Source organism: Myodes glareolus, chromosome 5 (genome assembly GCF_982192425.1).
Source record: "Myodes glareolus chromosome 5, mMyoGla1.1, whole genome shotgun sequence".
NCBI lineage: Eukaryota > Metazoa > Chordata > Mammalia > Rodentia > Cricetidae > Myodes > Myodes glareolus.
The window spans coordinates 80,240,362-80,528,719 of NC_142030.1; the positions used below are offsets into that span (position 1 = coordinate 80,240,362).

The window sequence follows — 288,358 nt, forward strand, 5'->3', positions numbered from 1 at the left end:
AGGTTCATATTACCCTTTTTAGGGCCATGTGGTATGGAGAACAGAGTGTGAGAGTCAGTGTTATAGACATCAAAAGCCTGAATGGTGTATACACCTGTAATCTCACACGCTTAAGGTCAGCCTGGGCAACAGAGCAAGACCCTCAAAATAAAAAGCAACGTTTGTAGCCTGGAGTCTTCCCCATTCCACTACTGTCTTGGCTGGGCAAGTAAGGAACTTAGAAAACCCTGAGGGGTCCAGAAGAAACCCACACATATTATTAAGAGTAGCCTTTGCATATTGTCTCAATACTGAACTCCATTCCAGGTGACTTACATTTATTTATCAGTACCTTGTAAAGACCCAAGGTTCCAGTCAGTTGTCCCCTACCTGCTAAGTCATGGGGACTTGAACATTTCTTTCCCTTGTTCTAATAAAGTACCAGTTAAGAAATTCACTTCAGTTTTACCATGGTAAACTTGTGGTCCTGTCCTGGTCTTCCCCCAAGCAGGCAGCACCAAGAGTTCAAATTAAAGTTCTCTGTTGGCGTAGGTTGTCATCTTTAGGGCAGCTGCTGACTTCAGCGCTTGCTTACATCTCTGGAAATCTACCCTGCTCCAAGATTTTTATATATTCCCCTTCAGTAGCCACAACTTTAAAAATTAGCTTTTTAAAAGCCATGCATTAAAAAGAATCTGTACACGTGTTAGTATTGGAGATCTAACCAGGAACCTTGTACATGCTGGGTACTATTTTCCACTAAGCACCATACCCCCCAAAAGAAAAATAAAATTAAATATTGTATCCTTTAGGCCGAGCAGTATGTCAGTGGGTAGAGATCACCTGTTGCACAGGCCGGATAACTGGAGGTCTGGCCCCGGATCCCTACTGAGGTGGAAGGAGACAACTAGCTCCAGAGCTGTTCTGACCTCCACATGACATGCATGCTTACCACGTGGCGTCCTCCTCCCAACACACAAGTTATATCTTGTGTGTGTGTATGTGTGTGTGTGTTTCTACATTGTACCCAGCATTTCCTTACATCTCTGTTTGTACCCTCAAGCATATGCCTGCACATGATCTACGTGAGAGCAAGCCCACGTATATGCAAGTCAAGAACAAGTTTCAGGAGCCATCTCTCTCCTTTCACTGTGGGTCCCAGAGACTGAACTCAGATCATCAGGCTTGCTAAGCGAGCACTTTTACCCATGGAGTCATCTCACATTCATCATTTCAAATACTCAGAGAGGCGGAGCCTTTATCCTTACAGTCTACGCAAAGACACTTACTCTGCTACGCAAAGACACTTACTCTGCTACGAGGCAGGGCACATCACTTCTTTCACCTCTAGCATCTGTTGATGAGTGGAGTCCTAGTTTGCAAATCAGTTCCTTTTGAAGCAACGCTATACCCCAAGAAGTAATCTTTCAGTCATTGAAAATAAAATTCAAAACACTTATTAGGTAAATACTGGAAGCACTTATTTCTTTTTAAAATAAAATCATAAATGATAATAAGACATCCTGTTACCTTCTACTGATAAGGCTTATCTTAGAGCAAGTCCCATTCATGTTCTGTTTTCCACAAGCCAAGGAAGAACTTGAGGATTAGTTGTATAATTCAGTGGTAAGGTACCTGCCTTCTATTCAGGCCCTGGGCTAGAGTCAGATTACCACAAAAAGTTCTTCAAAGCCAAGTATCACATTCTCACCTGGTCAATATAGCTATGCATTGAAGTAACCTGTCTCTAACCTATCTAAATCTGATTAACAGAAGTAATAATGACAATTTTTACTTTTCTCATGCATAACAGAATTCCTCTACAACAGCAAAAATATAAAACTTCTCATGATATAATGCAAAACAAAGGAATAAAAATATGCTATTTTCTTTTCCTACCAACATCACATGAACTATCAGGGAAGAACAGTCTAACTTCTCCCTGTGTCAAGGTATCCAAAATGCTTGCAGTCCATGTAGGAAAGCAAGCCACTGTCTTCCTCAAAACTCTCCTTGATTTCATAGTCCATCTCCACCAGAAAGCTAAGCACTTGCTCTGGAAGTCCTCTGAGAAAAGCTCAGCATTTGATAATCTTGTCCACTGTGACTCTGGGAATCTACTAGGAAATGCATTGTTTCATATTCCTGACCAGAGGCTGGAAATATGACTAGCTTAGTAAAATATTGAAAATATTTTCAAGTCGTTTAAAATAATACTTATTAAAGGGTAATTCTTGCTTGCTACGTTTATCTGAAATAAATTCAGTTCGAACACCATATTCCTAGTTCGAAAACATTAAGATAGCATTAAAGTGATTTTATCTTCCAACTGTACTGCTGAGAGGGACTACCAGAGACTAAGTAATTTAGAGAGGAGATTTACTTGTTATAGCTCATAGGTTGGGAAGCTTGAGATTAAAGCATCGGCATCTAGGAGGATTTTCTTGCTGCATCATGACACTGCAGGGGGGAGAAGGGCAAGAGCAGAGGTGTGGGGAGGTAGGGGACAAACTTAAGAACCACCCTCTGTGCTAACTAAATCTACAATATAGCACCGACCCATCTGCCCTCCTGATTCATCACCTTTTAAAGGCCTCACCTCTTACCATATCAAGACATACGTGTTTGTAACATACGAAGTCTGTGATGGATGAGGGACATTCGAGCCATAGCAAGGACCTTTAGTCTAAACAACATCTAATACCTGGTTCCCTTAAACATTCCCAGACTGGGCGTGGTGGATCAGTATTTGATCCAAGCCTGGGAAACAGGCATGAGAACTGATCAGAGTTTGAGGGCAGCCTGGGCTACAGACTGGCCCTGTCTCCCCACCACTCACACACATTCCAATAGCTGTTACACATTCTGAAAGGTACAACATCCCAGCTGACAGCATGATGAAGGAACATTTCTGAACTGTTGGAAAAGTTCATTCGCACTATATTGAAACCTTTTGTCTTCTACCAATAGACAAGTTTTCTTTTTTTAAAATACTTATTTATTTATTATGTATACAATAATCTGTCTGTGTCTATGCCTGAAGGCCAGAAAAGGGCACCAGACCTCATTACAGATGGTTGTGAGCCACCATGTGGTTGCTGGGAATTGAACTCAGGACCTTTGGAAGAGCAGGCAATGCTCTTAACCACTGAGCCATCTCTCCAGCCCTAGACAAGTTTTCTTATCCCTGTAACTATGAAGTCATGAGCAGTTTGGTTTCCCAAGTATAAACTTCATTCTGTCCTACATATTTAAGGTCTCCGATGATCGTGAAGGGTTGTCAAGACATGGTATCCCAACCTAGTGCACGTCTACATCACATTAAATTGTAGAGAACTCGCACATCAGTCCTGAAAGCTAGTGAATGTAAATTAATCCCTGAATACCAAAGAGAGTAAGAATTTCAAGTGCTTACTTCCTCTTCATTATAAATTCATGAATAAATCCTTTTTAAACATCTTAACTTTCAATGGAACTCCATCCTTTCAGTTTTACAAACCATCTCATGCTCAAAAACTGGCCAGAAGGAAAATGGGGGGTCCATGGCAATTTATTCATTATTTTAAATCATCCTTATGAAGGCAATTCTCAATTAAAACATCCTCAAACAATTAAAGTGTGGGATTGCATTAACTAACACTTTACTGGCTACAGCGACCGAGTCATTCAACTTCTTTCTTCTTGCTTTTTTTTTAAATTACATTGATGAACCAGTGGCAGCAATTTCCCTTCTTTGTGAAGCCTGTGAGTGTCCATTGCACCTCCGATAAATGTTCCGTTGACAAATATTCTTGGAACCTGTTGAATAAGCAAAAATTAAATGAGGCCTAATCATAAGGGTCAGAACCAGTTCAAGTTTGGAGAGAAATAAGGAAAAGTAATTTGCCCAAAGTCACAATAGTAAAAGAGGTCAGGTTTAAATCCACAACAATCTAATTCTAAAGCCCTTCCTTCTACACACCACATTAATTTTAAAACACAAAATAAGACAGGCACTATGAACCACCATGAGGTTCAGCGGGGTCTGCCTGACTTCGGGGGACTGAGAAAGGCTCAACTTTTCTTTTTTCTGTCTCTTTCTTTAGGCCTGATCCTAAGTACACTTTCTTCTGACACTTTGGGCTTCCCTCCTTTCCCACCTATGGCTGCTTGTCTCCCATGTGTCTGACCTCTGTGCTGGCTTAAACAACGTGGCTTTGTTTCCTTTCCTCCTCTGTTCTTCTCCTTCAGGCAACTACTGAGGTTTTCAGCATGTCTGACCCAGGAGTTTGTCTTTTAAACTCTAATAAAACTGTCCTTGAGCAGAAAGGGAGGAGGGAGCGATGGAGGCAAAGCTAGTTAAGTATTAATAATGTTCGAATGGTTCCTTTCTACATGTTTACCAATGTCTTCTACAAGCCTTTAAACAAGGATAGTAGCAACAATGAATATTTTTCTGACTATTCATATCATGAAAAGATAAAAACTCCCAGAGGCTAGAACAATGAGTACTAAGCACAGATAAGCACAGGAGGTCGGAAACTGATAGCAGTCTGTTCTGTCCAAGAGGGGAAGGATGATTTTACCTTGCAAAGACCTCCAGAAGGACCTTAATATTCCACAGACATGCACTCATGACACCATTAGGTACCTCATCCATCCATCCCCCATCCTCCCTCTCTCTCTCTCTCTCTCTCTCTCTCTCTCTCTCTCTCTCTCTCTCACACACACACACACACACACACACACACACACACACACACACACACGGTAAACATAAAAGTTAAAATGAACTATGCCATTTCCTATTCTATGAGCCTGGTTTCTTTGTACATCTACCATTTCTTTATCAACGTGAGATCCACAGAAATGCCAGGTTTGCTTTTTCTAGCAGGAAAGTCTAGTGTCCAGGGACTGGCATGCCACCAGCTCACTGCAAGGAGCAGCAGGGCTGAGGGTACACTCACACTTCTTTCTCCAGTCATCTTATGGAGGGCATCTTGAAACTGGTGACCATATTCCAGCATATCCAATTCTACAGCTTTATAGTGGACATTCATGTCGTGGAAAATCTTTTTGGCCATTGAACAGTAGGAACAGGATGTTTTTGAGAAAATCACCACACAATTGTTAGAGATTGTTTCCTGAAAGGAAAAAGAAGTAAAACATTCTCATCTTAGATATTGCCTTTTGTAATGAAATCATAAGTAGTGGAAGGAATTTGATTTTGGAGTGCAGAGCACAACTCTGTGCTCCAACTAAGTTCCTATCATCTCTCTATGGTATCTATTATAATATTACTAGATATTATAATAATACCTGCGGATATGATTTATTCCAAAAGCTGGCCGTTAGAAACAAAAATGTATCCAAACCGTGCCTGAGAGTAGTATCCAGAACAAATACCAGTGAGAACCAATTCTTATGCAGCAAACACTCCTGCATATTCCCGATGTCATACGGTCATTTCAACTTCACTGTAATCTTAATGTAGGTCCATGCTGTGTTATTTAAACTGCACAGGGGAAGAAACTGAGGCATAGGGGAAGACAGGTAAGTAACAGCTGTCCTCGATCAATAAACAAATGAGTCCAGGTAAATCCAGCCCTAGAGTCCAGGTACTTAATCTATGTCATACTTCTCAAATGTTTAAGAGGTGTTTGCTGCTTACTGCTGATGACTTTCAGAATGTGTCCGTTCTCCTTAAAACGCACAGCATCCCCAGGTGTGAACAACATGTTGCTCACTTCCCCGTTTCTGTCCAGTAAAAGACGTAAACTATGAACACTATGCCTTCCAGCTGATCCTGGAAAAGGTACTTCCAGAAGAGCTTGTTCGCTGGTTTGAAGCTGAAATCATAAGCAATTTTCAAAGTGACTGCGATAACAGCCTGGGTTGCAGTGTTCTCCAGGCCTTCAGTGCCTGGGCTTTGGGATGTGTCTGCAGAGCCTATGAAGTTTTCTGATGTTCTTTATCTGGATGTCCAAGTCCTTTCGACAAGTTCAGCAGACAGCACTGGTATCCACACAGGTTTTCAATGGACAAGTCTGGCTCCTGAGCACCTGTCTGGGTGGTTCTTACATGGCAAAGCATAATCAGGGACTTCAAGATGAAGACAAAGACACAAAGTGCAATGCCCAGACAAAGTGCTTCAGAACTTATAGGCACCCTGAGGGGTCAAGGGCTCCTGTATCATCTCCTAGATGTGGGCAGGTTGGTCCACTTTATGTTCTTTCTCCTGCTTACTAAGTATTTAAAATTCTGTCACAGGAAAATGAACCACACCAGACAGTATTCTGCCCTGATGAATCAGTTTTACAGATAACAAAACTGAGGCTGAGAGGGTCCTTGTACTTTCCTCAAACTCCACATCACACCCAAAGCCAGTAATCTTCCTTCTACCATGCTATTTAGGCTAGAGGCACACTGAGCCTCTCATTTAGACTTGAAGCAATGAGCACACTGAGTGCTCCCGTGGCACAGAAGCCCTAAGAAAGAGATTCCAAAGTGAGTGGACCTCAAGATGATAGTGCCAGGGGTCTCGCAAACACTCCGCATTTTCGTTCAAGCTCATCCTTACTGAATGTTTCAGGGTGCTGTCTTTGTATTTTAAAATAGAGAATATCTCGCACAAGAAGTTTCTCACATTGCTGCTGTATTCAAAAGACAGTGAGGTTAACTAAGACAAACTCAGATTCATTCTGTGCACTGCTGGGGCACAAAGCCCAGGACCTCATATATGCATGCTAGGCTCTTGCCCAACCACTGAGCTACACACTCAGTCGAAAGCAGTAACAAAATACATGTAGAAGATAATGAGGAAGACAAAAAAAGATATGCCTCATGGGCTTGAAGAAAAGAAAAAAAGATATATAGGAGGAATTCTGTGGGCTTTGTTTTTGTTTTCATTTTGCTTAGAAAGAGGGATCTCAGATGTATTGTCTAAAGGTGCCTGGAATTTTCTCTCCTCTTGCTTCAGCTTCCCAAGTCCTAGGATGACAGGCAAGTGGTGGCACCACATCCAGCTTAACACAGATTTCCTGAGGCAGAATTAATTAAGACTGGCAGCAAAAGAAAGAAACAAGAGACTATAATCATGTATAGTATCCCTTAGAGAATAATTTTATGGGTAATTATTGCTCAGTAGGTTCTGTGTTAGGGCAGAAAGCCGTTAAACAGCTGCCCATGCCAAAACCACACAACAACCCTGGCTCTGAACCGCTGACTCTTAGGTATCAACAGTCTTAGAGCGGGCATGATGAAAAATAAATAAAAATTTCAACCTCAGAGATGGATTTCATTAAGAATAAATGAATTTCAGAAAGAGGAAGAAGGCGCAAGCACATTTTTGAAAGGTTGCTTACTGCAGTGTGAAGTCTTTTCTGGAATAAGATGATCTGACCATTACCATGGGTGTAGTTCAAAATACAAAATGGGACTTGGAAACTTTATGGAGATGAACTTATATATGATGTATGTGGTCATCTACTCCCCTTCCTCCCTAATAGAAGGAACACCTTTGAAAGGGTGATAGAGCCTTTCAGAGATACATTTAAACACAAGGTCTTAGGCTACATGGGGAAGGTGGGCAACTGTTGCCAATAGTGTTTCCTTACTTACTAGGAGCCGGAGCACATACCTCCAGTTAGCAAGGCTCTGATGAGACACAGCACAAACCTCCTAACCACACAGCACACTGCCTTGCACCAGGCTGGACTAAGTTGCCAAAAATGACAATCAGGGATTCAGTAAGAAATCTTGGTCGCTTAAGTAAATTTTATATTGCCTTTACTATCTTAGAGAAGTACTTGTTGTAAAGGTATAGAAACAGGTCATTCCCTACCATTGTTGTTGCTTTTGACTTAACAGTTCTTCATAATTAGCACCGAACACTTGATTAAGATAAATTTATGGAACCTCCAGCGGTAAATCTAAAATGATATACGTTTCATAGCTTTTCAGCTGTGCTTGCAAGTGTTGCGAATATGAACGGACTTTAGTTTTCCTACATATAAGCACTCCATTAGAAGTGATTTTGTCTTACTGATAACATTTTATGTTTCATTTTATATGACAAGCTATTAAATATATTTTTGCGTAAAATAAAATGGAAACTTAAAAAAAAAGAAGAAGAAGAAATTTCATCCAGGCCGGACATGACAGACCTGTAATACCAGCTAGCTATGCGGAAGTCGAGGCAACACTGCAAGTTCAAAAGTAGTCTGAGTTAGAACAGTTGACACAGCTAGCCGAGGCAACTCAGGAAGACGCTCATCAACAGAAGTGACATGATGAAGAGAGAGGAAGCTTGATCGTAGAAATTTGTCTGAGAGTTCAGGACAGCCTAGATTCACTCTCCAGAACTGTTGGTACGAAAATGTCAGGGGCGAAGGTTTAGAAAGACGGCTCTGTAGGTAAGAGTGCTCCCTGCACAGTCATGAGGACCTGAGTTCAGATCCCAGCATGCATGAGAAGAGCCATCAGTGGCCGCATACAGCCCTGGAGTCCCAGCATGGGAGGTGGGGGGTGAGAGGGAAGACAGAGACAGAATTGCTGGGTGGGGCTCTTGACCCCTAACTAGTTAGGCTAATGACCACCAGCCTAACTCCACATTCGGTGAGAGAGGCGATCTCAAAGGAATAAGGCAGCGGCAGATAACGCTAGAACAGGATATTAGACATCCCTGCTCTGGCCTCCACACATGCATACAGGCATGTGCATAGCACACACACATAAACCACATTCTCACACAAGAGGAAAGAAGAAACCAGAAATTTTAAGAAAAAAAAATGACCTAGGACTTGTCATAAGGATAATTTTGATTGCAATTTTTAAAATAAATATGAATTTAGTAATTATTTCCCAAACTAGATCAAGCCTTGACACAGAGTTAGTGTGTTAAGTGTGTGAGACAGTTCTTCTCCCTCCATCGCCCCCATCACTCACTTGGATCTGGTTCACAGGCGTAGATGCTGACTTCCCTACAGATGAGGACGTGCCGTTTCCCATCCTAAAACAAAGGAAAAGACCAGCTCAGCGAGTGAGGTGCCCCCTTGGTTCCAATGGAAGACAACCTTCAATACAAGGATATCCAAATACACACAGCAGGAAAAAGCTGCATCCGCACCAAATAAAGTATTTGTCTGCTAACACCAACAGGAACCGTTGCTTATCTAAGCAGCCTTTCAATAAATTTTACCTGATAAAACCAATCTCTACGTCAAAAGTTGAATACAGTCTTATTCATAAGTAAATTCATAATCACTAAAAACCAGATACTCTGCCCTAATGAAGACCTGATGGCTGGCAATAAAATGTGTTTTGAATTTCTTCTGAAAACATACAAAATGGTGTGGGGTTGGGCAGGACCTGGAGAGATGACTCAGCAATTAAGAGCATTCGTTGCTCTTGCAGAAGACCCAACTTCAGTTCCCAGAAACCATATCCACCTTGCTCATAACCAACAAGCTGGAAATCTAGCTTTAAGAGATCTGACGCCCGCTTCTGGTCTCTTCAAGCATGCACAGCTGCATCATACACTCATATAAACACACATACGTAAAAATAAAACAATAACTTTTAAATATACAAAACCTTCGTGGACACTGTGAAGCAAATAGCCTACAAAGACTAAGGGAATAAAGGTTTTCAATGCATTAATCCTATAGTTCCCAGTTTTTCCATCCACCAAGTAGGAAAAATGATGACTCCCACTTAAAGGGGGTTGTGGAGATTAAATGAGCTGATATATATATACAGAGAGCAGAACCATATCTTACACACAGTAAATGTCAATAATATTTGACATGATTATTTATTCCTGAATATGGGGACCCACATTACCTCAGCATTTGTTATCCAAAACCTAGAGCTGAAAAAAAGAAGTACTTGAGTCAGGTGTGGTGGCGTACACCTTTGATCCCAGCACTTGGAACGCAGAAGCAGTGGAGCTCTGTGAGTGGAGGCCTGCCTGGACACGGTGAGTTCCAGAACAGCCAGGATCATGGAAAGAGACCCAGTCTCAAACAGATAGACAGGTGGATGGGTAGATAGGTAGGTAGACAGAGATGGAAGATGGATGGATGGATGGATGGATGGATGGATGGATGGATGGATGGATGGATGGATGGATGGATGGATGGATGGGCGGGCGGACGGGTGGATGGATGGATGGATGGATGGATGGACAATCATCATCAAGTCTTTCCACGGAGTCTAGAATCTCCCCCATTCACTCATTTTTCTTGATCAGTTAGCAAGATCTGACCACACTCCTGGAGCAAATTAGACATAATGTAAACTACTAACCTCTCAAAAACATTCATTAGGCAGGTGCTGCAAAGGAGAACTGCTCAAATATCTAAGGAGTTAGGGTGAGATACAGAATTTAAAGATTTCTAATATCTTTTTGTTTGTTTTTTGAGATAAGGTTTCTCTGGGTACCCCCTAGCTGTCCTGGAACTTGCTTTGTAGACCAGGCTGGCTTTGAACACAGAGATCCACTGACCTCTGCCTTCCAAGTGCTAGGGTTAAAGATGTGTGTCACCACACATGGCTACAAATGGTTTTTAAAAATATTTTTTTGTTGTAAGATTTTTGTTTGTTGTTTGTTTTGGGAGTTTTTGTTTTTTGTTTTGAGATAGGGTCTCTCCATGTAGACCATGCTGACTTGGAACTCAGAGATCCTCGTGCCTCTGCCTCCCAATTAAAGGTCTGCATCACCATGCCCAGCTTTAAAATATACTTAGGATTAAAGAAAAATGTCTCCTTTCACAAAAGCAATTCATTCCTTGTGGATATATTTATAGAAACTTTAATCATGTTTAAGTATAAAAGTAGGTATTTTAAATTTAAAAATTAAAGGCCCCAGTCAACTAAAGCATTTCTTTTTTTTACGATTTTATTTTATTTTATATTTATTTATTATGTATACAATATTCTGTCTGTATGTATGTCTGCAGGCCAGAAGAGGGCACCAGACCCCATTACAGGTGGTTGTGAGTCACCATGTGGTTGCTGGGAATTGAACTCAGGACCTTTGGAAGAGCAGGCAATGCTCTTAACCTCTAAGCCATCTCTCCAGCCAACCAAAGCATTTCTTAAATCATAGTTCTGTGTTTGAGTGAACTCCATTAAATGCTCTTTTCCCATGCATGGGGCCCCTGGACGATGAATTTCTGCTCTGCACAGTCATTCTGGATAACTTCAAATAAGTTGCAACAAGCATCATTATAACAAAGATGAGTTAGAGACAAAAATCACTGCAACTAAACGCGCGTTTCTCATTGATCCCCAACAGGTTGACAAGGAAACCTCGAAAACAAAAGCATGCGTGTGCCTACACCAGATAGAGAGAAGGTAGGAGCAAGCGAGGGGCTCAGAAAGACTGTCCTATTTGGAGGAGGCACCATTGAGAAAAAGAAAAGAAAAAGAAAAAGCTGGCTGAGTTTCTTAAGTCCAAAGCAGTAGGGAAAATAGATGGCCTTGGCCCGGAAGAGCGCTGGATGGCATCAAATCCAGTCTATTTGGGGTTTTCAACCTTGAAAAACAGTTTTTGTTTTGTTTTGTTTTCATCTCTAATCTAGCATTTGCCTCCTCCTCAAACCTAGGCAGCGTTTACAGCAAATGAACTTTTCTAAGAAAATGACAGGGCCAAGCAAGCATATTCTGAAGTATTACTCCCTTCCCTGCCAGAGAAAAAGTTCCAAAAAGGTACCCCTATCTTTCTTGAGGCAGTCCTATCAGTTTCTAGTTGCCCTATTAAAGAATGGGGCAGGCACCGAGTAAATGCAAAATAAACACTTTGCCTCAATACTGGTCCAGCACCAACTAACTCGTCATGCTCCGTTTACGGAACACCTACTAAGAGGTGGTAGATGGGTAAAGCAGGATATACCCCGATATATCCAATAGGAAATAGTTCTAAGGACCTGTCAACAACTTAACGTCACGCGATTGGCGCTTTCAGAGGGAAGTCTCTGGAAGACAGTGGAGGAATGGAAGCGCATTAGCCGGTACTGAGATGTCTTGACATCGGCCTAGGCCAAACCTGACACAGCTGGTGTGTCAGGCCAGGGTATGCCAAGGGGGAAAGCCCAGGAAAGTAACACTGCCATCAAGTCAGAAACCACATCTACAGGATCCAGAGTTACTAGCTGCAAAACCTTGGCCATTAAGAAGCAACAGTCATGTTCACTTCCTGCGACAGGACAGCCAAGAGGTAGCATCAAAACAAGAGCGACTGGGTAAATAAATTCCCACAGCAGGGAAGACCTGTTCATGATCGCCCGGGTGTACACTGAGCTAAAGCTGGGTATGTGAAGCTCCAACTAGGGCGTCTGGTATTTGTCCCCCAAATCCGGCTCGGGCTCCCGGGGAAGGTCCACACTAACACTACCGCAGGGTCCCACGGGCCACGCAAGCCCACCCCTCCGCGTACCCCGAGCCCGCAGCTCCAGCCGCGCTGCGCCGCCAAGCCAAGCTGCTCCCGCTCGCCACCAGTCGCCTCCCCACCGAACTCGCGCTGCGCCAGGACATGGCCAAGCGTCCCGGCTGCTGCGGGGAGAGCAGCCGATGAGCCCCACCACGATGCCGGGAGTCCGCCCCTCCCGCAGTCTCGCCCCGCCCCGCCGGGCTGCCCGCGTCACCGCCGGGCTCGGGGAGCCGCCGTCCTTCCCGCCTCCCCGCCTCCCCGCGCGCCCCCGAGCCCGCGCGCCCCCGAGCCTGCCGGTCCGCAGCCTCGGCCGAAGAGCGAGGCGCTCACCTGCTCGCCGAGTTCTTCCGATCTCTGCCGAGTTCTCCCGAGCCCCACACGCCGGCATTCAGGGTTGAGAAAGGCTGCGTGGAAATGAGTCCAGGCAAGGTGGAGTTGTTCACCTGTGGGTGGTAGTTCAGTCACCGCCTCCTGTCGGACAGGTTTGTGATGTGAAAGAAGGGCTGGAATGTCATCTTAAAGTTAAGTTATTGATAAGAACTCAAAGGGAGGTAGGATTTTACACTTAGAAAGTAAAAGACAAAGGCAATCCAATGTTGAACTTTCTTTCAGAAGATGTTTTTAAGATTAACTGAAATTGGGAAACGAACCAGCCCAGAGATACTTCATCATGGCTTTGACAGTCATGACTGCCACAGCTCCTGATGACTGCCCAAGCCACCCAGAGATGGTAATAATAGCCCTTTGTGCGTCTCTTCACAAATGTAGGGTCACTCAGCCTTTTACTTACAGAGGACGCTGAAACTGTTAAAGCCACAGGTCAAATGGTAACAATTATAAATTGTTCTAAGCTGTTGCAACTATCCATACCTTTACTGAACCCTCATGCTGATCCCATGATCAAAGTACAAAATTAGAACTTCTGTTTATGATAGTTCTTTCTTTTAACCTCCCTTGGTCTATATTTCATTAATTCATAAAAAAATGAAAGTTAGCTGCAAAAACAAATACCTCTCATGGATGGACAAAACATTTTTTTCATAAGTCTTTAAAGTTTGAGATCTATAATTTTAGAGTTTTTATTTTACCAAGCGATAATTACTTAGTAAGGCTGTAGTGTTTTTTTGTTTTGGAGTAGAACTTTTGTAGTACAATTTTACCTTTTGTCTCAATTAAGTGAAACAATGTAATACAACATAATTGCCTTCCCTTTTCTCTCCAGAGATACACTGTTTAGTCCCAGGCTGCCCTCAAATTTGTCTTCCTGCTGTCCCAATCTCTAAGACACTGAGATAACATGTGCAGCCGTGCCTCTTGCACAAGTTAACATTGTATAGATGGGATTTTTAGTGGGCATTTGCTCTTTTAATGATTCTCAGAAGCAGCCAGGCGGTGGTGGCTCATGACTTTAATTCCAGCACTCAGGAGGCAGAGACAAGCAGATCTCTGTGAGTTCAAAGTCAGCCTGGTCTACAGAGAGAGTTCCAGGACAGTGAGGGCTTCACAGAGAAACCATCTCCAGGACCAAATCTCAGAAGTCAAGTACTAACCCCATTATGGCCAATTTTAGCAAATGTTGAAACCAGACCAATATTTTTCAACTTCCTGTGTTTCATGAGAGAGCTATAAAAATGATACTTTTTGTCTACACTTGCCACTGTCAGGGTGGGTGTAGTGAGACCACCAACTGAATCACTCCATTGCTGGAAAGAAAGGTCTATCGGGAATCAAACAGCTAAGGCTACTGGGTAAAATCAGGCGAATTTAATGACAGCCAGGTGGGGCCTTTGAGCTGATACAGGCTGTTCAGATTGACAGGGAGCTAGATTACCTTGCCCACAGGAGGCAAGATTTAGCAAGTTTCCTGGTAAAGACAAGCTGAATTTGGATTTTTGTTTACCCACCTGTTTTGAGTCCTTCTGTTAGGGCATTGGGTGTCCTTCTGTTAGCACTGCCATTTGGGTGGTTAATTTGGACCAACAGTGATGACTTCAACAATATAAGAAGGATTTTAGGGCCAGGCAGTGCTGGCTTTTGGGGAGCAGGCAGATGTCTGGGTTTGAGGCCAGCCTGGTCTGCAGAGGCAATGCCAGGGCTTCACAGAGAAACCCTGCCTCGAAAAACAAACAGAAAGGAGAAGTGGGATGTGGGCAGGGAAGAGAACGATAGTTACCGCCAGCTCGGGAGAGTGGTGGTATATGGAGATTTTACTGAAAGGAGCAGGGTGCTACTTATACAATTCAAGTAAATTCTAGCTATGTGACATACAGCACAATTATAGGTCACAATACCGCACTGTATTCTTGAAATTTGCTAAAGATATCACTCTCAAATTTTCTCACCAACAGAAAACAAATGTAGCTCTTAAGAAGGATGGCTATGTTAATTAGCTTGGTTGCTATAGTTACTGTAAAATATCTGTGTATATTAAAACAACAAGCTGTGGTGGGCATGCCCGGATTGGGCAAAACAGAAACTTCTGTCAGCACATGCCTTTAATCCCAGCACTTGGGAGGCGGAGGCAGTCAGATCTCTATGAGTTCCAGGCCAACTTGGTCTAGAGAGTGCGTTCCAGGACAGCCAAGGCTACACAGAGCAACCCTGTCTCAATCAAACAGAACATTAACGTCTGGACCGGAGAGATGACTCATCAGCCAAGCTCTTCGTGATGTACTCTAACTTGCACACATGTATAGGTTGAATTTCAATCCTGGGACAAATGGCTGAGGTGCCTATTTAACATAACAAAGAATACCTGGATGCCAAGTTCTGCCTGCCTCCCTCAGCACTTACCTGTTAACAGGGCCCTCCTGGTTGGCATACCCCACCCTCAACCCTGAACTTCTCCAGCCCAGGGGGTTAGACTGCTCATGCCTATATAATCTAACCATTTTGATTACCTCCCCCACCCGCTTTGACTCTTTCTACCTTTATGCCTCCCTTGTGCCTACATCTGGTCCCCTTTCTCCCCTCTTCCTTCCCTCCTCCTTTCCACAGGGCCCAGTCGGTCTGAACAAACCAAACCCACTCTGGGCTCTCTCAGATATCCATATCCCTGACTACACTCCCCTTTCAATCTACATATAACCTCCATCATACCTAGGAGCAGTCATGTTCCCTTTTCTTTTCCGTTTTTATATTCAATAGACATATATACATACACAAACACACATACATACATGTAAAAATGTTTTAAAAATCCATCAAGTTGTACTTAGATAACGAACTTTTTGTCAGCCAGGAGGTGGTGGCGCACACCTTTGATCACTTCACTTGGGAAGCAGGGACTGGAGTATCCCTGTGAGTCTGAGACTGTCCTGGGTCTGCAGAGTTCCAGGACAGTCAGAGCTACATAGAGAGACTCTGTCTGGAAAGAAAAAGAAAAGCTTTTTTTTTTTTGTCATTTTTAGCTTAATAAAACTGAAGGTAGATGATAGACAGACAGACAGATGGTAGATTGATAGATTGCTGGTTTTTTGACTACATAAATAGTGTATATATAAAATGGAGATGTATAGTCAAAATCTAGAGTATTGATACAGTCATAAATTTGAAGTCAATGTGGGCAATAGCAAGATTGGAAAATATAGGTACTGGGGTTTTTTTGTTGTTGTTGTTTTGTTGAGACAGGGCTTCTCTGTGTATCCCTGACTGTCCAGGAGCTTGCTCTGTAGACCAGGCTGGTCTCAAACTCACAGAGATACGACTCAAGCTTTGGGTTTTAGATGCCATTTTAAATAACCTTTACAAGACAGTCTGAAATTTAAATGTAAACTTAAAAGTAGTTGCAGCAGAAGTCAAAGCAAGTAGAAGTCTGTACACTTGAAAGTTAACAGCTATTACTGTAGTCAACATAAATTTGTTCTCAAATTTAAAAATATAATGAAATTTAGGCAGCAAAGAAGTTCAGATTATACTAGGTTACTTATATTTTAGTGATTTTGCCCTACAAAGATGGAGGCAAGACAGCAGCACAATAGGAAGAAAACCGATTATACTTTTATCCATAGCTATTGTCTCTAAGGTGGACAACTTTGTTTCTCTGTTTTACAGCACTCAGAATGATCCCCTTGACCTCCTTGCCCCACGGCCTCCTGAGAGACTGTTAGTCACTGTTACAAAGTTCTACACCCGCAGGGCTAGCAAGATGACTCTGTGGGTAAAGGTACTGTCACCAAGCCTGATGATCTGAGTTCCAGCCCCAAGATCCAAACGGTGGAAGGAACTGGCAAGTTGTCCTCTGATCTCCTCATGCGTGGTACACTAAATAGATACACGTAATAATAATATAAAGACAAAAATCAAAAACCTTCCCCCCAGTTCAAGCAGTTCAGATGCTGACTACTTCCTGCTTATCATCCCTTCCAGCACTAGTTGGTTAGGTTCCTGTCTTCATGCTGAGTCATGGATTTTCCCTTCCTCCACATTAAAGGTCAGATCTCAATGCTGTCTTCTGTCACATCTGCCTCATTCTTTCCCTCTTTGCTGTTCGATTCTTCCCGTTGGTCCAGTTTTTGGATTCCAAGAAGGATCATTACCTCAATCTAACTTGTACTGTATTCCCTTGCTTCATACTGAAGAAGGAAATAAACGCAGGCGTGCGTGCACACACACAAACACATATACACACACATCTGTACAGATGCACCTAACAAAATCAAATTAGCTCTCTGATTGTGAAAGCCTAACGGTAATCCTTGCCTAGAAACCATAGGATTAAGTAAAAAGTAGACTGTTCAAACTTCACTCTGGGATGCGGACTGCTTGTTTAAAACCCCTGCCTCTTATCTTAGGAAAGCAAACACTTGCAGGACGCTGCCTCAAAAAAAATGATTACCAGGACTGCCTGGTTGAAGGTCACACTACAGATCCTATTTGCTAAGAAAGGAATTTTTTTATTACTACCTGAAAATATTTGTCCAGTGGTGTCTGTTCCTGTAAACATGTCTGACTGTGTTGGAAAGTCCCCTCAATGGGCATGGGACACAGAGAGTATCCTCAGGTGGTCACACTGTTACCTAGCCTACAAGACCTGTGGGGAAAATTATGTCCAGAGCTACTCAACAAGCATAAGCGTTGGTTCATGCCTGCAAATAATAAAGCTGAGTTTCTGCCCCTGTCTAATTGCCTGCTTGATTCATCGATGGTCAGACTCCCCAAGACAAGTATTCAGTTCCCAGCACAGATGTAGGATATCTTCAGCACCAGTAGATCTCATACTGTCTTAGGGTTTCTATTGCTGTTAAGAGACACCATGACCACCGCAACTCTGTTTATCTATCTGCCTGCCTATCTATCTATCTATCTATCTATCTATCTATCTATCTATCTATCTATCATCTATCTATCTATCATCTATCTATCTATCTATCTATCTATCTATCTATCTATCTATCTATCTATCTATCTATCTATCTATCATGTATACAATGTTCTGCTAGCATACACATGCCAGAAGAGGGCACCAGATCTTTGTGAGTCACCATGTGGCTGTAGGGACTTGAACTCAGGACCTCTGGAAGAGCAGCTGGTGCTCTTAACCTCTGAGTCATTTCTCCAGCCCCACTGCAACTTTTATACGGAAAACATTTAATTGGGGCTGGCTTGTGGTTTCAGACATTTAGTCCATTATCATCATGGTGGGAAGTATGTAGGGGTGCAGGCTCCAGATTAGTGCAAACCTCTGTTTAGGTGCAAAATGCATCCTCTCACATTTTCTTTGGGAGATATTCACCCCAGAATGGTGTACTGATGACAGACAAAAGAAATTATCCCTGCCAAGTATGTCTTAATTTACTTTATTGCAGTCACTTACAAGAGCATAAATGAGGGGTAACTCACAGAAGCATGAGTGAAGAAAGGCCAGGTAACAGCTCAGAAAAGCTGCATGCCTACATCTCCCGGCACAATCCACAGACAGCTTGGCCTTCAGGAACACTTCATCTCAGCAGAGGGTGTTCACTGCTTTTCTAACCTTGGGGGAGGGAATAGCAAGGGCTTATGAATCTTATACATTTCTGGAGCTTCCTGAGCAATTTTGCTGCTGCTTTGGATTTTTTGTTTGTTTTCTTGTTTTGTTTTCTAGATAGGATTTCACTATGGAGCCTTGGCTGGTCCAGAACAACGTAGACCAGGCTGACTTTGAACTCATGGAAACCCACCTGTCTCTGCCACCCTGGATACTGCCGGGAGTAAATGTTCACACTACTACCAAGCCTGGTCCTTAAGTTTTATTTACTTCTTGAGTCTTCTGACTCTCCTTCCTCCCTCCAGGAGGAGATGTTTCATCCAATTGCATAACACTTCATCATCCTCATTTGATGTCAGGTTATACATGTGGTGTTGGTAGAACATCATGTTCCGCATTTGTGAAATGAGTCTTGAAATGAGAAGGTTGTGTGATCAGCTGGGAAGGCAGCTCAGTGAGTAAATGTGCTTTCTCTGCGAACGTGGTGACGTGAATTCAGAACCCCAGCACCCGTGCAAACGCTGAGCATGGTGGCGTGCTTCTGTCACGCTAGTGCTAGAGAGGCAGACAGGCAGGTCTCCGGTGCTTACTGGCCAGCCTTTCTAGCCAAAAGGGTGAGCTCCATATGCAGTGAGAGACTCACTCTCAAAAACAAGCTGGGGAGCAGTTGAGGAAGACATTCAACACTGAGATCTGACCTCTCTGTGCGAATGCACACACTGGAAAGTTCATCCGAAAACATGTGTATACACCCATCACACACACACACACACACACACACACACACACACACACACACACTTGCAAGAACAGGGAAAGGGAAGGAGGGGAGAAGAGGAGGGGGAGAGAGGGAGAGAGATAAATTTGTGTAATCCCCGAACTAAAACTTTATTACTGTGAGTAAAACTTCAAAATATGTATTTTTTTCTTTAGTGGCAAGGACAAAACATTCATAGTTTTTCCATTTTATAATTCTTTTAAAAACATTCTTTTTGGATCTATTTATGTATTATTTCATAGGTATGAGTGTTTTGCTTGCATGTACATTTCAGCATCATGTGTGTACCTGGTGCCTTCAGAGGTCAGAAGAGCACATCAGCCCCCCCTGGTTGTAAACTGCTGTGTGAGTACCAGGAATCAAACCTGCAGCCTCTGCCAAGAATAACAAGTACCCTTAACCACTGACCCAACTCCTTCAGGCCAGACATTTTATAATTCTTATGGTTATATATGTTTTCACTCTGTGCTGATATACCTTACTATAAAGTGAATTCATTCCATAGGAACCCCTCATTTATTTATATGTATATAGTCTATGCTTTTCTAAATATTATTGTATTTTTCAAAGTAAACAATGTCCAAAACAATACTTTTTTGTGGAGTTAAAGCTTCACGGCAAAGCATTTGCCTGGCAGCACCAAACCTGGGTCCAATTTCCAGCTCTGCAAAATGAATAAACAAAACAATTTTAGTTTATACCAATGTACTTCACAGGAAACCAAAACCAGATAGCATTAGCTAGCTGTGCGCCCTACCTTCTACCATATCCGTCTGACAAACAGGGTGTGCCATTGGAACAATAAGGGTTTGGCAACTGCTTATGGAGTGGATTTGAGGCTTGCTCCACTGGGAGGATTTCATCCCTGGTACTGTAAATCTGATGAAAATCCCAAGACTTGGTGGTGTGGGAGAATTGTCTGTATTCTGTCAATCATATTTTAATAAAGCGCTGATTGGCCAGGCAGGCAGTATAGGCGGGAAAACCAGACAGGAAGTAGAGGTGGAGCAAAGAGACTGGGAGTATTCTGGGAAGCAGGAAGCTCCCTCGGCAGTTCTGCCCAGACCACCGAAGAGGCAACATGTAAGCTGACAGCTGAAAAATGTACCAAGCCACGTGGCTAACATAGATCAGAATAATGGGTTAATATAAGCTGTAAGAGTTAACAAGAAGCCTGAGCTAATGGGTCAATCAGCTTTATAACTGATAGAGATCTCTGTGTGGTTGATTTTCCTTGGGAGTTGCCGGCTGTAGGGTACCGGGCAGGAACAGAAACTCCAACAAGCCGGCCCTCATGTTACAACTTGGGAGGTCTCATGCCTTAGGAAGGAACCTAATACTCTGCTAAATAGACATGCCGTCGAAATGCCCTCTAGATAATTATGCTTATAGACATAGATTAGTATACCCTCAGTCTTGGCCAGAAAAACTTTATTCATCAGTTAATGCAGAGACTCATAATCAGCCAAAGTGTTGAAACTAGTGACTTATTGAGTATTCAGCCCTAAATGGGGCATCCTTATCAACCCATGTCCCACAGCCCAGAAGACGGGATGGAAAAAGGAGGATGGGGAGGAGCGCTGTGCTGTCGTCTTTATACATCAGGACCACTGCACTCATAAACTCACTACAGTTACGGTTACCTGCACTGCAGGAATAGCTATACCTGTACTGAAGCCATGCTTACCTACACTGAAGCAACAGTTACCTATACTGAAACTCTGGTTACCTATGCTGTAGTAACAGTTACCTATGCTAAAGCTATGGTTACTTATACTATAGTAACAGTTACCTATGTTAAAGCTATGGTTACCTATACTGTAGTCACAGTTACCTATACTGAAGCTATGGTTACCTATACTGTAGTCACAGTTATCTATACTGAAGCTATGGTTACCTATACAGTAGCAACAGATACCTATACTAAAGCTATGGTTACCTATACTGTAGTAACAGTTACCTATACTGAAGCTGTTGCACAACATCAAGCCATCAAAATTAGTCAGCATTCCAAAAGAGCACTAATTGGACTCAGTGGGCTATGAACAAAAAGAGAGGTCATGGAAGGTGGAGGGGATATGTTGGCAGTGCCCAGGGAGACTGTGAGGAGGGACTCTGGAGAAGATATGAGCAAGATACATTGCTCACAAGTACAAGCTTGTCAAAGAATAAAATATGTTTGAATTTCAAATGCAATATATATGGTCTCTATAAACATAGTGTAACTGTACAAAAAAGATGCTGTGCTCAGAAAATAATTTTCCACTGATGGAGGAACTTTGTCTCTGTATGAAGTATAAGGGGAATGGGCCCATGGTGAAACCCAAAAGTTGCTCATCTGTTGTGGTGAGACTGGGGTTCAAAAGGAGGTTGCGAGAAGTGGGGCATGGTGGACCACACCCTTGAACTCAGCACTTGGAGGGTAGAGGCAGTTAGATCTCTGAGTTTAAGATCAGCCTGGTCTATAAAGTGAGTTCCAGGACAGCAAGAGATGCTAGAAAAACACTGTCCCAGAAAAACAAAAACAGAGTCAATGCAACAAAGTCTGGAGCAGGGATACAGATAAATAGGGACTTACAGTTGAGCGCAAGATAACCAAGACAGATAAGAGGGAGGCCCGGACTCTGAGTCAGTGACCGCAGTTGCCTGTTCCCTCACAACCCCTCCAAAGCCCTTGAGGAACATATGTAAGTCACTGTTGTCCCTTTATATTGATTCTCCTGCAGTGATAAGACACTCTGATCAAACAGAACACGGAGGTGGAAAGGGTTTATTCACCTAGACTTCAAGATCACAGCCCTTGAGAGAAGCTGAAACAGAAACTGGAGAAATTCTGCCTGGGGCTCGCTCACTGGCACATGCTTTTGCTTTTGCTTTTGCTTTGTTTTACACAACTCAGGGCCACCTGCCCTAGGGATGTTGCTACCCGGAATAGACAGAACCCTTCTATATCAGAAAGGCACTCACAGAAATGCCAAAAAACAACTTGTCTTAGGCAATCTTCAATTGTGCCTTCTCATCTCAGATGATTCTAGTCTGTATTAAGTTTACAACTAAGGCTAACCAGGATATGGGTGTTTTTGCTTCTAATGCAGTTCATTGTAATAAAATAAAAAGTAAATTGAAAAAAGAAATAAAAATAAAAAGGAAAGGAAAGGACATGACCGCTCCTAGGTGTGGTAGAGGAGAAAGTTTATTGTAGATATTTGGGAGAGCACAGCCAGAGGCAGGGACATCTGGAAGAGTCCAGAGCAGACATGATCAGACTGAGCTGGGCCATAAGGGGAGAGGGGGAGAGAAAGAGGGGAAGAGAAGAGAGAGGAAAACTCATTGTGTACACCAGGCTGCACTGGAACTCACAGAGATTCGCCTGCCTCTATCTCGCAAGCGCTGGGATTAAAGTGAGTTCCAAGATAGCCAGGACAGTTACACAGAGAAACCCTGTCTCAAAACAACAAACAAGTTTGTCTCACGAGAATGGTGCTGGTCAACATCTGGGCAGTTGGGACCCAAGGAAGACCACAAAGTCCCCATAAGTGTAGCAGCTCACAGCTCTGCTCCAGGAAAAAGTTTCTCCAGAACGGGAGGGTTTCTCCCAGTGAGGTCTTAGAGCTCTGCCTGGCTCACTCTGGAGACGTGTTACAGCTCTGCTATGCTGAAAGCTGTTCCAGCTGCCTCCACTCTGGGGAAAGAGTCACAGCACACAACAAACCTCACTCAAGAGAATTACCGGGAAGAAAGAATCCAGGAGAGTGGCTGCTTCTGCTAGGGTGGGAAGCAGCAACAAACTGAACAGAATACAGAGCTTATATAGAGTTGAGAGGGGGGGGGTGTTTTCCAGGGTGGCTTGGGATTGGAATGGTTGTTTTGGTTTGATTCTGGCGCAAGCTTATGGATTGGTTGATTCTACAGCCTGCCTTTGGGGCAAGTTCAGGGATTGGTGGGCTTTCAAGTCTTTGGTCTTAGAGTCAAGTCAAGGGCAAGGTGTTTTTTCCTTGGTCCTTTTTATTCTAAAGTTGGGGAGTACAACAAGATTCACCCTGAAGACCTTAAGAATACCAAAACTTTACCTCCAAATACTACAAATACACAAATTTGAGGATTGAGTTTAAAATGCATGAAATTTGGGATATGTATTCAAACTATAGCATTTTAAACATTGCTTTGTTCCAAAATATTTCCATACTAAGTCCATAATCACTTTTCACTACAATTTTTTCCTAACATTCCCAACCAGTAATTATGGAAGACACAAACAGAATCAGAATCTAGTCTGCAAGGGATTTAATATTTAATACTGTTTTTCTAAGAAATGAGATTTGCGAATGTAACCCAGAGATGTTGGTCCACAAAAGACTACACAACGGGCTAGAGAGAGAACTCATTTGGTAAAGTGCTTGCCATGCAGTAAGCACTGTATTAGGGTTCCCAGCACCAGTGTAAAAAGCTAAACATGGAGGACCATGCCTGGAACTCTATCTAGCATTGAGGAACCAGAGATAGCAAGCTACCCCGAGTTTACTGCTTGATAGTCTTCCTGAATCAGTGAACTCCAGGTTGAGTAAGACATTCAACTAAGTGAAAGGTAAGAAAACGAGGAAGAAACCCAACATTTACCTCTGGCTTACACACACGCACGCACGCACACACAAAGCATAAGATCATACATTATACAGTGACAGAATATACCTTTAGATATTTCATTTTTATTTGGAGCACAATCTCTCCCTGTCCCCTGCCCTTTCCTCTTTTCTTTCCTGCTCTTTTCTCACCCCCTGCCCTCTTTGAGTTTTGACATTGACCCAAGGGAATTTTTAACTAGGGTAAAAACATTTCTTGAGCAAGTGAGATGATTCAGCACGTAAAGGAACTTGCTATGGAAACCTCACAACCTGAGTTCAGTCCCTAGAATCTGTCATGGAAGGAAAGAACCAACTCCTAAAAGTTAACTTCTGACCTCCACATGACTTCCATGGCACACACGTACACACCATGTACATGTATGTATATACACACATTAATAATAAATAAGAACTTAAAAATACTCTTTTTCTTTAAATTGTGCCTCTTGCCCTGTTTTGGGAATCCCCACAGGAGAATATAGGACAGACTATGGAAAGAAAAATACTTTCTGAAGAGGATGACACTCACTGGTAACCAAAGAGGATATTTATGCTAATCAGTGTATTAGATGCTACATTTGAATTGTATACATATAAAAACTTGTTTAATGGGCAATAGTGTTTTAGTCTATTTTGTGTTACAGTCGTCTGTTTTTATATGGATCAGTTATGAAGAAAATAGGCCAAACTGCCAGGACTATAGAGAGAAACCTTGTCTCGAAAAAAAACCAAAGCAACAACAACAACAGAAGAATTTTAAAAGATCAGACAAGAAGACGTGAATGAGACTATGCAGTCCACAAATCTTAAATATTCTACTACCTTTTAACATCACTCCATTGGGACCATACCACTAACAAGTGAATCTTTAGGGAACACATTCTGACCATATTTGAAATATAATGTTACCGCAAATCATGTAACACAAACCACAAATTGTATGGATGGATGGATGGATGGATGGATGGATGGATGGATCAATAATGACAGGGTCCCAAGCTGGCCTCAAGGATACCCTTGAATTTGTGTGTTTTTTTAAAATGCTTATTCTTATATGCATTGGTGTTTTGCCTGCATGTATGTCTGTGCAAGGGTGCCAGATCCTCTGGAACTGGAGTTACAGACAATTGTTTACTGCCATGTGGGTGCTGGGAATTGAACCCGGGCCCTCTGGAAGAGCAACCAGTGCTGTTAACTGCTGAGCCATCTCTCTAGCCTGAACTTCTGATCTTTCCACCTGTTTCCTGAATGGTGAAATTACAAGTGTGTGCTACAAGTCCTGTCTTGGTTGTACCGAGGATGCAACCCAGAAATTTGTGCACACTAGGAGAGTATTCCACAACTGAGTTATATTTCTAGCCCATAGGCCTAAACTGAGCAAGTCCAATTCAACATTCTCTTACAGAAATGTGCATAGGTGTATATAATGTATGGCTTTCCTTAAGCACATAGTCAGTGAGTCCAAGCTACTTTGTTTAATCAGTGTACATAAAAAAAAACAAGACTTAAATATTCGTATTGGCCAGTACCATTTGTGACATGTTTTTGTATGGACTGAAAGCTAAGAATGATTTTTTTTCACATTTTAAGGGGTTGCTTCAAAGCAAAGAAAGGAAAAGAAAGAAGAAAGAAAGAATACAGAAAGTCAAGACAGAAAAAGAAAAGGACAGAAACCATCTGTAGATCATGAATCTTCGAACGCTTATTAGTGAACTTTTTACAAAAAAAAATAATGCCACCTCTTAGTTTGGAACTATGAAAGGTCTGAGATTTTTGTGGTGTTTGCAAGCTGACAAGTTAGTCTGCCAGTTTCCTGGGTGATAACAAAAACAGGATTCCAGGAGAAGAGATAAAGCACTTCCCCACTGAAATCACTTTCCAGCGTGTCAGCACTAACCCCTTTTAATGAACAAACCTCCTTCTAAAGGTCTTACCACTGCTTACCAGTGTTACACCATGGGCCAAACTTCAGCATGATTTCAGAGGGTACAAAGTGTGTTTGTCACGTCCAGCTCGGCTCCAGAGCAGCTCAAGGGATGGATCTGACTGGGGCAGCAAGGCAATGAAGAAAAGACAAACACACAGACACATAGAACAGTTAGAATAGGCCCTCTGATAAGAAAGACAGCACCCAAGAAGTGCAGCATAGCTATTCTATAAAGTCGAACAGGGAGGCTGGTTATTGCACACAGCTGATCAAGAAGGGGGTGTTATTACAAACATGGAGGCAGGGTAATTACATACAGTTGAACAAGGAGGCTGACTCCATAGAGGAGCAGCCTTCAGGCCATAAACATAGGGTAGGGGTAAGGAGACAGCTATGGTGGGCAATTTCTGCATACACTATTAACATCTTATTAACATCTGCTCCTGGGCCAAGTAAGGCTTTGCCATTACTTTGCGTCTCACCAGGGAATGGTGGTGGTAGTTTGGTTGTGGGGGGTGTTATCATTTTCCCATGAGTCTGGGGCACGGGAATCCTTGACATGGCGGTGCCTGTGCCAACAGTACACATTCACTCAGGGCTTCCTCCCTGCCACACGTATTTAAACCCCAGAGGTAGGTGACTGGTTAAAACAGCTATTCGGATCATGAGCCGAGCAACCTTGCAGCCTGGCCCCCTCGTCGCAGTGGATGCATTCAGGAAGAGAAAGACTCAGTCTGCAGTCATCACCCAGATGCAAAGGATGCAAGATGAGAAAACCTCACTGATAAAAGGTACTAAGCCACATAGCTAACACAGAAAAGAATCATGGGTTAAGATGTAAGTGTTAATAAGAGCGCTTGAGCTAATAGGTCAACCAGTTTATAATTAATATAAGCCTCTGTGTGTTTCTTTGGAGCTGAATGGCTGCAGGACTGGGCAGGACAGAAATCTCTGCCAACATGAACCCAATGATGAATAATAAGATACAATGAGACTTGGTACAAACCCCCATACCAGGGCTGGATGAGGAAAAGAATCCCATGAGCAGGCAAAATAGTCAGAGACACCCCCACTCCCACTGTCTGAGATCCCACAAGAACACTAAGATAACAATCATAATATATATGCAGATAATTTATACACAACCCCTTGAGGCTGTGTGACTGCCACTTCATTCTTTATGAGCATGAGGCTAGCTTAATTGATTCTATGGGCTATGTTCTGATGTTCTTGATCCCTCTGACTCCTACAATTCTTACTCCCCCTCTTCTGCAGGGTTTCTCAAGCTCCAAGGGGAGTGACCTGATTGAGATCTCCAATTTGGACTTTCTCTGCCTTATGTTTGGCCCTGAGCCTCTGTATCTGCTCTTATCAGTTGTGAGGAGAAGTCTCTCTGATGATGGTTGGGTTATGTGTGCATTTAATTGTGGGTATTTTTTTCATCAAACTTTCTTTCCCTTTGCAGAGAAAGCATAATTAATCTTGTATATTAGTCATTTTATATTTCCTTGAAGCTCTTTTTTTGTTTCTATGTTTTATCTGTCATGTAAATTATAAAGATTGATTGATGAGCAAACAAACATCCAGTTGTGTCCTCATTTTATGAATATTCAGTTCAATAAGACAGACTAGCTAAGTGATAAAAACGTTGGTAAACTTTTTGTGTTTATTTTGTGAACCTTGAAAAGTGTATTCTTTGAATAACCTTTTTTTTTTTAACCACAGTTACAAGATAAGAAAATAAGGCCTTAATTTCAAGGTAAAAAGGAAACTTCTGGTATTATTCACTCTTTAGTTTTTTTCTTTTTCTCTTTCTTTCTTCTTTTCTTTTCGGTTTTTGAGACAAGGTTTCTCTGTGTAACAGCTCTGGCTGTCCCAGAACTCACTCTGTAGATCAGGCTGTCCTTGAACTCAAAGATCCACCTAACTTTGCCTCCTAAGTGCCGGCATTAATGGTGTGTGTCATCACCATCCAGCTCTCAGACGTTAAATTTTATATCATGTAAAAATAATGTCAAAATGGGCTGGAGAAATGGCTCAGAGGTTAAGAGCACTGGTTGGTTTTCCAGAGGTCCTTAGTTGGATTCCCAGCAACCACATAGTTGGCTCATAACCATCTATAATGAGATCTGGTACCATCTTCCAGCGTGAAGGCATACAGGCAGGCAGAACATGGCACACATAATAAATAAATAAATAAATAAATAAATAAATAAATAAAATAATGTCAACACAAAGTAGTGTTTTAAATAGGATCAAGGTTAAATTTATTTCCATTTAAACTTTCTGAATCTTTTGTGTCAATTTTTTGAGGCATTACCATATATTTCTGTATTGTTTTTAATTTCAAGATGGGCATAGTGGCATATGCCTTTAATACAAGCACCTGGGAGGCAAAGGAAGGCAGATCTCTGAGTTGAACACCAGCCAGGCCTACACAGTGAGTTCTAGTACAGCCAGGGATACACAGAGAAACCCTGTCTTAAAACACCAATGTCTCTCTGATGTAGTAATGGTGTACAGCAGGCTACGTTTCCACCCAGATCCCGGCTAGCTTACCCCTGAAATAAGCACAGAAACTATATTCAATTAAATACTGCCTGGCCCATTAGTTCTAGCCTCTTATTGGCTAACTCGTACATATTCATTTAACCCATATTTAGTAATTTGTATAGCACCACGTGACTGTGGCATACCAGAATGAGTCTAACCTACATTCGTCTCAGAGAGCAGAGCTATGGCGTCTGCCTGACTCTGCTAATTTCTCCCAGCATTCTGTTCTGCCTACTCCACCCACCTAAAGGCTGGCCTATCAAAAGGCCAAGGCAGCTTCTTCATTTAACCAATGAAAGTAACACATCGACAGGAGACCCTCCTACATCATTTCCCCCTTTTCTGTTTAAACAAAAAAGAAAGGCTTTAACATTAACATAGTAAAATTACATATAACAAAATAGTTATCATGCAAGAATTACAGTTACAATATTTATATCTATTTTATCTTTTATCATAACTAAGAAAAAATATAACTATATCTATCTATTCTTCAACTCCATCAAAGACTCCAGAAGGATATAATATTACCTAAGTAAATAAGAAGTAAGCAATTTCCAAAAGTCTAGAAATGACAGAGACATCTCACTGTCTGGACAGTCACCCAAAGTTCTTTTTTACTGTTGGGGCATGCATCTTCAGCCTTCAGGCTCATAGTATCCAGCAGATATTTCCATGCAGATATTTCAAAGACAGTTCAGTCACTTTTTTCTGTGTCCTGCAGAATATCTCACAGACTCTTTCATGAATCAGGAACCCCGAAGGAACATCTCACCTTTAGGCAAGTTCAGCAGTCCTCTTCTCTCTGTGGGTTATTCGTGTCCAGTTTATGCAACAGTCCAGGCAAGAGCAGTTTCTTGCCCAAATGGCTAACCAACTCCATAAGGAGCCTCTTCGATGCCCATCTTCCTCTTGAAGTAGCTTGGTGCTGCCAGGAGCAGACATGCCTCATTGTCATGAAACGTCCTAAATTATTAAAACATTAAATGTCATATTCTGTAGTCTTTGAAAGATATGAAGAATGCCTATCTGAAATATATCTATGCACATATAGAAAATATAACTAACACGACTACAAGCTTGACTATTACCGATGATTATCCATTAACAACCTATATTTCCCTTTTATACATTACATTTTTAAATGAATTACACAATCACAATACCTTAATAAGATCAGAAATACATATACATATAATAAAATTGACCTTAAACTTGTATCAATAAATCAAGATTTAAATCAATGTAAATTATTTATCTCTATATCATATCCCCCCTTGAAATGTAAAAGAACATTTATAAACAATATTTGGGAATATGGGTGCAATTTTTTTCCTCCAAACTACTTTCTGTCGTATGGGGGCGCTGTTACTCAGGTCTTTCATGGTATAACCTGTGTGCTAGGTTCCCCTCAGTCAGAAGTTGAGCAGAGTAAGTTTTTGATGATGTTCACAGCAATCTTCCAGGAGGGCATGGTCTATCATACCGTATTAGTCTAGAAGAAATCCACAGGTTCTTATCTTCTGTAAAAACAAAAGAACATCTTTTCCAAAGCATCATATTCTTAGACCCAAATTTTGAAGTCATAATACCCTTATGATATCCATTTATAATGAAATGTCTTTCTGTACTTATCTCCTTTACAGCCAAAAAATTCAAAGGAAACACAATAATACAAAGAATCCAGACTCTCTGTGAATTTTCCATTTTTACATGGCTTATTTTTTTATTTTTTTAATCTACAACTGTCTGTACTCTGTCTTTTTAAAGACTTTACCCCCCCCTTTTTAATCATTAACTTCATTCTCTATATTCTTCTCTCTCCCAAGCCTATGTATGTCGAACACTATGACCCATTTAGAGGTCTTTTATGTCTGAATCTGTCCTATTGCATTGTCTGTAATTTTTTACTGTCCAAGAGTCCTTCTTAAAATACTAAGCACTTTTTAAAAACTTAAATTGTGCCATATAGAGGTAATACAGTATTGACTGTTTACTGCCCATTCTAAACCTAACTGTGAAGTTATTATGATAATTATGATAGTTCCTGCCTGAGATCAGCACAGTTCAGCATGGCGGAGCCATTCCTGCCCCAGAGCCATTTGGTGCTCCTGAGCCTCATGCAGTTCCAGGCACACAGCAGCGAGTCCACATTGCCATCAAGCAAGCTGTAGCACTTTACTCACAACACCCCATCCAAATTCTCTGTCTCCGGGAAGATTTTAACCTATGTCCAGTTTGGGCCGGAGCTTCATGGCATCTTTCTGTAACATGATGTGGCCTGCTTGTTGGGGTTTCTGTTCTGCCCAATACCCCACAGCCGACAAGCCACAAAGAAAATCACACAGAGATCTTCATAAGTTATAAAATTGATTGGTCCATTGGCTCAGTCTTCTTATTAGCTCTTGTAGCTTATATCAACCCATTGTTCTTATCTACATTAACCACATGGCTCGGTACCTTTCTCAGATGGGCAGATTACACTTTGTTTCTTCCGTGATCTGGGCAGGACTGGGAGGAATGAGCTTCCTCCTTCCTAGCATTCTCCTGTTCTCATCGCCGCACCTCTACTTCCTGTCTATTTTACCTGCCCATACTTCCTGCCTGGCCAATCAGCATTTATTCAAAATAAACAGATTGACAGAATACAGACAATTCTCCTACACCACTTCCCCCTCTTTTTTTTAACAAAGGAAAATATCCATAGTCCATTTTTTTGGGAATGTGGGTGTAGTATTTCAGGCTACTTCTGGCTGGTTGAGGGATGCTGATAATCTTATGGGGACATAAAGAAAATTTAGAGTTATAATCAAGTCCTGACAGGAGTATTCTGTGAGTCTTGATCATGTCAGGCAGCAGTCTTGAATCTGTTCTGAATGTAGAACTCAGACATCTGGCCCATCTGTTCCTACCGGAGATTTCTCTGGTGGTCTTCCTTGATCAAACTAGATTTTTCTTATCTCAGAATGAATCCACAGCCTCTCATTTTCTGTGGAAACAAAAGTAAAATTTCTTCTCCAAAGTAACATACCTTTTGACTCCAATTTTGAAGTCAAGGTATTTTCAAAATTTCTATCTTGGATTAATTCAGCAGGATTTATAAGCAAATATCTTTTAGCAGCTATTGCTCCTTCGTCAACATTCAAACAATTCAAAGAGAGCATAATAACATACAGTATCGAGATTCTCTGTGTATTTTCCATCTTTATGTGGCTTTACTTTAACCTCTATTTTTTTATTTTTACTTTTAGTTTTAGAGACAGGTTCTCTGTATATCTTTGTCCTGGAATAATTCTGTAGACCAGACTGTCCTTGAACTCACAGAGATCCCTCTGTCTCTGCCTCCCCAGTGCTGGAATTAAAGGTTTCTGCCACCACACCATGAATTTACAGAGGTCTGTCTGCCTCTGCCTCCCAAAATTTGGGATTAAAGGTGTGTGCTACCACACCTTGATGTCACAGAGGTCAATTCTACCTCTGCCTCCCAAGTGTTGGGATAAAGGTGTGTACCAACACACCCAAACTACTCTCTTTCTTTTTTATTTTTAAGGACTTTAATCATTTTTTAAAGCCTGCATATATCTTTAACAAACTGTGAACCATTTAGAGGTTTTTTTTTTTTGAATCTCTCTTTAGTCTGACTACAGGGCAAGGCCAGTTTGGGCACCCTCCCCTCTGTTGCTTAGGGTCTTAGCTAGGGTCATCCTTGTGGATTCCTGGGAATTTCTCTAGTGCTAGGTTTCTTGCTATAAATGGCTTCCTCATCATAATGGCTTCCTCAATCAAAATATCTCATTCTTTGCTCTCATTTCTGTCCTTCCTCCATCTCGACTATCCTGTTCACTCAAGCTCTCTTCCCCCTCCTCTTCTCCCCTTGTTCAACACAGAACCTTCATCCAGCAACTTATGGAAACAGAGGTGGAGACCTGAATCAGAGTACTGGACTGAGCTCCCAAAGTCCAGTTGAAGAGTGGGCAGAGTGAGAATATGAGCAAAAAGGTCAAGACCATGATGGGTACACTGACTGAAATAGTTTACCTGAGCTAATGGAAGCTCACCAACTCCAGCTGGGCAGGAAAGGAACCAGCATAGGTCAAAAGTAGTCACTCTGAATGTGGGTGAAAGTTGTATGGCTGAGGCAGGCTCCATGGCCACTGAGAGCCCCAGGATTTATTCCCACTGCTTGTACTGGCTTTTTGGAACCTATTCTCTTTGGATGGATACCTTGCTCAGACTAGATATAGTAGGGAGGGCCTTGGACCTTCCCCAAAGCAATGTGTCTTGCCTTCTCTGAGCAGTGGATGGAGGTTGGGGTGGGATGTTAGGTAGAGGGAAGGAGAGGATGGGAGGAAGTGGGACTTGGAATTGGCATGTAAAATGAGAAAAGATAGTTTGTTTTGTTTTTTAAAAAAATAAATAAAAAAGAAAAACAACAACAACAACTTCTCCCAAAAAACAAAAACTTCTCAGATATGTATATATGTGTCCATAATATTTTTAATATATATAAGTAAAATATATAGCTATAGTTAGCTAATAAAATGGTATTAAAAATATCACTTTAAAGTTTTAATTTTATTAACTTTTAATGCACCAAAAATAATTTAAATTATAATTCTCAGATCCTTGACAACTTTTAAGGCAGCAGGGATGTGATTATTTAATCAGTAAGCCAGTATTGATGCATAAATAATATTTAGGTAAAATCCAGATATGTTGGTTATATATGCAGGGAGCTCAAAGACAATTGATTTTAATGCCAAATAAGAAGATAAACATTAACAGCTTTTCTCATATTTGTAGGAGATATGAGGATCTGGGGCTAACCATTGTCCCCAAACTTGGATAGACACAGTTCACCTGAGGACAGGTCTCTGCATAGAAACAGACCCAAGGACCAGAGCTAGAGCTGGAAAATGTCATCACAGTTGATTTCTATAGCTGTAGCAAAACATCACGACCAAGTCAACTTCTAAAAGCAAGCATGTAATTTGGGCTCACAGTTGCAGAGGGTTCAAATCCATGACCGTCATGCTAGGGAGGCTTTCAGCAGTCAGGCCGAGGCACTGGTGCAGTATCTGAGAACTCAAATACTGAGATACAACCACCAGGCAGAGAGAGCTAGCTGAGAATGGCATCGGATTTTGGACCCTCAAAGCTTGACTCCAGTGACACACCTCCTCCAACCAGGCCACACTTCCCACTCCTTCCCAAACAGTTTCATAACTTAAGGACCAAGCACCAAACACATGAACCTAAGGGGCCATTCTCCCTTGAACCACCACACTGATGAGTTGCTCGAGGCTCACAGTGGGTGTTTCTGCAGGGGTACCTAGTTCAAGGAACACTTCCTCATTCTGCTTTTATCCTTCTAGGATTTGGACCTGTGTTGTCAGTAAATATTGAAGAGAAATCACCTGATTTATCAAGCAAAGGGCAGAGAAAAGATAATTTTGAAATATAACAGAGAACTCTGTTCTTAGCAAGGTTTCTTTTAAAAACAAACAGAAAGTCTAACCAGGTAACTCAAGTTTAAGCTGCTGGAATTTTCTCAGATCCTACCTGACCTGTGAAATAGAATATCTATAGCATGAGGGGCCAGCTTGTTGGGGTTTCTGTCCCGCTTGGTACCCCACAGCTGGCATATCCCAAAGAAAATCACACACAGGACTCCATAAGGTTATAAACTGATAGGCCCATTAGGTCAGGCTTCTTATTAGTCCTTGTAACTTATATTAATCCATTATCATTATCTATGATAGCCACACGGCTCAGTACCTTTCTCAGTGTGGCAGCTCATGTTGCCTCTTTGGTGGTCTGGGCAGGAATGGCAGAGGGAGCTTACTGTTTCCCAGAATATTCCTGTTCTCATCGCCCTGCCTCTACTTCCTGTCTGGTTGACCCACCTATACTTCCTGCCTGGCCAATCAGTGTTTTATTAAAATATTGATTGACAGAATACAGATAATTCTCCCACACCAAATATCAAGTTCCAGTCATCTGTGTCCTTCTATGTGGGAGACAGGAGATAAATACACAGCCAGAGCACGCTCACTGTCCCGCCTCTCTGAGACTGAGGAGAGCTGGTAAAATCCTCAGTAAAGCACCACAGTCCCATTTTAAAGCCTGAATGCCAGTTACCTGACTGTAGAATATGCCCCCTTCCCTGTAACTTAATGCCACATTTCAAGGCCTTACAGCAATTCCCTTTAACTGTTACCTTATGTTCAGCTATTAAGAAAAAAAAGTATAAGGTTTTATAAAACAATAAAAACATGGTTTGAAGAGTCAGAACAAAGTATCAGGACATGGCAGGGGTGTTGGAATTGTCAGGATAGGAATGAAAACATTAACTTAAGTGTAGGGTGCTCTAACGAACAAAAAAGGCAGCAGGCAAGGACAGATGGGCAATGCCAGCAAGGAAAGGAAATCTTATCAAAGATACACTAGTGACTAAAACACGGTAACAGGGCTCGGCATGGCGGGGAGGGCTCGGCATGGCGGGGCACTACAGCAATCCCAGGACTCAGGGGACAGACGCAAGAACATCTTGAGTTTCAGACCAGGCAATGCTACACAGAAAAACCTGCTTGTAAAAATGAAGTAGGAAAGTAAAACAAAAATACTGTGACAGAAACAAGGACTGATTTGGATGGGTCTATCTGAAGCATAGACATGACCGAGAAAAGAATTAATGAGTTTGAGATTTCAGATGAAATCTTTTGGAGCTGAAAAACAAAGACAATAAAGATCAAAAGAAATAGAAATAAAGATCTAAGGACATATTAGACACAGACAGAAGAATAAATAAAAAATAATTAATAAGCTGCTGTCAGATAGCAAGTCACAGATCCAGGAAGTTCAGAGAACACTCCACGGAGAAACACCGCTTCCCCCAATACAGCAATCAAGCAACAACAACTCTTCACTCTGGAGTATTATATGTAAACTACAGGAAATACAAGCTAAAGACAGAATTCTGTAATTTCTACCATATACAATAGCTAAGAAGTGTTAGTTCTTAGGTTCTATAGCACGGTAACTATTGTCCACACGATCGAATATGTATTTCAAAAAGAATTAGAAGAAAAGACACTGAATGTTCATAATCCATAGGTATGATAATTGTTTGACATGGAAAGATAAATAGGTCATGGGAACAGGAAAAGAGTTTAGATATAGATCTATTTAAATATAATCAACTGATTTTTGACTAAGAAGCAAAGACAACAATGGGGAAATGCTAGTATTATCAATAAACTGTGTTTGAACAACTGTTTTTCTGTGTTGGTTTGAAATAGAATGGCCCTCGTAGGCTCATATTTCCTTAGTTCCTAGTTGGTTGAATTCCCTCTCTCAGAATTCCTTACTGCCTGTGGTTTTTTTTTTTTTTTTTGTCTAGGGTGAGCATTCTCTCTTGTATGTTGGCATATCTCTTGGTGTCATATCTTGTTTATGTTTAGTTTGCCACATTAGTGTGTAGCTTCTCTGACTTTCTTTTTTGTTTTCAGAATTTATTTTTCATTGGTGTTTTATCTGTATGTACGTCTATGTGAGGGTGTTGGATCCTAGAGACAGTTGTGAGCTGCCCTGTGGGTGCTAGGAATTGAGTGAACCTGGGTCTTCTGGAAAAACAGTCAGCGCTCTTAACCAGGGGCCATCCCTCCAGCCCCTCCTCTGACATGTCTAGGAGAAACAATCTCACAGCAAAATTCCTGCTCCTCTGACCGTTTCAGTCTTTCCTTCCCTGCTTGGGAAACGATCCCTGAACCTTGGGTGCAGGAATTGTAGGTGTGTTAGTTGGGACTGGGCTCTGCCACTCTGTATTTGATCAGTTGTGGGTCTCTGTAACGGTCTTTATCTGTCACAAGAAGTTTTCTTGAAGTGGAGTGAAAATTACACTTATTTTGGGCATAAGGATAAATATCTAGAATGTAGTTAGGGATTATGCAGATTTAGTAAAGCGGTGGTTGTAGGTTCTCCTTCAAGATCTATGACTTGACTAGGCCTGGGTAGAGAGCCAGGTCTCCAGTTCCAGGCACGGTTTCCCTCTGGTTGAGTGGGTACGAAGCCAAACTAGAGAGCTGTTGGTCACCACCAGCATATGTGTGTTACTATGGGGTGCACAGTTTTGGCCCAAGATAAAACTATTTTGAGTATCTTTTCTAGTTAATTCCCCGAGCTTTTGGTTCGACTGCTACTATTACCTTTTATTACAGTTTGACATTCTTGATTTAACCTACATTAGAAGGCCAACTTAAGGGTACTTCTATAACAAAAACGCTGTCAACATTTCAGTGCATTAACTGTTACAAACAAATTCCTAACTGCGTATCTTACAACTTTGAATTTAGGGATCATTAACCTTCAAAACATAATTAAAAAGAGGAATTGCTTGGAAATTACTTGCATATGAAATACAATTCATAATTATTTGGGGGCACTATTGTTGACTTTCTTAATTCCTCATGAAATCTTAGATTCCTTAAAATTATCCATGGATTTACTTCTTCAAAATTTACAGCCAAAGGCAGTGATGGCATACGCCTTTAATACCAACCCTTGGGAGGAAAAGGCAGGCAGGTCTCTTAGTTCGAGGACAACCTGGTCTACAAAGTGATTTCAAGAGAGCCAGGGTTGCTGGGCGGTGGTGGTGGTGCATGTCTTTAATCCCAGCACTCAGGAGGCAGAGGCAGGTGGATCTCCTGAGTTCGAGGCCAGCCTAGTTTACGAGAGCTAGTTTCAGGATAGGTTCTAAAACGAAAGAGAAACCCTGTCTCGAAAAACAAAAAAACCCACAACCACCACCACCACCAAAAAACCCCCAAACAAACAAACAACAACAACAACAAAAAACACCCCCTCCAAACAAAAACAACAACAAAAGACAGACAGGGTTACATGGTGAAATCCTGTCTTGAAAAAGCATAAAAAGGTGTGGGGGGACTTTATCTTTTCATTTATTAATTCAATATTTTTTAGGAGCTGTTATTGTACCAATTAATGTTTTACATATTCATATGCTGTCAAAGATCTATAGTCATTTTATTTCCTAGGAGGTAGGTAAGTCCACAAATAAAGGGAACTGTTTGGTCCTGTAGTTATGCAAATAATGGAGATCAGACCACCAAAGCCTCTTAACCAGAAGCAAACTTTATTCCAAACACCGCGGGGTACTGTGATATAGGCATAAATACAGAGATGTCCATGGGCATCCAAGTGCAGGCAGTTCTTTACTTTCTGCATTTGCAGTGAGGTTCAGAGACACATTGAAGGGAGGACATTTGTGAGATAGGCTTTTTTTTTAAACCCCGTACTTCCAAATTCGATGTCCTCTTTGCCACACATAACAAAAGTTCATTTTTTTTCAAAACAAGTAAAGAAATTTTGGTTATGTCAATAACAAAGTTGTGCCTCCTTATCATAGAGTAAGGAAGTGAGAAAGAAATACTTAGCTTTAAGTATATATGTTTGCTTAAGGTACACAGGCCACGCAAGGTATGCAGAGTTGACTTCTAGGTTCCCATAACCGTAAGGGCACCAATAAACCTGAGTGCATTTAAAAATCCGATTGTCTGGCTGGGAGTGATGACACAGGTTTGTAATCCCAGCACTGATTCAGAGGCAGGTGGATCTCTATGAGGTCAAGGCCAGCCTGGTCAACAGAGTAAGTCCCAGGACAGTCAGGGCTACAGAAAGAAACCCTGTCTCACAAACACAAAACAAAAACCAAGAAACCCCCAGTAGTCTGAAAGTATTCTGTTTCAGAGTTTGAGGTCTCTTAAGGATTATATTCCCCCCCCCCCCCCTCCGGCTCCGTTCACAACCTGGAACCGTTTGAGGCTTTTTGTGATTACCCGGGAGAAGTCGCCGGGATGGAAAAAAATTATTTCCAAGGAAAGGAAGGGGGAAGAAATAAACAATTGATTGTATATCGTTGACGCGTTAGGATGCTTTCAGCGTATTTTCATATTAATTTTATTCTGCCATCAACCAAGCGATGTTAGGAGACCAGCGACTAACAAATGATACCCGAATTCTTTTCCCAGCCAACTCTTATCTTAATCTTTGTAAATCCACCCTTAACCAGAACTCATCCTAAACTACAAAACGTCCGTATTCCAAACTCCCCGTTGTCTGTAGCAGTTTATCCTGACCCCAGGGCCCTAAAGCCCTTTCTCTAAGTGTGGGTCCCGCAAATCGCCTTAAGAGAGTTTGCTCTTAAGGAATCCTCGCTCCGGGAAAATCAATTAACTCAGTGCGCGCTCCAGAACGGAAAGCACAGACGCGCCAGGCAGGTGCGCGCGCACCTGTCGCTCGCACGCTCGCTCGCTCGCTCGCCCAGGAGCAGGCTATGCGCTCGTCTAGGGCGAGCCGAGGAGCCCGCGCCGGGCCCAGCTCCGCTAATGCTCTGCACCGGGGAGCAGCGTGGCCGCTCTCCCCGGTTCCCGGGAGTCGGCCGCGCGCCCCGCGGGAGTCTGGGAGGCTCGTCCGCTCGGGCGCTCGCAGCACCCCCTGGCGGCGGCCGTCGGCGCCGGCGGAGCGTGGGTCAGTCAGTCAGGCGTTCTCCGCGGGCAGCCCGCGGCGGGGCCTTGCCTTATATAGCGCGGGGTCCTCGGCGGCCTGGGTGGCTTCTGCCCGTGCTGCTGTCGTAGACACGGGCGGCTGTTAGTGCGGCGGCTGTTGGTTCGCGGCAGCGGCGGAGGCAGAGGCCGAGGCGACAGGGAGAGGCGGAGGCGGGCGCGGCGGCGACGGCGGTGCTCGGGGCCCGCGGCGGCGGCGGCGGCGGCAGCGAAGGGGGCGAAGATGGCGGACGTGCTCAGCGTCCTGCGACAGTACAACATCCAGAAGAAGGAGATCGTGGTCAAGGGAGACGAAGTCATCTTCGGGGAGTTCTCCTGGCCCAAGAACGTGAAGACCAACTATGTAGTTTGGGGGTGAGTGCGGCATGGCTTCGGCCTAGGGCTGCTGGTGGGGGCAGCCTCGGGCGCCCCCGGGCGACCTCGTCCCCCGACCCCTCCTCCTCCCCGAGTCCCTCGGGGATGGGAGGGAAACGTGTGCCCTGGGGAAAAGTTCTTCTCTGGAGCAGAAGTTGCACTTGAAGGGTGAGGAGGGGAGAGGTGGAGCGGATTCTCGAGCGGTCAAGTCTTTTCTGTGTTGGAGAAGCCACAGGGAAAGGTACCATGGGAGTTTCCGACTTCACCAGTTGGTGTTCACCAGTTTGTCTAGGTTGTCCGCGCAGTGTAGGGCTCCCGCACGGCTACCTGAACCTAGGTGTGAAGCACAAAGCACAGCATCTGGTGGCCACTCTGTCCCTTTTTGACCTTAGTTTTTTTTTTTTTTCGCCCAGAGGCTGCCATGTGTTGCAACTGTCTCCTCTGGCTCTTGGAGCGCTTGAGTAATTTTCTTTCTTCTTTTTTTGCTTTCTTTCTCCCTTCCCCGCTTCATAATGGAGAGGGGGGGGGGGATGATGTTATTCCTCAAGAAAAAAAAAATGGAAGGGAATGCTTGAAGTTTGGGAATGAAAGATTGAGAAAGTTTGGAAGTCTGCAAAATCAGTGTTCGAGATGAAGCAGGACTTTGTTGGGAAGAAAGTTATTGGTGAAATGGAGTGAACTACACTATACATACGGGTGTGAGAAATTGATCCTATGTGCTATTCGGAAAGCGCCTTAAGAAAAGTGTTTGGGAATATTGATCCATGCATGCCATGAATTTAAGTTATTCAGGAAATCAAGTTTAGTAATCCTTTGGGGCTTCTTTAACGATGTTATTGGCAGTGATGCTTCACTTTGATAATTAGAATGATGGAGTCAGAATTTTGGTACCAGTTTTTTCTGATTGAATGACTTGATGAATGGTCAGTTAAAAACTAGTTGTTTAAGTGACATTCTAAGTTTGCCGTATTTTACTCTTTCAAATGAATTACGCAGAATTAATGATTATATTTTATTGGGTTTTCATAAATGCTTTTCCTAAAAAAACCTCGAGGTATAGCCGGGCATGGGGCGCACGCCGTTAATCCCAGCCCTTGGCAGGCAGGGTTGAGGGGGTGGGGGTCTCTGAATTCAAGGGCAAACTGGTCTACAAAGGATTCCAGGATAACCAGGGCTGTTAAACAGGTAAATGCTGTCTCCAAAAATCAAACCAAACACCACCCAGCCACCCCCAGAAAACCTCTCTCAAGGTATAAAGAAGTTTAATTTGAAAAATAGAAGAAAAAAAAAGCTGAAAACTCCGGATCCTGCCTTAGGAGAAGTTGCCCTAGTTTATCTAGAACAGATTTTGTTTCATCTGTTGAAACAAATTGATGTGAAGTGTTTCTAGCTTATAGAAAGAGAACAGTTGTTTACATTTACTTCTAACTCGGGCAGGGTATGTCTTTATTCCCAGCGCTCTGGAGGCTATAGCAGGCGGATCTCTGCGATTTCGAGGCTAGTTGTGTACACAGAGCGAGTTCCAGTACAGCAGAGGCTACACAGAGAAACCTTGTCTCAATCCGCCCCCCCCCAAGTTGTTTGTGTGGGTCGGTATTTAGAGAGGGTTTCATGAAAATGCGCTTGACATGTGTCCATTCTGCAAAGTCCCTTCCTTGAATAAATGAACAGATGACAAGCTTTAAAGAATGGGTAAGAATTCTGCGTGAAACGGTGGAATAGCCTTTCAGGGTGAGGAAACTGTATACTTGAGATATGAAATCTGGAAAGGACATGTTTGAACAAGCGCTTATAAACGAGTGAAAAAATAAAGCTTAGAAAAAAAATTGAAACTTTCAGCATCAAGTCTTTATTTTATTTTATTTTGCTTTTCAAGACAGAGTTTCCCTGTATTTTTGGAGCCTGTCCTGGAACTAGTTCTTGTAGACCAGGCTGGCTTTGAACTCAAAGAGATCCTCCTGCCTCTGCCTCTCGAGTGCTGGGATTAAAGACTTGAACTACCACTGCCCGGCTCACCATCAAATCTTTAATAGTTATGTTCCACATGTATACACATCTGAATATGTACATATATAAAAGATTAATCATTACCCTTAATGCATTCAGTGCTTTCTGCTCTTTTTATAATTAGTTTGTATAATAATTAACAAGTAATGGCTGATTTGATGTATCACTTTAGAAGAAAAGTGATAATAGAGGCTAGTAAAGTAGGCTTAGGAGCTGTATTCAAATGGATTCATATAGTTTAACCATCATAACTGTAGATGGAGGGGGAAGGGAAAGTTGGAAAACTGTGTATCCCCTAAGACTACACTGTTTAATCACTGATAGAATTATGTTTTAGTTTTGTGTCACTGGTCTGTCTTAGATTGAGAGACATTATAAGAATCATACCCTTGAAGTTCACCCTGTTTACTTTTGGGAATATTGTTGAGGATACTGTAGGGCAGTATCTTTTTTAAAAGAACTATAACATGTTTATTTTTTAAGTGCAGCCAGCCCTAGTGATACCTTCCCCTAAGTAGTTTTCTCTGAGTGATCCTTCCCATTGTGCAACTAGTTGGGTTTCTTCCTCTGTTGACAGCTCAGAACCCAATTGTTGGGTTAAATTATTTCTTTACTAGACCCCAACATAAACTATCTCTCTCTGGACTGGCGTGGAGGAGACGGGAATAAAGACGCGACTCACATGGTTTCATTTGGAGGGAGATTTTTTAGTGGTCCCTCATGATGTTCTGAGTTCACATCCTGAAGAATTTCTCCGTTTATTTCCCAAACAGTCTTTATACTAACTTAGGGGAAATACATTAGCATTCTGTCTCCTAGGTAACTAGGTGAATGGCTTTTTGTCATTGTCCACAATTACTATCTGCTCTGTGTGCTAGCTGTCATGTAGGCTTGAATCAGCATCTCTATCAGGCATCCTCCAAATTACAAAGAAAGGAGCAACAACATCCTGACCCTTTGGGCAATGACAAGCCTGTGTCTGCAGGGCTACCTGACCACCTCAGGTGAGGCCTATGGCTTCAGAGCCTGGCTGCCACACCATATAGAAATATGGGCCTACACCAATTCAGGTCTTATTTGTGTGTAAAGTGAGGCTGAGGATGTAGCCCAGTTGGTAGAAAGAATGCTTGCCTAATAGGAGTAAGTTCCTGCATTTGATCTCTAACACCACACACAACATGCCACCCTCAGCTGTGGCGCAGATTTGAGGCCAGCTGGGATACATGAGACCTTGCCTGTTTTAAAAATAGAAAAGAAAAAGTATACATAGTATTTTAGGGTGTGAATTTATATGTCCTCCCTGTTCCTTTCATTTTTTATTTTGTCTTTTTGCCCCAACAACTCACTTATTGAGAGTTTATATTGCATGCATATTTTTGCTATGTTAAATACATTGTTAGATAATCTACTAGATATAGATAACAAATACATGTAACTAAGGTCAAATAATTGATTTGAAAAATTAATAAAACTCATGCTTTAATCATTTTAGGACTGGAAAGGAAGGCCAACCCAGAGAATACTACACATTGGATTCTATCTTATTTCTACTTAATAATGTGCACCTTTCTCACCCTGTTTATGTCCGACGTGCAGCTGTAAGTAGAATTCAGTTTATAATTTTATTGACTAAGCAGTTGTTTGGTGTATATAACTCCCCTCATGGTTTCCAAATGTCTGAGATTATTTTGGAGAATCAAAATTAAGCTGCTATGTGATTTATTCAGTTGTTTTAGTTGGCAATTCATTATTTCTGTAAAATCTAGGTAATGTTTATAACAGTAGACATTTTTTACATCCTCATGTAGTTGAGGATGACCTTAAATTTCTGATTCTCTTGCCACTAAGTCAAGTGCTGGGATGAGATGTGTGTGCAATCAATCCTTGTTTATCTGGTGTTAGGCACTGAACCCAGGGCTTCATGCATAGCAGACAAGTACTGTAGAGATACTGCCAGTCCTTTAGCATTTGTTAAAAATGAGATCCTTATCAGATACCTTGGTGGAGTATGATATAGAATTATTTTGGAGATATTGATATAATCAGATATCCACTCTAAATGTTGTCTTAACTTTTGAGTACATACTTTACTGTGTTGTATTAATTTAAAATAGTACTTTTATGTCTTAAAAGTCTTAAACAGACTCCTCCTAAGGACCATCATTGTGCCTTCCATCACTAGAGCTACTACTTTTTCATATCTGACGTTACTGCTGGATCACATGTTGTGGGAAATTTACTTTTATAACTTTTTCTCCAAAGCAGTGATAGGTGAGGTTTTTGAATAGTAACTTGTTATTTGGACCAACGGTGAGAAAGGACTCACCGTTGAATGGGCTTCAGTATTCTGTAGAACCGCTTTTCTGAGCAAGAAGCATATTCAGTGTTAAATATATTTTAAAAAAACCTTAAAATTAGTAAGTAGTAGAGAAATATTAGCAATCGACCATTACATTGTTCTTTATTAGATCTTTAAATAAAAACTGAGTCAAGCAGTGGACAGTGGTGGTGCATCCCTTTAATCCCAGCACTTGGGAAGCAAAGGCAGGTGGATCTCTGAGTTTGAGGCCAGCCTGGTTTCAGGACAGTCAAGGCTGGAACTTTGAGAGAAACCATCTCTCAAAGAAAAGAAAAGAACCCCCCAAAACAAACAAACGAAAAACAAAACCAGCAAACAAAAAACCAAAACTGAATCAAGCAATAATTAGAATTGTTTGTTAAATAATTTAAGTACTTCGAGTTATAAAGATTCTATTCTTGTAGAGTGGTTATAGTTTATAACTTATAGAGTTGTTACTGTGGACCCTAGTATTTTAAAGTCATATAAGATATAACACTTGTTTTTCTTATCTAAAGTTCTCTAGTCAATTGCCATGTTACTTGCTCTTTGTTGCACGCCGACTCTTCCTGAGGTGCTCCCGACCCCTGGTGCCTTTTAGTGTCAGCAGACCTGCAGCTTCCCATGTGGGCCGTACTTCAAGGGAGATAGGAATTAACCAGCTATGTGTAACATTCAGATATGTGTACTAGTCCGTGTAGTTGATTAAAAATTGAAAAGGACAGAAATATTTTCAGGTTTTTAAACGTGTGTGTGTATACATACCCATATATGTATACACACACACACATAAGGGAAAACTAAAATTTAGCCTGACTTAAAAAAAAAAATTGTTCAGCTAAGCCAGAAAAAAGTATGTACAAATACTGGGTCTTGTGACATATCGTGGTCATTGTGAGGTAATTGACTAGTGATACTAAGGGTTCTTATTACTTCATTGTTGTTTATAGTAGTTGACAAAGATTTTAATCTGTGTAATCCCTTGGCAACCAGTTTTTCTTTCACTCTGTTGCCTACATTAGAAAAATGATGAGAAAAAATGTGGTAATGGCAGAATTCATTGGCCCAAAGATGACTTGATGCCTGAAGTGTACATTTTATGTGTTTTAATCATCTTTTAAAAAGTTGTGATATTTTTAATTATGTGTCTCTGTATATGTCTTAAGTACACATAAGTACATGTACCAGATAAGGCCAGAGGAATCTAGCCCTCCCCATGAACTGGAGCTACAGGTGGTTATGAGCCACCTGACATGAGTGCTGGGAATCAAACTCTGGTCCTCTGGGAGAGCAGAGAGTACTCTAGTTGCTGAGCCATCTCCCCAGGCCAGTTTAAGTCAGTTTTAAAAATGATGACTGTAGTTAGATTAAAGGAAAATTACTCATTTTTCTAAAATCAATAACATCTTTTCAGATAGGGTTTTTCACATCTTTTTTTCTTTGTTATCTGAATTTATATACCCAACAATGAAAAGAAATGTATGATTTCTTTTTATTGCAGCTTCATACATTTCTTTTTATTGCAGCTTCTTAGATGGCTCTAATGTGGTAAACTACTACAATTAACATTTTCTTTTTCTCATATACCTGTTAATTATCAAAATTTATATTTAGTGGTTTATGTAGTTCATTTGGAAGAGTTTCAGTTGAGTAGTTTGAAGAGGTTTGGTCTGTGGGGAAGAAAGCACTACAAAGTATAAAGTGAGTCAACATTGGGACTGAAAAGATAGTGACCCTCTATGTGTGTAACATCCTGAGTGAAATTAGAAAATAAGTAACAGCTGGGTGGTGGTGGCACATTCTATTAATCCCAGCACTTTTGAGGCAGAGGCAGGGGGATCTCTAACTTCTAGGCCGGCCTTGTCTATAGCACTAGTTCTAAGACAGCCAAGGTTACACAACGAAACCCTGTTTAAAATAAAAAAAAAAAACCACACAAAAAAACCAGAGCCTGAGATTGATACTTTGAAAAAAGATACAGTTATTATTACTTGCTTTCAACCAAGTGTCTTGAATTTATCTTTCTGAAATTATCAAAGTATAATTACTGAAAATTAATATTTGAGAAATTTTCAAGATTTTTAGATAGAAAGCTTTTTTCTAAAAAAACTCGTGACTTTAAATACATGTATGTTAGATAAATTCAGAGATTACATGATATTTATCAAGTTTTATAGTTCCTACCATTCAATATCTAATTTAAAATTTTGACTTTAGACTGAAAATATTCCTGTGGTTAGAAGACCTGACCGAAAAGATCTACTTGGATATCTCAATGGGGAAGCATGTGAGTAGTTTTAAAATTGCTCCCACGTTTAAACATTGTGTTTCTGTTTTCTTTAATCTTCCCTATGCAATAAGATGTAGAGGGAAGTTTGTATTTCCATTGAGTACCTTACCTGAAGCTGGTCTGTGTGCTTCTGCATGTAGTTGCATGAGGGTTCTATTCATAATCAAAGACTTTTGTCTCTATCAATTATTATTTCTGTCTTGCTTTACTGTTTTCTGTTCCTTCTGAATTATCACCTATTATATACATGTAGAAATATTTAGTCTTTAAAAATTATTTTTGATTTCATATTTTTCTCTTTATTTCTTTTTCTTTCTCTCTCTTTTTTTTTGGATACAGGGTCTCTTTGTATCTTTGTATATAGCCCTGGCTATCTTGGAGCTCACTGTTTAGACCAGGCTGACCTTGAACTCAGAAAGATCCACCTGTCTCTGTTGCCCAAGTGCTGGAATTAAAGGTGTGTGCCACCACCACATGGCTGATTCCAGATTTCTGTTTATCACTGTTTTCTTTTTATTTCCATAAAAAGAAAGAATTGACATAATATTGCCACTTCCTCTTTACATGCTCAAAGTTCCTCCTGCTTAGATTTCATTCTCACCATCCCATTTAAGTCAGATTCACTGGTAGTTGCCACATTCCTTTTACCCCCTTTAACTGTGAATATTTGATAGTGTTGAAGAGTGCTTCTTTGAAGTCCTTCACTTGACACTGGGTACTGTAGACTTTGGTTATTCTTTCTATTCATTATTTACCTTTCAGAATATTTTGTCACTTCTGTGCCTAATATTAGTTGTCTTAGGTTTTCTATTGTTCTGAGTAGACACCATGACTAAAATCACTTTGGGAAGGAAAGCATTTATTTTTGCCCTACAGCTTGTAGTCCATCATCCAGTGAAGTCAAGGCAGGAACTGATACAGAGGCCCTAGAAGAGTGCTAACTGACATGTTCCTCATTGCTTGCTCAGCCTGCTTTCTTATGGCCCACAGGACCATTGTGGGGCCCAAGAATGGTATCAACCTCAGTGACTTGCCCCCCCCCATCAGTCTTCAATCAAGAAAATGCACCACAGTTTTTTCTACAGATAATCTTACAGAGGCATTTTTTCAATTGAGGTTTCCTCTTTCCAAATTGACATAAAGCTAGCCAGGAAGTTTTCTATGGCTTGATATTTCTTTTTCTCTTATAACCATTGAATCTCTAGGTGATGTCTTCTAAGTTTTATGTTGTAATTGTTATGTTATATAAATGTTATGTAAATACATATTGCTGAATTCCAAACAGTTGGCCTTTGAACAACATGGGTTTGATAAGTGCAGGTCCGCTAATGTGTAGTGAGGATTTTTTTTTTAAGATTTGTGACTGCTTTGGAAAACATAAGCCATCACAAAGAATATGAAAAAGGTATATTATTATGTTATATACTAACTTAAAAATAATTTAAAAATACAATGACAGATTTGTAATAAATGTAAATTATCTTTATTCATTTATAATTCAAAAGTCTTTTATACACAATTAAAACTTACTTAGGCACATGATATTTCTATACCATATTGATAACATTCACCTTTGCGAGAAATGTAAACAAACGTAAAATGCAGTATTAAGTACAAAATAAAGGGATAGTATGTTATAGCTTTATAGTCCTCTCCTCTATCAGTTGTAATAAAAACTCAGTCAGCACAAGTATCTGCTTAAAATGTCTCCTGCTATGTAATCTTGTAATGAGATTACCTCTTCAGAATATTGTATATTATTGTTAAGAAGTGATTTCTTGCAGTTCTTAGATATTTTTCATCATATATCATGTGTGCAGCATACTAAAATATGGCTTGCTGCCTGTTATTGTTAAGTAGCTTCTGGTAAAAATCAGTGTATTAATTTTTTGAGCAGTCAGATTTATACATGAACTTTCAATTTGATGAGAGAATCAGTGCCCCAACCTCCATGTTTATGAGTCATTTGCTTATATCTCCCACTGACTCTGCTTCATATTTATACATTTACTGTTGTCGTCTTCCTTTAAATGTTTAACAGGCTTCTGAATGTCCAAAATAGTGTGCCTAATTTACTCCTTCCCACACAAAACAAAACAGTGAGTCTGTTCTCATCTTAGAAAGGAGTGATGGTACCTTATGTAACTTCATGCTGTGACTTAGGCCTTAAACCCTAGTGAAATGATTTTCTGACATATCCACCATTTGTTACATCCTCTTCTCTGCCTGTAACCATGACAGCTTTCCCACTCTACTCCAACCCTATCCTACTTCTCTTCTTCATCTAAACCTCCTATGTTCTACTCTTTATCTGCTACAGTTTATTCTGTAACAAGATTTGTTTTTGAAAATGTATGTTTATTTAATTGTGCCAATTATCTGCTCAAGGCCATTTGTGGGTTCCATCACACTTAGGGTAAAGCTCATACTTCTTACTGTGTGGACTCCTTGATCATGTTTCTGTCTAAATCTCTATGGCTTTATCTTCCATCTTTCTTCCTTTATCAAAGGAGTCAGTGTATTGATGTTTCAGTTGGTTTAGTTAACCTCTGCGTTTACAATTCTGCCTTCAATTTTCTGTATTGTTATTGGGCTCTTATTTTCCCTCCGTGCCCAAATATTCTTTCAGGAATTATCAGTGAAGACATCTCTGACCATTCTAAAATATGGTGTAACATCCACCCTCATATCTGTCTATATGTAATCAAATCTTATATATTTTCCAAACAAATACTATATTTTTAATCTGAAATTTTATTTATTGTTTATTTGGATACTCTTTATTAGAGACTGAACTTTAAAGGATAAATTGTCCAGTTGTCTTACTTTATTACTCATTAAAGTTTAGAACAGTGGTGTATAGTAATTGAAAGAATGAATAGTTTTTTATTCTAGTATACATAAATTAGTATTATAGAAAAAAATAGATCTCACCTTCCCTGGGATGGAATTTATTACCATTAAGCCATTAATAACAGTTATGTTACACATTCTGCCCCAAGTTTCTAAGCTGTAGTGTTTGTGTGTGTAGAGAATATTGTGCTTAATAGAAAGATCTCCAGGACTGTTTTCTTGTGCTATTCTGAAAATGTCTGACTTATTCTTTACATTTTTTTTTTCAAATTGTATGTGTGTGGGGGTAATATGTGCCACAGCTTGTATGTGGAGCTCAGAGACTTCCTTGGATTCAGTTCTCTTCTACCTTCCTGTAGCTTCCCAGAATCAAAGTCAGGTTGCTAGGTTTGCTGTGGCAAGTACTTTACCTGTTCCCATCATGCTTATTCTTAAGTCGTATTATGCTGGGCATAGCACAGAATGCAGAGTCTTGTTACTCTCATACAAAGTAGACAAGGAATGAGAAGGAATCCATTCCTGGAAAGGCAGTTGAGATGGAAAGATAACAAAAAAGCTTTTTATTTTTGTCTGTTTTGAATCAAAACAAATTTAATTATTTGGAGCACGAGAATCATGGTATACCTGTTAATAAAATACACTTCTTCTTAGGCTCACTATAATTGCGTCGTAAAAAACATATTGAAGGGAGTGTAGGATTTTTCAGTTTTACTAAGTGTCTCAGATGTACTTGGTAAATGCATTCATTTTGGGAGAATCTCAATGAATTGTTTATTAATTCACATAATTTTTTGTGTTTTCTGTAGGACAAATTTAGTTTTCAAATATACTGTTTTGTTGATTTGTAATCACGTTCAATGAAAAAGTTGAACAGCAGTTAAAATGTTATAATCAATAGCTTAAAGACATTAACTGTTGAGCAGTACAGCTACATAAATTTTAAATTTTATTTGGTAAAATTGAGTATCTTAATTTGAGGAAAAGCAATGAGAAGAGACTAATGATTCTGGAGTGTAGAACGTAAAGACCTAGTGATTTAAAAAACTGAGAATGAGTAGATACATTAATAAAACAACTTTTGTATGTTAGATAAGAAATACAAATGTGAGACTGGCCTTGTAGTATGATGGTAGTGCATCTGACTCCAGAAATACACGTAACAATTTAACATTGGAGTAAGACATTCCAGAGCAATGGAAGAAGGTGGGATTATCAGTTAATAATTGGATAAAAATGAAAAAAGTTTTGTATCATAAAAAAATAGCCAGGCAGTGGTGGATAAGGATAATTCCAGCACTCGGGAGGCAGAGACAGGTGAATCTTGGTGAGTTCTAGGCCAGCCTCGTCTACAGAACTAGTTCCAGGACAGCCAGGGTTACACAAAAAAACCCTGTCTTGATAACAAAACAAAAAACAAATACAAAAAAGCCCCCAAACAAGCAGAAACAAAAAGAAAAGAAAAAACAAAAGGCCTTGATATACTGGGAAATTGTTTCCACTACTATAGAGTCAGTCATGAAGTGTGACCTTGGAAATAGACACATAAAAGACCAATAACTTGAGTACTGATAATCAACATATAACTAACATATAATTAACAGAAAAGGTGATAAACCACTTGCAGATTTGATTTATTATAAATTTCTACAAAAATAAGATTTTGAATTTTGCTGTTTATCAGTGAACTCTGATGAGGCTGTTAGCATTGTTGGTTGTGTTACTTTATTTTCTTCCTGAAGTTGTTACAGTTCATTGCAAATGAAATAGAAAACCTACATTTGGAACTATCCTAGAGCTATATTTAAAATGTAAAAAGTCAACATACATGTGAAGTTTCGTCATACTATTTTTTGTAATAACAAAAGATCTAGAATTGAACTGTCAACTCAAGGGGAACCAGTCAAATGAATTATAATTATTCCATACAATAGGATACCCCATAGAAAAAGAAAAAGGAGTGGGGAACTAGCCTATGTACTGGTATGGAAGGGGTGTCTTTTGTAAATGAGAAACAAGTTTTAGAATATTCTGTGCATTATGCTGCCTTTGTGCACAAAGGTACAAATAAAGTATAATTTGTGTTTCTTGGATTTTTAGAAGGATATACAAGACAGCTAGGGGAGTTATCAATGAACTTTTTGAGCCATTCAAAAATAAAATAATTTGGGGGGCTGGAGAGATGGCTCAGCAGTTAAGAGCACTGACTCTTCTTCCAGCGTTCCTGGGTTCAATTCCCAGCAACCACATGGTGACTCACAACCATCTATAATGGAATCTGGTGCCTCTTCTGGGTTGCAGGTACACATGCAGGCAGAACACTGCCTACATAATAAATAAATAAATAAATAAATCTTAAAAAAATAATTTGAAGGATAGTTGGAAGTGTCCTACCAATTGTGAATAACTAAAATTTGCATAATTAACGTGATAGTCTATATGTGCATATTTAAGTATCTGGGGAATGCATATTCTTTAAATGTGTTTGTTATAGAGGAGTGTAATCTGAACTGATCAGTTAACTTATGTAATTAACATCTCACTAGTCTGTAAGCTAAATTATTAAAAATTATTTGTCTTTTACAGATTTTTAAATACAGAGTCATGTTATTAAGCAAATACTTGTATAGAGCTGCTTTTTGAAACCATTTTACGTAGGGAAATCTTTCTATGAGTATAAGAAATAAAACAAAACTTGAACATATCCCCTGGAATAATATCCAAAATATATGCTCAAATGCTGATCTGCTTATATGATGTTTCTTTTCTGTTTTCAGCAACATCAGCCAGCATTGATAGGAGTGCACCCCTGGAAATAGGTCTTCAGCGGTCCACTCAAGGTACATTGTGTCACTTCTTTATCTTGAACTTAGAAAAACCCTTTCATAAAATGCACACTTACTTGCTCCTTTTTTTCTTATAGTCAAAAGAGCTGCAGATGAAGTTTTAGCAGAAGCAAAGAAACCACGAATTGAGGTAACAAACTCTTATTTTTAAGTAATTTTATTTGTACTGAAACTGGAATTTTGTAGAAATAAGAATTTTTCATAGGCTGGACAGTGGTGGCAAATGCTTGTACTTCCAGTACCTAGGAGGTAGAGGCAGAAGGATCCCTGAGTTCAAGACCAGCCTGGTCTATGAAGTGAGTTCTAGGACAGCCAGGGTTACACAGGGAAATCCTGTCTTGAAAAACAAACATTCTTCATACTAATTCTAGTAGCTATTTTTTCCCCCCGGAAAAGTAGATCAATAGGTGGCTTGCATTATTGTATTAAGTTCTGTGGTGAATATGCCATTTTATTTTCTTTGCTATTCTTTGCCTTATTTGATGAAAACAGTGTCCTAGATCTATAGTAAGAAATTATTATCTGATCATGTTAAAGGTCATGTGCTAAATAGTTTAGGTTTTCAGGGCCCTGCAGTCAGAGTTGCTGCACCTCCATCTTGCTGTGTCTTGTCATTCTATTCTCTGTTATTGTAGTGGGGAAGAATTTCTAAATCACACATAAATTGATAGATGTGGCTGTTCTAATAAAACTACTTTTTAGGGAATAAAAGCTACTAGAATTACTGAGGTTTGTAGAACCAAAATTAGAACCAAGGTAGTCTGACTGCTAAGCCATGCTGCTGTCTGTGAATTTTGTGACAGTTAAACTGAAAGTTTTCCCATTTCCTTCTATATGAAAGAAGACTGGCAATATCAAAACAGTGACTGCATTTGGAGACATGAAAACATCAGAATGTAATTATTTGAAAAAAAAAATCAGCACCCACGGAAGCTAAATGCCAAAGCTACCAGTAACTTGTAACATTCTCCTTTCTATGTCATACATAAAGTTACAACATAAACATTTGTAGTAGTTGCTAGTTCGATAAGTTGAATTCTCTAAGACACTATGGAAGGAAAAAGAAAAGGGCTTCTGATTTGATTAAAATTTTGGTTGTATTTTTTAAAATTAGTAGTTTCTTGAGGACCTTGACCATCATAGATTATAACTTCCTTACCAATAGAAAAAATTAAATGCATTTGATAAATATCTTTGCTGATGTGTCTTTTTTTTTTAAACATTTTTACATAGTAGAAAACTAACGGCATGAATTGGAGCCCAATATTTTTTTCTTTTGGTGTTTTAACTATGCTAATGTATTATGTATAGTTTCATATGGCCTTATTCTTTGACCTACTCCTTGTTTTTTTATTTGTCACTTCATTGGTTTTTTTTCTTAATCATCCACATATCTTTCAAACGAAATTTCTCATGGCTTTTTAATAGAAGTTATAAATCTCATTTTCCAGGTTTACCTCAAGCTCATAGTTGTAGCCATTCTTGTCTTTAAACTCTTGATGTTCTTCCTAAGCATCCTGACTTCTGGGATTACAGGTGTGAACCACACAGCCTTGCCAGATAAGATTTTTTTTAAATATTTATCTATCTATCTATCTATCTATCTATCTATCTATCTATCTATCTATCTATCTATCTATCATGTACACAGTGTTCAACCTCCATGCCTGGAGGCCAGAAGAGGGCACCAGATCTCATTACAGGTGGTTGTGAGCCATCATGTAGTTGCTGGGAATTGAACTCAGGACCTCCAGAAGAGCAGTCAGCGCTCTTAACCTCTGAGCCATCTCTCCAGCCCCAACAAGATAAGATTTTGAAATAGTTTATTGAGAACTTTGTAGGGAGATTTTAATGTGCCAAGGAACTTGCCTTTCAAAAGCTTTTCAAGTGTTCTTCTGGTGTTTTGACTTGTATTTGGTAGATTTTGGGACCTGTGGCACCAGATGAAAAAAAATTGGTATCCAAAATTGTAACAGGAGGGCTTGCTTGTTGGGGTTTCTGTCCTGCCTAGTTTCCACAGTCTTTAGGCCTCAAAGAAAATCACATAGAGGACTATATTAATAATAAACTGATTGGCCCATTAGCTCAGGCTTCTTACTTGCTCTTATAACTTACATTAACCCATTATTCTTATCTTTGTTAGCCACATAGCTCAGTACCTTTTTCAGTGAGGCCAGTTACATCTTGCTTCTTAGGTGGTTGAGACAGGACTGTGGAGGAATGGACTTCCTCCTTCCCAGCATTCTCCTGTTCTCATTGCCCCACCTTTACTTCCTGTCTGGTTATCTCACCTATACTTCCTGCATGGCCAATCAGCGTTTATTTAAAACATGATTGACAGAAAACAGACAATTCTCCCCGCACCACTTCCCTCTCTTTTTTTTTTTTCCTTTTTTTTTTTTTAAACAAAGGAAAATATCCATAGCTCATTTTATGGAAATGTGGGTGTAGTATTCCATGCTACTTCCAGCTGGCTGGGGGCACTGATAATCTTATGGGACATAAAGAAAATTTAGAGTTATGATCAAGTCCTGACTGGAGTATCCTGTGAGTCTTGATCATTTCAGGCAGAATCTGTTCTGGATGCAGAACTTGGACATCCAGGCTGTCTGTTCCAATGGGAGATTTCTCAGGTGGTCTTCCTTGATCAAACCTGATTTTTCCTAACTCAGAAAGCCTCTCATTTTCTGTGGAAACAAAAGCAAAATCTCTTCTCCAAAGTAACATACCTCTTGACTTCAATTTTGAAGTCAAGGTATTTTCAAAATACTTCTCTTGGATTAATTCAGCAGCATTTAAAAGCAAATATCTTTTAGCAGCTGTTGCTCCTTCCTCAGCACTTAGACAATTCAAAGAGAGCATAATAACACACAGTATCAAGATTCTCTGTATTTTCCATCATTATGTGGCTTTATTTTAAAGTCTATTTCTTTTATTTTTAATTTATGGCTTTTTAAGACAGGGTTTCTGTGTATCTTTGTCCTAGAACTCACTCTGTAGACCAGGCTATCCTTGGACTCACAGAGATCCGCCTGTCTCTACCTCCCCAGTGCTGGGATTAAAGGTGTATGCTGCCATACCTTGAAGTCACAGAGGTCAGTCTACCTCTGGCTCCCAAGTGTTGGGATTAAAGGTGTGTACCACCATACTCAACTACTCTTTCTTTTTTTTATTTTAAGGACTTTAACCTTTTTTTCCATGCCTGCACATATTTTTAACACACTGTAAACCCTCTAGAGGTTTTCTTCATCTTTGAATCTCTCTTTACCATATATCTCTCTTTTTCTGACCACATGAGCCTTTAATTTACCAAGCAATGTGGCTAGGATTAAAGCCATGGCTTTGACGGCTGGATCCAGCCCATTCCTTAGCTTTCTGCGATTCCAGCCTCATAGTGGAGGTGCCGGCTGTAGCCATGTTTATTGCCACAACTCTATGGCATTTCAATGTTCCTGCCAGCAAGCAAACTGCAGCAGTGTGCTCACACACCACACTCAGATGATCCGTAGTCGGACTGCCTGCCTGAGTCATAGTTTGCCCTGGCAGGATGACTGGCATTTTAAAATGGCACAGCTTTTTTTTCTGCTATGGCTGAAAACGGAAAAGCATGCATTTAGCTTTTCATCAATACTATTTAAGTGTTCATGGCAGGACCTCTTAAAAGAGCTGCAAGGTTTTATAGCTAAAGCTGAGTCAGGAAGCCTCTCTTAGATGAAAGAGCTTGCTTGCCTCTATCAAGCAGAGCAGACCTGAGAAATTGCTGCTACCAAGAAAACATGCTTTACTCTATTCTTTCCCAAGCTTTCTCAGGCTTTCTGTGGATGCAGTTATTCACATGGGCGCCATTCTGTAACATGAGGGCCTGCTTGTTGGGGTTTTTGTCCTGCCCAGTTCCCACAACTGGTAAGCCCCAAAGAAATTACACAGAAAGTCTACATTAATGATAAACTCATTGACCCATTAGCTCAGGCTTCCTATTTGTTCTTATAACTTATATTAACCCATTATTATCTGTGTTAGCCACATGGCTCAGTAATTTTTTCAGTGGCGCCGGTTACATCTTGCTTCTTAGGTGGTTGAGACAGGACTGTGGAGGAATGGGCTTCCTCCTTCCCAGCATTCTCCTGTTCTCATTGCCCCACCTTTACTTCCTGTCTGGTTATCTCACCTATACTTCCTGCCTGGCCAATCAGCATTTAATTAAAACATGATTGACAGAATACAGGCAATTCTCCCACACCACAAAATGAAACATTTAACTTTGATAATGACTTCCTTTAAATGCTAGATATTTTTTTTCATTAAGAATGGATCTATAGGGACTGGAGAGGTGGTTCAGCAGTTAAGAGCAAGTGCAGAAGACCTAGGTTTAGTCTCAGCACCCACTAGTGATTCACAACCATCCATAACTCTTATCTATATATAACTGCAGGCAGCATGCATGCATGTAGTGCACATACATTTATGCAGACAAAATACTCAGTACTGCCAGGCAGTGGTGGCTCACACGTTTATTCCCAGTACTTAGGAGGCAAATGCAGGTGGATCTCTGTGAGTTTGAGACCAGCCTGGTCTATAAGACCAAGTTCCAGGACAGGCACCAAAGCTACACAGAGAAACCCTGTCTTTAAAAATCGAGCAAACAAAACAAAACAAAACAAAACCAAGACCAACCAGCCAACGAAACAAAAACAAAAACAGCACACACTCAGTACACCTAAATAAATCTAAAACTTTTTTTGGGAGAGAACATAGAAATAGATGTCTGGGCATCTTATTGTAAACCCTTATAGATGGTTTTCAGTGTTTTTAGTTTTGATGATGCAAAAGCAATACATAAATGTTTAGGAGACATTAGTTTCCTTTCAGTAAAATATTCAGTAAAATGTGAGATGTCCAACACTTTATAATAAAACAGGTTTTGTGTTATTTGGAGGCTCGTATATGTTCAAGTAAGCAGCACTAAGCTATGATATTAGTAGGTAGATGTGTTGAACACATTTTTGGCTTATTATGTTTTAAATTTGCCGTGGTATCTTAAATTGGATTACTGATGCTGTGATGAAACATTGTAACCAAAAAGCAGTTGGGAACAGATTTATTTGGCTTTCACTTCCATATCTATCGTTTATCATTGAGGGAAATTAGGACAGGAACTCAAAATAGGGCAGTAACCTGGAGGCAGGAGATGATGTTATTGGCTTGCTCAGCCTGCTTTCTTATAGAACCCAGGGCCATCAGCCCTGGGATGACCCCACCCACAATGGGCTGGACCTTCCCACATCAATCACTAATTAAGAAAGTGCTGTATAGGCTTGTCTACAGCCCAAACTTATGGAAGCATTTTCTCAATTGGGGTTCCTTCCTCTCAGATGATGCAAGCCTGTTTCAAGTTGACATAAAATTAGCCAGCATACATGGTTTATTAGATCATAGCCCTATAATCCTTGTAACTTGAAGAACCTCAGAAATCAGTTCCAGACTTAAATGATTCAAAATACACTATTGTCTTTGTGAAAATAGAAGGCCTTAAAGTTGATTTAAGTCCAACATTGCGTGGAACTATTCTGTGGTAATCTTGGTAAGAAGTTATGTTTAGTGATTTTTTTTTCCATGTAAAGTTAAATAAAACTTAATGTTACTAACCGTAATTATTTTTAGGATGAAGAGTGTGTGCGTCTTGATAAAGAGAGATTGGCAGCTCGTTTGGAAGGCCATAAAGAAGGGATTGTACAGACTGAACAGATTAGGTAAGGGTTTCTTAAGTAGATAATACAGATTTTACGTAAAGGTATGTGGAAAATAGAATGTTTAGGTGTTACAATTTGCATTTGCTTCTTTTATTCATTGTATGCCCCTGTTCCCCTAAGTTTAGAAGAATGCAGTTGTTCCTTTGAAATTTATTGGGATTGGTCTAGGATCTCCCCACAGATATTAATACCCATAGGTGCTCAAGTTCCTTGAGTAAAATGGCATGGTATTTGTTTATTTCCTATGGTATAAATATTTACTCTAGATCACTTACTGTGTTAGACTTTCCACTAGTATGTCAAATATGAGAACAGTCATCGAAGAGAATATTTATTTTGGCTCACTTTCAATTTATGGTTCTATGGTTCTAATGGTTCTAATCTTGGACCCATGTGCAGAAAGGCAGAACATCATTGTATAGAATAGAGTATGTAGTAGAAAGCATTGTTATGGCACATAGGAGACAAGTGGGGGGTGGGAAGCAGAGAATAGGGTGTGTATGGAAACCAGGGAAACAATAGTTCTAAGAATTTAACCTCAGTGAACCACTTCTTTGCTAAATCCAACCTATTATAATTTTTAGAAACTCCCAAAATAGCATCAACAGTTGGGAACTAGACCTTTAATACACCACCAATTCCAACACTAGTATATCTGTGGCTCCCAAAGACTTATGTTTGTCTCATAATGCAAAATGTATTTAGTGCATCTTTGATAGTCCCTGAAATCTTAACAGTTCCAACATTATTCAGAGCGACGAGCTTAAAGTCTCCTGAAGTAGAAATCTCTTAGCTGTGAGTATAAATTTTAGTAGTGCCAGGAGGTGGTGGCACAGTCCTTTATTTCTGGCATTCTGGAGGCAGAGGCAGGCAGATCTCTCTGAGTTCAAGGCCAGCTTGATCTACAGAGTGAGTTCCAGGATAGTCAAGACCACACAGAGTTTCTAGAAAAAACTAAAACAGTCCATTGGGACTAGAGAGATAGCTCAGTGGTTCAGAGTACTGACAGTTCTTCCAGAGGTCCTCAGTTCAGTTTCCAGCAACCACATGGCTCAAACCATCTATAGTGGAATCTGATGTTGTCTTCTGGCATAAAGCCGTACATGCAGGCATAGCACTCATATACATAAATTAAATAAATTTTTATTTAAAAAATTTTAGTCACAAGTTCCATACATTTAGCATACAATAATGCAGAATCAATATTCTTACTACAAATGGAGACATGGAGCATAGAGAGGAATGGGACCAAAGCAAGCCTGCAATCTGGAGGGCAAATGTTAAATCCTGTAGATACATGTCCACCATCAGTGGCATATGATGTGATAATATGATATGTGTGCGCCATTGGGCTTGGGTAGCCCCATCCCTATGGCCTGGCTTGTTATAGTCCACATGAGCTGTGTGGTTACTGTGGCAGATTTTCCATGCCTGTATTTTGCAGTATCCATGCGGAACTGCCTTGACATTTCTGCCTTTCTATTACTACTTTTAAATTAACCCCACACAGAGTCTGGGAGCATGGACAAAATCTGACAAATTCTATATAATAGTATAGTAAAAATGGTTTCTGTAAAAGTCCTAATAGGGGTCTTACTCCTATGAAACCACATAATTAGCCAGTCTCAGTCTTAGGGCATTCTGGATTTCTGAGGTCCCACAAGAATTAAGCTCTGTCTATAAAGCATTCTAGGACTTACCTAGCCCATCTCTCCAAACTTAATAAATTCTTCCCACAAACCAGTTGTGAAAGCTTCTGAATGGAACAGTCAAGGGATCACAGCAGTAACCCTATCCTGTTTGTCAAATTTTCTCTGTTAGACTGTTAGAGGAAGATCTGTTTTGTCTTACGGTGTCAGAGGTTGCAGTTGATAGTTACATAACTCAGTTGCTTCTGGGTTTATGTGTCTGTAGCATCTGGGGAGAAAGGATCGGTATGACTTCACACATGAGCTCTGACCAATCCACATAGCTGTTTTCTGTTTTTCTTTTTCTTGATCCTCTAGGGTAACCTCTTTCCTGACCCACAATTTGACTATGGAATTGTGACATTCCCACTCTCAAGGAATTTCTAGTTACTCAGCAGACTGCCTTGTGTAATCTTCACCATAGGCATGGCTTTTTTCCTGGGAACTTTACATTAAACAGAGATAAATTACAGTGTTATTCTCACTCACTGTAGAGACAATACGGTTTTAAGTAGACTTCCTAAATATCTCATGGATATTTTTCATTTTAGCTGATGAGAACACCAGTCTTGTATTACCAGCTTAAACTTACTGGATGCTGGTTGTTTCCAGGTTTAGATAATTTCTTTGTTAATTCCATGTGCTGGCATTCTATTGCAATACCTCTGTTCAGCTCTTAAATATTCTGTACCATGTAAACACTTTGGCCTTGTTTAAGTTCTCTCTGGGTTCTTCTTAGTACCTAGTTTGAAAATTTTCAAGGCAGTAAGCCAGGGAAGTTAAAGGAGTGACTTCATTTGTCATTTGTCAGAGAATCACTGTCATTCAGTGTGTACCTAATATCTAGTAAGCCCTTATTTTGTGAAGTTGAGCTAAAGTTATTTGTGGTTGTTGAGCTGTTCCAACCACTGACACTTCATCTTGACCAGAAGTAGAAGTCTGATCATTGAAAGTCCAGTGTCGGCTTGAGAGTCATCCAGATTGCTCACTGGTAAAGACCATGCTGCCAAGTTCAACCAGTGACCTGAGTTTGGTACCTATACCCACATGGTGGAAAGAGGTGTGGTAATTTGTCCTCTGATTTTCACACATTGTATTGCATGTGTGTGTGCACACACAAAACATGTAATAAAAACAATTTGAATTTGACTAAAAACATGCTTATAGGCTTTAATTTTACAGCTAGAAATCAATGCAAAATAGTAGGAGAAAAAGGTAGAAAGTAAATTATCTTCGGTAACTCATTTATGGTATGTTTTAACGTTACAAATCAGGTGAAAAGACAGGACTTCTATGAACCGTACTAAACTGTCTTTTGTTGAACTGCAGAAAGTTCTCCAAACAAACACATTGTTTTTTTTTAATCACAATATTTAATCTGCACCCGTGGTTTTTACTGTATACTAATTAAGATTTGAGCAGGAAAGCAATGTGCAGGAGGGACCGTGTTTAGAATTTCTTTGGAAATGTTTGTGCCTATTACAGTGACACTGGAGCCACATTTCCTCCAATTGATGAGTCAATATATAAGAATTGAGTTGGGATGTCATTTTTCTTTAATGTTTTATACTGTCCGTGTCTGGACACTGTATTGACAGTTTCAAATTATAGCATGTATTCTTTCCTAGTTTTTCCTCTTGTCACCCTTTGTTCGTGATTATTATATCTTTAGCTGTTCCTGCAAGGCCTCGACACTTGCCCTGTGCTGGTAGAGTTTCGATGACACACTGGATTGCTGGCCTATGTTCTGTTTTTTAAGGCCTTTGTTAAATGTATGATTTCATGTATGCTGGGTAAAGACTATACCACTGTACCAGTTCTCAACCACTGTTGGATTATTTTTCTTGTTTTATATTATTGAAAAATAAAAACACATCTTCAACTCAGACCTTAAAGGGTGGTTTCCACATGTGCTCTCATAAAGGGATGTTCCCTTATTGGGAGACCAGAATTTTAAATTATTTTTTCCATTAAATTTTTCTTTCTTTCTTTTTTTTGGGTACATTTTTGTACACTAATAAAATACATGTATTTCATTTTTTAAACATGGATTTTTATTATTTATATTAGAGAATTGCTATGAAGATTGTTATGAGTATATTTAAAACAATATATTTTTGAAAACTGAATTCCTGGGTTACTGAGGTTTTTCCTTGAAATTTTAGATTGGTTTATTTTCTTTCTTTGGGTGTTTGAATATTTTGCCTATCTGTATGTCTGTGTACCATGTCCCTGGTGCTCACAGAGGTTAGAAGAAGACATGGTAATTTCCTGGAACTTGAATAATAGATGGTTTTGAGCCACCATATGGTCCTGGGAACTGAACCCTGGTCCTCTGCAAGAGCAACCAGTGCTCCTTAACCTCTGAGCCATCTCTCTAATCCCTGGAATACTGATTTATTGTCCCTGAATCTCAAAGAGAAACACACCAGGAAATTGAAAGCACTAAGAAGTTTTCTTTTTTTCATTGCATACTACAGTTTTTATTTATGTCATTGTTGGTGAATACATTTTTTAAATAAAAGGACTATGCTTTTTGCCTATTTGAGAGTCAAGTAAATTGAAGACATAGAAGTTGTCCAAAGTACATTTATTTCAGTATGTCTTTTTTTTTAATTTTAAAGTTTTTTTTATAATGAAGTTTTAATTAAATTAGGTATGGTTTTGTCTTCCATAAATTGAAAGGACTATTGTGGCATATTAAGTCTCTTTGGGCTCTGAGGTCAGTCGTATATGTAGCCTGTAGCTTTACAAACTTGAAATACATTTCATGGAAAAACCCAAGCTTTAGCCTTTTTACAGAATGACTTTTTCGCCCCATCACAAGATGCTTGTTTATAGTTTTCATATATAGAGAGGTACATGTATAGATAACACTGGTAAAGCCTCAGGAATATAAGCAAAAGCACCCGTATTAGTTCTGCTCTTCTGTGGGAGATTCTAAAAAAGCAAGGAATTTTATTATTAGTTTTAAATTTTAATTTAAAGAGATTACTAATTCAAGACTGGATGGTTCAGTGGTTAAGAGCACTGGCCATTCTTACAGAGGATCCTGATTTGATTTCAGCACCCACGTAGTGGCCTATAACTGCCTGTAGCTTCAGTTTCAGGGAATTTGAAGGCCTCTTGACTTTCTTGGGTACCAGGCACAGAAACAACACATAGACCTACAGGTAGGTAAAGCACTCATACTTATAAAATTAAAATAAATTACTAACTTGCTTTTAGAGTATTATCTTTATGAATTGTTTCCTGTAAAATTCTGTGTGACTTTAAAATATTAAGTTTTAGATAAAAGCATATTGTCACTTGCAGTGGTGTTTTTTTTCTCTTTAAATCATCAATTTAAGTGCAACAGTATAAATGTTGTACAGAAGGAATCTTTGCTGTGAAATTTTAAAAATAAATTACTTTTAGGTCTTTGTCTGAAGCCATGTCAGTGGAAAAAATTGCTGCAATCAAAGCCAAAATTATGGCTAAGAAAAGATCTACTATCAAGACTGATCTAGATGATGATATAACTGCCCTTAAACAGAGGAGTTTTGTGGATGCTGAGGTAGATGTGACCAGAGATATTGTCAGCAGAGAGAGAGTGTGGAGAACAAGAACAACTATCTTACAAAGCACAGGAAAGGTAATTAAATATTTTACTCATTCTTTGGAGTGTCATAGGATTGTTTAAAATTTATTAATAGGTTTCAAGTTTTATTTATGTTTGTAAATAAATTAATAAATTAGCCAAGGACTGAGTTTTTTCAACTTCTGCTCAGAGCAAATGTATGCTCTGTAAGTTTTGAAAGATAAGAATTTGAATGAGAGTTTGACAGTCTGAGGACTATGCAAACCCACGTGAAGGGAGAAGGAGAGAACTGACTCCACTGTTTTCATCTAACCTCCATGCATATGTTGTGGCTCTTGTATATGCTTCTGCGCCTGCGCGCGCACACACATACACCATACACATTAATAAAAGAAATTTAAAAATTTAATAATAGACGCTCTAGTATGTCAATTGATCTCTTGGATAAGATGCATCAGTTCTGTTCTGTGTACATATTTTCCTCTGCGTTGTGGACTTTCCTCTAAGTTTCCTTTGTCATTGATTCTCTATTGCTGCACAAATAATGGTGGTTTGGTAGAACATTTGAAGAAGTGTGTGAGATTGTTGTGAAACTGAGGTTAACATTGAAAGAGACTTTATGTTTAGAGACCCTCTTTTGCTTTTTTGAGGTAGGGTCTTTCTTAGTGACCTAGGCCTGCGTTTGCCTCCAAAGTGCTGTGAGTGCAGGTATGTGTCACCTGCCCTGACTGGTTTTAATTGTAGAATAATAGTGAACCTTTAGAAAGAGTGTAAGGAAAATAATGATTTCTATTTATTTTATTCTGTTTACTTTGACTTGTCTTACATTTTAAGAAGCATTTTCCATGGGCCAGACAGATGACTCAGCTGGTAAAGGCCCTCGTTATGCAAGCCTGGCAACCCGGGTTGAGTCTTCAATAGCCATGTAAAGGTGAAAGGAAAAACCAGTTCCTCAAAGCTGTCCTCTGGCCGACACACATGGTGTGGCATGTATGTTCCCACATTCATATTATGCATGTGTGTGTGTGTACAACAACAATAATAATAAGTAATTTAGAAAAAAAGGAGCCGTTTTTTCAGAGCCAGTGAGATAGTTCTGGAGTGACGGTGCTACCCACACAATCCTGGTAATCTGGGTTTGATGCCTAGAATCTTTGGAAAGATGAAAGGAGAAAACTGACTCCCCTCCACTCTTCTACACTTGCACTGTGGTGCATGTGTCCACATCTTCGTATTTAGTAATAAAAAAAGGATCATTCTAGAGCTTGGAATTCTAAAGCAATATGAGGTTATAAATAGACTCATTCTTCATTTTCTGTTATTTGCAGTTAAATGATAGCATTCTCATTTCATTGTTTCACATGACTAATATTTGATTAACACTGTGACTTTTTAGTTTTTTGTTTTGTTTTGAGACAGAGTTTTACTGTGTAACTCTGGCTTTCCTGGCACTTACTATGTAAACCAGGCTGTCTTTGAATTCACAGGGATCCACCAGCCTTTGCCTTCTGAGTATTAGAATTAAAGATTAAAGGTATGTGCCACTATGTCTGGCCTTATTTTTAAAGTTCATTTTAACTTGACAGTCTTTAACTTACAGTTTTCTTCTGTCTGAAACTTTAAAATGTTAAATTGTTGAGATGAACTCTTTTCTATCAACTCTAGGTGGCAGGATTGTACCAGTTTAAAAGTGTTCTAATTTAATGTTGGTACCACTGTGATTCTTTTTAAAAACAAATCATTTAACAACTGTTTAGAAGCTAGGTTTGCTTTATGAATATTATCTTTAAAAATTTTTATTTTTGAATATTATCATTTTTAAAGATCAAAATTAAACATTTTGATTGCTGATTTCTAGGTCTATATACTGTGTTCATGTGTTAAAGTCTGTAGATGTTATAGACACTTAGAGCAACATAGACTTTGTATTTGCTCTGCGTGTATGTGTGGACACATTTGTCACAGTGCACATGTGGAGGTCAGAAGACACCGGGTGAGAGTCAGTTTTTTTCCTTTCACTGTGTGGGTTCCTGGAATTGAACTCAGGTTGCCAAGTGTGACAACACTGGCTTAGTGCAGTCGTCACAGATGACTTTCATCATTACCTATGATCAGACTCTTATTTTCTGACTTTTAAGGGGATAGAAAGTTCAAGTTTTCATCCTCTCTATACAGTTACTACACCCTTGTTAAAGCAACCTGATTTTGTAGTATCATTAAATTATATTAAATGTCTTACTCTGTTTTGTGCTGCTGTAACAGAATATCACAGATTAACTTGTAACAAATAAATTTCTGTGCCTTTCAATTATTATGACTTATTCTGTTTTGTGCTGCTGTAACAGAGTATCACAGACTGAGTAATTTATAATGAATAGACATTTCTGTGGTTCACCATTCTAGAGGCTGGAAAGTCCAAGATCAAGGAACTGCATCTGATGAGGGCTTTCTTACTGCATCAAAAATGACGGAAGGTATCACCTGGGTGAGAGAGAGGGAACGAAAAAGAGGGCTGAAATTAATTATTATTTTATCAGAAACCGACTCGTAAAATCACTGAGCCACTCATTTAGTCTTCACTTAATCTATTTTGAAAGTCACTTCTTAAAAATCCTACCTTTCAATAGTACTGTATTGAAAATAAAGTTTCCAACACATAGATTTTGGGGGATGTTTTCAGATCAAAGTAATTTATTATTGAATCTTAGATATAATGATTGTATAAATATATTTGTACAAAGATAATCACCTATAATTCTTGCACACAAAACTTCCTGGTGCTATTTCGATTGATTCTTTCAGAGTTATGTCATTCATTCAGTTTTTCACTTAAAAAGTGATCTGATTTTCATGTTTTCACAGTAGAACTGAGGTTTTGTTTGCACTTGGCACTGTGCTGACATTTGCAGTGATGGTACAGAAGCCGTGGTTGCTAAAACTGCTGGTACTTGAGTCATCCACCATTACTAGCAAATCATTGAGTTCTTCACTTAACAGTTTTAACCTTAGCTAAAGTGTGACCCTTTAATATATCCAATGAAATTTGAATGTGGAAAGCAGTCCTGCACTTTATAAAAGCTGTGGTTGCTTTTATGAGCAGCATTTCTGTTATGGCTTGGGTTACTAACTAAAGCACATTTTTAAAAAAGAAAACCATCACATTTTGTTTGAATGACTATGCTATTCAGACTTAGGTATTTTATAGACATACTCTTGAAGGAGTTTGTCAAGAAAAGCAACAAACAGTATTTGTTGCCAGTGATCAGATGTGAACTTTCCTGAAAAATTCAAAATTTTGTAGAATTTCTTTCCACTGTGAGTTTTCCAGCTTTCTGATTTTTGACTGTTTTGATAAGACTTTTGTAAATCATATTAAAATTATGATTTAATGAAAATGTCATCAGCAAATACGTATTATAAAATGTTGAATAATACAATGTATTAATGTTTGGAAAATATACATAATTCCTTAACTCAATGATAGATATTTTCCAGAGAACCAATGCATGAATGAAAGAAATCCATTTAAAGAGCAAAGTAGATTACACTTTATACTTTATATACTTTAAAAAGTATATTTAATTCTGGGCGGGTGGCGGCGCATGCCTTTAATCCCAGCACTTGGGAGACAGGGGCAGACGGATCTCTGAGTTTGAGGCCAGCCTGGTCTACAAGAGCTAGTTCCAGGACAAACCAAAACCAAAAAAAAAAAAAAAAAAAAAGAAAAAGAAAAAGAAAAAAGTGTATTTATACTTTATATACTTTGAGTAGTAATGCTAGTATTTATGAATGTGGTTTCCACTTGCAGCATCTCTTAATCCTTTTCCCTTTACTGCTGAAGCTAGATTTTCTTCTTATCTTTGACCAAGCAGGATAACATAATAGATATGCAGAAGTATATACCAGAATGCAGCTATCATGTTTAGTAAGCTAGATATTAAACACATTTATAAAATTTCAAGTTTTAGTCTTACTACTTTTTGGGTAGATTTTGGAAAATAATTTTCATAAAATGTATTATGTTTGTATAGAATCTTGCTTTTCTTATATTTTTTAAAAAATTAATTCCTACTTGAAAAATTTGTCAGTTTTAATTTTTAGTGTGATAAATTGTAGCTTTAGTTTAAAGGCTTTTAAGAATCCTTAATAGTTTCTTTTTTGGTTTTTGGAAACAGGATTTCTCTGTAGCTTTGGAGCCTGTGCTGGAACTAGCTCTTGTAGACCAGGCTGGCCTTGAACTCACAGAGATCCCCCTGCCTCTGCCTTCTGAGTGTTGGGATTAAAGACGTGAACCACCACCGCCTGGCAAGAGTCCTCAATAGTTTCTAAGATGGCAAAGAAGTTCTGAGACCTATATTTGCTACTGTATAGAGTCAGGAACTACTTAGTGTCATAATATGGTGGTAATTATACCAGTGGTATACAGTTAATATTAGAACCTAATATTAGAATCTAACTTTTGTATACATTTGCATAATATTTAGCATATACAAGCTAGGCAGTGATTGAAGATGCTTTGGTCATTAGCCCTGAGATAATAGTTTAGTACAAGCAGCAATGAGATGCAATATAAGACAGGTAACTTATTTAAAGGTAAAGAATTTCATGTTAGTACGGTGCTTGCAGGCCATGAGGTTGATGCTAGTCTCACTAGGAAAACTTAATTAATAAAGTAGATGGAATGATAAAGTGGGACAAGTAGTTGAAGCCAAAGAAACAAAGCAATTCAATTTCTTTTTTCTTTAAAAAGACTTATTTTTATTTTTGTGTATGAGTGTTTTGCTTTCATATATGTTAGTACACTGTACACAGTCTATGGTGACCACAACAGGATGTCACTTTTCCTGGAACTGGAGTTAAGGATGGTTGTAAGCTGCCTTGTGGGTCCTGGGAATTGAACCACAAGTACTCCTAACTGAGCCATCTCTCCAGCCCCCAGTTTTCTTTTTTAAAAATAAAAAGTGTGTTTGTCAGTGTGTGTGTTTGCATTTGCTATGGTGAAAATGGGGAAGTAAGTTAAAGGGTAATATTGTGGAGTTGATTCTCTTTCTTCTACCTTTACATGGTTTCTAAGAATGGAACTCTGGGAGATAGGCTTTTGTTACAGGTGCTTTACCTGTTGAGTTACTTTGGTGGCTCCAGAATGCTTCATTTTCTAGAGAAGAGAATTGTATTAGATTTGAAGTACATGAGAGCAGGACCCATGTGATTGTTGATCATCGATGGATTTTAGTGTCAGTTAAGGTATTTAGCTAATAATAGATGCACATATATTTTTTAAACCATTGAATGCTTGGTAGAGGGGGGGAAAAAGACCAAAAGTATTGTTAGTCATTGGGGGATACTGTTAGTCATAAGGCAAAAAAGTCATCGGAGAATAATGTATCAGGACTGAGGAAGTTTATTTCATGAAGGAAGGAGTAATCACCTTGTTGGCTATGTTGGGTATTAATGGAAAAGCTGATTTATGATTACTTCCCATCTTTTCAGATTTAAAAAATGTACAGTGACTCCTACAAGTATCTGTAACCTTTGGGCATCTGAGGAAGTCCTTGGCAATCTGGATGTAGCACAGGAGTTATTGCACTTTGAGGATTTAGTAGTCCCCTTTCATAGAAATCTGTTACATTTAAATGGTTACTTTTCTTGGTTCTGTATGTTTGAGTAGATGCAGAATAATAAAAATTGTATGTAATTGGTCTATTTGAGTATTTGTAATAACCAGACTCAAGTAGTTGGCTTTTATTTTTATGTATAATTACAGTAGCTTGTTTTCTATTACCTCAATGAAATACCCAAGGTAAGACCTTCATAGGAGGTTAGGACTAGGACATAGCTAGTATAGAACACTTGCGTGACTATGTGAGAGCCTAACATTAGGGGTGAGGGAAGGAGAGATATTTAGCTCAAGATCTGGAGACTGAAAATTGAAGTTTGGGCAGCTTCACCTGTTGTTATGTGATGTGGTAATGCCTCAAGACCACTATCAACCCCTTTTGATAGCAGTGCTCAGATAGCTAATTGTTCCTCACTGGACCTCACCATTTAAAGGCTCCTCTACCTCTACATCCTACATTTAGGAGCACCTATCTCACATGCCAATCCTTGGGAGACCAATCACTTCCAAACCATAGCAATTATTGTACCTTGTAAAATAGGAAACGTTAGTAGAAAGAAAATTTTGATATAAATCGCTTAATGGAAAAACAACTGCTTTTGCACATGTACATTGAGTTTAATTAGAATTTATTCATGTTTTAGAATTTTTCCAAGAACATTTTTGCAATTCTTCAATCTGTAAAAGCCAGAGAAGAAGGGCGTGCCCCTGAACAGCGGCCTGCTCCAAATACAGCCCCTGTGGTAAGAATCTTTTCTGCTTATGTTGTTGTTTTAAGAAAGTGATGTTTATATTGTATTTTATCTTGTAATTTTGACATCTTAAACATTTTACAACAGTAGGGTATAAGCTTGCTCCTTTAGCATACTCGAAGGCTATAAAGACCCTCTCTAGTTTTAAAAGTTAACTCAGCAGTAATTTTGGGTCATTCTTGATGTATACCTGGATGAGAGTCTGAAAAGGGGTTAATTAGGAAAAACCTTCTATTTTAATTTTTAGGTTAACTGTAGCTGGCTTATTTATTGCTTCAGAAAATTGTTAGCTATTATTAAAAATATAAATCGCTACCTTCCATTTTGGACTTGTTTGAAATCTTTGGTGACCATTTTATATTGTTATATATTTTTCCTTGTCACCTGCCATATGGCCCATTCGTTGTACCTCAGCTTTAGCTAAGTTGACTGCCTCACTCTTTCAGGTATTGCTTAAAATTCTCCAAATCCTAAATTCATGCATGCTATATCGTCTCCATTAAATTAGGAAATACCCTTTAGTTTGCTGTAAATCCATCTACCTGTTCTCAAGATTCAAGAAAGGCAGAAAATATAATTCAAATTGATTTCACTTTTTTGTAGAATTTGGAGAAACATTGGTAGAGTACTAAACATAGCCTTGGAAGTAATTTTATTTATGCATGAAATTATTGATACTTAATTTTTACAAATACTGAGTTTTCTAAAAAAAAGATTTATCTATCTATCTATCTATCTATCTATCTATCTATCTATCTATCTATCTATCTATCTATCTATGTATCTATTATGTATGCAGTGTTCTGTCTGCATTTACATTTGCAGGTCAGAAGAGGGCACCAGATCTCATTACAGATGGTTGTGAGCCATCATGTGGTTGTGGGAATTGAACTCAGGACCTCTGCGCTGAGCCATCTCTCCAGTCCCCTGAGTTCTTGATAATATTTAGACAGATACTTTTAGTTGACTTACCAAAAATAGCATCTAGTTGCTATGCAGTGTTCTGAGCATCCAGGGATAAAATAATACGATGTCATAGTCTCCGTCCTGTTTTGAGTTCATATTGTAGTAAATTAAGCCTAAGTCTATGAAATGAAGTATAGTAAGTTCTGTGATGTTAAAGCGTAGGATACTTAGAATAACAAATCGGACACCTGTAATAGTAATTGGTGGGAAGAATGTGAAGCCTTAAAAACAATACACCATTGTCTTTCTGAGTGTGAATATTCTATGGTGTATTTTACAGCCATTAAAACTGTTGAGATTTTTATGTTTGGCATTTGATCATATACATATATATGTATGATCCATAGTAGCTATAGTCTTTGATAACTTTTCTTTTGTAATGTTCGAGTGTAATCCTATTGTAACAAAATGAAGATATATAAATAGTACGATTTTCCCAAATACCTTTAAGGTGTTTTTAAAATACCATTTTTAGGTTACTATAGACTATGAGTTTAGTATGAAATATTTGAATTAATTTATATATAGTTAGAAAGTTGCTTTTTTTAAGTTTTATCTATTGCTTTTAGAGTATACATTTTTAAGTGTTTATTGAACATCTTTTTACTTTTGTTTTTTTTGAGACATAACTCTGTGTAGCCTTGATTCTCCTGGAACTCACTCTGTTCAGATTATCATTGTAGAGAGTATTATTTCACAGACATTTAAGTAATTTGAGTATCTCTGCTTACCATATTATCTGCAGTTTTGGTCCAAGTACATTTGAAATTGTTTGTTCTTATTTGTCATTTTTTAGTAGCAAATAATACTGGAATTCTAGTCATCAAATGCCAAGTAGTCTTCTTACCTTGTTCTGTCTTTTGGCTCATATTGGTAATAACACTTATTTTATATGTGTCTGTATCAGACTTTACGAGTGTTAAGTAAGTAATATTTAAAAATACTGACTTGCATCTCTGTTTTGTTTTAGGATCCTACTTTGCGTACAAAGCAGCCTATCCCAGCGGCCTACAATAGATATGACCAGGAAAGATTCAAAGGCAAAGAAGGTATGGATAAACAAAGGCCTGTTCTTTATGTTCGTCTCATTATTGTCGTGCTGAGCTTGAGTGGCAGGGTAGTTTGATATTTAAGAATAAGGATTCTTAAGTAACCTCTGTAGTCCCGATCTGTCTAGTTCAATCACCTCCTTTTGTAATAAAGCTTTTATTATTGTTTGTTGTAGTTTAAACACAGCCAGATTTACTCATTCATGTGTGATCTATAGCTCTTTAGCTCTCATAGTTCTGTTAGGTAGAGAGAGGGCATGTAGCCTATAACACCTGAAAAGAGTATTTGGACTCTACACAACAAAATTGGTTAATCTCTTGTTGGTAGCTTTGATTCTGGATCCAGATGGCTTGTGTTTCAGTTAAGTTTTATGTGGATTTTATTGTTCTTTCAACTCTATTCTCTCTGACCTCGTATCTGTAATTAAATATTAAATAGCACTGATAACTTACTTCATAGGGCTGCTTTGGATATAAACCTGGTACAGAAAATGAAGTTCCTGGAGTAATGTCTGATAATGTAATAGACGACCCACAAATGCTTGTTATTATTGATGGTTATTGTGGTTATAAAGAATTTTGGGATGAGGAATGCTATGTGTTGAATTGTTTCCCAAACAATGAATGTGTATTTTAAGGGATAGGGAAGCATAGACTTGGAGCAAGTGTGAGAGCAAATTTTGTTACAGTTTGCTTGACAGTCTACCTAATGCAATTGTGAGCCATTTCATTATTAATGACGTGAGACTACCACCAGTTTTTCTTGAAAATTTCATTTATTTTGACTTCACTTATGAAGACAGGAGATAGAAATACTGAAAGTTTATAATGTTTTACTTTTGTTTAATCTGAAGTCTCCAGGCAATTTTTAAAAAGACTGTGTTGCTTTGATGAGTGAATTATATGTGCCGACTTCATTTACCAGAGAAAGGCACATGGTGAATAGGTGCCACACAAAGACAGTGGTCCATTTTTTTAATTCACTGCTGTTTTCTTATGGAATGATTGAATAAAGCAATTCATAGCAAATCTAATCCTTTAAGGACGATCTTCAGCGTCTCCATGTATACACATATTATACATCTTGTTTCTGCTCCACAGCTACAGAATCTTATAGTTGATACAAAGGTATTTGGTCTGTAGTCTGTAAAATATTTGCTATGTGATCTTTACCAAGAAGACTAGAGCATACTATGTGAACATTTTTTTAAAATTAAAAATATTTCTCTGGTAGTTATATAACCTAGGTGAAATTTAAACAATGCATATTTTGTTTTAATAACATATAGAATGTTTATATCATTTTTCCTCTGGTAAAATATTGTCAAAGTTCCAAATTGACTACTGTTAGTTGCTTGACCATAGCAAGAACTAAAACAGAAATGAGAAATAAATTGCCATGCGTGTAAAGAATTAAATGCTTACTTTTAACACAGAGAGAGAAGAGAGCATGTTGCACTTTCGTCCTGCAACTCATTGTTCATAACAGCATTTTCTAATAAATGTATAATTTGTCCCTCACATTAAACTTCAGAATAAAACTTGGTATAATTTATGAGCTTTCTATTTTACTTGCTTTTATTGGTACAATCATTTAATAGTTACTAAAAATAAAGGGATTAAAAGTTTTTATTTAGTGTGATTTAAGTTTTATTTCATTTTTATGCATATGAATATTTTGCCTATGTGTATGTCTATGTACCACACATGTACCTGGTGTGCATAATGCCAGAAGAGGGTATCAGATCCCCCAAAACTGAAGTTAAATGCAGTTCTGGACAGATTGTGTGTGCTGGGAATTGAACCTGGGTCTTTTGCATAAGGGGCTAATGCTCTTAACTGCTGAGATTTTCTCTTTAGCTCTTTGGTGTGGTTTTCAAACTAAATTTGAAAAATAATCTTAACCAAATTCTATGAAGTCAATGCTTTGTCATTTATTGAATATGTTTTGCAACTAGCGTCTCAAAAGTTTTTAATTTTTAGGATTATGTGACAAAACTGTGTATAGTATATTTAAGTAAGGCCTTGTTACACTGTTGAATTGTTAGGTGTAATGTAAATTATGATAGAAATTTTTTTCTGTGTGTAATGAAATACATAAGTCATAATAAGCTCTTTTCTTTGCAGAGACGGAAGGCTTTAAGATTGATACAATGGGCACATACCATGGCATGACACTGAAGTCTGTGACGGTAAGTTATCAGGACTGCAGAGGCTGTTTGTTCCAGGGCTTTTATGTGAGGAGCAGATGGTAAACTTTTATTCTCTAGCATTTTCTAATTGAAACATTTATTTTTTAGTGACCATTGTAGTACTGATAGGTCTGTGTGATATTATTTGATTCATGAGTGTTTTACCCTTTTTTCTTCTTTTCTAATCATATTTTGAATTTATAAGTGTCTAGACTAATTTGAAACTTGGGATGTTTAAAGCCTTTGAGTTGAAGGTCATATGGGACACCCCCCTTTTTTTTGGTCTAATATCTTATGTTCTTTCAAATGTAATTGTCTTTGGAAAAATAAGAATGGGACTGTTCAGTGATCGAGCCATTGCTGAGACTGCTCAGTGACATGGGATCTGTCTTCAGGTCAGTTAAATGAGTAAACAGAGTGTAATAGTTGATGGAGTACTTTTACAGACACTTATTGGAACCAAATATTTATATATTTGTGAATATAAGTCTTTGGTTCAAAGATTTTCAGTTAGCTCATTTGTTTTTATCCTCCCCTTCTTTTCTTTCTCTTCCCTTCTCTGTCTGTTCCTCTCTCCTGCCCTCCCATACCCCTCCCTTCCTGTCTTTCTTCCCTCATTCTCCTTTCTTAGTCTTGGCCCCCTATGCTGTCTTCCTTGCTTTTTTTCATGTTGTTTTTTAGCTTGGACTAAGAACTCCTGGGCTCCAGGAATCTTCCTTTCTCAATTTCCTGAATAGGCTCTCTAATTTTATTTTTTTTAAAGCTATTCCATAAGTAAAATAGCCTGGCCAGAAATAGCCTAACTTCTTTCCGTTTAACACTTCTTGTTGTGTAGCAAATGACAGTGTTTTATGATGTAGGTAAGGTATACTTTTAATTCTATTTTGCATTTGTATATTTTGATGCATGCACCTTATACTTTAAAATACTATGAGTATGCATTGTCTATATACGTAAGACCTAAAACTGTTGCTTTTCTCTTTGCTCGTGAATCATCAGATATTTACACACCTCACATGACATAAAATCATAATACATTTGCGGTGATTTCTGAGTTCAGATTTAATTTTATACTTAGAATTTGGCATAAGTCTATTGAAGTTTTGGTTTTTTAAATTTCAAATTGGTACTCTATCAAGTATTTTGCTAATATGTTTTTAAATGGCCAGATTTGTTTCTGTGTTATTGAAATTGTAGGCTTACAGATTGATTCGGCAAGCATTTATTGAGCTCTCGTGTCCTATATTTGACCCTGAATTCTACAGGTGTAACCACTTCTGAGGGTAGTCAAAGAGGCCTCTCTGTGAGGTTAAAGTCCTGCCAGAGGAGCATTCCCCAAAGGAACAACAGGGTTAAAAATGGACTCAGTAGACAGTGATAAGAAGGCCAGTGTTTTCCAGTTTAGCAAGAGCAAAAGTGGTAAAAGATCAGATATCTTATGTCATTTGTTTGGTTGTTTTTGATTTCAAAATTTAATTAATGGTGGTAAGGTTTAACTGAAATTCATTATTTTGTTCTTTGTTTATGTTTATGTTTTTAAAAGACAGGGTCTCACTTTGTGTCTTTAGCTGTTCTGAAACAGCTGTTCTAGACTAGACTGACCTTGAACAGAAATACACCTAGCTTTGCCTCCCTAGTGCTTGTAGTACTAAAAGCCTGTGCCAGCATACTTGGTTTGAATTAAATTTCTGTGTGATTCAGTTAGTTGGTGTTTCTTGGACATAGGGTTTGTCTGTTGCTGATTTCCAAAATAAATTGCCAGGGGACTGAAGTTACTCTTAGGTAATCATTAAAAAAGTTCAGTTTTTTTTTTATTAAAGTTTTCTTATTCATGGCTCTGAGTTTTCCTATTCATGGCTCTGAGTACCATGGAATTTGTTTTTATTATATGATTTTCTAAATATAAAAGGTGAATTTAAATAAATTTAAGCTGTAGGAATTTAAAGAATAATCATACACAATAAAATAATCATGAAAAGAATTGCTTAGGAATGCAACAAAAAGACTAACAGTGGTCAGATGTCTGTCTAGTTTTATTAGTTCAGTAACTAGATCTGCTACTTTTCATATGCTGATTATTTGCTAGAATTAAAATACACAGACAAGGGAAGTTTTTAGATAAGTCTTTATTTTTAGTTATTCCTCAAACATCCTTCCAATTTAATATTTTCCCTTCTCTTTTGTTTTGAAATTATCATTTATGAGCCTCAACAGCTTCTTACCTCATTCTGCTTTTCAGAAAATTTCTCTTGTACTATCAAGACAGGCAAATGTATATTAAATGTAAAATTTTTTGTTGCTCACAAGTGATTTCCCTGCTTTTATATGTATAATTCATAGTTACTAATGTTCTTAAAAATTTTAATGTGCCTAGTTCACATAATTTCTGAAATTAGGGTTTATCTGCATTAGAATTAATCTTTGTAACTTTTAACTTTAGTATCAGAATAGAATCTTCTTGATACATGACTAGATCAGTCCATTTAATAATTTTTATATAATTTATTTTTTTCTATATGTGGTTAGACATTTTACTATATGTGTTGTGTTTTACTGGTCAGTTCCTAAGTCTAAGTTACTAAAACTTGTATGAATAAAAGTCCTGCAAGTGTTTGATAATAAAGGTCTAAAATATTGAGGAGTTAGAGAGATGATTCAGTGGTTAAGAACACTTGCAGCTCTTCCCAATGAGCCAAATTGGTTCCTAGCACCCAACTCACAACAAACAACTCACAAAAGCTTGTTGGACACAAAAGCATGTACCTCCAGGTTCAGTAGATCCAAGGACTCTAGGGACCTGCGCCTAGGTGCACTTGAACTTAACACCTTTAATAAACAAATTTGTATAGAGAATTCGACTAACCTTTCCTTTTCCTGAGGTGGGGAATCTCACTTTATTTATTTTTATTTTATCTTGGCGTCACTTTTTAAAGACAAAATTTCACTATGTAGCCTTGGTTGGCTTAGGATTTGGTGTATAGACCAGGGTAACCTCAAACTCATAAATTATTCACCTGCCTCTGCTTCCTGAGTTAAAGGAATGAGCCATGTACCTAAAGGGATCTCACTTTGTAGATCATCTAGCCTTGTATTTTTTGGTGAGGGAAACTTGATCTGTCTCTTCCTCCACATGTATGGGGTTCAGGTAAACATTGCTTCACCTAGCTTCTGTTTAAAATTTGACTTAGATAGTTAAGGAATAGGTTTGACATTAATGGTTCCAGAGTCCCAAGGGGCATAAATGTTTTCAGAACTTATCTTAGATGGAACTTTGCTTTAAGTTCCCAGGATTCATTCTGTCTTTTTAAAAAATCTATTATCTATGGATAGATTGATCTTATCTAATCTAATCTAAGCTAATCTAATCTAATCTAGATTGTGTGTCTGTGTCCATAGAGGTCATACGAGGCTATTGGATTGATAAGTTTTGTAACTGGAACTACAGACTTAAGTTAGCTGCTATGTGGGTGCTGGGGTTCGAACATGCGCTCTCTGGAAGAGCATCCAGTGCTCTTAACCACTGAGTCATCTCTCTAACCCGCCCCCAGCATTTTTTAATGTTCTAGGAAACTTTAGATCAAATAGTTTCTGTGATAGAGGAATGTGAATCTTTTTTAACATGCGGTTATTGAAGAAAAGAGTCTTCATTGGTGGTTTTTTCTTTACTCACTTTGAATGGGAATATTCTTAAAAAGAACTACTATTACACAGAATTTATTTAAATAAAACTGGCTTTAAGTTATGAGTTGGAAATAGAAACTTATTGAGGAAAATTCTTCATGTAGTTCATTTACTAGTGTTTTGGTTTAGTAATAATAGTGAAAATATATGAAGTTTAAATTTAAAAATCATTTTAGTTATTATGTTTCATATGTTTTTGTAGTATATATAATTTGTTAATGGACCGTCACAGATTAAGAAAATGCCATTTGAGTGTATATAGTGCTATGTATCTATCTGAATACTTGGGATGCAGAAACAGGAGGATCGCTGTAAACTTAAGATCAGCCTGGTCTGTGTAGTTCTAGGCCAGCCAGAGTGTGAAACTCTGTCCACTACCATCCAAAAAACAGAAAGAAAATATTACTTGGAAATGCTTTTTATTATATAGTAAGTAGGATATGGTAAAGGTTTTTTGGTTTGTGTTTGTTTGTTTATTTTTAGTTGGGGTGTGGCAAGGAACCTTTGTGTCCTTTCTCTGGAGTTGATTCTTGTTATTCATAGGGATTTTATGGTTTCATTAAGTATCACTTTTTTCTAGTCTGCCTACTTAAGATCATGTAGAAAGTTTATAAACTCTAGCAACTTCATTTTTGTTTGTTTTGAGAAAGGATCTTTTTCCATAGCCCTGGCTGTCCTGGAACTTGATAATGTAGATCAGGTTGTCCTTAATCTCACAGAGACCATGTCTTTGACTTCCTAGTGCTGGAATTAAAGGCATGCAAGCATCTCAGCAAGCACTGTCTTCGTATTTGAGGAATGAAACTGTACAAATTTGAAAACTTTTCTTTAAATGTTCACTTGGATTAAGTCCAATAGCTATAGTAAGTAGTTCTTAAATGTTTTATGGTGAACCATTTTCAGATAGCACATACAAAATGGAGGTATAAGAATATCACCATTACTTTTGTTGTTTAGGATGATATAAACTCTCCATTCTTAAAAGAAGTTATACATTATAACTTCCCTACATTTTTATAAAATTCCCCTCATTGTTCTTCATTGACTAGTTTGTTCTTTTCTGCTTACGGTGTTCTGGTAGTACTATACTAGCAGTAATGTTTTGGCTTTGAGTCCGTCCAGACCAGCCAAGGTAGAATAGGTGCTCAAAGATTTCTTCCTTTTGGGCTGCCTGACCTAGGAAGGCAAGTTGGATTACTCCTTCCCTCCCTCCCTCCCTCCCTCCCCTCCCTCCCTCCCTCCCTCCCTCCCTCCCTCCCTCCCTCCCTCCCTCCCTCCTCCTACCTCCAACTTACAGATAACCTTTTGGATGCTTCCTGTATATCATGTCATCTGGTAGAGACAGACAACAGAGATGAACAAAACCGGACCTACTATACTGTAGGCTTGATTTATGGTCTTTTGGAGAAGAGTTAGTGAGTAACTTGAATAAGAAATTATTATTGTAGCAAGTGTGTACATTGAGGAGGTAATGCTTGAAAATGGACCTGAACTTTGAGTAGGTGTGAGAAAAGCAAGAAAACACAAATTGGGAATAGTAAACAAAAAGTTAGAATAAAAACTCTATGATGAAAGGAAGAACATGAAAAACAGAAAGATTTGAAAGACTGAGTTGTTAGTGATTGTGTCTATAGCAGTTTCTTCTCTGAGCTAGATGTGGCCTGATGTTCTTAAATGCCAGTGCATTATCCTATATCTTGTTGATCTACGTATAGCATTATTCTTTTTTAAACATCTGTTTTCCTAGTAGATCTATGTTTTAAAAATTTATTTAATTTTATTGTTTTATTGTTTATGTTCATTTTGTTGTTATATATGTGTGAGGGTGTTGGATCTTGGAGTTACAGACAGTTGCAAGCTGCCATGTGGGTGCTTGGAATTGAACCCAGGTCCTCTGGAAGAGCAGTCAGTGCTCTTAACTGCTGACTCATCTCTCCAGTACCGCATAATTCTTTTTGTTGATCTAAAATTTGCCCCAAATATATTAGGAATCTGTTGTAACTTCAACTTTTACTTCTCATTTTAAAAGACTGTCATAATCTATATATTAATTTTTTTATAGTATTATCTGCTCATATGGGGATTTTCATGGTAGCCTGAGCTATGGCTATTTTGTTTCTTTAAGATGCCTCACTCAGTAGTCAGTAGATGTTACCCCCAAATCCCCAGTTGGTTTTAAATCCCTGATCTAAATAAAGCAGGTGCTAGGTTCCTAAGGAGAAGCCAAGTACTTGGTAGCACTTAAAAAATATGGTTTTGCAGTCAGTTCTAGCTTTGAGCCACTAAATTCTGTTTTTATTTGGCAGTAAAGATAATAGAATTTACATCGTAGTTGTATAATAAGCATTTAAGAAACTGTTGTCCTGTTTATGCTAAGGTGGAAATGTTGAGTACAAAGAGGAGTCAACAAGTCATAACTTTTCTTATTGACTTAGTGTTGTTTTATATATACATATATAAAGTAAATATATGTATGTATATATTCCCAGTTTGACTTACATATAATGTTTGTTATAGCTTGTTGATGTATTTAATATTACTTGCTCAATGATAAATTTTTCGTTCAGTGTTATCAAGAGTAGTAGTCTGTTTAAAATTTAAAAGACACCATTTTCTTTCAAATCCATTAGGTATTTTTGTTATAGTTGTGTATGCTTATGCTACAGCAGACAGTTTTAGCTTTTGATAGAAGGTAATTGCAAGAAATTTTCATGTAAATGCGTAACTCAGGGTTTTTTTTACTATTCACATGTCAAGAAACATGTATGGGAAGAGATACTATTTATTTATATTGATTTCTTTTTCCTTTGGAAAAGAAACTATAGGATTTTGATATGTTATAGAAATATTACCTCCATATAACAAGATTTCATGACTATATTATTTTTCGACTGGTATGTATTATACTACTTGTGGATATTACCCTGTAAGTAATTTTTACAACATGATTATATATTTCAAGATGCTTGTGAACCACCATGTAGGTGCTGGAAAACAAACCCAGGCCCTCCATAAGAGCAGTACAGGATCTTTGCTGCTAAGAAATTCTTTCAACCTCCAATATATCTCTTAAGCTTTTGAAAGTTAATCTTATACATTTCCTAAGTGCTACATGAATAGCTCATAATTAACATACTATATTTTATACATAAATTTTTAAAATTAGACTTGAAATTTTACAGATTGCTTTAAGAAGCCATTGCTAAGTCTAATGCACGGTATTTTTTTTTTTTTTTGTATTCAGAACAAGCCTTTGCATAGCAGTTTTGCCTCAAGTTTTTAAATAACAACAACTTCTTTGTGGATTTCTTTTTTTTTTTTCAAAACTTACTTGTTTTGGCCTTGCTTTTTTTTTTTTAAATATTATGTTATTGGCTTAGATTTGAACCGTGTCTTGATAGAAAAGAATTTTATAGTATGAGTTACCAGCCTATTTGTTGCAGCAAATTAGGCACTAGCCTTTTACTTGTTTTGTTAGTTTATTTTTTTAAATGTGAAAAGGGGTGTGACTTTCTTAGGTTTTGTTGTGAGGTTCAGATGTATAAATGAATACCTTGAATTGTATTGTCCTTAGGCTGTTTGATTGTAGGATGGAATTCAATTTTAGTTTTGGCATAATTTGTTTTATCATGCTTGTAAATTTTTTGTTCTGAATAGAGTAGTCTGTTCTTTTTCTACTTGACTAGTATTTAGAGTGAAAACATTTGGCGAATAGATATTACCTTATTATATGAATACTTTCTTTGTGGTACAGAGATTATGATCAGATATATTATTGCATATTTTGTCAACATAATCAGCATTTAAGTGGTAATGTACTTAAAGGAGATGAACTGGAGCAGAGCATAATTACAGATGTCAGGGAATTTTAATGCACATAAAAGTTTTATAATGTCATTTAGTGTCTATCTTACAGAGTTTTATTGAAAATCCACTTGTTCTTTTGGTAAGAAACTTGTATAATCAAATTCAGTATTTGATTTTTTTTGTTCAATATCACCTTTAAGAGATGTCAATAACATGTATAACATATCGTTTAAAATTAATCTAGAGGCTAGAGAAATGGTTTGGGTGTTAAGAATGCTTGATGCTATTATAGAGGACCATGACTCATTTCTGAGCATCCACATGATGGCTTACATCCAACTATAACTCTAGTTCCAGGGTACTTGATGCTTACTTTTGATCTCTGAAACCATTAGACATGCATGTGGTACATATACATACAATCAAACATGTCTATTGTGTAATTATATATAATTCCAAGAGCTGTATAAAAATAGACTTTAATCTTTTTTTAGTTTAATCTCTTATATTACAAGTAAACTATTAATTCTGATTTCTATTTCTTGGCATTGACACAACTTTAATTCATTTAATTTGAATAAATTTGCTACCAATTTTAAACATTTCTCATTGTTAAATTATAACCCATCAATTTATATTTAGGCTGCTACATTTATTATAAATACCTTGTATCTTCTTTACAATTTAGAAAAATAGATATTAGCTTTTAACATTTTATTTATTTCATGATTGACGATCTGAGCCATTTTGTTCATATGACAAAATCTAATACATTTAATGCTATGCTATTTAAGGGTGTTAGGTTTTGATCCTTTAAAGACTGTTGGCTGAGCTTTAGTGTGCTACATCAGATTATAGTGTTTATAAATGAAGTCTTCAGTGAATTTTCAGTCTTTTATATAATTCTCGCATTCAAATTATTATTTTCCTACTACTATTTTATATTCATTCGGTTTTTCTATTAATATTTTGTATTATTTCATTGGATTATCTGCTTATTTCATCTTTTCCCTCTCCCCTTGCCCATCCTGCCCAATCTCATTTGATCTTTAATTCTAAGTTTTGGTTTCTTTTCCAGGTCTTGTTCTTGATGGATGTTTCTTTTAGTGTTGTTCTTCTTGTCTTTCCTGCCTCTCATATTCCTCTGTGAGTGACTGCTCTCATGTTTAAGTATCTGGTTTAAATTCTTACTACTTCTGCTCTGGACAGATTTTACGATTAGATGCTAAGTTCTCGGAGTTTTGGAATACTGCTTATTCTGTGAATAAGTTGAAGACATTTATTTGATATGGTTGGAAATGGAAACTTTTAAGATCCTGCTTTTGCTTTTTCTAGAGAAAGTATTGTTCTAGAACTGTATTATTTTTACAGTTGAGCGTGTATTATAGTGACATTGAGATAACATGTTCTTTACATTTAGATTTTTTCAGTAATATGTAAGGTGAAATAAAGACGTAGTTGGAAATAGGTCATTTTAACTTCTTATGAATTTAACAAATTAATCATATCTTTTGTTGTCATCTTCAAGTAGTAAATTCTAGAGATTATTGATCCTGTAATCATATATTTTCCCAGATTTGGTACTTTACTTTCAAATAGAGGGTTCTATTTTTTTGCTTATGTTTCTGTTATTATGGTCTTTTATTTGTTCTTGTAAGTATTCTGAAATTAAATCTTTAATATAGTAATTAAATCTTAGAACTGAAGTTAAACACCCCTTTGATCTTTTAGAAGATACTGAGTTTTATCTTCTGTTATTATTATTAGATAAAAACTCCCCAGTTCAGCTTTTGATGTTATCTTTTGATTTTAGCAGTACATCCTATAAAGCTATACATAATACTATGTTAGTGTCCATGAGGGTTAGATGGAGTGGCACAGTAACCCATTGTTTGATGCTAAATATGTTGGTATGTTATAATGTATCATAAATTATGATATATTTTTCATATAGTATAAAAGTTTCTGTAGCAGTATCAGTAAATAAGACTGTACTTTTGGACTGAGTGTGGTAGTACCTGCTTGTAACCTCAGCATTTAGAAAACTGAGGCAGGAGGGTCATGAGTTTGAGGCCAATTTGAGCCACATAATGAGACCTTATTGGTTTTAAATAAAAAAGGAAAACATAACTTTAAAGTGAGGGCTGAAGGTTCAGTGTAGTGCTTGCCTAGCATATGTGAGGCTCTGGGTTAAAACTCCAGCATCATATAATAAAGCAAGCACAGAAAGCTTTACTAGAAAGCTTTATATTTAGCTGCCTTGCATTGTAAAAGATGATCTTCAAATAATTTTGAGTGAAATTTGGGGACACCTATGATACATAAAATTACTCAGTTTTTGAGTTATTGGTAATTTATGGTGCCATTTACTTTGATTACTTCTTGAATGGGCTTCTTATGCGTTTGCCATTGTTACTTTTCCTTGTTATTATGTCTAATATTTCTCCATGTAGAATATATTTCTTTAGATACAAAGGTAATGTAACTTAAGCACTGGTACCCGATTGTATTCTGTTTGGTTTGTTCAAGAAGTGGTTTTGAGATAACTAACATTTATTCATAATGTAGGTGTCCTAAGGTCTGACTTTTCACAAGACAGCATAGAAATTGTAGAATATTGTTGCTTTAATTCTTAGCTTTTTATTAATTACATTAAATTATGTTAATTTCTAAAAACACAGAGTAGCGCCCGGTGGTGGTGGCGCACATTTTTAATCCCAACTTCGGGAGGCAGAGACAAGTGGATCTTTGTGAGTTCGAGACCAGCCTGGTCTACAAGAGCTAGTTCCAGGACAGACTCCAAAGCTACAGAGAAACCCTGTCTCGGAGGAAGAAAAAAAGACACAGAGTAGCAAGGATTTCTTACTGGATTCCATATTTTGATGCTTCATGCATCCCAGCTTGATTAATTAAACTTAACTTAAATCCTGCCTTCTCCCTTAATTCCAGTTTAGTGTTAAAAAGCACCTTAGTTTTTTTAATATCATGCTATAAAAGATTTTTTTAATGCACCCAGAATGAATGCAAAATCCAGAGAAATAGTGACAAGTACCACTGTAGAAGACTATGAATAAGGACATGTGTAGTTATACTGTGTTGTCATGCACCTACTGTGCAGCTTCAGGGTAGCACCACTGAAAACATTTCAATTTGTAGTATTTATTTGAAAGATGTGAAGATACATCATAGAATGAGATACTGCTTGAAAGTTTTCTTCCTAAGAATAACTGGATTAGGTAGAAAGTTTTCTTCACATTTTAGTTGATGATATTTTACAAGTAAAATTCATTAAATGGATTATTTTTACTAATAGAAGTGTCTTCTCCTCTTCCTCTCTGTCCTCCCTTCTTTCCCTCATACATATAATGTTGATATAAATGTGCTAGAGGTTGCTTCATACTTAAACTGAATAAACACATTTCTATCTGTTGTTCAAGAAATACATATTGTAACAGGTCTCAAGAAGCTGGCATGCCTGAAAAGCATTGACTCCTTCCTTGGTCCAGAGTGGTAATTAAGACACAATGAAAGCCTGAAATTTCAGTCTCCATTCTTCATTTGTTTCCTTAGTGTCACCTGTTTAGTGGGCAAGTAGGCACATTAATCATTCAAGAAATGGCTATTTATAAGCGAGTGATAACTCAGGCACAAGGATGAGTCATTTCTTAAACCATCAGTCACTTGAACAACAATGTGGAAAGGTGAGACTATTTTCAGGATGAGAACAAGTTATCTGTGATGGGAAGACTGTACCCTGGCAAATTGTCTTCTAGGAACCAGAAGAGTCTTGTTGGGAATGACAGTAATTACTAACAGATTAACAGCTTCTTGTTAGGTAGGAGTTGATACAACCCTTAGTGGGTCCACACCTTGCAATATATGTCTCTTGTGCTTCCCTAATTCTTTTTTTTTTTATTTAGTATAAAGCTTGTATCATCACTATGAGACCAAAATTTGGGGTTGGACTTCTTTACTGTTAAATATTAGTTAATTTATAACTAATTAACTGTTAGTATTCCCAGTATTTATTAAGTTTAATGGAACAGAGGGCTTAGGTGTATTGTATTATGACTGTTTTAGTTGGGCCTTCTGGTTGGTCACTCTACTGTTTATATTGGTCTCTTGTTTATATTTGTTCTTGTCCACCGAAACATGCAAGCCATCCTTTTACATAATGTGAATATTAAACATACCCTCTGTGTCTCTGTAACTTTAGTTTATTTCACCTAAACAATAATGATGTCTCTAGAAAAAGGTTGTTTTCTAAATCATTTATTGTCTAAGCTTCTCTTTCAGAAATGTTACCATTGTGTTTTTAGTGAGATGTGTACTAGATGGTAAGATAAAAAGTGTGAATTAGGAGCTGCGAGTGGTGGTGCACACCTTTAATCCCAGCATTCAGGAGGCAGACGCAGGTGGATCTCTGTGAGTTCTGGTGTACGAGAGCTAGTTCCAGGACAGGCACCAAAGCTACACAGAGAAACTCTTGTCTCAAAAAACAAAAAGCAAAAGAAAACAAAGCAAAAAAAAAAGTGTGAATAAAAACACTTTCAGACTACTGAATTTTTTTGTTGGTAATTTGTGTTTTCCAAGAAAGGGTTTCTCTGTGTTATTTCCCTGACTGTCCTGGAACTCACTCTATAGACCTGACTGACTGACTGACTGCCTTCAAACCCACAAAGATCCACCTGCCCCTGCTGTCTCAGTGCTGGGATTAAAGGTGTGCACCATCATTGCCCTCTTCGTCTTTTTCTTAATGTTGTCTAGAGATCAAGATCTCTGATGATGGAAAGGTGTTTTAAACAAAAATTTAAAAACCAAACTTTAAGAAAAAGAGTAAAATGCTAGATTATTCTGTCATTTATAACCTCAGAGTTTTTACATTGTATCAGGCCTGGCCAGAGAATTTTGTAATTAGGGTTCTGTTGGCTCTGCCTCAGAAGGATATGATGTTAGGAACATGGGCTTCTTATTGCAGAATAGTCTTCATTCTGTTAAATTGCAGAGAGTAGCACAACTTTGGTTATTCTTCTGAGAGGCTTTGCTAAAGAGGAAAATGCTAGATAGTGTTCAGCTTTGTATTTTATTTTTGTCTGTCTACTTTTTTCTCAGCCATTATCTTGCTATCAGCTCAGATTAGCTTTGATTTCATAATTCTCCTGCCTCTTCTGCCTACTAATGTTGGGGTGAAAGTCATGAACCCCCTACACCTATTTTCAGCTTTTATTCTTTAACTTATAAATTGCTCTTGAATTCTTTCTCATTCCAATTTATTCCCGTGGGAAAGCATACTATGGGCATGGAATCCCTATACACATTAGGAATAGTTTTGTCTGCTAATCTTCCATCATATAGGATTTTTTTTTTTTACTACAGTCATAAAGTAAGCAAACAAACCAAAAATTTGAAGAAACTGGTGCAATTAAAGAACCAACCTAGTGGTCTAAAGGCCAGACACTGTGAGAGATCTGAGGGTTTTCTTACAGGAACTGAATACATGACGCACATACAGAAACGTGTGCACGTGTACACACAGACTTTTGTGTATATATTTTGTATTTAATTTTGGCTCAGTTATAGTTTTAGTTAAAGTAGTAACTTTTTTTTGTTAGTCTTTTTTTTTTAAAATAAAAATTTGGGTTTTTGTATGTTATGGACAGAGTTCTCTTTAATCTCAGAGTTTTTCATATTTCAATTTTATTTGTTGCTGAATTCATTTTATTTTAAAATAAATTTTATTGTCTGTCTAACATGGTGTTATAAGATACATATATAGTATATTGGTAATTGTAATGAAATAAATTGATATCAATTGACACAATCAATCTAGTTTTCTAGATACTTCATCTTTGTCAGTAGAGAGCCTCTTGAAGTTGGGGCTTAATATATTTTGACTTGTTTAATTCTCATTCCTTGATTTCTGGTATGTTTATTTTCTACTCCAGTTATGGAACTCAGCATTTCTGGAAAGGATAAGTGGTTGATTTATAAGGCAGTGGTATCTGGAAATTGTAACCTGAGCACTGAAAGTGTTCAGTGGACCGGGGAATTGGTCAGTGCTTGTTGCCAAATGTAATGGCCTGAGTTTAGTTTTGGAACTCACATGATGGAAGGAAACGACTAACTCCTACAACCTGTCCTCTACTTGCTGTGGCATATGTGTGCATAAGCACATGCAAACACACATAGAGTAAATAAATAATTTGATGAAAAAAAATTTTGAGACAGGGTCTCTCTGTTATATAGCTCTGGCTGTCTTAGAACTTGCTTTGTAGAACAGCCCAGCCTTGAACTCCTGGAGATCTGCCCACTTTTGTTTCCCAAGAGGCTTAATTAAAAAAAAGTTTTTAAAAAAAGTTCTCTACCGTTGAGGCTCCCTTTGTCTTTTGATATTTTAGTAGACAGATATAGAAATTTCTTTTGAAATGCTAGACAATATCTTTTATATTGCTAGTATAATAATTCCAATGTAATCCTTAAACCAGAGTTTTTGCTTTAATTCTTCCTATTATAAAAGAAAGAGTTCTTCTGTTAACAAGGAAGGAACGTCCACCTAACCTTATGCTTCACATGCTTCCTTCTTACAAGTACACTTATTCTAGTGTGAGGGCAGCATTTCCAGTAGCTGTCAATTTATTTATTACATTTTAAAGACCTCATTTTCAAATACCACCACATAGGGGGTTCGAACTTTAATATATCAGTTTTTTACATAACATTTCTTAATCTTGCATATGTCTATAACATATCAGTTAAAGCTTTGTGATAATAATGCCAATGGCTTTTTGCTATTATTTTTACCTTTGATTGTCTCCCACTAAATACATTGTGATGTACCTTTGTATCCCATGTGAATTATGATTGTTATCTATCCTCTGCTATTAAAAGTCCTACTTGAGTTATTACTTTTGTTTTAATTTTGGTATATATTACCACTATAATTTGGATTCAAACTTCTGGTGCATAATTGCTGAACAAAGGGATCAAATCCTTGCAGAATTTTGCTAAACATTGCAAAGTCATTCTCATTTAGCTTCTGTTTCATTTTCATTCCTGCTAGTACAAATGGCCATCCAGAAAGTTTTTTCTTATTTTTTATTTACAGAGTAGTTTATCTGTACAATTTGATTTAGTATTTGTCTTAAGTCCAGGGTTGACCTTGGTTTAGGGGATATATCTATAATGCCTTAATATTTTCCCCATTTTCTATTGAGGATGGTCATTGCTTTCTACATCTTCCCTTTTCATATACGGGGGCACCAGCCTGTATAGATAGCAAGCTTTTTATTTTGTCAGTCATGTTTTAACTATGAAACAATTTTTTTCCCCAAAATTTATGTTATCACTTGGACATTGCATTGTCTCTGTTTTTTCAGTTTTCCAATGTTTCTAACTTTGAAAGAATTCACTTTTTCTTTAAGAATTAATGTTTTTCATTATTGGCATATCTTCCATGAATTTGGAAGTTATTCTTGGATTGAGAAACAAACAGATACAGTTCTATCTTTTCTCTATGTGGCTATGCACGTATACAGAGTAAGTTACCAAAGACATCCATATTTCGTCTTGTTGTTATAATGTTGGTACCTACAAATAGTAGACTCTCCATAATATTTGATAAATGATTGGAAACAATGTGTTAAACATTTTATTGTTTACTTGCTTAAGATTTTGACTGTCACCCTCTAGTTCTAGAAAGTATAGTTTTAGTTTGATTTGGTTTAACTATGTTACATTAAATGAGTAATTGATATGTTTTAGTTAAAAAGATATAATATTGGCTGGAGAGATGGCCAGCCATTCTATTTATATTATAGAGGACCTGGATTCAATACCAAGTACCCACATGACATCTCACAACTGTCTGTAACTCTAGTTCCAGGGGATCTGTGGCACTAGGCATGCATGCATGGGGTACGTACATACATGTGCATGCAGAGAAAATACTCATACACATAAAATAGCATAAATCTTAAAAGATAAGTATAAACTTAAATTGTATGTATTGACATGAAGTAAGTAGAAACATGGGTAAAATAACAAGGTTACATTTTCCTAAGATCATCATTCTTATGTGTGGTTGATACCACTAGAATATGTTTTCTGTATCCTGTGCGATTTATTGGTAGGGGAGCTTAATAAGAGCATGTTTTGTCCATTTTTAAAGCTTGCCTTTTATCTTTTTGTTTTGTTTTTTAAATGAGCATTGTTGTGTTGCTTTAACCGATATGGAACTGCTAGGCTCAAGTAATTGAACTGTACCTCTTCTCTAGACTCATTGTAGGCAGGCTTCACCATGCCCTGCTTGTCTTTTGTTTTATTTTTGATACAAGTTAATTTTGCCTAGTTATAAATAACTATGATGTTTGTCTTCATTTTAGTTTCTCTTTTCTGAATCTGCAATGTCATTAGTTAAAGAAGTCGTGCCAGCCCCACATTAAAAGCAAGCTTGGAAAAGTAGGTGCTTGAGTAGTTAATATTGCATTTTATATCATCTGGGATCTATATTTTTTTTCTTAAATTTTCTGCATTTCATTCACTTTATGGTTTTTGTGTAAATGTGTGTGTCACTCGTGCCATGGCGCACAAGTATAGTGGTTAGACAGCAGCTTGTGAGTCTGTTCTCTTTTACACCATATGGGTGCCTGGGAAAGAGGCATTCTAGAGTCTTTAGATTGTTCTTGAGGTGTGATCTCTGTGTTGTATAGCTCTGACTTTCCTGGAGCTTGCTTTGTAGACCAGGCTAGCTCCAGTCACATCAAGATCTTTCTGCCTTTGCCTGGGATTAAAGGTGTGCGGCACTATGCCTATCATTGTAGGTGCAAGCCAGTTCCCAAAACAGCAGTGTACGTGTTTTTCAAAATTAAATTTACCATTCACTAATATCTGCAAAGGGGAAAAAAATCAACCAGTGGATCAAATATGTTTACTTTTCCCTTTTCTTATTTATACCTAATACCTGATGCCATATGGTAACAAGAGAAAAGTACCTATGAAATCTGTGTGCATGGCCAAAGAGAATAAGTAGAGAATGGCAAATAGTGGAATAAGCCAATTTTGCTTGGGTTTGTAGACCTGTTAACTTCTGTCATAAGTAAAACATGTAGCAGATCAGCATAATGGGTAAGACCATAATCTCTGAGATGGAAGCCTTTTACTAACTACTGCTGTTATTTTTATATATTTCACCTCCCACATGAGCCTTTTCTTTCAGTGTTACAAGTATTGTATGAAGTAATGTACAGCACTTTAACACAGTACCTGGTACACTGCTTCTACAATCAGTAAATAGTGTGTGATGCTATCATTGGTATTATTATTGCAGACTTTTCTGGAACTAGGAATTAATAAAGTTCTAACAAGGATGTATGTACTTTTGCATATTATATGCATGAAAGAGATTAAATAAAATCTCTTTTAGAGATTTATTGAATTATTTTAATTCAATAATTAATTGATTTAGTGAATTATTTAGTCATTGAAGAAATTTATTACCTCTAATTTTATTTTAAACAAACTTGAGTTGTAAATACTGAAACTTGCGTTTTCCCCTTGAAATGTCTGTTAGTACTTTGAGTGTAATGTTACCCAGTTCACTCTGTAATCTTTTCCTTTGATCAAATCCATGTAGTCATTTTCAAACATTTCTTTCTCATATTCTAAAGTTTTCATAGTGTTGAGGTAAAGTAGATACTGCTAACAAATGATGAAACTTTCATATAGCAGCATATTTGGCCTATAAAGTTAACATTTATGCTGTTGAAAATGAAATGTGAATGTTTCTTAGTCAGGATTTCACTATTTAATCTAGTTTTGCCTTGAATTCTCATTCCTCTTGCATCATTCCCATATGTTACCAAAGGCAAAAAAATGCAGTTTTTTTTTTTTTTTTTTTTTTTGGTTTTTTAAGACAGTGTTTCTCTGCAGCTTTGGAGCCTATCCTAGAATTATCTCCTGTAGGCCAGGCTGGCCTCTGCCTCTGCCTCCAGAGTGCTGGGATTAAAGGCGTGCGCCACCACTGCCCGGCTAAAAAGAACAGATTTTTTACATTGGTTTAATACCCTCTGGGATCTCAGAACATCATTATCATTATCTTTCAAGTCAGTCATGAGTAATATAGAAATGGTTTTAAATTGATACCTAAGAATAAGTACTTAAATATTTTTAAGAATTTTGTTTTTCAGAAGTCAGTGTTTTAAACCCAATAATACTATACTGTTATATTTTCAAATATCATCAGGGGGTTCTATTCCTGTTACAAACCTGTACCTTAGTGCTCACATACATATATCTCCTCCATTTCTTCTGTGGCATAAATCAGAGGGAATTAGTTTACACTGATAGCCCGTCTGTCTCTCATCACTGCTGTGATTTTTGCATGTCTTTTTTGTAGTAATACTGGCAACTCTGCAATTATATTGAGTAATTAAGTGAAAAATAATCATTAAGCAAAAGCTGGAGGATATTTCATAGCTGATTGTTCAGAAACATTTGATGTAGAATAGAGTCCTTAATGCTTCTTATTTAGAATGGGGATAAATTTATGGACTCAGTATATTAAAACAACACTTTTGTACTTCTGGCAATTTATCCTTTCATAATAGGTTCTGTGATAAAATTGTTAGAATTCTGGTCAGAAACATTCTGACTTAACTAAAATTGTTAAATTTACATATAATAAAACACTTTTAAGTTAGTGGGGTAAAATTGATAAATTTACATACAATAAAAACACTATTTTTAAGTTAGTGGGGCTGTGTTTATTGATGTTAAAATTCATGATGGGGCCAAACAAAATATTAGAACATTTGTATAACATTCAGTTCAAGGTTTTGGTGTTTACCTTTTAAAAAGTAATAGTGCCTTGATAAAAGTGCATTGAATATGTTGTCCATTCCAAAACAAACAGTCATCAAACATTTGTAGCGTCTCCCCATCTCTCCCTAAATGGTTTTTAGTTGGTGATGCAGATATTTGTCATTTACCAAATTAGAAACTTAGTTTTGTAAACTTGACATTGAGAGAAAGAAGTTTCACAAAATGATTTAAGTGTTGGATTTGTCCTCAGGAAATAAACTTTACCCATATGTTACTGTTTGGCAGACATACATCTTAAAAATAATGAGTGAAATTTCTACCTGTATTCCTTTCTCTTCATTTTTCAACAACACATCATCATTGTGCTTTTTTTGTTAGTACTTTTGCTTCACTTCGAGGAACATGATTTTATTTTACAGACATATATGACGTAAGGTATATTTGTAGTTAAGCATTCTCCATGAGTGCAATATTTTGTCTAAATGCAAAATTCATTGAAATACTGGGTTGGTCCTTAATACTAATAAGAAAACAAAATTTGTCTATTTTGAAACCTTTAATAATTCATTTTATAAAAACTTGAGCCTGAGACACATTAATTTTTCACATTTATCACATCATGTCAAAATAATTTCCCCAGTATATACGAGAATTAATAAAAGAAATTATAAAACACTTATCAATTATTTTTAAAAGTAAATGCTTGAATGAGAATTGCATTGCTGAAATGCCTGAATATATCTGAGTTTATGGAATAACTTAACTAAGTCTTGTTGTGTGTGGTATAAAGTTAGAACTCTAAATTCAGGTCAGAAAATGTGTTTTTTGCACAAAGTTTTCTTGTCTTTACATTAGATTATATGATGAAATCCAAAGTAAACCTAGGAATCTTTTGACTATCTTCATTTCTTAAATTATGATTTATGTGGAAAATGTATGCAGATACACTGTATTGATCCCCAATATAAGACTTGAACCCTTTATGTATGCATGCTTATTGCATGTTAATACAGAGAATCCTTTTCTTTATACAGTTTTTTTTAAATAGACTCTTTTGGGATACCTTTTTGTCATAATGTTGTAATTTTATGAATTAGCGTCTTCAGAAATTAAAAAAATAGTTTTGAATTCCTTACGTGATGAGCTGAACTAAAACTTGTTCTAGGTATGTATCAAGTTTTTAACTATACATGCTTTAAGCAATATTTACAAATTGCACACTTGAACAAAAATAGTCTTTTAGTGTAGTTTGCGGTGCCGATACCTTCCTGCTTTTTCCTTTGCTGCGTTGGCACAGGCATTGTGCTTATTTTGTTGTAAATGGTTCCAGTATTTTATCAGTTCACTAGGCTGGAACTGATGAGAGGTAATTAGGTGGCTGTATTTACAGCTTGAGTAAGAAACTCGCCAGTGATTGAACACGAACTCATTGGGAGGGGGCACAGGATCAATTCTCAACTTGGCAAGACAGATCCCTACATACACATCTTCCAAGTGCAAACGACGGATGCCTAAAGAAACCTTAAATATCTTTTCTGCTAGATCCCCAGAAAAAACATAACCAGTTCCTGAACAGAATACTGGGTAACGCTCACTTGGATAAAGGTCTGGTGGCATGTACCACTTGCTGTCTTTGTTTCTGTTAGGTGCGTATCCTCTCATTAGGTACCCAGTAAAGTAGTTATGTCTAGGAGGCAGTTCTGGCTTTAGTAACTTGTGTATTAAATACTCGGTGTTGACAAACATGTCACTGTCTGTTTTCATAACATATGGAATATGTGGACAGTATGTTGCAACCCAGTTCATACCCATTAGTGTTTTAATCGTCAGATTATAGTATGTATCTAAGTATTCCTGTTGAATTATATCATGATATTGTCTGCTTTCTTCTAGAATTGCATGTTGAAGGTAGCCATTTAGCTTAATACTTATGCCCAACAAAAAAATTCGTGTGATTTGGATGCCAGGTGCCAAACTTTCATTGCCCCACGTTTGCCGGATAGCTCTTCTTGCTTCTATTTGTCCAGGTTCTGCAGCTATTAATAGTATTAAAAATGGACTTTTCTCTTGGCATTTTTCAGGCTCATTGATAATATATTTGAAATGGTAAGAGTTTGGATGTCCAGTACCCTTTTCATTATATTTGCTTCCATTGGCACTGAGTGTGTTCTCTAGTCCTGTAACTCCTTGTGGTGATAGATCTGTGTTATTGGAGTTAGTTGCTGTCTGAGGCCTCAGAGTCTGAGGAACCGTTTCTTTCCATATGTTCCGAAGGGAGCTGTGATTTGTCTCACTTTTTGTAGAACGAAATCCTCGGAAAGTGTACGTCACAGGGTTTTCTTTGAATCCAGCTCTACCTGGTAGCCAGTCATGATGGTTGAAAAACAAAAACATAGCAAAAAGAAACACTAGGGAAAGTACACCCATGAGGTGGGTCCGGAACAGAGACCTTTTAGCATTCCAGGTCATCTTTGCAAAGCAACAGTGTCTTCTCCTCCACTGAAGCATGCTGTAAATATCCAGTAAGATGTTTGAGGCCAGAAATACTCTTGGCTTTTCTTTCTTTCTTTCTTTCTTTCTTTCTTTCTTTCTTTCTTTCTTTCTTTCTTTCTTTCTTTCTTTCTTTCTTTCTTTCTTTTTTTTTTTTTTTTCCTGAATCAGTCCTGTTCTTTGGTCATCATTTTCTGGTTTAGTTGTGTGTCCCTTGAAGTCATTCTGTAAAGATGAAGCATGATGGTTTACAAAATGCAAATTCTTACAAACTAACTTGAAAGGACTCTGATTGCTAATAAAAGGATGTTTTTAAGTTGTGAAAAATAGGATAAACCAGAAGAAAGCATATAATTTGTTTTCTTTTGTCAAAATGAAATAATCAAGGCTTATTTCTTTTCCAATATTCTTGTAACACAATGATCACTTGAAAGGTAAGTGATAGATTAATTTTATTGTACTCATTTGATGATCTCAGTAACTCTGGTCACCTGTTCTTTGGACTTAAGGTAAAGATTTTTAAAGTTGTATCATGTAGAAAGAAAAAAATGTTTAGTTTTTTTTATTTTACAAAGGCTTAGTAAGAAGCCTTCAGAACATATGGAAAGTTTATTGACATTAATTAAAATTGATTTGACATACCATGACGATATGGTGCACAGTCAGTGGCCTTTATTTTGGAAATGGTCATGTATTGGTTTTGGGACAGACGGTGCAAGTTTGATTGTGGCAGAGTTCAGTTAGTCACAGTACACTGCTTGGTGCATTTCCACTGAAACTCAGTGAGACGATACACCTGTCAAAATTAATTATCAGGGTCCAGTAATTTCACTGTGAGATTAGACAGTAAGAAGTGATTAAAATTTAAATATTTTACTAATTTTAACCATCCACCTCAAATAGGAAGTATCCAGGAGATCAGTCTTGTTTGTTTATGATTTTGGCAAAGGACATGCATTTTTATACAGTTTTTTTGGACTGTATTTTAGCATAATATAGGCAGTGATCATTACTCTCTTCAACTGCTCTAAACCCCACTTTGTACAGATTATATCTTAAAATATTCTTAAATTAGGCCTTGTTACAACAAATCTCTGCAGCAATCAGAAATTAGTGTATTTTTTATGTCTTTATAGTAGCATAACACATTCATTCCTAGATCTTTAAAAAGTTACGAGCTGGACAGAAGAAATGATTGATGCCACATAGTGAAAAACTGGCTTTTGCAAGAGGCTTTTCAGCAAAGTCTAAACTTATTTGTATTTGTTAATTGTAATTTGTTTTTTTCTATTCTTAGATGCTTCTAGATGAAGTGGGGTCATAGAAGTAGTTTGAATTTCAATAAAAGCTATTTGAAGGAATGGAGACAAATATTTAGCATTTATTTTTCCAGTTTTTTTTTTTAAATCAAACTCAGAAGTAGAAGTCATTTATTTAATCATTAATTTTGGGACTTGCAGTATTAAATTTGTGTGGTCAAGAAGTGATTTTATTTCAGTAGTTCACTGAAATAATTAATTAAAGCAAATAAAATTTTAACTTGGCCACTTATTTTAAGTTATATGTGTAAATGCATGTTCTTATTTAGCTTATCATAGTGAGCGACTTATTGTTGATGATAGATTGGTTTAACACTGACACAAATACGATTTAAGAAGTAATATAATTTACATGTCAGTACCCAAGAAATTGAGTAGTTGTAGCATAAAACTTACACATACCATTCAATTACTGCTTGAAATGTTTGATGGTTATGAATGAAATACTATTTTAGTAGCAGCCACTAGGAGGAGCAAGTAGGTGGGAATTTGAACAAATTTCTAATGTGCACCAGGCACTAAGGTTTGATCTTGTTTTTGAAATTGAATGGTGCTTTTAGTGAATAAGGTTATTTCTCAAAACTAAAAATGTATTTAATTATATATATGAATGAATAGTGATTTTTTAAAATTTCTAGTTCGCTTTTAGTTTTATTTATATGGATTAAATCTTAACAGTATTGTATAAAGATCAAAGCTGTTCTCACCCTGTGGAAACATGGTTCCTATATGACATGAGTTGAAAATGATAGAGCTTCATGGCCCAATTTAGAAACAAAATTTCCTGCCTGTATTTATAAATCTATTTAAAGCTGAAAACTGTTAAGAATTTATTGGAAAATTATATTATTTGGTAGCCACTAATGATACACACCCACCTTATGAGTCTAATGGATATCGAAGACTTATGTGTATAAATTTAAAAAGCAGTAACTTTGGAAAGTTCATTTGGTTTGTTTCAAGTGTTATAAATACATACTTCTGTTGATATAAAATTGCTTAGAACATGGTTTCGATCCAATCATTTAGATACTTTAAAAGTGCAGACTTATAGTTCAAAAAGGAGTAAATTCAAGGTCAGATTTTCAAATGAATGAGTAAAAGAACCTAAGAGAATGAAGTATTAATTAAGTATTGTAGTAAGTTACATTGTTTTCAAGAAAAGTGTACTTAAAGTGATATTTTAAAGTGTTTTAGTGTTCTAGAAAGCAGCTAATTATTTTTATTGTAGCTTAGAATTCATTCATGATTGATTTTTAATATAACTTTATAAGATGGAGGTACATCTTAATTCAAATTAAATGAGAATTGCATGTTTATAAGTAGTAATCTAGGAAGGCTTAGAATCCTTTTACAAATATACATATTTGATACCCTCCCATTGATAAATGAAACTCATGCATCTAGCCTTACATTCTTTGCTAAAGTTTCTCAGGATGGAGATATATACGTATATATCTGCAAGTGTGTGCTATTAAAAAGAAAGTAAAATTGCTGTGACTGCTTCTTTTGTTAAATGATAAAAGTATTCTCAGATTACAATGCCTGTTGTATTTTAGTTTTGAAAATGAGAACAAGGTTAGAGACTGAAGTTATTTTGTCATGTCTTACATTTTTTAAAAAGTAGATCCTTTTCTATTTTGATTATAATACCTTTAGTGTGTTTTTATATTTTATGGATTAAAATTTATAAGGATGTTACTATTAAATGTAACCCCCATATCAACTTAAAAAGTTGATATAATTATATTAGGTTTTTGAAACAGACCTAGATTTAAGTGATGCTTTGGTAGAAAAACTTGTATACTTTTGTCTTGAAACATTTAGTCCTATAAACTTAATTTCTAATAAAGGTACTAGGAAAGGCTAGATTTTTAAAACTGTTTCATTTAATAGTTTCTGATTTTAATCTGTTAGAATACAGATACTTATGATTGAGAATTGATGTTTATATACAACAAGGTTTGATACATATTCAATCTTAATTTTACAATGCCGTGCTTCCACAGATCTTAAAATTATTTCCTTTTATTTTTTGATTGTTAGTAAGGTTTATGAAAGTAAGGGGAATGATCAAAGTATGATAGGTTTGTAAAATTGAGTTAGTTGCTCTTCTGGTGTTGATTGTCCCCAGGATAGTTTATCTCTGTCTTGTAGACACATGTAGAAGCAATAGATAGGTTTCTGTTACATGTGAATAAAGCCCGTAAGCCCATTATTGATATTGTTTTGATCTTATATTATTAATGAATATTTTCATATCAAACTATTTTATGCCAGATTTTTAATTTCACTTTAAAAATTATCTTTAGGAACAGTCTTAAACTCGATAATTTGGAATCAGTCTGTTACTTAAAAAGCTCCCTACTTCACTAATGTACTTAGAGCAACTATTTGATATTTTCTTTGTTTAAAGTTGTATTTATTGATACTATAATAACGTGTGACTGACTCCTTGATGGTGCTATGCTCTTCATAAACTCATTACCGTATGTAATCCGATGCTCATAATTTGTAATATCCTCTTGTAGTTCAATAACATCTAAAATTTGCTGATATACTCTTGAACTGTGTTTGTCATCTCTGAGAAACTAGATATTAAAGAAAAGATATTACTGTTAAGATTTTGTTTTGAAAGGATTTCCCCAAAAAGACCCTATGAAATTAACATCATATTAGATGCTATTTAATATAATTTTCCTGCACTATCTTTTGAAAGCCACTTTAGAAAATGTGCTTTAATTTATTAGACAAGGAATCAATTTGACCTAATTTGCTAGAGAATTGTTGTTTTTTTTTTAAAAGGGCTACAGATTTTTTTTTCCTAGTTTAATTTCTCAGAGAATCTTTTCAGTACATCTAATTACTATTTGTTTTTTCTTTAATGTTTGTAATCCTAAAGAATTACTCTCAGGTACATATTTATTTGAATAAAACAATGACACCTTGTCTTTTAGAAAAGGCAAATTTTAAAATCTTGTATTTAGAGACCCTTTCATAGTTTCAAGGGCAGTGAACTGCATGAACTTGTTTATCAAGTATCAGTGCCTGCAGGACTATAGAATCATAACACATTTAATACACATTGTGCACAAGACAGCGACATACCTTTCTTTCTTGGTCAGGCCATTTAGGTAGAGAGGATTATGCCCACTGAAAATACTTTTGGCACGCCATCACTTCAGCAGAAAAAAAAAAAACACAACAAAAAACACCCAAAACGATGCTATCAAACATGCGCACATCCCCCAACAGTCTGCCTCCTGTGATTGCTTTTCACAGTATCCAAAGTGTCCATCTGTCGGCGTTTCTTCAAGTTACCCTTCTTGTTCATATGTGCCCTAGTCTTCAGAGATTTTCCCCGAGTTTCATTTTCTCTCCTTCTTTAAACAAAAGGGCTGTAGTTGTCCGTTCTATTTGGTGCACTGTTGACTCTTTCCGACAGTTGATGCATTGAAGCTCTTTATATCTGCTGTATTCTCCGGCTGGACAATGCGGTGCTGTATTCTCTTCTCAGTATCCATATTTCTAGTAGTAGTGCTGAGCTGCAATGTAAAGCAGCAGAGCTGGGGTTTTGTGTTTCAGTTGCATTGGGGGAAAAAAAAAGGCTTTGCCTCTCTTCCGTCGTCGTTGCCTGGCAGCTGCAGGAAGACTTTTTTTTTTTTTGAGCAGTTTTACTGGGGTTTTAGTCTGTAATATGAAATCCACGGTTCTTCAGCTGCTGCACAGGCAGGCAGCAGTTTAAATGTGGGCTTGACAGATGCTCTCTCTGACAGAGCAGAATTTAACGTCACTGCTTGGCTGAGTCCCACGTGATTGTTTGCATTCATTTTAACTAAAAGCCTAAGGTAGGGAAAAGCTTAGAAATCTTGCTTCTGTGTGTTGCATTATATTTATTCGGAACAAATACAGTTATGAGTAAATATAACATTAATGTATGATATGAAGTGGAGGTTATGATTTTTAAAATCTTTAAACTTATGCAAAGCTTTCTAAATATTTTCTGTGTTCGATGGTGGCTTTCATGTTAAGCTTTTGTAGAGCAGAAGTAACAAAAGCTTTTACATGCGAGTTGGTGTAAATTAACTCTTTGAGTACATTCTTGCTCTTAAAGTATTTTGTCTAAATTGTTCTAATTTTCTAGTCTAGTTAAAACATTATCTGTTATTTGTAATTTAGGATTCCCATCCCCATTTTCTACAGCATATCCAGATCAGTTGCCTGGATTACTTTAATGACTGTGATGTGAATGATTATGATAAGTCTGCTTTTGCTCTCTGCAGTTTTTAGGGTTCTTAAAAGTAAAGTTAGTTTTAAATCACTTTCTTGTTTTCAATGTTACACTGTTTTTACTTAAAATTACATGTATCATAGAATTAAAAAAATGATAAAGTAGATATAACATACATGCATAGTTTTTTTTTTGATTGGTGAAGTCTGCATGATTGCATTTGACTGAAATCCTAAGGTAGAGAAAATTTTAGAACTTTACTTTTTGTATAATAAATATCACACATACTTATACATTATGCATGTATGTGTAAACAAGTATAGTTATGACCTGGAGTCCAGTGCTTCTAATAATGTTTAATACTTTTAAAAGTGGTTTAGTAAAATGCCATCAAATAGGTTTTATGAACATCAGAAGCTGAAATCCTTCTCAGGTAAAGTTATCTAGGCACCTGGGCACTTGGCCATCTTTGGCAGGTATTTTTGTTATTTGTTTTAAATGGCCATAATTAACATTTCCCTCTGATATTCTAGAGATACTAACTACTAGAAATTTATAGTTTTAGAGCTGTGCTATATATTTTAGGTATGCAGACTTCATTTATTTCTCACACAGTGAGAAATATTTCAGGTGAATAAAAATTGCACTTTAAAAGCTTTAAGTTTTTGTCTTCATGTTTTACTTACATTGTTCTTTGTTGATTTAGCTGTACCCTATGACTTTCTTAGTTTGTGTCTTACATTTCCTAGAAATATTAGAACATTAAAACTGAAGGAAGAAAGAAAATTACTATAAAGGAGAAACTTAAAGCTTAGAACTTTGGCCTTCCTTAGTTACATTGTAAGAGGAGGACTGAAAGTCAAGTTTCTTAGCATTTGGTTCTTAACACTCCATAACTCCACACTATAGTGCTCACTGCTTGTCGGGGTCTGTGTGCCCCACCCCTTGGTAATTAGCCACACACAGAATAGAATCCTGAATGGATTTTTACTTTTTTTCAATAAATGTTTATGAACAAACTACTAAACGCTAACATATACACTAAGACACAGTTTATTAATTATTGGGAATATGACGATGATGGAAAAAAATGCCCTACCTTCTTGAGGGTAGGACAATGTAATTATTTTGCCAGTTATTGTTAATATATTTTACATCTATCTTTTGGTAATACTGAAAGCTAGGCAGTGCTAGATAAGTTCTCTACTTCTGCTCTACATCCCCAGCAATGTGTTTTTTATTTTTAATTCACAGTCATTATACATATTTGTGTGATACAGTGAGACATCTTATACAATGTGTAACAATTATCCCAAGACAACTAGCAGATACATAGCTTCTAAGATGGCCTTTTTGATATTGAACTAGATTTATTATGGCTCTCAATTATTGAGGGCTTCATGGATAACTTAAAAAATGATCCTCTTCTATGTTGGGTTGAAACCTGAATTACCCAGGTAATTTTAGGGTTGGCAAGAGACTTGGCTTTTTTTTTTTTTTTTTTTTTTTTTGGTGCCTGTCCTGGAACTAGCTGTTTTAGAACTAGGCTCGCCTCAAACTCACAGATATCCTCCTGCCTCTGCCTCCCAAGTGTTGGGATTAAAGACGTGCGCCACCACCGCCCAGCTACTTTTGTTTCTTTTAATTTATCAATAGCTTAAAGTATAGATAGATAGCAGCTATAAAGTAAGATTTCCATTACTGATGTCTTCTAACATCTTTAGCTTCCTAGGCAAGAGAAATGGTGAAAATCGGAGACAGGAAGCCTTGTACAACTTCTTTTTTTAGTTTGATTTCTTTTAAAACTGTATTCTATGTTTAAACTAACTCAAACAATTGTGGCAGGTTTCTTTGTCAAATTTAGCAAACTGACAGTTGCTTTGCTAAGTTTTGTAGCTATTAGTGGCATGTAAGTGTTGCTTACAAAGGTCTGTTTTTATTTTCATAACACAGGCCTTATGTGGAAAAAAGGTGTCCTTCGGGTATTGTGGTTCATACTGTCCACATGTTTGCATGCGCTCTCTCTCTCTCTCTCTCTCTCTCTCTCTCTCTCTCTCTCTCAGAATTTTTTTAGGCATGTCTATAATAATCCTTAAGGAGCTGAAATTTAAGGAAGGGGTTTGTAATGCTTCCTAATTCTCATGTCTATGAAATATGCAAATCTTATTCTGTTATCCATATAGTTGATGGTTCTGAGTGATTTGTATGATAAAAATTAGCAGTAACTTTGGGAATTATCTGTTTATTGTTATGTATGAGTTCAGTAATTTCAACGATTTTAATATTGAAAAAGTTTAACCAGAATGGCAGTAGAACACTGAGCTACTGCTGTTGAATAAGAAGAGAAAACAGGAGACTTAAGTCCAGTCTTGCCTATATTGGTCTCCTTTTTGTTTGTGCTTTACGTGGCCCCTATACTTGAAACTTATTTCAGCTCATGACAAGAACTAAATACTTTTTAAGTGCTAGATTTTTTTTTAAAAAACAAATATAATCTTCACCATGTTTTACCTGCATGTTTGTATGTATGAGGGTGTCAGATCCCTTGGAGTTGTGAGCTGCCATGTGGGTGCTGAGAATTGACCCAAGTCTTTTTGAAAAGCAGATAGTGCTCTTAACCGCTGAGCCATCTCTCCAGCCCTAATTTTTATTATATTTATTTGAAAATTATATTTGGCATAGTTATCTAGGGTTCACGGTTAGTTTTACTATGTTCCCTAATGTACATAATATATTTAATTGGAGTTTATACCTCTTGGCTTTTTCAAAATACAGACTTTTTTATTGGATGAAACATGCAGACAAATGACATAGGTTTGGTTACTTAATGCTATTAAATAGCTTTACCCTTTTAAAAAATTACTTATTGAAATACTTTTTCTGTGAACTTCATGCAATAAAAACTTCATGCAATTATGTTGACACATGCTTTCTATGTTCAAAGAACAACATAATTGTAAACTAGCAATCTCATAGTGACCACAAGTGTCAGTATTTGCTGTCAATTTTTATTAAATTGGATAGCAGGTGCTCATGTTAAGAATTTCTTTTAAAAGAAAAACAAAAGTTAAATATACATATCTCTTTCAGAACTAGTTATCATCACTTTTAATTCATATGATAAATTATAAATATGATTCATAAACTATATGATTCATAACCTTCAAGAAAGTATAATCATTTAAAAATTTCAGTGATTTGGCAGACACATAATTTTGCTTTCATATTCTCTGTAATCTCAGTGAATTAGCAGTTTCAGTTAGGTATACCTTTTTCCAATTAAAATTATGGACTGTGGAGGTGGTTCAGTGAATAAGGTGCTTGCTGTCCAAGCATGATGACCTGATTCATATCCTCAGCACCAACTTTTTTTAAAGAGAAATATTGTATAAAATGTAATCTATATTTCATACTTTAAGCCAAAGTATTTGATGATTATACATATCACTCATTAGTCTTGAATCATGATTGATATTAATATGAAATGTCTGTCTTTCAAGACAACAACTCAGTCCCTTGGTAATTTGAGGGAAGAAATCCATTGTATGGAAAATCACAGAGTTAATAAATTTTATGTTTGACTTTGAGACAGGGTCCTTTTTTGTAGCTATGGTTGTTCTTGGACTCACTGTGTAGACAGGCTGACCTATAACTCTCAGAGATCTGCTTGCTTTTGCCTCCCAACTGCTGGGATTAGACATGTGCACCACTATGCATGTAATAATAGTGGCCCAGTTTGCATCTAGAGGTAATCACATCTATAGGCAGGTGCAAAAAGCCAGCTACTGAAGCATCTGAGAATGTGATTAAGGGTTGCTTCCGGATGCCATTTAATGTTCCAAACAAGTATTGCTGCATTTTAATGTTTTTCACTTATGTTTTTCTTTGTAATTGCTTATAATAATAGACCTGAAGTGTTTTCAGTTTTGCAGTATTTTCATGAGCATAATGTGATTTTTCTGGGAATTATGATCAATCGATTTTAAACATAAAACTTACTCATTCTCAGACATGCTTTACACATGCAACATGTGCTGCATATAGTTTTAAATGTGTTTAGTATACCTGTACTTTGACTAACTCAATACAAAAAGTCAGGCCAAAAGTTTCATGAAGATTCAGGTTTTAGAGTATTAGGATATTCACCAGGTAGCTTTACACATACTTGCAGAGGGTGTGTGTGGGTGTGAGAGAGAGTGTGAGATCTATCTCAGTGTTCTGTTGCTCCATGAATGGGGGAAATCTTTTTTATTTTGTTTTCAAGTCAGGGTTTCTCTGGAATTCTGTATGCTAGGCTGGCCTTGAACTTAAAGAGTCACTTGCCTCTGTTGGGATTTTGAAGGCGTTTGTCACCACTTCCTGATTCTTTAGTGTCTTAAAGTTTTCATTGTAAAGGGTTTTTTCATCTTGATTAGGTACATCTCCTTCTTGCCTCACCTTTCCCACCCACCCCTCCCTCTCCAAGATTTTTCATATCCTCCAATTAGGTACATGTCCCACCTATCTATGTATGCACACACCCACACACATACATGTCTTCTTGTCTTCTCTCTCTCTCTCTCTCTCTCTCTCTCTCTCTCTCTCTCTCTCTCTCTCAAGACTTTTTATATCCTTCATTAGGTACATGTCCTTCTTCCATATCCTTCATTGTACATGTCCCACCTATCTATGGATGCACACACTCACACATGCATGCACCCATACAGGTACTTGCATTCATGAGGAACTCAAAAGTCTAGCACGTGCTTCCACACTAGACCCCTACAGAATAATTAACATTGTTCCAGTACGTAAATTTGCAGTAGGATGTGAAGGCAGGCAAACGATTTTCGTTTTGAAGACACAATTTTTTTTTTTTTTTTACTCTTAAGGTCTTTAATGGGTAAATGATTCTCACTTCCACTGGAGGATACAGTGCAATTGGCTTTACTCAAGAGTACCAAATCAAGTATTAATCTGATGTAGAAACCCCTTATACATCTTATATAGTACTTACCCATTCCAACTGACCCACAAAATTTACCATTGTAGCTATCCTTATTTTGCTATTAACTAGAGAAGTATACACCTTGTCAGTGACATACAATATAAACTGTTCTGCAGTAGCAAACGATTTAGAATTGTGCTAGTGATTGAGTCTTTGGAAGATTATTTTCACAATTCCCCTATCTCTTAAATATTAAATAATATATAAATGTATATATATATATTCCTTGTTGTGATTCATTCACTGTTAAGCCAGTTTAACTTTTAGGCATCAAAAATTACAAATGATGAAGTAAATGGTAAATTTTTTTTCTTTTTTTTTTTTTGAGACAAGGTTTCTCTGTGTGACAATTCTGGCTGCCTTAGAACTCATTTTGTAGGCGAGGGTGGCCACCAACTCACAGAGATCTGCCTACCTCTGTTTCCGAGTGCTGGGATTAAAAGTGTGCTCCACCACTGCCCAGCTAGTAAACATTTTCTAACGTTACTGACTGGCATTGTATATTCCAATTTTGCATAATTATAATGAGTGTTATATTCCCAAATTACTTTTAGTTATGAGTAAATTTTGATAGGAATTGTGTCAGGTCTTTTTTTGTTGTTGGGATTAAAATACTATTAAAAACATTTGCATTTATGGTGGCAGAAACCCTCTCAAATCATTATACAATAAAACAGACAAATACCTAACCTGGTCTACAGAGCAAGTTCAAGAACAGGCTGCAAAACTACACAGAAACCCTGTCTAGAACTCGTCCTCTGCCCCCCAAAGACAAGTCAATTATATTATAGGGCTATTTCACAGAATCCCATATTGAGAAGTAAAACTTGTTCTTTAAAAAGAACAGTATGAAAACGGGAAAACTCACAAATTCAGAGATGTTATTATTTTTTGTCTGGTGTTGCACAAGATTACTTTTCCTTTTTTTTTTTCCCTTCGAGGCAGGGTTTCTCTGTAACTTTGGAACCTGTCCTGGAACTAGCTCTTGTAGACCAGGCTGGCCTCGAACTCACAGAAATCCGTCTGCCTCTGCCTCCTAAGTGCTGGGATTAAAGGCATGCGCCACCACTGCCTGGCAAGCTTACTTTTCATATGTATTTTCATAGTCTTCCTGACAGCCAACAAAATTCCATACTGATTGCTGTTACCTCTGTATGGATTGTACACTTCAGGAAGAAGTATAATTCATGTTTGTCACCAGTGAATACATCTAGCACTCATGAGAAAAGGGAATATCGGATAAGCAGACAACCCTCAAAGAGTTTACTTCATACAGTTTATAGTCAGATTTATTCTTTTTAAAATAAGTATGTACATATAATAACAGTGAAAAAAGAGGACATGAATTTGAAAGAGCATGGAGGGGTTATGGGAGTGCTTAGAAGGAAAAAGGATGTAATTACATCCTAATTTCAATTACATACATGCACACTCTCATAATCTTTGTATTTGTTGGTTGGTGTTTTCAGTCTCATGTGATTTAGAATAGCCTTGAATTACTCTTCCTGATTTGTCTCTCTCAAGTTGTAGGATTGCCGACCCCCCATGTAGAGCATATGAAATTTAGGCCTTTCCCTTCCTCTCTATAGTCTCCTTTTATTCATATGTTGTAGATGAGATAAAGTGTAGTTTGGCTTATTTTAACAGTGTGATTTCAAATCCATTCATGCGTTGCCTTCTTTCCCTCCTTCTCTCTCCCTCTCTTTTCTTTTTGTAAGTGATACTCTCTTTTTATGATTTTCTTTTGTATATTGACTTTTATATTTTGACTTGGTGTTTGCCAATGTGCTTTGTTTCTTGCAGACAACAAATAGTTGGGCTGCCTTTTTTGATCCATTTAGCTAATCTCTGTCTTGAGAGTTTTAAGCCGTTTACATTTAGGTCTCTTATTGAGATAGACTTACTGATTCCTATAATTTCATGGTTTTTCTCATTGCTTGGGTTGGGTGATGTTTTCCATGTTTCTATTATGGTTTTGCTGAATTGGACATAATTGATCCATGTTTAGCCCTTTTTTGTTCATCTTTTGGTCTCTATTTCTTGAGCCATGTCCTCACTTTCCAGAAATACATCTTACTAATAGGTTGATTAATGTTGATGTTATCAGCTATGAAGTTAAATATTATGAAGAAAGGAGAGGGGAGGAGAAGGAAGGGCTAAATAAAAGGAGAAGCAAGAAGATAGGTGAATATTGGGAAGAAGGAGAGACAAAAATGAGATTAAAAAACTGATCTTACTAAAGAAACCCATGAGCACAGTTAACTCAGATGAGAAATAAAAACCTCTAGACTGTTTTTAGAGTAAAGGTTAATATAATGTATTGTATTGGAGCATTTTCTTTTTCAGTTTTCTAGTAGAGGATATTGTCAGTAGAAGGGATTGTTATTGAAAGTTGGTGACTCTTTAAGTTCTGCATTTGTTCTGTAACCAGAATGTTGGACTGTTGTTTATCAAACAGTGCTGCAATCATTTTAGTGACTTTTCTCATTCTTGAATACCAAGGACCGCTGTTGACCACCTTTGGCTTTGCAGTCTGTAGGTCAAACTGGTTTTCATTTGTTGCAGAATGCTCTGAAATTTGTATACCTTGTGTGGCTAACATCTAAAGCAGAGCAGTCTCCTGAGTTTGCTCTTGTGTGAGAGAGGAAAATCTATTACTGGAGGACTTTCTCAGTGCTTTCTAATTTGTTTTTTTTTAAAAGTAATTTTATTAAATTATTTTTTTGAAAGTAATTTTATTAAATTATAAAAGTTTCCATTTACGCCCCTCTTCCCAACACCCTCCCACTCCCCCACCTTCCTCCTCCCTCTTTGTCCCTAAGGGCAGTCAGGGTTTCCTGCCCTGTGGGAAGTTCAAGTTCCTCCCCCCTCCCTCCAGGTCCAGGAAGGTGAGTATCCAAACAGATTGGATCCCAAAAATCCAGTATATGCAGAGGAAACTAGTCCCAGTGTCATTGTCAATGGCTTCTCAGAAAGACTCCGGGCCAGCCACATTCAGAGAATCCGGCCACATTCAGAGAATCTGGTTGGATCACGTGCTCGTTCAGTCGCAGTCCAACTGCCCTTGGTAAACTCTCATTAGATCCGACCCCTTGTATCAGTGGGTGATAGCATCCCTCGCAGTCCTTCGTCATTTTCTTCCTCCTTCTGCTCCTCATTTGGACCTTGGGGGGCTCAGTCCGGTGCTCCAATGTGGGTCTCCGTCTGTATCGCCATCCATCGCCAGATGAAGGATCTATGGTGATAAGCAAAATATTCATCAGTATGGTTATGGGCCAAGGCCGGTTCAGGCACCCTCTCCTCTGTCCAGAGAACAATCTGGGGATCTCTCCTTGGACCTGGGATCCCATATATAATCAAGTTTCCTATAAACCCTAAAATGACTCCCGTAGTTGAAATATATTCTTCCCTGATCCCATATTCATCCTTCCTCCCTTCCCCCCATCCCGGTCAACCGAGCTTTCTCCATTCCTCCCCTACTCCCTTCTCTCTAACCCTCTCCCCTTCCAACAACCCTCCCACCCCCCACCCCCCCCATGCACCCAAGGTTACCTGGGACTCTTGACTATTTCCTACCTCCTGGCGGATAGCTAAATAATCTTCATCAGGTTCGTCTTCTTATTTAGCTTCTCTAGGATCACGAATAATAGGCTCAAAGACCTTTAAATTATGGTTAGAATCCACTTATGAGTGAATACATACCGTGTTCCTCTTTTTGGGTCTGGCTTACCTCACTCAGTAAAGCGTTTTCTATGTCCATCCATTTGCATGCAAAATTCAAGATGTCATTATTTTTTACCGCTGAGTAAAACTCAAATGTGTATATGTTCCACACCTTTTTTAACCATTCTTCTATTGAGGGGCACCTAGGCTGTTTCCAGGTTCTGGCTATTACAAATAGTGCTGCTATGAACATAGTTGAACAAACGCTTCTGTAGTATGTTCGGGAATCTCTAGGGTATATTCCCAAGAGAGGAATTGCTGGTTCCTGAGGGAGGTTGACTCCCAGTTTCCTGAGAAACCCCCACACTGATTTCCACAGTGGCTGCACAAGTTTGCATTCCCACCAACAATGGATGAGTGTTCCCCTCACCCCACATCCTCTCCAGCATAGGCTATCGTTGGTGTTTTTGACTTTAGCTATTCTGACAGGTGTAAGATGGTATCTCAAAGTGGTTTTGATTTGCATTTCCCTGATCGCTAAGGAGGTTGAGCATGACCTTAAGTGTCTTCTGGCCATTCGAAGTTCATCTGTTGTGAATTCTCTGTTCAGTTCAGTACCCCATTTTTTAATTGGGTTAATTAGAGTTTTAGTGTCTAGTTTCTTGAGTTCTTTGTATATTTTGGAGATCAGACCTTTGTCTGATGAGGGGTTGGTGAAGATCTTCTCCCAGTCAGAAGGCAGCCTTTTTGTCCTACTGACAGTGTCCTTTGCTTTACAGAAGCTTCTCAGTTTCAGTAGATGCCATTTATTCATTGTTTCTCTTATTGTCTGTGCTGCTGGGGTCCTACTTAGGAAGAGGCCTCTTGTGCCTATATTTTGTAGACTACTTCCCACTTTCTCTTCTATCAGGTTCAAAGTGGACGGATTAATGTTGATGTCTTTAATCCATTTGAACTTGATTTTTGTGCATGGTGATAGATATGGATCTACTTTCATTTTTTTACAGGTTGACATCCAGTTATGCCAGCACCATTTGTTAAAGATGCTTTCCTTCTTCCATTGTATACCTTTAGCTCCCTTGTCGAAAATTAGGTGTTCATAAGTTTGTGGGTTAATATCTGGGTCTTCTATTCGATTCCATAGGTCGACTTCTCTGTTCTTATGCCAATACCAAGCTGTTTTCAATACTGTAGCTCTATAATAGAGTTTGAAGTCAGGGATGGTAATGCCTCCAGAAGTTCTTTTATTGTATAAGATTGTTTTGGCTATCCTGGGTTTTTTGTTTTGCCATATAAACTTGATTATTGTTCTCTCAAGGTCTGTGAAGAAGTTTGATGGGATTTTGATGGGGATTGCATTGAATCTATAGATTGCTTTTGGTAGAATTGCCATTTTTATTATGTTGATCCTCCCAATCCAAGAACAATGGAGATCTTTCCATTTTCTGGTATCCTCCTCAATTTCTTTCTTCAAAGACTTAAAGTTCTTGTCAAATAGGTCTTTCACATCCTTGGTTAGAGTAACCCCAAGATATTTTATGCTATTTGTGGCTATCGTGAAAGGTGATGTTTCTCTGATTTCCCTCTCAGCTTCTTTATCCTTTGTGTATAGGAGGGCCACTGATTTTTTGGAGTTGATCTTGTATCCTGCCACATTACTAAAGGTGTTTATCAGCTGTAGGAGTTCTTTGGTAGAGTTTTTGGGGTCACTTATGTACACTATCATATCGTCAGCAAATAACGAAAGTTTAACTTCATCCTTTCCAATTCGAATCCCCTTGATCTCCTTATGTTGTCTTATTGCTATTGCTAGAACTTCAAGCACTATATTGAAGAGGCATGGAGAGAGTGGACAGCCTTGTCGTGTTCCTGATTTTAGTGGAAAGGCTTTGAGTTTCTCTCCATTCAATTTGATGTTAGCTGTCGGCTTGCTGTATATTGCTTTTATTATATTTAGGTATGATCCTTGTATCCCCAGTCTCTCCAACACCTTTATCATAAATGGGTGTTGAATTTTGTCAAATGCTTTTTCAGCATATAGTGAGATGATCATATGGTTTTTTTCTTTCAGTTTATTTCTATGATGGATTACATTGATAGATTTGCGTATGTTGAACCAGCCCTGCATCTCTGGGATGAAGCCTACTTGATCATAATGGATAATTTTTCTAATGTGTTCCTGGATTCGGTTTGCCAGGATTTTATTGAGAATTTTCGCATCGATGTTCATGAGTGAGATTGGCCTGTAATTCTCTTTCTTGGTTGTGTCTTTATGTGGTTTTGGTATTAAGGTAACTGTAGCTTCATAAAAGGGGTTTGGCAATGACTCTTCTGTTTCTATATTATGGAATACATCAAGGAGTATAGGAATTAGCTCTTCCTGGAAGTTCTGGTAGAATTCTGCATTGAAACCATCTGGTCCTGGGCTTTTTTTGGCAGGGAGATTTCTGATAACAGCTTCTAATTCTTCACGAATAACAGGTCTATTTAGATTGTTCACCTGTTCATGGTTCAACTTTGGTATATGGTACTTATCTAAAAAAATGTCCATTTCTTTTACATTTTCCAATTTTGTGGCATACAGGCTTTTGCAGTAAGATCTAATGATTCTTTGAATTTCCTCTGTGTCTGTGGTTATGTCCTCCTTTTCATTTCTGATCTTATTAATTTGCACGTTCTCTCTCTGCCGTTTGATTAGTTTGGATAGGTGTTTGTCAATCTTGTTGATTTTCTCCAAGAACCAGCTTTTTGATTCATTGATTCTTTGGATTGTTTTCTGTGTTTCTATTTTGTTGGTTTCAGCCCTCAGTTTGATTATTTCCAGTCTTCTACTCCTCCTGGGTGAATCAGCTTCTTTTTTTTCTAGAGCTTTCAAGTGTGCTGTTAGGTCTCCAATGTGTGCTTTCTCCGTTTTCTTTATTTGGGCACCTATTGCTATGACCTTTCCTCTTAGCACTGCTTTCATAGTGTCCCATAGGTTTGAGTATGTTGTGTCTTTGTTTTCATTAAATTCAAGGAAGACTTTAATTTCTTTCTTAATTTTGTCCTTGACCCAGGGGTGATTTAGTAGTTGATTGTTCAACTTCCATGAGTTTGTTGACTTCCTGGGGGTAGCATTGTTGTTGAATTCCAATTTTAATCCATGGTGATCTGACAAGACACAGGTGGTTACTAATATTTTTTTGTATCTGTGGAAGTTTGCTTTGTTACCGAGTATGTGGTTAATCTTCGAGAAGGTTCCATGAACTGCAGAGAAGAAGGTATATTCTTTCCTATTTGGGTGGAGTGTTCTATAGATGTCTGTTAAGTTCATTTGATTCAATACCTCCAATAAATCTCTTAATTCTCTGTTTGGTTTCTGTCTGATTGACCTGTCCTTTGGTGAGAGAGGAGTGTTGAAGTCTTCTACTATTAGTGTGTGTGGTTTGATGACTGCCTTGAGTTCTAGAAGAGTTTCTTTTACATATGTGGGTGCCTTTACATTAGGGGCATAGATATTCAGGATTGAGACTTCTTCCTGATGCGTTTTTCCTGTTATGAGTATGAAATGTCCATCTCCATCTCTTCTGATTGATTTTAGTTTGAAGTCGATTTTGTTAGATATTAGAATGGCCACACCCGCTTGTTTCCTAGGTCCATTTGCTTTGAAAACCTTTTCCCAACGCTTTACTCTGAGTAGGTGTCTGTCTTTGTGGTTGAGGTGTGTTTCTTGTAAACAGCAGAATGTTGGATCCTGTTTTCGTATCCAATCTCTAAGTCTGTGCCTCTTTATAGGTGAATTGAGTCCATTGATATTAAGAGATATTAATGACCATTGGTTGTTGACTCCAGTCAATTTTTTGGGGGGTAATAGAGTGTATGTGTTTTCCTTCTTTGAATTGTGCTAGTGAAGGGTCGCTAGATGTCTGAATTATTGTAGTCAGTGTTGGCAATGTTGGATTCCTTGGGATGTAATTTTCCTTCTAGTATTCTCTGTAAGGCTGGATTAGTAGTTACGTATTGTTTAAATTTGTTTTTATCCTGGAATATTTTGTTTTCTCCGTTGATAGTGAACGAAAGCTTGGCTGGGTAAAGTAGTCTGGGCTTGCATCCATGGTCCCTTAATTTCTGCAGTACCTCTATCCAGGACCTTCTGGCTTTCTTGGTTTCTATAGAGAAGTCTGGTGTAAGTCTGATAGGTTTACCTTTATAGGTTACTTGACCTTTTTCCTTTGCAGCTCTTAATATCCTTTCTTTAATCTGACTGCTTTGTGTTTTGATTATTATATGGCGAGGGAATGTTTTTTTCTGATCCAGTCTCTTCGGTGTTCTGTATGCTTCTTGCACCTTCATAGGAATATCCCTCTTTAGGATGGGAAAGTTTTCTTCTATAATTTTGTTGAATATATCTTCTGGACCTTTGATCTGCAATTCTTCTCCTTCTTCTACTCCTATTATTCTTAGATTTGGTTTTTTTATTATGTCCCATATTTCCTGAATGTTTTGTGATGAGAATTTGTTAGATTTGCTGTTTTCTTTGGTCAGGGCGTTTATTTTGTCTATGGTGTCTTCATAATGTGAGATTCGTTCTTCTATCTCTTGTATTCTATTGGTTAAGCTTGATTCTGTAGTCTCCGTTCGTTTACCTAGATTTTCCATATCCAGCCGGCCCTCGGTTTGTGTTTTCTTCACTGCCTCCATTTCAGTTTTCAATTCTTGAACTGATTCCATTACCTGCTTGATTGCTTTTTCTTGGTTTCCGAGGGTATCATTTACGAATTTACTCATTTCTTCAAACTTTTTGTTATATTTGTCTTCCATTTCTTTACTCATTTCTTCCATCTTTTTGTTTTATTTCTCTTCTATTTCTTTAAGTGAGTTATTCTTTCCCTGTTTAAGAGACTCTATTGCTTTCATAATTACACTGTTTTCCACTTCTTCCGGACTAGGGCGTTCAAGTCCTTCTGTCTTAAGATCGCTGGGATCTGGTGTTTTCATGTGGTTTTTCAGATTGTTGGAGGATTTCTTGCCTTGGCGCCTGCCCATCTCTTCCTTCAGATGCTCTCCAATGGCTCTTCCCTCCGCTGGGTCTTCTTCTACTGGATTAGTGCCCCTTGCTATCCAGGAATCACTTTGCCTGCAGTCTTAGCTTGCTGCAGGCAGGCTATCAGAACAAAGGGACTACCTTCCCTTTGCACTCACCACCTGCCCCTGCCCGCGGTGCCCACCCAGGCTGAGATGGAGGCCTTTAAGCCCCGAAAAAGGGAGAGAGGAGGGGAGGGGTTCGAGGCCGAAAGCTGGGATGGCGTAGCAGGAGAGAGGGATTAGCTGGGGGAAGCTGCCCCTTTGGAGTAGCCAGGGAGATAAGGCTGGCGGGAATATTGTGTGTACTTAACCGGACTAGTATGGTGGTCAACACACTTACCCTTCCACAGGATCAGAGCCCCTTGCTGGTCAGAAGACTTCCTGCCTGCGGTCTTAGCTTGCTGCAGGCCGGCCATTAGAACAAAGGGACTCCCGTCCCTTTGCACTCACCGCCTGCCCCGGCCCGCGGTCATTGCTTTCTAATTTGTAAATACTGTTTGGGAGGAGTGAGGCACTGGGGAATGTCCCATGAACCAGCCTTCTTGAACTTTCAGTCCTGAGAATGTTTATTGTCACCCTGAACTGCCTCCTGACTTGTGGTGCAGGGCTCTCAGTCTCAATTGTTATTTTACCTCTTGCCAGAGAAATCAAGGCCATTGTGTACCTCCAAGTTCTTTGCCATGTAAACCTCCTGCCACCCTATGTTTTCAGTGTGTTAGAATGTAATTTCCTCAGGGACTGTAGTTGTGTATGCCCAGGCTCCTCAATTTGTATTTGTTACTCCAAGAGGAGCATTTTCTCAGATATTACCCTTTGAAGAGAGGTCATGACTCTCTGAGGTATGGAGAGTGTCAGAGTAAAGTTCTTTCTCACTGGTCACCAGGCATCACTTTCACACCAAGCCTAATGTTCCAGGCATAGAACTGACTTTTGGTTTCTTTAAGCAGAGCCACCTGGCTAGTGTGTAGAAGAATCTTATCTTCTCCCACACCCCAAGCTGAGTGGACATATCTCATTTTTGCTGGTTGACTTACTGTATTTTTCTTGATTATTCAGCTTTCCTTTGGTCTCCTTTGTGACTACAGCCCTCAATATTGTTTATCCGTTGTCTCCCTGACTTTTCCCAAGTCTACTGTCATTTTGTTCTTAGTAACTTAAACACATTTTATGTTTATTCTTTCTTTTAATCATAAAATATGCATAACATATACTGTTTTATCCATTTCTAAGTTTACAAGTCAGTGGTACTATCTCTACATTTAAAATGTGCAACTGTCACTAATAATCTTGAATTTTTCCTTTCAGAAAAAGAAAATTGTACACATATTGCCCAATAAGTCTGCCATTCCTTCTTGCACTCAGATCCTAGTAATGACTAATCTGCCTTTTGTCTCCAAACTTGAGTCATCTGGGTACCTCATATATGTGAAACCATTAAATATTTGTTTTTCTGTGTTTTACTTAATTTATTTAGCATTATATTTTCAGTGCTCATCAGCATTATATTATGTTTGAGTCTTATTTTCTTTATTACAGTTGAGTAAAAGAAATTGTGTACCTCATATTTTGCTTATCCATTCATATGTTAGAGTTGCTGTTGGGTTGTTCTCCCTCTGGCTTCTGTTTGAATACTATTGCTACAAACATAAATGCACACATATCTATCTATTCAAGTACCAATCTTTAGTTCTTTTTGGTAGGTACCCATGGCTAGAATTACTGGTGTAGATGGTTATTCTGTGTTTAATGTCTTCAACCATTGTCATACTTGTTTGACATTCATACCAACTTCGCATTGAGAGTTCTGGTTTTTTTAACTGGTGTTGAGCTCATCTTTTTAAGTTTTATCTTAGAAACTGTGTGTGTGTCTGTGTCTGTGTGTGTGTGTGTGTGTGTGTCTGTGTGTGTCTGTGTGTGTGTGTCTGTGTATGTTTGGGTTTAGACGTGTGAGATTTCCCTGGCAGCAGAATTCTAGGAATTGTGAGCTGCCTAACATGGGTGCTAGGTACTGAATTCAAATCCACCACAAAAGTACTATGTGTTCTTAATGACTGAGCCATTTCTGTAGCTCCTATACTTGGTATTTTTTGATGTCATTTTTTTCTTTTATTCTTTGCCAGTAACTATTCTAATGAGAAATAAGGTACCTACTTCACTTCTTGAAAGACTAGTGGTGCTTATTGATTATTTGTAAATATTCTCTAGAGAATTTTCTCTTTAAGTTCTACACCTTTTTTTGAATTGGTTCTTTTTTTTTCATCATTTGTTATAAGATGAAAGGATTCTTTGTTAATTTTTAATCAGATAAATGACTTGGAAAAAAGTTTTTCCCATTCTGTGAGTTACTATGCCTTTAGTGTTTTAATTTTGAGGAATCTTTTTTATCATTTATACATTGAAATTATCTCCATATTTTTTTCATATCAACACATCAATGCCACAATGAATATTGTGAAACTTTTATTCCATTATACACCTTTAACTTTCAAATAGAGTCCTGTGAGCTTATGTGAATTAGCTTTTGTATATGGTATAAGGTATCCGTTCTTTTACATGCTTATACCAGTTTTTACAGCACCCATTCTTTGAAGACTATCCTTTCTCAAATGATTGTGGCACTCTTGTCAAATGGAGGAGTTTATTTCCTACTCCTCTCATCTATACTATCTGTCTTTATCTCAGTAGTATATTGTTTCAATTAACTATACCTTTGTAGTAAGAATTGAAAATTGGAAGTTGAGTTTTATAACTTGTATCTTTCTTCCAAGATTAGTTATTTGAAGTTATTTATGATTTTATGTGAATTTTAGGATAGGTTGTTCTATTCCTGCAAAATTTGTAGTTTAATAGCAATTATTGAATATGTAGGTGATTTCAGGTAGTAGTATGCAAATCCTAACACAGTAATTCTAAAAGTTCAGAAATGAAGGCATATTTTTTATTTATGTCATTTCAGGAATATGTTATAAATTTTATTGACCCAAGGCTATACTACCTTGACTAAAATTCATCCCTAAACATCATTATTTTAATAGTATTATTAGTAGAATTTTTTTAAATTTATTTTTTAGCCTTTTTATTGTTAACATACAAGCACAATGTGTGTGTTTGTGTGTGTTGATTTTTGATATCTAAAGCACTGTGGAATGTAGTTACTGTAATTTTAGAATATTTCTGGCTAGCCAGTGAGCTTCCGGCATCTTCCTGTCCTTTCTTTTTCAGTTACTACCATGACAGATCTGTACTACCACAGCTGGGAAATACTTGCCTACTTGTTTAAGTAGCAGATACTCATTTTCCAGTGCCATAAGATCTTAGATTATCTCATTCAGTAAAACAAAATGAGCAAGAGTTATTTGTAAACAACAAACCTTACTTTGTCTTCTTTCTTATTTCTTAGAAATGCAGCTCTGTCACTTTTTTCTTCTTCTATATAATTGAGGCATTTTAACTTTCCCAAAATATGTTATGTTTTACTGCAGCTGTAATGCTAGATCTCCCCCCCACACACACACCAGAAAAAAAACAAAGAGAAAACAGGTTTCCTCTCCAGTTAGCAGTTTGCCACTGCCAAATTGCTGTTCTTTTTATTTCATGCCAAATACACAAGTATATACCTTTGAAAATATTTCACCTTTTCATCTTCACAGTAGAGAGTGGTAGAATTGTGTTATGTCGTTTCTTAGATCTCTTAAGCAATTTCAGAGCATCGGAGTTCCCTGTGTTTAAGTTCCCTGCTTTTTAAACTGGGCATTTGGTAGGGAGTCCTGGAAATGGCTGTAAATTAATGACACAGTAAGGATCTTCCTAGTTTTGTCTTGTTCATAAAGTACTGTTGTACCACACTGTATAACTATTTTTGGATTCAGATTAACCAAAACTATACTATAGTGATTTAGACAACTTAAAATTTGCATAAGCTGAAAAAAGACAATATAGATAAATCTTTCTTTTGCAACTTTCAAAAATCTGATTCAGTGAATTGAGGCTAAATGATGTGTGTATAGTGTGCAGAGTGAGATGAGGTAATTTAATGATTTATGTTATGAAGAATTATTAGAGGAAAAGTAGAATTTGAATGCTAATTAAAAATGGGAATTATATTCTTTTCATAGGTTTTTATTTATACTTATTTCTGTCTTTTATGCCAGTAAGTTATCTTCTTGAGTCAAAGGATATAGTATTACTATTCTAGGCATACCTTGTAGTTCAGCCTTATAGTTAGAATTCTTATCAGCTAGCTCTTATTTGTGAGAAGTAATCCCAGGAAAGGACTTTTGTTGACCTAGTTTAGAATGCTTGCCTTTTTGTCACCAAGGAGTGGAGCTTACTTCTTCTGACCAGAGAATGATTACTTCATTAAGCAAGGATTGCTCATTGTACAAACAATTATTTGAACTATACTTGCTTTAAAGATCTACCAAGAAGTGTCATTATATCTCTTTAACAAGATTATGTGTCGTTTATCCATTTTTGTACTTTTAGAGGAAAAAGACTTGATTAGACTTTAAAATAGGTAGACTAGAATGTGTTTAAGTCATACTCGTATATGTGACCTTAATCTTGATTCCCAGCACTTCATTAAAAATAAATTTCAGAAGTTAAAAAAAAGCAGTCAAATAACACTGTTTCTGAAAATGTTAATGTTTTTCACAGTTAAGCAAATCATTAAGAATATTACTTGGTATCAATATAAATTTCCACTAAATACCTTCATTAGTATAACATGCTAAAAAAAACGTGAAGTAAGTAGGACTTTTGCTTACTTGTTTATTTTCCCTCATGATTTTAGGGTGTAGTTCATCATGGAAGACAAGGCATGGCTTCAAGAGCAATTCTGACTGTGACAGTGGTACTTTTTCTTAAGGGTCAGGGATCTTTTTGACACAGGGTCTCATGTAGCTCAGAATGGCCTAGAACTCACTGTAGTACAAGCTGTTCTCTAGTTGTTCTATTACACACAGCAGTCTTCCTGTCTTAACCTCTTAAATATTTTATTTTTTAAACTTAATAGGCCTTGGCCAAATGACTGACAAAATGGGAGAACAATAGCAGATCTCTTTAAAATGTTTGTTATGTAAATGAACTTTGATATCATGCATAAATTTTTATCTTTTAAAGGAAGGTGCATCTGCCCGTAAGACTCAAACTCCTGCAGCCCAGCCTGTACCTAGACCAGGTAAAAATATAAAGTTTAATTTTTTTCTAGATAGTCATAAAATTGAATGTATTTGCTATGTGGTCATCTGAAGAAATCATTGTTTTACTTAAAATATATTACTGAAAGGCCATTTTTCTTCAAATTAGTCACCAGTATTTTTTAAGCTGGTCTTAAACTGTGGTACTATACACAAAATCCTTATTAAACTTTCCCAGCACCATTAGTCTTTATATTCTTAGCAGAAAAACAAAAAAGTTAAAATACTTTACAGAATCTCTAAAGTCTATATTTTTAATATTATTTATTGCCCTATCTTTTTCTTAATTTGAGTTAACATTTTGAGCAAAAGTAACTTAAGGAAGGGATGCAGTTTATTATCAGAAGTTTCTGTGGCAGGAACTTGAGGAAGATAGATGGTCACATTGCATCCATGATCAGGAAGCAGAGGGAGGTGTACAGTGTGCTAGATTAGCTTTCTCTTTTTCATGTAGTTTGGGATCCTAGTGCCTGAAATGGTGTCACCTACATTCAGGGTGGGTCTTCTTACCTTTGTTACTGTAATTTAGATAATCCCTTACAGACATTTCCAGAGGCTAACATAGTCATTATATTCTCTCAGACATAATTGGAAGCTTGTCTCTTAGGTAATTTGAGATCAGCCATCACAGAAACCATCAATGAAATAAGTTATGGGACAATGTATAATAGTATCATGTAAACTTATGCCATGAGGACATTAGTTTGAGTAATTTGTTTTAGTTGAAGAATTAAAGAACATTTTTAAGATGATTGTGGGGTTTTTTTTTTTTTTTTGGTTAAGATTGGTTTCTAAGGCCATTTTCATGTATTCCTTTACTCAGCAATTCTTTGAGATTCATGATGTTTTTAGTTGTGAACCTAGCCTTTAAATGGCAAGCCATCTCGCCAGCCCAGATACATGATATTTTATGTAAATGTGGATTCGTTTTTCCTACAGAAATTCAGAATGTGTTGGTGAGAGCACTTAGAAGTTCCACAGTCACTTTTTAAAATATTTGGTGAGCAAGGGTACTATTGAAGTTATTTTAGCACCTATCTCTTCTTCTTGGTACCTAAAACAATTTTTGCTGATCCACATAAAAACAATATTATATTCATAACTATTTCTATGTTATCCTTGCCAGAATTAAAATAAAATAAACTTTCTAGGAAGAAGAAAAAGTAAGTAGAAGTGACAGATGACTCTGAGTCCAAAGAATACTGTTCATGAAGGTAGAGGTACATTATAGAAGCAGCTAAAGCAGCTGTGTAGCATCTTTGGAAGGAAAGAATGTGAAGTTGTGGCTTGTCAATCTCATGAAGGTCACATAAGAGATTTAGAAATTGCAAAAGAGGTAAAATAAACAGAACTGTAAGAATTCTCATCTAGTTTTATATTCTGTGAATTAATGTAAGGTCATAGTTTCTCTAGACAAAGGAATAGAAGGAAGTTGCTGATAATGTAATGTCATGTTACCTAAGTGTGATGTGTGTAGAAATGGAAGTTAAGGATATTGATGTTTAAATGTGAAATATCCTATTAGTCTCATGTATCTGAATACTTATTTCTCAGCTTGCGATAATGTTATTTGGGGATGTTGTAGAATCTTCAAAAGTTGAAGAAAGGCACCCTGGGGGCTTGACCCTGAGGCTTGATATCTTGACCCCACTTGATATTCATTGTGTACCTACTGAGTGTGGATGCAATGTGTTTTCTCCTCCATGCCTCCCTTGTCTGCTGCCATGTCTTCCCTGCTAATGGGCTTGTATGTATCTCTTTGGAACTGTAGCCCCAAATAGACCGTTTTTCCCTTAGATTGCCTTTGTCAGTTTTTTTATTTTAACAGTATGTTTGTGAGTATGTGTATGTGCATACTGTGCATTCCACAGAACACACATATAAATCAAAGGACAATTTAGGGTAGTTGTTTTTCTGTTTTTACTGTGTGAGTTCTGGGGATCGAACTTAGGTTGTTCTGCTGAGCCATCTTGCTCTTGTCCAGGGTAGTTTTTTTTTTTCTTTTCTTTTTTTCAGAGCAGCAGGTTGATTATGAAAAGAAGAAGGTTGTGTTCTATTAAACATAATAGTCATATGTGAAATAATCGGGTTCTGAAAATTTCAGCTTTTAATATCCTATGCTTCTTTTTCATGTGTTCTACCCAAGTACACTGAAAGTTTAAATAATAGGAGGAATTAAGTCTAATCTAAATATAATATCTTAGATATTGCCCTGCCCGTACATTTGAGATTTCTTCTTTCATTTATTCCTTTTGGTCTCTTTTTCTCTCTCCATCCCTACTTTCCTTCCTCATTCCCTCCTCCCCTCCTTTTTCTCTCTTTTAAGTGCAGGGTATTCTGTAGCCTAGACTAGCATTAAACTCAGTATATAGCTGATGTTGATCTTGAACTCTTATTTTATTTCTTTTTAAAACAAATCTTTTCTTATTTTACATACCAATCCAAGTTTCCACTCTCTCCCCTCACCTTTCCCCTACCCTATCCCCCATCCACTCCTCAGAGAGGGTAATGTTTCCTATGGTGAGTCAAAAAGTCTGACATACCACTTTGAGGCAGGACCAAGGCCCTCCTCACCTCCCCCACCCCATATCTAGGCTGTGCAAGGTATCCCTCCAAAGAGAATGAGCTCCAAAAAGCTAGTTTAGTGCTTGAACTCTTAATCCTTCTGTCTCAAGTGCTGTCATTTCTAGCATACACCATCATGCCTTGTGTTTTATTCTCTTGGTTATTGCTGATTTGAGATAGAGTCTTGCTTCACACTTGATCCTCCTGCATTACCTTTCTTAGTACCAGTACTATAGACATGCTTTATTACAGTTGGCATCATTAATATTTTGTATCCATATGCCCATAGCTCTTACCCACCATTCTGAAAGAAATTTAGATTTCAATAATGACCTTAAGAACCAGTTTCACTGGATGTTTGTAGGTTGGAATCTTTATTTGTCCTAATTATTTTTGTGAGTACTTTTTTTTTAGAATTAATTTTTATTTATTTATTTATTTATTTATTTATTTATTAATTAAAAATCTCCACCTCTTCCCCGCCTCCCTTTTCCCTTCACCTTCCCACTTATCCCTCCCCACCTCCCCCTGCCTCTCTAGTCTTAAGAGCAGTCAGGGTTCCCTGCCCCATGGGAAGTCCAAGGTCCTCCCCCATCCATACAAGTCTTTAAAGGTGAACAAACAAACCAGGCTCCCACAAAGTTAGTACATGCAGTAGAATTAAATCCCAATGCCATTGTCCTTGGCTTCTCAGTCAGCCTTCATTGCCAGCCACGTTCAGAGTGTCCATTTTGATCACATGCTCCATCAGTCCGAGTCCAGCTGGCCTTGGTGAGCTCCCATTAGATCAGTCCCACTGTCTCAGTGGGTGGACGCACCCCTTGTTCAATAGAAATATTTGTTAAATGATATTTCCCAACTTGAGGGGTTTGTTTAATATTTGACATGTTCATTTGCTATTTTTTAAACCCCCTAAGCATGAATACCCTACACACCTGACAGTGTAATATAATAGATAAATAGATGAGGGCAGTATAGAATTGTACTGTTCCTTTAGATGGGATTTGGAGCATTTGTAAATGTGGAACGAAATACTTAGTCTCCATTTGGATTAGGGACATAAATGATGGAATTACATTTCTAAGCAATTTAATTTTTAAATGTGTATTTGTCAAATATTAGTAATATTTTACGAGAAAAAAATCCTTAGATATTTGTTACCTCTTAGAGTGTCTACAAAATTTCAGATCCTTAAGAAATTTTGGAAAGTAGCTAACACTGTTTATGTGTTTTCTAGTGCATCGAGAAATACATCTTAGATAAAGCCATAACTCCACTGTTTTCTCCTTTTCATAGTTTAATTAAATCCTTTGCTTTTTACCTTTTTTTTAATGCATCACTAATCATATTCAAATTCTCTAGCTTAAATTTTTTTACTGTTTTATTTTTTTGAGATAGGTTCTTACTGTGTAACACACTTGATAGACCAGGCTGTCTTTGAACTCTCAGAGAGTCTCCTCCTCCTTCTTAACTTCTGGGATTAAAGATGGATGTCACAGTGCCCAGCCTTCTAGCCTTAAATTGTTGGTGTATTATTCAGAATTCTTCTTAATTAAATGGCCTCCATTGTGTTTATTTAATGTACTCATGTGAAATTGAGAGAGTTATGCTTGTTATTTCATTCAAGTTTCTTTTTTCCCGCTTTTTAAAAATTTTTTTCATTTATTCATTTCTGGGTTTTTTTTGTTTGTTTATTTATTCACTTACTTAATGTGCATTAATGTGCCAGCATGTATGTTTGAGGCTGTCAGATCTCCTGAAACTGGAGGTAAAGACAGTTGTGAGCTGCCATGTGGGTGCTGGGAATGAAAGAGCAGATGGTGCTTTTAACTGATGAGCCATCGCTCTAGCCCCTCATTTAAGTTTCTTATGATAATAGTCATTCAGCTTATAAACAATGTGCCATCTGTAGTTTTAAATCTATATACTGATAATTTCTAAATTTTCATCTTCAGTTAGAGAGCTTTGTCACCTGATACTAACAATATTAGCTACCACTTCTACATGAACATAAGTTATAGGCATTGTAAAACAAATGTAAATACTTTTCCTTAACCCCCTTCCTCCCACCAGGTTCCCCCCCTTTGGTAAGTGGCACTACTATTGACTTCTTTGTATATAGACTAGGACTCACAAACCTAGTAGGTACTCTTCATATCTCATTTAACTGTTATAGATCTGAAGGTGCTATCAGATTTCCATTTTCTGCATTCTTCTTTCACCTGTTTCCCCTCACTGTCTCTACCACAATTTAAGATCCATCATTTTATTAAATTAACATCTTACATTGTAGTCAGCAGACCACAGTGTATCAGTCTGCTAACTTTCTGTTTCTACTCAGTCCACCAAAAGATGCGTGGTAGAAACTGTCACAGGCATCCTTTTTTAAAAATACGATTAATTCAATCAATTTAATAATAATTGTTACTAACCCATTTTACTTCGCCTTAGATTGGAATAAAGTAGTAAGAAAGAAAAGCTCTCATTTAAATCACATTATTTGAGAAGGACATTTGTAATAATTCTAACTGAGGTTTCTTTAGCTCCTGCTGGCCTGAAGTTTACTATGTATGCTAGGCAGAACCCCAAACCAGAGATATGACTGCCATTGGTCCTCCCTCCTCCCCATATTAAAGGTGTGGACCAACACATCTCAAAGTTTCTCCTTTTAATCCCTGTGTAAATTTCCTAACTTTCTTTTGCCAGAGATATGAGCTGCAAATCAGATGATATCACTTTCTGGCTTAAACATTATTGGGCTTTGAGATGATACTTAAATACTTGGGAAGAAAAATCATACATCCAATATTCTTTCCAAATCAAAACTTGAGGTTCCATGCCACCTCTGTCATAGTAGCATGTTGTCAGAATGATTGGTAGCACATGTCTGTAGTCCCTGCTACTTAGAATTGGGAGGATCAGGTCAATTCCAGAAGTTTAGTTCAAGACCAAACTACATTTGTGTAGTTAGCCTCCCCTACACAAATGAAATAAACAGACAGAAACTTAGGATTGCATTAAAATCACTATTGAACCCCCTTGCCTCATGTGCACATGCATGCATGCATGTGGCCTCAGTCTTGACATTCCTCCCTGACGTTCACACATGTGCTTTATCTGATTTCCGTAACCACTGAATCCTGCTGTGGCGCTGCACACATCCAGTTCATCCACTTGTGCTTTGCAAGTTGGCTCCTTTTCATTCTTCACATTTCAGTTTAAATGCCGCTTCCTTTTAGGCATTTTCTAAGTATTTTCTTTAAATGACAGTTTCCCTTTTAGTCATAATCTTTCATTTATGTGTTTCTTTTTCGTTCAGTCTTGTTTGTGTGTAGGAGATTGAATCAGTGTCTTGTGGAGTTAGACAAGTACTTTACCACTAAGGTATATCCCCAAACTCTTCAGTTTTTTCCTGTATTTGTTTCTGTATTAGCTCACCCATGCAGCTGAAAGCTCCGTGAAAGCAAATCTTACTGCTGTTCAGTGACTGTGTGCAATGTCTTGTACAGAGGTTGTGAGCAATACTTTTAAAATAAAGAATCCAATAATTTGTAATGAAGCAAAGGAGCAATAATAGTGTTTCCTTTATCTTTTATTGACTGGCATATTAGCAGTGATTACATTGCTTTAATAGCAGTAGTAGCAGCAGCAGCAGGGCTCAGTTAGTGACATAAATACATGCCACATCTGACTTAGGACTTGGAATATATGAATACATTATTTTTAACTCATTCATGATGCTTGGTAGGATGTATAGTTATCTCTGTTCTGCAGTTGAGGAAACTGAGACTGGGCAAACCTTACCCAAACTCCAGAGTTGTTATAGTTACTATATAAGACATACCTGATTTTTTTCATTGTTTATTTATTTTCTGAAAATATTTTTATTACTTTATAAATAATACCATTCAAAATTTCTGCTTACTCCCCTCCTCCCACTTCCTTCCCACTCGCTCACACACCCTTACCCCTCCCCCTCCAGTCCTGAGAAAGGACAGGGTACCCTGCCCTGTGGGAAGTCTAAGGCCCTCTCCCCTCCATCCAGACCTAGGAAGGTATGCATCCAAATAGAATAAGATCCAAAAAGCCAGTACATGCAGTAGAAACAAATCCCAGTGCCATTCTCAATGGCTTCTCAGTCTGCCTCAATTGTGAGCCACATTCAGAGGGTCCAGTATGATCTTACGCTTGTTTAGTCCTAGTCCAGCTGGATTTGGTGAGCTCCCATTAGTTCAGGCACACTGTCTCAGTGGGTGGACCAACCCCTTGTGGTTCTGACTTCTTTGCTCATCTTCTTCCTCCTTCTGTTCTTCAACTGGACCTTGGGAACTCAGTCCAGTGCTCCCATGTGGGTCTCTATCTCTGTCCATCACCGGACGAAGGTTCTATGATGATATTCAAGATAGTCATCAGTCTGACTACAGGACAAGGTCAGTTCAGGCACCCTCTCCTCCACTGCCCAGGGTCCTAGCTGGAGACATTCCTGTGAACTCTTGGGAACCCCTCTAGAGTCAAGCCTCCTGCCAACCCCACAATGCCTCCCTTAAGTAAGATATCTTCTTCCCTGCTTCCATATCCGTCCTTTTTCCATCTCAACCATCCCACTCTCCTAAGCTCTCCTCAACCCTCCCGCTTCTCCCTTCTCTCTTCTCTCCCCCCATTCCCCTCCCCACCCACACATCCATGCTCCAAACATTTGCCTGGGGCGATCTTATCTACTTCTAATTTCCAGGAGGATCTTCTTTGGGTTCACCTTATTACTCAGGTTCTCTAGAATCACAAACTATAGGCTCAATGTCCTTTATTTATGGCTAGAATCCACTAATGAGTGAGTACATACCATATTCATATTTTTGAGTCTGGGTTATCTCACTCAGGATAGTGTTTTCTATTTCCATCCATTTGCATGCAAAATTCAAGATGTCATTGTTTTTTTTTTACCGTTGAGTAATACTCTAATGTGTAGATGTGCCACACTTTCTTTATCTATTCTTTCATTGAGAGGTATCTAGGTTGTTTCCAGGTTCTGGCTCTTACAAATAGTGCTGCTGTGAACACAGTTGAACAAATGCTTTTGTAGTGTAATTGGAATAGCTGGGTCCTGAGGCAGGTTGACTCCCAATTTTCTGAGAAACCGCCACACTGATTTCCAAAGTGGTTGCACAAGTTTGCATTCCCACCAACAATGGATTAGTGTTCCCCTTACTCCATATCCTCTCCAGCATAGGCTATCATTTGTGTTTTTGATTTTAGCCATTCTGACAGGTGTAAGATGGTATCTCAAAGTTGTTTTGATTTGCATTTCCCTGATTGCTAAGGAAGTTGAACATGTCCTTAAGTATCTATTGCGAATGTGAAATTCTTCTGTTAAGAATTCTCTGTTCTGTTCAGCACCTCATTTTTTTTAATTGGGTCATTTAGAATTTTAATGTCTAGTTTCTTGGGTTTTTTTAATATATTTTGGAGATCAGACCTTTGTCTGGTATGGGATTGGTGTAAAAGAGTGCTTGGGGGCAGGTTGGAATGTGGTAAAGAAAGCCACAGCAGGGAAACACCCCACTGGATGGCCAGAAAGATTTAGGGAATTGGAGGGAGCCAGTACTCAGTTCTCCGGGACCTTTTGGCCTTGTGGCCACTCACTTACCTCTCCAACATACTTTAATTTTTATGTAGGTTTTTGGTATCCAAACATTGGTACACCTAGCATGATCTTGTGGTATTTGTGTTTAGTTTTTTGTTTGTGTTCTTTGAGGGACCACCATGTGGAATTTCACTGTGGCTACCATAAATTACATTCTTGTCTTCAGTGTGTGTTTCATTTCCCCATCAAATCTTTGCCAGTATTTTCTATAGTTTTCTTTAAAAAAAAAAAAAAACATCGGGGAAGGGGGACAGAGAGAGGGAGGGAGAGAGAGCCCTCTATACCATGGCATATGTATGGAAATCAGAATGCAATTTGTAGGAGTATAATCTCTTTCTACCACGTGTCTTGGGAACTGAACTCAATTGTCACGCTTGTCAGCAAATGCCTTTACCCATTGAGCCATTTCACTGGCTGTAGTTTTTTTTAATGTTAAATTTCTCACAGGTGATAGAGAATCACAGTGTAGTTTTTATTTTCATTTCTCTGTTGGCTAAGAGTATTGAATTTTTTTCGTTATTTGTTATTTATACTAAGACCTTTGAGAAATATCTTATTTCGATATACATATTTATTGATTAGTGTATATTTGTGTGTGTGTTTAGTTTCTTTATCTCTTTATAGTTCAGTGTGCAGCTGACAAGGTTTGCCCTCTTGTAGGCCATTCACTTTGCTGTTCTCATTGCTCTTCAGAAGCCTTTTATTTTTGTACTTCATTTACCAGTGCTGGGATCATTTTCTGAGCCTGGGGTCCTTAAAAATCCTACCTGTGCCCTTAAATTTTACTTACTGTGACGTCGCACTTTCAGAATTTTGCATCCGTTAAGGTCTATTCATTTTTAGTTAATTTTTCGCCCTCCCTCCCTCCCTCCCTCCCTCCCTCCCCCCCTCCCTCCCTGTATGAAAGATAAAACTGGTTTCATTCTTCTGCATTTGGCTATTTTTCAACACCATTTTTTTTGGACAAGACTTATTTTCTCCATTGCATGCTTTTTTTATATCTTTTTTCAAATTAGATGGATATATCTGTGTGGATTTATTTCTTGAGTCTTCCATTCTATTCCTTTTGTCCTTGTTCTGTTTTTGTATTGGTTTCCCTACAATTGCTGTTACTGTGACTTTGTAGTATGCTTTGAAACCAGGCTAGTCAAGATCTTTTATGTTTCCATATGAAATATAGGATTTTTTCTTTAGTTCTGTAAAATACATCATTATCACATTGAAACTAGATTACTTTTGATTGTGTAACTATTTTCACAAAATTCTGCAACTCCATGAGCATACCACACAGGATTCTTACTGCACCTACTCCAGTTTTTGTTTACCTGAGTTTATTCACATGAGCTTCACCATGTCCCTGTTTTGATACTTCTAGGGAACCTATTACTACTTTTTTTGCTAGTTATTTTATCTAAACTTTGAGACTTTATATACACGTGTGAGCTCTTAAAAGTTTTCTTTTTCTTGTAGCTGGTTTTCTGAGCCTTTACTTTAGCAAATGTTCCTTTATTTTTTTTGGGTCTATGTCTAGATTTCCTTAGTAGAAAAGAAAGAAATCTGATTGAAATGACATTGAGATTGATTCCCTTTTTCATCTCCCTCTCATAGCATCTTTTCTCTCTTTTGTGCCCATATTTCTGTTCAAAATATCACCAGTTTATCCTGCACCAAATGCTATTTCCTAAGACTGTATTATATAACAAATAATACGGTCTAGCTACTCAGATTTATTCATGGTCTTACAAATGAGTCAAGAAAGCTTGTCTATGTCCATAGGAAGAGGAAAAAATGATTACAAATGTGTATTTGTGAGTCAATCTGTGTCATGATGGAAAGATGATACAGTGTGTTCTGTAGTAACAACAAAATATGCAGAGTACAAAGAATTCATTAGGATGTAACATCTTGCTTCCTAAAGAATGGAGTGTATTCCAAACATGTTTATACTCTTGAGATTCACTTACAGGTTGCAACTGTTTCTGAAAACTGACATTGAATTTGAATGTTTTTCTTACTGTCCACCATTTGTTAGTTTGTTTCACAGAAGTAATGGTTTTGGAGTTGCTAAACCACATTTGCAGGTGGCATAACTCTATTGTCTAGATAAACTTTTCAGGTAGTTTCTTTTGCATTTCGTCTTAGGGACCCCACTCACTTCCAGTTTACTTGTGTTAGCACCCCCTTTCCCCCCTCCCCTTCCCTTTCCAGGTTGTTCTCATGAAATTGCAGTATGTTTAGATTCCTATTACCATATTCTTCAGTCTATCCTCAGATCTTTCTATTCTCCTGAGTGATTTGATTTTTAAATGCTACTGTTTAATTCTTCTTTTCTCCTGTTAAGTTTCATGGTCTTGTTAAGTCCTCACCCCCTTGTTCTTCATCATAGCATCATACAATTTTTTTTTAAAATTAAATCAGCTAGATTCCATGTGACACAAGCATTTCAGATCAGGCTTGGTGGCACAAGTCTTTAATCCCAGCACTCAGGAGGCTGAGCCAGGCCAATCTCTGTGAATTTGAGGCCAGTTTGGTCTATCAGAGCTAGTTCCAGGACAGCTAGGACTGTTACGCAGAGAAATCCTGTCTGGAACACTCCCCCGCTACCCACACACAAAAAGCATTTCAGAAGATGTTGTGTAGGCTAATAGTAAAATTTTAACATTGTCTTATATCGATCATGAATTAAGTTAATGCCGTGTATTAACAAATATTTCTTTCCTCCTACATGTTAAAGCAGTTGGCTTACTGCTTTTAATGATCTTTCTGTGACCAAAAATTTAAACATTTTAAAGAAAGAAAAGAACGTAATCCCCAATAACTTCTTTCTCTTTCCTCAGTTTCCCTACTCTGAATCTACCGTTTTAGATGTTCTTTTAGTACTCTGATTTTACATTTATAGCAATCAGTGTATTATAAAACTATTTTCTTTGTTAGTCAGATCCAGATTTCCATGAACTAATTAAACTGTTATATTTATTCTTTTCATTAATGTATTTATTTTTTTCTTATACTCCGTTATTCTTTTATTCTTTTCTTATACTAAATTATTGTATAATACCACAGCATTTTAGTATTTGTAAAAAGCATAAAATGTGGGATGGCTTGTGTTTTGCCAGCAGTCATGTGAATATCAATAATATTTAAGCTTCCTTTGTAAGTTGGAAATATTTTGTTTTGTTTTATAGCAGTTGTGATTTTGGTTTTTTCTGTTTACAGTTTCTCAAGCAAGACCGCCCCCAAATCAGAAGAAAGGTATGATTGTGTCTTTTATTTATTTTAGGAGGTAAATGTAGGTGAACTAGGTTTCAGAACTAGGGCCTCATATGCTTGTGCACCAATTTTGGGTATATCTGCTTAGTATTTTACTTGGTGAGAAATAAGCCACATGGGCTATTAAATATTTTTGCTATTATTGAAAATTAAAATTTTAAATTTATTTTAAAATATTTTAGCACAAAAGAATTAGGTTATAAGTTTAAAAATTATAATACAGAAAGTGATTTTTTTTCACTAATAATACTGAATTTTTTTTAACTTTTAAATTTTTTTCTTTACAGGATCACGAACACCCATTATTATTATCCCTGCAGCTACTACTTCTTTAATAACTATGCTTAATGCAAAAGATCTTCTACAGGATCTAAAGTAAGTAATTTATAATGGTTTTTTTTTTGTTGTTGTTAGTTTTTATTATATTTATTTTTATTTTTATGCTGTTGTTTTTTCGAGACAGGGTTTTTCTGTGTAGCCCTGACTGTTCTGGAACGGTCTTTGTAGACCGGGCTGGTTTTGAACAGTGAGAGCCTGCATCTCCCTCTCAAGTACTGGGATTATAGGGGTGCACCACCACTGATCATTTAGAGTTTGTTTTTTTTTTTTTAAATAGTCTATTATTCTTGTTCTTTATGAGACACTGTTGTTGTTGTATGTAATCTTAATTGTTTTTTGAGATTATAGTATAATTATATCATTTTCTCCCTTTCTCCTCTCTAATCCTTTCCTGGGTACATTTTCTTTATTGTAAAAAGTTTGCTTCATATGCTATATTCTGATAATGCTTTTTCTCTCCCCAAATGGCCCCATATTCTGCCCACTGTCTTACCTACTCCAATACTTGATGGGTCGGTCAGTCTTTCTTTCTGTCTGTCTCTCAAACAAACCAACAACCCATACAGAAATGGAAACTGGAATACACAAGGAAAAGACCAGTAAGACAGAATGCCTAAATAAAACAAATTGAGCCAAAAAGTGTACAAAAGTACTGTTCTTGATACCATTGTAGTCCTTGGCATGGAGCCTATCCTGATGTGGTTAATATACCCAGCAAAACTCCATTGGATAGTAGTAGTTTTCCCTTTTCCTGTAAGTGTCAATTGCTGTAGATAGCGTCTTGTTTAGGGGTAGGAACCCATGTTCACTTTCCAGTTTTAACACTGGGGTCTTTTTGGCTTGAACTGGTACAAACTTTATGTTTGCTGCAATGGTCTTTGAGTTTATATCAGGAATGTTGCATATGGAAGACAACTTCCTTGGAGTCACACATTGAGTAGACTCTTGGAATCTTTCCACACACATCATCCCTGAACTCTAAGGAGACAGGTGTGATAAAGACATCCCATTTATGACTTAGTGTTCCAAAGTCTCACTCTCTGTACATTGTCCAGTTGTGGGTCTCTGTGTTAGTTCTCATTTACTGCAAAAAGAAATGTCTCTGGTGATGTTGAATGAGGCACTGCTCTACTGGTGTAACAGAATGTCATTAGTAGTCGGTCTTACTTGCTTCTCTGTTCCTGTTTGAAACCCCATATCCAAAGTAACTTTTAAAGCAAGCATTTAATTGGGAGTTTGCTTACAGGTTCAGATCATCATGACTTACAGCATGGTGTTGGCTGGCAGGCAAGCATGACTCTGGAGCTATAATAGCTAAGAGCTCATCCCATAAATTGTAGTAGAAAGGAAGAGTGTGACCCACCTAGTCTGACATAGGTTTTTGAAACTTCAAAAAGCCCATTCTCAGTGACACACCTCCTTCAATAAGGCCACACGTATCCAACAAGGCGAAAATTTTTAATTTTTCTAAAACAGTTCTAATAATAGAAGACCAAGCATTCAAAAGTAGGAGCCTATGGGGGCCATTCTCTTTCAGACCACCACAGAGTCATATTAGTGCTTTGTCATTTTAGCAGAATAGTAGCTTTAGGTCTAACCAGTCTCAGGTTCTTGACCATTCTAGCTTTGTTCTTGATTTAACTTTGATAGGTCAAGAATTTTATCCATTTTTTTTTTTAGGTTTTCCAGTTCAGCGGAGTACAGATTTTTAAAGTATATCTTCTAGGATTCTGCAGATTTCCTTGATATTTGTAATGTATCCCTTTCCTCTCTAGTTTTATTAATTTGTGTCTTTTTCTTCTTGTGTCTTAGTTAATTGGCTAAGAATTTATCAGTGTTCATGATTTTCTCAAAGAACCAACTCTTTCTTTAGTTCCTTGTTGTTTGTTTCTATTTCATTGATTTCAGCCCTCAGTTGGGTTATTTCTTGTTGTTTGTATCTTTGAGATGCAATGTTAAATTACTAATATGAGATCTCTCCTTTTTTTATGTAAGCACTTAATGCTATGAATTTACCTCTTAGAACTGCCTCAATGTGTCCTATAAGTTTTGCTATACTGTTTTAATTTTTATTCAGTTAAAAAGCTTTTAATTAGCTTCTTGATTTCTGTCTTGACTTGTTTTTTTTCCATAGTGAGTTCAGTTTCCATGAGTTTGTATATATTTTTTGTTGTTGTTGGTATCTAGTTTTTATTGATGATCGTCAAATAAGATGCAGGATTTTTTAGTGTTCTTGTATTTGAGGAAACTTTGGGCTTTTATTATCTCCATTGGGAAGTCAGGTGTTATTCTAACATTCTGTCATTAGATGTTAATTAGTCTTTTTACCTTGCAGTGTTTAATATCCTTTCTATGTTCTGTACATTTAGTGTTTTATTTATTATGTGTTGTGAGGAAATTTCTTGTCCTGTTTGGTATTCTGTATATTGTACATGTTCTTGTACTTTGAAAGGCACCTTCTTGGTTAGTTTGGGCAAATTTTTTGTTAAAACCGTTTTCTGTGAATTTAGCTTGTGTTTCTTCTTATGTTAATCATAATTCATAGGTTTGGTCTTTTCATTGTGTCCCAGATTTATGGACGTTTTGTGCCCTACCGCCCATTTAACATTTTCTTTGACCGCAGTAAACATTTTTTCTACCTTGTCTTTAAGACCCAAGATTTCCTCTTCCATCTCTTATAATCTGTTGATGACATGTACCTCTGAGATTTTTCTTTAGCATCCTAAATCTTTTGTTTCTAGTTGGGTTTTCTGTACTGATTTCTATTTCTTACTTAAATTCTACTTTTCTGTCTTGAATTGTTTTGATCATTTCATTCAACTGTTTTTACAGACTTTATTAGAGGATTTATTTATATCTTTGAGAACCTTGACCATATTTTTACTTACTGTTTTGAAAGCCTTATCTTGTGATTATATTATATTTTTCAGAGCCTACTGCAGTAGGACTTCTGGTGGAAGCATGTTGTCTCGGCTGTTCGTGTTTATTTTCTCATGCCTGTGTCTAGGCACCTGTAATTCTGATGTTTGAAGTGTTTCTTGATAGTGATATCTGGTCCTGTTGGATGTGTGGTGCGTTCTTTGGTTGCTGTTGTCCTTGAATCTTAGCCAAGTGTGGTGGTTGTGGGGTCCCTGGTAGAGAGTCCTACATGTCGGTATAAAGGAGTGGAAATGGCTAGGAGCAAAGGCTGGGAGGGGCTGTGGAAAAGAACTAGGGATATTGGGTTGGCAGCAAGAGAGTCCCCAGGAGTGGGATGTAGTGAGAGGTGGGGTTCCTACAAGCAGGTTGCAGAAGGTCAAAAAGTAAGTCTGAAGGTGCAGAGATAAAAGGGCTAGGGGTACCTACATCTACAGGTGCATCTATAGGTGGAATTCCCAGTGAATTGAGTTGGGTTTGAGGAGGATCTCTTGCAAGCAGTCCAAGACTTAAGAGTATGCCTGGAGAGAGTATAAAGGAGGACAGGGATGAGACTAGTCTACCTGAGTTCCAGCTCTGTGTGGCTACTAGGGATCCTTGGTAGAAATGTTTCTGGGGGATTGGTGAGTGACATAAACAGATGGAGATGGCTGAAATGGAAGGCCGAAAGGGTAGGTGGTAAAGAGCCAAACTGAGTGCACCATAGGCAATCCCCGTCGAATGTAACCTCCTGGAAGCAAGCTGCTATATCACTGAGAGTGAAAAGGAGAGATTATAGTGGAGGACAGGAAGGATAGTGTAAATCACCTGAGTCACAACCAGGTGTGGCCCCTGGGTCGGGGGTGGGGGTTCCAGGTAGAAAGTATTCCTGGGGATGGGTGAGTGACAGAAAGGAATGGAGATAGGATAGAAAGGGAAGGTTCATTGTGTAGTTGTTATTGATCAAAAATTACTTACTTTGGGAGAAAGCAGTTTTGCCTGACAGAATGCTGAAATGAAAGTTTTCAAAATTATAATCTTCATTACCTGGATCCTTTAGAGCAGTGGTCTCAACCTGTCGGTTGCAGCCTTTTTGCGGGTCAAATGACCCTTTCAGAGGGGTTGCCGAAGACCGTTGGAAAATACAGATATTTACTTATAACTCATGACAGTAGCAACATTACAGTTAGGAAGTAGCAGCAAAAATAGTTTTATTGTGGTGGGATCACCATAACTGTCTTATAGGGTTACAACACTAGGAAGGTTGAGAACCACTGCTTCAGAGACAGTTACAGAAACTTTTAGCTGATGGAGATGGATACTCGTTAAAAAATGTTCAAATGTGATATTAGATAAATATGGGAAGGGGAATACTAAATAAAACTATGGGTTTTAAAAGTATAGGAGGAGACTTAAAGATGAAAAAAACAAGACTCACTTTCCTGTGGTTTATGCTGCTATAAAACCTGTATTGCTAATGCGTCTAGTATCTGCTAAATCTGTGTTTACTTGAGTAGCTTCCCTTCTTTGTGTACCAGGACCCTCTGCTAGCCATACTTATCTTGTCACCTGTGGGTTGGGTCAATTGTTTCACCCTCCAGGAGACTTCCCAGATCATATTCACTGGGGCTTGCTAATACTCTATATGAAGGATTCTCCTAAACGGGTTGGAATATTGGGGAAGCAACCACAGCACTTAAGATCTGTCGTTATAGGCAGAGGATCTGATTCTACACTTTCCAATTTCCTAAGTATTAATCAACCCAATGAAGGGGTGTACTTAAGAGATCCCGGGCTTTGCAGCAGTGAAGGGTAAATAAATAGGTGACTCTAGAGGTTGATCCACCTGCTGGTCCTCAAGGTGGGTCAGAGCCAGAGGCATAGGACCCAGTCTCCTGCGTGGTTCTCAGTGGATAAGTTTGGTTGGTTGGATCCCCGCCTTCAAGGGAAGAGTTAGGCACTTAACTGTCTGAGCCCAGTCTTCTATTCCTGTACTTTTTAGCTTGTGGAATTCTATCCTTCCCTTTGCACAGTTGGTTTCCTAGGGCTGGCTCTCACTGTTGTAGCATGGTATATTTAGGCTCCCTGACTCCTGGATGTTCCCTGTCCTCAGTGCTGCTTATCTCCATCGCTGGCTCCATTTTTAATAATAGAATTTCTCTTAAGTTGGTGCCTCAGCTACTCCCCTGAATCATGAAGAATAGCACAATGGTATTTTTCTCTAATGCTGATTTGCTGTGAAGAGGAATCACTGTCTCACAACTAGACTTGAAACTTGTGAGGACTTGGACTTGTCCTTAGGTTTGAACTGCCAGGTCATTTTTACTACCTCCACTGCTTTTCTTTTGGATGGGGTTTCTGCTTTCTCTCCCTACTGGAGCTGTTTGGCTTAGGTTTTTCAGCATGCTTCCCATCTTCTTAAGGTACTTTTAGTCTGGACTAAAAGTATGTTCTTTTTTGTGCTGACACTGCGAAGAGTCTCATGGGTCACGTGGAGGCTAAGTTTACTCTATTACCCAGAAGTCCTGGTCTTTAAAGCAAACAGACAAAAAAACCTCATGATCTGAACATGACATTAAGAAATTCTAGACTGAAAGCGTGTCGTTCTAGAGTGATTGTGTATGTCTTTTTTTTTTGTTAATAGATATTCTGAGAGTACCTAAAGTCTTAAGTTGGTTATTGAGTTCAGTTCTTCAGTTAAGGGTTTTTGGTTCATTAGAATAATATAAATTTAATTTTATAGTGGTGTTAGGCTTGATCCTTAGCTGACAAATTATCTATAAACCTTTTCCCTACCCTGACTATTCAGTCAGGTTAAGATAGGTAAATTTTCTTGCCATTTGAATGAAAAGTTTTTTTTTTGAAAGTAATTTTATTAAATTATAAAAGTTTCCATTTCCCCTCCTCCCACCACCCTCCCACTCCCCCCACTTCCTCCTTCTGCTCCTCATTTGAACCTTGGGGGGCTCAGTCCGGTGCTCCAATGTGGGTCTCCGTCTGTATCGCCATCCATCAACGGATGAAGGTTACCTCTGGTCTTGCCTTCTTTGCTCACATTCTCTTTCCTTCTGCTTCTCGTTTGGACCTAGGGAGTTAAGTCCAGTGTTCCGATGTGGGTCTCTGTCTCTATCTCCATCTATTGCCAGATGAAGGTTCTATGGTGATAAGCAAAATATTCATCAGTATGGTTATGGGCCTAGACCGTTTCAGGCACCCTCTCTTCTGTCCAGAGAGCAATCTGGGGATCTCTCCTTGGACCTGGGATCCCCTTTGTAATCAAGTCTCTTGTAAACCCTAAAATGATTCCCTTAGTTGAGGTATATACTTCCCTGATCCCATATCCATTCTTCCTCCCCCCCCCATCCCAGTCCACCGAGCTTTCCCCATTCCTCCCCTACTCCCTTCTCTCTAACCCTCTCCCCTTCCAACAACCCCCCCCCCCATGCACCCGAGGTTACCTGGGACTCTTGTCTATTTCCAATCTCCAGGCAGATAGCTACATGATTTTCATCAGGTTCACCTTCTTATTTAGCTTCTCTAGGATCACGAATAATAGGCTCAAAGACCTTTAATTATGGTTAGAATCCACATATGAGTGAATACATACCATATTCCTCTTTTTGGGTCTGGGTTACCTCACTCAGTAAAGCGCTTTCTATTTCCATCCATTTGCATGCAAAATTTAAGATGTCATTGTTTTTTTACCGCTGAGTAAAACTCTAATGTGTATGTATGCCACACCCTCTTTATCCATTCTTCTATTGAGGGGCACCTAGGTTGTTTCCAGGTTCTGGCTATTACAAATAGCGCAGCTATGAACATAGTTGACAAATGCTTTTGTAGTATGATAGGGCATCTCTAGGGTATATTCCCAAGAGTGGAATTGCCGGGTCCTGAGGGAGGTTGACTCCCAGTTTCCTGAGGAACCGCCACACTGATTTCCACAGTGGCTGCACAAGTTTGCATTCCCACCAACAATGGATGAATGTTCCCCTTACTCCACATCCTCTCCAGCATAGGCTATCATTGGTGTTTTTGAGTTTAGCTAATCTGGCAGGTGTAACATGGTATCTCATAGTTCTTTTGATTTGCATTTCCCTGATCGCTAAGAAGGTTGAGGATGACCTTAAGTGTCTTTTGGCCATTCGAAGTTCTTCTGTTGAGAATTCTCTGTTCAGATCAGTACCCCATGTTTTAATTGGGTTAATTAGAGTTTTAGTTTCTAGTTTTTTGAGTTCTTTGTATATTTTGGAAATCAGACCTTTGTCTGATGAGGGGTTGGTGAAGATCTTCTCCAAGTTGGAAGGTAGCCTTTTTGTCTTACTGACAGTGTCCTTTGCTTTACAGAAGGTTCTCAGTTTCAGTAGGTCCCATTTATTCATTGTTTCTCTTATTGTCTGTGCTACTGGGATTCTACCTAGGAAGTGGTCTCCTGTGCCTATGTCTTGTAGACTACTTCCCACTTTCTCTTCTATCAGGTTCAAAGTGGTCAGATTAATGTAGAGATCTTTAATGCATTTGGACTTGATTTTTGTGCATGGTGATAGATATGGCTCTATTTTCATTCTTCTACAGGTTGGCATCCAATCATGCCAGCACCATTTTTGTTAAAGATGCTTTCCTTCTTCCCTTGCATACCTTTTGCTCCCTTGTCGAAAATCAAGTGTTCATAGGTTTGTGGGTTAATATATGGGTCTTCTATTCTATTCCATAGGTTGGCGTCTCTGTTCTTATGCCAATACCAAGCTGTTTTTAATACTGTAGCTCTGTAATAGAGTTTGAAGTCAGGGATGGTTATACCTCCAGAAGTTCCTTTATTGTATAAGATTGTTTTGGCTATCCTGGGTTTTTTGTTTTTCCATACAAACTTGATTATTGTTCTTTCAAGGTCTGTGAAGAAGTTTGATGGGATTTTGATGGGGATTGCATTGAATCTATAGATTGCTTTTGGTAGAATTGCCATTTTTACTATGCTGATCCTCCCAATCCAAGAGCAGGGGAGATCTTTCCATTTTCTGGTATCCTCCTCAATTTCTTTCTTCAAAGACTTAAAGTTCTTGTCAAATAGATCTTTCACTTCCTTGGTTAGAGTTAGCCCAAGGTTTTTTATGCTATTTGTGGCTATTGTGAAAGGTGAAGTTTCTCTGATTTCCCTCTCTGCTTCTTTATCCTTTGTGTATAGGAGGGCAACTGATTTTTTGGAGTTGAACTTGTATCCTGCCACATTACTAAAGGTGTTTATCAGCTGTAGGAGTTCTTTGGTAGAGTTTTTGGGGTTGCTTATGTACACTATCATATCATCTGCAAATAACGAAAGTTTAACTTCATCCTTTCCAATTCGAATCCCCTTTATCCCCTTATGTCTTTTATTTGCTATTGCTAGAACTTCAAGAGGTATGGGGAGAGTGGAGAGCCTTGTCGTGTTCTTGATTTCAATGGAATGGCTTTGAGTTTCTCTCCATTCAGTTTGATGTTAGCTGTCGGCTTGCTGTATATTGCTTTTATTATATTTAAGTATGATCCTTGTATCCCCAATCTCTTCAACACCTTTATCATAAAGGGACATTGAATTTTGTCAAATGCTTTTTCAGCATCTAATGAAATGATCTTATGGTTTTTTTCTTTCAGTTTATTTCTATGATGGATTACATTGATAGATTTGCGTATGTTGAACCAGCCCTGCATCTCTGTTATGAAGCCTACTTGATCATAATGGATAATTTTTCTAGTGTGTTCTTGAATTCGGTTTGCCAGGATTTTGTTGAGAATTTTTCTGTCAATGTTTATGAGTGTGATTGGCCTGTAATTCTCTTTCTTGGTTGTGTCTTTATGTGGTTTTGGTTCAGGATAACTGTAGCTTCATAGAAAGAATTTGTCAATGACTCTTCTGTTTCTATATTGTGAAATACATCAAGGAGTATAGGAATTAGCTCTTCCTGGAAGTTCCGGTAGAATTCTGCATTGAAACCATCTGGTCCTGGGCTTTTTTTGGTCGGGAGGTTTTTGATAACAGCTTCTAAATCTTTGTGACTAATAGGTCTATTTAAATTGTTCACCTGGTCTTGATTTAACTTTGGTAAATGATACTTATCTAAAAACCAGTCCATTTCTTTTACATTTTCCAACTTTGTGGCATATAAACTTTCGTAGTAAGATCTAATGATTCTCTGAATTTCCTCTGTGTTTGTGGTTATGTCCCCCTTTTCATTTCTATTCTTATTAATTTGAGTGTTGTCTCTCTGCCGTTTGATTAGTTTGGATAGGGGTTTGTCAATCTTGTTGATTTTCTCCAAGAACCAACTTTTTGTTTCGTTGATTCTTTGGATTGTTTTCTGTGTTTCTATTTTGTTGGTTTCAGCCCTCAGTTTGATTATTTCCAGTCTTCTACTTCTCCTGGGTGAGTCTGCTTCTTTTTTTTCTAGAGCTTTCAGTGTTCTGTTAAGTCTCCAATGTGTACTTTCTCCGTTATCTTTAATTGGGCACTTAGTGCTATGAACTTTCCTCTTAGCACTGCTTTCATTGTGTCCCATAGGTTTGAGTATATTGTGTCTTTATTTTCATTAAATTCAAGGAAGACTTTAATTTCTTTCTTTATTTCTTCCTTGACCCAGGGGTGATTTAGTAGTTGACTGTTCAGCTTCCATGAGTTTGTAGGCTTTCTGGTGTTCGAATTGTTATTGAATTCTGACTTTATTCTATGGTGATCCAACAAGACACAGTTGGTTACTAATATTTTTTTTGTGTCTGTGGAAGTTTGCTTTGTTACCGAGTATGTGGTCAATTTTTGAGAAGGTTCCATGGGCTGCAGAGAAGAAGGTATATTCTTTCCTATTTGGGTGGAATGTTCTGTAGATATCTGTTAAGTCCATTTGATTTGATACCTCCAATAATTCACTTATTTCTCTGTTGTGTTTCTGTCTGATTGACCTGTCCATTGGTGAGAGAAGTGTGTTGAAGTCTTCTACTATTAGTGTGTGTGGTTTGATGACTGCCTTGAGTTCTAAAAGTTTTTGTTTTACATAAGTGTGTGTTTTTATATTAGGGGCATAGATATTCAGGATTGAGACTTCTTCCTGATGAATTTTTCCTGTTATGAGTATATAATGTCCATCTCCATCTCTTCTGATTGATTTTAGTTTGAAGTCAATTTTGTTGAAAATTAGAATGGCCACCCCCGCTTGTTTCTTAGGTCCGTTAGCTTGGAAAACCTTTTCCCAACTCTTTACTCTGAGTAGATGTCTGTCTTTGTGGTTGAGGTGTGTTTCTTGTAAACAGCAGAATGTTGGGTCTTGTTTTCGTATCCAGTCTCTTAGTCTGTGCCTTTTTATAGGTGAATTGAGTCCATTGATATTAAGTGATATTAAAGACCAGTGGTTGTTGACTCCGATTATAATTTTTTTTTCATTATTTTTTTGTGTGTGTAGTAGAGTTTGTGTGTTCCCTTCTTTGAGTTGTAGTTGTGAAGGGTCACTAGATGTCTGAGTTATTGTAGGCAGTGTTGTCAAGGTTGGGCTCCTTGGGTTGCAATTTTCCTTCTAGTACTTTCTGTAGGACTGGATTTGTGGCTACGAATTGTTTAAATTTGTTTTTATCCTGGATATTTTGTTTTCTCCATTGATAGTGAATGATAGCTTGATTGGGTATAGTAGTCTGGGTTTGCATCCATGGTCTCTTAGTTTCTGCAGTACCTCTATCCAGGACCTTCTGGCTTTCATCGTTTCCATAGAGAAGTCCGGTGTAAGTCTGATAGGTTTACCTTTATAAGTTACTTGACCTTTTTCCTTTGCAACTCATAATATTCTTTCTTTAATCTGTCCATTTCGTGTTTGATTAGTATATGGCAAGGGGATGCTTTTTTTTGATCCAGTCCATTCGGTGTTCTGTATGCTTCTTGAACCTTCATAGGAATATCGTTCTTTAGGTTGGAAAAGTTTTCTTCTATAATTTTCTTGAATATATTTTCTGGACCTTTGATCTGCAATTCTTCTCCTTTTTCAATCCCTATTATTCTTAGATTTGGTTTTTTTTTATTGTGTCCCAGATTTCTTGAATGTTTTTGATGAGAATTTGTTGGATTTGCTGTTTTGTTTGATCAGAGCGTTTATTTTCTCTATGGTGTCTTCAGAATCTGAGATTAGTTCTTCCATCTGTTGTATTCTATTGGTTATGCTTGTTTCTGAAGTCTCTGTTCGTTTACCTAGATTTTCCGTAGCCAGCCGGGACTCGGTTTGTGTTTTCTTCATTGCCTCCATTTCAGTTTTCAATTCTTGAACTGTTTCCATTACCTGTTTGATTGTTTTTTCTTGATTTCCCAGGGTATAATTCACGGATTTACTCATTTTTTCAAACTTTTCCCTATACTCCTCATCCCATTCTTTAAGCGAGTTATTCATACCCTGTTTAAGGGACTCTATTGCTTTCATAACGGCACTTTTTTCCACTTCTCCTGGATTAAGGTGTTCAAGTCTTTCTATTGTAGGGTCGTTGGGATCTGGTGTTTTCATGTTGTTTTTCAGATTGTTGGAGGAGTTCTTGCCTTGGCGTCTGCCCATCTCCTCCTTCAAATGCTCTCTATTGGAGATCGTCTGATATCCGGTCAGATTCTCTTGTTGGACAGGCACTTCACTGACAGAAGGCCTTTCTTTACTCAGGCAGGGTATTGAAACACAGGAACTGCCTCCTGCTGGGTTGAGTTTACAGCCCAGGCCCAGTGAGCAAGGCTGCTGAGCTGGGGAAATTTTATGGCCCCAGGTGGAAGGGAAGGATGGAGGAAGGTGTACCTGGATGAAAGCCGTCCAATGTATGTCCGCCAGAGGCTCAGTGCCCCTTGCTGGCCACCAATGTCGGTGATTCTTAATGCTTTTTAAATGAAAATAACAGAACATTGTTTTCTACAATTTTGTGACCTAGAAAGGATATAAGATACATCTAATTTGATCCACTCTTACTCTTGTGTGAGAAACTACAGAGCTACATAACAACTGTAAAGTCTATTTGACTTGATTAAAAGTGCTAGTTTTAGCGAATACAAAATAAAATGAGGTCTTTTGCTTAACAGTTTAGTAATCATGAACAGTTTAGACACCTAGTGTTTAGATTTAGAAGTTGGGTTTTAGGAGCTGGTTCTGTGGTTAAAGCGTGTGTACTGCTCTTGCGAGAACCTAAATTGATTCTGAGCACCCATGTTGGTCAGTTTACAACTCTTTTAAGTCCAGCTCCAAGAGTCCAGCCTCTTCTTTTCCTCTACGTGTACTCTTGAACTCATACCCACACACCAACACACAATAAACTCAATATTTTAGAAATGTTTAATTTTTTTTTAAAAGGAGAGATTGAGTTCAGTCTGACCCTTGTATTTGAACAATGACCGTCAAGAAAAAAACCTAACTCCTGTAGAAAGTCAGTCAGTACTATAATGATGACTGTATTTTTAATATGAAAGGGCAAATATTGGCAATTAGTTAAATGTTTTTAGTGCTAACTTGGAAAATATTTTGTTCAGCAACTTAATGCCCCAAAGAAGAATGTGAATGTTTTTGTTTTCTACCTTGTTGGATAGCAGTAATCCTTTTAAGAAGAAGATAAAAGCAGTTTTCCTCTCCAGAACGTCTTATTGCTTTTAAGTAAACTAGGACTATTTACAAAAGGAAGTTAAATAAGTCGTAATTCTTGTCAATTTCAAGGGTTAGTCTTTATTTGTTTAAGATGTCTTCAATTTGAAAGCTCTCATTTGTCATATATCATTTTTTATCTTAACATTTTTAGTGCTTTTGAATGATAATTTTTAATAAACATTTTCATTGAATGTATGGAAAGATAAGTAATGAATTGAGTATTTTTAGTTAAGTTTTAGTATTTTGGTTGAATGTGCCACCTAATGAGATCCTCTTAATAGTGTACAACTGGACAAATAAAAATATTATTTTAACTCAGCCTTCAACAGATTTGATAACATAATTAAAATTGTAAAAGTACATACAAATTAGTTTCCATGTTTGTTTCTTTTTCATTATTGCATCCTTGAAAAAATAATCTAAAATAGCAAGTTGAAGGAGGAAAGATAGCTTTTTCTTATGGTTTGAGAAGGTTTAGTCAATAGATGATTGGCCTTGTTCTAAGTGTTCAGGAGATTGATTATGGGAGAGGGAGCCTGTGGAGGAATGTATCTCCTTTTCACCTAATTAATACACAAATTTAGTCTTCCCATCATTGATAGTCTGTGGAATAGTTCATGACTGCTGTTTAGTTCTGTTTTTGTATTTGTATAGTTTCCAGCTAATTTTGGATTCTTCAGAGACCTGTGCTATATTTTGTAGCTAATATTGTAGATACACTCTTAATCTAAACATTTGGTATTATTAAATAAAGAAAATAAGGGGGGGGGTAGTAGGAAAAAAGAGATTTGACCAAAAATTTGGCATTTGATATGTGTGTGTTTGTGTATGTGTTGTTTATGTGTATGGTGTGTTTTATGAGTTCAAAAGTAATGTATATTTTATCTCAACTTGTTTATTCCTTGTTTACGGTATAGATTGTATTTCCTGTGAGACTGTGTTGTACTTGATCTTGGGATTTTTTATTTTTTCTTTGTAGTTTTATTTCAGTAGTCTTTAAAGCTCCTTCCATCTCACTTTAATATGGCATTTGTTTTAATATGCTCTTAGGTCTAATATTTATAATTTGAAGAAATAAAAAACTTTTTCTTATTAACAAAGAAGCCAGTTAAATGGACCACAGTTTTAGGATAGATTGTGTCCATGTTTTTTCTTCCAAATTCAAAACATTTTCCTCATTGTTTAATGACTCAATGTAGTTGATGTCTTTCCTACTGATTTAGTCTGCTGGAGATTTTACCATGCAATTAATGTATAATTGAAACCTCCTTGACATAATTATAATACTGGCTGTAGCCCATAGTTCAAATTGGCATGGATCCTGTTTCATTTTATATAAAACTAAGGATTCTTCTAACTTGTAGACCTTCACTGATAGATGAAACAGAAACTAGAAGTCAGCTCAACATTTAACATTCTAATTTTTAACACTTCTAACAAAATGAAGCTAATATTATTCAAGTATCAAAAATGTGTTACTTCTGTCAACTTAATTGTGAGAAGGTCAGTGGAATTACACGATTATTTACAGTAGTGTGATTATATGGAAAGTGTTCTGGCCATGATGGAATTCCCAGAAGGCAGAATTAGTTCTAAGAGGAGAGAGCTTGCACCAGGGAACACTCAAAAAGTATATATGTAGAAGGTATCCCTTGCAATCACTAACTGTTCTTCCATACATAGCTTTAAAGGAACTGTTTGGGCCTCGGCAATAACTGCTGGGAATGAAAACATGCAGGCAGCCTTTGAAACTCATACCCAGCCAGAATTCCTGTTCTCAACAACCGCAGTTAAGCGCAAGGTGTGGTGGTCTTTGGAAAACAATGTACCTATTTTTCCTTCTTCCTTCATTGAAGATGATGTCAGTTGTCACTTTCCTTTTCTTGGTGAGTCAGGTTCTAGTGAGATAGTCATCTGAAGAAAATCTTCTGTGATTATTTAAAGATCATTGATAATTTATCTGCTGTATTTGTATGTGGATCTTTTTTGCTCTATCCTACTTATATGAAACCTATGGATTTTTTAATTTCTCAAACGATTTTTTTTCCCCAGAAGTTTTGAGCTTCTTGTGAATGTGGGAGTACTTCAGGAAGGATTAACTAAGTCAGCACCTGGAGCATTATCAGTGTATATGACTTTACGTTCTCAATTTGAGGTTTTGAACATGCACATAATGTTGTTTTAGATGTCAATACTGTTTTGAGATATTTAGGAGTAAAGGCTTGAGGTAGGGAAAATAGGAGGATGGGTTTGTTTCTCACTTGGCCTTCCAATGAATTAAACCTTATAGAGTCCCAGTGTATGAGGAAAGACATTCTTAGTAGATTCCCTACTATGAGCAGGTTTTGGACTTCACTTGTTATTGCCGAAGCTCACAGTAAAATGTGAAAACAAAGCTTAGTCTTAATCGATTTGCAGATTCCTTCTCTACAGACTGCTTTGGAGTTTCCCTCTTTATTTAGTCTTTGCACAAGCATTGTTTATAATTTGCTCTCTGGGACAGATACGCCTTTAAGATTTTTATTTTCATAGACTTTATTAATACTTCTTAGGGTTTTTTGTTTTGTTTTGAAACAGTTTTGTTTACTCAAGAATTCTTGAGTAAATGTCATACACTAGAAACAGGAAAAGAGTTTTTGAAAGTAAAATTTTTTAACTCATGCCACTGTTCCTTAAATTTAAAAAAATGCCTGTAGAAGATAATTGCCATAATTCTTGACTGTAAGTGAGAGCACAGAGGAACATTATATTTTATATTTTTCTTATCACTGTGACAAATAAATACCTGAGCAGAGTACGTTAAGGAAGGAAGTGTTTATATTGGTTCGCAAGTTTGAGGCTATAGTCTGTAGTAGTGGGGGAGGTTGTCCTGGTTTGCTTTCTATTCTTGGGATAAAACACTGTCCAGAACCACCTTACATAAAGAAAGGGTTTATTTGTCTTAAATATCCTAATCATACTTTATTGGGAAGAGAAATGAGGGCTGGAACTCAAGGCAGGTATGTGGAGGCAGAAACTGAAACAGTCATGGAAGAGTGCTGTCACTGGCTTGTTCTCTGTGACTCTTTCAGCATGCTTATGTATATATTTCAGGACCTCCTGCCAAGGAGGTGTCACCATCGCTGCTGGGCTGCACTTTCCACAGCAGTCATTAATCAAGTCTGCACAGGCTTGTCCACAGGCAGTATGATAGAGGCATTTTCACAATTAAGGTTTCCTCTTCTTGGATAGCTCCAGCTTATATCAAGTTGACCAAAACCAACAACAACAAAAAAACTTAACTAGCAGAGAAATCCTGGCCTGAGGAACATGAGTCATGTCATCATAGTTGAAGTGCAATCAGGAAACAGAGAGGGATGCTAACTATTTGCATTTTCTTTTTCATTCACTTGGGATATCCAGCCCATGAAATGGTGTTACCCACAGTAATACCTGCCTTAATTAACTTGTCCTTGTTTGCTTTCTGTTGCAGTGTTAATGTGACTAAAACCAGTTGGAGAGGGAAGGATTTTATTTATCTTGAAAGTTATAGCCCGTCATTGAGATAACTCAGGGTAGAAATGCAAGCAGGACAGGAACTAAGAAGAGACTATGGAAGAATGCTGTTAGTGGCTTACTTCCTAGCTTCTGCTCAGCTAGTTTTCTTATATAGCCCAGAATTCTCTCTCCAGGTATTGTATTGACCACAGTGATCTGGATCCTATTACATCAGTTAATAACTCAGACATGCCATCAGGTCAATCTGATCAGGTAATTCCTTAGTTGAGACTCTCTCAGATAACACAGGGTTGAAATCTGAAGTTAAATAGGAGATAACCCAATCTTGCAACCTTGCTGGGTAACTTGTCTTTTAGGTCATTCTAGTTTTGTTCATTTGACAAATCAGCATTAACCATGACAGTTCACAAATAACATGGTTCTATCTAAATAATTTTTTTCAGATTGGTTTTTCACTTTATCCAATCTTCACAGATATGCTACAGAGCAGCATACTAGTTGATGTAAGCATCATGTCTGAGTGAAATTAAGAGATGATAAATTGGGTAAATTACTACTTCTTTAAAAAAGAAAAAGGTCAGTTGTAAAATTAGTAATGTAATACCACTTTAGATAAGAAGATAAATTCTTAGTGAAACAAACATAGTTAAATTTAGTATTAAATACTTAAATTCATCTCTAGGAATACATTTAAAGCTTGGTAGACTAGGGGATAAATTTTTTCCTCATATCTAACTGATATACTGTCCCTCCAGATGCTGCTTTGTAGCTAAACAAGCTAAAGCCCCTCCTTTGGGCAAGGAGAAGCACAGAATTTAACACAATATTATTTGTTCTGTTAAGACTTTGGTTATACCTTAGAGGGTTAATTTTGCCTTATTTTTTTTTTTTTGAGATCCTATATTCTATCTAGCCATTGCTATCATTAACTGGTATTTCTTAAGGCAAAAGGGGCTTGTAATAGAAGATGATAGGTTGGTAATTGGTAATTGATCTAGAGTAGCCAAACTAATAGTACTGTAATATGAACACTTTGGTCGTACTCTTTGTTTTGTTGAGTAAATCATTGTATATTTTATTGATCTAATGTAAACTTATGTGCTGTGACTTTAATGTTGGTGCAGCAGGTGGGATATGTCCTACAGTTGATGATGGACGCAGTGACAGCTCGGACACAGTGCTCATCTTTCACATTAAACATTCCTAACAAGAGACTTACGTCTACAATATATAAGGAACTCTCACATACTGACATTAAAAAGACTCAGAATCAAAAGATTAGATATTTAAATGAAGAATACAATATCCGGTAAACACAGCACTTCATACCATTCAGAAAGGGCAAAATTAAAAATCTAGTTCTCAGGAATTTTTGATAAAAATACAAAATGGCAACTATTCTTTAAAACTGTTCTTTGCAATTTCTTACAAAGTTAAATGCTGCACTCTATAATTCAAAAATTCCACTTCAAGGTATGTATATAAAAGAAATGAACTCAGGACCTTTGGAAGAGTAGGCATTGCTCTTAACCGCAGAGCCATTTCTCTCCCAGCAACACATGGTGGTTCACAATCATATGTAATGAGGTCTGGTGCCCTCTTTCTGGCCTGCAGGCAATACAGACAGACAGAACACTGTATACATAATAAAAAATAAAAAAGAAATGAAAATATATGTCCATAAATTACTAATGTAAAAAAAATCACTATGTAACTTCTGTGCTAGCTTTATTTCTACTAACCCACATCTTAGAACCTCACTGATGAGGACAGAATGATTATTCCTGCTGTTAATTTCTTATATTTAAATTTATCATATCATGATATAAAAAAAGAGCGGACTTTGGGAGATGTGTTGGTTGATATTGTCTACTTAACAGGATCTAGAATACCTAGGAAGCAGGCTGTCTAAATAGGTTAGATGAGATGATAAGAGGCCAGTGAATCTTTGGACAGCACTATTCCAGGGGCTGGGATCCTCCAATGGATAAAATGAAGACAGTGAAGTGTAACGGGCATTCATTGCTCTGTGCTTCCTGGTTGTAGTTGCAATATGACCAGCTACCTCAAACTCCTGCTGCCATGCCCTCCCAGCCATAAGGGACTGGCTGGACCCCTGAACTAGGAGATATAATAAACTTTTTTTTCCCTTAAGTTTGATATGTGACAGCAACTAGAAAAGTAACTAAGACTGGGGCTAATTAAGATGAGAACTCTGCCCTCAGTAATAGGATTAATGCCATTGCAGTTCAAACCTCAGAGGATTCTCTTGCTTTCTTTACTGTGAGAACATGGGATGCAGATGGCAGATTGAATCCCTAAGTAGTTCCTTCTTCTAGGGGCTTCAGGTGTGTCAGTATCTTGATGTAAGTTGTCCAGTAACCCACCTTGTGTGTCATGTTTTTATTATAGCACTTGGAATGAACTCTGAGACCTATACATCCACCATTAGCAGGAACAAATAGTTTCAGTATAACATAGTGATAGAATATCACTCAGCACTAAAAAAGCGCAAACTACTGATCGTATTTCCACAGTATGGATGAATATTAGAAATACTTGATTGAAAATGCCAGCTGCAGAGGATTAGGTCCTTATATTACTTTATATATATATATATGAATATGGCTAGATCAGTGTGTGCCAATGGGCATATAAAGTCATTATTGAGGGAAGAATAATGGGAATTGACTGAAGATGCACAAGGCATCTTAATGATCTATATTATATATTTTAAAGATTTAATTATCTGTTTTATGTATAAGTGATCTATCTGCATGTACCAGATCTCATTATAGATGATTATGAGTCACCATGTGGTTGCTGCGAACTGAACTCAGGACCTCTGGAGGAGCAGCCAATGAGCTTAACTTCTGAGCCATCTCTCCAGCTCCCACATTTTATTTTTATGAACATGCTTTGAGTATAATTATCCACATTTAATTGTGTGTAAATTTTATGTCAGTGTTACATGCAAAAATACATTAAAATAAATTCCACCTTGTGAGAGGAATGATTGCAAACTTATGTCCTGATTGTTTTGAAGGCTCTATATAGAGCATTTAAATGGAATCTAAGAGAACCTGTACTGGAGGTAAAACTCTGCTGCTTTTTGTTCTTAAGGTAAAAATGGAAATTTTTTTGTCATAACTTCAAATATTATAGTCTGTTAGGAGAAACAGCCAATTCCAGTAGAGGGATCATGGGTTTGAGTTATGTACAGGATCATTAAAGTATTGGAGTTTAATTGGCAGTTATTTTTGTTTCCCTTACTTGTATAATAGAGTGTGTATCCTAGTCCTTAGCGCCCCTTAGATTTGATCAGTGAGATGAACAGGTTTTTTTTTTTTAAATTATTTTGATTATTAATCTTTTCAGTGAACTTCAGAAGCGGTTGTAAGGTTTATCCTTATGTTACCAACTGACCAAAGACTGAATGCATTTTGAAATAGAGCTGTTTCTTATTGTTAACAGAGGAACTCTGCTGTTTTTAAAATTAAAAAAAAAAAATACCTTGACTCAAGCAGACATTAAAATACTAGAACACGGGGAAAAAAACTCTGAATCATATGAGTTGAATGTTAGTAAAACTGAAGCAGCTAGTGTGGAAACTAATGAAATGGGTTGAAGTAGGTATGTAATTATTTTTATTAATTGGGTAATATCATTTGCTTTTATTTATACTTCATTATTGAAGTACTTTTATAACTTTCAGAATCAAAAAAGAAAAATATGGTATTTAAAAAATTTCACCTCAGCTAGGTATAAACTTGAGACAAAGGAAACCAACCTAGTTTTGGTGGTAAGAACTTTGTTTTGTGTGTCTGTTGCATGAATTGAAGAGCACAGAGTCAACTCTGTGTGTGTGTGTGTGTGTGTGTGTGTGTGTGTTCTAATAGTTAATGTTTTCCGTTTGCATGTGCAGATTTACTAAATACCTTCGTTAATTCATTTTGATTTACAAATGTTTCCAACATATGTAATATTTTAAAAATAATGTTTTATTCAAAGTGTTGTTATTTGACATTTTCTATATAAGCTTGATTAATTAAAACAAGCAAAAATTATACAGGAGCAAATTATTAGCATATAGAAAATAAATATGAAATTAGGTCATCTCAGATAGTTCTGTACTGTTATTATTAAGCACTAAAACCTTTCATTTCTACAAGATTAGCATTATTTTATGAAAAATTTCAAGGAACCTTCCCAAGTATAGACTCTGCATTTCAATCCTAACACTAGCCCAGCCCTTAGCCTCTTTTTCGTCTTCCTACCCTTGGGAAGCACATACTTTGCAAGTGCAGTGATTCTGTTTCCTGACCTCATTGGAGGGGCTAAGCCATAACTAATGGACCCTGTGTTTGGATTATATTTACTTAAAAATTAGAGTGTTTATAAATGCTTAAGTATTAGCTATTTTCTTCAGTACTCTGAAAGAATATTTGACCAAAACAGCTTTGGTTCCTTTTGTTCCAGTTGGAGGTATACGTTGTCATGGTAGAAAGCACCGGCAGCAGGAGAGTGAGTCAGGTTGTCACACTGCATTTGATTCAGGAAACAGAAGTGCATGTCCGTGTTACGTTAGTTTCCTTTTATTCAGCCACATGTCCTTACATTCGGAATAATGTTGTTTATATTCCAGGTGGATTTTTTTCTTCAATTAAATCTTTCTGAATTCCCCTCAGAGATACATCCAAAGGAGTGTTTTAATACCTTTCTAAATTGAGTCAAGTTGACCATTAAAATGTTCACCAGTATAGCTTATAAAACATAACCAGGCTCTAGAATGGTAGTATCTCTTCAGAACGTTAGGTTATTTTATAGTATATCTTCTGTGGGGAAGGATACAATAGAAAACTGAAACACACAGTTTATTAATACTGCTGTATGATAGTATTAAAGGTGTTCTTAGAACAGACTATTGTATATGCTGATTTTCCTACTTGAGAATCTTAAGAGTAACACAGAAGTTTAATACCACTTTTCTAATTTTCCTGAAATATAAAAGTGTAGAAGTTTTCTTTTTCAAGTGTCTTGTGAAATTTGGGATAAGTGGAATCTTTCAGTGTATAATCTATCTAGCCACAAAAGCATCTTCCTTTCAGATGACCTTTTGATTTACCATTAATAATAATTAATGTAATGTATTAATTACTATTAATAAAAAGCAATAGCATTTGAGAAATCAAATTAATGTTACAACTACTAAGTGCTCATTAGTGAATATAAATTATTTATACGTGTACATTGGCCACCCATGAAACACTAGTTCTTTTTGGTATAGAAAGTAAAGACTTTCCGGCAGCGTTGGTGGCACATGCCTCTAATTCCAGCACTCAGGAGGTTGGATCTCTATGAGTTTGAGGCCAACCTGCTTTACACGGGTAGTTCTAGGATAGGCAAGGCTACACAGAAACCCTGTTTCAAACCCAAAATCAAAACAAAACAAAAAGGAAAGATCCATACTAGTACTCCAACTCTTTAGATTTACACAAAGACAAACATTTTAGCTTAAGATAATAACATTTCAAAATTGTTTGAAAATATATTTTCCTTGTTTCATCATATTGTGTACTTTTTCTGTACTTTTTCAAAGGTTTGTCCCATCAGATGAAAAGAAGAAACAAGGTTGTCAACGAGAAAATGAAACACTAATACAGAGAAGAAAAGATCAGATGCAACCAGGGGGCACAGCAATTAGTGTCACGGTACCTTATAGAGTAGTAGACCAGCCCCTGAAACTTATGCCTCAAGACTGGTAAGAGCCTCCCTCCCTTCCCCAATCTCCATGCATTAATGTTTTGTTTGCATCTAAAAGGTTCTTTTTGAAATATTTATTTTGTGTATGCCATGAGTATGCTATGGTATGATTGCAGGAATCAGAGGACAACTTGTAGGAGTTGGTTTTTTCTCTTTCTACCATGTGTGTCCTGGATCAAGCTAAGGTTGTCAGGTTTGGTAGCAAGCACATTAACTTGCTGAGCTATCTTGCCTTCCCATTTTGAAAATGATATAAACAAATATACTTTATAGAATATTCTTGAAAAATTTATTAATCCATATGTGAAGATCTATGCCAATGATGCTGTCATTTCTATTAGTATCTTACTCTCACAACTATAATATGTCAGAAGTTAACATCTGATTTATTTGTGTGCTTACTTTTGAAGATGCTTTTGAAAGTTTGGAGCTATATTTTTGTTTATGATTTAATTTCAGTCTCAGAAACTTTGAGAAGAGTATGAATTTTAAAGTTGCTGTTTTTCTTGGTGACTTCCCTGGTTGTCATTGTGTGTGGGGTGTATGTGTGTGGGCGTGTGTGTCTTTTGAAGCATGGCCTCACTCTAGTTTGGGCTTGAACTCACAGTAGTCCTTTTGCTTTAGCTCCTGAAAACTAGTTATTGGCATTAATTCCATGCCTGGCTTACTCTAGGTCTTGAAAAGAGTAACTAACTGTTTTGTTAGATGTATAGATTTTTATCTAAAGCAGTGATTGTTAATGTGTAATATGCAGATCCCTGGGCATTCTGAAGTCCTTTTAAAAGGCAGCCTTTTTCTGTAGTACTACTCAGGTGATTATTTATTCTCTTGATATAGCAGTCCTTAAATAGAACTTTTCTGTCCAGTGCCCAAGATGAATCATTCTCCTGTCTTCTTCTTTCCCTTTCCATCCTTTTCTCTCTCTGCCTTCTGTTTAGTGGACTGTTCTTTAACCTAGCCATTTATTTGTCTCCTCATCTGAAAATAGGGCACAGTAGTGTTCACCTCACTAGAGTGTTTTGAAGATGAAATGTGTTAACATGATTAATTTATAATGTGTTTAAACAACATTGTCACTAGTAAATACTTTAGTCAGTGTTACTAATGGTAAATCACCATCGTTATTTTGTTCCTGACTCTTGTATGCTTAAACTACTTATGCCAGTACTTTTTTTTTTAACTAAATATTGTGCAAAATAATGAAATATGAGGACCTAGAGATTTGTTCTTTCTTGGAAAACTAGTTTGCATAGCTGAAAAAAATAAGTTGCTTTAAAAACCAAACTAACATTTGGTGTAAATAAAATAGTTGTCTAAAGCTTGGTAAATTAGGAAAGTTGAGGTGTTCTTATACTCAGATTTCTTCCTAAGGGATTAGAAGATTTGAAAATAAGTCATGTAGTTTCACAAAATGACTGGAAAATTACTATAATTCAGCATTTTAATTAAATTTAAATATTTAATATGTATTTGAATTTCCACTAACTTCCTTTTAAACCAGTTTGTTCAATTAATAAATCAGCTACTTATCCTTATTCCAGTCTGTAAGCAGACTCTTTACTCAAGGTAAGAAAAAAGGATTACAGAGGTGACCTAAAACTATTGTTTGGAACCATCTCCAGAAGACTTAGGTAGTGATTGTAGTCTTTAAGGTTTATATCCTACCAACATTCTAAAATGTCAGGTTTATTGTTTGTCTCAGCAAGAAGACTGCTGGGAAGCCTTCATGTGAATAATTATGAGACTCCTTTTTAAGGATTTGAAGTAGTTATAGCTCAAGTTTGAGATATTCTCCGCTCTCCCACTTCCTTTTTTCTGCTTGTAGGGATCGGGTTGTAGCAGTTTTTGTGCAAGGTCCTGCTTGGCAGTTCAAAGGTTGGCCATGGCTTCTACCCGATGGATCTCCAGTTGACATATTTGCTAAAAGTAAGATTCTCTCTCCTTATGCTTACTATATATTCAGTATAGAATTAGTTTTTAAGAGAAAGAACCACATTATATGAATGTATTAAATAATTATCATTAAGTAACATACATACTAACAATTAACTACCTGTGAGATATTTTTAAAGCCTTTTGTGCATTAATATTTTCTATGTGGTGTTATATATATATGTGTGTATATATATATATTACCTATGTGTTACACTGCTAAATATTTTAGGTTACTTACATTATAAATCTTAGAAATATGCCTATACATAGTTATTAAGATTGATGACTAGCTTTATATATAATGTACATTGTATAGAGTAATGATTTTCACTGATTTCTGATACCTGCTTATATCAAGCTGTAACTAAGTTTTTATATAGGTTGACTTGCTGAATATCAGCACTATCTTAAAATGTCGAAGACATTTATCAGCTACCTCATCTGGGATGGTTATTGTGTGATTGGCCATTCTTCGTTCAGTTCTCTCAGCTCAAGTGTTCCTTCTCTGGAGAATCCTTACTACTGTTTATTTCCTGGCAACTTCTAATTTTTATATTTTTATTGGGTGTCTTGCCTGGCAAGAATGCAGATGCCACAGTAGCAACATTCTTCTTCTTTTTATGTTCATTCACTTTTGTGTTCACAACAGAAGAATACCAGATCATGGAAACTTTAAATATCCTATGAATGAATGATTTCATATAGATGAAATCTGTTGAACATACATTGGTGTAAATTGATGCAGTAGATTATTTAGTGTATTAGGTGGAAAGAATAGTCCAACTATTACTTACTTGGTGGTACTATTATGCAGTCCAGATATTTTAGCAACCTATTTTTGTTGGTAACATCATTCTGTCCTAAAATTACAGTTTTAATAATGTGTTTTTATTTTACCTTAATCTAATCTTAAAGATGAATTACAACATTTTGTTAGTATGATAGCTTTTTATGTCATTTCTGAGGAATGCCTAGAGTTGACACATAGAAAGTTAAATATATGGAGAAAATTGAAATGTGTTAATGAATCCAAGTACCTGTTTCATTTTATTTATTTTAAATCTTGCCTTCTTGGCTATTGTTTAGAAATGATTTGGTTACCTTTATGATAAAAAGACTCTTGAGTTTTATTAGGAATATAATGTGTTTATTTCAATTGTTGAGATTTTTGTTCTTCCAAGGTAGATAAGGATGTTGAGAATTTAGCAATAATCAGTAATTTCATTCCACATATTATTCTTTCTATTCATTGTTGCTTTCATGCTAGCTCCTTTCTGGCAATGGTTAGCAATGTTTGCCTTCCATATTCAAATGACTCACAAGACCAAACCATGAACTTTATCTCAAACCTTCCTTTTTGTGACTACTCTGAAACAATTATTCCCACAAACTTGTGCTCAGTTCTTAAGCCACTGTAGCTTGGCTCTTTACTAAAATTGTTTTTATACACCTCCCAGTATTAGATAGTTTTGATTTTCTTTCTGAATTTTACTGAGTTGTCTCATTTCTTACTTGAAAAAAAAATGCTTGTTTTCGAGTCCTGGGCTTTGTTTGATCTCAAGGGTTTTGTTGTTGTTTGTTTTGTTTTTTTGGGTAGTTCTTTCTGACTGCCAGCTATACATTTTAAGTTATTGTTTCTCTTTAAATTCTGAATACCCTCTTAAGGAAATCTTACATTTTTAGTTTCTTCCACCCCCCATTTTTCTTTTCTCTTCTCTTCTCTTCTCTTCTCTTCTCTTCTCTTCTCTTCTCTTCTCTTCTCTTCTCTTCTCTTCTCTTCTCTTCTCTTCTCTTCTCTTCTCTTCTCTTTTCTTTTCTTTTCTTTCTTTTTGAGATAGGGTTTCTCTGTATAATAGCTCTGTCTGTCCTGGAACTTATTCTGTAGATCAGGTTGACTTCAGACTCATGTAGATCCACCTGCCTCTGCCTCTCAGGTGCTGAAACTAAAGGCATATGCCACAGTACCTGGCTCACATTTCCAGTTTTTTTTTTCCCTACTTTATAAAAATTATGTCTCTTATCTCACCACTGTGGGACTGTTTTACTCCCTGATAAATACTATGTTCTCTTGGAATATGACAATCTATATCAAGTGACACCAATGAATTGACTTAGTCTCTTCACCCTTTTTCTGTGATTTGCCTAAACCAGAAGCTTAGGACTATACTGTCTTTTAACTCTTAGTCCTTGTCCTAGTTTCATTGTTGTTCCTATAATAAGGAACCTTGACAAACAACGGCTCAGGGGAAAATATGTCAGCTTATACTTTCAGGTTACAGTTCATCATTGTGGGGTGATTAAGGAAGAGCCATTATTTAGCTAGCCGCATCACATCCATAGTCAAGAGCAGAGAGAAATGAACATATTCATGTTTGCTTGCTTACTTGTGCTCACCACAGATTTTTCTGCTCTATACCATTTAGGAGCTGTGTCCCAGGGAATGAATGATGCTGCCCATAGTGGGCTGGTGTTTTCTACATCAGTTAACTTAGTAAATGACAGTCCGCCATAGACATGCTTACAAGCCAACACAGTGTAGAAAATCCCTCAGTAAGACTCTCTTCTGACGTAATTCTAGTTTGTTTCAAGTTGGTAAATTAACAATCACAGCTGCTTTTCTCAGCTTTTACAGTCCCACCTTTTCCCACATCATAATGCACAGTAGAGAATTTAATTACTTATATAGCATAAGAGAAACTTGGGAGTTTAGCTTAATATTGCATAATTATGATGACGATTAAATTTAGCAAAGACATTAGATGCTGAATTATATAGCTTCCAAATAAAATTCTTTCAAAAGTATAATAAATTTAAATTTGCAACTTTAAATTTTATGTCTGAGTAGCTGAGTAGTTAAATACATTTGTCGAGGAAAATCCCCCCTCCCCCAACTGTTTGAATGCTGTGGATTCAATCCTTGACTTTTGCATGCTAAGGCAAGCATTGTATCCTCAGCTCTCAAAATTTTAAAAAAGAATTTATTTTTCTTTTCTTATGTGTATTTGTGTTGTGCCTTCATTTATGTATGTGCACCTTCTATCCATGGAATCCAGAAAAGATTATTGAATTCCCTGCAGCTGGAGTTTACAGGTGTTTATGAGCTGCTATGTGGGTACTAGGAATAGAACCCAGGTCCTCTGGAAGAACTGCCAGTGTTATTAACATGACATCTCACTGCCCCATTTCTCAAAGATTTCTTAATGATAGTTTCATCAAATTCTTGTTGATTACTAATAAATTTTTCAATTCTCTACAGTATCTTCCCTTCGTCACGGTATGCCATTAGTGTTTCTGTCTTTCAAAAGGATACTTTTTTCCCTGCTGAAAATTTTTGCAAAGTTTATGAATTTTGCTTAAATATGTGTGTTATTCTGAGGCATGTGATTTTGTTTTGCATTGTTTCACTATACAATTTCATTTGTTTTTGCTTGAAGAAACCTAGAAAACTGTGGTTTTCCTGAGTCACAGATAAATGTTATGGCAGTATGCTAACATGTTTACATTGCCTTATGGGTCTCTGCAGTAAAAATATTTTGTCTGTTCCAGGACAGCTAGGGCTGCACAAAGAAATTATTCCCCCCTAAGTAAACAAACAAACAAACAAATAAGCAAATGAATAAATAAATATTAATTTTTTGGGGGGGCGCTTACTATGCTACCAACTTTAAAAAGTCTAGATCAAAAGTAAATAACAGTAAAAATTAATTATTAAAGAAATTATAGGCTTTAATGAATCAGATGAATCATTTTAATTAGATGTAACTTTTAGTATGTATTTAGTGGAGATGTATGTGTATGTTCAGGTGAGAATATACATATTTATGTGTGAAAGTATTTGTAGGTGAAGGTTAGAGGTTAGCATCAGATGTTTTACTCATTACACTTGTTAATTCTGTATGTGTGTCAGAGAAAGAATGAGAATGAATATATTTGGTATGTATGTGTTATGCAGAGACATAATTTTGTGTATATGTGTTTGTGTTCGTTCCCACAGAAGCTATGATTCATATCATGACGTCAACTTACCCTAGAGTAGAGAGAGTAGGTTCTCTCCTTCCACTGAAGGTTTTGGTGATCAAACTCAGTTGTCAGGCTTATGTAACAAATGCATCTTAACTGCTGAGCTGCCATGCCAGCCCCACTTTATGTTTTGAGACAGGTTTCTCATTGAACCAACTTTTAGTTCATCATTGTGGCTAGTCTGGCTAGCCATTGCGCTTCAGGGATTTGCCTTTCTCTCTCCCCAGTCTTTGGAGATATAGTCACAAAGTAGCAGGCCTGAATTTTTATGTGACATTAGAGATACTATCTCAGTTACTTAAGCTCATATATGGCAGACAATTTACTGACTGAACCATCACCATAGCCCCTTTAAATGTAGTTTAAGCAGCAATTTAATGTAAAATTTAGCATTACAAAAACAGTTGATGTAATAAGCAGAATGAAAAGTATTTAGAAATGTTAATTTACATTTAATGCAATAATTTTATAATTTTGTTTGGTTTTTGAGACAGGGTTTCTTTGTGTACTGGAACTTGCTTTATAGATCAAGCCAACCTTGAGCTCAGAGATTCGCTCACCTCTGCCTCTCGAGTTGGTATTAAAGGCATGTGACATCACCTTCCAGCTATAATTTCATAAATTTAAAAATAGTCAAAAATTGTTTTTTACATAATACATTTTGAAATGAATTTTTCTTTTGTTTGTTTTCAGGACAGGGTTTCTTTGTATAACACCTCTGACTGTCTTGGAACTTTTTTTGTAGACCAGGCTGGCCTCAAACTCACAGAGATTTACCTGCCTCTACCTCCCAAGTGCTGGGATTAAAGGTGCCTGCATCACCACCACCCTGTTGAAAGTGGGTCTTTTGAAGTCTGTAACACAGAATCCTTTAGTGAATTGTTTTAATTAAGTGTGCATTTAGTAAAGTTTATTTTTAAGGGTAATAGTTTTTAAGTAATTTTTTATTGTATCTTCCATTTCTTCATTTTTAGATTTAGAGTGTAAATCTAGAAATAAACCCATTATGATGCCGCAAGTGTTCTTCAGAGTATAGGAAAGGAAGATAATTGTTTTCGTCTGCATTAGTTCTTCAGTTATCTTTTAAGATTGAAATTCATACCATTTCATTTTCTTTATCTTTTGTAGTATTTGTCACATTTGGAATAAAATTCAGATAAGTTTCATCCAGACCATTGCCTACCTAAAACAAATTAGTTTTTTATAAGGCATTCCAGGTATGCTTCCATGTGAAGATCTCTGGAAACATTTCTGTTTTATTTTTCACCCTGAAATCCCCTTCTCTTATACTATCTTTGCAGTACATAGTTTTAGCTTCCTGCTTGTAGTTGAGTCCTCAAGAATCCCTCCCTAAGTGCTTTCTTCACAGTAATGCCTCATTTTTACTCAGTGCCATTTGGATATTGCATATTTATCTGATTACTGGCTACTTAAACATATACTCTGTGGAGATGGACAGTTTACCTTGATCATTGTTGTTCTCTTCCTACGTAGAGTAGTTTACCTTTGTATGTAAGCACTCTACAGGTTTGTGTGTGTGTGTGTGTGTGTGTGTGTGTGTTCGTGTTCATTATTGACAGACATCAGGGCAGAAACTGAGCTGGCCTAGAGGCAGGCGGGAACCAGGAAGGAAAGCTTTGTGGCTTGCTTAGCCTGCCCAGAGATGACACTGCCCATACTGGGCTGGGTCCTCCCACAGCAGTCATTAATCAGGAATATGCTCCCACAGACTTCACTCCAGGCCATTTTGATGGATTTTTCTCAGTTGAGGTTACCTCTTCCTGCATTACCTGAGCTTGTGTCCTGTTGACAAAAATCTACCAGATTCACTCCCTTAGTAATCTAATCTCTCAGGTATTTGTTATTCTGGTTATGTTTCTTCTACTCAACTGAAGAACTTCTTTCCTTTATCTAGCAAATATTTTGTGATTATTTTCCATATCACTCACTGATAGGGGCTTCTAAGACCAGTATCACTCTTTGCATTTTCACTTCTAAGACTAAACCATTTTCTCTTTAAGCATTCTCTCTCTCTCTCTCTTTTTTTTTTTTTTTCAATACAAGTCTTTTATTGTCCCAAAAGACACCCCAAATCGTAATAAAATTCAGGATCTTGTTTCTGGAGCTGGTAACTTAGGTCTTACTCATCAGCCTGCTTTTCAGACACATAGACACCATCCAAAAACTTTCTGATATCCTTATTTTTAACTGTCATGGCTTGCTGTATCAGAGCTACCGAGTTTGAAACAAGCTCAATATCAGCATTCTCTTAATACCGTGTCATTTTGTCCATTGCTTGCTTGTTTTTTCTCTAAGTTTTAAGTTAAACATTACTGCCTGTGTGAACCATCTCTGAATTTCTGTCTTGTGAGAAGGCGTCCTTTTATGTCTCTGATATTGTGCTCCCTTACTGCATTGTGTTTGAGTTGTCTTTATCTTACTATCCTTCACAGAATCATCAATTTTTATCTTACCTTATTTGATATTTCAATCTCCAATTTAAGTATCTCTGATGGTACAGTAGTGCTTAACACCTGTTTCACAGATCACTGGTAATCATGTTAATATAGCTTCAGTTTGGTAATAGAAAAATTTGAATTTTGTTTGTTTTAGTACTTGTCTTTCTATATACTTTCTTTCCAGAAAGTGTTTCCATAATTTTGGCTACAGTTTTAATAAGAATGCTATTTTTTACTCCATGTTTCCCATGTAGTTAAAGCCTTCCACCTCAAGTATGATGAAGTTCGTCTAGATCCAAATGTTCAAAAATGGGATGTAACAGTATTAGAACTCAGCTATCATAAGCGTCATTTGGATCGACCAGTTTTCTTACGTTTCTGGGAAACATTGGATAGGTAATTGTGATCCTAAAATATATTCATACATGCTTTATTTTAGTGCTTTTTATCAGAATTTTAAAATCTTTAAAGTTATAAGCTATATTCTGTAATCCCTTGCTTTGAATATAGTCTGATTTGATGCCAACATAATAATTGATGATTGATAAATGCTTTGAATTATTGACTTAATATGTAAATGTAGAGTTTAGAGTCTGTTAGAAGGCACACTAAACTCTGTGTGAGAAGTCAGAGATTTTGTGATCTTGCTGTCATGAATTGTGTAACCTTCTGAACTTCATTTTCTTTAAAATTTTTTAAAAATCTTTTCTCACTTTACATACCTATCCCAGTTCCCACTCCCTCCCCTCCTCCCACTCCTGCCACCTACTCCCTGCCCCACCCCCCACCCACTCCTCAGAAGCCTGAACTTTATTTTCTATCTGCTTAGGGAGCCTGGTGTCAGGGCTTTACCCCTGAAAGCTTGAATTTAATTCTTACATTTATTTGAATTACTAGGATAGAACTTGTTAAGTCCTTTAAAATAACAACTGTTCTGAAACTTACAAACATAACAACAGTGAATTATCATAATACTGTAGACTCAGCTGCTGTTTGTTATGTTCCCTGAAAACTATTTCTTGTTTAGTATCTCTTATTGGGTTGTGTCGGTTTTCTCAAAGTCATGGCTATAACTGGTAGTAAGACAAATGTACTTCCAATAAGCTCTTAGGTTATAGAATTTAATTAGAAAATGTTTTGGCTTTTTTTTTTTTTGCTTGCTATTTTTCAGAAATTCCAGAATCTAGTTTCCAGCTGCTTAGTAAAAACAGTATTTTGTCCCTTAGTGATTTTAAAGTTATAAAGAAGTGTCATCCCTTTTTACATGTAATAGTCTTAAAATTTCAAAATTTGTATTGTCATTATAATCCATTAGTATATTTTTGTATCACCATCATAACCTATTATTCTATTTTTTTCTCCAGATACATGGTAAAGCATAAATCCCACTTGAGATTCTGAATCATTTGATTCCTCCTTTTCTGAAAACTTGGTTTAAGAAGCATGGATATAGCTTGATCTACAGACTGAAACCCAAGCTTTATGAATTCATCAAGAACTTGCAAATGAAGAAGACCACAGAGCAGTCTTTTATAAGACCTTGTTTGATGCTGTGTGCTTCAAAGGGGCATTTCCTCCCATCCATACAAGCAAACTTTTTTGGCTTACAACTATTTTTTTAATATTAGCCTTCTAGTCTGTAATGGAAATTGTATATTTTGATAGAAGCTTTTTCTCTATTGGTTAAATTAGCATTACTTAAAATTTGTTTCTTTAGAAATAAATGCAGGTTATAAATGTGTGTATATTTAGAAGTTATTAGGCTCTCTAAGCCATCTTGCTTCTGATTTTTCATTGCTCTATGATTCCTTTTACTGGAAAATACTCTCATGAATGGTTTTAAATTTTAGACTCTAGAACTTCAAAACCCCACCAAAGGGAAGTAATTATTAAATCAGTTGAAAGTCAGCCTGTGTCTATACTATGTCTATACTAACTCATGTTTAAAAAGGAATAATGAAAAATCAAGAACAAGTCTTCAGTTTCAGTTGAACTCAGCCTTTTCAAGATTTCTTTTGTAAATGAATACATTTAATGAATGTACATTCTCTTTGTTGACTTTGATGATTTTAAACTTAAAGTGATATATTTCTATCTGGGATATGTTTCCACTTGAAAAGAAATTTCAAAAAAAAAAACCAAAAAAACAAATATTAAAGTGTAATAGGCTGTAGTGACTTTTACTTGGGAAACTAAAGTATGATTTGGGGGACTGAGTACGTATCAACCTAGTTACAGTGTAACTTGAACTTCTAAGTTTGATTCTTATATGCTATAGGATTTTGAGTCTTCTATTTGTACACATGTCAACTTGGGACTTCTTATCTTCCATTATCCCTAAATATTGATAAATTCCCAGGCACCAAAGAACACATTTGCTTACGTGTCTGAACAGAAACAAGATAAAAAAAAAAACCAAACAAAAAAAAAAACCCACTGGTATTTTTATGTGTGTTCAATGTGGTATAAAATATAAAACCTATATTTTAACTTAGTAAAGTATTTTACTATTTCTCTACTTTAGACAGAGTGTTGCATCTAAGCTGCAATGAATTACCATGCTCCTTAGTCCTGGTTTATCTTTTACTACTTAAAAGGAGTGTTTATTCATTGAAATCGAGTTTTTGTCATTAGAACTGTTGACCATCCCACCTTGTGTCTTGTTTTACTCAGTGGCTGTCTCTTAGGTTATCAAATTGGGGGATGTGGGGAGAGCAGTAAGACATTTAGCTTTTTCTTTCATTCTTGTGAGGATACTTAGCCTCTTTAGAATTTAATGCTATCATAAAGATGAGAAACAAGTATTATTTATTTTATTAACTTACTATAAAAACCCAATATCAGTAAAAACAGAAAAGATATTTATTCAGGTGGAATTCAGTGGGCTTTGCAGAAGAGAAGCAGCTAATGTTTTAAATGACTTTAATACATTTTTAGTGTTAGTAGGTTTTGCCCACAATTTCCCATTCTCCTGCATCCTCTTCTTTCTGGTAAAAGAAAACTCACTTTATTCACAGAATTTCTCAGCATATAAATCTATTCTTAAATTATGTATTGAATAAACTTTTATCCACAATAAAATAGTCAGTGAGTCAAACCTGTAATACTTTAATGTAAATTACTTAAGACTACTGCAAAGTGGACATGAACTACTTACTACCTTTCCATAAAGAGATTTGGTATTTATTCTTACTATCTGAAATTTACTTGATAGCAGAGTATGATTAAAACATGGTTTATTTTTCTATTTTAAATTTGTTTTGTGTGTAGTCAAAGGTTTCTGGGTATACTCTGTAACTTAGTAAACCTGGAACTATGCTTTTCATGTATCTTGAAATCAGATTCTTTTTATGCACTGGGAATTTTTTTGTTTGTTTTATTTTTAAGATTTAAAAAAAAATTCAAGGTGGAAGCGTAATGAGTTTCATGATAGCATTTCGGTATATACACGCCCCTTTACGTATTCTCTTCTCACCGCCGTCTCCCCAGCCCTCTTGCCTCCAGTTCCCTGTTTGTTTTCCTATTGCATATATTCTTTCTTTCTCTTTTTTCCTTACCCTTCCCTAAGAACTCTTCTTTCTTCTGTATCATAGTCTCCTTTCTTTCATTACCTACACATAAACATGCCTATACATTTTAGATTTTTTTAATTTGAAAGTATTCGTTCCCTAAGTAAGTTTATAAAATTTTATAGTGATTAATTATAAAAATAAAGGCGGAAAAGTAAATTATAAAAATCCACTATGCTCAGCCAATCATTCATTTTCTCTTGTGACTCAGTTCTACAGCAGCACCTAACATAGTGCCTTGCACATGTAGGCATTCAGTAGTTATTTATGTGTGTAAATGGATGATGTGTTTTCAACATAAGTGATTCAGTCCATAAAAATAGTTTTGACCTCATTTGATGTTAGAATTTGAGAATAAAGAATTGTAAGCAGTGATAAGAAATAGATCGTTTCATGAAAATGAGTGTGCATCAGTGAGTTCAGTTTATCTGTAAGGCGCTAACTGAGGCACTTTTGCCAGCCGTGCTTGTAAAGGAAGGTTCACTGTTATTTGGAGTCTTGGTGCTAAGTAACAGTAAGAAAAAAAAAGGCGTTTTTAATCAGAAGCTCACCATTTAAGGAGATTTGAAAAATATATCTGAATCCTTACTCTTATTTTCTGGGATAAACTCAATTGTCATTAATTTTCAAAAGTTTTCCAGATAATTTGTGTGTGAGTGTGTGGGGGGGGAGTGAGATTCACCCGTTTAAAGTGTTATTGGAAGTAATACCAGTATTAAATATTGTGTTTTCCCCTCTTTTTTTCTCTTCATCTGTGTATGGTGTGTGTGTGTGTGTGTATGTATGTTTTGAGGCCACTCTTTGCACTAGACCATCTCTCATTGGTATATTGGCCTATATCCCCAAATGACAAATTCAAATCTTATTTATTTAATATACAAGGAGTATTTTGCTGTTTAATATTTAAACATTTAATATATTTCATTATTAATTAGTATAATTTGTGGTTTGTTTCCTGTTTGCTTATTACTTGACTCTTCTCTAGCAGCAGCAGAACAGCAGTTTGTACAGGAAGAACTAATTCATGACGAGGAAAATCTTAAGTATTTAAGTTCAAAGAACTATTCATTTCTTTGCTATCCAGAGTAAGATATAATTCAATTATGAAAAGAAAGGTATAGTTTGAGTTAGTCTACACAAAAAGGTTCTCACTTAAATGAAAATTCACTATCTAATAAATATTGAAGAAACATTTCCTAAATAAAAATGTCTGAGACTTCTTATTGCAAAGTGATGACAGTGTTCTTTGTTTTTTTTTTTTTTTGAAGGTTTTGGGAAGGGATTATTCATTGCACTGATGAGCTATGCAAAATTATTTGACATTTTAAAGATTCTTACAAAATTATAAATATAGTAGTTACTAAAGCTGGTCAGAATCATTTAGAAAGTGGCTTTAATCTTTGTGTGGTTTTGTTTGTTTTGTTGTTTGTTTGTTTGTTTGTTGTCTTAAGAATAAGCCCAGAACCATGTGTATTTTAAGCAAGCACTTCTCCCAGTGAGTTAGTTACACTCCAAACCATAGATTGTGAAATTGTTTAAAGGCAAAATTACAGTTAAACTAGAGAAGATTTATTTTTAATCCCCCCACTCCAGTGAATTTTATTAAAGCATGTGTGTGAATGCACATACATGCATACACACACAAGTCAAAAGATTTATTATTCAGTCTAACTTAAATTCATATAGAATGTTGAAAATTATTACATAAAATCTATAGAAGTTTCTTTTTAACTGAAAAGCTGTTGCCTGCTGTTTTTCCAATAAATGAAATTTAAATTTAATTGTGTTCACTTTGAAATTACTGGACTGAATTTCCATTATCCACTTGGACTTAATTTTCATATGATGATTTTCATAATTTATAAAGGAGAATTGATTAACCTTGACTTAGAGAATTTGATTGGGGGCTTTAAATTAGGTCCTAATTTTTTTGATGTATTCCTGGCCATGTTTAGAAGTATGTATTGTCCCCAGCATAGTTTCTGCACTAACATGTTGGCAGAACAACTAAGAAAAAATTGAAAATGTACAAATGAATGTATAAAGAATTCCTTTTAGTAAGTATCGTTTAGTAATGCTTTCAGGTCATTGATGTGTTTGGGATTGTGTGTATTTTAGGAATTGTTCATAAGGGTATCTTGGAAGTTATAAATTGCCATATACTTAAATGCAGTAAGCATTTTTATATGAATAAAGTTTGTGAATTACAACCAGATTTGTGCCAAAATTTAAAAGGTTGGATTGCAGTATGTCAAAATTAAGCTAGTAATCTTTTCAAGTATTTTGTGTGCTGTTGCATTTTATTTCTATTTTAAACATAAGTAAAGCTACTCAGCCTCCAACCCCAGTTATAGTTCTTGATAGGTGACTTCATCCCTTTATGGTAGTGGCCTCTGTCACTGGTTGCTTAATCATGTGAAGCAAATTAACTCCTGAATAGAGCTTCATTTGAGGTCTCTGTTACCTGGTGAAATATTCTCATTCTCATTCCATTTTTCTTAGCTTTAAATTGTGGACTTTATTTTACACGAAACATTTTGCTGTTAAAAATCTTGGAGATAGCCGGGTGGTGGTGGTGCATGCCTTTAATCCTAGTCCTTGGGAAGCAGAGGGTAAGTAGTAGGTCTCTGTGAGCTAGAGACCAGCCTGGTCTACAGAGCAAGTTCCAGGACAGGCTTCAAAGGTATATAGAGAAACCCTGTCTCCGCTTCCCCCCTTGCCCCCCGCCAAAAAAATAAAATAAAAAGATCTTGGGTATATATCCACCTTCCCTTAATTCCCCCAAAAGGCCCCGAACAAAACACAACAAACGAAGTGTGAATGTATGTATGTATGTATGTATGTATGTATGTATGTGTGTGTGTTTATACGCATGTACATACGTGCACACACACGCGTGTGTGTGTGTGTGTGTGTGTTTGTGTATATACATACACAGGTATGCAGTGAGTGCATGCCTACCAAGAAGGCAGAAAGTACTGTGAGTTTGGGATGTTTTCTTTATTAAAATGATGTATGTGATGTGTAGACATAGTCTTTTCAGAAAATAAAGCTGTTTACTTTTTGGAATTAATGAGTTAAATCCAGCTAGTCTTTTTTTTCTCAGTTAATACGTTAAATAATTTCTAGAATTAGAGCTCTTCGTAAGGTCATCAGGCTTCATTGACCTACTGAATTTACAGTTGAAGTATATCAAATTTCTTGTTATTGTAATAGTATTAAAAGTATATTCCAATATTTTACATATAAATATTCTGATTTTGACATTTTATAAATTTCAAGCCAAACCACCTTTCTATATAGTCAAATACAATTGAATCATTAACAACATTATCGTATTGGCAACACCAGTAATAATATGTGAATCTGATGTGACAGTTTTTAATAAAGGATTTAATGGGCCATTCCAAATCTCATTTTCATTCTTTTCACAAGTGCTCAATAAAATAGCAACTTTATTCTTCTATTCCCTTCAATCATCTGCTCTTAGATCTATGTCTGTGAACTAAGCGAATGTGTTGTTGGGTTATTTTTTTAAGACTCGGGGATGTACATGTTAATAGCACATTACCAGGTAGGGGTTTTCTTTCTCATTTTCCGAAAAAGTTCCTCTTTAAAAATTTAATTACATAGTGATCAGCATTTTGTGTGAATTGAAAGACTTAATAGCTGTTTTTTTAAATGACTATAGAAAACCTAATCAAGTAGCTCTGTAATCTGTCTTATAGTAGATCCTTTGTTCCAGAATTTATACTTTATATTACATCCTTATAAAAGAATACTGAATTAATATATAGAGCTGAGGTCACACTGAACCTGGAGCCATCTGAGAAATTCTGTCATTATATTTTGATATTTTATTGGACTCTGCTTTCTTTGCTGACCAGTTCCTGGGAGAGAACGCACCAGGTTGTTGACTGGTAAAACAAAGTTGTGGATTCTTAACAGAACTGCCTTCCTAGAATTAGCAGACTAAATGTGATGGCATCATTTTCTTTTTTAAATTGTCAGGTAATATAAACATTCTTTGAAATGGAACGATTTGAATGATTTTTATCAGGACTCTAATTCCTGAGAAATAGGAAAGTGAGCCTTATGGCTCATGAAGTAGTTTTAGCACAGTTTACCTCGTCATTTAGCACAGTATTGGTGGTTTTGACTGAGACAGTTTGAAAATGCCTTTGTAATTAATAACCCATTACAGAAACAAATGTAGAGCCATGGATAAAATATTTGAGGTTTAAAATAGTTTAAGGATAGCGTTGACATTGGACCTTGAAGGGAAAAATTATTTGAGAATCTTTACTTAAAAAGGAGATATGGCAGAATGTGACTTTGGGAGTTAGGCAGACTTCTGATGTGATATTTCTCCAGAAACATTGAACTGCTATTTTTGTAAGTATAGTGTTAGATTTTATTTATTTATTTATTTAATACTTATTTTTAGTTTTTTTTTTTTAGAAGTAGCAGCAGACCAGGGATTTGGAGACATTTGCTAGGTGATATGTGTTAACAGCAGGTGGAATCCAAGTTACACAAAGAGTAAATCAAGGAGAAGAGTTAGTGGAGATGAGAGGGTTTCTCTACACTAGAAGCTTCACTCAAGTTGGGCTTGAGAGATGAGAAAGGGAGATTGTGTGCGATGTGTAAATTCAAGATTTTCTTAAAGTGCCAGTACCTAGGTCGTTTTTTAAATGCATCTTTTTTACAAAGGCTACCTTGAGTTGTAAGCTGACTGCTGGGTACCAGACAAAAAGCATCCCTGAATATACTTATGGTAGGAAAGAGCTTTATATTAATGGAGAACTTTTCTCTGAGGAATTTTTGTAGACTTTGAATAAGAACTGTTGAGATGTTACTTTCTTTTCCTACACTGCAATCACCCTTCCTGTGTCTCTCTCTCGTTAGCGTGAGGTGCTGTGCTTTATGTTTTTGTTGGCTATTTTTTTTTCTTCCATACATTTCTTCCTCCCTCACTTTCCCACCAATTCCTTGATTATGCAACTGAAACCCAGTACTTTTCCATTGTCTTTACCCAGAAGTGGCCTTATCCTTTTCTTGATAGAGGAAACAAAAGCCATGAACTTCATGATACTTGTATGGCTTAAGCCTTGAATCTACATTTGAGCATCTTTTCTTCCTAGTGGTCTAGTGTCCTGTTGCTTATTAGGGTCTTGTATTTCTCCACAACTTCTCTGTTGTAGTATTTACTATACTATTCTCTTGTATATTCATCTTGTCACCCTGTAATTACATCTTTGAGCACATATTTGTTAACGCTTGTCTTAAACACCAGTGGTGTTCCAGGAGAAGGCTTGATTACTTGTAACTCGCATCCCTCTTTCTCTTAGTGATCGTTCTTAATCTCTAGGTAAGTGTCTGTGACACTAAAACAGGACACGTAGTTTACACTGTGTTCTGTCTACCAGAATATGGGCTCTGAACTCTTGAGTCTTTCATTCAAAGATCATAGAGTTAGAGGAAAAGTGGTGGTGTTCACATTTATGCTGCCAAGAAGACTACCTTCAGGTGTTGTTTATGGGTTTCATGGTGAGCTCATTTTCACTGAGTTTAGAAAGGGCAAGTCTTCAGTGGGGAAAGTGGAGATTTCCTTATGTTTGAATTGACAAATTTCTGATTAACAAGCCATCAGCCCCCAGAAATAGAGGTAATTGAGTTCTTGCCTGTGATCATTACTGATTAGAACAATAGACAAAAGAAAGTATACAAGTTAAAATATCTATAGTGAGAACACTCAGGAGTGTTCTCATTGGTTGAGATGAAAGAATTTGAATTTTCAAAAGTTACCTGACACAATTTTTAGACGATGCTTTCTATAAAGCAAGATAAAACCCTGAAAGTACTAGAAAGGAGTGACAAAATTGGTACCAGATTAATAATTTGCTAAGGAGGCAAAACTCATAACCTCCAAGAGAGAAACAGAATATTGAGTGGGACTAAGAGCCAGTTAAAGCAAGAAGTATTAGGCACAATTTGTAAATATTATTGGAAAATTTATTTAGTAGTTGGAAAAACTTTTAATGATGCCAGGCAACACTGGGGGAAAATATAGTTCTAGGTAGATATTTGATTTGGGTAATTATTTATTGTTTAATTTGTGCCAATGGCAAACTGTGTTAATGAACAAAAACACTAGCCACACTCCCACTGGAAGTGAAGAGATAGACAAACCTCTATCTGTTTTCAATGGTCACAAATGATAACAGGAAAAAATGAAGCAGAGGAAATATTTGGAATAAAGTGGTGGAGTTCACTATTTTACAGTACTAGGAATCAAGGCCAGGGCTTTGTACACTCTAGGTAAGTTTTGTCACTTGGCCCAATTTATCATTTTCTATGGATGGACCAAGACATTGTACAGTAGGTGAACATAGCCTAATGAATATATGGGAAGAAAGCACTCCAGTAAAGAAGAGGCCCAAAGACATGAGCTAGGATCATATTTACTAGTTTTGAGAACTGACAAGAAGGCCACTGGTCTGGTGAAGGAGCAGGAATTGAAGTATGAGAGCAGTTGCACTAAGAAACAAGATTCTGTGATGTCTTATGAACCCAGTGAGACCACTGACTCTGGCTTCTCTTTGTTTAATGCAGAAGCTGTTGGGGAGTTTTTGAGAGTAAAGCTCTTATATTTTAGTGATATAAGAGTCACTGATAGATTAAAGAATAGACTGTTTAGTTAAAAAAGGAAACCCAGGAAGAGAAGCTCTTTGGTTTCTGCAGTAATTATAGACAGGTAATAAAGACTTAGGCTTCTATGATACTGGTGGAAAAGTGATAAGTGGGTAGATTTTGGAACTAATTTGCAAGTACAACTATTGGTTGTAGTTGTGCAAGACAATAGAGTCAAAACATTTTAACATTTTTGTTAACTTTTTGCTTGAACTGAAAAAAATATTCCTGATGACTAGAGTGGACAAGATTGTCTAAGTATGAGATTTGGGAATGGTAGCACCTGAGAAGATCAGTTTCTTTTTGAAATTTTTTAAATGCCCATTAACCGTGCAAAAAGAGGTCTTTGAGTTTTTGTAATGCCCAAAGGAAAAAGAAAAGCATGTTTCTAGACTTAAAGCTGCAACCAAGTCTCTTCAGATAAGGTTACCTTGTCACAAAGTTACTTTTGGATGAGTAGGCGATGTCTAGTAGTAGCTTTATCTGAGGAACGTGCCCCTAAAACTTTTAAGATAAAATTAATCGCAATGAGTAACTGAAAATTTGCAATATGAATGTGATGTGTTCAGTCATTAAGTCCTACTCTGTGAAAAAGGCCACACTGTCAGTACTGAGCTGTTTTAGCAAAACCCATAGGTAGGAATGAAGAAAATAAGCTTACAGAAGCACTTTGGAATATTTAAAAAAAATTATTTGTGTTGATGTTTTGGAGATTTAAAAGTAGGTCTAGAAGTTATTTCCAAGTTATTATATTGTGAAACTTGAAATTTTTGCTAGGTAATGAGCTAGGTTTTCAGTCACAAAAGCACAAACTCTAAGTATTTCAGTAAACTTTTTAAATAAAAATAGTCTTCTGGTAGCATTTTTTCCTAAAAATTATCATTGGACTTTTTAAAAAAATCTTTTTTCATAACTTTTAACCTTGTAATTTAGCAAAGAGCAAATTTAGGAGAAAACTTGGTTGTGTCCTTTCTTGAATTACTATGGTTGGCTGTCATTTCCCCTACTGATCCTCTTCTGCTACTTTACTGTTTTGTGAGTTGTCTGTAAATTGTTGGTGAATGAGGGAGTCAGGGCACCACTGTTAGGCCTTGTTCTTAATTCACTTTGTATCCAGATCAAGTGTCAACATCTGTATCAATATATCTGTTATCTATTAATAAACCTTCATTTAAATACAAGTTTACCTTACTGTCCTTTTTCCCTCCTAGTACTTCAGTGAATCATCTTGCATGCTCCCTGATTGCTCAGATTTGGAGACCTGTAACACTGTATCTTTCTTGTTATTGTCACAAAATATCTGATATGAAATAAAAAGGAATTACTTGAGTTTACCATTCAGAGGGATTGTTCCATGGGGTGTGTCTCATGTGCATGTGCTGAAGGGCACTTGGTGGAACCCATTCTTCCTGTCTGAGGACAAGAGACAATACAGAGAAGGATGCTAGCACCACACTGACTTTCCCTTTTTCTTCTGTTATTGTGTATTCCATGCTCCGTGGCTGGTGCCACCTGTGTTTCAGGAGGGTCTTCCTCATCAGTAGTTCTCTCTGGAATTGCTGTTTAATCTCAAGTTCATAACTCTTAGTACAGTTGGCAATAAAGAGTATTACAACCACTAAATAAAAATATAGTTGTCAGTCAAAAGCATTAATTTGTAGGGTAGTTGTGTGATTGTTAAAATTCATATTCTTTAGTTCCTGTCCTAAGCTTTTAACTGGCTACATACTCTTTTAACTGGCTACATACACCATACAAGCATTCTAGATGGGTACAGTTTGCTCTTACAACTGCGACATCCCTGTGTATGCATACATCTATTTGTGTATGAAATTTATGCAGCTGTATGTGTGAGTATATCGTGGATAAATGCCTGAAAGTGGCATCACTGGATCAGAAGTCATTTTTAAAAAAGATTTACTTTACAGCTGTGGTGGTTAAAGCATGTAATCCCGGAACTCATGAGGCTGAAATGGAACAATCACCAGGAATACATGGCTAGCTTGGGCTATCATATATGATATATAGGATATGGTATATGGTGTAAATCATATGGTATATGATATAAAAAGGAATGAAATTAAAGAGAAACACTAGATGCATATGTAGGTAAAGATGCACAGTTTCGGCTCTGTCTAGTTTGCTATGTCACCACACCCCCTTTGAGTGCTGAGACAACAAATGTGCTCCTCCATTCCTTTTTTGTTTGATGTGTTTCGTCTGTGTCCTCATTTTGAGTGTGTAGTTGTGTGTGGCTTTATCTTTTCATCATGAGTGGATTTATGTAAGTGTCCTCACTGTCAGGAAAAAGAAATATGACATCAGCACAGCAGTTCTTTGTGCTACCTCTATTACTAAATAATACTCCTGTCTCAACATGTGCACTTAGCTAATCTATTTGAATTCTCCATAATTTTGTCATTTTGAAACTATTCTATGATACTCTGTATCAGTTAGACACCATTTCTGTTAGATGAGCTTTTTTATTCTTAAACTTTACCAGCTTCTGTACCAATAGTTTTTTTTTTTTTAAACTTCTGAGTAGCATTTAATGCTATGACTGTGCCGCAGTATGTTCAAACACTCACCTGTTGAAGGACAGGAACTGTGTCTGGGGGCAGTAGAACTCAAAAAGCCACTTGCATATGAATGTGTGGACATAATTTTTACTCTGATAGACAGGCCTTAAGTGTGGTTTTTGAATAGTCTGATAGCTGTATTCTTTAAATCTGTCAGACTATTTTGCAAAGTGACTGCACCTATAAATTATCACTATTTCTCCTTGAGGGTTGGAGTATTTCCAGTTTCTTACCAACCTTTGATATTATCATGAATTTTTGATGTTTAGTAGATGCAAATTGTAGTTGGACATATATTTAGGAACAAATTTTTATCTGTATATTTTTGTCAACATGTGTGCTCATGTCTTCTTTCCATTTTTACTTTGACATTTTTCAGCCACAGAGTTCTGAGAATTCTTTGTATAAACTACACTGGCTTTGCATGCCTATCCCTTCCCTCATCATGGTGCAAATCACATAGCTCAAATCTCAGTTAATATGGCATATCAGTTATGGTTACATAAACTACAAACCTTGTTGCTAGCTCTCCAGTCCATAGAGTTCAATGTAAGAAACAGCTGCTTGTCATGATCAGTGACCAGTTGCTTCTTTCAAAACCTTTGGTAAACACTACAGACCTTCTATTAAGGTAGAAATCAAGGTGTATGTTTGTGTAGCCTCTGAGTTTTGGGCGATAAATCCTGATGACACTTTATGAAAACAAATCACTTAAAAATGGAATTGTCCAACAAAGATGAAAGTACAGCACATAAATAAAATTTATAAGATGAAATAAAATTATAATGAGACACAAATGGGATTCCGTAGGAAATAGTGGATAAGATGTTAACAGTGGTGCATTTAGTAGAATAACTGTGCAGCTAGTGAAATTTGGTAGTGGTAAACCTCTTGATGTAACTGGGGAAAAGGTGAAATCCCACACAAAGGGGTAAAAATCTCCGCTAAAGGAACTCAGAGACATCTCATAACATTAAAATGAAACATAAAATGTTAGAAGCTGATCCAACTTAGACAACAGTATGAACACTCAGGATAACCATTTAGGAAAGGCGTGTTCTCTGTATTGTAAGTTATGGCACGATAAAACACTATTCTGAAAGTTTCTAATGTCTTAAGTATACCATGCTAAATAAATTTAGTACTTGTAAAATATGTGTATGTGTATAAATGTTATATATATGTATATATCCATATATATATGTAAAACAGGAAGCTTTGACAATGATTTAAAGTCAATTACAAAACTTTCCGTCGTTTATTAGGTTCTGTGTAGCTTCAGCTCACGTGTGCTCCCTTATTACTGTGCAGGATTGCTTATGTTTTCTACACGTCCCGACTTTGTCACGCTTTCAACTTGCACATATCTTTGCATTGCTGTATAACCTGTCCTTTTGTTTGTATTGTTGCTATTTTTAAATTGTTTCTAAAGCTTTCATACAGTGGGCTTACTTATGTCATGTTCATACATGGATGTCATTATACTTTGCTCACATCTACTCTTCTATTATTCTCTCCATTTTCTTCCTCTAGTCCTCTTCTTGCAAATAGCACACTTTCTTTTTCCATGATGGATTTATATATAGGTAGGTAAGTATATTGATTGATTGTAGATGTGATTTTGTTACCTTTAGACAGTGTTTCTAAACCTTCCTAATGCTGTGACCCTTTACTACAGTTCCTCATGCTATGGTGACCCCAACCATAAAATTATTTTTGTTCCTGCTTCATAACTGTAACTTTTCTACTGTTATGAATCCTAATGTAAATATCTGTGTGTTCTGATGATCTTAAGTGACTCCTGCGAAAGGGTCAGTCAACCCCAAAGAGTACGTGATGCACATGTGGAAACATGTGCCTTTAAACATGTTCCTTATGTAAAGCCCAGTGTCTGTGGACACACCCACCCCTAGATTCTGTTTTTTGACAGCAAACATGCTACATTTTTTAGATTTTTGTTGATTTGACATAACATGATAATATGTATAGCTTCTTTTTCCTTCATTTTAAAAGCAAAAGTTTGAATTTTATTGAAGCTTATTTTTTTTAAAATTTTGATTGTCCTTTCTAGGGATTTTTCTTGTCTAGTTTGGGAACTTTAAGATTTTATCTTAAAATACTCTTGTGTTATACATTTAAATCTACAATTCATTTTTCTTTTTTTAAATATATAACTTTCGTGGGGCTCTTTTTTCTTTTTGTAGGCCTTTAAATGTCCACTTGCTTTAAAAGCATTTGTTAAAAGGTTAAACCTTTCTGTATGCACTGTGTCTCTTTATACTTTTATTAAGAGTCAGTTATGGACCTATTTGTGGGTCTACTGTTCAATTTCTGTTTCATTGATTTGTGTCTTTTCCTCTACCTGCAATTGTCTTGATTAATTCCATGGGAATGCATAGCATTGAGTTGAATGTTTCCTCCTATTGTATTTTTCAAAATTAGTTTGTTTAGTTAATTCCTTTTCCATTCCACATAAAATTGGGTGGTATGTAGTATTTTATATAACGTCTATAATCCCACTACACAGAATACTGAAGCAAAATCATCAGTTAAGTGCCAGCCTGGACTACCTACTGTGTTTGGACCCAGTCTCAAAACACAAGTGATTGGGGGAGATGATTCTGTAGGAAGGGCACTTGCTATGTCAGCATGAGGCTCTAAATTCCAATCCTCAGAGCCCACATAGCAAGCTGCTGGTGGTCTCATGCTTGCCTGCCACTTAGTGCTACAGAGAAGGGACAAAGCAGGGACCCTGGGGCTTATTAGCTGCTGATCTTGCTCCTGGTTCATTGAGAGACCTTGTCTCAATAGAATAAAGTGACGAGAAATAGGACAGGGCCATCCACAAGCTCCAATCTCTGCATGCACACCCGGGAGCTATTGCACACACTTATGCATACACATTTACTCCCAAGCCCCGAAATGTGGTCATATTTTTAAACAATATACTGAAGTTATTATAGAAATTGTGAGACACATATAAATTTCAGCAGAATTGATGTATTTACTATGTTAAATCTTCTAATCCAAGAATATAGTCCATACCTCTTAATTTGGATTTTCTTTCTTCAGTCTTTTATGCTTTATAGATTTTTATTTTCCTTGTGAAATTGTAAATAATACTATTTCAACCTATATATTTACTACTTATATATGTGGACATATAGTTAGTATTTTTATCATATAAGCTTGCCTATATTGATTTTTAGTACTTTCTGTGTAACTCACTGTCCTCTGCTGTCACGTCAGGCTTTATTTTTCTCCCCTTTAATGTATCTGCTTATTTTTCTTGCCGTGCTGATGAAAATTTCCATTATGTTGAACTGGAAATAACCCTCCTTCACTGCTTTTTAACCGATATCTCTACTAGAAATTGCAAGTAAAAGAGTCACAGGCTCAGGGAAGTTACATGTCTTCAAATTGGACCAGCTAAAGTAAAAATTGACAGGGCTGGAGAGAAAGCTCAGTGGTTAAGAGCACATGCTGCCATTTCAGAGGACCTAGGTTTGATTTCCAGCACTCACTTCATGTATTTCACAATGACCTATAACTCCAGCCCCAGATTATCTGGTCTCTTCCTCTGATCTTCAATGATACTCACACATGTAGCATATATATGCACATACACATGTACATAAGTGAAAGTTTTCTAATGTTAACAACACACACACACACACACACACACACACACACACACAAGAAGTATGCACTTCTTAAGGATGACCAAATGTAAATGTTTTAAAAAAATACTGTCCATTGGTTGGTCAAAAGCATTTTTCTTAAAAATAAGAGCTCTGTGTAGTAAGGTTAGCTTTCAGCTTCAATTTATGACTCTCCTATCTTGTCCCAATTGCTAGGATTATAGGCATGTGCCACCAAAATGTATGTTAAAGAGAATTGATCAACCATATCCATTTATATCTGGTCTAATAATGGATTGCTTTTAAAGAAAACTCCCAAGTCTACAAGCTGTGACCACTTATTTAGGTTCTTTATATCCCATTTCTTTGGGCCACTTGTGTAGTGATTCTACTGCAAATGTGTAGGATCTTCTTACATCTCAGAAATCCTGTGCTCTTCTCACCTCCCTATGCTAAAATGTCTTCTGCATTGCAGCATGTACTTAGTATTTACTTATTAATTCTGTTAGCTTTCAGATACAGGAAAAGAAATAAGTAAAATATGATACTGAAACTTCTGAGTGGTCACACAGCTAAAAGCTGCTAGGTTCCTATTCATTGTGCATGGTATCATATCTGAGGGCTAATACATTACCGATAATGATTATAATTCATCAATAGATGACATTGAACTAGTGTGATTGTCAGTCTATTTTGAAAAGCATAAGAGCTTAACTTGACAAGTAACTTGTTCTACATCACCTTACGTTATGGTGTCAGTAAAGGTGCCACTAAGTCATCTATTTCCCTCAAAAAGAAATCGTGAATCTGCCCAAATATTTACGTTGTGAGTTCTTGATTAAGTCACATCTTGGAAATGAAATTGATTAGAATTAGCTTAAGCTATCAAATGGAGATATTTACAGCTGAAATTTCCCCTTATACAAGTTTCAACATGTAGACTATGAGTATACTAAAACTTCTTATAGAATTCTTGAATAGTAAATAAGAAAAAGTATTCCCAAATTAATGAACAAAGTAGCCTGCTGAAGGAGTTGAAGGCACTCCATTCTGTTACTTTGTGAGCTGGACCTCTCTAGCTAGGAAAAGCTGTTTGCATTTGAGAGTGCTTATAAACCATGTTGTCAGTGGAAGGATATGGATATAAGCTTTTCTATCAAAGTTGGATTTGCTTCCAACACACCATGTTAGCTGAAGCCAAAGTAGAAAGATTGTTATTCCCAATCCTCCACAATGTTTCACTTAATTTCTCATAGATGGCAGGAGTGCCGGCTCTAATCTGGCTTCTATAGGGTGTACTAATAGACTCTGGAGAGCGACTATACTAGGTGGGAAGCCCACACAGTTAGTCAACATTTGCCATTGCTGTAGCTCTCTTCTGAGAATCTAGAATTAGTGCAGTTAAGAGAAAGAAGAAAAGGGTCTGCTGAACTTTTCATTTGGAGAGAGGGTATGTGTAAAAATTGCAGATTTTTTTGCTGGTGAATGTTCTTGACACCCTTTGGTATTTTTTCAGAACAAAACATGCTACAGCAGTGATAACTAGAATTACTGTGCCTGAACCTATAATTTATACTAAATAAAAGGAAGGAAAGAGAGATTGCCTTTGATTAGAGCAAACTGTCCAAAATGCTGTTCAGATATATGCAGACTTTGTGTCTGTATGCAGACATTCTATATCTTTTTCTCCCTTGTATATCCCATGGTGTTGGCTTGCTCTGACTGTCATGACCTTGTAGTTTAAATGATGAAAATTATTTTTTTCTCTTCATTTTTTTTTTACTTTTTCTCCAGATGAAAACGTCAGCAGGCGTTCTCTAAACTCTACTAAATTTTAAATCAGAAATCAGTCTTAATCCAGGTATCAAAATGTACAGCTAAATAAACTCTGAAGCTGTATTTTGTGTCGTATTCCCCAGACTTTTCCTGCTGGGTGGCAGCGCACTCTGACTTCTCTGTTCTTCCTCCCCCAAGTCCCTTCTCTTCCCTTTGCATGCTTGGGCTAAGAGGGAGAAATGATAAAGGAATAGAAGTTTACATGAGCAAGTTACCCTTGAGAGCTGACTAAATACTCCTTGAGACCAATGAAGCTTTAAAGCAGATGTTTCTTATGGTTGTCTTCAGTTGACTGGAGATTTCCTGATGGGTGCCTCTCTTTTGCAGTTCCTAGGGTCTGGAACATTGATTGTCTCTTTCCCTGGTTGCCTCTTGAAATGTCTTCCTCCACTACCAGGAAAACTTCATCCCTCGCTCCCCATCTCTCCAGGTCACTTCCTTCTTAAGGAAGCCTTGGATAACCCCCAACATCTATACAGCTGTGGCTTAGGCTACTATCCCTGTTGTCTGGTTAGAAGCACTTTAGTTTCCCCTATGGTTCTTGGAAATCCACTCAGTGTGCTGGCACGAGGGAAGTAGGCACACTCTGACTCTTCCTGCTGTTCTTACAGGGCTCCACTCACAGCATTGCCGCCTGCTCTCTCCAAAGCTGATCATCTGAAAAATATCTCCTCTCTAAAGTTTTTTTTTCTTAAGAAGTATTTATTCTGTTACTGGATGAGGTAGTTCCAGATTCTGGGTATAATCTCTTCGTGTTACTTTTATCAGTTATACAGATGGTGACTTGATTCTAAATGCTCACATAGATTATATCTCCTATCTCAAAGTTTTAGTTTTAACATCTTGCTACATCTCTTTATTATCAGTCTTGCTGAATTGGAAGATAACAGAATTTCTATGTATATCCGTGGGCTATAGGCTCTCTTCTGTCTACAGTATGGCTTCCATAAGGGAGGCATATGATTCAATCCCTCAGGTTGCAAGTGAGAGAGAAGTTTCTTCCTGAAAATCCCGGGAAGCTCTTCTTTACCCTTTTCCCCACAGTCATGCTAATACCCTGTATGGAAGCATTGGAAAGTTACCTGAATATTTGGCCTGTAACAGGGGTGGGAATTTTTGTCTTTTAGCTCATAACAGCATCCTTTTCCTGCACTCTGGGGTTTGAAGTAGGCTTGCCAGGCTTGCATGGCAAACAGCTTTACCCTATTGAGCTGTCTCTCTGGCCCTAACACCATTCCTCCAAAGGCATTTTTGTTATCTGAAAACAAATCATTTATCACTAAACAATATCAGCTTAGAAGTGTGGAATTTAACCCATTCGCAGTGGTTTGTGTGAGATATATATTTGTGTGTATATAAAACAAGTGTGTTTGGGAAGGGCATGGGAGGAATTGGGGGAAAGGGAGGGGAGCAGGAGTGATGAGGATACATTGCTCAGCTATAAAGTAAAAGGAAGATGGAGAGTGAGTGAATAAAGTATTCAACATGAGTCTCAGCCCTTTACACATGTGAATGTTCATCCGTACATGCACATTTATTCATTATTCTTCGTTAATTTGACGGTGCCTTCTGAGCTTGCTTGGCTTTAACTGAAAAGCATGAGGCCATTATTCACAAGAACACCATGTTTTGACTGGTGTTTGCTTGGTGTTGGGTGGAAGGTATGTCTCTGGGTGATTGGACTCAGCTGGGACAAGTTGTCTGTGTTCTTTATGGTGCTCTGTCTTTGAGGAGGTTGTCACCAGCTTCTTAGTTTTCTTAGGATTCTTCGCATTGGATCAGAGAGGAACAAGTAAGATTAAAATATTTTTTTCATGCATACACAGACTTCTTAACTTTTCAAATTTGCAGCCTGATGTTATCTCCAAATGTGTTTGGCCACATCCATAGCTATCCAAGAATGCACGAGACCTGTGGGTTGCACATTGGAAGTGTCTGAAACATGAATACTGGCGGTTTGTATCCAAGTCCAGATTCTTATATATATATAAGATATAGACACATTTTATGCTGAGCGGAGCATTAGAACCTTTAAAGGGTATACTTCTAGAACAAAATAATTTGTGGTCATTTTTATAAGCTATTTTACCCTCATTTACACTGTTAGCTTTTTCATGAAGGTGACCTTGAACTCAAAGCAACCCTCTGATAAAGCAAATATCTCCAGCTTTAGAGTCTATCTTTTTAATATCTTTGCTTTCTGAATGAAATCACGTAAATACAATACTTTTTCCTGTGCTTTTATATTTTTCAACAGGTTTCCTGATGTCTTTATTGTGTAGAGTTCACAATTCATTAGTAGACATGCTAACCATAATGAGGTTTCATTTTTGTCCTCATGGTGTAGGATGACAAAAAATTTTAATTTAGTAGTTGAACTATAAAGTAAGAATTAAAAAAGTAATAATGTCTAATTGTTTTTAGAATTACTATTTTTTTAAAATTGCTATATCTGGCCAACTGGGTCAAGTCAACTGAACAAATATTTAATAAGATATCCTGTCCAGTGTTCTAGACAATGAGAGCATATGTGGTTAATATGATGAACAATGTTCTAGACAGTGAGAATGTGTTTGGTTTATATGATGAGCAATGTTCTAGACAGCGAGAGCATGTTTGGTTAATATGATGAGCAATGTTCTAGACAGCGAGAGCATGTGTGATTAATATGATGAACAATGTTCTAGACAGTGAGAATGTGTTTGGTTAGTATGATGAACAATGTTCTAGACACTGGACTTCAAAATCTGGTACAATATATAAAGACCAAAACTAAGAATAATAGGAATAGAGAAAGGAGAAGAATCCCAATTCAAAGGCCTAGAAGATATTTTCAACAAATTTATAAAAGAGAATTTTCCTAACTAAAGAAGAAGATACCTATAAAGGTACAAAAAAGCATACTGAATGCTTAATAGATTGTACCAGAAACAAAAGTGCACTCAACAAATAATAAAACACTAAACATGCAGAACAAAGAATAAGATAAGCAGCAAAAGAAAAAAAATCAAGCAACTCATAAAGGCAGACCTATTAGAGTTACACCTGAATTCTCAGTGGAGACTCTAAACCCAGAAGGGCCTCCATAGGTATGTGCTCTAAGAGACTACAGATGCTAGCCCAGACTACTATACTCAGCAAAAATTTCAATCAACATACATAGAGAAAAAGAATATATTCCAAGATGAAGTCAACTTAATATCTACCTACAAATTCAGTCATAATGAAGGTGCTAGAAGAAAAAAGCTCTGAAAGTTGTTGACTACATCCTTGAAAAAGCAGGAAGTAATTAATCTCACACCATGAAAATCAAAAGAAGGTAAGCACACACACATACATATACACACAGCTACACATACACACATATCACTACCACCACTATCATCACTAATAACAAAATATGAATCAACAATCATTGGTCATTGCTATCTCTCAATATCAGTTCCCTAATAGAAAGACATGAACTAACAGAATGTATATAAAAACAGGGTCTATCCTTTTGCTACATAAGAAACATACCTCAATATCAATGATAGATATTACCTCAGGAAAAAGATATTCTAAGCAAATGAACCTAAGAATCAAGCCAGTGTAACCATTTTTAATATGTAACAAAATATACTTCAAACTAATGAAAAGAGATAGGGAAGGACACACATACTCATCAAGGAAAAATCCACCAAGATGACATTTCAATTCTTAACATACTTTCCCCAAATACAAGTGTAGGGGGAGTGGTCTGCTCGTTAGTTCTGGCCACCCAGAACCAAAATAATCACACCGAAATCATATTAATTAAATCACTGCTTGGCCCATTAGCTTTAACTTCTTATTGGCTAACTCCTACATATTAATTTAACCTATTTCTATTAATCTATATATCACCACGAGGTCGTGGCCTACCAGCAAAGTTTCAGCACATCTATCTCTCGTGGCGGCTCCATAGCTTCTCTCTTTCTGCCTGCCTTCTCCCAGCATTCAGCCCAGTTTTCCCCACCTACCTAAGTTCTGCCCTATCAACAAGCCAAGGCAGCTTCTTTATTCATTAAACCAATAAGAGGAACATATAGAATGAAGGACCTCCCTCACCGTACAAGCACACCTAAGCGTATAAAAAAATACCACTACAGCTTAAATCACATCTTGACAACCACATACTGATAGTGGGAGATTTTAATACACTCTCACTAAGATAAAAATCATCCAGACAAAATTAAACAGAGAAGTACTGAACCTAACAGACATTATAATCCATATGAACCTAAGAGATATTTATAGAACATGTCACCCAAACACAAAATAATGTACTTCATGGAACTTTCTTCAAAATTGACCACATACTTGGACACAAAGCAAGTCTCAACATATACAAAAAAATTGAAATAACTTCCTGTATTCAATCAGACCACATTGGATTAAAGCTGGTGGATATCAACAAAAACAGCATGCTTATAAACTTATGGAAACTGAACAACTCTCTGCTGAATGAAAAATGGGTCAAGACAGAAATAAGAAAAATTAGACTTTTTAGAACTGATTGAAAATGAATACAAATGAATACAGGAACCCCCAAATTTATGGGATACAGTGAAAGCAGTTCTTAGAGGTAAGTTCATAGCATGAAGCACACCTGAAATCTGTAGAACAAAATGAAGTAATCACACCCAAGAGGAGTAAATGCCAAAAAATAAAACTGAGGTTGAAATCAATAACATAGAAACAAAGAGAACAATGAGAAGATTCAGTGAAATAAAAAGTGTTTGCTTTGTCCAAATCAACAAGATAGACAAACCCTTATCCAAAAAAAGATTGACAGAGACTATCCAAATAACAAAATCAGAAACAAAGTGGGTGGGCATAACAACAGACACCAAGGAAATCTAGAGATCAGAGGGTATAGTTTAAAAACCTGTATTCCACCAAATTGGAAAATCTAAAAGAAATGGATAATTTTTTTCACAGATACCCCTACTAAATTGAATTTGATACCCTTATCAAATAATTTAAATAGATCAATAACCCCTAGGTAAATAGAAGCTGTCATTAAAAGCTTCCAAACCAAAAAAGCCTAGGATGGTTAAGTGCAAAATTCTACCAGACTTTTCTAGAAAAGTTAATGCCAATACCCCTTAAATTATTCCACAAAATAGCAACAGGAGAAACATTGATCAATTAATTTTAATTTTATAAGTTACCCTTATGCCCAAACCACACAAAGACTGAGCAAAGAAAGAAATTCACAGACAATTTCCCTTATAAACATAGATGCAAAAATACTCAATAAAATATTTGCAAACCAAATGCATCAAGAAATGTATCAGAAAGATCATGTACCACGAGCAATTAGGTTTTATCCTAGAGATGCAGGGATGGTTCTGCATACAAAAATCAGTAAATGTAATACATCATAAAACTGAAAACTTCTGTAAGGCAAAAAATACTGTCAATCAGACAAAGTGGCAGCCTACAGAATAGAGATTTCTTTTTTTTACCAGTGCTACATTTGATAGAGAACTAATATTGAAAATATATAAAGAACTCAAGAAACTATATATAAAAACAAATAATTCATTTAAAAAGTGGAGTATAGATCTAAGTAGAGATTTCTCAATAGAAGAATCTCAAATGACTTTGAAACACTTAATTTTTTTTCAATATTCCGAGACATCAGGGAAATGTAAGTCAAAACTATTTTGACATTCCATATTACTCCTGTTGGAATGGCTAAGATCAATAACACAAGTGACAACTCATACTGGAGAGGATGTGGAGCAAGGGAAACACTGTTCTATTGTTGGTGGGAGTACAAGCTTGTACAACCACTATGGAAATCAGTATGGAGGTTCCTAAGAAAATTGGAAATTTATATACCTTAAGACCCAGCTATACCACTCTTGGGCATATACCCAAAAGATGCTCCATCCTACTACAAGGGCACCTGATCAACTATGTTCATAGCACCTTCTCTCATAATAGCCTGAAACTGGAAACGACCTAGAAATCTCTCAACAGAAGAAAGGATAAAGAAAATGTGGCACACTGGCATAATGGAGTATTATTCTGCTGTTAAAAAGTGACACCCTGGGTCTGGAGAGATGGCTCAGAGGGTAAGAGCATTGCTTTCTCTTTCAAAGATCATGAGTTCAATTCCCAGCAACCATATGGTGGCTCACAACAATCTGTAATGAGATCTGGTGCTCTCTTCTGGCCTGCAGGCATACATGGAAGGAATGCTGTATACATAATAAATATATAAATATTAAAAAAAAGTGAACCATGAACTTTCCAGGCAAAAGGATGGAACTAGAAAAAATATAATCCTGAGTGAGGTCACACAGACCCAAATGGACAAATATGGTTGGTACTCACTTACAAGTAAATATTAGCCATTAATAAAATGATAATCAAGTTACAAACCCTAGACGCAGAGAGGTTAGGTAAAGAGGAAAGGTTCTGGGTGGGGACTTGTGGTTTTCTTTAGGAGAGGAAAATAGAATAGACTTTATAGGAGGGGTCAGGAGTAGGAGGATCAGTAAAGCAGGGAAGATTGGGTGGAGGGAGAGTGTTAGGGAAAGACAGTTGGAAGTGGGGTCCATTTGGGGAGTGGTGTGGAAGCCTAGTGCTTCCACTTGGAGCATGTGTGGAAATCTGTTCTGCCTGCAACATTTGCTGGGGCAGTGGTGGCACAGAACTTATGGGAGTAACCAAGCAATGTCTGATTCGGTGTAAATCTCACCTCCCGAGAAGGAACCCACACCTGACACTGCTTGGGTACCCAAGAACCAGAGACTAGATAGCCCGGAGACATAGAGTAAAAACCAAAATCTTCTGATACAAAATATTAATAAAATGCCTCTTAATGATATTCTGCTATACTCATAGATCAGTGCCTTATCCAGTCGTTAAAGGAGAGGCTTTCTCTGGCAGCAGCCGGGAACAGATGTAGAGATCCACAGTCAGACATGTAGAGACAGAGTCTGAACTGGAGGTCTCCATCAAATCCCTTTCCCCAGAGTTCAGGGAATCCTGCAGAAGAGGAGGCAGAAAGACTGCTAGAGTCCGAGGGGATGGTGAACACCGGATGAGTAAGGCCCTCTGAATCAAAGTTAGGGGTTTATGAGCTCACAGAGACTGAAGCAGCAAGCACAGGGCCTGCATGGGTCTGCACCATATCCTCTGTATATCTATTATAACTATTAGCTTAGTGTTTTATGGAACTCATGACTGTGAGGACAAGTGGGTCTCTGACTCTTATGCCAGTTTCTTCCTGTTGGAGTGCCATGCCCAACACTGATAATGTTAAATTTTGCTTCATCTTATTGCACTTTATTTTGTCATGTTTGGTTGTTTTCTCTTAGAAGCCTGCTCTTTTCTAATGAAAGACAGAAAGGGAGGGGAGAAGAAATGAGGCAGAAATAGGAAAAGTAGAGGGAAGAGAAACTATAATCAGCATATATTATATGAGGAAAGAATCTCTTTTCAAGAAAATAAAAACTAAACAAAAATAAGTAAGAGTTAGAATGGAGTGTAAGCAGAGACTGCTCATTTGTTTCCCTGCAGCTCAGACCCAAATATTCACACAGAATCTATATTAATTACAACACTGTTTGGTCAATGGCTCAAACTTCTTATTAGCTAACTCCTACATATTAAATTAACTAATTGTTATCAATCTGTGTATTGCCATGAGGCTGTGGTCTACCGGTAAAGTTTCTAAGTTTCCAGCATGTTCTCCTTCGGCAGCTACATGGTGTCTCTCTGACTCCACCTACTCTCTCTCTCTATCTTTGTTTTGATTTCCCACCTGGCTTTATTCTGCTAAGCCATTGGCCCAAAGAGCTTTATTCATCAACCAATAAAAGTAACACATGTACAGAAGGACATCCTACATCATCGGGGAGAGAGAACAGGGAGAGCTGCTCAGTTGTGTAGCATATAGCTTGCATCGTGGACCAGAATTCCTTATCATCCCTACATCTAGGACCTGGTCGTATAATTAGTGCTCTGACCTCTAGATGGTTTTCCTGCTGCCCTCTAGACTCACAGGATGTGTAGTACAGGGAGATCCATGATTATGACTAACACAGCCGAGCTTGACAAGTTCTCACAATAGCACTGCCTACTGTTATTATTCTGACTTCACCATGTAGGAGTGCCCGGCCCGCTCACTGGAGCCTGCCTCATGTACCTGCCCCGTCTTTCTTGCCTCTGCCATGAACAGACATGTCTCTGCAAGCAAATGAGAAGAACCCTTCTGTGAAGCCCAGTTTAACACACTGAAATGAAACCTATCTTCTCAAGGTCCTGAGTTTTAGAGCAGCTGATTAATAATATGATAAAAACAAGTAATACGGAGGAGGAGCTGAGGGACACCCATTTGAGGCAAAGTTATTTTCAGTGCTTTTATCATTATGCTCTGGACTCAAATGCTATAAATAAAAAGATATTTTGGCCTAACTTTTGTCATGTGCTTGTACATTGGCTGGAAGATGGAACATTATTACCTTGTTATCTGCACCAGACTCTATTTAGGGAGGGTGGGCTACTCCCTTTAAAAAAGAACCACAATAAATTTTGGTTTACCAAGAATAATTACAGGAACCTTTACCAAGTCATGCGGAGTGTCTGATTTAAAAGCCTTTTGTGATGTGCTCACAAATGTGAATGGTTAAGATGCTTGAAAGGGGGAAAAGGATGATTTCTTCTCTTGAGTTAGCTTGGTTATGAGTTCACTTACTCACCCAATAAGCACTTTCTGACGTGCTCTTGTTCACAGGGTACTGTGCGAGGGCATAGAGAGCTGGATATAATGAGTTTGCATTTGTCCTGTCCTCAAGAATCTCACCATTTGTAGACACTGGCAATAAATCTACTGATTTGCACGATTTGAATGTGGCTTCTACATCAGTCTAGGAACACAGCGCCTTGCTTGTAAAGACAAGAAAGAGTGAGGGGAATGGAGAGCAGGGCTCCGGTAGACTGTACCCAGAGTGATGGAATCCGAGTAAATTAAAGGCACACAGCGACTAGATCATGAAAGACTTTACTCTGACTGTGGAGGGGTTTAGACTGTGAGACACGGCAGAATGCTACTGACGAACTTGAAATAGAAGTGGTATGTTTAATTTAAAAACTATGAAAAGGTAGCAGAATTTACCTTCTTGTCCATGGTTAAGCAGTTAGGTAGTATCAATTAAGTCGTATCCGGGCTTTTTGCTTTTACTTGTATATCTTTAACTTTACGTACATTCAGCAACTTTCCATTTCTCCTTCCTCAAACTCTTCTGCCTCCTTTTTTAAGTAGATACTAAATGAGTAGACTCATGGAGTGGTTTTCCTTTTGTGACTGATTATTTCACTCAGCACAGTTAGTGAGGGATTGCCTTCCTTCTAGGGGTTGAACAGCATTTATATGTAATGCAGATTTTGTGCCTTTCATCTGTTGTTGGGCATTTAGGTTGTTATCTTTTTACTGGTTTTTATAAAAGCGAAAATCAGTGAACATGGCTGTGAAAACTATATCTGTGAACATGGCTGTGTAAATACTACAGCAGTGAACATGGCTGTACAGTTACACATCTGTGAACATGGCTATCTAAATGCTACAGCACTGAACACGGCTATGCAATTATACATCTGTGAACATGACTGTAAATTATACCAGTGAACATGGCTATACAGTTATACATCTGTGAACATGGCTGTGTAAATTATACCAGTGAACATGGCTATACAATTATACATCTGTGAACATGGCTGTGTAAATTATACCAGTGAACATGACTGTACAATTCTACATCTGTTAACATGGCTGTGTGAATTATACCAGTGAATATGGCGGTACAATTCTACATCTGTGAACTGGCTGAGCAAACTATTTTAATGAAATGCTCTTAGTATGGTGAAGAACAGATTGAAGGGTTTATACCTGGATTGAGTAAATTCTGAACTTACATGTTACCGTTTGTGAGGATGGAGACTCTGGGGTGGATCTGAAAGGAGGGTGAGTATATAGCATCTGAAAACTTTTCAAAACTGAGTAATTTACTGTGCTGATAAGGGAATGAGGAAAAAGGAGAGGTTATATTATTAGATTTATAGATTGAGTATGAATGAAGCCATGTGATACTGAAGATTAGAGCATCCTACAGAGAGATTTGTGATGAGACTCTATGCCTGACTAAAGATGAAAACACTAGAAAGAAAGGAATCTGACAGGAACTTCAATGTCCAATGCCCAGGCCTAATTGAGTTAAAGAGATTCTCTCTGTCTCTCTCGTTCTCTGTCTCTGTCTCTGCCTCTCTCTTTCTCTCTGTAGTAACCATAGAAGTAATCAAACGCCAATAGTTCCTCAGCTAGAGGTGGGACTTCATCCTATTTTCCTCTCTCCATGCTGGGATCTTGTCTGGCTTGAGGTTCTGTAGATCAGTTTTGGTGTAAAAGCCATTGTCATAGGATCAAAGACTGTACATAACACCAATGATACTCCAGTTCATGTAATGGTCTTGAAGATTTTAAAAGTCACCATATGGTATTGTCACCCTGAACCCATTACACAAGAATTTGCCCACCTAAAGACTATTGTTGCTGAAATCATGTGTGAATCTACTGAATACTTTAATAGTTTAAATGTAGTGCTCAGAAGAGTTGTCTAAAAATGTTTGTTTTAAGATTTATTTTTAATTATGAGTTTGTGTTTCTGTGTAGGTGTATATGTGGACTAGTGAGGACAACAGATCTCCAGGAGCTGAAGTTATAGGTAACAATGAGTCACTCAAACTGGACGTTGGAAACGGATGATTCTTTGCAAGAGCAGTACATACAATTTTGACATTGTAATTCTTCTTTTTGTTCATTTTAATTTTAAATGCCAATATATTGAACTTTTGCATGGGAAGAAGTTCATATTTACAGAAAATATGCAAGAAAAAATGCTAAGATGCCCATACATGGTTTACAGAGTGTTAATATAGTTCAACATGCTAGCATGTATGTGTTGTCAACAGTCATAACATTTGCTTTTTCTCTCTCCCGTTCTTTTAGCCCTTCACTCTTCTGTGAGCACACACATGCACAGCACCTTGTTATTTGAGAGCACAGCATATACATTGTTGCCCTAGTGCACCTCTGTTTATTGCTTAAGAATTGGGAGATTTGTATAACCATGGTGATTTATCAATATCGATATATTTAGTATTGATTCAGTACTTTGATTCATAGTCTATATTTACCAGCTGAGCCAAGAATGTAATTTTAAGGCATTTTAACCTCCAATAAAGAAACCATTTTAGAGATATATATTGATTATTATGATCCTTGTAGCACAAATTCTAATTGTTCCTAATAAAAACCTGGAGTCAGATATTAGGGGGTGAGAGATCAGAGAAGCAGAGTGGCCAGCCACTAGAGAGACCTTTACCTCTACCAGTGCTCAGACCAAAGGGGCCATCCTGTCCTCAGACTGCCTCGCCAGACTGTATCCTCAGACTGCATCTCCAGCCTGCTGCTTCAGGCTACACTGAGCTCCTGTTCCCTTCCAGCCACATCACTTCCCATCTCAACTTCCCTGTTGCTGAGATCAAAAAGGTAGGTGGGCCTGGCGGGCAGAGAGTCTACAGTAGAAAAAGAAACGAGGAAGAGGGAGGAGCAAGAGAGAACAAGGAGAGAAGGATGCTAGGGGCCAGCCACCCAGCTAGTCACAGAATCAGAGTGAAAGAGATGCAGAAGTAAGAGAAGGAAAAAACCCAGAGACAAAAGGTAGATGAGATAGTTTAAGACAAGCTGGAAAGAACCAAGCCAATCTAAAGCCGGGCATTCAAAACTAAGAATAAGTCTCCACGTATGTGTGTGTGTGTGTGTGTGTGTGTGTGTGTGTGTGTGTGTGTGTGTGTGTTATTTCTTTGTGGTCTGGGTAATGGGTCCCCAAAAAAGTCAAGAGAGTAGAAGAGTAAAATAAACAACTACACTTAGTGGCTTGGGTAATGTAGGAATTTATGCTTTCCAGATCAGCAAGCTTAGACACAAACTTTCGAGATGGCTTCGTCTGACATCACCACAGTGCAGAGCACCTCTCCAAGGCCAGCCGCGGGTCGGAGCCCTGACCAGGGAACATTACACTGCACTTTGGCTCTGCCTCTCTCTATGTACCAGTGTCACCTGCTATGTCTCCCGTCCTCCCCTTTCCCGTCTCTTGCTCACTTGCACCGCGACACTGAATTGCTGGGGGTTCATTGCTGAGAATTCTTAAGAAGCTTCCAGGTTGCCTCAAGGCATCATCTGAAGAGCTGTGGGGCCTTTGCTGTTTTCCAGGCTGCCAAGAATCTGGTTTATATGACTGCTTTTGATTCTGGGTAAAAAAAAAAAAAGATGCTGAGAAGTAAGCCTTGTTTCTAGTCTACCAACTCTAAAAGTCAGTCTTCAACAAGTAAATGACCCTGGATGGATCAAAAGGAGTTTATCTTCAGACTGAGTGTGGCACATAAACTCTCGTGAACTGAGTGAGGTGCGATGGTGTGGGAAGGTCAAGCCCAGGGAAGCGGAGACTGCAGTACAGTGTGGTGATTTGTGTGCACAGATGTGGCTGACGTCTGGCCAGAACCTGGATCAATCAGAGCAAGTCAGCTGCTGGAGGCAAATTTTGAGTACCATACTTCTGGGGCGGGAGGGGGGGTTTACTTTCTGTTATAATTCTGACAGCAAGTCTGCCGAGACTCCATCTTCTCATTTGGAAGCCTAGATAGACATCAAGGCTGGTTGGGCATCAGTGTGCTGTCTCTTTTAGGAAGGAGATGGTGTTTTCCTCCTAATGGTGCTGATGGAGACAGATGAAGGCTGTGACTTGGAGAGTTGGGAAACATGTTGTGAGTGTTACAAAGATATGAGGAAGGGGGGAGAAGTCGTGGCCACAAGTCCCGGCCTGTCTAAGGGTCAGAGAAGTGTCCCCGGGAAGATTAATGAAGCTGACATTTGAATAATAGAGAATGGCAGGAAGATGGACACAGGAAGAGGGGATGTCATGTGATGTGGCCCTGAGGTGGGAAGAAACGTGTGTGCCTTTGGAAGAAGCTACGAAGTGCAGAAAGAGAACGTGGTTTTTGTGAAGCAGGCGCTGTGTTGTAAAGGGCTTTGAAGGCCCTGTTAATGAGGCTGGCCTTTAGTTCCCTGGCTAGTGTTAAGTAGGAGCATGGCGTGATCAAGTTAATGTCAGCATTTTGAGGTAGATTTGTGTGTGTGTGTGTGTGTGTGTAATGTATAATGTGTGGAAAAAAACAGTAAAAGTCATAGACTTGCAGTTTTTGCAGTTTGATTACATTTCAGTGTGAAATTGTAACCATTCCCTGGACCAAGAGTGGGGCTCTTTTCAGTCACCGTCTCCTCTTGGAGCATCAATGTATTAACTTGAGTGAATGAATAGGAAATGTCTGCCCTGGCAATGCTGAAGCATGCAGGGGCAGCCTGTAGATGGCTTCTGTTGAACCTGGATGAGGATGACTGACCAGGTCCCTTCCTCAAGAAGGCACCAGATCTCATTACAGATGGTTGTGACCCACCATGTGGTTGCTGGGAATTGAACTCAGAACCTTTGGAAGGGCTGGCAGCGCTCTTAATAGCTGAGATTTTCCTGAATTTTGAACTTCTTACATATGTAGTTATATGCGTGTGCTACTTTGTCTGGTTTGCTTGACTCCACATGGTTTGTGAGACTTGCTCACACTGTCACTTGTGTAGCTCACCCTTCTCACCGTTGGGGGCGAACTCCGCAGGGAACAACGCTGTGAGGACATTCCTGCTGTACGTGTGTCCTCTCTTCACAACGTGTTAGGAATTTCTGTTGTGCCCACTGTGGTAAACTAGAAGTGCAAGAGTAGACTGTGGAGGTGTGGGAGTCGATTGGAGTGACCTAGGTACCTTGGGAGCTGTGGCTTGGGGAAGGCTTAGCATACTCTTCCCAAACCAGTGGGTCCCAGAGCTACTGGTCAGACTTTACTGGTCGGACCTATGGGATGAGTGAGGGGCAAAGGTCAATAAAACCTTCAAGGTGGCTGATTTGTTCACATGGACATTTGCTTCTCATTCGCCATCATTAAGCTACTCTGCCCTACTGACCTTGAGACTGTGGATGTGTCTGATAAGTATATTCTTTGAGTTCAGAGTTTTGACTTAAATGTGTGAGGGTTAAAACAAGATATAGTTTTTCACATAGTATATAGCTTTAAGATTTTAATGACTGTAATCTTAAGCTTACAGATATGGTCTTTTAAAATGTTATTGAAAAATTATTTTATTTGGGAATTTTATATATGAAGATATGTTTGTAAATATATAAACATATATTTATATATTATATGTATGATATCTAAAATATATTATATATATATCCTTTATATATAAAGTAAAGTATATCCTTTACTACCTCCCTATTCTCCCTACAACTCCTCCCATGTGCCCCTACACCTCAAATTTATGACCTTATTTTAAAATTTATTGTTGCTGGGTAGTGATGGTACATGCCTCTAATCCCAGCACTAGGAAGGCAGAGGCAGGTGGACCTCTGAGTTTGGGGCCAGCTTGGTCTACAAAGCAAGTTCCAAGACAGGCTACAAAGCAACACAGAGAAGCTCTGTCTTGAAACCCCACCTATTTAAATTATTATTGTTATGTACGTATACATATAAATTTATAAGTACAACTCCTTGAATCAATTTAGAGTTTTTCATCCATATGTGTATGTGTGTGTGTGTGTGTGTGTGTGTGTGTGTGTGTGTGTTTTGGGATGATTTTTTGGGGCTTATACCTAGGGCAAACTGATTCTCCCTTTCCTAACAAACACTAACTGCTTGTATCTCTTTTATTTTAAATTGATTTTATTGAGCTCTACATTTTTTTCTGCTCCCCTCCCTGCCTCTCCCCTCCCCTTCAACCCTCTGCCATGGTCCCCATTCTCCCCATTTACTCAGGAGATCTTGTCTTTTACTGCTTCCTATGTAGATTAGATCCATATATGTCTCTCTTAGGGTCCTCATTGTTGTCTAGGTTCTCTGGGATTGTGATTTGTAGGCTGGTTTTCTTTGCTTTATGTTTAAAAACCACTTTTGAGTGAGTCCATATGGTAATTGTTTTTCTGGTTCTGGGTTACCTCACTCAAAATGATGTTTTCTAGCTCCATCCTTTTATCTGCAAATTTCAAGATGTCATTATTTTTTTCTACTTTGTAGTCCTCCATTGTATAGGTGTACCACATTTTCCTTATCCAATCTTTGTTCAAGGGACATTTCATCTTACACCTGTAAGAATGGCCAAGATCAAAAACACTAATGACAACTTGTGCTGGAGAGGTTGTGTGGTTAAAGGAACACTCCTGCATTGCTGGTGGGAGTACAAGCTGGTGCAGACCCTTTGGATATCTGTATGACGATTTCTCAGAAAATTAGGAAACAACCTTCCTCAAATCTCAGCAATACATCTTTTGGGTATATATTCAAAGGATGTTCATGTGCCACAAGGACATGTGCTCAACTAAGTTTATAGCAGCATTGTTTGTCATATACAGAACTTGGAAGCAGCCTGTATCTCTTAATGTGAGGGTGAAGCCTTGTAGTGATATTTCATTTGTATTTTAATAAATAAAGCTTGCCTGAAGATCAGAGATTAAAACAGTCTCCATGGTCAGTCTTGCAGACCAGGCAGTGGTGATACACAACTTTAATCCCAGTAACCACACTAGTTTGCTATAGAAACCGGGCGGTAGTGGTATATATACCTTTAATCCCAGCAGTAGAAAGGAATATAAAACAGAAGGAGACAGCTCACAGATGCAGTCTCATTCTGAGGATTCTTGGAGGCAGAATCGCCATTTTGGAGTGATATAGAGGTAAGAGTCAGTGGCTGGCTGTTTGGCTTTTCCGACCTTCAGGTTGAACCTCAATTTCTGTCTCTGGGTTTTTATTAATTGTGCTACAGAACCTAGTGAGATTTCCTCCATCCATGTGGACATGTGAGCTTATCTTGTCATTATTCAGATCTTATTTAAGCAACAATGTTGTTGAGGTATCGCCAGTTCTGCTTCCTTGTCAAATATAGATGACAGCACCTCAAGGCAGATATCCTGACCCTCTGGCTCTCCTAACCTTTCCGCCCCCTCTTCTGCAATGTGTCCTGAGTTTTTGATGTAGATGTTGCATTTTGTCGATGTATCCGTTGCATTCAGGCACCATTTGATTAGTTGCTTTCTGCCTTTTGACCATTAGTTGTGTCTGTAACAATCCCTGGCCACTGCTAAAAGAATCTTCTTTGATGAATGGTGAGAGTTGTGTTTATCTGTAGGTATAAAGGCGACTACATTAAGGATTAGATTGGTTTAGGAAAGTGGCCACAGTAGGTTCTATTGTGTCGTTCATATTACTAGCCATGGGTAGTGGCCTTGGTTTACTCGGTCAAGCACACTTTCCTCCTATTGAGTGGGCTAAAAGTCCAATTAGATGCCTGTTAGTCATGCTCAGCATATAATGTAATTATTGCATCTTTGGGGACAACTAGCTATTCTGGTCATTGTTGTGGTGTATAGGCTCTGCAGCTAGGTAAAAGTACTAACTGCTTTTCTTCTTTGGAAGCTTGCATAGCTCCTTCTGGTGCCACGAGAACTAGTCCTCAGGGAAGAGGATTCGCTCACTTCCAAGTTTTCTGTCTGAAGTGTACGATATCTTCAACAATAGAATCTTACCTTCGATGTCTGGGAGACAATAAGGGCAAAGGCAGTAATGTACATTGCTTTATACCAACAACTAGAAAGGAGACGCTCCATACCTGGCATTGGACTTTTTGTTAGATAGCTGTGACTTTGGGGATGGTGGAGGGTGTAGCATCACTTCATATAATAAAGCTGTATATGTGTATGTACACACATGGTGTGTGATTGCAAGTAAACATAAAACAACATGTTTCCCTATGGCTTTCCCAAGCATCCTTAGGATGATTTATCCCTGCTCTCTTTCCCCTCGATGTTACCCTCTACCCCCGTTTTTCTGGTTTCCCATCACAGTGTTCCACTGTTCCCCTCTAGACCCCCTCTCCCTGCCCATAGTCCCCTTTTCTTTCCTGGTGACTGCAGTTACTCCACGTTACATCCTCACATTTAAACATTCGGGTCTAGGATCCACAGATAGGAGAGAGAACACGCGGAGTTTGTCATTCTAGGTCTGGATCACCTTGCGCAGTATGTGTTCTAATTCTATCTGTTTACTTCCAAATTTTATGATTTCATTTTTTTTTTACAGCCGAATAGTATCCATTGTGGATACACAGTAGATTTTCACCATCCATTCATCAATTGAAAGATGTTTAGGTTCTTTCCATTTCCTATCTTTTGTGCATCGAGTGGCAATGAGCATGGCTACGCAAGCATCTGTAGAGATAAGTCCTTTGGGGGATATACCAAGGAGTGCATAACTGGGTCGTATAGTAGATCTACTGTTAGCTTTTTGAGGAATCTCCATACTGAGTTATATGATAGCTGTATCAGTGTGCAATCTACCAACAGTGAATGAGAGCTTCCTGTTCCACATATCCTCACCCATGTTTCTTGGTAGTTGTTTTCATGATCTTAGCCATTCTGACTTATGTAAGAAGAACTCTTCAGGGATATTCCAACTATTAAAAAATGATCAAAACCAAAAAACCCAAACCAACCTGGACTTTGGGAATATGGTTCAATGGGCAATGAACTTGCTTTGTAAACATAACGATATGAGTTTGGATCCCTAAATGTCTATGAAAGGACAGACATGGTGGTGCATATCTGGAATTTAAGCTTTAGAAGTAAAGGCAGAAATGGGTGGATCTTTGGGCTCAGTGACCAACCAGAGCACCTCAAACTGTGAGGTTTAGTGTGGGATAGAAGAAGATGCCCAAAGTCAGCATCTGATCTTTATACACATGTGCACTAGGAACTGTCCTGGTGCATACGTGTGTGTGTGTGTGTGTGTGTGTGTGTGTGTGTGTGTGTGTGAGAGAGAGAGAGAGAGAGAGAGAGAGAGAGAGAGAGAGAGAGAGAGAATAACAAACAAAACAAAAAAAAACCCCATGTAGATATATAGGGACTGGCTTCTATTCCTAAGGAAAAGCAAGCACTTTTCACTTTTGTCATGGTTTGATAGAGATTGAATTATATCACTTGATGGCTGGCTATTGTGTAAAATAAGTTGTTCTTAATCCAGTTTCTTATAGATCATTGCTTTCATTGTCCAAATTGTTACTGCAAAAGCTACCTAATTGGCAGTCTTAGCAATAACAGGCTGAACTGAGTGAGGACTCAACCCCTGATTTTTCTCTGAGCATGGGTTTAGAAACAGGTTGCGATGCATAAGTGGAAAACAGTGTGGGTAGTTCCAGTGTCTTCACTGTTAAAATACGAGCAATCAAGATGCAGAGTTGTGGAACCCAGTCCCAGTGCTTACATCTGCAATACTGCTCTCTTACCCACAGCTCAGGGAGTGCTGTAGAAGAGGGGGCAGGCAGATAGTGAAAACCAGAGGGTCAGGAAATTTACTGTGAGACTGTGTCTCCTAGGAATCTTAGAAGCTAGACCCATAAAGTCTTCGCAACGTGACTACTTAAACAAAAGCCGAACAATTATAGACCTGCTAATGTGGGAAACCCAGGAAACCTCAATCCTCACATGAAAACTACAAGTAGTTGAGGAATGCTGAAATGTGGTGGGAGAAATTATCCCTAGGTAAGAGTGCACCAATTGGTTATCTAATATCAAATTATCAGACCTGAAGACAAACATACATACATACATGCATACATACATATCATTTTACAGACTGTTTTACATACAACAATTAACGAAGAAGAGACCATGGATTTGAAAAGAAGCAAGAAGTGGTATATGGGTGGGTTTGGAGGGAGGAAAAGGAAAGAGGAAATGATATAATTACATTATAAGTTCAAAAAAGAAAGAATTAAAAAGACTTCTTACTGGAAATCAGAATAGTCTCTTGTGGGTATATGTTTTTGTTATCTGCAGTGGATGCCCCTTAAGCAAGAGCTTCAGCCACAAGGGCTGCAGCCTGGGGGGATTATGTTCCCTCAGGCATGGACTCTTTCAAAGCTACTAAGGGAAACTATCTAAAGCTAAAAAACTCACAGTTGGAGGTTTGAGCTAGAATTCTCCTCGCTGAGAGAGGCTGAACACAAGTAGCTAGGCTTCTCCCCTTGCTGGTGTTTTCCAAACAACCCAGGGTTCTTCTTTCGGTTCCCACTTTAAAACCCTTGCTATGCATGGGTTCCTCCTTATCACTTCTGGTCATCTATTTGATGATTCAACCTCCTGCTTGCAGGTTAATTTTTTTTTTAATGAGCCAAATTTTTTATTTATTCATTTCTTGCACTTGAAGTGCTCTTCGATGACATCCTTGGCCTGAGATTCTTTGCCATAGTCCTTAACCACTGCACAACTGCAACCAGCTACTTTCCGTGGCTTTCCCTCTCGATCAGTTTTACAGAGGCCTACCCATTCCCCGAGTTTCTCGTTGTCGTCAACCTTAATTAGGTTGATTTGGTGCTCAGCACAAAGTGCCTCCACCAACTTGACATACATAGGCTCATCACAGTTGGATGCAAGCACACAGAGATGGGCTTGGCGCTTGTCTAAGGCTTTGGCAGCTTCGCGGACACCACGTGCGAGGCCATCGTGGATGAGGGCGGTCTTCAGCACCTCTTGAAGAGCAGTGTTGACGTCCATTACACCTCCAGCAGCAATGCCTTCCTCGGCCATGGCGGTGGATTACGGGTGAGGTCAAATCTTGAACACACCCGCGGCTCCGCCTCCGCGCAACTCGGCGGCGGCAGGGGAAAAAGCTTGAAGGGTTAATTTTATTTAATCAAACACATCTTTGAATTGTTAATAAAAGCAGTAGGAAAAACTGCAACACACTTAAAAATAATATTCCCTAATATTCCCCTTTTTCTTCTAAACAAAAATGAAAAGTTTTAATTTTAACATAGTAAGACTGTATACAATAAAAACAATTACCAAATAAAGATTAGATTTACATTGTACTGAATTTCAATTCATTTGTGTCTGGTAAACTTAGAGAAAATATTCCGTTTTACCCTATTTTAGTAAATCCAAAATTTTATACCTAACTTAATTTCAATCATATCTAAGGAAACCTGAAACTATAACTATCTAGTCTTCAACTCCATAAAAGTCACCAGAAAGATATAATATTATTTAAGTAAACAAAAAAACTTGCAAATAACTTCCATAAACTCTAGAAATGACAGAGACATCTGACTGTCTGGATAGTCACCCAAAGTTGTTCTGTAATGTTGGGGCATCCATCTTCAGCCTACAGGCCCATAGTATCTGGCAGACTTTTCATTGGAGCAGGCAATTTAAAAGACTGTGGCACCTATATTGGCAGTTTGTCAGCCATTTCTCTTAATGTCCTGTAGAGTGTCTGGCAGTCTCTTCTGTGAAACAGGAGACTTGAAGGACCATCCTGCCTTGTTTTGGCAAAGTTTAATAGTCACTTTCCAGTGCGTACTGTATGTCCAGTTTACAACATACTGTCAAACAGTACAGCCAAGAGCCACTTCTTGCCCAAACAGCCTTGCCATATTGAAAGCAAACTTCATAAGGAGTTTCTTCAAGGCTTGTCATCTCTGAAGTAAATTGGTGCTGCCAGAAAGAGATGTGTCTAATTGTCGTGAAAGGCCTAAGTTAACAAAATATTTTAAATGTCATATTCTGTAGGTCTTTTGAAGACCATTTATCTATCTAAAATATATCTCCATATATATGGAGATATGCCCCAGTCATACAACTATCACCCACATTCAATCACCTTACATTTTTAAATGACTCACATAGGAACCATACCATAAACAAGAATAAAAACATATATCCAATATGTTGTAACAAAAATAACCTTAAATTGGTATCACTTACACAAATCCCTTAAACAAGTGTAGAAACATATATAAAGTATGATGTAATAAAAATGACTTTAAATTTATATCAGTATACAAAAGTCCATTAAACAAGAATAGAAATATATATACAGAGTGTTGTAACAAAAATTACCTTAAATTTGTATCAATATACTAAATATTTAAGATTAATAGTTGTTTTTTATTTTATAGTAGATTCAATAATCTACCCTATTATTTAAAGTAGATTCAATAACTTACCCTTTTATCTTATCATTCCTATATTCCCCTAAATTATATCAAACATCCCATGACCCACCAAATAACCAAAGACCACCCACATCCCCCAACTCTTGGGAATGTGGACATTGTTTTCTCCAAACTGCTTCCTGCTGTCTATGGGTGAAACATCGTTAGAGGTCCCTGAGAAAATTTAAGATAATGTCCAAATCCTGGGAAGGCCAGCTATAACCTTTGTTGATAGATATCACCTGTAAAGATTCAAGCCATCTGCCTTGATTAAATCTGATCCATATTAACCTGGAATTAATCCGCAGCCTTTGTTTGTTGTGGAAACAAAAACAAAACCCTTCTCCAAAGCAATGCATCTTTTAAGTTCCAATTTACAAATACATTTTTAAACTTCCATTTTAAAGTGAAAGCATTCTTAAAATATCAAGGTTTATTTATTTCAATAGTCCTTCTTTCAATTATAGGTCTCTTAGAGGCTGTCCTTTGCTTTTCATCAGTCAAAAATTCAAAATCAACACAATAGAATACAGAGTCTAGACTCCTCATGTATTTTCCATCTTTACGTGGCTTTTTGCTTTTATATTACTTTTACTGTCTCTTTACAGACTTTTTATTTTTTAAACAACTATTTCTTCCTTTCTATAACTGCCTATACCTATTTTCTCTCTTTCTTAAGCCTATGCACACTGTAAAATACTTTGGAACCTGTTCAGAGATTTTTTTTCCATCTGGACCTCTTTTACTGCATATATTTTTATCTTTTTTTGACCAAGCAAGCAAATTCTAAAGTGCTAAGCTACAGCTGGGTCCTCCACCTGCAGCCCTATGAGCTGGCTTCACCCACTTCTCTAGTCGTGAAAGCCAAACCTAAAGCTTATGTCCTGGTTGGAGGTTAATGACCAAGAACTGCCTTCAACCTTTCTCGAGTTCTAGAATGTCAATGCTTGCACTATGGCAGACATTTTTTTACTTAATTTCTGTTTCTATTTAGCATAAAAAATGCTTTTTAAGTGCTCTGCTGTTCAGTAGGGCTTCCTTTTTTTTATTACAACACTGTTTGACCTATTAGCTCAGGCTTCTTATTAACTAACTCTTACATCTTAAATTAACCCATTCCTATTATTTTATATTTTACCACAAGGCTCATGGTTGGTTTTTTTTCCCTTGGGAAGCTACATGGCATCTGCCTAACTCTTCCTTCTTTCCTCCTCTATCGCTGCTTGCATTTCTTGCCTTTCTATATTTTGCCCTGCTATATACCAAAGCAGCTTCTTTATTAACTAACAGTAATAAAACATATTCATAGCATACAGAAGGGAATCCCACATCATCTCCCCTTTCTGTCTAAATAAAAAGGAAGGGTTTAACTTTAACATTGTAAAATTACATACAACAAAATAGGTATTAAGCAAGAATTAAAGTTATAATATTTCTTTGTGAGTCTAAAGTTTTATATCTAACTTATCTTTTAACATAATTAAGAAAATCTATAACTATAAATATCTGTCTTCTACTACATCAAAGACCCCAGAATATTACCCAAGTAAAAAGGAAGTGCACTGTAAGTAACTTTCAAAGTTCTAGAAATGACAGAGACATCTCACTGCCTAGACAGTCTCCCAATGTTCTTTTGTATTGTTGGGGTATCCATCTTCAGTCTACAGGCTCATAATATCTGGCAGACTTTTCAGGGAAGCAGGAAATTTGAAGATCTGTTCTGCCTTGCACTGGCAAAATTTGTCAGTTGCTTTCTTCTGTGTCCACAGCAGGGTTTCTTAAAGAACCGTATTTTCCCCAGCTTTCTCAGGCTCTGGATGGATATTTGAGCCTCACATTTGTGTGCCAAAATGTAGTTGGTTGTTTTTGCTTTTTTGGCTTTTCTGGGAGGCCTGCTAGCCAGCTCCCAAATAAATCATATATGGAGACTTATGCTTACTTTTTAATGCCCGACCTTAGCTTGTCTTTTTTCTAGCCAGATTTCCTTAACTTGATTTATCCCATCTACGTTTTGCCTCTGGGCTTTTCCCATTCTCTTACTTCTGTAAATCATACTCTTACTCTGTGGCTTGCTGTGTAGCTGGGAGGCTGACCCCTGATGTCCTTTCCCTTCTCTGTCGACTTTTTTCCATCCAGATTTCTCCGTCTATCTATTCCCTCTGCCTGCTATCCCCACCTATCTTTTCTCCTGCCTTGCTATTGACCATTCAGCTGTTCTATAGACCATCAGGTGTTCTAGACAGCCAAAGTATCACAGCTTCACAGAATTAAACAAATGCACCATAAGCAAAAACAACACACCTTAAAAATTTCTACAACAGTTTCTCAAGCATAATTTATATTGCATTTATTATAGTTGGCATCCTAAGATTTTCCCAGAGTTCATATGCTGAAGTCTTGGTTCCCACTTGTTGTGAAATCTCAAAGATGTGGGGCCTAACTGGAGAAAGTAGGTGACTGGGGATGTGCTTTTGAGGGGGATAATGGGGCCAGTCGAATATCTTCCTGGAGAGTAGCTTTATTCTATCCATGGGTGCTTCCTGTTATGATGTTGTACCGAACCAGAGCCCACAAACAACAGAACACTGTGGTAGCCCGCGTGTGACTCAGTTTCCATCTGGAGTCAATTCTGACTTAAAAAAAAAGTCATTTGATTTCAAACTTGCCTGCTCTGGTTGTTTCAGTATCCTTAGGCACTGTGAGGAGGTTCTGATTAAGCCCATGGGAAAGAGGACTTTGCCCATGAGAAAAGAACACACTATGTAGTAGCAAGAATACTGTTGATGCCAAACCTCAGGAACATGGAGATAGGAATTGAAACTGCTTACTTAAGGACAGGAATGGTCTTGTTGGACACTGACTGTCTGTGTTGTGCTTTATTCTGCGTTTGTCTATAAGCAGGCTCTGAAACAAACTCGGGGCTGTGCAGGGTAACCCGGCAGTCTCCCAAATCTATCCTGTGTTTTCCGTCTCAATATCTGTCAATCTGTCATTTCCTTAATCCTCACGCCCCTACCCAGATGCTCCCGACTGATTTTGTTGGAGCAGGCTCTGAAAGAACACCACCAATTCAAGGAGCAAATACAAGTCAAAATGGTGCTTGTTTGCATACAGCCAGGGACTGGTGGTTCTAATGGTCATAGGACCCAGCTGCCAGGAGCATTGCACACTTGTACTCTAAACTAAGCCAGAAAGACATGAAGTAAAAGCCTAGTTACCAAGTCTGAGAAGTCAGACAAGATTACCAGAGTTCTAAACAAATAAAGATTAAGTAATAATTTCACATTCAACACGTATTAGAAATCAGAGTGAAAATGAGACCCACTGGTAAGAAATTGTTGATGTTTTCTTGACAGTGGCTGGGACTTGCTCATTGGCTTATTCAGTCACTTAGTTCCTTGACTTCTCTCCCTTTGTGGCTCCAGCCCCTCTCCTCTGCCAACCACCTATTATGTGGCTTACCCTATGGAGAGACAAACACACATCTCTTCATTCGAGATAGGGCAGTAAGAATCAAAGGAAACGATTTCACCCACGTCTAGACTGGTGAAGCAGTGTGTTTACTGGGAGTTCCTTATAGGAACATGGGTGACAGGTTATTTACAGGAGCATGGGCGATTCAAACAGAGCCATTGAGAGACACCGCTCAAGTAATTTTTGTTTTTGCTTCATACCCTTCTGGATGAGTTTTGAGTACAAGTATGTTGGTGCTCTTAGTAACTGGGTTTTGTAACCCTTGGAACCAGCACTCCTTAGTTGTATGCCGTGAAGCAAACATGCACTGTTCCTTCAAAGGGTAGTGTTACACTGTTTGTGGGCTGGGGTAAAGCAGAACAGTATGGGTCAGGGAGGCACGCGGGACCTCCTACCCTATCACCAGCAGCTATTGGCAGTTAATGGTTGCTATGGGAGGGAGTGACTTGTTTTTTCAGTGGTGTAGACATTGGTGAGTTGTTCTTGCTGTAGTAATAGCCACTACTCATGCATATGCAAGTTCAGTGGATTAAAAAAAAGTTTGGAAGAAAAGGGTTCTGAGGGAGAGAGTGAGATGAGAGGGTAATGTGTGTATAAATGTAATCCTACTACTTTGCATATTTATATGAAATTGTAAAAAAATATAATTAGTCCATGAGGGAATGATTATATTTGATTAAACTATTAAATATATAAATGATTAAAATATAAATGATTAAAAAATAAATATACAAATGATTAAAAAATTATCTTCCTGATGAGCTAGATGAAGCCCTCTATGATAACACAGGAACACAACTTCTTCAAGGTCATGCATGAAGGAGAACACCCAGCATTTAAAACTAAGGTGGCGCTACACTGCTAGTTCACGGTCTTCATTAAAGCAGCCATAAAGAAGAATAGAACATGATTGTGAAAGTGTTCAAACATTGTGTTCTAATCTTCTTCCATGTGATAATTTTGCCACTCATCTTTTCTGACAGTGATAAAGCTTGATTGGAAAGGAAGTCTTCTGGCAGAAAAAAAAAAATGAAAGCGAAATTACATTTGAACTAATTTAAAAGTAGCATTTGAGGGGTGGAGAGGAGAGCTGTCTCACAGCACAATGCTTCTTAAACTTCCCATCATAGGAAACCTTCAGAAGTGACATGAAGGGGATTGAAGAGGGCATAGATGAGACCTACGGCCACTCTAACTCCTTTGCTCAATAAGCGACAGATTTCAAGAGGTACAGCATATCAGATACTTGTCAAAATATCAGCCCAGGAGGGAGAATGCCCCAGAGGAATTTGACAGACTGTGCTTGGAGGAGCATAGGAGCTAGAGGTTGTCACGCATGAGCATGCAGACAATTACAGGGGATTTGAAAAAAGCCCGCCTGAAAACCTACTAGATAGTGTGCACATCTGTAGACTATATGTCTCCAAAGGAAAGAATGTTTCTAGGCATTAGATCCCGGTCAAGATGAATTTGAAAGAGATGAATAGCTAGTCTTCTTCCAAATTATTAGGGATAACACTCAGTCCCATTCTATGGTCTGCGTCAGTTTGACATGGGTTTAGATCCGGGTTGAAAGACCTCAGTTTAGACATGATAAAGGCACAGGCAGCACAGACTCCCCATCCCTTATGTGAAATTCTGAGAACTACAGGTGAATGTTTATGCAAAACGTAAATTAAACTGATGTGAAGTGGAAATGCAAGTGTGTATGCTTTTAATCATCACCGTCCTGTTTTTTGTATTTTGTTGTAAAAATGTTAATGTATTTCACATGTGGAGTGATTCCAGACCCCATGGTGGGCATCACATAAAAGTGTACATATCATGTTATATCCTACATGTGTGTATGTGTACAGGTACATGTGTGTGAGCCTGCATGTAGAGGCCAACAGATATCCTCAGGTATCATTCAACAGGTGCTACACACCATGATTTATTTTAAAACAGGGTCTGTAATTGGTCTGAGAGTAGACACCTCTGGCTAGCCAGCAAGTCTCAGGTTTCACCTGCCTCTGCCTCCCCAGCGCAGGAATTCCAAATGTGTTGCCAAGCCTGTCTTTTTCCTGTGGCTTCTGGAGACTGAACTTGGGTCTTCCTGTAGCAGGCGATTGACCTTCTGACTGACACACGTGCCAGCCCACATAACTGCATCCAGGAAGTGTAAAGCTTTCTGAATTTCCGAATGATTCTGGCCTAAGACTTTCCAGGGAACAATTATGAACCAGTGTTCGCTAAGGAAATGATCAGTAAATTTCCCATTTCTAAAGACACTGTTTCTGTGTTATGCTTCTAGGTGCTTTGAAAATGGGCATCTTACTAGGAGTTAAGACTTAAGGAGCACACAGTGTGCAAGAGTCTTATAGAATTCACATTGCCAGAGCTAGGAAAGTCCTGAGCACTTCTGAAATACTGTTTCAAGAATCTAATTTCTTCTTTTCAGTCTGCAACAGTTTTCTGAAGAAGGGAGTTTAATTGAAGCTGAGATATCCAAATGTTTGGTGGATTGGATGTAAAAAGAAAGAAAACCCTAGATGTCCATGAACATAAATTTCTCAAATACATAAATTGGTTCTTACATGACAAAGTTTAATTAAATTCTTAAAGAGGGAGGCAACAGAAAGACAAGCAGAACTTTTTTTCACTGGGTGTCTAAAGTGTAGACAAAAGGGAATGGTTTACTTAAAAGTGTTAAATTGTATAGCCTGAGTGGGTTATATTTAGGAATATATATGTCTATACATATACAAATGTAACAACAATCAGTGAACAAAGACCAGGAATTTGAAAGAGAGCAAGGAGGGGTTTAAGGGGTTTGTGGGGAGAGACAGGAAGAGGAAGATCATGTAATTATATGATAATCTCAAAAAGAAAAGAAAAAGATATTTCATAAAAGTATTAAATTTGGTGTCAGGTATTTATTTAAATGTTACAAGAAGGTAGGGAGATATAATTTTGTTATTCAATTTTATTAAACATTTGTGCGGCTTAAGCTTTCATTAACATTAAGACTTTGTACATCTCCAATCCTGGGACTTGGGAAGCAGAAAACAGGCAAGTCTCTGCCAGTTAAAGGTCATCCTGGTCTACATAGTGTGTCTGAGGACAACCATTGCTACATAGTGAGAACATTTCTCAAAGAAAAACAAAACAATCAGTAGAAATAATGGTTGTACTCTTGCCATCTTAGACTACGTAAGGTGTAGTACATAAGGTGTAGTAAGGTGACACAAAGGTGTCAGGAAATGCAAACTCCCATATGACATCAAAGCCTTTCCTAAGTACAGGAATTATTTATTTTCATCGAACATTAGCCTGTTTGCAACCTGCTACCTGGCCCTAAAAGAGATCCCATGCTGAGTTTACTCAAGAAAGCAAACAATGGAAGCTATAAACTTATTCACTGTCCCATACTATATTGCCAATCATTTTCCGAAACTGTAAAACTACCGGGTAATTAACCTTTCCCCCTTTCTACTCAGTTCCTGTCCTACCCATCCCTTTCACTCTCCATGACTGCCCTTTGCTCCCTTTGGCCTTGTTTTAAAACCTCTAGTCATCTTTGCCTTTGTTGCAATTAGGCTCAGTGCAAACTGGAGTCTTCTCCTCTGTGGCAGCTTTCCACCAAAGTTGATTTGCTAGCTTTCACTAGTGTCTCGCAATGTTCTTAGCACTGGTTTCTGAGCCAGCATATAAGGTGCTTAGAATTTAGCTCTGTATGTCAACAGCAAGCAAAAATGTCAACCAGACTGTTAACAATCCTGCTTAGTAGTAAAGGGAATAGGTTGAATTTGGTGTGGACGCCAGACTGGGAACACTGGCACTCAGATCACAGCTTTGTAGAAGCAGAAATCTCCATGGAGCCCATCGTCAGGAGGGTCTCCATTTGTGTGTGTCTATCTCCTGGAGCCCGTCGTCAGGAGGGTCTCCATTTGTGTGTCTATCTCCTGGAGCCCGTCGTCAGGAGGGTCTCCATTTGTGTGTCTATCTCCTGGAGCCCGTCGTCAGGAGGGTCTCCATTTGTGTGTGTCTATCTCCTGGAGCCCGTCGTCAGGAGGGTCTCCATTTGTGTGTCTATCTCCTGGCCTGCAGTTTCTCACCTTGAAAATTATAGGGGAAAAAAAATCCATGTGCCATGGGAAAGGAGAAGAAAAGAGTTACTTGGACATATGCCCAGAATATTCTGTCCTTCTTAACTAGGTCTGCTCACAGAAAGAGATTGTTTTGCCAGAGTAAACAGTGGGTTTTCCTAAAAGCGTTTAGGTGGAGCAGAGAAATAAAGCCACCAAGTAAATAAGACAGTGAAGTAATTTGTCTAGAACAGGCTGTTAGCAGGATTACTCTGGGTCTGTTGAACAGGCTAGAATGGTGCGGGTCTATTGAACATGGGGGGTGAAGGCCAAGCTGCAGAAGGCTGGACCTCCGCTGTCTCTCACTCTTAAAGCTAACCCCTGCTCTGGCTCTAGCTCAGCGGTCCTCAATCTTCCTAACGCTGCCCCCTTTAACAGGATTCCTCACACTGTGGTGACCCCAACCATAAAGTTACTTCGTTGCTACTTCACAATTGTAATTTTGTTGCTGTTATGAATCTTAACTGTGAATATCTGATACACAGGATATCTGATATGTGACCTCCCCCAAAGGGGTTGTGACCCATGGTTTGAGAACTGTTGCCTAGTTCTTCTTTGAAACGACCCAAAAAGTGTTCCTCTGAGTCTATATCACCAGCAGCGTATGCTTCGTAGGTGAGCTGATGTCGGCTGCTATTTACTGTATTAGATTTCCCTTCAGGTTTCTGGGGGTGGTGGTTTCCTTATGAACTCATTTCTTTAATTGACCAAAGTGAAAATATTGACTTTCTATTTGTTTAATTGTTTTGTTTTGAGGATGACATGAAGACTTTCAGACTCTTTTCATGTTGGAGCTGAGGTGGGAAAGCTTCTGTTACATTTTATATTACACACTAGGCATTATGGGGTGTGCCTGTAGTCTCAGATGTTTGGGAGGCTGAGGCAGGAGAATCAAAGCTCAAGGGTAGTCTGGGTGACTTAGGCTCAATAGTAAAATATCAGAACTCGAAATATGAGCTTCCTTTTCTAAACCTGGGCATTGAAATCATACAAATTGTTGTTGGAGGAGGCTGCTGGTTAGTTCCTGGCTGCTTAGCCCCAAAATAATTACACAGAAACTGTATTATTTAAATTATTGCTTGGTCCATTAGCTCTAACTTCTTATTGGTTAACTCATATCGTTTTTCCTTTGATTTGTTTTAATTTATTAGATTTTTAAAAAAATACCAATCCAATTCCTACTTCCTCCTTTCCTCCCATTCCCTCCACACACCCTTCCACCCCACCCCCATCTAATCCTCAGAGAGGGTAAGGCACATTGCTTTGTGGAAGGTTCAAGACCCTTCCTACTGATGCGGGAGAATTGTCTGTATTCTGTCAATCATATTTTAATAAAACGCTGATGGGCCAGGCAGGCAGTATAGGTGGGAAAGCCAGACAGGAAGTAGTGGTGGAGCAAAGAGACTGGGAGTATTCTGGGAAGCAGGAAGCTCCCTCCGCAGTTCTGCCCAGACCACCGGAGAGGAAAGATGTAAACTGCCCCACTGGAAAAGGTACTGAGCCATGTGGCTAACGTAGATAAGGATAATGGGGTAACATAAGTTATAAGAGCTAATAAGTAGCCTGACCTAATGGGCCAATCAGTTTATAATCTTATGGAGTCCTGTGTGTGATTTTCCTTGGGGTATGCTGGCTGTGGGGTACCGGGTGGGACAGAAACCCCAACAAGCCGGCCCCTCATGTTACATCCTACTATATCTAGGCTGAACAAGGTATACATACAAAGAGAATAGGATTCTAAAAAAGCCAGTAAATGAAGTAGGAATAAATCCTGGTCCCACTGCCAGTGGCCCCTCAGTCTACTCCAGCCATGCAACTGTCAACCACATTCAGAGGGACAAGTTTGGTCCTATGTTTGGTCCTTCCCCGTCTGGCTGGAGTTGGTGAGCTCCCATTAGCTCAGTAAACTGTTTCAGTGGGTGAACCCATCATAGTCTTGATCTCTTTGCTCATATTCTCATTCCTTCCACTCTTCAACTGGACTTTTGGAGCTCAGTCCAGTGCTCTGGTGTAGGTTTCTGCCTCTGTCTCCATCAGTTGCTGGATGAATGTTCTATGGTGATATTTAAGATAATCATCAGTCTGACTACAGGGCACATCAAAATCGGGCTCCCTCTTCTCTACTGCTTAGGGTCTTAGGTGGGGTCATCCTTGTGGATTCCTGGGAATTTCTCTAGAGCCAGGTTTCTGCTAACCCTATAATGGCTCCCTTGATCAAAATATCTCTTTCCCTCCTCTCATCTTGTCCTTCTCCTATTTAGACTATCCCATTCCCTAAACTTCTCCTTAACCCTCCCCTTCTCCCCTGCTCTTCCCCTTCTACCCTCCCTTCTCCCCAACCCCCATGCTCTCAATTTTGTTAGGTGATCTTGTCTGTTTCCAATTTCCAGGTGGGTCTATATATAATTTTGGGGGTTCACCTTATTACTTAGCTTCTCTAGGATCATGAACTATAGGCTCAATGTCCTTGGTTTATGGCTAGTATCCATTTATGAGTGAGTATATACCATATTAATCTTTTTGAGTCTGGGTTACCTCACTCAGGATAGTGTTTTCTAATTCCATCCATTTGCATGCAAAATTCAAGATGTAATTGTTTTGTTTTGTTTGTTTTTTCACTGAGTACTACTCTAATGTGTAAATGTGCCACATTTTCTTTATCCATTCTTTGGTTTAGGGGCATCTAGGTTGTTTCCAGGTTCTGGTGATTACAAATAATGTTACTATAAACATAGTTGAATAAAGGCTTTTGTAGTATAATTGAGCATCTTTTGGGTATATATCCAAGAGTGGTATTGCTGGATCCTGAGGTAGGTTGATTCCCAATTTTCTGAAAAACTGCCACACTGATTTCCAAAGTGGTTGTGCAAGCTTGCATCATTCCCACCAACAATGGATGAGTGTTCCCCTTACTCCACATCCTCTCCAACAAAAGCTATCATTAGTGTTTTTGATCTTAGCCATTCTGACAGGTGTAAGAGGGTATCTCAGAGTTGCTTTGATTTGCGTTTCCCTATGGCTAAGGATGTTGAACATTTCAAGCATCTTTTGACCATTTGAGATTCTTCTGTTGAGAATTTTCTGTTTAGTTCTGTATCCCATTTTTAAATTGAGTTATTTAGAATTTTGATGTCTAATTTCTTGAGTTCTTTATATATTTTGGAGATCAGTCCTTTGTCAGATGTGGGGTTGGTGAAGATATTTTCCCATTCAGTAGGCTGCTTTTTGTCTTATTGGCTATGTCTTTGCTTTACAGAATCTTCTCGGTTTCAGGAAGTCTCATTTATTTATTGTTGCTTTCCATGTCTGTGCTGCTGGGGTTATATTTATGAAGTATTCTCCTGTGCCCATGCATTGAAGACTACTTCCCACTTTCTCTTTTATCAGGTTCAGTGTAGTCAGATTTATATTGAAGTCTTTAATTCATGTGGACTTGAGTTTTGTGCATGGTGACAGATATAGATCTATTTTCATTCTTCTACATGTTGACATCCAGTTATCCCAGAACCATTTGTTGAAAATAATTTTTTCCCATTTTATAATTTAAACTTCTCTGTCAAAAATTAGGTGCTCATAGGTGTGTGGATTAATATCTGGGTCTTTGATTCGATTCCATTGGTCAGTCTCTCTGTTTTTATGCCAGTACCAAGCTGTTTTCATTACTGTAGCTCTGTAATAGAGTTTGATATTAGGGATGATAATGCCTCCAGAAGTTCCTTTATTGTACAGGATTGTTTTGGCTATTCTAGGTTTTTTGTTTTTCCATATAAAGTTGATTATTATTCTTTCAAGATCTGTGAGGATTTGTGTTGGGATTTTGATGGGGATTGCATTGAATTTATAGATTGCTTTTATAGGATTGCCTTTGGTTTTTTTTTTTTTGATTTTTTGAGACAGAGTTTTTCTGTGGCTTTGGAGCCTGTCTTGGAACTAGCTCCTGTAGACCAGGCTGGCCTCGCACTCACAGAGATCCGCCTGCCTCTGCTTTCCGAGTGCTGGGATTAAAAGTGTGTACCACCACTGCCCAGAAGAATTGCCATTTTTACTATGTTGATCCTACCTATCCAAGAGCATTGGAGATCTTTTCATTTTCTGGTATCTTCTTAAATTTTTTTCTTCAAAGACTTAAAGTTCTTGTCAAATAGGTCTTTTACTTATTTGACTAGTGTTACCCCAAGGTATTTTATGTTATTTGTGGCTGTTGTGAAAGGTGATGTTTCTCTGATTTCACTCTCAGCCTTTTATCCTTTGTATTTAGGAGGGCTACTGATATTTTTTGAGTTGATCTTGTATTCTGCCACATGATTGAAGGTATTTATCAACTGTAGGAGTTCTCTGGTAGAGTTTTTGGGGTCACTTATGTACACTATCATATTATCTGCCACTAATGAAAGTTTGACTTCTCTCTTTCCAATATGAATCCTCTTGATTGCCTTTTGTTGTCTTATTGCTATTGCTAAAGCTTCAAGAAGTATGTTGAAGAAATATGGAGAGAGTGGACAGCCTTGTCTTGTTCCTGATTTTAGTGGAATTGCTTTGCTAACTCTCATGTCTTAATTTAACCCATCTCCATTAATCTGTGCATCACCACAGTTCTTTGCCTGCCAGTAAAATTTCAGCACGTCTGTATCCAGTAGCGGCTCCATGGCTTCTCCTTGACCCTGCCCTTCTTTCTCCCAGCATTCAGTTTAGTTCCCCCCCAACTAAGTTTTGCTCTGCTATAGTTCCAAAGTAGTTTCTCTGTTCATTAATGGTAATCACAGCATACAGAGGGAAATCCCACATCAAATTATTCAGTACACACACAGATCAGGGAAAAGAAGAAGTGGAGGCATCTGTGAATGAAGTTAAAATGCCTGGCTATCCTGCAGTAGGATTTCTGTCTTTAGTCACACACACATATAGGCATGCATGCATGTGTACACGCATACAATCATGCATCTACACATATATCCACATGTGTATACCTCTGCTCAGTTATATAGACACACACACACACACACACACACAGAGGGAGAGAGAGAGGGAGAAAGTGAGAGATAGAATGAGATCCATCTTCCTCCTCACAATGTGATGTATTACTTGAAGGATTCTTTTAATAAAGACTTCTTAGGAAGCCCTGGAATTGCACAGAATTCTCCAGCTTTCCGTGGGGAGAAAGAGAGAGGAAGGAGAGGAAAAGGAGAAAGAGAGAGAGAAATACACACAAACACGTACACACACACACACATACACACACACATACACACACACACACAGAGAGAGAGAGAGAGAGAGAGAGAGAGAGAGAGAGAGAATGAGAGAGAGAGAGAGAGAGAGAGAGAGAGAGAGAGAGAGAGAGAGAGAGAGAATGAGAGAGAGAATGAACTTTTGGGTCATTTATAAAAAACTTTCAGATCCTAATCTTAAGGGATGAAAATAGGCTTCAAAAAACAGCAAACTCAGCATATAGCCCATTCCAAGCAATCTTCTAAGCTGATCTTTCAATAGTTTAACATCTGAGTTTTGCTGTAGTAGTTGAGGATTTAGTTACCTATGATTTACATTGTTTACCTCTTACTAAGACAGCTTGTTTGTTTACAGTTTGGGTTGTTCTCCTTATACATTTCCTACTAGAAAACTCATCTCCTAGACTAGTCAAAGAAAATATTGGAATTCAGCGACAAGACTGTAGATTCTTATACAGGTCCACTGATAATGAAGCATATTTTATATTTTAACATTTCTTAAAATAGCAAGTGTTGGAAATGGCCGACAGAGTATCAGGAAACATCTAGTAAATAGCTCTGTGTGGCAGCATCCTGCAGTGTTCTCCTGGGCTCTGAAGGTGAAGGGATAGTCTAGCTAGCAGGGCAGCATTTCAGAAAGTCACCCTGCTTCCCCTGAAAGTAAGTGTGAGTTCTGATGATTCTATAAGACTATTGTGAAAGAAATATTTTATTTTAAAGGCGACACTTTCCCCAGGTCTACATTAATTTAATCTTTTCACCTGAAACAGTGCCTGGTTATTCAAAAATTAAGGATGTTAATACAATTACATGATAGGAAATAAATGAGTTGTAATACAACAGTCTTTTCAAAAAATTAAATTTTCTATCAACTGAGAATCAGTTGGAACAACTCAAATGCTTAAGTTCTCTTGATTAATATTTAAGAATCTCTGTGACTACATTTGCAAACTAATATATTGTGAAAATGGTATATGAAATCAACTCTGGTTTGAAATAAAGACTTGAGGAATACTGTATTTTATGCTATAATTTTAGCATTATATTTTAACAAAAATAGTAGTTTTTCAATCAGATGGGAAACTTAGATTATAAAACCATGTAATGAAATTTATATCTCTTGCTTATTTTGCATATTCTTTAAAATGAACTTGATTCAATTACAATATTTGTGCATCTTTAATAAAGTATTTCTTAGAACACATCAGATTTTTCAGCTATTTTTATTCAGAGAACTCTCTTTTTTTGCACAAATTAAATAAACATGATTCTATCATCAAGGAGTTTATAATCTTAGGGAAGAGATTAAGTATATATGAAAGTAGCAGTTCATCATCTGAAAAGCTCTTTGTACCATAGAATGTTTGACACTGTTACTGAGGCCTGAGGAACAAAGGAATCTATAGTGTTATCATAGTGCACAGTACAGAAACAGCTGAGTGAAAAAGGCCCTGGGAGAAATGACAAGCACAGAACAAGAAATTATTGGGGAAAAAACAAGACTTTTGGCTGACAGTGCAGAAGTTAGAGATAGGACAACTTCACAGAAGATAAGATCAATGAAACTGACCCAAAGGCTTATGGGATTCAATAAGAAGTGGATTCTGGGAAGTGAGAGGAGAGGGAACAAGAATGCAAAACTGAGGAAGTTACACATAGAATGTTTCAACATAAAAACTTTAGTCTAATGGTCTTGGAAATCTGTTTCCCAGTTTCCAATAAAATGAAACAATTGCTTCCTCAAAACCCAGTAATTTCAATACGGGCTATGCACTCTCATCCAAAATGAATGCATAATTTCACAAGAAGACCCACAATAATATTCATAGCATCCCAAATCTGCTCTGACCATAACCCAGACAGTCACCTAGAAGAGAAAGGATAAACAAGTTATGTGTTGTCTATATGATAAAAATAATCTACTTATGCATGCAGCATAAACATGCAGATGAATCTTATAAAGAAAAGGAACTAAACAAGTGAGAAACAAAAGCGCCCTCAGTGGCTTCAGTTATATGAAGTTTTAGAAGAAAGCAACTGTTGGTCTGTGGTATAGATAGAGATCAGAGCATTTGTGTCAGCAACAGGGATAAATATCCGCGAATGGAACTTGAGGGAACTTCATAAGCTGATGGATGTGTTCTATATATTGTTCTGGATAATAATTACAAAGGTATACATAGTTGTCAAGGTCATGAAGCATATATGTTTTTTGCACTGATTTTATAATGTACTTTTAGGCACTGGAGATAATGGCTTAGTGAGAAGGAGCAGCTAATACGCAAGTCTGGGGACCTAAGTTCAAATCCCCAGGACTTCCATAAAATGCCCAATGTGTTTATATGTCTATGTAATCCTAGTGTTGTGGGGAGTAGAAACAGGAGGCTGGCTGGGGCTTGGTGGTCACCAGGTTCAATGAGAGATTTTGATTCAAGAGGATAAGGCAGGATATCCAAATTCTGAGCCTTCTGTGTGCACACATATTTGTGCACATATCACACCCTGACTCACCATATGTACATACAAATAACTCAATTAAAAATTTCTAATGCCAAAGAAGCACCAAATAGTCTGTTTGGCAAATCTTTTGGACATTTGGAAGTGTGGAGATCTTAAAAAAGCATATACATTTTACAAAGGGACATGAAAGCAATTGTCTATCCATACTAGTTCCTGTTCTTTTTAGAGTAAAGTAGGAGACAAGGGAGCAGGGTGTGACTGTAAGGGAAGGAGGTTAGGAGTCACTGGATACGGGAGGGCGTTAGGACAAGCAAGGTAAAGCCCCTTATTTTCTGTGGAGTTTCAGGGGCATTAATCTCAGCTTAAAGAAGCTTAGTGCATGCACTGCTGTGCACTCCGACAATATTTTTATTTTGCCTATTAAGGTATTTTTTTTGGGGGGGGAGGGCAGAACCAGGATGCTGTAGACTCTACAGGAGAAGTCAGCAATAATATTCTGTACATTTACAGATAGCTAATATTTAAGTTTTTGAAGATACTCAATCTCTGTTTTAACCACTTACCTTGTCACTGCAGCAAACATACGTGAAAAGGACATAGCTAAATTCTAAGAAAACTTCACTTATAAAAACACACAACTAACCAGATTTGGACAGTGACTTATACACTTAGGGTTCCTCTTCAAGGTATTGACAGTTTCAGTATGACATGACACCTGTTAACATTTATCTGACTCATAAAGATTGCTTTCGATGGTTCTATTTTATAGAATAATGTGGTTGTAATTTTATTTTAAAGTGTTTATCAGCTGCCTTTTATTGATGAGTCACTTAAATATCTGAAAGAAACAACATACAGAAAAACATCCAATCATCAAATAATGTAGATCAGCCTCTACTTTTGCGACCTAAGGAATAATGTGTGGTATATTTCAAAATTATATTAAATGTATATAAGCATTTAGAGTTTTTCTCTCCCTGAGAATCATTTCAAGGTAAATCCACTTTTTTAGTGGTTGGTGAATTTTTAATCGTCCATATTTGGGTTTGCCCAAGTTCTTAAGTAGAAATAGTAACCCAGTAAACAACTGATGGCTGATGAGGTAGAGAGACCATAGTCAAAGCCTGTGGCCCACACTTTGAGCATCTTCGACTTCTTGGATGTGACATAAACTAGCAGATATCAGTAGACTGCACACGTAAAATGTCTCATTGTCGGACCCATGAAACCCTGGTGTGATGAGGGAAAATGACAGTAGCGATACATACAAGTACCTCAGAGGCAGTGATTCCATGGTCAGTCTACTTCTCAGACACTAATCATTAATATATGACTTAATAAGAAGGGCCCTTATACATTTCCTCTCATCAAAGAATAGTGGAAATAAATAAGGTCTGTGTTTAGAGCTAGGTTGTGTAGATCATCGACAGCTTTTTATAATTACATCTATGAAACCTGCCATTTGCCTTTTCCTTCCTTTCTGTAGATTGTCCAAAATGGTGACATCAAATGGCACCAGCAATGGAGAAGCATTGGTTTCTCAAGTCTGTCTAGCTAAAGTGTCATTTCTGTCTTTTAATATAAAATTTGCTATTCAAATAGGTCTTTGTGTATTGCCAAAGTAGCTACTACAGTGAGATGCAGCCATTCGTTTCCCTAGCCTCTGCAGCCATAGACAAAAACTACTAGCGTTTGTGTCAGGGCTCCTGTCAAACAGCAGACTCTGAAGAGTATCTCTGCCAGTTGTAACAAATGTCAGCTAGATTTCAAACGTAAAGTCAAGCTTGTAAAGTGTTGCTAAACTTTTGTGCCAACTGCGTTGATGACAAAAGAGTCGACCGCAAATATTCATATAACAATCACATAGACATCTTTAAGGCTCCCTGAACTATCAAGGTGAATGTAATTATTTTTTGGTCTAGACCTTGGCTTTCAAGATGAATGTAGCCATAACCGGACATGAAAATGTAGTTAGTGGCTGTTAAGTGATGGGAACTGAGAGAGTGACCTGGTGCTCTTGAGTTAGTGTTAGTAGATTAAGGGACAACAGGCAGGCAGGGGTTCAAATGTACTCAAAGTCCAATTAATTCTTTCAGTGTGTACTTGTGAACCTTTTGTGCGCTGGCACTGTATTGGGTGCTAGAGAGCTGACTGGGAGGAAGACAGAAAATCAACTTGTTGGCCCTTAGGGAGCCCAGTGTCTTTCAGGTGAGGCAGTGGGTGCTCGGGAAACAGGAACACTTGGACAACTGATCTCAAGCAAATAAAGAAGAACAAATAGAGAACCATGGAGAAAGTAACACTAAACTACAACATACACCTTCAGTTCTATGAAGAATAAAAAAAGTGGAGGGCTTTATTAGCGGCCCCACAAACACATAACTCAAGAGGATTAGACCTTGTATAAACCGATGGTGAGGTTTGCCTTTGTATTGGTCACTTTGCAAAGTGTTTTATATCAGCTCCCCGTTTATCCTTCACAACAATGCTTTGCAGTATGTCTGCTTATTCATAGTTTATAGATGAGGAAATAGGCTGAGAGGCTGAGTAATTTGCTCAAGTAACGGCCAGGACTGTAAGCAAATCTGCCTGTCCCCAGCCATGGTCCCGAGTAGGCTGCAGACAGAAGAGGTAGCCAAAGAAATAAATGCCTTTGTGTCTGAAGCAGACGGTTGAGTCCAGAATCTTAAACAGAGGCATGTGTAGCTAAAGGGAGGCAAGGCGTGGAGTACAAATACAAAGAAGCCGTGTGAACTTTTCAATTTCCTGCCTTTCAGGTCCTTAAGAAAGACCAATAAAGAGAACGAACTGCTCCTCGTAGAAAAGGCCCGCTCTTAAGAGATGTCACAATGTCATTCCTCTTGCATCTAGGTTCCATGAAGGCGGGGGTGGTGGTCACTTTTAACCAGTGCTGTATGCAAATAGAATGGCCTCTAGTGTGTAGATAGTGGGTACTCTAAGCCTGTTCCCAGTGCTGCTGACTTCAGGAGCGTTGTTGTTATTATTATTATTATTATTATCTCTTGATGACCTTGGACTTAAGATAAAGAAATGGTTAAGAAATGGAACAGGGGAACTAAGAGCAAAGACTGCTTGCTGATTAATGCAGCAATGTACAATGAACGCTGGCTCTGCTGGCTCTCTTTCCTCCCATAACAAACGATAAAAATTCTCGGGCAGCTTCTTTCTTATACCAGAGTTTAGCATGCAGAACACAGCTTAAATATAGAATGAAGGAGATTTGTAGGCTCTACAAGTCCCTACACCTTCTATACCTATAAAGAATCAGTTGTTGCACTGCAATAAAAATATAGACAGCCTATTTTATATGATGCACTACTTTGTATGATAAATCAGACATTAGATTGTGTGAGGAAGTGTATTAGGCAGTGTTCTCTAAAGGAAAAAAAAACAAGTAGAATATTTACATCATAGAAGAAGGTTATTAGATTGGTTTATGAGGTAGGCTCTGGGTAGTCCAACAACGGCTTTCTACATTGTAGAGAGGTAGAGAACTAGGCATCTGCTCACTCTGTGAAGCAGGATATCTCAGGAGAACCAGTGTGGTGCTGCAGGTCTAAAGCTCCTTGGAGACTCATCAGCACTGACTTCACAGTAGAAGGCCGAAGGGGAGGGAGGCCGATAGCATCCACAATAGATGAACTCTGAACGGAAAAAGCAGTGAAGAACACTGTTTTCCCCTGACTTCTCTGTTTTGAGCTGCCCATTAGAAGGTGCCCAATCTGTGGGCATGTTTCTCCTCCTCAGTTCAACCACTCTGAAAACACCTTCAAGGATACGTTGGAGGTATGCCTCCTGGGTGATTCTAAATCCAGTCAAACTGACAGTCAGGATCAGCCATTTCAGAAAGGAATCAAATGACTACAGGAGTCTAGGAGGCTAGCCTGAAATGGAATAGTAAAAAAAATGCAGGAGAGAAAATAAGTTTTAGTCGTATGTTAGATAAAATATCTTTGTGATTTAGTCAAATGCAGACTAATTAGGAACCTATTACAGAGCTAACTCCTTAAAATAATATACTTTTTAATCATTAAATAGGAAAGCAAATAGATCAACATAGCTAAGAGATGGAATTTATCAATTGCTAGGGTACCACCCCTCGTTTTGTGTCAGTGTGAAGGTTCCTTCAGTGCCCTGAAACCCGCTGTTCTTTTCCTGTTCATCCTTTCTCCCATCAAACCCTAGAAAACACTAATCTTCTTCCTATCTCACTAGCTTTGCCTTTTCCAGACTCTGTCTATTTTCCATGCTGTAGCCAGGTTGTTTTTTACTAGATTATAACCATCTCGTCTACTCCCCGGTTCTCTGTTGCTTGGAGTCAGGTTTAAATATAGGGCTGGTTTGGCAGCAAATGAGGTGTTCGGGTTCTCTCCTTTTACGGGAGAGAGAGTGCGCGTGAGCAATCTATAAATAATGAAGCTGAAAAATTGCACAATGGGCTCATGTGCAATAAGTACTCTAAAGAAGATGCCACAGCAATGAGATAAGGAGTCACCAGGACAAGGTTGGCGTCTCTTCTGAGGGAGAGAAATTGAGGTATAAAGTTGAATGGTGGAGAACTAGCCATGAGATTTGTGGAGATGAGCCCTCCAACAGGAGGAGCAAGCATCAAGGCCCCGAGGAGGCCCTGAGCTGGGGAGGTTGAGGATGAGGGGTAGGGTTGAGCGGCAGTAGGATGGACATTTGAGCTAGCATATATGGAGGAGATAGAAAAACTTGAATTTATTATTTTTGTTACTGTTTTTAATTTTGAAGGTATTGGAAATTAACACTTGTACCAAAATGAAAAAAAAAAAACCCACAGAAAATCATAGGAGTGAATAACTTGTCTAGTGTAGCAGAGTTGGGATTTGAACTCAAGTCTCATTTTACATATTTTTCTCACCTTCATGTAATTTCCTTCGTGTAACAAGGAGGAGCCGGCCTGCTTTTGGTTCTGCCTGGCTAGCTTAGACCCAAAATAACCACACAGAAATTGCATTAATTAAATTACTGCCTAGCCCATTATCTCTAGCCTTTTACTGGCTAATTCTCACATATTAGTTTAACCCATCTCCATTAATGTGTATCGCCACTTGACTGTGGCTTACCTGCATGAGTCTAACCAGTGTCTGTCTTGGACAGGAGAACCATAGTGTTTGCCACACTGCCCTTCTTCCCAGAATTCTGTTCTGTCTTCCCACCTACCTGAGTTCTGCCCTATCAACTAGCCCAAGGCAGTTTCTTTAATAACCAATGAAAGCAACACAAATACAGAAGAACGTCCTACAACACCTTGGCAAAAAAAAAAAAAAAAAAAAAGGGAGGGGGTTTATCTTTTTTAGTAGGTTTTCTTTTTCTACTTTATTTGACACACGGTCTTGATATGTGTTCTGGGTTGGTCTCTACATGTTGGGATTACCTGTGTATGCTTAGCCCATAATCATTTTTTATTTGTACAGTAGTTACTGCTTTTGTTATTTCTAACTTCATGTTGCTTCTGAAAGTAATCTACAGGGTGTCATGACCCTTGTACTTGAGGCATAATCTTGACTGTGTCAATGTTAACCAATGAACTAGTGTGCCTCTCTGAGAAATTCCCTCATGCTGCAACAACTATTCAGAAGAGGAAGGCTCAGTGTATTAATCCGTGAGTTTGTTATCTAGCTTTTGTTGACAATGTCAGAATACCATGAGAGATTTGAAGAGACTTCTATGTACCTTAGAGAAAGTATTCTATTTGCAATTGTAAGTAAAACAGTATAGTAAAGTATATTATATGCTGAGGTAGGCTGCTCACCTATAAGGTATATAGACATGCTACTCTGTATGAAAATAAAGGTACAAAATTAATGAAACACACTTCTCTCACTACTCCTAACCTGCTAAGGCTGTATTGAGTCACAGAGAGTGAGAAAGTGAAAAGCAAGGTTGATCCTTCAGGTTGGAGTCTCACATATTTACCTTTTCTGCTTACAATTTGAATTTGTTAGTGCTCAGTGAAGTCCATACATGGGATAATTAATACAGCACTTCAGTATTAGTGACTCGATCATTCGATTTGCTTTTTGTGAAACTACTTGTTTCTGTTTGTTGAAAAGAATCCAGTGTGCCTACATGATAGACTGGACTAACTTCGCGTTGTTCTGCATTGTGTTTAATTGTTTCTGCCTAAGCAGAGGGAGCCTGGCTTTGTACAGAGGTATCCAGGTAGATTGGGGTAAGGGAGAATAGAAATTTTGCCTGGGAAAATTATCTGTGAAACAGTAAAACAAAATTGGGCACTGAACATTTAGTGGTCACCTTCTGGACCACATAAGAAAATTTAATTAAAGAAACCACAATAAAAATTCTGTAGAAAAAAATAGCAGAAGAGATAAAAAAAATAGTAAAATAGTTGAGGGCTATAATGCCGTAGGGGAAAGTGTACAGCAGCCCAGGAGATGTGGACTTATAAATTGGACAGAAAAGTAAAATCATGTAAGCCAAGTGCAAGAGGCCAATCTAGAGGAAGAAACAGCTGTGGAAATACACAGGAAGGCCGAGAACAAAGCCGAGCGTCGTGGGAAAGTGGGAGACATATTGAAGTTGTGTCAAGTCTAGGAAGTAATAGCGACATCAGAGCAGAGCCGCTTCCATGACTGAACAGCAGAGCACCGCCTGAATAAAAAAGAGAAACCTGGTGTGTGACCAATTTCTGATTTCTAATCTCCAAACTTGTTTTTTTCTTGCTAACAGATCCAGTAACGAAAGCAAAACATGTCAATGCTTCCATTTAAAAATGTGATTCCAAAAGGCCAGTTTCCACTCACAGATGAGAGCATCACTGCTTCAAAATAGGTCACCATGGCTACTCAATTTCAGTTTATAACCTTTCAGGAATTCTCTCTCTCTCTCTCTCTCTCTCTCTCTCTCTCTCTCTCTCTCTCTCTGTGTGTGTGTGTGTGTGTGTGTGTGTGTGTGTGCATGTGGTTTAACTCCTTTACCTTTATCAAGGCCTTTGCGGTTTTATCGGGTGATGTATTGTCAGGCTGCAAAGTGCATCAACGAATAGACTTGATTTGAGTGGCACAGGCTTTGTTATCTAAACCACCAAAGAATTATTAGCCAGACTGAAGGACTGAAGTTTCTGAAGTCAGGGGAGGGGTGAAGTGAGAATCCATTTGTGCTTTTAAGCTGATTGCTCTCAAAAAGTTATTTCTCTTCTCAAGTTTTTTTTTATTGTTGTTATTTTTTCCCTCTGTAGCAATAACCACAAAACAGATTTTAAATGATCCTGTTAGTCTTGTATATAAATCACTTATACTTTTGCATGACATTTACTGTTTTCAAATTCAACATAAGTGGATGCATGACAAGATAATTGACAAGCCTACATTATACTGGCAAATGACGGCAATAGATACGAGAACACTCTATTCTGCCCTTCTTATGTCTGCCTACTGCGAATCCCTCAGCTGTTTTGACAGGGAAGAGCTACACACGGTAACAGTCGTCACTGTTGTTCACTGCCAGGAACCAGTGCAGGGAGATCCTGAAGCCAATGAATGCGCAGAAGGCCGATCTGACGGAAGTAGCTTGCCATCTTATTTAATAAGGAAGACGTGACTGCGTGGGGCAGCTGGGGTTTTGTTTCAGCTGGGGTTTTGTTTCAGCTGGGGTTTTGTTTCAGCCTGAATGAATTTCTTGCTGTTTTGTTTAGCTTTGGATTCACACATCTCAGGGTGTCCAGGTGTGCTTTTCTTTTGTTTTACCATGTTTCCTTGCACATGCCGTAGAACACAGGGGAAATGGTTCCTCTTGTTCTCCCACTTCAGATCTCAATTGTCCATTGTCAGGAGTCATGGCTATTGTCAGGCAGGGAGAAGTGGGAGGGTCCTAAGCTAAGAAATCCCTGACTAGGGTGGAAGAATGCTACCACTGACGTTTGTAGACTTGTCCAATGTTCATTTCACGGTTGAAGCAAATAAAATTGTTATTAAGCAGCCCTTGAGCTCCCCTAAGGAGTTAGCTACGAGTCATGCTGCTCCCAGTGCAGGAAGTAAAGTCTTCCATTATCAGAAAAACAACAACAGTGAACTGGTGAGCTGCTCAGCTTGACGGGAAGAAGACTGATGAAGAGTTCAGAAGATTGGTAAAGGGGCTGACAGATGAGGGAAGAAGATCTCAGCAGAGTGGGAGGAGGTCACAGCTGGTTGGCTAGAGAGGAAGGAGATGAGAGAAAATTAAGTAAAAAGGTGGTTAAAATACTTGAAGAAAAACTGTCATTTTTTGCTGTCTTTGGGGTATTATTCCAGAGTATCCTATTTCAAATGCCCCCCAGTATACCAAAATGTAAGGACACTCAAGTCCTTTGTTAAATACAGCTTATTTGCAGTGATCTGTGGCTGTCCACTAGGACACTGAAACCATCTTTGGATTTCTTTCAGTGTCTACTGCAAAGCAGATGCTGGGGAAGTGGCTGTCCTGCTGTATTATTTAAGGAGTAACGACAAGAGCACAACCATTGTCTTCAGTATAGGGCTTTTCCATCTTCAGGATGTTGAATCATTCATCGTGGAATCTGCAGATAAATAGGGTTTACTGTACTTGATACTCCGTTGTTGGCAGTAATGTATATAAACTCTTTCAACCGTAAGTCAGAATGTGCTCTGTCTGTAGCTTTGTGTTTGTGGTGTTTGGGAGTTGGTGCCCATCACAGACAAGGCTCTATGCAAAAGAGAATAATAAAATAAAATAAAAACAAAGCTCTGTGTAGTGAATGACTGGAGAAACTACAGAGAGTTGAATCATGTGTCATTAGGAGACTGCGTCTCCACAATTCATACAGCAAGAGACCTGGACATTCTAGGTTCTTGCTCAACAGTGCAAGAAGATACCGAGAAGGACAGCTTCCCTCACCTTGTCATAGCTCAGGCCACCCAAGAATCTAAGTGCTATTTTTTATTTCTGGTGATTCAAAGGTATGTGGGCAGATGTTACAGTTCATTAAGGATTTCAAAGAGAGAGCCCCATGGATTCTAATATCTAAGTGGGATTATGTATGTCTTGGAATGTGATTGTTCAATGCAGTGGGCACTGCTGGCTTGTATGATGAATCACAGGGCCTCATGAGTGTGATGTCAGGCAGGCCAGGCTGATCCAGGCGGATCCAGGCTGATCCAGGGTCAGACGAGCATTGCACACTGCAGAGATAAAGCGTTTTTTGCCATGGTTGCTTCTGAGCTTCTCTCAGGCTTTCTGGGAAAGCAGAATCATCTGTGACTCAACACATTATGAGCTCTGTAAGGTACTTGGGAACAATGATACCTTCTGCCTGGTGACTCATAAAGCAAACATAGCCTTCAATATCAGAAACAGATAGTCATTGCTTTCAACTAAGAAACCCACAGTGCCTTGGGCCCACAATGACTTTTGTTACCATGACTCAAGACTGGTGTCACTGATGGAGAGAGCAAAAGAGCCATTATCACAGCGCTCTTGAGAGCTAGTCTGGCGTTATTCCTCAGCAGCATTTTCTGTAACATTTAATCTTCATATTACAGCCCTCAATTGTGAATACTTTCAATTCCCGTTTTGCAAGTAAGGGAGGAATCTCACCATAAGAAAGGTGAGATTTTAAACATTTTAAACAGCTAGTCAGGTTCCTTGTCTGAACTATCAGTCACTGCATTAACACTACCTTTTATGTGTCATAAAGGTAGGGCTATTGTAAGCAGTACTGGAATAATGTATTGTGGTATAGGGTTGATGACAGGAAGAGACACTTAAGAAAGCCAGGTGCATTTTATTCATGCTCTATGGCATTGCTTAGACCCCTACAGAGTGGCTGCATTGACTCTGTGCTTCACTGTGTATGATGCAGAGTTTATATTGACTGTCTTTTAATATAATTAAGCATTTCACGAGGCAAAACATTATCAGTTCTGCAGTTATGAGTCATACCAGGACATGACTGCAAAGAAGTTTAGATCAAAGATAAAGAGAGATACAAGAATACAAAAGATTATAGGCAAGCCAAATGAAGAGCTTTTGAATGTTGGAAGGTGCCGCGTGAATGGTATGGTCAGTCAGGACTAGGGAAAGTGCGTTTGGGGTCAGGGAGTGAGTGGAAGGATAGCCAAATGGCTGATGAGGGGCAGGGTTAGAAAGTATATTTTACCAGAGCAAAAAGAAGTCTCTGCTGTTCATTTTTCACACATGAGGCCCCTACATAAGTCACAGACTCATTAATTTGTAATCCCTGTGCAACCAAGGGTTGCATTTCTCAAGTTGAAAGTATCAACAATTCTTTATTAAAGTTCTCCTTGACTTCAACTCTTTTAAAAATATTTTTCCCTGGAACTTTGGAGTAGACTCAGGACTTTATATTTTCTGGGGAAACACTCTACCACCAAGTTTTATCCTCGACACTTTGAGTTTTTAAAAATTTTGATATGTGACCTCTCCGAGTTTCACAGATTGACTTTGAATTCACTGTTTAGCTCACACAGGACTTGCACCTCCTGCCTTCTGGGGTTACAGATGTGAATCAACACATCTGTCCTTGCTGTTTTGTTTTGGTTTGCTATGAAAATGAAACCTCGTAACATGACGGCCGGCTTGTTGGGGTTTCTGTACCACCCGACACCCCAACAAGTCAGCAAACCCCAAAGAAAATCACACACAGGACTCCATAAGGTTATAAACTGATTGGCCCATTAGGTCAGGCTCCTTATTAGTCCTTGTAACTTATATTAATCCATTATCATTATCTATGTTAGCCACATGGCTCAGTACCTTTCTCAGCATGGCAGCTCACATGTTGCCTCTTCGGTGATCTGGGCAGGAGTGGGGAGGGAGCTTCCTGTTTCCCAGAATACTCCCAGTCTCTTTGCTCCACCCCTACTTCCTATCTGGCTTTCCTGCCTATACTGCCTGCCTGGCCAATCAGTGTTTTATTAAAATATGATTGACAGAATACAGACAATTCTCCCACACCATTTTCCTCTTTTCTTTAAAAAAAAACAAACAAAGGAAAATACCCTGTGATTTCTCTTTGGGATTTGCCGGTTGTGGGGTACCGGGAGGGACGGAAACCCAAACAAGCCGGCCCTCATATTACATATGGCGCCCAGACGTGGATAACTGAATCCACAGAAAGCTTGAGAAAGCTTGGGAGAGAATAGAGTAAATCATGGTTTTTTGTTTTTTTTTTTTTTTGGTGGCAGCAATTTCTTGGGTCTGCTCTGCTTGCTAGAGGCAAGCAAGCACTCTCATCTAAGAGAGGCTTCCTGACTCAACTTTAGCTGCAAAACCTTGCAGCTCTTTTAAGAGGTCCTGCCACAAAACACTTACACTGTGTTGATGAAAAGCTGAATGCATGCTTTTCGGTTTTCAGTTGTAGCAGGAAAAAAACTGCACTGTTTTAAAATGCTGGTTTTCTGGGCTGTCCTGCCAGGGCAAACTCTGACTCTTTTAGGCAGCCAGTCCTACTGAGTGTGGTCTGTGAGCAGAATACTACAGCTTGCTTGCTAGCAAGGACCTTGAAACGCCATAGAGTTGTGGCAGTGAACACAGCTCTGGCTGGTATCTCAGCCATGAGGCTGGAAAGCTAAGGAATGAGCTGGATCTAGCCATCAAAGCCACGGCTCTTCATATTGCTTAGTAATTAAAGGCTCATGTAAACAGAAAAAGAGAGATATACAGTAAAGAGAGATTCAAAGAGGAAGAAAACCTCTAACTGGTTTACAGTACGTTAAAAATATATGCAGGCTAAAGGTTAAAGTCATTAAAAATAAAAAAGAAAAAAAGGGAGACATAGGGTGTGGTGGTACACACCTTTAATCCCAATGCCTGGGAGGCAAAGGTATATTGACTTTTGTGACTTCAAGGGGAAGAGGTAGATTGACCTCTGTGACTTCAAGGTGTGGTAGTGCACACCTTTAATCACAATGCCTGGGAGGCAGGGACAGACAGATCTCTGTGAGTTCAAGGTGTGGTAGCATACACCTTTAATTCCAGTACTGGGGAGGCAGAGACAGTGGGACTTTGTGAGTTCAAGGACAGCCTGGTCTACAGAGTTATTCCAGGACAAAGATATACAGAGAACCTGTCTCAAAAAGTAAAGGTAAAAATAAAAGAAATAGAGGTTAAAATAAAGCCACATAAAAATGGAAAATATACAGAGAATCTTGATTCTGTATGTTATTATGCTCTCTTTGAATTGTTTGAATGCTGAGGAAGGAGAAACAGCTACTAAAAGATACTTGCTTATAAATGCTGCAGAATTAATCCAAGATAGGTATTTTGAAAATACCTTGGCTTCAAAACTGAAGTCAAAAGGTATGTCACTTTGGAGAAGAGATTTTGCTTTTGTTTCCACAGAAAATGAGAGACTGTGGATTCATTCTGAGTTAAGAAAAATCAGGTTTGAAAAGGGAAGACCACCTAAGAAATCTCCGATAGGAACAGATGGCCCAGATGACAGAGTTCTACATCCAGTACAGTTTCAAGACTACTGCCTGAGATGATCAAGACTCACAGGATACTCTAGTCAGGACTTGATTATAACTCTAACTTTGCTTTAGGTCCCCATAAGATCATCAGCACCCCCAACCAGCAGGAAGTAACCTGAAATACTACGCCCACATTCCCAACAAATGGACTATGGGTTTTTTTTTTTTAGAGGGAAATGGTGTGGGAGAATTGTCTGTATTCTGTCAATCATATTTTAATAAAACGCTGATTGGCCAGGCAGGCAGTATAGGCGGGAAAGCCAGACAGGTAGTAAGGGTGGAGCAAAGAGACTGGGAGTATTCTGGGAAGCAGGAAGCTCCCTCCCCACTCCTGCCCAGATCACCGAAGAGGCAACATGTGAGCTGCCATGCTGAGAAAGGTACTGAGCCGTGGGGTTAACATAGATCAGAATAATGGGTTAATATAAGTTACAAGGGCTAATAAGAAGCCTGACCTACTGGGCCAATCAGTTTATAATCTTATGGAGTCTTCTGTGTGATTTTCCTTGGGAGTTGCAGGTTGTGGGGTACAGGGCGGGAACAGATACCCCAACAAGCCAGTCTTCATGTTACAAAACCTACAGAAACCCCACTCTTCGGGTCAGCTAATCTTTAGGCCATTTCCTCCTGAAAACAGGTAAGGGGGCATTGAACTTTCTTAGTCTTCATTCCCTGTCCAGAAGACCAATCTGAGCATCTATGAGAGATGGTTTGCAGTGCATAAAGACCCTGCTATATGCAGGGAGGTAAGGCAGCTGATCCCCACTGACAGCAACCATCCTGTCATCTAGTTTCTGAGGACACTCATTGAGGGAACATGGCCCACAGAACACAACAGTTTCTTTAAAGCATTTGCCATTCCCTGGCCCTTGAGGTTGGCATATTTCTCCCTCCCACCTCTAGCCATCATGATTTTTTCTATCTACTCACATGCATCACCAAACCCAGAGGAACTTTTCCGGCAACTCTGAATCTTGGTAAGAGAAACACTGCTTTCCATTTTTAAGCCCTGTCAATCTTAAGCAGCTCCCTTCCTGTTTTCTTTTTCTGTCCAGTCTTTCTAATTTCCTTTTTGCTGGTTTGAGGCGCTGGACAATTCATTTCATTTTCCAAGTGGAACATACTTTCTGTGCATCTATCACTCTTCCCCCAGCCAGCCCCTCAACAATGCCCCCTTTATCTTGTTCCAATATGACTGTGATTCTAATAGGATGTATTCCATTTCAATCAATAGCTCTTTGAAGTTCTAGCCATCTATTCCGGTATGACTCATCTAGTATCCTGTCAAGTCTCATCTTAAAATTTTTTAAGAAAGGGGAAAAAACAAATAGTACAAAGAAAGACAGCAGTGGATGGTGTAGCAACAGAACAATCTGCCATGGGAATTTTTAATTAAATAAAACTTTTTGTTCTCCAAATTTTGTATTTTCTCATTTCCTCTGGTAACATGTCAGAGTAAAACAAGTGACGTATTTCTCCGTGCTTTCTCTTACACTTTAAGTTCCCCATTCTTTCCCTGAGGCTCCCTCTTCAACCCCCTTTCCCCATGTGATTGCTTGTACAGCACATGGCTACTTCCATTAGGCCATGGCTTTCTTTCCTCTAAGATTAACAGCTTTATTGCCCTGCTATTTTCTCTAAAAACCATCCTTGGGCTTTGTGTTGGTTTGAATAAAATTGATGCCCTTTGTGGGTGGGCTTTGAGGCCTCAACTATTCAAGCCATACTGGGCTTGGGGGTTGGGGGTTAAGGGGGTGGGAGGTGGGAGGTGGGAGGTGGGAGGTGGGGGGTGTCATTCTCTTCCTTCTGTCTGCAGACCCAGATGGAGAGCTCTCAACTCCTTCTCTAGCACCACGTCTTCCTGCATGCCACCATGCTTCCCACCATGATGACAATGGACTAAACTTCTGAAGCTGTAAGCCAGCACTAAATAAATGTTTTTCTTTATAACTGTTGGTACCTCTTCCCAGCAGTAGAAACCCTAACACAAAAGTTGGTACCAAGGGATTGGGATGTTGCTGAGATAGGACTGGCTGTGCTTTTGTGTTGAAGAATGTGGACTTTGGATTAGAAAAGCAATTGAATGCTTTAAATGGGGATTAATGGGACATTGTAGTAGGAACATGGAAGACAGTGGTGTTGAGGGTGATTTGAAATGTGGGGACCTGGTTCAAGAAATTTCAGAGAAGACTATTTACATGGGGCCTAGAGACTGTTCTTGTGATAGTTTGGTGAAGAATGTGACTGGTTTCTACCCTTGCCCAAAAATTCTACCTGAGGCTAAATTGATGAGTTTTGGATTGGCAGAGTAAATTTCAAAATGGCCTAGTATTGACTCTCTTGTGTGGCAACTAGTGTTCACTCTTATGAAGATCTATAATGAAAAGGAGTAAGCTGAGCAAGGAAAAATACAAAATGTAGAGATTGAAGAGAAAGTGGGCACCAGGAGATGAATGGAGCTAAACAATGTGTTCAAGGAAATAAACAGATTAAAGAAAAACCTGTCATTCAATGGGATAAAAGGAATGGTGACCTCAAGGCAAGATCCCACTAAGTTCAGTTTCTAACTTGTGAAAAGGAATTAAAGAAAAGTTTAGAGGCAGGTGTGGTGGTGCATGTCTTTAATCTCAGCAGTTGGAGGGCAGAGTCTGGTGGATCTCTGAGTCTGAGGCCAGCCTGGTCTACAGGAGTTTCAGGACAGACACTCATCAGTGGAAAATAGAAAGCTGGGAAAGATGTAATTTAATGAGGGGGCCATCTGTGTTCCAGCCCCAGCAGGCAGCAGACCTTGGTGGTTTTGGACACGTGGTTCTGGTTTTAAAGTGGAGGAGAGAAGAAAGGGGATGTGGAATCTCCCTCCACGACTAGGAAAAGCCAGTCCTATGGATGGGTGTCCTTGCATAGAGGCTTGGAGAGGCCATTGCATGAAGCTGTAAAAGCGAAGTCTGGATGACCTTGGAGACTCTAAGATATTAGAACTGCCAGAGCCGTGGGATACCTGCTGAGGAGACGGCAACCAGCCCAAAAGAAAGAAGTAGTTTGCAGTCAATAAAGATGGAAGGAGTTGGAAATCTGAAGAGCACTTTGACATCAGACATGGAGATACAGAGTTTGGAGTTTGTCCAGATAGTTCTTGGTCTTGGTTTAGACCAATATTTCCTCATTATGTTCCTTTTCCTCCCATTTGGAATACTAATTTATATCCTGTGTGGGAATATGTGATTTGCTTTTTCATTTTTAAATTGTTTTTATTGAGTTATATATTTTTTCTCTGCCCCCCTTCCTTCCTCCCCCTCCCATCTCTACCCTCCCCCATGATCCCCATGCTCCCTACTTTCTCAGGAGATCATGTCTTTTTCTATTTCCCACGTAGATTAGTGCTTTCACATTTTGATTTTACTGGGGTTACAGTTAAGAGATTGCTATAAATCTCAGAAGGAACTTTGGACTTTTAAACAAATTGAGACTGTTATAGACTATGGGGACTTTTGAAGTTGGACTAAATGCATTTTGCATTATGATATGGCTACTAGCCCATAGGTGGCAGGTAGTGGAATGTGGTGGTTTGAATAAAAACAGCCCCCATAGACCCACAGGAAGTGGCGCTATTAGGAGATATGGCCTCATTGGAGTAGGCATAGCCTTGTTGGAGAAAGTGTGACACCAAGGGCAGGTTTTGAGGTCTCAGATGCTCAAGCACTGCCCAATGTGGCATTCTCTTCCTGATACCTATGGATCCTGATATAGAACTCTCAACTCACTTTCTAGTTCTGTGTCTGCCATGACAATAATGAACTAAACCTCTGAAACTGTCAACCAGCCCCCCAAAAATGTTTTATCTTTATAAGAGTTGCTGTGGTCATGGTGTCTCTTCATAGGAATAGAAACCCTAACTAAGATAGACTTCTGAGTCAATTTTACATTCTTTTATTAATAAGAATAAGAACCCAAAAAAATGGACCCCAGTTTCCATGGTAGCATATGGTGCCCAGTGTGGAACTCATGGACTTTTCTGGTAACAGTATAGCCCCTAATTTTAATGGTGGCTCTCAGATTGAGGTATTTATGAGTAATTTTTATTTTCTTCTCTCGGTTAATCAACCAGCTATAGTTTCCATATGGAAGTGTGCTGGACTTGTTTAGTTTTTTTGTCAGTTTGACACAAGCTAGCATTACCTGGGAAGAAGAACCTCCCCTGAGAAAAGTGTTCTTATCAGATTGCCTGGAGGCAAGTCTGTAGAGCATTGTCTTCATTGATGATGGACGTAGAAGGGCCTAGCCCACTGTGGGTGCTGCCATCCTTGGACTGAAGGTCCTGAGCTGTATAAGAAAACAAAATGAACAATTCAGGAGGAAAAAGACCGTAGAACTTTACATAGTCTCTGTACCTTCAGTTCCTGCCTTCAGGTTCCTGCCTTGAGTTCCTGCCTTAACTTCCCTTTATGATGCACTACCATTGTAAGCTGAAATAAACTCCCCCCCCCCGCCAGGTTGCTTTTTGTCAGGGTATTTATGACAGAATTAGAAAACAAACTAGAGTAGTGACTTTTTGCAAAGATACCAAAAGCCTCTGCAGGCACTCTATTAATTATGTTCGCTCGATGTTGTCACCAAAGAGCTAGCAAGAAGCAACACAAGGGAAGAAGAGTTCATTTTGGCTCACAATTTGAGGGGGTTTAATCTATCATGGAGGGGACACTATAGTGGTGAAGATCACTATGGGGCAGGGGTATGTACCTGCCACTCCTTACCTTCCATCTCGGTGTGGCAGGAAGCAAAGATGCTTGCTGGTGTTCAACTTTCTTTGCACTCAGTCTTGAACCTCACTTTGTAGGTGACACTGCCCACTTTCAGGGTGGATCTTCGCTCTTCGTTTTTAATTCTTTCTGGAAACACCCTTATACAAACCCACAGAGATGTGTTTCCATGGTGATTCTAAATCCTGTCAAATTGACAGTGAAGATTACCCACCACACATAGGCAGTTACATTCAAACATGCCTAAACTCCCACTTGTATATTTCTTTGTTCTCTTCTTTTGAATTCACAATCATTTCTTAGAGAAGGTTTTATTTATGATGTTAAAACTGAAATATATCACCTTACAGGGATCAGTCCATTTCCCTAATGCCTTGTGGGGTCCCTTTCAGTAGAGGGAGGGAAGGTTAGTGGATTTTACAGAAGGATCTACTTTGTGGGTCATTCCCCTGTTCTGTAGATCTGCTCATAATACTCTAAAATTGAATCAGCTTCTTCATGATAGTTTACTTCCCTCTATTGAAGTGATATTTATTTCAAGCCCTTAGACATTTGTTGAACATTTATCAAGCAATTAATACTAGGAACCATTGTAGAACCTCCTTTCTAGCTGCCCTCCTGGAACTTAGAGCAGGACAGAAGAACGAGCAAGTAGATGGTCATAGGTCTTTGTGAAGAAAGTAGTGGGAAGGGAGCTCCGTCAGCGCTCCAAGGATAGTTGTTGTTCAGAGAGTGGTGTTGGCAGGGTGGAGGAGAGGGCAGGCTGCAAGAAGAAGGAAGGTGGGCTGCCGACTTGAGGCATGAATGAGCACAGCCAATCTGCGTGGCAGCAGAGGGCACTAAAGGGAGGAAGACCAGTAAATGGTGGGGTTAGAGACAGAAGCAGGAAGGACCCATCGTTTGCATGGCTTTAAGTTGCTCTAAAGAGTTTGACATTTCCCCCCGAACAGGTGGGTAGTAGTGATAGATTCGATCTATGCAAAAAAGTGACAAACTGATTCATATCTTAAAGAAAAAACGGACTTCCAGATTGTCATAGTTACAATCTCTCTTTCCTCCAACCTTCAGAATTTCCAAGACTTGTGACAGGGAAAGGAAGAAACTATGAGTCTTTGAAAATCTAGCTAAGCCACTCAGCTAAAGAACAGTTTAAATACGGTCAGTCTTACTTAGGGCCATTCTTAATGGTAACACCACTATGCCACTATACTCTGGGGCGAAACTAGGCTTTGCCTGGGTAATTTCTGAAAAACAATCTTTTTTTTTCTCTTTTATTCCCTGAGTGGCAAGGAATGTTCAGCATGTATCAACGTTCTCCATGGGACTTTGCCCCCTGATGAGAGCAGAGCTAAGACTCAGTAAATAACTGTTTTATCTTAAAGTGGAAAGGCAGCTCTGATCTGGGGCAGTTATTATTGAAAAAAAATGATAGCACAAAGCTAGATAATAGCATAGTTTGTACTTTCATGAGTTCCTGTGTTGAGCCTCAGGGTTTTCAGAAAGCAGGGCTCGTGTATAGATTTCGGGAACACTGATTTCAGAACCTGCTTTCTTCCTATTTCCATTTGGAAACTCTCTGCTGGCTTAGGAGGCCTTCTAGGATTTAGAAACAAGAAGTATTTAGACTTTTTAAATCAGGTTATGTATTCTGTTTTTGAAAGCTCAAATGGTCTGCATTTGAACTTTCAAATATGTTTTCTTTATCCCTACAAACAAGTGTGTGAACTGGTAGCATCTTATACTAGATGATTAATACACTAGTCCTTTGATACCAGCTCCTGGGCTCCTTAATCCTCAGGCATGAAGAGAAACCGATTTTAGATTTAGATTAACATGCTTATTTAGGTAGACCACACTGCTAATTATGAACAACTCTTTTTGTACCAAGAAGAAATAATTCTAAGGTAAGTTAGTCAGCTACTCTTTGGAAGCTTAGTAGGTGACCACATCATCCTCAGGAAATTAAAATCTGTCCGCTGTAAAACTGCATTCTTCTATGTTGCTGATGTGTTTATAACAAATGCAGCATCGCTTACTCTTCACATCGCATTATTAATTGGATTTTAACTGTCAAGACTGACCAATAGATCACATTTCATGTGCCAGCCTTCTTCACTAGTTACATTTGGAGCAAATAAGAGATACGTGGAAAATTTTGAGCATCTGTCACTGACTTGTGGGAGAGAGTACAATGTTGGAAGGACAGCTTTCGCTCCGGTCAGTGTCAGGCTCGAGCAGTGGTTTGCAACCTTCCTAATGCTGTGACCCTTTAATATAGTGCCTCGTGTTGTAGTGACCCCCAACCATAAAGTGATTTCATTGCTACTTCATGTATGTATTTTTCCTGCTCTTATAAATCATAATGCAAGTCTCTGATATGCAGGATATCTGATATGTGACCCCTGTGAAAGGGCCACTTGACCCCAAAGGGGGTCACAACCCACAGGTTGAGATGCACTGAGTTGAACACATCCATTTAGCCCCTTACTCACTTACAGTATGTATTTCATTTTAGTGTGTATATGTGCCAACTATGTGTGCATATGTGGAGGCCAGAGACCAACCTTGAATGTTGTTACTCAAGAGCCATTCACCTTATCTTTTGAGACAGGATATCTCTCTGGAACCCAAGGCTTACTGAATTTGAGTGGAGAGCTGGCCTTGGAGCAGCACTCGTCAATTGTTTGTATCTACTCAAAGCTTGGATTACAAGCAAGTTCTTCCATGAACAGCTTTTTAGGTGTTGGGGATCTAACACGGGCCCGCATGCTTGTGGGGCAAGCTCTCTATTGACTAATCCATCTCCTCCGTCCCTGGCTTTTAAAATTACACTCATATGACTTAGTCATAAACTGCTACCATTTCACTGTAGTTTTGATTTACATCTCCTTGATAGACAAAATATCAAAAGCTTTGGAAAGAAGTAGAAATCTGAATTTTGTATGTATATGTGATCCTGTTGTATACGAACAGCTTTCCTTTGTGTCTGGATGTTTTCCTCTCTTGCCTGACTGCTTGATAGAGCTGTGGTGCAGCATGGGAAGGTGTGGGCATCATTGTCTTTGTCTTGTGCCAATTTTAGGGGAGCGTTTTTAGGCTTTTCCCACTAAGCACCATGTTGTCGGTTTTGGGGAGATTTCTGCTCAGTTAGGTGCGTCCCCACTGGTTCTAGTTTATGCTTTAAACTATGGAGGGCTATAATATTGCCATGTGCTTTGCTGTGACCATTGAGTAATTGGGTGATTTTGTTCTAATCTATTTTATTAATATGGTATCTCAGATAATTGGGTTTTCAGGAACATATTTTTATGGACAGAGCACATAACTTTACATATTACTGCCATTATTGCTCTTCCTTCTTGTGTGTGTATGTGTGTGTGTGTGTGTGTGTGTGTGTGTATGTGTGTGTGTGTGTGTGTGTGAGAGAGAGAGAGAGAGAGAGAGAGAGAGAGACAGGTGGGGGAGAGGGAGAGGGGAAGAAAGAGGAAAAGGGGAAGGAGAAGGAGAAATAGAGAGAGAGAGCGAGGAAGATGAATGCGTAGGCCAGAAGTTGGTGTCAACTGTCTTCTATAGTCATTCTCTGTTTTAATTTTTGAGCCAGGGTCTCTTGCTGAAGCTGGAGCTCATCTATTTGAGTAGACTGGCCAGTCAGGAATCTCCCAGGATGCTCCTGCCCAGAGAGTGGGTTACAGGCACAGAGGTCTGTGGTTTACTTTTACATGGATTTAGTGTTCTGAACTCAGGTCCTCAGGCTTTCGTGACAAGCACTTGAAACCCCTTGCTTCTCCTTCAAAACAGTATTTCTTGCCCTCCTGTCCTCTCTTCCTCCTCCTCCCCCTCTCTTTCTCTTCTCTCAGTATCTTCAGGAAGTCCCTGAAACTGACCAAATTCGTTAGGCCTCTCTGTGCCAGAGGATGCAGAATTAAGCTGCAAGGAAAAGTCTCTTGCAGACAACCAAAACTTCAAAAAAGACTCTTGGGAACAGACCTGGAAGGAGCAGAAAGTAGATGTTTAGAAGAGGTTTAGGTTGACTGAGGTACCCGGGAAGACACTCTCCAATCTGTGGCCCTGCCTTCAATCTATGCCGTATGCTTCAGGTTCCTAGTTTTTGTAAGCTGTCCCCTGTGCTGGAGTGTGTTTGTTGATGCATTGTCTTTGAGTCATTTCTGCTTCTGTTGGTAATCCCTCACTCATATTCCTGTAAGTAATCCCAATAAAACTCATTCATTCGCCAAGATGGACTTTGGTTGTGTTTTGGTCTGTCATGGTTTCCCTTTCTGGCTTGAGTAGACATGTGTGTTGGTTTTCCCAAGGAAAAGTTTTGTTATGCAACTGTGTCTCCTCTTCTCCCCCTTCTGTCTTTCTTCTTGACAAGATTTTACCATGTAAAGTAGGCTGACTTCCAGCTCATGCTTCTCCTACCCAGCTTCCCCAATGCTGGGATACAGGTGTGAATCACCATGCTTAGCTTGGCAGTGTTTTGCCACCATTTGCTCCTATATTTACAGTGACATGAGTCTGTAGTTGTCTTTCTCTTTGGTGTTTTGTCTGCTTTTTCTATCAGGTGTCCTAGTCACACAGAATGATGTGGAAGCGGGTCTTCATTGTTCACTCTTTTGAGAAGAAGAAAGTACATGTGCACACTAATGAGGTGAACATGCTTGTTTGTCTTTATAGAACGAGTTAAATCTCAGCCGATTAGAGCTTTGATTTTATGACAGTCAGTGCTGGGAATGCTGCTTTGCATAAATTCAGAGCACAGTGTGGTAGAAGAATGTTTCGGGTCATTTCAGAAACTGTTAGAATTTTGTCCTAATCTCATACCAAAATTAGCAATTTTTTTTATGTTACTTATGTAGTAGGAGGTCACTTGTTCATTTCCCAGCCACCAAGACTCTCAAAATAACCACACAGAAACTGTATTAATTAAATCACCGTTAGGCCTATTAGTTCTAACTTCTTATTGGCTAACTTTTACATCTTAATTTAACCCATTTCCATTAATCTATGTATTGCCACATGGCAGTGGCTTACTGGCAAAATTTCTCCCAGCATTCAGTTTAGTTTTCCCTGCCTAGCTCTGTTCTACCTACCCTATCAGGTCAAGCCAGTTTCTTTATTAACCAATGGTATTCACAGCATACAGAGGTGTTGCAAGGAATCCCACATCATACTTAGGTCAGCAATTCAGATGGCAGTTATAGAAAGTTATATGATACACTTTTATTTTATGATCACAGAAGGCAATATTTATGCAAGTATGTAATTAATGTGAGCATGCCCTCTCTACCCCACTGTCTTCCACTTCCTGACCCTCCCCATCTCATGGATCCACTCTTCCCCTGTTCTTTTATGTTATTCATACACATACGATTTTTACATATCTGTAAAGTCTAGGACTCACACATGCAAGAAAACATGAGATGATTGTCTTTCTGGGCTCTTCATAAGGGTACTGGAGATCAAATTCAAATCTCCACACCCTTGACTGGCTGAGCTAGCTCTCTACATTACTCACATTCTTATAACCATGAGTCTCCTCCCATAATTTTTATTTTGTTATTTTTCTCTTTCATATTTTCAGTGTCAACAGGAGTCAACCAGTGGTTCCTTCTCCAATGTTTATGAACATGCTCAGTGGTTATCATCTACCATAAAAATCAAGCCACTGTGTTTCCTTTGACTTTTCTATCTGTGCCACAGTTACCTGCTAAACTGTATTATCTCCCTGCCTTCACTTTCTCTTTGGAATCCAAACTTGGTAAAATCACAAATAGCACTGGGAGATTTCTTGCCACCCTTGGTTCACTTCTAAACTCAAGGCAAGTGGGCATCTGCTCCCAGGACCACACTAGAATCACTGTTACTCATGTTCTTAGTGTTTACCTGGATTTCACACTCAGTCATTATAGCCAAGATTTCTAGTTCTTATTTCGCTAGACCTTTCTATAGCATTTACCATTGCTGACTACTTTTTGAGACAATTTCCTGGATTTTCTCTGACCTTTTCTTTTTATTGACAGTTTTCACACACACACACACACACACACACACACACACACACACACACACACACAATCCTTTGGCCTAATTCTTAAAATACTATTGCTCTCCAAGTTTCAGAACTGGATGTTTTTTATCCACATATTTATCTTATGTACTAATATTCTTAATTCTTTTTGCTTTATTACCAATTATTCATAACCTCTGAAAAGAGCATTCTCAAATCTCTATCATCTGTATCTACTTTGAACATCTCATTTCAAACTTGCACCAAGTTCAGTACATCTTGTAGAGTAAGTAGTATTTAATGTGCCCATGAAATGCAATTTCCTAGATTCATGGAGCACATGCTCAATATCTTATAATTTTTATGTCTTTATTTCAAATGGACACATTTTAATTATATATATTTATATATTATTTAATTTATATATTTATATATATATATGGTGTGATAGTTTTAACATATTTAGATTTGGCATAACTACCACCCAAGACCTTTATAATTTCTTTCTGTTAGAAATATTCAAGCTACTGTCTTCTATTTTGCAACATTCAATTAAGTCATCATCTTACTACACAGAGAAACTTTCTCTTTGTTCTGCATTTCTTAGGTCAGTGAGATGAATAATTGCCTATCTATTCAACACGCCAAAATCCTACGCTTTTTTTTTAGATAACAAAGCTCTTCCTTAACTCTAATTTTTAACTTGTTCTTAATCTTCTTATTTCTATCTTATGACATGTGATAGACATGACAAAAGACTTATGACATAAGATATCTATCCTATGATAGATAGATGTTTCTTTTTTTAAGTCGATCCCTTGGAATTTCACATCATGCATCCCAATCCTACTCATTTTCATTACCCTCACCGAGATGCATCTCAGACATCCTGCTGTTGCTGAGTCATGAAGATCCTGAGTCTGTGGTTCTGCAGGATGACCCCTTCAGGCACTCCAACAAATCATAGATGGGAATAGATGTTGTAATGGGCCTACTCAAAGGCCTGAATGTGGGCCTGGGTGATAGCTTAGTTGCTCTGACTGGTACAATGACTGGTGTAGGGTGGCGCCAGCTCACACTGTCCTTGGATATCAACATGGCTTTAGACCAAGAACATGGTCTTCTGTGGTAACACGGTTCATGGATATCAACACAGATCCCAGCTGTGGTAGGACCACAGACCCAGACATGGCCTTTGGGTGGTGTGGGAGTTCCCTCTGTATGCTGTGGATACCATTGGTTAATGAATAACCAATCTGCTCCAGGCAGCACCAATCTACTTCAAGAGAATAATGGGCATCAGAGAGGCTCCTTATGGAGTTGGTTAGCCATTTGGGTAAGAAACTGCTCTTGCCTGGACTGCTTGATGTTATGCTACATGAACAGAAAAATGACTGCTGAATTACCTAAAGATGAGATGATCTTTCAGGGTTCCTACTTCATAAAAGAGTCTGCCAGATATTCTGCAGGACACAGAAGAAAGTGACGAAAAAATTGCTAATATAGGTGAAACTATCTCTGAAATTTTCTGCTTCATGGAAAAGTCTGCCAGATACTATGGGCCTGTAGGCTGAAGATGAGTGCTCCAATGGTACAGAAGAACTTTGGGCAGAATTGTCTCTGTCAACTCTAGAAGAGTTTTTGGAAGTTGCTTACAAGGCACTTCCTGTTTACTTAGGTAATATTATTTCTTTATTGGGTCTTTGACAGAGTTGAAGTATAGATAGTTATAATTATAGTTTTCCTTAGTTATGATAAAAGATAAAGGTGATATAAATATGGTACCTGTAATTCTTGCTTGATACCTGTTTTGTTATATGTAATTTTGCTATGTTAAAGTTGAAACCTTCCTTTTTATTTAAACAGAAATGGGGAGGTAATGTGGGATTCCCTTATGTATGTTGTGAATACCATTGGTTAATGAATAAAGCTGCTTTGGGCCTATTTCAATGCAGAATAGGGCAAGGCAGGAATTCCAAGCAGATAGAGAGGAGAGAGTAGGTGGAGTCAGGGAGAAGCCATGTAGCCACCACAGGAGATAGACACCAGATGCCAAACAGAACCTTACCAGTGGGCTACAACCACATGGTGATACACAGAGTAATAGAAATGGGTTAAGATAAAAAAGTTAGCCAGTAAGAAGCATGAGCTAATAGGCCAAGCAATATTGTAATAATATACTTTCTGTGTGATTATTTTGGGTCTGGGCGGCTGGAAAACAAACCAGTGGCCTCCATCAACACTTGTGCTACATCATGGGGACAGACATTATCACGACCTCAGGTGGCAGGGCATGTTCCTCACACCAGCCTGCTCAGCTTCTCTTTCTCTCCCATCTCTTCACTACATACTTGCTCATTCATTGTGATGCCCACCTGCCCACACTTTGAGTTGGCAGACAGAAGTTTGTCTGTAATCCATCTGCCTGTGCCATGAGGCAGCAGCAGGCCATAGATAGAGATATTTCTATCTATCATATCTAAATATGCAGACCTAAGGTCCTGTTGATCTCCCCACCCCCTACTTCAGCCTGCTAGATCACTGAGGTTCAGGTCTCTTCTCTTTCTTACTGTGATGGAAACAGCACCTGTAACTAGTTTTCCTGCTTCCTCACCTCTCTCCTGTAATGATCTATATTACCATCCCTCTAACACTTGGCACTCAGAACCTTGCAGGAACTCTTTGTTACCTTAGATTGGCACATAACGACATCTGCTTTTGGGGCACAGCTATTCTCTAATCTCTATTTCAGCATTGGACATACTTTTTTTTTTTTTAAAAAAATAAATGTTAGGTTTGTTCACAAATTATGTCCTGTATCTGTACAAATATAAATTCTTGAATGTTTCTTATAACACACTTGTTTCTATTTCCTGGTGTTAGTGGATAATCATCTCTTTAAATTTTAATTAAAATTTTATGACTTTCTGATGATCTTAATTAGAACAGCTTGATTTCATCATTCATGGATCTATCTGGGTTGTTTAAAAATGTGTAGCCTCTGGTCAGGGCTTACATCTTACTTTTGTCTCAAGTCATATGGAGAAAGGTATTTGGGCCTGACTCTGAAATATCTATCTGATCCATGTGTCTTGTTCAAGCTCTGCTTTAGTGTTTGACACAACGGTAAGAAATTAGAAAGGTAAACATCATTTACTTAAGTTTTATTGTGATAGTTTTTGCTGATGTGATTTTGGTGGAGATTTCAGCTGATTTCTCAATCCCATGCCAAAATCTGGGAAGAATAGCCTTATCATATTCTGGTACCTCTGGCATCATTTTCTCAAACACCTTCTCTTGCTTAGGCTCATGGCTGTATAGGCGACCTTATGGTTTCTGTCTTTTTATATCTTCATGTACCATCAAATGAAGCTACCAAAGTTCCAAGGCGCTCTTGCATGTGTTCTGATTTTGTAGAGAAATTTTGCTCCCAACCCAAATATTCCAAAGCATAACATCTACTAGAGTTACTTCAGGATTTTTCAAGTGGATTACTCCAACAGATGGACCGCCTCCAGAAAACTGTGCCCAAGAATGCAGCATTTGTCACTGTGTTCAGCTATTTTGTCAAGCCTGACTGTTCTCAAGGCAAGACTAATGATAGCCACGAGTACAATGACTCACAGAGCCCTCATGTGACACGGATACTCGGATGCTTCAGAAGTCAGTGAATGTGTTTAAACAGTGTAGGGTCCGGGTCTACCCTTGCTCCTGGAGTACATCTTGAGGACAGTTTCTGGTCAGCCTGCTAAGTTCCTGTGCTCCCTCTGCCCTGTCTGGTGATTAGCTGTAGGGCATTGTTTCATCTTTGGTATGGTAATTTCCCACCTGCCTGGGGGAAAATCCTTGTACAGCCACTAGGTATGTAAGGATTTCCCCAAAGTTGAATAAACAGCATTTGGCTGATCTCCTTTCAAATTACCCAGGTCTCTTGTGTGTTCTTTCAATCTCCAGGCCCTTGCCTGACTGGAGTAGGGTACAGTGTCGCGAGAACTGTACCGAGAGGGTAACACAGAATCGGGTGTTACAAAACAGAACCATCTGCCAATGGTGTTTGTGGAATGGCATGCTACAGAAGTTAACTCTTATGTCTTCAGAAATATGCACTTAAAATGGTGAATTTGTATTGTTTGTGTTTTACCGCAAGTAATTCCATGACTTAAACATGGAAGATCACGGGGACTGCATGGTTCTGTGGCTAAACAGTCTCCCAGTCATGGAAGAGGATAGCACATATCCTTCCTCATAGTTTCCTTGATTGCCCGCTCTCAGAGCCCTCCTTTTGTGTTTGGGATAAAAGGGGAGCTTCGCCTTTCTGTTTCTGTTATGGAAAGTAGAAGTAGTAGACGTTCTCATTGGACACTTCATGCCCTACAAGCCTGATGCCTTGCCTCTCTCTAGGTTTCCTTTCATGCTATTGGGAAAAAGAACAATTGTTTCTTTGCTGGAGTTTTTTGTTCTGATCAGTTATTTCTATAGGAGGGATACGAGTTACTTTCCTTCTGGGGTGGTGCCCACTTACAACATGAGGAACTTAGTCACTTATTCTCTGCTTTGGGCTTTAGCCTCAAATCCAAGATAGGATAATCTTCCATGACATTTTTTTATATGTATTCATACAGACATACTAATGCATATATAGTATGGGAAACTAATAGGAATATGAGAAATAAAGAGCGTATGTAAGGCTTTCTTACGTCATGTTGTCCTTCTAAAAAAGCATTTTAGATCTTTATTGAGAAATGAGAAGAATAGGATGCTCTCTAGGAAGATGTGTATGGTTCTAAATTTATGTGTTTATCTCTCTGCACATATGTCTCCATTTAGTACACAATTGGTGTAGGACCCGAGGCTGAAATTTAAAGGCAGACCCAAGAGGCAACTCCAGAAGCTGCTGGTCAGGTTCCCACGTTGTCAGTGAGACAGAGATACGTTCACCACGATGCACACAGATGTGTCTCGTCTTATGCCCAGCACCTTTACTATTGCCACCTAAGGTTCTGCGAAGAGTTTACCAAGATCGAAATGAAGGTGATTCAATAGTGATGAGGTAGAGCAAGCTAGGTCCTGGAACATCTAACTTTGGTACCCATGGGTATTCAAAGAACTCAATCTTCAACTGTCAATTTGGAAAAAGAGCCAGGGTCCTATTTGAACTTTGGAGGTCAGACGTAGCTTCATGCAGTCCTTTCTTCCATAACTCCACTTTAGAACTGTTTATTACAAGGAAACAAGAGCCACAAGATGCTCCCCAGATTATGATGGGCATCTAGAAGCTCAGTCACTGCCCTGATGCACCATGAACTCTGTAAGGTTGACTTTGCCCCATTTTGTTGCAATTCCAGCACGGCCCACATTCGGCCATGTGGAGAAAGCGGCGATTAAGCACCCAGTGTGAGCCATGCCAGCTGGATGTCATTTTTAGACTATGGCTTTCATTCTCTATTTTCGGAAGGCATTTTTATTCAGTTTCCAGTTGGTCAGCATTCCTGAGACACTTAGTTCACCAGAGGTCACTTACAGGGCTGGCCCAGGCGGGAGAAGGAGGTGCAGGGCTGCTGAGGCCCCATTCACACAGTCCTTTCAAAGGAAAGCGGCGCCGTTTTAACCTGAGTTGCACCATGTTCTGTTACATAGCAGCCACCATTTGGCAGCTCAGATTTCTCTGCCTAGTACTAAGTGACAGGGGAAAGAATTATCAAAGTATTGCGAGGTATTTCAGAACTGTTTGGAATGATGCACTTGTTACTGCATGATGATGCTGACATATTGGCTGACGAAAGACACTGGGTCCAAAGTGGATAAACCTTTTATCATACAATCGCTTACAGCAGGTGCAAAATTCCTTCCCTGGTTTCTCAGATGCCATTTCTACATTCAGGCTGATCTCTATTCACATTTTCAGCATTGGTTTGAACGTGACAAAAGTGGGTTTCTTTTCATATTCCATCTTTTCGTGAGGTAAAATTTTCATACCATGAATGTACAGCCCTTGGGTGTCTGTATAATTCACTGAGTTTTGATGATCGTAGACTCCTGCGTTATCGTTTACAAGGAAGACGCAAAACATCTCTCACCCAAGCAAGTTCGCCCATTCATGTTTATAATCTTCCCACTTCTCATAGGCGAGTTTTAATGTGCTTTTCAGTCAGCACGTAATTCTGAACTCGGTGAGTGTAAGCTCAGGCTGTGTCCTCTTACACATCTGGGTTCTGTTCTTTTCTGGCTCACCCACATTCCCATATAGGTTAGTAGCTTTCTGAGTTTGTGAGATCTATAAATTAATTTCTGTTCCCCTCCACAAAATGTGGGAATTTCCCAGCCATTATTTGAACCACTTTTTCCTCATTTATTTTCTCAGGCCACTTGATGTTGTCCTGTATGTCCCTGAAACTTTGCTTATTTTCCCCCTTTTCTTGGGAGTGAAAGTTTGTTGGTATAATTTTAAGTTTAGCAACCTATTTACCAAGCTGCTTAGATGTTGGGCCAAAATTATCTCAGGGCCTGTACCTTGAGGCCTATAGGACCCCCCACCCCCCAAAAAAAAAGCCTGGTTCAAGTATGAGTGAGGATGAGACATCAAAAACTAGGTAGATGCCCCTCCAGTCAGAGGGAGAGTTTGGCTGGCTCTCATTGGCTGGAGGTACCCCCACACCACAGGATATCACTTAACCTATATAAGCTGAGGCTCACAGTAATAAACTGAGTCCCTGCTTTGACTCGACTCCCTATCGCGTCTGATTGTCCTGTGTCCTGGGGCTGCAGAATGGACGGATGACACACTCACCTTTCTCTGGGGAATAGGGAGGCTCAGGAAGCCTAGCACTTTTACATGCATTCAGTGGAACATTATTAATTTATTTACTTTGTGTGTGTGTGTGTGTGTGTGTGTGTGTGTGTGTGTGTAGCAGGGTATATGTGTGTACATGTTCATGTGTGTGCATGTGCATACAATGTGGATGTGGATGCCAGAAGATGATGTTTAATATCGTCCTCAAAGGCTCCACATTATTTTTTGTATCAGGTGTGTTAGTGCACCTGGGCCTTCCTTCTTCAGCTAGATTGGTTGACTAGTGAGCCCCATGGATTCTCCTGTCACTGCTATGCTAGGTGTACAGGTGTATGTGTCTGAGTCTGGTTTGTCTATTTATTGTCTGTCTGTTTGTCTGCCTGCCTATCTATCTATCTGTCTGTCTGTCTGTCTGTCTATCTGTCTATCTGTCTATCTGTCTATCTGCCTATCTATCTATCTATCTATCTATCTATCTATCTATCTATCTATCTATCTGCCTATCTATCTATCGAGTGTGTTTGTGTGTGTGCGCATGTACACACATATGGAGGTTAGAGGACAACTCTCAAGAGCTGTTTCTCCCCTGCTACCTTGTGGGATCCGGGATTCAATTCAGGTCATTAGGCCCATTACAAGCACCTCAACAGCTTGCACCTGAGTTTCTATGTAGGCACTAAGGATTTAAAGGTTCTCATGCTTGTGACACAAGCACTTGACTAAGCTACTCCCTGGGCAGGTGCTCCTTAAAGGCTTGCAGAAGCTATGTTATCTTCCTCTCATCTGTGTTGATTGTTAGGCTTAGTAAATAGTTCAGTTGTTGATTTGCCACCGTTGTGCTGGATATCTTTGGTCTTTTGTTTGTTATATTTCTGGAAAGTTCTTAGGGTTTCCTAAGCCCCTCAAACTTGATAAGACTCAGATTCCAAACTTCTTTCCCTATGTGTAGCAAATTGTTTTCTTTCTCCTTTTTCTTGAAACATGAGTCTCATGAATCTCAGGCCTTAAATGTTTTATGTAGCTGAGAATGACCTAGAACTTCCGTTTCTCACATTCACCACCTCTTGATTATAAATGTGTGTCACCACGACAGGTTTCTGTGGTGTTGGAGACTGAACTCAGGATTCCATGCATGGTAGGCAAGCTCTCTGACAACTGAGTTATGTCCCAATCTCCACAGCCAAAAAGTTCTTGCTCAGTTATTTCATATGTTCTACTATTACTGTTTTTCTTTTTACAATTTTTTTTGGAGTTGATCTTGTTTGAACATAGTTTGGGGACTAGCCAAGAATTTAAAACAATTTGATGTTGTTTTTGGAGGTCATTCATTGGGCAGAGCTGAACTCTGACTCCTGGCTTTTTAATTTAATAAATGTGCCTTTCCCTACCCTGTATCACATGTGGACTGGGAAGCATTCCCAGGGGAAAGGAGTTGTGATCTCACTCAATGAATGGAGTTTGTTATGCTAAAATATCTAACCTTCACTAGAGGGTACTCTGCGTACTACCAAAGGAGAAAGGTAAACAATAATCCAGCTACAAACCCTTTGATCTACAGTGTTGGTTTGCCTGCAAGATATAGTAGTGCAACAGTGGCACAAAATCTGTGTGAGCAACCAACTACTAATTGTTTGGAGTTAAGCCCCCTGACTGGGTATTCAAGAACCTGAAACAATATAGGCCAGGGCTTAGGGGAAACCAAATACTACTTACTGTTCCCTACTGTTCTGTTAAAGGAACATAGCAGTAAAATGATTCCTAATGACATTCTGCTATCCTCATAGGTCAGTGTCTTGCTTGGCAATCATCAGAGAAACCTCCTCTTGACAGAGAACCATGGGTGGACAGTGTGCAGAGGGTTAGAAACCTTGGAATGCTCAGTCCTAAAGGGGTATCTCTATCAAATCTCTCCCCTCAGAGTCTAGGAAACCCTACAGAATAGAAGGCAGAAAGATTGGAAGAGCCAAAGGGATTGGAGGACAACAAAGAAATAAGATTTTGTAAAGACAGCAAACCTGACGCACATAAGAACTCACGTAGACTGTGGCTGCATGCACAGAGCCTACATAGGTCTAAGTCAGATGGGGTCTCAGCTCTCAGGGAGGAATTGGGCATAAACCTCAATCCCTAACCCAGAAGTTATCTCCAGTTTATTACCACTTGCAAACGAAAATTTATTTTTCTCCAGTAGAATCTTACTGGCTATACAAACCATACTTCAGGGCAAGTCCCATGCCCAGTAGTAGATGACCAACACAAATCTAACTCGGTTGCATTTTTGGAGGGTCTTTGCCTCATAATATGCCATCATATCTTCCATGTCATTAATATTACAGGTCTTTTGTGCGTATATATTGTGGTTTCCAGTTTTGTGCTCTTATGGGATTTCTCTGTGTGTGAATGTGTGTGTTTCTGCATCTATATTTGTTTCTTGTGGTCTTCTCTTTGGTTCTCTCTCTCTTTTTTAATCTGTTTGCTTGTTTTGTTCTATCCTGGTTTGATTTTTGTTCTTATTTTGTTATTATATTATAGATGTCTATTTATTTTTTAATGAGATGGATAGAGAAAGGGCGTGGATTTGGGTGGGAGAGGCTGTGGGGAGAATAGGAGGAGGGGAAACTGTAATCAGAGTACATTGTGTGAAGATCTGTTCTCAATAAAAAAAATCTAACTTTCTACAATTTCTTCTTGTTTATTGAATGTTCTTTGATGCCTTCAAACAGTTTTTTTTTTTCCTCCTCCATTGTTCTTTTGATACAGGGTCTTGTGGAGCCTGGGCTGACCTGAAACTCACAATGTAGCTGAGAATGACCTTTAACTCCCAAGTGCCTCCACTCTCTGAGCACCAGGATTATGGGCAAGTGGTGCCACGGCTTTAAACAGGTTTGCCCTTCGGAATGCACTGAGAGAGATTGTCTTTCAGGAGTTCAGGCTAACTCAGAGTACTCCACAATTACTAAACCTGGCGTTTAATCTTAGAACAAATAATTTTGGAAGTGAGCTAGTACATATTTATATTATTTCTTTCCCTCCCTGGCCTCATCTTGTTTCTTCTTTCCAAAGAGAATATTTGTTTAATTCTCATTTTTATTCACACTGCAGCCTTTTTAGCCTCAAGCATTCCCACCCCATCATCTCTAGCCTTTTCTCATCACTTTTACTGTAAAGTTCCTTGACTTACAAATTCATCATATATTGAAAATATCTTAACCTACAAGCATCTTAGTTCAGCAACACAGCACCATGTATATACAGTATAGGTTGTTTTAACCTTATGACCCTGTGTCTCACTGAGGAGTGTGATTGGCTGGAAATGTATTGTGGACAATACAGTCAGGCCAAGAAAGGAACAAAATTCAAACTGTGAAGTCCAGTTGTACTGAATATATAATGTTTTCATAACCTTGTACAGTTGAAAAGTTTTGAGGTAGACTGTCATAAACTAGGGACTGGGTTAGATTGTTTACTTTTCTATACTGGGACAAAATACCCAAGTTAAAGAATGAAAGGTTGGTGGGGGAGCTGCATGACCAAGCATTCAAATCGGTGAGCCTATGGAGGCCATTCTTACTCAAAGCACCACATCCTGCTACGTCACCATACACTGTGTGAGAGGGAGGACAGTGTCTTTTGTTCAGCTGTGTATTTCCTTAACATACAACACATATAGTGAGATATTCAATAATATGTAAACATACCAACTTTTCTTTTCAACCAATATTGACACCTGTGGAAGCTCTTATCATACAAACTTTCAAATAATTTTAAGAAAATTTTGTGTCTGTTGTCAATGGCAATCATTTCTAGATTTTCCTTTCTTTTTCAGCTGTAAGTACTGAGATTATGATATTATTTTCACTGATTATTATTTCTGGCTGTTCATAGAAATATCAGAAAAATGAGAAAGATGTGCAAAGGATTATTTGGGTGATATATCTTATTGACAGTTTAAGTAAAAAAATAAACTTTACAAAGAAAATACCAACATAGGAACAAATTTTGCCTTACAAAGACACACAATCATACATAAGTGGGACATCTATGACACACAATCATATGTTCATATGTAAATGGGACATCTATGACACACAATCATATGTAAATGGGACATCTATGATTATCTAAGTCCTTTACAGTCCTTATCTGATATCACTTCATTTTTAATCAAGTTTTGAGAATAATGATAAAAAATCAGATTCTGATTTCTTTAATCTCTCTGTCTAATTTGGACTTAGCTGTGGAAACCCTGTACTGAGGCATGGATATATCACTCTATGGTTCGATAGGGGAGGTTTCGTGCTGGGAATTGGAATAGGAGCTGACTCAATATACTCTAATTTAATTTTTGACCAAGGAGATCGATTTCTATGACTGGTTTCAGAGTTAAACTGCAGTTGGTACACAGTGATTTTTACTGGTGTTTTACCAGAATCGAGATGTGTACAGGATTCGTGAGATCAGACAGTTTTGTTCTTTAGTTCACTGTATGTATTGCATGTCTCTGAGAGAAATCACGGTTGAGATTCTTAACTTGGAGGATGATTATAGCTTGTTTTTTTTTTAATATGAAAAGATGTTATTTGTCCTTACATCCCTCTTGTTACCAGTCAGTGAAGACTCTCACAGCAAATCTCTTTCTGATGTTACTCAGTATTACTTTTCTAATTTAAATTCCTCATGAAAATGTGTTTAAGAGTCTCAGTGTTCCCATCCTCAGCTATACAGTTCCTCCTGAAGCAGACAAAATGTTAGGCTCAGATTTTTATCAGCTTCCCTGTGATTGGCTTCCCTCCCCCTTTGTTCTTTGACTTTGGAAAGACAGCTGCCAAGGTTGGTTTGAGACCTTTCATCACTTCTCTCGCTTGCCACCCCTCCACTCTTAGTGCTGACCTTTGTCCTTCTCTCGGGGATGGGGATAATGTGATACCCTGAGTTACAGAGAACGAAACTGAACATCAAGGAGAAAGAGGTAAACTGAACATAAATGATACCAGTGCATTTGAAAGCAAGAAGAATGGAAATCCCCTCTGGGTATTTCCACAAAGAATCAGGTTATAAAATCAGATAAAATTCTTTTATTGTTTCAGTTTCTTTGTCTAGAAGCAGCAAAGGGGTTGGAGAGATGGAGGGCCATAAAGTCTTGTTTGAAAAAGCTCTCTAGTGGTCTTGTTAGAATGACTTTGGGCTCCTGAAGAAAGCCTTCACTCTTTTCACCTCTTTTACTTGTAAGTAGTTTCTTGCGTTCTTTCTGAATTTGGAACATCTGTGTTTCACCTGGAAGCCCATGACTTGTAAATTTGAACAGATTGCAAATTCTTTTATTGCTCAAACATTAGTCCTTCTTTTGCATTCCTCCAAATGCTTCCAAAATTATTCAGGTCTATTCACACAAAAGTAACATGCTCATAATACCCTTATCATGTATGTTATCACTATGATTTATTTTTTCATGGCTTCATATCTGACATACTTACTCATGTGTATATTATTATTTCTTTCTTCCCACTAGACCCAACATTTTATGAAAATAATACTTATGAATCTATATTCAATTTCTTAAGCAGTGCCCTGAGCACAGTAGGTGTTCAGCGTTAGTTGAGTAAGTTATAGAGTCACTCTCCAAATGCCTTTTGTCTTAGCCAGCGTTCTATTGCTGTGAAGAGACACCATGACCAAAGGGACTCTTATAAAAGAAAGCATTTATTGGGGAATTGCTTACAGTTTCAGAGCATTAGTCCATCATCATCATGGAAAGAAGCATGACAGCATGCATGGTACTAGAACAGTAGCTGAGAGCCACATCCTGGTCCTGGAGAGAGGGACACTGGGCTTGGGACAGCCTTTTGAAACCTCAAAACCCAATGCTAGTGACACACTTCTCCAACAAGGTCATCTCTCCTAATCCTTCTAATCCTTTCGAATAATCCCACTCCCTGGTGGTTTAGCACTCACATATATGAGCCCATTATTTTTAAATTTATTTCTTTTTTTGTATTCCTTTACTTTTTTATTTATTTTATATACCAAACACAGTCCCCTCATCTTGTTTTCTTCCTGCACCTCCCTACTTACTCCCCCATCCACTCCTCCTCCATCTCCATTCTGAAAGGGTAAGCCCTCCCATGGGAGTCAATACAGCATGACTTATCAAGTTGAGACAGTACAAAGTTCCTCCCTCTTGCATCAAGACTGGGCAAGGAATCCCACCATAGGGAATAGGTTTCAAAAAGCCGGCTCGTTCACTAGGGACAGGTCCTGATCCCACTGCTAGGGACCCCACAAAAGACCAAGCTATATAACTGTCATCCACATTTAGAGGGCCTAGGTCAGTCCTATGTTGACTACCCGCTGTCAGTTCAGAGTCTATGAGCTACCACAAGCTAGGTCAGCTGTCTCTGTGGGTTTCCCCATCATGATCTTGATGCCTCTTGCTCATATAATCCTTTCTCCCTTTCTTCAACTGGACTCCTGGAATTCAGCCCAGTGCTTAGCTATGGATCTCTGTATCTGCTTCCATCAGTTACTGGATAAAGGCTCAAGTTTGTCCTTCTGGGTCTGGGTTACCCATGGAGCCCATTCTTATTCAAACCACAACACCTTTCTTGGGTATATGGTCACTTGATTCCCTTTTCTTCCCTCTTTATATCTATATCTAGTAGTTACCCTTTCCCATGGAGGATGTGTTCTGGACACTCAACAGAATCCTGAAACTGCTGAGAGTACCAAGTCTTATTTACATACATCTCACATGTAATATTTTTATCGCATACACACATGCACACAAACATATGCATATATATCCATGAAAAGAATTTATGATTAGCCAAAGTAAGAGATTAACAATAAGAACTAATAACAAAATAAAAGCAAATGATTATAACTGCTTACTGTAATAAAAGTTACAAGAATACGGTCTCTGTCTTGCAAAGTATCTTATGGTGCAGCAGAATAAGTGAAGGGGATGGTAGGGTCAGACATCTTCAGTTCAAAAACAATCCTCAAGTCTGTCTCCTTTTTGTCTTCCCACTTTGGATTCACTCACACAGGCCATTGCTGACTCCAGTCACCTCAACAATGGCCTCTTAGTGGTGGCCCTGCTTGCCTTCTAGCCTCCTCACCAAGTTCTTTCCACAAGGTATTCTGTGTGACACGTATAAAACATTTCCCTGTGCCTCTCTTCTGCCATTCGGATAAAATCCAAGACTTTTCTATGGTTTCAGCAGTGTCTCCATTCTGACTTGGACCTCATCTTTACCTCCTGCGGTTTTACTTTTCTCAGGACTTTCCCACCTCTGGCCCTGTATGTCAGCCAGGCCAGGATGGTGTCTGACCCAGGCCTGTTTGAACTCACTGTATCTTTCCAGTTCTGTCATTGTTCATCTTGTTTTCACGTGGTAGTTCTGAAATGTAAGAGTAGACCCTAGTCATGCTCCACCACATTCTCTAAGTTTGTGCCTCTTGAGAGCTTTACCACTTGAAAGGATCTATCACGTGGGGTTTCCCCTCACCTACCCCAGGCTAGAAGTTCCTTAGGGGTCAGGAGCAAGAGCTTTTACTTGTTTCTTGCTGTGTCTTCAGGGCCTAGAACAGTGCCTGACAGAGAGGAGTAGGTGCTTAATAAAATACAAGGGTACACATAAACATGTACATGTATGTATTCATAAAAGTAAAAAAAACCTAAAATAATTTGCCACATAGATCTGGAAAAATGTACACGTCCAATGCTACCGATGGACATAGAGATGTGAAGAAAAAAAGAAAGAAAAACATTATTATTTTTTTTAACTCTAAGCTTATTAGAAGAGAAAGATAGGGAGGAATTTGTGTTTGAGTGGCTAGGAAGAAGCCTGCAGGAAGGCTTTGGTTGTTATTGTGGGCATGTCTGTCTCCTGCTCCCCATGCCTTTTGTCAGCTGCTGGTTCTCTAAGACATTAGGGTGCCAACTTGAAAATAAATCTTAAGTGGCAATCAAAAAAAAAAAGGGAGCGTTTCAATTAAGTTTTAGAAAGTAAGGTTATCTCTGAGATGTAAATAATATGTTAACAGTAGGCTGGATTCTAAGGAGCTAAGAACATTAACTTGGAATGTGCTGAGTTAGTGGTAAATTGATATTTGGCCTGCAGTTGCCAGAGAATTTTTTTTGTCTTGTCTTCAGAGTAGAAGAGAAAATGTAAGGGAGTCTGGGTCAATTAATTTCCTGCCTGGGTACTGCCCTGTCTATTTCAGGCAGGGAAAACCGAAGAGGGTGGGTGGGTGGTTTACTCTTTAAGTAGCTTCTTGCTGGGGAAGAAGTTTCCAAATCCTAGAGACCATATGTGTTAGTTTAATCAGAGTTTGGCCCAGAGGAGATTTAAATGAAAGGAAATTCTACAATTAGAAGGTGTGGAAGTAGAAAGCCAGCTAAATCAAGTCTGTAGAGAGGCAGTGTGGGCTGGTGAGATTATAGTCTCAGGATGGATAATGGGCTCCGGTTTTAAGTTCCTGAATCTCACTAGCTGCTGTGTCTGGATTCCGGTGGGCTGGGGTTTTGTCTCCGACCTTCCTCCCCAGATTTTCAGGGGCCTCACCCGAAAAGGGGCAGAGTCCCCTATTTGCTAGGGATTGGAGTGCAGTTTGTAGCAAAGGGTGGGATGAGACATTTTGCTGTGAAACAGGGTCTTTTGTTTTTTTCCACTGTTGTTTCCTGTTCTGTCAGGCTGGCTTTTCAAGTCGTTTATGAGCTATGAATTGTCTCTTGTTAGCTAATGTTGACCTAGAATTGCTTAGGGAAGCGCTCAGCTCAGATGGACATGGGGGATGGGGCAAAGCCTGGCTGCATTCCCAGGGTGACTGAGAGATTCAAGAGTCCAGAAACCGAATTTAGAAGTTTTCAGGAATGACTGGGTTTCTGGCAATAGGAAACCCGGTACAACAGCAACCTTGAGGTGCGCGGAGCATGCAAAGTAATAATAATTTATAATAAAAAATTACAGCAATAAAACGCAAAAAATGCAAAATAGCCCACCAAAGATCTCAGTCCTTTGTCGCCTTCCTTGTCTTCCTAAACATAGGATCAGCTCTTCTGGTCAAGTGTGATTTTGAGTGCATGATTTCCAAACTACTAAAGATGAAGAGATGAATATAATAATCTGAACACAAGGAATTCAGACCAAACAATTCTCTTTATACAGAATTTGATTTTGTACAGTAGTTAAGATATAATAGTATGTTCAATGGACAGAGATATGAATGATGGGGGGGGGAAGCGCAAATTTCCATGCTGTGTGAGGAAGTAGCAATGAAATCTTGAATAGTGTTCAGGGACAAGACTGTTATATGTTAACCAACTGATTACTACATTTTCTGGGTGTGATTTTTCTTATTAGGGCTCCTTCAGACTAACTTTCTTCTTGTTATTTCTTGTACACAGACCTGTTAGAGAAAGCTCTAAATTAATGATGATGTGGTATTTATTTTGCTCAACGGTATTAAGTAGAACTCATCCTTTAAAAGAAGGCTGTCAGTGACATAAAAGGGGTCCTTTTCAATGAAATAAATAAAAATGGTAGTTCATTTGATATTTTGCAAGGTTTGCCAGCTTTAATTCTTATTTGTACTTTGATTTTTTTGTACTTTTGATTTGACTCTTTGATGTAGAATCAGAAAATATGTTAGAAAAGAAACATACCAATGCATGATAAAAATTTACTTTTGAAATGGATTCAGATGAGCTCTTGGCTTAGATAAGTTTGTTCACAGTAAGCCACTTTGAACTCTAACTTCTATTTAGTACTTGGGCTGTGTAAGCACAATTAGTCAAATCCTGTGCAATGAACCAAAATGGAGATTAGATTACCTTAAATCAAAATCTTGTGATAATTCATGTTGAAATTAGAAGAATCTGAAGTGAGTTCTTCTTTTTTCTTTTATGCTGTAATGGCTTCAGTTTAAATTATGTTATTCAAAGGGTACTGGAGATTTCATAAATTATTCATTTGCAAAGATTTAGCTATTTCAAGCCACATCCTCTGAAAAAGAATGAGTTGAGTAAAATGGTTTTCAAAGCATTCATAAATACCTCTTTGCCTTCCATTGCTAATTTTGGTGTCTGTTGAGAGGCGCTTGCTTTCTGCTACCAAGTTATCACACCTAATAATTTCCCTTTCTGAAATGGTTTGGGGTTGAGTTTGGTCTTTTTCCGATAATTGCAACGAGTTTAAAACAAAGAAATAAAGAGTGCATCTCTAGGGATTTCAGCACCTTTGGAGTCTTTCTGTGTGATCTAGTCCTTTCTTAAATATCCATGACCTCGTGCCTTTTAGGCAAAGCAACAGGCAAGTATTCTTATATTCTGTGGGTACTCACAGTCGGAGTTACCCTCTGATATACCGTAGCTTGTGCATTTTTGGTACACTGAGGACTAGACATCGGGACCTAGTATCTCAGGGCTCAGTGGTTAAGAGCAGTTATTTCTCTTCTGGAGAACTCAGGCTTCATTCCTAGCAGTGGCATGGTGGTTCACAGTCATCTGAAACTCCAATTCTGAGGGATTCCTATCTGTCTTCTGTTCTCCCTGGGCACCAGGCATACAGCTGGTGCATAGACATATGCAGGCAGATCATTCAGGAATGTAAAATACATTTTTAAAATTTAAAAAAGATTTAAAAACTCTGTATCAACTAGAAATATGTTTCTAACTTTACCATTTTCTGCATAGATTTTTTTTCTTATCAGACCAGCTTGCTCCATTGTTGAACATAGATGCCTATCTGGTAATCAACAATCTATAATGGTGATTTGGAAAATAAATCATTGGCAAACTTACTCAGTAGTCACATTGGTGAGCAATTTTATAAAATCCATATCATGTAAGTTCACTGGAAGTATAACTTCATCATGGCTTCTAGAGCCACGCCTGCAGCCTTTGGTGTGACAGTGTCCCCCAGTGCAGTGCGGTCCAGTTTTGTCAGCTGTCAGGCTCTTTGCCTTCATTTCCCTTCCATGTCACTTCTCCGAGTTACAGGTCCACCCTTTGCTCTGGTCAGTGTGAAGAGGAGGCACAGCAGGAAGTCAGCCTGTGCCCACTTCTGTACGAATAGATGCAGAGCATCTCAGGTGAAAAACGTAGCAGAATCAAAAAGTGACAGCAACTGAGGCTGGACCATGAAGTAAGGAGGAGTAAGTAAACAGGGAGGAGGGAGCAAGAAATGAAGAGAACCACTTCTGTAAGGAACTTGGTGCCGAGTCAAGGAGGCTGAAGGATGGCAGCTGCAGCGTGTGTTAGATGAGAGGCTGCTCTAAGGGACGGCAGTCTTGTCCACATTTGCTCCATGGGAGGAGTGAGCTGGGAGTTGCACATGATGCAGAACACAAGCAAGAACTGAAAAATCTTGCAGGCCATAAAATAGGGAAGGTGAAGAGTTCATACAGAGGGCTTAGCACTGGCAAGGTAGCAGCAACACCACAAGTCTTCAATAAGGAGCAAAACGAAGAGAAGGCAGATTTTTGAGATGTGTTCCCCTTTTCCCTGACCATGACATTGTCTTACTTGTTCAAACAATGGTCTAAATTTTGTGGTGAAGATTTTTTTTTTCTAAAAAGGATATGTTGAGAGCCTTTACACGTTGGACTGACATATGCCGGGAGCCACCTTTTTCGGGGTGACTTCTGCCACAATCCTAGCCACAGCGAGTGTGAACATTCCATGGTAGGAATGTGAGGATTAGAAATGCTAAGTAGGAGGAACAGAGATAGAAAGAAACACAGAGGCACAGAATAGTAACGGGAGGGCAACTCAGCAAATATTGAATGCTGAACTCTGAGTTTTGAGTTCTGAATTCACCCGTCTGTATTTAATTTTCCATACACTTTTATACCTCAATACAAAAGGGGGAAGAAGGCAAAAGACTGTTTTAAAATGATATAAAGGACATACAGAACAGTTATTTGCTCCCATACTTGAAACATTAAGCAACTATATCCCGAGTTAAACATTCTGTTGTTTAGGCAGTGAACACACCCTAAACCAAGCATCCTGAAGGCAGTCACTCCCTAGGACAAACTTCCTATTCAACAGAAGGAGCAGAAGTATGCTTGAATTCTCTGACCTTTGGTCAGGGTGGAGCGGATCTAAATCTATGGGCCATCTTAATGTCCAAAACACCAAGTAACCACATCCTAAGTCAGGGTGTGTAGCCACACTTGTCAACAACTCTGAGAGAGCAAAATAAACTTAAACTCTCTGACCTTCAGACAAGGTGGAATAGGCTCACATTTTTGGGTCCTGACAGGATATAATTAATATTTAAATCTGTAAATTCTGAGTAAAGTGGGCTGCTTTAAAATAAGAGGACCTTATCCAAAACAGCGAAATGACTTAAGAGTGAAGACTGGAGTACCTTGTTAATTACGCCTTTGAAGTTTTGGATGCAGTATATAAACTTTCTCTCTTTCTGGCTTCCTGGCCTGCCCCCAAGCTCTACAATTACTTAAAACACCCTATTCATTCTCTCTTCTGGTATATTCTTAAAAGTATAAAAATTAGAAGAAATTCCAAAGAACTTCAAGGGTGTCCCTGGCATGGACTTCTTTGAGAATAGAGACCCCATCTTTATAATCTTGTTTTCTAAAATCACAGCAAAAGACCTGATAGTTTGAAGCTGCTCAACCTAGTAGGGGGCATGAAAGTGGTACAAAATCAAGTGTTTTAATAAAGAAAAATGTAAATGTGTACCATATCTTACATTATGAAAATTTAAGAGTGGCACGTGGCATTGGCAAAATACTTAGGCTGGGAGGTAAAGATTTTAAGCAGAGTTTGAGCATGTAGAGAATTGAAGGTTTTTTTAAAATTTATTTCAGTTTTTATTATGTGTACATGTGTGGATAGGTGCACATGTGAGTTCTGGTGCCCATGGAGGCTAGAAGGCATTAGATACCCTGGAGCTGCAATTTGAGGTGGTTGTGAGATGCCTTCTGACTGGGGTCCTTTGCAAGAGCAGCAAGTGATCTTAATGACTGAACCTTATCTCTTCGACGTCTGTGAACTTAAATGAGAAGGTCTCGGTGTAAATGCAGGCTTTGCTATTTGTCGATTAGCAAAGCTGGACGCTTTATATAATTTAAAATGTATGCTATCTTACAAAAGGTTAATGATAATCATGGTTTGGGATTATTGTGAAGATTTTGCAGTTTCTAAAGATTCTTTTCAACTCTGAAGTTTAAATACTTGATAATAGTTCATAAATATTAACTGGATGTGGAACATTTCTTTGATGAATATTCTAAAACAAGATACTTAAGGGCTTATATTTAGTTAGAAAGTAGTATAATTAGACTGAAATATTTCAACTATGTTATTAACTGATTTTGTTTCATAATTACTAACGTTTGATGGAACATGGTTATTTAATCCAATATAAGCCAAAAATACAGACATAAAATGTTCTGCAAATGTGATTTCTCCTGTTTTCAAAGATAATTCTTTTTATTCTTAGAGTTCTCCTTACTAAGAATGAAGGAGGAGATAAGTGCCTGTGTTTGACTCGCCTTCAAAAAGGGGAACTCCAAACCTGAAAACCTCTTGTGCATTGTGCATCTTCCTAAAGGACTGAGGTTAGCCAAAAGAATTAATGCTATGTGAGAGTTTAATCTAAAAGTAAAGAAAAACTAGCTATGGAATTATATAATTATTTTCTCCTTAAACTTATCTTTTATAACTGATGTTGTAAGTTCTGTGATTTAAACTCTTAATTACTAGGAACTGGAGAGATGGCTCAGTGGTTAAAACACTGACTGCTCCCTCAGCATGGCTTCCGTGGCATAGTATGCTCTGATCTCATTACTGACAGCAGAGGTCTCCTTCTATCAGGAAGATGGAAACTGAGTTGTTACAAAACACTCCAAATAGGTGGAACCTGGGTTCATAGTTCAGAGCTTGGTTTCCTTCTCACTTAATAGTGAGGTAGTGATGTGGGAGGCCCTTCTGTATATGTGTTGCTTTTATTGGTTGGTGAATAAAGATGTTTGGGCCAATGGTTTAGAAAAGTAAAGCCAGGTAGAAAATCTGAACAGAGATATAGAGAGAAAGTAGGCGGAGTCAGTGAGACATTGTTTAGCTGAAGAAGGAGACAGATGCTGGGGAATCTTTCCAGTAGGTCACAGCCTCGTGGTGATACATAGATTAATTTAAGGTATAAGAGTTACTTAATAAGAAGCCTGAGCTAACAGGCCAAACAGTATTGTAATTTATAGTTTCTGAATGGTTATTTGTGTCTGGGTGGTCAGGGAATGAAAGCACAGTGTCCTACTACAAGGTAGGAGAGTGAGTCATCCAGGACGGGCAGTGCACCTTGCTCTTCTGTCCAGTAAGCGTGGACAGTGCGACGACTTTGCTGTCACCAGTGTGCCCCTTCTTTCTGTAGCTCTAAGGAAATCCTTGATGTGCCCCATTTCCTAGCCATCAGAGAAAGGAGGGGAGGGATCGAAGGCCTCTTTCTTCTTCTTGATGTTTCTTAGAACTTGCTCACACTTCTCCAGTTTATAGTACTTCTCCAGAACTTCTGTAACCTCTTTGATTGCAGCTAAGATTGAGTGCTATAGTTTCTAAGACTGAACACTGTAGTTTCTATGTGTAGGTCATAAAAACCTCTCATCTTTTCTCTTCTACTCTCGGCATATAATATGTGAATTCAGACAGTTCAGTTTCCAAGAGGTGTCCACTATCATCTCCTATAATCCTAAGAACATCTGCCTGGAGTACCCCATTAGCCTCCTTGCTGGTATGTGTGCTCCCACTCTTGCCTCCGTAAGTCACTGATAGTAACCAATGAGTTTTAAAAACACGAACCAAATCATTATATCTCTTTCTAAATCCTTGGTGTGTTTCTATTCTCATAGAATAAAATTCACACTCTGCCCCAGGCTCTTTTATGGCCTAGTAAAAGCTGGTTTTAGTCTGTGTGATTTAGTCAAGGTTGGCCCTTTATTAGTTCACTATGCTCTGGCTATCCTGGCGTACTCTTCTTCCCAGATCTGAGTCATTCCCTGCCTCAGGCATTCACACCTTGTAGTATTTGTCCTGAAAAACTTTCTGCTGGGATCCTGCATGCCTGCTACACTTACATCTCTTGGCACTTAGCACAAATGCCATCTATTCTGAGACCGCTACCTAATCAGCCCTTCCAAAGCAGTGGACCTTGCTCCCAGATACTTGTCCTCAAATCACCGGGTGTGTTTTCTTCCCAGCATTTAAGAGTCTTTGAAAACGCTGGGGAGGCAGCTTAGTTTAGAGTGTTTGCTTAGCGTGCAAGAGGCTATGACTTCCATCCCCAACACCGCAAACTAAAACATCACATATTTAAAGCCTCTTTCTGTGCCCTTTACCTTGGTCACCTTTCTCCATTTTTATATTTGTAAGGTTATGAAAAATACAGTTAAGTTTCAAATATATTTACATGCTATAATAGTACATCAGATACTCTCTTTCAATTTTGCAAAATAGAACATTGCCGTCATTTTGATTTTGTTAGGATTCACAAAATTTTTATTTGGGAAAAATGTTCCTTTCAATATTTGTAGAACTGCTGTGAAAAAAACCTCTTCTGTTTTACTTACTTATTGACCCTTACATTCTACTATTTAGAAGACTGGCACATAAAACTGAGCTCAACAAATGTCAGCTTACCGTGTAGCTAAATGACTTGGCTGGACTCTCCATGTCTCTTACCAAAAAGAATCTGCTATTACTAAAACAATGTCACAGGAAGCTTATAGGAACTTTCTTCCACATCTTGATTTCCATCTTGGGTATACTGCATGTTACTCCTAAACCACGGATTCATCATTCTCAGCAGATGTTTAAGCTTTTAGCCCGTCTCCTCTGCAGTACGTTAGAAGCTTACTCTCAATTTATGTTCATACTTTCATAGCTAAACCCTGTGGGCATTACCTTATTTGGAAGAATAGTCTTACAGATGGAATTCAGTGAAGACTCTTAAGATGAGGACGGTTTTGGAATTTTGGAGGTGGACATTAAATAAGATGCCAAAAGTTCCTGAGCCTGCAGAGAGAATTAAAATTCAGAAGAGAGGGTCATATCAAGATAATGGCAGAGATTAAAGTTACACGGCCACGTGCCAAGGAGGCCCGAGGCATCAGGAGCTGAAGTGGCAAGGACTCTCCCTGAGTTTTTGTAGCAATCCCAGCCAGAGACACCTTTCTTCCACACATGAGACCTCTGACTGTGAGAGAAGAAGGTTCTGTTGATTGGAACCCTTGAATAATTTTTAGCATAAATATGGCCTAAACATTGCAGACTCCACACTATATTAAAATTATTTGTTTACCTGAAATTCTAAGTTCACCTTGGCATTTTTATCTGCTAATTCTGATCATTTCACTGAATCTCAGGATGGTTTGAGGGTGGAGACTAAATTGGGAATTATATACAGATTTTGTCATGAAGAACTGAAATAAAAATTAAAAGTCAATATAAGCAAACAAAGTATAATTGGTGTCAAAAGAGTTTTAAATATGCTGCAAAATCTTAAACTTGTACTCAGAAAAGCAAAAAATTAAAAAAATATCATATTTTAAGTCTGGTATAAACAGCCTTAAAAGAGGCTAATTTGTTTCTTATGGCTGTAAAAGGAAATGTAAGCGCTGAGCAAGGGAAGGAGAAGTTGTTGCTCTTGCAGAGGACCCTGGTTTGGTTCCAAGCATCCACATGGTAACTACGGTAACTGACAACCTTTGGTAACTTCAGTCCCAGGGGATCCAAGGCCGTCGTCGTCGTCGTCGTCGTCGTCGTCGTTGTCGTCATCTTCGTCTTCGTCTTCGTCTTCCTCTTCCTATTCCCCTTCCCCTTCCCCTCCCCTCCCCCTCCTCCTCCTTCTCCTCCCTTTCCCTCTCCTTTTCCTCCCTTTCCCTTTCCCTCTCCCTCTCCCGCTCCTCCTCCTCTTCCTCCTCCTCCTCCTCTTCTTCTTCTTTTTCTTCTTCCTCTTCCTCCTCCTCCTCCTTCTTCTTGCCTCTACCCTCAGCTTCTGGCCTCAGCAGACACCAGGCACACACATGGAGCACACACGTACGTGCATGAGAAACACTCATAAAATACGTTTTTTTTTTTTAAAATTTTTGTTTTTGTTTTTTGAGACAGCATTTCTCTGTAGCTTTGGAGCCTGTCCTGGAACTAGCTCTTGTAGACCAGGTTGGCCTCGAACTCACAGAGATTCGCCTATCTCTGCCTCCTGAGTGCTGGGATTAAAGGCATGTGCCACCACGGCCTGGCAAAATAGGATAATTTTTAAGAGATAAAATCCATCCAAGCCTAATTTAATTAAAAATATATCTTTTGGGGATTAGTAACAAAATTGGGACTGCTGTTATTTCTACCATAAACACTTTTTAAGATTCAGCTGAAAGGGAGCAAATTAAAAGCCAGGAATTAAGGAAGAATTAGACTGAGAACAGCATTTGATAAAGAACATTAGTAGACGGTCTTCCCCCAAGGGTTGCAGGGGTGTCTGGAGTGAGCAAGGAGCCTGGGGAAACACCTTTCCTGCCTTTGCAGGCCTCAGGAGAGAGTAATGACATGCAGGAGGCAAAAGCAGACTTTCCCTTGTTTAAATTTTGCATTCTTATAATCATCCATTTCCCCCTTGTGTGTTTTTAAGCACAAATATCATGCGGGCTATTAGATAAGTAATTAACTCTGTTGAACAAGAAAATGGAGTGGGTGACTGGGGAAGAATGAGGGGAACAAAATTTCCAAAGTCTCTCTGTTTAATAATAGATGAAATGAATAGAACGGATTTGATGGTTCTTACAAATAAGACTCAGGTATCCATGATGGACAGCCAGATAAAAAGAACATAAAGAGAGAGTTTTACTCTATTAAATTCACTTATGGCTTGGATATCCTCAACCAAAGACAACCTCCCTGCTCTGTGCTTTGAATAATTTAAACTGTGGAGAATGAGATGTCAACAAGAAGTGGGGTTGGGGAGGTGAAGGAGGCAGAGAAGCTATTACAGAAGAAAACAGAGAAAAGACAGCAATAAGGAGTCACTAATCATTGCCAAAGGAAGTTTCTGATATTTGTTCATAAATTCACCCCTCTGTCACTCACCGACTACATAGGATGTGTCAGGGATTCTAAACATGTAGGAGTTTCCCCAAAGAGCGAGTTTGTCCTGGTGTTAGAGGGTAGATTGTACATGGAAAGGAAAAAGACATGTTTCAAGCAAGCACCATAAATTCTAAATGTTATGGCAACAGAAATGTTTCTAAGGTATGGTAAATACACAGACTAGGCCAGCATGGGAGGGAGGGCTGGGCAAAAGGATATTAAAATCTTAATGGAGTTGATGTTCTGTTTAAACATCTGATCTATTAGAGGAAGCTATTTGCTGAGACAAATTAAATGAAATTAAATAACAAATTAAATAGAAGAATCATATTGTGTGAAAGTCCCTTTGCTAGGAGCTGCTCATGTGCCAGCCCCTGCAGGTCTTCTGTTCATTTCTTCAGTAACTTCATGGGGTTAACATCCCTTAAGGTGTTCTTTGTCTGACACTGTGTTTTGTTTCTAACCTGGGCTGACTTTAAATCCTGATCCTCCTGCTTCAGTCACCCATGTGCAGGAATTAGAGGAATCACCACGGTGCCTAGTCTTAGCCACACTGTATATAAGGGAGTTAGGGTTGGGAGCTCTTAAGGAGAAGGTAGTTGCAAACAGTGTCTGGTTCTACAGCACTTTTGAGCATAATATTTTCCAGCCTTCTTTAGTGTCTGCATATCAGAAAATGCGTGCGTGTGCTGAGTCACTTTTAGGTATGTCAGAGATAATTCTCAAATTTTAATTGTTTTAGTGTATTGGAACCCATGGTTGATAATCCCTGCTTTTACTAGGCACCTTCCCTATTAAAAGCTGTAGTGTACGCTTTTCTGTAGAAAAGTCCACATTGAAATCCAGTTAGCGGGAAGTAGTGTTTTGACTCAGCTCAATTCCAGACTATTCTGTCTTATACCCAGGCAGGTAAAGTAACCTGAACATGCATGTGTCTGCTTAGCTGATCTCTCCTCCTCTGTATGTCACAGAGAGAAGCTTCTGCTGCTAGCTGGTACGTAGCATGACGGCTTCTGAACGTGTTTTAGAGCAGTGTTCCTCAAGCATTGGAATTGTGCTCGACACTGAACTGCTGCAGACTGTGTGAATCTCTGGGCTGGGGCTGACATTCTGCATTTCTCAATGCCGAGGCTCCTGGGTAACTCTGGAGCTGCTGAGCCCTGGGCTGACTATATGCTGAATAGCAAGGTCTTGGAATGCCTGGAGACAAGCTTCTGGCTATTACTAATCTCAGCCCTGTAGTGCACAAGACTGTAGTACTTTATTAGAGAATAATGATCTGGTCTATACAGTATATAAACACTGTATAAAGCATAAGATATGAATGGGAAAAATAGTCTTCACCTTCTTGTATTATGGAGATACAGTTCTGTATGTGAATCAGGCTGGGGAGTGTTATTCTTTTTATTCTTGCTTGCATTCTGTCACCAGTCACAGTGAGTCCTTTAAAACCATAATTTATGATTTTGAAGAGTCAAGAGTATTGTGGCAGAGAAGAGAAGTAATTACCATTCAGCCTATTAAAGCAATATCAAATCTTACAGGGATATCTCACTCACTGTGGGACTTTTCATTCAAAGAGTGATCTTGAACAGCGATGCGTGAAAGGTTATCTGGGGCGGGAGACATAATCACGCATAGTTTAAAAATGAGAGTCTAGATTCAATCTGATAGGCAGGTGACCAGCTCAGGCAGAGAAATGGCCTGTTCCTAAAAGCTGGTGAAGTGAGGATGGAGGCAAAGGGTGGATTTTTGAAAAGGAGCCAGCTAGTGATAGTATGTAGGGAGCCAAAAGGAGAAAGGGAACTTAAGGATGAGCCTCACTCAGGTTTCGGGTTTGGATGCTGGATGGATGTTGGCCCCGTTTTCAGATAGAGAACGTGCGAGGAGCCTTGGGAGTCTGAAGTGAGGATGCCACCTTATGACTTAGGGAATGTCAGCAGCACATGGACCCTGTTGGGTTGCTGCATGCTGAGCTCCAGCTGTCTCCTATTTTCCCACATCCTTTCTTGTGTAGACTCCGGGAAAAGAAAGGCTCAGGAACGTCAGACCCGCAAGCATGTTGATGGGGATTTGGAATAAAATAAGCAACATTTTTTTGAGTTTCCAGGTTTTTTGAGATGCTTCTTGAACATTCCTAATTCCGTTTTCACTAATCAAAACAAACATGGTTCACTGCTGTAGAAATTTTTGCTCATGCCTGACTTTTTGTTCACTTGGCTGTGTGGAGTAGGATGAAAGCAAAGTTCAGCATTGGCTTCACCTGGTAAAACTCAGATAAAGGATCAAATGTCTTTTGAGGTACAAATGGCGGTATTCATTTTTGATTCATCTTTGCAAATGCATTATCTTTTGGAAGATTTTCCCACACTCATTGAACTAAGAACAAGTCAAGATTATCCTGTGTCTGTCTTTTTCCTTTTAAAATATTTAACATTATCAACACCTTAACTTTGCTTTTAACTCAAATTTCTATGTATTTTTTATAGACTTAGGAAGGAAAATTGGCAGCAGACAAATTAAATGGTATCAATAACCTAAAAAGGGAAGGCATAAGGTTCCCTGATACTAATGGTTTTCTGTCTGCATTTTTTGGGCAGAGCCCCAGTACTATGCTTCTCCCATGGCCATTTGTCTTTAGGTTGTCAGTTGCATCCATTTTCTATAGCGGTGTAACAAATGACCCCCAAGCTTGGTGGCTGAAAACAGCAGTTATCATTTGGAGGAAGCATTTGTGTCTCATGATATAAGTCTGAACAGGGTTGTTGGAATGTCTTAATGACAAACCATCCAGCTTCCTCTCAATTAAGAGACCAGGGAAATCGCGTACAAACTTTGAGGTCTTGAATAGCCTCCTCTAAAAATCATATTTAAAAAACAGGTTTTAAAATTTTTATTTATTTTCATTTTATGTGCATTAATGTTTTGCCCTCATCTATATCTGTGTAAGGATGTCAGATCATGGAGTTACAGACAGTTGTGCACTGGGAATTGAACCCAGGTCCTCTGGAAGAGCAGTTGGTGCTTTTAACTTTTGAGTCATCTCTTCAGCTCCTAAAACCATATTTTAATCATTCATGTGGCATCTCATTGTTTACATAAAGTGTTCTATTGTATTGGGGTGTTGGAGAAGGACACAAGTAAGAGACATAGTTGAGGCAAAAAGGTTGGGGGCCATGATAAAAGCTGTCCTCTGTCGTGGTAGAAACTCCTTTGTCAAGTAAGTGTTTGTCTAGAGAAATGAGACCATAGATCCCATGAAAGCCATCATTGCCATCTTGACCTCTGCCAATCCTTCTCATTAGAGGTGTGACAAAAAGCTGTGTAGTCACAGGCAGGTTTGGGAACGTAGATCTTGTCGGTTCATATCACTGGGACTATGATGAGCAATAGTGTACAGGAATTTTCACCTCCATTCTAAACATAGCGGTGGCTTCTGCATTGTGACCCTCAGGTCTCACTGTAACTCTGACTTAATGGATAGTTGCAGCTAGTCAAGTCAAGGTTCAGCAAAATAGTTAATGAATATATTTTCTGTCGATGGAACTTGGACAGGTACCAATTGCATGTAGTCATGAATTTCTCTCCATGAGGGTTAAGACCATGTCTCATAGAAAATGATTACCCTGTCGCTTCCTATTTCTATCCATACAAATTTACTCTAGAAAAGTATTCATGTATAAGGGGTTTTATTGCTCCTTTCTTATGCGTATATATGTGTGTATGTGTGTTTGTGTTTGAACATATGTGGGTGCATATGTGTGTGGGTGTACTTGCACACGTGTGTGTGTGTGTACATGGAGGACAGAGGTTGATGTTTGATGTCTTCCTCAATTACCATCTACTTGATTTACTTAGGTAGGGTTTCTCGCTGAACCTGGAACTTGCCAATTCTGTCAGTTCAGTTTTCCAGGTTTCCCAGAGAGTCCCCCATCTCTGCTTCTGGGTCCTGGCATAGCAGTCTGCCCAGTGTTAAACTTTGTAAGCATTTTGTTTTTATTTTTCTCTTGTTTCCCTTCTTTCCTTTTTGGGCCTCCAAAAATGTCATTTCTTTTCATATTTTAGGGCATGTGTCAAATTGTAAACAGCATTAATGTAGCTCAGGAGCCTTCCAAATGTTCCATTAACTGTTAGTAAGAACATGAAGTAGGTAAGGGAAACTCAAATAGGATGTGGAGTTCGTTAGGGTTAGACCTCTTTGTAATCTCTTTCTGGCAATCCTGTCAGGCTCCCGGAAAGGTAGTTACTCTACTCAGACGTGATACTTTTAGGTGTTGGGGACATGTCTGGAAATATTTCCAATTGGGTGGATTACATCCTTCTGCATCCAGAGGAAGAAGCTGAAATGAAGTATGTGGGGGAGATATTTCCTGAAGAGCATTGCAGCCCGGAGATTAAAGAGCATGCCTTTGGAAATCAGGAAGGGACTCTGAGGCCAGGCTTAGCGTGGCTTTCTGTGCTGCTCCATAACTCCAGTGCTAGCTACATTACAGAGCATTTGATTGAAACACCCGAGGAATAAATTTCAAAAAGGGATAAATTTGAATGAGTGGGCTAGAGCAATAGTAGACTTAACTAAATTACGAACACTCCAGTGACCCTGTTTGTATTGATTCTGTAGCAGTACAAGCAGATTTCAATTTAGCTTCAAATCCTCACACAAAAATTCTTACCTGCTTTTGTACTTTTATTGACAAAATAATGCTAATTTGCCCCTTAAATTTTAATGGAAACCTGACTCCTTCTTTGAAGGATTTATTGCCTATTTTGTAGGTAAAGTTTCTGTACAAATTAAATAAGTTATTGGTTTAGCAATCTTATATTGATACAGCAAGAAAAAAAGTAGTAAGTAGAAGCATTCCCATCTGTGCTTAAAGGTAATGGAATCAACGTCACATATTATGTGAGGGTAGAATCTGGATGTGGCATTAGTAATTAATTACCTTTGCTATCTTACCCTGTGCCAGGTTTCTCTATAACACCAGGTCAAACATTCATTCATTTTCAAAACAATGTACTAGTGATACATATGCTGCCTACCACTAGGATCTAGGTAATGAAGCAGGAACAGGACACACAAAGTCTCATGGGTTTAGAAAAGTCAGGGTTTACTTCCAGCTTAGCTACTTGTCTTTTTGATGTCAGATCCACACACTTTACTTTAGGGGACAGGGTGGCAGGGTCAGTTCTGTCTGACATACTGCCCCTCTTATAACAAAAGAAGAGAGAACTTTGGGAGTCCAGGAGCTGGATTTTAATGTTTCTTCTTGTCAAATGTGACCATTAAGATCATGTTACATTGGTCGGTGCAGGTGTCATAGCCAGGCTTGACCCTGAAAACACAGATATACCGTTCTCGCTGAGGCGTGACTAGAATGACCGAACCAAGTGTACTGCACCTAGGGTATGAAAGGTAATACTTTAAGGAGACCCAGCAAGCGTCAGGAATGCTAATAGAATCAACCAAACAGAAGCAATGAAGCTAGAGTGAGATAAAAATGCAATTAGTGCTTTAATATGCAGGAAATAAGTGTAGATCCAGATTATTACTGATTTTATTATTATTATTATTATTACTAATTTACTAATGTTATTACTAATATTAAGAGATAAAAGATTGGTATGGTCTAAAGAGAAATTAAAGTATACTTGAAGTTTATAACAGATATAAACAGATGAGGAATGTATGAGATAAATACCTGTTGAACGAATCGATATAACTATAACTTATAGGAGACTTGTTTAAAGTCGGAGGTAAAATATGTGCAAAAGTACTTAGCAGGCCTTAAAGAGCCATAAACTTTTATGGTAATTTCAGAGAAGAAATCATTTCAGAGTAATTCATTTGGGAGCTATGTAAAGAACTTGGGCATACTGAACCCCAGTGTTCTGCAATGTGCAAAGGCTAAGGTCTACCAGCAGTAGCTGTGTTCAGGCAACTGGTGATTTAGAATCCAGGAACTCTCCCAGTCTTGGATAAGGCTAGTGAGTTGAAAAGTTAGATTTCGGAGAGCCCATGACATTCTCATCGAAATGACTGACATCCATCAGTGGCCAAAACTGTAGCAGATCTTAGAGGGGTTTCGAGGGGTAATGAGATGATGCAGACTCAGTAAGTGTCTTAACCTCTGCACAATACTTCTTCTATCGGCTGGGCATGATGAAGATGGTATATGTGGAAGTCCCTCTACCATTTATCAAACTGAGATATTGAAGGGTAGAGTAGGAGTAAACAGAGAAGGACAACAAGGAGAAAATATCCAGGATATAAGAACAGAGCATCTAGAACTGAAAAAGGGGTTCACAGAAGGGTATGGTCACCATATACCTTCCCATATGCACCCCAGAATCCATCCTAACTGGACTCCTCTTTCACTGATACATCTTGCACACAAATCCAAGATGTGCATATACTGTACACCTATACAAAGACCGTCTCTCTTCCTGGTTAAGAGTCACTAAGAGTGCACACTGCTCTTGCAAAAGACCCAAATTTGGTTTCTAGGACCCAGGATGAGTGGCTCACAACCCTCTGTAACTCCAGGGCACTGGATACTGTCTTTTATCTCTGTGGAAACCTGCACTCACATGTACATATCCATCCAACCCACCACAGGTACACATACATAATTAAAACCCCAAATATTTAAAAATAAAAGAAGACTGCTCTTTAGCTAGGTGTGACATTTGTTTCATATTCAAACTGCCAGATGACAGGTAGCAAGAGATTTCACTCAAATCTCTGTTTGACTGTTGCACCTGAAACTATATAATTTATTTAAATATTGCATAAACTGATGAAATATAAATGTAAAAAGAAGAGAACATTGCTTCCATGAAAAGCCAAGTTGAAGGTGTGGAAAAGTACAATAAGATTTAATTGCTAAAAAATATTGCTCTCTACATTGATATGGCGAAGAGATTCAGGATTAAGAAAAACATTGACAGGTTTTGCATTTAGAGTTTTTGTTTTAAACCTCACATGGTGCGGTTCCATGGAGAGGAGAGAAATACAGGCTCTGTAGTCAGATCTTCCAGAGTTAGAGGCAGTTTCATCTGTTTGGCAGTTGGGTATCTAAGTATCTTAGTTTCCTAATCGATAAGAGCTGGATAATAACTAACAATCTCATTGGGTTGCTGGGTGGCTATAGTGATTTCTGAAACCAACCGCACAGGCAAAATTCCCAGAGCTAAGGTCAAAGTTGTGTTTCAGTCTCTTCTCATTTCGAACAGTAACCTCAAGTTTGGGGTCCCTTGCCTGCCTTTTCTTGGGAGCATCTAGGTACAAATCTGAGATATTAGCTGCTCCCTCAGGCTTGGAGATATTCTGGGGTGACTTGCCAAACTTAAGTATGTGTTGTAAGTATGAATGAAGTCTTAAAGCAACAAAGACAAGCAGGAACAGTCTGTGGGAGAGAGATGCACTGGGCAAACTCTCAGAGTTCGAGTCTTTTCCTTGTCCTTGTCTTGTGGTGGTCTGGGCATTGGTTCTTGTGCCTACCACATCACGTGGGCTGCTTTTGGGACCACAGTTTTCCCTGTGTTTCATTATATCAGCATGAATGACTGAACAGTTTAACTCAGTCTGTTGCTGTCCTCCCCTGTCTGATGCCATGTAACCCAAAGCGTCACCCCTATAACTGGTTTTTGAGATATGCTACTAAATCTTTATTGGGTGAAGAATATATTCCTTTTCCATCTCCTCGACCCACCATTCTGCCATGTGTCTATTGTGTTTTGAATTTGTTCGAAAATCATGAACTTTTTCAGATCATTTTTATAGTCTAACAAGAGAGTGAGTGGTGTGGGAGGTCCTTCTATGAGCTGCTTTTATTGATTAATGAATAAAGAACTGCTTTGAGTCTGTGGCACGGAAAAACAGAACTAGCTTGGAAAGTTAGGCTGTATGTTGGGAAAAAGAAGGGCGGAGTCAGAGAGATGCCATGGAGCTGACGCCAGAGTCAGACCTGCCGGTAAACCACAGTCACGTGGTGAAACATAGATTAATAGAAATGAGTGAAATTAAGATGTAAGAGTCAGCCAATAAGAAGTTAGAGCTAATGGGCCAAGCAGTGATTTAATTAATACAGTTTCTGTGTGATTATTTTGGGTCTAAGCTAGCCGGGTGGCCGGGAACCAACAAGTGACCTCCCTCCGACAACTGAGATCTTCAGTAACTGGGCCATAGCACTGTTATGAAAGTGATAAGGCTTAGAAAGGGATGGTGTTTTAGTTAGCACTTCCATTCCTGTGAAGAGACTCCTTAAACACAGTAACTCTTTTAAAGGAAAATATTGAATTGGTGCTGGGTTACAGTTCAGAGGTTTGGTTTATTCTTGTCGTGTTGGGAAGCATGGTGGCTTTCAGGCAGAACGAGGTGCTAGAGAAGCTGCTGAGAGCCCTGTATCTTGCCTGTGACAGGAAGTCGACTGAGACACTGGGCAGCATCCTGAACGTAGGAAACCTGAAAGTCCACCTTCACAGTGACACACTTCCTCCAGTAACACCACACTTAGTACAACAAAGCCACATCTTCTAAGGGCACCACTCCCTGGAGACCAAGCATTCAAATCTGTGAGTCTATGGGGCCATCCTATTCAAACCATCAGAGATGGTGAAAGTGTTGAGAGTGGATATAATATAATGACTACTAAATACTATTTTTCCTAGTTTTCATTGTTTTTTTAATTATATGTGTAATTTATTAAATTTAGTGATATAAAATTATAGTATTATTTGTTGATTTTAAGATACATATTGAAATCACTTGCTGAAATATAGCAAGTTGGAAACCCTGACATCCATAATGGTACCTGCATGTATATCTGCATTTATCATCTATTTAGCTAATAGAGTAAATATAGAATACTGGGCATTTTGACACTTTAAAAATACTACAGTGTTTTGTGACTACCCAAGGCTAAATAACAGCCTGCAGGATTTTCCAAATACATTTGCCTAGGCGATCATTTTTTAAAAAGTGGAATTTCCATTAGTGTACTAATCCTTCTTAAATATACTACCCACCAAGGCCCTAAGGGACACTGAAGAAAGGTGAAAAACAAATGATCCTCAAATCTGACCAAAGGCAAATGTGGTACCCTGACATTCTCAGGCAGAAGTGATTTGACTTGATGTTTTGTTCTTGTTATCTTTCTATTTGAAACATTGGTGTGGAGTAGAAGTAGTATCAGGTTCAACAAGCCAGAATGTCAGCAGAGTTAACAAGAGTTAAGTCTGAAGGAGAAGGCAAATACTCCAGGAAGCGCACACAGATAGCATCCTTGTGCAGTGGACTGTAGCGACAGTTGTTCCTAGGATGACCATTATAAAAATACTGCTTCCATTCCTTAAAAATCCACTTTTGCAGTGGTACTTGCTTTAATTCTTTGTTTTACTCGTAAACCTGAGTTCCTTGGTGGGCTAATTCCCATGAGACATCTTATTCTTGAATAAGTTAATATAGAAAGATGGCTGCATTGTGAAGCAAATAACCTGATGAGTGGGGACCAGAAGCCATTTATCAGCTGGTACATTAGACACTCTCTTTACATTTCCATGATCTTAAATTTGCTCAGGCATAAAGTAGAGATGAGAATGTCAGCCTCACAGGACTGTCGTACAAATTAAACTAAACTAATACGTGAATCTACCTAGCACTTGGCCAGGAGACAAGTCTTCCATTCTTGAGCAAAGGTGTTGTAAAAATTAATTAATTTCTGCAGTTGTCGCAATTTAAAGGTAATGGAGTCCTTCCAATTGAATTTTCCTAAGCTTTTGTCTGCTGATGATCGACTTTGAAACTTGTGGTTAGCAAGACCATACACTGAAGGAGGGTGGTACAAAGAGGTCTTAAAAAGGTAATTAAATTTCATTTTTAAGAAAGTAGTCTCATTGAGTGGTTAGAACAGAGGCCTGACTGAGGAGTTGCTGAATCAGAGAAAACTCCTTTAAGCAGTCGAGGGATAGAGAGGCAAAAGAGCTTGGAAGGAGGCTGAAAAGCATCAGACTAAGGATGTTTGCTGTCGGTTTTCATCCTGTCTAGTGTCCCAACTTCAGACTGGAATATGACACCCTTACACCTCTTTTGTGTTTGCTTTGTTTTTGAGATGCTATAATTCTGTGTAGTCTGTGCTTGAACTCGAGTCTCCTGATTCCTCCTAATTGCAAGCTCAAGTCATTCCCCTTGCACTGTGACAACCTGGCATTCCCTATATATCAGAATGAATGAAGAAGGTGGTGGGAAGGGAATAGATGGGGGAATGAGAGCGGTTTCAAGTTAAGGCTCCATCACTGGCTGCCAGTGTAAGCCTTGGGTACAGTTCTCACCCCCCAAGTTCCTGTAACAGCGAGGTACTCCTGTCTGCCTCATGATCTTCATGTCTTTAGGGTGAAGATCATTTTAATAAGGCCTGACAAACACCTTGAAAATTATGGAGTGTATGATCCAAAATGAGTGGCAAGCAATCTCTTTAGAAAAACGGTTTCTTTGTCCGAGATGATTGCACCTCTCTCGGATGCTAGGAAGGTTGCCTGCCTGTTTATGAAGAACAAGTCCGATTCCTGAAGCATTGATTGATCTGAATTGAACTGGTGGAGCACTAACCCAGCAAATGTGCCTTCAGATTACATGGCGAATCACTCCTCGCCGTTTATGAGTGGAGAGTCCTTGCCTGCTCTCGGTGGATGCTCGGGCTCTCTGCAAGTGGCTTTCATTACTTACCCACCGGCAGTGCCACCTGTCAGGCCTGCGCTCTTCAGTGCGCAGTTTAACCATTTCTCTCGGTAATTTTCTGACTGACAAAATTGCTTGCTCTTTGTTTTCATGGATGTAAACGGTACCCACTTAGGCCCCATTTATACACGGAGAAGAACGGCTGTTCAGAAACCTGGCGTCAAACATTGCTTTTCTGAACCATGTTGTGTTTTGAGCCCTGTGCTATAAACGGAGCCAAAAGTTGAAAATGTTCATTTTGAGCTGAGAGGCTGTGAGGGATTCTCTAATGTAGAGTCTGCGATTCGGGCTGAAGAGATGGCTCAGCCGTTAAAGGCGAGGCTCACAACCAAAAATATGAGTCTGAAGTTTGATGTAACTCCTTAGATTCTGATTCAGATTTTGAAATGGTTTTGGTCACTGTTTGCCTCAGATGAGGGGGGAAATTATCACATTTATCAAGAACCAGAAACTCTCATACAGTTTAAACATTATAAAACTGTATTTTAATTAGTTAATTTACTTTGTGTGGTGCACATGCACATGGTGTCTGTGTACATGTGTGTGTGGTGTGCACACACAAATACATGCCATAGTTCAAGTGTGGTCAGAAGACAACGTGCTGTAGTTCAGTTGTTTCACAGTGTAGATCTAGGATGTCAAACCCAGTCTGGGTCAAACCCAGACTTGCTGGCAGATGTGTGGGATATATGCGGCCTGCTGGCCACAGGTTGGACCATTATATTGTTCTCAATGAATTTTGACATATAAGAATATAAATTATGGTTCAGAATGGTGAATGACATCTCAGATGAGGGCGCTAAAATTAAGTAGTGTTGGGGACATAGATGGTCTGTGGTCAGCCAGGCAGATTAAATGGTTGCACAGAATATAAGAAAAAATGAATGCAGACTCAGGCCCAGGGATCCAATGTCCTCTTCTGGCCTCCGTAGTCACCATACATAGGTGGTACACAGAAATACACTCAGACAAAAGACCCATCCATATGAAGTAAAAAGAAAATTAAAAATATCTACACCTGAAAAATTATCACACAATCAAGGTTATGAACATATCTATCGCCTCAAACTTTTTCCTCTGTCCCTTGGAATCTCCGTTCTTGTTCTCGCCTCTTCCCTCTTCCCAGGTCCTCAAAGAACTGCTTTTTGTTGCTATAGAATAGTTTCTACTTTCTAGAATTTTATATAAATGGAACCATAGGGTCTACATTTATTCTTCATCTGTTCTGTCAAGGAGCACGTTCATTTTAATATTCATTCATATCATCAGCATATTAATATTGCGTTCCTTTTTACTTGTTGAGTAGCATTCTGTTGTATGGATATGCCATCCTATATTGAATTTCTTTGGATCTTTGGTTTGTTTCTGTTTTTAGCTATTAAACATAAAGTTCCTATGAAATAGTCCTGTGGAAGCTTTTAAATTAAAGTGTGGGTGGGCTTAACTTTTAAAGAGATTACTACCATCTTTTTTTCAGGCTTTTATTCTTATTATTCTTATTAAAAATTTTCACCTCCTCCCTTCCTCCCATTTCCCTTCCCCTTCCTTCACCCCCCCTCCCCCTCCCTCCTTCTCCAGTCCAAAGAACAGTCAGGGTTCCCTACCCTGTGGGAAGTCCAAGGTCCTCCCCTCTCCATCCAGGTCTAGGAAGGTGAGCATCCAAACAGACTAGGTTCTCACAAAGCCAGTACATGTAGTAGAATCAAAACCCAGTGCCATTGTCCTTGGCTTCTCAGTCAGCCCTCCTTGTCAGCCATGTTCAGAGAGTCCGGTTTGATCACATGCTCCATCAGTCCCAGTCCAGCTGGCCTTGGTGAGTTCTCATTAGATCAGCCCCACCATCACTGTGGGTGGGAGCACCCCTCGCTGTCCTGACTTCCTTGCTCATGTTCTCTCTCCTTCTGCTCCTCATAAGGACCTTGGGAGCTCAGTCCAGTGCTAGAAATTACTACCATCTTTTCTAAAGCAATTGTACTATTTTCCATTCTTAATAGCTGTATGGGAGGTTTTCTGTTTGTCAATATTTGTCATGGTAACCTGATAAGCTGCTGGAGATAGTGATTTCTGTGTGTTTGCAAAAGCTTTGCCAAGATTTCAGAGGCATCCCCTTATATGTTTTCTCGTAGAGTTCATGTTTAGGCTTAACTTTGCATATAACATCTGATGAAGGTGGAAATTTTTTATTGTTATTTTTTAAAGAGGTATTAATTGTTCCAGCATCATTTATTATAGCATAGCATTTTATGTTCTGCGTATCTCTCTTTCCTTGTCCACATATGTGGTTCTGAGTGGCTGCCTGTCCCACGTGACTTATCTGTGTCTAGGCCACTCCCTCACTGTCCTGATTTTGACAGTCTTATAGCTGACTGACCTTGAAAGGTCATGTTAAACTCTCTGCTTTTTTTCTTTACAAAGTTTGTTTCTGGTCAATCTAGGTGCTTTGCATTTTCATGCGATTTCTGAAAATTGCTCGTCAGTTTCTGACAATGCTTTGCTAGGATTTTGGTTGTGATTTTTATGGGATGTACCTCAGTTTGGGAGAGAACTAAAATTGGAATCACAGCAAGTGTTCTTCAGTGTGGCAGTAGTTACATCTACTTGCTTTCTTCTCTAATGCCCATTGGGAGTGTTTTTTGGTTTCAAGAGTGCTGACCTTTTCTGTGTTTTGACAGGCTGGTTTATCTGTCTATATCTCATTTTCATTGAGTTATTCAAAAGTATAAGCTTCATTTTGGGAGTACACTTAGGTTTATAGTAAAGTTGGTTAACTACACAAAATCCCCATATACCAGTGAATCTTTAATACAGTTCCTCATATTGTGGGAATCCCCAACCATTAAATCATTTTGCTACTTCTTAACTATAATTTTGCTACCATTATGAACTATAATATGAATATCTGATAAGGGATCGTGACCCATAGGTTGAGAACCACTGCCATATTCTCAGTCCTTGCTATACACAGTCTTCCCCTACTGCCAACATCCCATATCTCAGTGGTGTCGTCACTCAACCAGGAAACTCACCTCCTGTTTGTCACCCAGAGCCCATAGATAACCAAGGGTTCACTCTGCGCAGAGTCTGTGGATTCTCAGAACTCTTTTAAGGCATCTGCCATCACTAGTATCATGCAGGATGCTACCAGTGCCACAGAACTCCTCTGGGATTTATGGGCTCATGCTCCACTGCCCTTTGTCACTGGGAAACATGGCTCTTTTTACCATCTTCATAGTTTTATTATCGTAATTGGATCCATATAGTAGATAATCTTTTCCTGACTAATTTCATGAAGCAATGTGCATTTAAGAGACTTCTATGCCTTTTGCCGGTTTGATAGCTCATTTTTGTTTTATGATAGAGTAGCATTCTATTGTATGGATGCAATACTTTATGTACCTATCTATTTAAGGTCATCTTGATTAGTTCAAACTGTGCTAATTAAAAATAATACTGATATAAATTTTCATATTCCTCAGTTTCCTCTTTAAGACAGAGGTTGATTTGGTAGCCCAGTTTAGCCTGGAATTTATTATGTGTCACAGGCTAGCCCAAAATTTGCAGTAATCCTGTTCAGACTCTTGAGTGCTAACATTACAGGTCTAACCCACTAAGCCCAACCTTCTATGACTAGATTATTTTGTAGGCATGTTTTCAATTCATTCGGGTAAATGCCAAGAATCATAATTATTGATTTGTATGATTCACTTTTCTCAGACATTTCTAACCAGACCTCCTCAGCAGCTATTGTATTTTATATCCCTTTAGGTAATGAATAATAATAATGAATAATAATAATAATAATAATAATAATAATAATAATAATAATAATACAACCTTGCCAGTTTTGGTGTCCAGATAAACTATTTTTCCCTGATTGTATTGGTTTTGTTCCTTTGTCCAAGATAAACTGGCCTATCGCCTAGCCCTCTGTCGTGTTCCATCGGTTGATTGTCATTTTGTCAGCACCACTACACTGTTTTACCTTCTGCATTTTATGGTAAGTCTAAGCATCAGGTAGAGTCAGCCCTCTGAGTGGTTTATCCTGTATTATTGTGTTAGCTGCGCAGGATGCTTTGAGTCTTTACATAAACTTTGGGATCAGTTTGGGGATATCTATAAAGGTACTGACTTGTTTTTTTTTAAATTTTGACTGGTATTGAATCCATAGATAAATAGTATTAAGTTTTTCTATCCATTAACATGAGATATTGCTGTTTATTTATTTCCCTGTTTTCCTTAATTAGAACAAAGTTTTATTTTTAACTGAAAATAATTTTTTCGTCTAATATACTCTGATTATGGTTTCTTCTCCCCCAACTCCTTTCAGATCCTCACCACCCACTCAGATTCATACCCCCTTTTCCCGTTTCTTAGAATACAAACAGGCATCTAAAAATAACAATAAATAAAATAGAATAAAACAAAAATAGGAACAAATGAACCAGAGGAAAAAAGAGCCAAGGAAAAAAGCACAAGAAACATATACAGATGCTGGGACACACACATTTGCACACACAGAAAACTGATTAAAACCAAACATCATAATATTCAAGCACAAGATCTGTAAAGTGATAAAACCTTAGACAGAGCACTGTGAGACAAGAACTTCCAATATACGCCACTGGTGTCATTTTGTGTGGGAATAGGGCCTGTCCTTAAGTGTGGTCTATATCCCTAGTGAGACTCCATTGGAGAAAACTAATTTTTCCTTTATGAGTAGTTATTAATTGGTAATAGCTTCAGAGGGATTTTATCCACTTCTCTTAGCAATGCACACCATCTGGCTTCAATCCATCAGACCCTGCACACACTGCCATAGACTCTGTGAGTTTATATGTGGGTTGGTACTGCTGTGTTTAGCAGGTCTTGTTTGCTTGGTGTCCTCCACCCCCTCCTTCTCTTACAGTCTTTCTGCCTCCTCTTCCACTGAGTTCTCTGCGACCCGAGGAAAGGGATTTGATAAATACATTTTATTTAGAATGGGGAATAGAAAAAAATTTTCTTCCTCTAGATAATAAACATATTTTAATCTGATTTATACCTCAGTATTTTATGTTTTGAATACTAATATAAATTGTATTACAGCTTAAATTCATTCTTCTTGTTAAATCTTGGTCTCTGGGAAAAGACTTCTCATATAGTAACCTTCTGTCCTATAACCTTGTTATAATTGTTTATTATAGAAACTCTTATGGTTATTTCTGATTTCTTATGGTGATAATTGTGCCATTTGTGAAAAAGACATTTTTATCTCTTCTTTCCCAGGGAAAGATAGTTTTTATTTCATTTTCTTACCTTATCAACATTAGCAAAATCTTCTAGTACACCACGGCAAAGAAGGGGTGACAGGAGACAAACTTGCTTTTCCCGATTATGGACAAGCTTGCACTGTCCCATTCTCTGCTGCGATGCTAGCTAGAGAGGTTTTGTTCTTTTTTGTAGATGTTCTTTATCAAGGTCAGGAAATTCTTTCTTTGACCAGTTTGCAGAAAGAGTTTTAGAAAATCATACATGGGTGTGGAATTTTGCAAAGTGGTTTGCTCCTACATCTATTAATATGATCATGTGACTTTTCTATTTTGACCTGCACATTAATTTTGAGTGTTATAGCCTACATGTTATAGCCTATATAGTTTTAAATGTTATAGCCTACGTGCCTGAAACCAGTTATATTTGGTTGTGGTGTATGATAATAAGTTTTCAGTTGTGAATTTCCTGTTTTGGATTCTTTGTTACTAGTGTATTGGAATATATTAGATTCTTGTATATTGATCCTGTAAACTTGCTAAGTAATCTATTGGTAGGATAACTGTAAAGAATCAATCCATATTCTGTGCATATACTCAAATGGCCACTCATTTGAAGTCTTGAGACTTCAAACCTTGCAGATCTTTAGGGCTCCCTTTGTGTTTATTTCCCCTTTGTATCCTTGAAACCAATGATTCCAACTAGGTTCCTGCTCTGTGTACATGTCCTAGAGATGCTTTTCAGGAAACAAGTATTCTTTGTCATTTATAAATCACAAGCATTTTATTTTGTTTTTTTTTCTTAAAAAAGAAATGTAATGAACATGCTTTTCAGTATTATGCAACTATGCAATTTTACACAAACAACTACTCAATGAGATACTTATAACTGTATAAAACATCAAAATTTGAGTGCCTACTATGTTACCAGAATTACATTAGACAAAATATGTAATTCTATTGAGAGTTCTTATTTAAAGATAAGATTTTCCAAGAAATTAAAGCATAAGGGGAAAGATTAGAATTAATATACTCTTAGGTGCTATTTTATCCATAGTCATAGGCAGATAAGATATTCTAAAAAATAATGTTTCCAGAAAGTTAAAACTTATAGTAAAATATGATATAATCTTTACCTAGTTATAGCACACTGAAATTTAAAACACAATATAGTGTGAAGTATAAATTTAGTGTAAAGTATAATATTAAATAATTTAATCTTAGTGATTCATAAATATTTTTATAAATATAAATGTTCATATACTGCTGTATATGTGGGACACCAAATGAATCAGTACTGGCAAATGCCCCCAGGGTCATAGAAATCGAATTGCCATGCATTTTAGCTGACTGGTGGGTAGCATGAATCTTTTCTTCCCAGTTCTCTCATAGTATGTATTTTATTTATAAATCTATATCACTTACCAGAGTCTGTCTCTTCAGAACAATTTATATTTCTATCACTTTATCTCCCCAGATTTGTAGTTCCTGGAGGGCAGGGACACTGTGTTCTTCATGGTTTTCAATTCTACTGTGTCTAGCTAAGTGTTAGATATGATTAATTAATTCAGATGCATGGAGAGTTTGGGAATTTCAAAACTTTTTGGATTGGATTGGGCTATAATTCAATAATATATCATTTAGAAAAACAATGCAGAAGATGTCAGCATCCCTATGTGAAAGTAAAACTTTCCACATCGTAGTGTAATGTTCAGCTCTGCTTCTTTAGGGAGTTTGGCAATGTGTACTTGGACTACAAGAACAGAGACTTGGGCTTCCAGAATACACCAAGAGAGTGAGGGATGAGAGAGATGGCAAGAGGGTCCTCTCTGTGACTCTAGGATGAAAACTTCTTTTAAAAATTCATGGTCTTCTTCTCTGTATGTGCTCTTCCTGTTAGTGGGCACATCGCTGAATTTCATGGATACACAGACAAATTTTAGATTAATATGTAGACTGTCGGTTTATTTACTGGCCTGTTAGCACTGTTGTTCATTTGGTTTTAAACAAAAAGGAATAAAAGCTTGGACTTGAATGAGTGCTTTGTATCCTCTTTCTAATTAATTATTTTGCCACGAGCCAATGAAAAAAAGAAATATTTAAAGTTAACTAATTGAACAAATGCATATACTCAAGATTACTTTCTTCAGGAAGTTCAAGATTTGTTGCTTAGGTGTCTACCATCTATACAGTCTGCAGTTCCTCTAAGATGGAACTGTCTCTTGGAGTCAAGTTACTAAATTAAAGAAAAAAAAATAAATTAAAGAAAAAAAGAATGAGTTGGAAGTTACACTGTGAAGTAACTTTCACTAAGACATTTTCACACTAATTCTTATTTGGCTATTTTAAAAAGGAATGTGGAAAAGAATTGCTATCCAGCAGTCTGATAGAACCTTCAAGATGGAGTGGCCATATCATGACATAATTAACTTCTGCATTTAAAATTTATCTATGATGCTGGGTGATGGTGGCACATGCCCTTAATCCCAGCACTCGAGAAGTCAGTCTCCAAGTTACAGGCCAGCTTGGTCTACAGAGTGAGTTCCAGGACAGCCAGAGCTACAGAGAAACCTTGATTCAAAAACCAAAAAAATTCTTTGTAAATTTACTATTTATTATTGCTATCCCTGCCCACTGTCTGAGCAAGCATAAAAGTGAAGCGTTTTTTTGTTTTCTGGTATTGGAATATTTGTATCATAAAATTGAAAAGTTTGGAGTATAGCTGGGTCTTTATTTTCTGTGGGGCTAGCTTTTTCATACCAGTAGCAGGTGTGGAGTGGGCTGGGGGAGGATCGGCTGAGAAGGGGAAAGCTTTCAAAGACGCATGTCTATACTGCTCCTGTTTCTCCATTGCACAGCTTAGGGGAAGAAAAGAGCTCAGAAAATACAATGAAGATTGACGAATTTAGTCCTGCTCTTGTTGTTGACATGTAAATGCATAGGTTCTCCTGCATAAAACATCTTTCTCTGACAAATTTTCTCTCCTGGTGCATTTTGATATGTGACTAAATTTACCAAATTTTAAAAATTGTAACATTAAAACTATATTTTTTTTATTCTAGTAATTTTTGAAATCAACTTGGTAACAATTGAATCTGTACTCTGGATGAAAGGTTGAGAAGATAGGGTACATTAAGAATGAATTCCTTAAACAAAGCAAATGGGTTATTTTAACATTTTGTCTCTTGACAAACCTCACTCAATGGGTGTCTCCAGGTTTGGTCCCCAGAAAAAACTATGGTGAAATAAAGCAACAAACATGATAGACTGTGTGTACAAATCTTAAAAGGTTTTTTTGTAGAAAATGTTAAAAATATTTTATTTTATTTTACTAAATATTTTATTAAAAATTTTAATGGGTGGTGGCAACGCATGCCTTTAATCTCAGCACCCAGCAGGCAGAGACAGGTGGATCTTTATGAGTTTGAGGTCAGCCTAATTTGCAAAGTGAGTTCCAGAACAGGCTACAAAGCTACTGAGAAACTTTATCTCAAAAAAATAAAACAAAACAAATTTTAAAGTATTTGTTTCACTACTCTTTTGTAAGAATATTTGTATAATTGAAAATTTATATTAATTGATTTACTCATAGTGCTGAGACTGAACTCAGTGTCTTATTCCTGCAAGGTAAATACTCTTTTACTGAGCCACATTCCATGTCTTCCAAAGATAATGTATTTTGAAACAGTGTAATTAAAAAAATCTATTAATATTTATGGATATCATTAGTTATCTCCATTCTCTTGGTAATATTAAGATGAGCAACTGAATACTTTTATTAAATAAATCTTCCTTGTAAGCTAAAAAATACTTAGATTATTCATTCATTGCATGAAGAGTTACTTCACATGGCCAATATTCCCAGTGTCATTACCTTGTCTACATTTAACTGGTCATCAGTGTGTCTTTCCTTGTCAATAACATCATGTTATTTATATACCGGGGCAATGAAAATGGCTGGTTTTTAATTGATGTTCATTGAAACCACGGGCTTTGTGGATGTGTATCCAGTGTCACTAAAGGGGACACAAGGGCAGCATTATCTTTGCCCAGTTTAAAGATAGGGCAGTTTCACGTTCCTTGGGTTTCTACATTAGAGTTCTTGAAAGTTTTTGTTTGAAGAATTTCCCTTCCTAGAGAAGATATTTGGAAACCCACAGCAAAGACGCACTTATTATCCTAGTTTTTTTCCATCTCTATTTTCTTATTAAAAATTGCTCCCTGTCTAAAACGGAAATGGAAATAGAAATACCTACAAAATCAGCACTCAAAGTACTAGAATAATTCATAATTGCTGCAGTTATTAACGATATATCATTAACGATGGCTCACTAAGAGATGTAGCAGAGGAACAATAAATTACAGGCTGTGTCTACTCTACCTCTTCAACTGTTTCTTCTAATTTTAGAGAGCGGATAGGGAAGTGAATGAGAGAATGGTAGAATTTCAGGGAACCACTCTAAATCTGCTCTAATTCATCAAAGGAAGTAAATCATCTACATGATTGACACTCTAATTATTAGTATTGAAATTATTTCAACATTCCTTGTTGCTAATGACATCACACTGGTTGAGAATTTTCTGTGTTAAGGCGCTCAGAACAGGAACCCATTGTATTAATTTTTAAGTAAAAACAATTCCTAATTTCAATGGTTACATTCTATGAAAGACTCTTCAGAGCTTTGATGTCAGAAGTTTTGTTCTAGGATTAGTTTAAAATCACAATCCTACGAGAAAAAGACTTAAATATCAAGAAACATTCCTAGAGAATGAGCAATGGCCCCGCCTCCCAGGGTTGGTAGGGGAGTCCCACAAAGCATGTGAAAGTATTCACGAAGGATCCTGACTTTTCTCTGTTGGAGTGAGTGGGGCTACATAGGGGACAAGGCTCAGAGAGCAGGGGGCTGGCCAGTTAATCACAGAGAGACAAAACGGGGGCTTATGGTACCGTGGTTGTCAAAGTGGGATTTTGTGGGAGATCTGTAGGGAATCGAGATTCACGTAACCTGTAATGCTGTGGAAGTTAGTTGGCCAAAGTCACACAGTTCTCTTCAGGGAGAACTTTTGGATAAGAAGTGACTTCCTCAGACTGTCACAGACTAGCTCAGAAGCCTGGGCCAACAGTGCAGGGAGCTACGGCTGCTGGTAAGGAAGTATGGGGGACGACAAATGGAGGCTGTGATGGCTCTTCTTGCTTGTCAACTTGACTACGTCTGTAATGAACTAAAATCCAAGTGGCTGGGTACACTTGTGAGGGATTTTTTTTCTTACTTAAAAAAAAATCATTTGAAGTGGGAAGACCCACTTTTGATTCAGATCCTTTGAGGTGGGAAGATTCATCTTTAATTGGGGTCACACCATCTACTGGCAGTCTATATAAAGGACATGGAAGAAGGAAGCTTTGGCTCTTTGCCTATTCACCATCATTCTCATTGGCAAGTCCAATCCTTCACTGGCATTGAAGCTCCTTTCTATCGGATTCTGGTATGTATGAAGATATGAACTGAACAACTACTGGATTCTTGAACTTTCCATTGGTAGACAGCCATTATTGGACCAGCTGGACCACAGCCTGTAAACCCTTCTAAGAACCCATATATTCATTATATATGCTCTCTCTCTCTCTCTCTCTCTCTCTCTATCTTTCTCAGACAGGCAGATACACACACACACACACACACACACACACACACATACACACACACAATCAGTTTGTTTTCGTATGTATGAGCCAGGCAGAGAGATAGATGGGTAAGCAGTTTATTGATGACAGACCTCTTGCCCCCCCCGAATCAGGAGACCTGAAAATTGCTCATGTTGCCCTTTCCACAACATATGCAGAAACCCACATGACTAATCAAATAAATTTAGATGTGATAACACTGTCACCTCATAAATCAATACTTACTGCAGAAAAGGAATAAACAGGTTGAGAAACTTCAAGCCACTGGCCTTACTGACATTACTAATGTGGGTTGTAATTCTTCTGCATGAATTCTGCTTCAGACCTTAAGGAATGTGGCCTCAGCTATGTTTGACCATGTCTAGGAATTGCCATAGTGAGTGCGTAACCCATGTGGAGTAAGGAGGGCTTTGTCTGGGTATGGTCCCCTCACCAAGAAGGCATGTCAAAGTTGGAGAAATGGTGTTATCACCTTGATCTTAAGACAATTTCTGGTTACCTGGAAATTCTGTACAGGTAACGATTGGGGGCTTCTTTGCATGGAGTGCTTGTCTGCCTGAGGGGTCCTAGCTAACTTAACAGCGATGCTCTTTGCTCTTCAAGATTTTATACTAAACTTGTCAGGGTCTAAATCTAGCAGTGGACCATGGCCAGGGCACGTAAGACAACAGAATCCTTTCTATCTGATTGACCTCATTAGACTGAAGCTCTACCACAACCTCTTTAGTAAATAGTTCAAGAGGTCATATCACATCCTCTGGAGCAACAAGTCCAGGAAGCCAAACCACAGCCTACGTAACTAACACTCACCAGTGTGACTGCGGTCAATGACCATGGCTCTTCTTTTGACTCTACTTTCGGCTTAGAACAAATAAGAGAAAGACAAATAAGAGAGACATGCTCTCCACTCCTGACGTACAAGACATTCTGTATCTGTCAGCCTGTTTATTTTTTTCCTTGGGGGTAAGAAGTGCTGCAGAGAGATTCTCTGACATCTTCCCTCGCTTTCCTACTGTTCTGTTGCCTTTGCATCACTGTCATCAGGCTTGCACCCTGAGCACACCTCCTGCTTTTCTCCCTGGGGTTGTTTCTGTCTTGTACCTCTTTATGTAGTGTGTACGGCTGTTTTCATGAGATACTGGCGGTTAGCACTAATGTGTTAATTACCGGTGGGTAAAGAGGATGTTTCCAGAATGGCACTATTTTTCATCAGGTATTCTGAGTTATCCCAAAGCCCTACTTTGGAAATCATTGACGGTCACAGGATCTTACGAAAAAATAATTCTATTACATAACATGTAATTTACTCATTGAAGTTTAATTATGTTTGGCATACTTACATATTGCAGCACCAATTTCATAATACAGGTTTAGAAAAGCTTTGTTGCCTCCAAATGTTTTCTTATAACTATGAATAGTCTCCTCCCTGATCCACCTCTAGTCTGAGACAGTTACTAATCTCTAGACAGCTGATTTTCCTGCAGGTTTTATGTAAGTGACATCATTAAAAACAACTTGATTTTGATTTCTTTAAACTAGCATAATGTTTTATTTGGCCATCCACGTTGTAACACAAAGGAGAAGCTTATTCCCCCTTTTTGTGGAATAGCATTCCACTATGTACACACACCATAGTTTGCATCATTCAATAGTTCAGAGACTATGGAGTTAGAGTAGCAATAAAGGTTTATTGAGGAAAAACTCCGTGCGGTCAGGAGAACAGAATCTCCTGCCTGTGTGGAGACCTAACATCTAGTTGAACTTTGTCAATCACCTGGTGAAGTCATTACCCCAGCAATGCTTACCTTAAGCTTATTCTAAACAAATAGGTGGAATAATTTTCCTTTTACCAGATACTGTACTTTCCCCCAGAATCCGCCCCCCAGCACAGTCCCTATAAGTCATCCCAAGGTTCAGTGGAGTCTGCCTGCCTCTTGTAGGCTTGAAGTCAGAAAGGATCAACTTTCCTTTTTTTTTTTTTTCTTTTCCTGTCTCTTTCTTTTGGTCAGAACCCAATTGTACTTTTTCTGATACTTTGAGTTTCCCTACTTTCTTTAAAGCCTCTCCCCACACCGTGTGGGTGCTTGTATCATACATGTGACCTCAGGGCTGGCTTAACCAACACGGCTTTTTCTCTTCTTTCTCCTCCGTTCTCCCCTGGGTAGCTGCTTAGAAGTGAATATCCTGGAGGTTTCCCTTTTAAGCTCTAGTAAAATTGTCCCTGAGCTTCCATTTGACTCCATACTGAGCTATTGGTTTCAGAAATTTCAGTCCCTCATGGCAGTTGGGTAGAACGGTTTCGGCCATTGTGGTCAGGAAGCAGAGAGAAGGTTGCCAGGGAGATTCCAGGGCAAGATGTAACTCCCCGATCCTCACAATGCCCTACTGACAGCTAGGTCCTGATACCTTTCACCACCTTCCAATAATGACACCATAGGACAAAATTCATTAAGGGACTGATATGTTCTTTAGGTTAGAGCCCCCATGATCAAATAGTTTTTGGGGTTAGTATCACAGATACAGAGGTGTGCCTTAGTAATTTCCTAGGTAATAATCCCATCGTGTCACATGTTTGCTATAATTACCTTGCCTATCCTAGGTCTTCAACATACATTTTCATATGAATTTGATTCCATCTGTTTAATTGCCCGGCACCCCCTACTCAGTATTGGCACTGAGACGGTGAAGACCCAGGTGATGCAGCCCACAGCGCAGCATAAGGAACTTGAGGAGCTATTGGGCCATCTGAAGTAGATGGTTATGAGGAAGTGGTCAGTTTGAGTACTGTGCTGGTTAGGGTTTTTTTTTTTTTTTTTTTGCCAACTTGATACAAACTGGAGCCATATAGGAAGAGTGAACCTCAGCTGAGACAATGCCCTCACCAGATTGGAGTCTGGGCAAGGCAGTGATGCGTTTTCTTGATTGATAGCTGATGTGGGAGGGCTCAACTACTGTGGGTGGTGCCAGTGATGGACTGGCAGTTCTGGGTGTGTAAGAAAGCCGATTGAATAGTCAGGGAGGGACTAATTAGTAAGCAGCAATGCTTCATTGCTTTTGTACAAGTTTCTGCCTGAGTTCCCTGCCCTGACTTCTCTCAGTGACCTTGTGTGACCTGAGAACTACAAACTGAATTAAGTCATTTCCTCCTCAAGTTGATGTTTGGCCCGGGTGTTTCATTACAGCAATAGAAACCATAAAACAACAAAATACTTTACAAAAATCCCTGCAGTAATAGTATGAAGGTAGCACGGTTATTAACATCCACGTCATAGACGAAGAAACTGAAGTTCAAAGTGGTTAGTTAATTACATTGTAAACTAGTGGTGGAATTACCATGCAAACTCAGGCTACTGGACCCCAGAAACTTGCTGCTAATATTTTC

The 288,358-nt window shown here is 38.1% G+C and overlaps 3 protein-coding genes and 1 pseudogene across 4 annotated transcripts; 1 reads left to right on the top strand and 3 right to left on the bottom strand.

Annotated features, from left to right (window-relative positions):
• Nucleotides 1–3,511: 3,511 nt before the first annotated feature.
• Glrx2 (glutaredoxin 2) lies at nucleotides 3,512–12,847 on the bottom strand. Of its 2 annotated transcripts, none has more exons than XM_048430991.3 (4): nucleotides 12,722–12,847; nucleotides 8,905–8,968; nucleotides 4,926–5,102; nucleotides 3,512–3,777 (listed from the first exon to the last, which is right to left on the bottom strand). In XM_048430991.3, exons 2-4 carry the CDS (start codon nucleotides 8,965–8,967, stop codon nucleotides 3,646–3,648), a joined length of 372 nt encoding a protein of 123 aa, XP_048286948.3. In that variant the 5' UTR covers nucleotide 8,968; nucleotides 12,722–12,847; the 3' UTR covers nucleotides 3,512–3,645. The 2 variants fall into 2 exon arrangements, with proteins under 2 accessions (XP_048286948.3, XP_048286947.3); XM_048430990.3 differs by lacking the exon at nucleotides 12,722–12,847 and adding an exon at nucleotides 12,398–12,561.
• Nucleotides 12,848–38,905: 26,058 nt separating this feature from the next.
• Cdc73 (cell division cycle 73) lies at nucleotides 38,906–166,208 on the top strand. Its single transcript, XM_085688149.2, has 17 exons — nucleotides 38,906–39,176; nucleotides 42,676–42,781; nucleotides 45,739–45,808; nucleotides 51,439–51,501; nucleotides 51,585–51,637; nucleotides 57,169–57,257; nucleotides 62,363–62,579; nucleotides 68,787–68,885; nucleotides 70,831–70,909; nucleotides 73,037–73,101; nucleotides 118,283–118,340; nucleotides 129,782–129,817; nucleotides 130,123–130,210; nucleotides 151,781–151,942; nucleotides 153,770–153,870; nucleotides 160,613–160,754; nucleotides 161,723–166,208. The coding sequence occupies exons 1-17, from the start codon at nucleotides 39,046–39,048 to the stop codon at nucleotides 161,757–161,759; spliced, it is 1,596 nt and encodes a 531-aa protein (XP_085544275.1). The 5' UTR covers nucleotides 38,906–39,045; the 3' UTR covers nucleotides 161,760–166,208.
• On the bottom strand, nucleotides 91,327–98,978 carry B3galt2 (beta-1,3-galactosyltransferase 2). Its single transcript, XM_048430988.3, has 2 exons — nucleotides 98,325–98,978; nucleotides 91,327–94,122 (listed from the first exon to the last, which is right to left on the bottom strand). The coding sequence occupies exon 2, from the start codon at nucleotides 93,913–93,915 to the stop codon at nucleotides 92,647–92,649; it is 1,269 nt and encodes a 422-aa protein (XP_048286945.1). The 5' UTR covers nucleotides 93,916–94,122; nucleotides 98,325–98,978; the 3' UTR covers nucleotides 91,327–92,646.
• A 31,814-nt stretch (nucleotides 166,209–198,022) lies between the features above and the next one.
• LOC148122121 (small ribosomal subunit protein eS12 pseudogene) lies at nucleotides 198,023–198,518 on the bottom strand (annotated as a pseudogene).
• Nucleotides 198,519–288,358: the final 89,840 nt, after the last annotated feature.

Excerpts from the sequence above, each read along its gene's own strand:
- Glrx2 (XM_048430990.3), bottom strand. The coding sequence starts at position 12,495 with ATGTCCTGGCGCAGCGCGAGTTCGGTGGGGAGGCGACTGGTGGCGAGC. Across the intron at positions 8,969-12,397 it reads GCTGGAGCTGCGGGCTCGGG|GATGGGAAACGGCACGTCCT; the intron begins GTACGCGGAGGG and ends CCTTTGTTTTAG. Across the intron at positions 5,103-8,904 it reads CGCCTGTGAACCAGATCCAA|GAAACAATCTCTAACAATTG; the intron begins GTGAGTGATGGG and ends TTTTCCTTTCAG.
- Cdc73 (XM_085688149.2), top strand. The coding sequence starts at position 39,046 with ATGGCGGACGTGCTCAGCGTCCTGCGACAGTACAACATCCAGAAGAAG. Across the intron at positions 45,809-51,438 it reads ATATCTCAATGGGGAAGCAT|CAACATCAGCCAGCATTGAT; the intron begins GTGAGTAGTTTT and ends TTCTGTTTTCAG. Across the intron at positions 129,818-130,122 it reads GCCCCCAAATCAGAAGAAAG|GATCACGAACACCCATTATT; the intron begins GTATGATTGTGT and ends TTTTCTTTACAG.
- B3galt2 (XM_048430988.3), bottom strand. The coding sequence starts at position 93,915 with ATGCTTCAGTGGAGGAGAAGACACTGTTGCTTTGCAAAGATGACCTGG.